Source organism: Macaca mulatta, chromosome 12 (assembly GCF_049350105.2).
Source record: "Macaca mulatta isolate MMU2019108-1 chromosome 12, T2T-MMU8v2.0, whole genome shotgun sequence".
NCBI lineage: Eukaryota > Metazoa > Chordata > Mammalia > Primates > Cercopithecidae > Macaca > Macaca mulatta.
In genome coordinates, this window is record NC_133417.1 from 124,195,974 (window position 1) to 124,448,171 (window position 252,198).

Below are 252,198 nucleotides of genomic sequence, written 5' to 3' on the forward strand. Positions count from 1 at the left end.
AAGTCATTAAATCCCATTATCTGTAACTGGCCATAGGACACATCATTTCACTGCTATTTCTCACTATTTTTCATATCTCTGCCACCTATGTTGTACATTCTTTGAAGGCTGGAGCCCTACCTCACACCTTTTTGTGTTCCCACCACCTAGCCCAGTACCATGTAGGCTACAGTTTCTCAAGTAGTATCTGCTCATGTGGTTTAATAATCTTATTGAACATTTTCCTCAAAGCCCTTGAAAAGCAGAACTGACTGTAGAGCCTCTGGAGCTTTGGAGAGACCATGGAGTGCGGTATGAGTAGCCAGAGTACAGCTCCCAGAAAGCACAGTCAGGACTTGGGGCCAGCGTGGAACCTGGCCTAGAATAGACACTCAGAGCTTCAGAAAAGTAATGTGGCCTGCAGCAAGACCAGAAAAGGGGACCAGTGCCTCATATGCTGTCAGGTCTTCATGACCCTAGGAAGCAAATCAAACCACCCCCAGAAACGGTCTGAGTAGCCGTGGGTATGAGCACAGTATCTGAGAGCAAAGCACAGACACAAATTCAGGCTTCAGAAGCCAAACAAAAAGAAATGATAGTACCACCCTGGCCCTTTAATGATAAATGTTCTAATGAGAAAAAAAATGCTAATGGCACAGGTCAAACGAAGCTTTCCTGCTCTGTAAAAATAATGATGACAGTATAATTTGTTAACAATTAACATTTATGAACACCATGCACATGTGATATACAAGCATTGTTGAGCATCACATGATTAAAATCTTACAACCTTATGATGATGGTCCACTTTTTTTTTTTTTTTTTTTTTTTTTTTTTTAACAGTTGGTAGAGCTAGCTGAAGTTTTATTTTGGGGAAAAAAAAAAAAAAGACTGAATTATTTTGTAACTGGAGATATGGGCAAAGAGGGTGCCCCAGGCAGTAAACTCCCCTGCGGGTGGGCTGAGGGCTAGGGCTGAGCCTCAGGTGGGTCTCCCATTCCCTGTGTTCCCCTGCACAGTGGCCTCCCTCCTGGGCTCTGGGGCAGCCGCAGGAGGGGCAAGCTGGGAGGGGCTGCCGCAGCTGTTCACTTGGGCAGGATGTCAGAGGACTCAGACACTAGCTTCCCATTGTGGGTCTTGATCTTCTTCACAACCACGGCCCTGGTGGAGCTAGTGTGGCTGAAGGAGCTGGAGCCCAGGCCGTAGCTGAGGCCAAGGGCTTGTAAGGTCCCCATAGGCCAAGCTCAGACCACCTGCATAGCCACTGGTGGTCTTCGTATGGATACTCATTTCTGCATCCCAGACTCCAGCCGGCTCTCCTCGCCCTCCAGCAGCTTCCTGTAGGTGGTGATCTCGGTGTCCAGGGCCAGCCTGACATTCATCAGCTCCTGGTACTCATCCAGCTGTGCGCTATGTCCTGCTTGGCCCGCTGCAGGGCGGCCTCCAGCTCAGGCAGCTTGGTGTTGGCATCCTTAATGGCTAGCTCCCCACACTGCTCGGCATCTGCAATGGCAGCCTCCAGGGAAGCCCTCTGTCCTTTGAGGCCCTCAATCTCAGCCTGGAGTTGGCTGATGTTCCGGTTCATCTCGGAGATCTCAGTCTTTGTACAACGCAGGTCATCTCCTGCAGCGTCTGCAGCTCCTCATACTTGATCTGGTACATGCTCTCAGCCTCAGCCCGGCTGCGGTTGGTGATCTCCTACTGCGCCTTGGATGGTCCACTTTTATAGACCTCAGAAGAATTAAGAAACTTGCCCCAAGGGCCCCAGGTCATAAGTGGAGGGGCTGGATTTGAACATAGACCGAATGACCTCAGAACCCACATAGGAGACCTTCCACTGTCTATCCCTCTTAAGGTGACAAACTTTTTTGTGTGTGATTTGTGAATGAGTGAGACTTCTTCTTTGCCTCTGACTCTGCTGATAAAGACATTTGAGAGGGCCGGGCGTGGTGGCTCATGCCTGTAATCCTAGCACTTTGAGGCTGAGGTGGGCAGATTGCTTGAGCCCAAGAATTAGAGACCAGCCTGGGCAGCATGGTGAAACTCCGTCTCTACAAAAAGTACAAAAATTAGCCAGGCCTGGTGATGCATGCCTGTGGTCCCAACTACTTGGGATGCTGAGGTGGGAGGATCCCTTGAGCCCAGGAATGAGTGAAGATCACACCACTGCACTCTAGCCTGGGCAAAAGAGTGAGAATTTGTCTCAAATAAAAAGGTAGGGGGAGGGATCTGAGTGAGTAAGCCCCTTGTTCTGGCCCAAAGGAGGCCTGGACCCCAGGGTTCAGCTGCTTTCAGGAGGCAGCTTCTGAAACTCTAGGGCCCCTGAGTGACTCCTATAAATCAAGATAAGAAAGGCCTTCATGGTGGTGGCTAGAGTCTGGGGACTGAGTATCATGCAGGGGTTGTTGGGGGCAGATGAAAGAAGAGGGCCTTGGGGCAGAGAGAAGAGGGCTGTGTGCAGCTCTAGGGAGCATCTGAGCTAGAGTTCTCCAAGGCTCTTCTTTCTCCCCAGAGCCTCCAGTGAGGTTTGCACACCTTCCTGGCACTACGCCTGATAGGCAGAGGAAACCTTCCACCCAGGGCACAAGGGTGGGAAGGCTGGACTCTCAGAGGGTCTGTGTTCATAGGTGAAATCAAGACAGAGGAGGAAGGGACAGGGTAAGGGATGTGGAACTAGATGAAGACCCAGTCACAGTGGCAGTTTCTGGCAGCCACCTGCCTGGTTGAGATGGAAACGCTGATTCCAGCTCCAGCCCCCAGACAGGCTAAGAATATCCCAGAAAAGCAACAGCTACCACCCCCGCCCTTCTTGATCTGCTCCTACATCTGTAGTGCTATGCTGGGCGCCAGCAGGGTCTGGGAGGAGAAGGAGTTGGGGACGAAAGGGAGGAGGCAAAAAGGGGGCTTGGTGGAGGCAGAAGGTGAACCAAGACTTAAAGCTTCTGGTGAGTGCTGGGAGAACTGGACAGTGAGAGCTGTTCTCAGGGGACAGTAAAGGAGGTGAAGGCAGGATCCAGGGAGTTGAAGGGAGATCAGGACTGAGGATGGGAGAGGCAGAAATGGCCCCCCTTCCATCAAGGAAAGCAGCAGAGCTTATGGCAGGGAAAAGGAGTCACCAGTTCACCCCTGTCCTCTCTATCCCCTTCACCCTGGGCCCTCCAGCATCTCAGCACTGGTCCCTTCTCTCCCCACCCCAGAGCATCACATTCCTCATCTGTGCTCCCAACCCTATTCACTGTTCAAAAGAAACTATATTTGGGCTCCTTAATTAAGTCCTTCTAGCAAAGAGCCTGTGAAATGGGAAAGACATGAGAATTTGGGTCTCCCTCTTGACAGCTAGCAGCCCCTCCTCTGTCAATTCCTCTCTTCTCTCTGCTCACCCTCTCCCCCCTCCACTGTTATCTGTAGAGGGGTTCTGCTCCCCTCGTTTGTTTTAGTCACCCACTTCTCCCCTGGGGTAAGGTCCTCAGAAGAGGGAGGGAAGGCTGGGCTGGTGCATACCCACCCCCTCTGCACACCTCAGGAGCTGAGACTGATGGGCAAGGGAGTTGGGGGTGCCAGGGCGGGGGGCAGCAAGATCCAGGCATTCAGATGCCCAGGCTGGGTCTCCATCCTGGATGTTTTAAGAACCTATGTCATCATTAGCCTCTTTGTAGGGGCCCCTTGGAGACAGGGAGGTGCAATGACCTTGGTTTCTGGGGCCTTGATGTTTACTGGGGATATCCTGGGCCTCAGCCATCTTGCCTTCCTCTTCTTTGCCTTCTCACCTTTCACGGGCTCCTCTAAAGCTTGGAGGGACCTAGGAAGATTTACATTGCTGAGAGCCTAAGCTCCCCTCCCCTTCATCTCCTGGGCTGAACTGCAGAAATGCAGGCCTCACACGGATGCTGTGCACACAAAGACTGAGCCCATCAGACAGAAACAGATTAGGGAGAAGCACACAGGGCTGGAGCTGGAGAGTGAAACAGATTCACAGGACAATTTTGTTTAGAATCAGAACTGTGGAGTTGAAGGAGGCTTTAGGAATCCTCTTCTAGTCCAATTCCTAAAATGTTATCTTATTCTTTTAATATTCATTTTCTTATCTTATAATAAGCATCAAATCTATAGAATCCCTGCATTTTAATATGATGAAACCAAGTCCCAGAGAGCTGAAATTACTTCCCCAAGGTCATACAACCAGCAGTCATAGACTAGGACTCCTATCTCCTGCCTCCCTTCTCAGAAGGGAGATAAGAAGAGCCAAAGAGAGGCAAAGTGTGAGCAGCATTGTCTGGAGATGTTCTCTTAAAAGATGGGGCCCACCTGCCCAGGTGGGGTGAGTGACAGGAGCATCTATGGTGAATTTGATGGTGATGCACTCACCAATAAGGCCAAATGCTACCCAGGCTAAAACCTCAGTCTAGGCGCTCCAGTTCTTGGTCTGGGCCTAGAGTATTTGCTTTAAAGAGCCTTCAGGAATAACCAGTTATCTGAATAGGCACTGTTCTAGGTAATCTACAGAGAGATATAGACATACAAGGAGCCTGGCCTCAGGGGCTGTCCCATCTAAGGGAGTCTGATACAACCAGCACTGCCCCAGAGGAACATAAGGGAGATGGGCAGACAAGAAGCAACATAGAGATACTATTATAATGAAGATACATGAATCTTAGAATATGAACCCAAACATAACCTAACCAGAAGAGTACACTTGCAAATGTGGGAAAGCCATCACCCTTCTACGAAGTCCACCTCCTCCATGAAGTCTTTCTGGTTTCACTAGGCTTATTCCCCTTGTTCTCCCCCTGCAGAAACATAATAACCCTTCCTCTCAGCTCTCAATGCCACTGGCTTATATACAACAGCAATGTTGTTACTCTTTCTGGATCTCTTTGATTAGCTTGTCTGCTTGTCTTTAAAATTCCATCCATATCCATCTTACACATCTTAGACCCAGAGCCCAGCCCTTAACCAAGTTGTTATGCAGCCACTGTTGCTGAGGGGAAGAGGCTGGAAAGGCTGAAGTCAGAAAGAGTATTAGGTCCCTTCCAATCAATCAAAAAAAAGGCTTCTTGGAGGAGGTGAGATTTCAAGAGCTTGACAGTCTGAGAGAGGGTTCTGGCCCAGTGGAAGGAGCTCAGAGATTCCGGAGGGATAACCATAGCAGGAGAGTGGGGAGCATGTGAGCCAGAAAAAGGGTTAGAGGCAGAGCAAGGTGGAAAATTAGGAGGGGGAGTAGGACCCTCTGAGGCACCTGGTTTGGGGTTCCTGAAGCAGAGGAGGAAATTCTTGGTTCTGACCAAGAGGACAGTAGGAGGTCAGAGCTGGGCCGGAAGTAGGGTACCACAGTGATGACACTCTGTGGGTGCTGCTTAGAAGACATGGTCCTAAATGACCTTAATGATAGGCCTTATGCCAGTGAGGGACTCCTGGGAGTAGAGCTGGAAGGACTCACGTGCCATTTAGATCCACATGCCCAGTGTTTCCACCAGAGCAACTCAGTCTCTACAGGACTTGTCCTTAACTACTGGTGAACTGACTATTCCTAGGTGGCAGATAAAGAGTGACTCAGAACACCTTGTAGGAGGAAGTGGGGCCAATTACAGCAGCTGAAAAGAGGGAATACTTTCCCACAACTATGGAGAGAATGAGAGTTTGGGCAGGTCAGCTTGGGCTGCAAGAAAATAAAGATCAGATCCTAGGGAGCAGAGATACCCCACTGAGAAAGTGCATATTGAGTGCTGAGTTAGGGAGGAGGTACAAGGCTGCATGTGCATGGCGGCAAACAGAAGGGGAATGGAGACAGGCAGACCACAGGCCTCCAGGAGGGTATGAGTGAGCAGGGGCTGTGGAATGGCTGGGAAATGCTGGTACCTCTGGTAGCTAGAACTGCAGCCCATATGGATTCTAGAACAGCCTATCTGCAGTGACACACACACATATATGTGCACAAATCAACCCTGACAGCAGTGGATCCTTGGAGCTATGTTGGTGGTCTGTGAGGAGCATGGAGGTGATTCCGAGGGCAATCTTGAGAATTTACTGAAATACATAGGCAGGGGTTTTTCTCCACATCGAACCCATGTGCACCTACAAGGTCCACTTACTTAAGAAGCCAGAAGACCCTTGTGCTGGGGGAGGCACACAGAGCAGGTTCCAAGAAGGGTGGACATGATCTAACAAGGCAGATAGAATAGGTCCAGAACCAGTTGTGCTCAAGACCTGCAGGTAAGGCCTGAGGAGTCCAAAACCCAGGGCAAAGGGCTGATGGGTACTGAGGAGGGAACAGACAGACCCAGAGAGAAGTGGGCAGGACCCAGCCTAACAGGTTGCTCCTGGGAGTGGGGACAGCTGGGACCTGACCTGCAGGAAGCATTTAATGATGAAACCCACCTCAACCTGGACCCAGGGTTGGGCAGGAGGTTGGTCCAACCTTCTTGGGCTTCCATCCACACAGGAGGCTCTGTTCACTATCCAAAACCGGGTAAACCAAGTGATCCAAGTTCCAGCGTTTCCCCAGGGACCAACCTTATCCATCACCCACCCAAGTGTGAGATCTGTGTATGTTAGTGGAGCTGCACAGGGACCAGAGCCAAGGGTCTGCCCCACAGGCTCAGTGCAGAGAATCAGGACGGCAAGCAGAGGCCTCAGGGGCATATTTGAGACCCTGCTGCTCCCCCTCTCCCCCTCAAGCTGGAACCCCCAAGGAGGCGGGTTGTGACCTGCAAGAAGGCTCTTCCAGGACTCCCAAACAGGCAGGGCAGAAATGTGCCTGCTGCAGCCCCTCTAGCGACCTGGGGGGTAGTGGGCGAGGTGGGGTGGCGAAGAGGAAACAGACCTGACAGTCACATTGGAGGAGCCACTGCAACGCGACCCAGCTGGGACCTGTGCATCCGGTGAGGGCACTCACTACTCACACTGGCCCCCCACACAAATTCAAAGGCAGAGGGAAGGAGGGCTGTTCCCATGGTTTATCTGCTACCGCGACCCAGTGCATCAGAACAAGCTGACCCATGCTCTAGGATCCGGAGGAGGAGGTAGGAGCAGCCACCACCCCTCCTCAACTCTGACCCTGAGGAGACCACTCGAACGACGACCACCGCCTTCCCCTTCCCCGGAACTGGGGGAGGGAAAAGACTCAGGACAGAGGGTGGGGATTGGGGCGGGACTTGAAATTGACATGTGAGAGTCTATTGGTCACGGGAGCTGCCCATCAGGAGTGCAACTCGGGAGCGGATTGGCCGCGTGAGGCGGGGCACAGCGCGGCGAAAAAAGGGGCCCAAGGGGTGGGGCTGACGCTGCAGCTGGCGCAGCTCAGGCTCAGAGCAGCGGAGCCGCCTAGCCGCCACCTTCCCCCGCCTGTCCGCGCGCCCGGGCCGGGGCTAGGCCCCCCACCGCCGGGTCCCCCGGGGCTGCAGTAGCAGCGGCGCCGCCCGCGGCTCCCGCTGGGGCCCGGGCGCCGGCCCCGCTCTGCAGGATGGGCACGGTGTTGTCTCTTTCCCCTGCCTCCTCGGCCAAGGGCCGGAGGCCCGGCGGGCTGCCCGAAGAGAAGAAGAAGGCGCCGCCCGCGGGGGACGAGGCGCTGGGGGGCTACGGGGCGCCGCCAGTGGGCAAGGGCGGCAAAGGCGAGAGCCGACTCAAGCGGCCGTCCGTGCTCATCTCGGCGCTCACCTGGAAGCGCCTGGTGGCCGCGTCCGCCAAGAAGAAGAAAGGCAGCAAGAAGGTGACACCCAAGCCGGCATCCACGGGCCCCGACCCCCTGGTCCAGCAACGCAACCGCGAGAACCTTCTCCGCAAGGGCCGGGATCCCCCCGACGGCGGTGGCACCGCCAAGCCCCTGGCGGTGCCAGTGCCCACCGTGCCCGCGGCTGCCGCCACCTGCGAGCCACCGTCGGGGGGCAGCGCGGCCGCTCAGCCGCCGGGCTCGGGAGGGGGAAAGCCTCCGCCGCCGCCTCCCCCAGCCCCGCAGGCGGCGCCGCCGGTGCCTGGCGGCTCGCCGCGGCGGGTCATCGTGCAGGCATCCACCGGCGAGCTGCTGCGCTGTCTGGGCGACTTCGTGTGCCGACGCTGCTACCGCCTCAAGGAGCTGAGCCCCGGCGAGCTGGTAGGCTGGTTCCGCGGTGTGGACCGCTCGCTGCTGCTGCAGGGCTGGCAAGACCAGGCCTTCATTACGCCCGCCAACCTGGTGTTCGTGTACCTGCTGTGCCGCGAGTCGCTGCGTGGGGACGAGCTGGCGTCGGCCGCCGAGCTGCAGGCCGCCTTCCTCACCTGCCTCTACCTCGCCTACTCCTACATGGGCAACGAGATCTCCTACCCACTCAAGCCCTTCCTCGTGGAGCCCGACAAGGAGCGCTTCTGGCAGCGCTGCCTGCGCCTCATCCAGCGGCTCAGCCCGCAGATGCTGCGGCTCAACGCCGACCCCCACTTCTTCACGCAGGTCTTTCAAGACCTCAAGAACGAGGGCGAGGCCGCCGCCAGCGGCGGGGGCCCACCGAACGGGGGCGCGTCCGCCGCCTCCTCGGCCGCCAGGGACAGCTGCGCGGCCGGAGCCAAGCACTGGACTATGAACCTGGACCGCTAGGGATACCCAGGGGCCGCGCCCATCCCCCGCCCCAGCCCCCGACACACACTCGGACCCCCCGGGACCACCAAGCCACCGCCGCTGTTACCGCCGCTCAGCGCCCCGGCTGGGCGGAGGAGGAGCCGCCCATGCCCCTCAGGGGAAAGTGGAGGCCGGGACACCAGAGGCCGCGGTGTTTGGATTTGCTGGGCGTGAAGTGGGGACGAAAGATGAGCGCGGGAAGGGCACTCCAACCTCACTCTTCCCGTCTGTCTGCGCCCCCATTTCTTCATTTCTGCCCGGGTCTTCCCCTTCCCTTCAGTCCATTCCCCCTCGGTTTTGTCCATTTCCTTGCCTCCTTTTTGTGTCTTCATTTTTCCTCCTGTCTGCATTCCTCTCTCTCTCTGTCCCTCTCTCTCTCCTGTTCCTCTCTTTCTTCCTCCCTCTCCCTGCCTTTCCATTTTCTGTTCCTTGGGCGTGTGTGTCCGCATCTCCATCTTACCCCTTGCTTGACTGTACCCCATGGCCCCCCCGTTTCTCCTCCTGCACCTGTGTCCCCATCTCCTCTTCTTGTTGCTCCTGTCATGTGTCACCATCTTCCCTCCTGTCTGCCTTCTTCCTCCACTTGTGTCAGCTTGCATTTTTTATTCCTGACTGAGTTCCCACACCCCCCTCCCCAGATCAAAGGGAATATTAGTTTTTAATTTGGATCGACTGAGGTGCCAGGAGAAACTGCAGCCCCAGGCACCCAGACAGGACCAGGATGGCCCCTCGCCCCACCCCCACTGCCTCTCCCCACCTTTTCCAACGTGTTGCATGCTGGGAGCTGGGGGGGTGGAGGAAGGGGCTGACGGCTTCTTTCAGGAGGCTGAGGTTTGGAGGCAAAATCAACCTGGGAGACCACCCCGGCCGCGGCGCCTCAGTGGACAGGTGGGAGGAGAAGAAAACTTCTTACCTTGGGGGAGGGACATCCCGCTTCCTTATCCTTAGCTTTTTTGTTTCCCCTCCCCACTGCCCCTTTTAATTTATTTGGTTGTTTGCGGAGGGAGGGGGGAGGGGGGAGGCTGGGCTGGGAACTGTCCGAGGTGCTGAGCTGAGGCGGGACAGGAATCCTCCCGGTAGAGTACCAGGGACGGGGTTGGGCCTGGGGCCGTGTCCAAGGTGCCAATGATGCGGGCCGACAGAGCGGGCCGCACTGTCTGTCTGTCCGTCTGTCCCGGAAAGAACTATAAAGCGCTGGAAGCGCCTGCAGATGGTTTTGCGCCGGTCTTTCTTTGGGCCCCGGGAGGGAGGGAGTGGGAGTGGTAGTGGAACTGTCACGGCCAGGGCAGGAAGGCAAGAGATGGGGCTCTAGTAGGGAAGATCAAGTCCCTGAGAACTTCTCCTCTTCCCCATCCCCACCCCCGCCATCGGCTTCCATTTTACAGAGGGTAAAGAGTAAAGTGAGGTAGCTGAGGGTGAGGCCTGGTGATAAAGCTGAATCCATCCCCCCACTTCCGCCTCCATCTTGTCTGACCTAGCTCCTCATTAGTGCCTGGGCCACTTAGAGACCGAATGACGGGGACAGCGGGAATTGTGCCCTTTCTGTGATGTGACCCATTGAGGCAGAACTAGCTAGTCCTTATTGCTATTTTCCCCTTCCTCCCCATCTCTCCCCACCATATATTGGTCAAGAGCATAGTCGGGCCTACCTAAGTCTGTATTCACCACTCCCAAGTGGGGCCTGTCTGCCACACTTCTCTCCTTATCTCCCAACCACCACGGGGCTGCTTCGACGCTGCCCCGGTCGCACGCCCACTCAGGAGTCTTGGGAGGCCCATCCCTGCTTGAGATTCAGACCTTTGCCCTTTATCCCCAAGAAGGGGCAAACACGGGCAGCTGGGGAGAAGGAAGGCATTCTCCGGTATTGAAACAAGAGGGAAAATGCGCTATTTAGCCTGAGATCCCTGCTCTGTCCCCATTGCCTTCTTAGCCACGTGGCTAAGCGCCCAGTTCACTGTTTCATTGGCCCAAAGAGGCCTGGCTTCAACAGAGTGCCGGCAGCTCCGACCCTAGTCCGGCCATGGCGGAGAAGATTCGGAAAGAACCGGGCGGGACCGGCCAAGACGAGGCCCGGGATCGCTGTCCGTGGTGCTGAAGGGCGCACTCGGGTGGGGTCGGGGCTTGTAGGGGCAGGAAGAGTTGCAGACTCTGCCTCAACTAGATCTTCCGGATAATTTGGGAATAGGGTGTCATCTATTCTGGCGGCGAGTTATAGAAGTCTGGCTCCAGAACCCAAGAATGTCGGTTCCCACTTGCCCTCCCAGGACTACAGGACTCGACTCCCCTGGCCTCAGCCCAGGGCCCTTGTAACCTGCCTGGAGCCGGAAATCCCCAGTCCAGATTTGTGAATCGAGTTCCTGGAGGGAGGGGGAGAGCTGGCGGAAGGGAAGGCGGGAGCAGCCGCCCATTGGCTGGAATTTGGCGCAGTCAGCGCGGTGCCGTCATCTCTCTTGGTTTGGGAGGAGGGAGGGAGGATCACTTGGGTCACCCCGCGGCTGTCGCCATAGTAACCAGACTAAGCGGGCGGGGCAGCCGCTCTACTCTCCCACCTCTGGCTGGGGAAACAATCCTGGTCCACCTTATTTGGAACTAGCTAGTGAGACTAGCTATTTGATTAGAATTTCTGAATTAGAGGAGCCTAAAGGGGATGGGAAAGAGAGCAGAGACCCTACACAGACGCCCCCCTCAACCTCCAACAAACATCATGCGTTTGGATACTGCCCCTGAACCCTTAGCCACAGCACCCACCCTTTGCTGCACACACACTCCCCTCCAGGAACTTGTGATCTGGCACTTGGAGACATAGAATGAGAAAAAAGCCACAGTGAGTAACATGCAGTTAAATCTCACTTTTGACATGCCCCAAGGCATGAGACACTGCCATAATCCGATTAGGAGGGGAGGGACTGGAGAAGGATCAACGCGAATACATGGAAGAATTAGCCTCCTGGGTCAGACTTGTCAGAGTCCTGTTTTCTCAGGGATTAAGTGGGAGAAGTCGTAAGGAGAAGGACCCCTTCTTCTGAGAAGGCAAGGGGTGGAGGGAGTAAGTGCAGAAACAGAATAAGGTACCTTCTTTCCTGAACTGGAGTTAACCTGGGGAAAGCGAGTCCAAGCTGCTGATAAGGTGGTGAAGGGGGACCAGAGTTTTAGAAACCAGAAGCAAAGAGGGGTGGACTAAGGAAAGATGGAGGTGGAGGAAAGGAGACAGAAACCCAGCTGGAGCAATGACTCAGCACTTCCCCTAGGCAAAGGGCTGGAGTGACTCTCCCAGCACAGGGGCAGCTGTGAGGGCAGGAAAGCAAATGAACAGACAGAAGGGATAATTCACCCCTTCACCCGACACATGTTGATACATACATTGACGCATAACCAAAGGCACACATTTTAACCCACAAGTGGAGACAAATGCATTTATACTGGTGAATCATAACATATACACACCTCCACTCCTTTCCTCCCTGTCCCCCTTCCTGGAACAGAGGACTTTCTGTTTTGGAGCCATGCTCCCCTGTCCCTGGAATACCTTGCTACTTATTAGAAAAGCAGAAATGCAAAAAATCACAGACATGTAGGGAAGTTGTCATGGTAACTGCTTTGCTTGCCAGGAGGGGTGCCCAGCAACCAGAGCATCTAACAGTATTCAAAAGGACATTCTGTGGTCTCCACTTACTGGGATCCACCCCAGGCAACCAGATGGGCACCTTTGGAAGATGTCTGCAACAGAGGCTGCTGAAGAAGCCCCTCCAGTCACATCATCATGATCAGGGACAGCTGGAAGCCAGGTGTATGGGCCTGATCTTCTTTAGGTACCCCACTTTAAGTAGCACTTCTGGCCTCTTTAAATATAGGCATTTGCTGTGAGGGGCTTCAAGACAGCAGGTTTAACACTTTGAAGACCTTTATTTAAGAGCATGACCTGGCTGGGAGTGGTGGTTCACGCCTGTAATCCCAGCATTTTGGGAGGCCAAGGCGGGTGAATCACTTGAAGCCAGGAGTTTGGGACTAGACTGGCCAACATGGTGAAACCCTGTCTCTACTAAAAATACAAAAATCAGCCGGCTGTGGTGTTGTGTGCCTGTACTACCAGCTACTCGGGACTTGGGAGGTTGAGGCAGGAGAGTCTCTTAAACCCGAGAGGTGGAGGTTGTGGTGAGCTGGGATCATGCCACTGCACTCCAGCCTGAGAAACAGAGTGAGACCCTGTCAAAAAAAAAAAAAAAGTATGACCTTCCCTCTCAGCATCTTGCCACAAACCCTACAAAGAAGGTCATATCTACACACTCAGGATAGGAGTGTAGATGAGGGGTAGAAAAGTTGCTTAGTTGGCCGGGCGTGGTGGCTCACCCCTGTAATCCCAGCACTTTGGTATGCCAAGGTGGGCAGATCACTTGAAGTCAGGAGTTCGAGACCAGCTTGGCCAACATGGTAAAACCCTATCACTACTAAAAATATGAAAATTAGCCAGGTGTGGTGGCGCATGCCTGTAATCCCAGCTACTTGGGAGGCTGAGGCAGGAGAATCACTTGAACCTGGGAGGCGGAGGTCACAGTGAGCCAAGATCACGCCACTGCACTCCAGCCTGGGCAACAGAGCAAGACTCAATCTCAAAACAATAAATAAATAAATGCAAAAAAATAATAATAATTAGCTAAGCATGGTGGCACACAACTGTAGTCTTAACTACTTGGGAGGCTGAGGTGGGAGGATCACTTGAGCCCAGGAATTTGAGGCTGTAGTTAGCTATGATCACACAACTGCACTCCAAGCTTGGTGACTGAGTGAGACCCTAACTCCAAAAAAGGAAACAAAACACCTGGAGAAAATATGGATTATTTATTGTTATTATTATTATATTGCATCTTGGCGTGGGTGGAGAATGTCTTTTTAGCAGTAAAAAGACCTTAAAGGAACAGATTGATTCATCTGAGACTCCATTTAGCTTTTGAATGTCAGAGACATAGAGAAGAAAAAAGAAAAAAGTTCATCACAGCCGGGCGCGGTGGCTCAAGCCTGTAATCCCAGCACTTTGGGAGGCTGAGACGGGCGGATCACGAGGTCAGGAGATCGAGACCATCCTGGCTAACACGGTGAAACCCCGTCTCTACTAAAAAATACAAAAAACTAGCCAGGCGAGGTGGCGGGCGTCTGTAGTCCCAGCTACTTGGGAGGCTGAGGCAGGAGAATGGCGTGAACCCGGGAGGCGGAGCTTGCAGTGAGCCGAGATCCGGCCACTGCACTACAGCCTGGGCAACAGAGCAAGACTCTATCTCAAAAAAAAAAAAAAAAAAGTTCATCACATAACCCAATTTATTTTCTTCATAACATTTGTTCCCACCCGATAATTTTTTTGTTACTGACTTATTTTGTATCCTTTCAATAAAAATAAGGTTGAAACACCAGTGACAAATGGAGAGAATGTATTTGCAACACAATATATTTTTCAATAGAAAAATAGCTAAAACTGGAAACAGCCAATTCATAAAAGGAAATGTAAGCAGGCTGAGTGTGGTGGCTCAAATCCCAGCACTTTGAGAGGCCAAGGTAGGCAGATCAAAAGGTCAGGAGTTCAAGACCAGCCTGACCAATATAGTGAAACCCTGTCTTTACTAAAAATATAAAAAATTGGCTGGGCTTCGTGGAGTGTGCCTGTAATCCCAGATACTTGGGAGGCTGAGGCAGGAGAACTGCTTGAATCTGGGAGGCTGAGGTAGCAGTGAGCTGAGATTGTGCCACTGCACTCCAGCCTGGGTAACAGAGCAAGACTCCGTCTTGGGAAAAAAAAAAAAAAAAAGAAAAGAAAGAAATGTAAGCAAATGATAAACAAATAAAAAGATACTTACCTTTACTATTGGCAAAGAAATTCAAGTGAAAACAGCAATGAGATATTACATCTCCATCTCTTACACTGATACAGATTATCAAAATGGAAAATTCCAACCATAGGGAAAGCATGGGAAAATGAACATGTTAGTTCAGTCTTTTGGGGAGATTGTCTGGATCAAAATGTGAAAGGCAGCATGCTCTTTGATCTAGCTACCACATTTCCAAAAATTTGCCCAAAGGAGATAAGTGGGAAAAGATCTGATGCATAGATGCCTATCATACTTTTGTTTATCATAATGAAAAATTGGATACAACCTGAATGAACATTAGAAGGAGATTAAGTAAATTGTGGTAAGTTGATATTCACTGGGATATTATGGACCATTAAAAATTGTACATCAGGCCAGGCGTGGTGGCTCACACCTGTAATCCCAGCACTTTGGGAGGCCAAGGCGGGCGGATCACGAGGTCAGGAGATCAAGGTCATCCTGGCCAACATGGTGAAACCCCGTCTCTACTAAAATACAAAAAATTAGCCGGGCATGGGGGTGCGCCCCTGTAGTCCCAGCTACTCGGGAGGCTGAGGCAGAGGAATCGCTTGAACCTGGAAAGTAGAGGTTGCAGTGAGCCAAGATCGCGCCATTGCACTCCAGCCTGGCCACAAAGCAAGACTCCGTCTCAAAAAAAAAAAAAAAAGAAGAAATTTGTACATCAGTCTGGGCACAGTGGCTCACGCCTGCAATCCCAGCACTTTGTGAGGCCAAGGTAGGTGTATCACCTGAGCTCAGGAGTTTCCTCTTTCTACTAAAAATACAAAAATTAGTTGAGCGTGGTGGCTGTGCCTGTAGTCCCAGCTACTGGGGGGCCGAGGCAGGAGGATCGCTTGAGCCCGGGGAAGTGAAGGTTGCAGTGAGCTAAGATCGAGCCATTACACTCCAGCCTGGGCAGCAGAGTGAGACTCTGTTTCAAAAAAAAAATTGTACATCAATATATATTTATTGACATGAAAAAATGGCACGATGAAGTGGAAATAGGAGATTGAAAACATTGTCATGTCATCCCATTTCTGAGAGAGATTTAAACAGCTGTCTCCTTCTTGTCACTTAGATCTTGACTTAATAGCCTCCTCCTTCTCATCATCTCCTGAATTCATCTCAGTCTGTCCCACAGTTACCCTCAATCACATGCCCCTAATTTATTTTCTTCATAGCATTTATCTTCCTGAAAATATATTATTATGACCTAAAAAAGAAGAAAATTATAAGGAAAGAAAGAAAAAGAGAAAAATAGAGAGGGAGGGAGAGAGAGAGATAGAGAAAAGGAAGAGATAAAGAGAAAGAGAGAAGGAAGGAGGAACAGAAAAAAAGTGATGCTGGACAGTGTCTGGAAAAGGAGAAACACATTTCTGCAGCCATGTCCTGCACTCCCCTATCACACATCTCCAAAGCCCCTTTGCTCCTTCCCCCAACCTCAAGCTGCTTCCAAATCCCTAGGGTTTAACAATGTCCCTTGCTGGATAAAGGGAGTTAAGCACCTATCCAGCCTGGCAGCCACGTCTATTACACAAAAAGCACATATAAGGTGCATGTCCACACACAGAGCATGGACACACATATGTGCACACTCTTACAAGGATCCATCCAAGAGCATTTAAAAAACACTTCTCTATCTTTTTCGTAAGTGCCATAGAAAATCCACTGTCCTTTATTCAAATAATAAAGCTAGGGGAAATTTTTCTCTTCACATTAACTTGTTCATATCTTTGAATAACGAGAATTAGCACAGTGCCTGGCATGTAGTAGGCTCTTGATAAATAAGAGCTGATGTTTATTCAGGTAATAGCCATTTTTTGTTACGATAAATGTTATGATAAGCATTTGTGTGTCAGGTCTTTGCCCATTTATCTCCTTAGAACAAAGAATAAATGGACTAAAAAGGGTGACAGTCTGCATGTTTACCTTTGGTTGCCAATAAGCGTGCCACCAAATATACATTTTTAGAACACAACTATGGTAACTAACTTCTCCTAAGATGTTTTATCCTTTCTTTTCTTTTTTTCTTTTCTTTTTTTCTTTTTTTTTTTTTTTGAGACCAAGTCTTGCTCTGTCACCCAGGCTGGAGTGCAATGGTGTGATCTTGACTCACGGCAACCTCCACCTCCTGGGTTCAAGCAATTCTCCCTGCTTCAGCCTCCCAAGTAGCTGGGATTACAGGTTCCTGCCACCTGTAATGTCCCTCTAATTTTTGTATTTTTAGTAGAGATGGGATTTTACCATGTTGGCCAGGCTGGTCTCGAACTCCTGACCTCAGGTGATCCGCCCGCCTCTGCCTCCCAAAGTGCTGGGATTACAGGCGTGAGCCACCTTTCTTGGCCTCTCTTCTCTTTTCAATTGTTCTTGATTTATACTAGGTTTCTGGTTGACTTTACTTTGCATTTTAAAACACTTTGAATTTTATTATGGTGCTTTTATAGTGTCTTTATTTCATTCTTTAATCTATTCTGGAATTCAACTTTATATGTGGTGAGAGGTAGAGATATAATTATTTTCCCCAGATGACTACTAAGTTGTGCCAATCTTTGAACAGTCTTCCTTTACCCCCAGTAAATACCATCTTATTATTTATGAAATTCCCACACATATGAATCTATTTCAAGGCTCTACTCTGTTTCACTGGTCTACTTAACTATTGCTGTACCAAACCACACCTTTAATAACTAGTTTTGCAGTATTATTCTTTTGCTAAAATTGTCTTTTTTTTTTTTTAAGATGGAGTCTCACTTTGTCACCCAGGCTGGAGTGCAGTGATACAATCTTGGCTCACTGCAACTTCCGCCTCCTGGGTACAAGTGATTGTCCTGCCTCAGCCTCCGAGTACTGGAACTACAGGCATGCACCACTGTGCCTAGTTAATTTTTGTATTTTTAGTAAAGACGGGGTTTCACTATGTTGGTCAGGCTGGTCTCGAACTCCTGACCTCAAGTGATCCACCCGCCTCAGCCTCCCGAATGCTGGGATTACAGGCATGAGCCACAATACCCCGTCATGTCTTTCTATTCTTAATCATAGTACAGAAGAACTTGAGAACCAAGCCTGTCAAGTTCCATAAAATCCCTCTGTGACTTGAACTGGGACTGCATCACTTTTATAGATTAATTTGGAGATTTGGCAATTTTGCAATATTGAGTCATTCCATCCAGGAACATGTTCAGCCTCTTCATTTACTCAGGTCTTCTTTTTTGTTCCTTAGTGAATATTTATAGTTTTCTTTATTTAGATGTTTCTCATGTTTTCATTAGGTTGATGTGGGAGCACATTTGTATTGCTGTTGTAAGCCTGTAATTCCCAATTCCTTTTCTTCTTTTCACAGGGTTATAGGGGAGCCATATATATATATATGTATATTTTGTTGTTGTTGTTGTTGTTGTTGTTTGGTGTGTTGATCTTATTATACCTTACTGGAATTTCATTAGTTCTAATTGTGTCCTAGTTGAATCTCTTGGGTTTTATAGGTAGGCAGTCATACCATCTACAAACAAGGACATTTTAATATCTTCCTTCTCAATATTTACACACAGTGTGTATCTTTTCCTGTCTTATTGCATTGTCTAGGCTCTCCAGTACAATGTTCAGTGGTAGTGGTGATGACAATATTAAAAGGGATAAAAAAGACATCCTTCCTTTTCCCTAACTTTTATAAGAATGCTTCTCATATTTTACCAATGGCTTTTTAAATTAGTCTTTTAAATTTGAATATCTTCTTTTATGTACGTTGTGATAAAGTGAGTCATGTAAAATCATTTTCTGGAAGTTTATACAATTTTAATCAAAATAATTATTCAAATTACCTGTCCTGTATAGATACAGCACCAACTGAATCGTGCTAGACTACATGGCCCTGGGCGTTTGCAATTTGGGAATATAGGAGGGGGGTGGCGGAATGTTCCCCTGGGGATCCTTTCTCCTCCGTGACATTTGAAGTTAGCGTGATATGAGGCACAGAACAAAATACTATGAGTCAGAGGTTTGAGTCTCTCCTCTACCATATATTAGCTACTAATCTAAGACAGTGATTCAACCTCTTTGAATTTCAGTTTTCTTGTCTATCAGATCGGAACAAAGATCTTGGGTTAGTGTCTATCAGGTGCCTACGATAGGAATGACATATTACTGTTGTTAGGGTAGCAACTATTGCTATACTAGTCAGCACTATTAATAACTATTAACAGGGACTAAATAATGACCAGGACAGAGACAGAGTCCAGAATGGGGCCCTGGGGTGCTCTAACCATCTTTGCTGGTCCCTGAGGTAGTGGGGAGCCCTGAAGGCCTGGGCCTCCCATGAGCTATCCTGTGACCTGGATGACTGTGTTTACTCCTTGCTGCCAAGCCTTGGTCCCGGTGTGACCCACTTGCCTCTCTCTGGAATGCCAGCCAGGGGACTTGCTTCTGCTGTCAGTATGTAGATACTTTTGCCAGCCTGGCCTAGCATAGGAGCATTCTTGAGTCTAGGTCTTTGGGCCAGCAGGCCAGGCCCCTTTTGGAACTCCCCACTCCAGGGATCCCCCCAGGCTGGTTGGAACCAACAGGGAAGAACAGCTGAGTCTTTCCTTCACAATTCACCCGCTGATCAGGGATGAGAGGAGATGCATCTCGGGAGACTAGGCCCTAAGAATGGCATGCACACACGTTGCTAATGCCTGCACTAAAGTCCATGCATCAGGGTGTAGTAGAACTATCCTGAGATTTGCAGCAAATCTGGACCCTGCTATTTCCTCACTGTGGGATCTTGGGACTTTGTTTTCCTCGTCTGTTATATAGGAATCATGATCATCTTCCCACTATATCTATATCTATATCTATATCTATATCTATATCTATATCTATATCTGTATATCTATATCTATCTATATCTGTCTATCTCTCTCTATATATATATTTATATATATATTTATATATTTTGAGATGGAGTCTTGCTCTGTTGTCCAGGCTGGAGTGTAGTGGAATGATCTGGGCTCACTGCATCCTCTACCTCGTGGGTTCAAGTGATTCCCCTGCCTCAGCCTCCCAAGTAACTGGGATTACAGGCATCCGCCACCATGCCCAGCTAATTTTTATATTTTTAGTAGAGACAGGGTCTTGCCATGTTGGCCAGGCTAGTCCCGAACTTCTGACCTCAGTTATCTGCCCACCTTGGCCTCCCAAAGTGCTGGGATTACAGGCATGAACCATGTGCCTGGCCTTTTCCCACTATTAATGAAACTGCTGCAAGTATCATTTGAAATTGTGTCTATGATGTGATCTGTAAGTTGTAAAGCATAGAATAAATACAAGGTGGTCCTGTGTCTGGCCCTCATGTTCATGGTCATAAACGTGGCCGTTGCACAAATGTGTGTGCAAGATGCCCTAGAACTGTGTGTCAAAAGTAGAAAACCGGCCGGGCGCGGTGGCTCAAGCCTGTAATCCCAGCACTTTGGGAGGCCAAGACGGGCGGATCAAGAGGTCAGGAGATCGAGACCATCCTGGCTAACATGGTGAAACCCCGTCTCTACTAAAAAATACAAAAAACTAGCCGGGCGAGGTGGCGGGCGCCTGTAGTCCCAGCTACTCAGGAGGCTGAGGCAGGAGAATGGCGTAAACCCAGGAGGCGGAGCTTGCAGTGAGCTGAGATCCGGCTACTGCACTCCAGCCTGGGCGACAGAGCAAGACTCCGTCTCAAAACAAAAACAAAACAAAACAAAAAAAGTAGAAAACCAAGCGGAAATTTTGGGGGATTGGGAAGGTGATCATAGGAAAGGAGGCTTAACCCAAGAGGTTATCACTGGAGCCTGGGATCTTTCATCACTTTTCCCATCCATCTCCCCATCTCATGTTGCTCCAGATCTCTCCATGCTGCAGGATAAAAATGGACAGTGCTGCCTGAAGCCTCCCTGACAACCTCCCACTGTGTTGCTAAGCAACTTGACCTCCTCTGCCGAAAAAGGAACCTAATGCTCAAAGTCTGGCCTTCTGGCCTCCTTTAGTTACTTCCTTCTCCTCTGACCTCAGGGAAGGAAGGAATCTCAAGGAAAGAGCATCTCTGCCTCATGGAGGGAGAACTGGGTATAGAATTGGAGGATTAGACTGGTGGGAAATGGGATGAACTTGCAAGGCAGGTCTTTGCTTCTGGGCTAATTAGCGTGGGGGCATGACAGTTATAGAGCAGCTCTCTGTGCTGGACTCTGTAGGCACAGGCTCTGTCCTTGTGGCAAACCAATAAAGCAGGTATGATCAGTGTTTCCATTTTATGAGTTCACTGAGCCTCACGGAGAGTAAGCAGCCTTCTCAGTCTCACAGGGAATAGGCAGAGGATGAGTCTGAAACCACGCCCATCTGGGTTCCTTCTACTCCACCTTGCTGTTTGAGATATTTGCAAGGGTCACGGTAGAACACGAGACTTCTAAAATGCATTTCTCACTTTGCTATTTGTCTGGAACCCCTGGTGAATGCTGGAATAGAGTACCTGGCTTGAGGTTGAGCTGAGGTTTGGGCATATAGTTCTGCTACTTTCTTGGCCTCTCAGAATCTCAGAATCTGCTCATTCTTCTAGTAGTGAAGATCGGTGAATAAGGGGTGGGAATAGAGTGAAAACTGGGCTGCTAGAGTTTGAAAGGCATATTTACCCTTGGCAGCTCTGTGATCCCATGCAACTTTTTTGACATTTTGTGCCTCAGTTTTCCTCATTTATAGAATGGAAATAACACTAGAGCCAACTCCAGAGGGCTGTAAGAATTAAATGAATGTAAAGCTCTTGAACCTGGCACATAAAGGTTCAATAAGTACCCACACTTATTATTATCACTTCTAGGAGGCTTTAGCATATAAACCTCTTTCACATCCTTAGTGGTTAAGAGAATTCACTGCCACTGAAATCAAACTAGGTCCACATCCTGCACTGCTCTTTCTCACTGCGTGACTTTAGACAAGTTTCTTAATCCCTCTGTGGCTCAGTTTTCTAATCTATAAAATGAAGAAAATAATGATGTGTACTTCAGGGTATTATTGTAAAGATCAAATGTAATATGGGTATTAGTTATGGTAATGTTAGTTGCTATAACAAGAAAACTTCCCACTTCCAAATTTCATGTAATAGTCTACACAAGAATCATGGGAAGTAAGCATTACTATTATCTTCATTTTAGAGGAGAAAATTAAGTGTCAGAATGGTGTAGACATATTCGTAAAGTCACATAGCTAGTAGCTAGCTGAGATCTTATAATTTGAAATTCAATACATTCTTTTGTTACTTCATAAGGAAATGGAGGATGTTCTGAGAACAGGAGGCCAACCCATGTGTTAGTGGTTGCGGAGCCATAGCCAGTCAAGAGGCTTGTTCTTGGTGAAGTTCACCATGTGGGCCCAGGACAAGGAGTGGGCTGCCGTGGAAAAGTAAGCCCAGATTCCTTTCCAGGGCATGTGGAGGGCATCTGATGGGGATGAGAGGGAGAGGAGGCAGGTGCTTGCTTTGTTTTGAATTGTTTTGTCTGCTTGTTTAATAATAGAAAGCACTGATATGTGTAGCAAGGTACTTAAATCATTATGTAATCTTTATAGCAACTCTATGAGGTAGGTTTAATGGATATTATAATTTTACAGATGAGGTAATTGAAGCACAAAGAAGTAACTTGAATAACGTTACATAGCTTGCAAGTAACAGAGCTTTCAAACCTTGGAAGTCCAGCCCAAAGCCCCAAACCACTAAGCTATGTTGCCTTTTGTTTTCAAAGAAGTGTATGCTAGGAAAGAAACAGCAAACAGGATCCAGAGGGAGAGAATTCTCAGAAAGAGAAAAAGTCAACTGGGGCCAGGTGCAGTGGCTCATGCCTGTAATGCCAGCACTTTGGGAGGCCAAGGTGGGAGGATCACTTGAAGTCAGGAGTTCAAGACAAGCCTGGCCAACATGGTGAAAACCCATCTCTACTAAAAATACAAAAATTAACCGGGCATGGTGGTGGGTGCCTGTAATCCCAGCTACGTGGGAGGCTGAGGCAGGAGAATCACTTGAACCCAGGAGGTGGAGGTTGCAGTGAGCCAAGATTGCACCACAGCACTAGCCTGGACAACAGAGCAAGGCTCTGTCTCAAAAAAAAAAAAAAAATTATCCAGCCACAGTGTCTCATGCCTGTAATCCAAGCACTTTGGGAGGCCAAGGTGGGAGAATCATTTGCGGCCAGGAGTTTGAGACCAGCCTGGGCAACACAGTGAGACCCCTATCTCTACAAAAGCAGAATAAGATTAAAACAAGCTGGGCATGATGGTACATGCTTATAGTCTCAGCTACTTGGGAGGCTGAGATGGGAAGATCTCTTGAGCCCAGGAGTTCAAGGCTGCAGTGAGCTATGATCATGTCACTGGCCTCCAGCCTGGGCAACAGCGTGAGATTCTATCTCTAAACAAAGAAAAGAAAAGAAATAAGAAACATCAGTCAATGGGACATTGAACCATTCACCTCTAGACATGACATGCGTCATCCTAAGATGGAGAAGTGTCATAGAGAAATCCTGCTGACCAAACCAAAGTAGGAAATACCATTCAGGTCAATATATAATCAGAGCCCCACTCCACCTCAGAGTACAGTGATCTTCTCCAAGCCTGTAGCGCCTCAGTTAGGAAAGTGAAAGCCTGCAAAAGGCATTGGGGCAACAAAAGAGTCTCTATTTCTTATCAGGGACAAAATGTACTTTCTTATCAAACAGAGGCCTAACCAAGGACACTCATAAGGCAAGCTGTCAGTTTGTCCTTTATAACCAATTGTAGGTGGTGTGCATCTGTACTGGGTAAGAAGCAGGTCATGTTTACATGAGGAAGAAGCTGTCCAGGAAGGCCAGCAAGAAGAGATCTAGTGGGGTGGTAAGGATTTCAGTTGTCAGGTCATGGGCTGGCCCAGCCATTTCATTTCTCCAAGCCTTGGTTCCCTCATTTGAAAATAGAGGTTACCATCCCCATCTGGCAAGGTTGTAGCCAGGTCAAAGGAAACACCACCTGTAAAGCATTAGCATAGGGTGGAGCCTGGCAGAGTCATGTTCAGTGAGTGGTAAAGCATACTTTTATCATCAGCAGATTCACTTGACATGGATTATAAATAGCTCAAGAAACAAGTTCATTTTGGTGCATTTCAAAGACACATTAGAGGAAAGGTGAAGGCCAGAAGAGCAGAAGGCTCTGAGAAAAGTGCATCACAGTGGCCCATTACGATGCCTGTCTATGGTCACATGAGCTGTCGTATGAGAGAGTGCTCTGTGAGCCTCAGTGCCTTCAGTGGCATCATTGCACTGTGACTGTGCAGGTCCCAAACAGTTTGGACATGAATGTCCTCAAGCTGCATGTTAGCAGGGCTTCTAATTCCATCTGCAAGGGATAAAGCGTGGAGCTTAGTCGCACAGAGTGCCTGTTACTGGAGGAGATATGGGTCTGTGTCATCCTGCATGGGAAAGATTCTAAAAACAAAGTGATCAGTGACTGCTCAGGAGTGTGGAAAGGTCACCGGGAGCAGTGGGAAAGGGTCTGGCAGAGGAATAAGAAGATACAGGTCTTACAACAAGCCCTGAGACTTCAACCAAGTCATTTAACATCTGGGGCCTTGGTTTATTTATCCTCCCAGCAGATAAAGCAATACTTGCCCTGTCTTCCTAATCTTGAAGAGGTCAATCAAATGATGGGTGTGAAAGCATTTTGTAAACTGTAGTGCAAGCATACGGCAGAGGAGTGAACCATACTTTCACTAGCGACTTGAACGAGGTGATAGAGAAAAGGCTCAGAACTTCAGAAAATGCAAGAGGGGCTTGACCCTGGATTGGGAGAGGAAAGCAATGGTGGGATCAATACCTTGGAGGGCCAAGGACCATGGGGTTAAGAGTCCATGAAAACAGGCCTGGATCATCAGGAAGCTGAGTGTGGTAAGAGTATGACTTCTTCAGGGATTGGGTGGAGTACAGTCCTGCCAAGACCACAGTAACTCAGAGCTTGGAGACATCACAGAGGCAGGGGCTCCCAGAGCTGAGATAATCTGGAGAAGAGGATTCCCATCTACTGTATTCTGAGGCTGGGTTCGACCTTGTAGGTCATCTTTGATAGACGTTTTCCAGCTCTTTCTTTCTTTCTTTTTTTTTTTTTTTTGAACAGAGAGAACCTAGGTGACCCTTAAAGTTCCACAGAGCAGAGTTTGCAAATCTCTGGTTCAGCCTTATTATTTTAATGAGATGAGAATGGAACCCCAGAAAAGAGAAGTGATTATCTGAAGGTCACACAGCAGGTTCGTTACCAAGCTGCAAATGGAACTCAGAATTTCTGGTTCCCAGTTCTATATCTTAGCCTCCCAAACTGGCTATGTGGACAGGAAAGAACAGAGGCATGGGGTGAGCTTTAAGGATGCAATTTCATAGGTAAGAAGATCCCTTAATCTAACAATATCTCAGCCAGCCAGCTGCCCAACAATGACTAAAATCCCCCCTTTATTGACTCCTTCACAGGATTCCAAGAGTCTCAAGGTTAGAGAGGTCGCCTAGTCCACCTCCCTTCTCTGCTTCTCACAGAAGGGTCTGCTAAACACTCTGGTGACAGTGAACTCACCCAACGTGTTCCACGGCAGAGGCTCTTCATTAGATCACGAGACATCTGTTTTCCTGGAGCTTCCAACCACGTGTCCCAGTACTGCCCTTAGTCACATGCATCCAGTCCTTTCTCTCAGGACAGGGTTTTGAATAAATGATGACAGCTCCCATCCCCCTTTCTCCCAGTTGACTTTCCAGATACATCTCACATTGTTGTTGGCTTTCCACCGTTTTTCCTCTTCACTTCCTGGGTCTACTACACTGTGTGTCCTCCACTTGGTCTCCTCCTGAAAACAACACTGTGCACAATGTTCCTGGCGGCAGACTTACGAAACCAAGTGGACCACTTCCTTCATCTTAGGTGTCGTAGCTCCATCAATTCATCCTCAGATTACAGTGATTTTTCTGCACTTCACCCTACAGGTTCCCATTTAGCGTTGCATTGGCTAGGACATTACTCATTTACACACAGGCTCTGCTGAGCCCCACCTTTGCCAAGACTCTGACTTCTGTTGTTTCATTTAAAGGTGTAAGACCAGGGCCTCACAGTCCTTCCTAAGGAATTTTACTTTGTGGCTGGACACAGTGGCTCACACCTGTAATTCCAGCACTTTGGGAGGCCAAGGCAGGTGGATGACTTGAGGTCAGGAGTTCGAGACCAGCCTGGCCAACATGACAAAACCCCTTCTGTACTAAAAATACAAAAATTAGCTGAGTGTGGTGGCAAGCGCCTATAATCCCAGTTTCTCGGGAGGCTGAGGCAGGAGAATCGCTTGAGACCAGGAGGCAGAGGTTGCAGTGAGCCGAGATCACTGCACTCCAGCCTGGGCAACAGAGTGAGACTCCATCTCAAAAAAACAAAAGTAGCAACAACAACAACAACAAACACAGAAATTTTACTTTGTTACATTCAGCCCACAATGTTCAGCAGCCCAGATCTTTCTGGATCCTGGCTGTATCTCCTCAGCATGTTTCTTCTTCCTCCCAGCTTCCTGATCCCTGCAAATAGGGCTGTAAAGAGACTCTCTGATGCTGCACCCCTCCCCCACTGCCACCATGCACGTCACAGAAGACCTCACCAGGTCAGACTGGCTCACCTGCTTGGTGAATGCACCAGCCCACTCTCCCACCCCGTGAGGCGTATCAGGCATAATGACCTGGAACATACTTTTTTTCTATTCAGCTACGAAAGCAGGGTATTATCAAATTTTAAAAGGCATTGGCCAGGCACTGTGGCGCATGCCTGTAATCCCAGGCACTTTGGGAGGCCGAAGTGGGTGGATCGCTTGAGCCCAGGAGTTCAAGACCAGCCTGGGCAACATGGCAAAACCCTGTCTCTATAAAACACACAAAAATTAGCCGGGCATGGTGGTACATGCCTGTAGTCTCAGTTTCTCAGGAAGTTGAAGTGGAAGGATCACTTAAGCCCGGGAGGTGGAGGTTGCAGTGAGCTGAAATCCCACCACTGCACTCCAGCCTGGCAGCCTGGGCAACAGAGAGAGACCATGCCTCAATCAATCAATCAATCAATCAATGGCATTGAGAAAAGAAAGAGAGGGTTTTGACCAACAAATTATCAATAGTAACAGTGGCGTCCGTGTAACAGGACTATAGTTTTGGCTTTTTTTTTTTTTTTTTTTTTTTTTAAATGAAGCCTTGCTCTGTCGCCCAGGCAGGAGTGTAGTGGTGCCATCTCGGCTCACTGCAACTTCTGCCTCCCGGGTTCAAGCGATTCTCCTGCCTCAGCCTCCCGAGTAGCTGGGACTACAGGCATGTGCTACCACGCTCGGCTAATTTTTTGTATTTTTAGTAGAGACGAGTTTTCACCGTGTTAGCCAGGATGGTCTCGATCTCCTGACCTCGTGATCCGCCTGCCTTGGCCTCCCAAAGTGCTGGGATCACAGGCGTGAGCCACCGCGCCCGGCCCCTCCACGCTTCTTTACATGCTTCATCCAACCGATAGTTCATGGAGGAGGCCTCGGGTGTGTGTTTCCAAATTTTCTATGCTGAGTGTGTGTTCTTTGGAAAACTAGAAAAAAATTAAGCGAAAAATAAAATGAAATGAATAAAGACTCTTTCCCTGGCTAAATCCTTTGGGAAGGGGCATCAGGCCCACCCCACACCTCCAACTGCCCAGCCTCCCGCCTGCATTGCCCCTTCCTGTGCTCAAGAAGAGGTGTGCGCGTGGAAAAGAACAGCCAGGGCAGCGGGGGAAAGGGGAGCCAGGGGCTTGCCTCGAGGAGCAGTTGCCTTGAGGTTGGGATTGTCCCTTTAGGCACCTTCCACAGTGCTGTTTTCCTCTAAGCGAAGGCGTTTAAGGCAGCTTTCCTGCCAACAGGTTTTGGAAAAGGTAGGAGTTAAGGGGCAGTGGCCTTGGTGGGCGGGTGCAGTATTCAGAAGGGCCTCTGGGGTGAGGAAAGGGGCCCAGCCAGGAGAATAATCCACTCGACCCACTTTCCGGGCTTCCAGAGGTCAGACCTGGGATGCAGAGTTCCCCCTTTCACCCTCCTCTCTGAAGGCCAAAGGAGATCTGGAGACTACTGGGTCCTGCAGTCCTCAGTGTGGCCAGGCACATGGGTTTGCACGGCGTGGCACAGAAAATCCCCCCCGGCTTAGGTACAAAGCCCTCGGCGTACCCTCCTCCGACCAGCAGAGGGCGCGCACCGCCCGCAAGAAGGAGGTGCAGCCACGAGCCTCGGCGTGGAGGCTGCGAGCCGCGAGCGCAGGAGCCGGGTGGGAGACACCCCTTCTTCTGCAAATGAGGAGGCCGAGCCAGAAGAAAGACGGCGACAGATGTTGGGGGGAGGGGGCGATTTGTGAGGGATAGGGCGAGAAAGTCTAAGTGAGAGTAGGATGAGGAGGGGAGGATGGTTGGGGAAGGGGATGAAATAAAGTGGCTGAGGGAAGGCTGAGGTGGGGTGAAGCTCAGCCAGAAGGGATGAAGGTTGGGATGAGGTGAGGGGCGGGTGAAAGGATGGGTGAGGGGGGAAGATGTGATGTGGGTGCCTGTTAGGATGGGATGGGGTGAAGGGCGGGTGGAAGGGTGGGTGAGATGGGGAGGTGGGGTGGGGTGGGAGTGCCTATTGGGATGGGGTGGGGTGAGGGGTGGGTGGAAGGGTGAGTGAAATGGGGAGGGGGGGTGGGGGTGCTTGTTGGGATGGGGTGGAGTGAGGGGCAGGTGGAAGGATGGGTGAGATGTGGTGGTGGGATGTGGGTGCCTATTGGGATAAGGTGGGGTGAGGGGCGTGTGTAAGGATGGGTGAGAGGGGGAAGATGTGATGTGGGTGCCTGTCAGGATGGGGTGGGGTGAGGGGCGGGTGGAAGGATGGGTGAGATGGGTGGTGGCGTGGAGGTGGGGTGCCTAATGGGATGGGATGGAGTGAGGGGCGGGTGGACGGGTGGGTGAGATGGGGAAGCTTGAGTGGGGTGGGGGTGGGGTGCCTATTGGGATGGGGCGGGTGAGGGGTGGGTGAAAGGGTGAGTGAGATGGGGAGGGTGGGGTGCAGGTGTCTGCTAGGACGGAAGTATGGATAGGGTGGGGTGAAGGGCAAGTGGAAGACCGAGTGAGGTGAGCTGGGGTCGCCTGGCAGGGTGGGTGTGAGGCAAGGCGGCTCCTTGGGCTGAGCCCATTCTCCAGGCCCCTCGCTCCCTGCAGCGACGCCCAAGCCCGCGCCACCCTCCTTCTTGGGACCTCTTCCTTGGCAGTTCTTTGCTGTGGCCCGAGATGAACCTCTCCCTACTTTCCCCTAACCACGGGTTCTGGTGCAGCAAAGAACAGAGAGAGGAGGCAGCGTAGAGCTCAGGAGCTTTAATGGGGCTAAAAGGGTCAGAAACACACTGGGCCCTCCTGTGAGTGTTAGTACAGGAGGAAGAGGGCCATGTGTCATGGGGCAGGGTGGCTTTCACCAAATCTGCTCAGGTCCCAGGAAGGAGGACCGTGAGAGGCCTCCACGTGCTGAGGTGGGAGCAGTTCCTTGGGGAAGAGCAAAAGTGGGAAGAGATGTGATATTGAATGGGGCTTCTAGGAGCCAGGCGGAAATGCACCGGAGTGGTTAGGAGACAGCAGAGGTCCACAAATCCCCTCCGGGACCTGGAGACCCAGAAGAAAAAAAGTCAAAGAGGGCGCATATCGCTCTCCTCAGGGGACTGCGGGGTGGGACGGGACAAATCTAGTATCAGACACGGATTGAGGGAGCTCCGGTCCGTCCCCCGGGGCTAAGTGCGGCAGGTGGAGTAAACTCTTGGTTAGAGGACGATTGGGAGGCTCCCGGGCCCCTCCCCGGGATGTAGATGGGATCGGGTGAGACTCTGGGCGTGCGGGCGAGGCCGCAGGCACCCGACCGCCCCGTCTAGTGGTAATGGCCCCCCAAGTGCGAGGCTGCGGCCACTGCCCCGAAGGGCCCGGGCGGGGGCTGCAAGCTGGGACTGGGGTAGAGCGCGGCGGTGGCGGCGGCAGCCGTGGCGGCGGGGCCCGGGCCTGGCCAGTAGGAGAAGCCGGAGGGCGCGACGCCGGCCGAGGCGGCCATGAGGTTGAGTTTGGAGAGGCCAGGGAAGGGCAGCGGGGCGAGGCCGGCGGGCAGCTTGTAGAGCGCGCCGTCTTGGGCGGCGGCGGCGGCGGCAGCAGCGGCGGCGGCGGCATGGGCGTGCGCGGGCGGTGGCTGGCAGGCCTGCGCCAGCCCCTGGAAGTCGAAGCGGTAGGCGTAGCGCTTGCCGTGCACCTTACTCATGATGTTCTTGTCGTAGTAGTAGCGAAGGGCGCGGCTCAGCTTGTCGTAGTTCATGTTGGGCTTGCTCTTGCGCTCGCCCCACCGCCGCGCCACCTCGTCCGGGTCCGTGAGCTTGAACTCGCCGTGACCACCCTCCCACGCGATGCAACCGGCGTTCGCGCGGTCAGCCAGCAGCTCCAGCAGAAACTGCCACAGCTGGATCTGTCCGCTGCCTGCGGGGAGGGGGGTAGTCAGCCACAGGTGGGAGCGGGGAGGCGGGAACTGGGAAAGAGTGCAGACGGGAAACCGACCCACCCCGGCAGGAACCGGCACTGGGGGAGGAAAAGCGCAAGTCAAATTGTGCAGCTGAGTTCCCCAGGAACAGCCGGCCGGGGAGGGGTTGATCAGCAGAGTGGTCTCTAGCCTTTACCACGCTTTTGCACAATGGAAATGCGGCTTCCATTGAAGAGCAAGTAGCTTGCCGGATGCACGGTTTTGTGAAACTTGTGGGGGAAAGGGGAAGCGTCGCCTACTCCACGTGAGCACAGCGGCGCCCCAAGGCATTCGGCTTTCCAAGGCGAGCAAGGACAGATACCCGCCGCCACTCGCCATCTCAGCCCGGCGCTCTTATTTAGGGAGAAGCCGCACAACCGTACAGGGCGTCACTGGGCAGAATGATTGGACTGCTCTATCCCAGCGGGACCACATCCAGAGATGGGAAGGGACAGGCGTGCAGCGGGGCGACCCAACCACTGCTGGACAAGGCCCAGCCAGTCCCCAAAGACGTAGTTGGACAGGCTACACCTGAGGTGGAGTGGTGGCTGGCTTCCTTGTAACCACATCCGACAGGAGTAGGAACAGTGGCCCCCTATACGTGACAGGAGGGGCAAGCTCTCAGGGGCTCCCCATCCTAGCCACCTTTGGGTGCGCAGGCCTCTGCTCTGATCCTAAGAGTTTGGTCTCTTGTTTTCGGAACAGGCGGGATTTCCTGCCTACGAAGGTGCCATCGTTCTCGGGGCCTGAAGAACAATTCTGAGGAGGGGAACGGACCGAGCAGCTGTTGTGCTTGGCTACCAACCTCCTCCTGTCTTTGTGTGATATGCCTTCGAATTCGCGGTTGCTGGAGGCAGCAAGGAGGTTTTTCCAGGATATGCCAGTGGTGAGTGGAGTCCCAGAATTCCTGCTCCCCTGTCTTGTAGCCTCAAGCAGACAGGCAGAGAAAACTCCTGATACAATTACCCCCACTCCTTTTTAGAATAAAACGGATTTTCCTCGAATTGGTCTGCTTACTGTCTCAAATAGAGTCTGGTGAACCCCTCTTCCTTTTTCAGCCACTGGCTTATAATCCAGATGCTACCCTCTCCCATGATTTCAATCCCAATCCCTTCAAGCCAGCCCAGCAAAGAGCTTCCTGGTTCCTAGTCCCCAGCGTTAAGTTTTAGGGTGAGAAGCAAGGGAAGATTTGGGTACAAAGGTGCACCTGGCACCAAAGGTGGAGCAACCTCAGCGGTTTGGATGCCCGTTCCTGTTAGGCATAGTTTCCTTCTGAATAAAACAGTCGCAAACCTCGTTTTTGTGGTTTCTGTCTCTTGGTGAGATCTAGGGTAATGACTGAGATGGGGACTGTGGGGAGACGCTGCTTGAAGAGCCAGCCAACAAAAGGGTAATTTATCGTCTATCCGTGGAGCGCTGGTGGTGAACCTGGGAATCAATTGCAATCGTCTGGCAGACTTGGCCGGCAGAGATCAGCCAGCGTAGGTCAGCGCGGGAGGGTAAGCAGGTGGCAGTGACCAGGGTCTAGTGATTGGGAAGCCCACTGTGTTTGGGGAATAATTCCCCCGGTTCCATTGCCAGCTGGTGCTGCGGCCTTGAACTCCTACTACCAGCAGGGAAAGGACGCTAAGTGTCCCAGCCCCTGCCCCAAAGCCTGGAAAACCATACTCAGCAGCAAAAGGGCCTGGGGCTGGGATCCTCTCCACCTGCCTTGGCCTGCAAGTCTTTTCCTGGTGCTCAGAAGATGCAGGAGCCAAAAACCAAGTGAATGTCTTCCCAAGGCCTCCCCACAACCAGGCCAGGACTCCGGGCTTCAGTGTGAACCCTGAGTCCACACTGCTCCCGCCTTCTGTCCGCCTGTGCCCTGACCCCAACCAACCTCGCCTCCGCCGCCCAGCGCGCCACCCAGCTCACCTTTCTGAACCGCCGGGCTCAGCGGGCCCCAGCTCGGGTTCTTCCCTTCCTTGAAGAGACCGTCTCCGACGGGATCTGCAAGCAGCAGACGAAAAGAATCAGGCGAACCCCAGGCGGAAGTTGTGGGCTTGACAAAAGGGCCCCGGGCCAAGGCTCAAGGGGGGTGCTGTGGTCCCGAGGCGCGAGGCTGGGGGCCCGGGCCACCCGGCTCCTCCTCCCGGAGCCTGGTTCAGGCGCGCTGCGCGGAGCCCCTCCGTAGAGCCCAAGTCAGGAAACGCGTCCAGGAAAAAGGAAATCCGCTTTCCGAAGGGGCCGGCTGGAGCCTTATAAAGCCGAGCGGGGAACTGCGCCAGCCGAGCTGGAGCGCGGGGAGAGAAGAGGAGGGCGCCTGGAGGGCCGGCCCGAAGCTAGTAGCAGGAAGGTGAGGAGCCGAGAGAGCGCAGGGGCGACGCCCGCGGACCACAGCCTTCTGGTACGGCTCGGCCACAGAGTCCTCCACCACGCCAGAGACCCCTGCTTCCCCTCTCAGGCTCTTTCGGGTCCCTGAGTCCTGGCTTTTGGCCCCCAGGCTCCCAATCTGCTCATTTCAACTCCTCTAGACCCTGCACTGAAACCCAGAGCTCTCTATCTGTCTTTAGGTCTCCCCAATGCCCTAAATTACAATCGGCCCTACATGCAACCCGAATCTCCGGACACTTCTCCTTCCCCTGGACCCCAGCACTCTCTTCCTATGTCTGAGCCTAGACTTCCCGCCCCAGGTTCCGGTGCCACCAGCGCCCGGCTGGTCCCTGGTACCTGGCAGGTACATGTTGATCAGCAGGGGCTGGGAGGCGCCGCTCTGTCTCATCGCTGCCGGGGACTGGGCGGTGGGAGATGGGGGGGACGGGGAAGGGGGGCGAGGCAGGCTTTGCGCTCCGTGGCACCGATCCCCGCCCGAAGAGACCGCGGGTGACAAGGAGGAGAAGACGCGCCAGGTCCAGCAGGGCCTGGCGGGAGGGGGCAGTCCGGGCGTGGCGGGGTTGCGCGGGGCGGGGGGGTCCTGGAGCAACGCTTCCAGCTAAGGGGCCGCTTGGAACCCTCTGGTCCCCGCGCGGCCAGGGGCCGCAATTTCCGTTTTAATTAAAGCGCTGCCGCTTCGGCCCCCAGGACCCCGCCCCCGCCCCTCTTATCGTCCCATCGCAATAAAGTCTCCAACGCGCCGCGCCACAGCCAAGCGCACCCGGCAGCCCCCCGCGCCCCGCAGCCGGGGAGACGCGCGGGGGATGGGCCCGGGCCATGCGCCCTGATGGGGGCCGGGAGCGCGTGTCTTTTCCGCCTCCCTGATTCTCTGCAAACAGTGATGGGGCTGGTGTACCTGGCCCCACCTCGGACCCCAGCAGCCACAGCCCCCTCCCTAGTGCCCTTCTTCCAGTCTGCTCCCGCTCCGCTCGCCGCTCACTCTCCTCCCCCTCCCTCCCTCTATCCCCACCCGGGTTCCCGTCTCCAGGCTGCGTTATCTGCATCTTCACTTTTAAATTTCCGCTTCCCTCCCTCTCGCCTGTCGCTGCGCTCCCGGCCCTGCAGCCGTTGCTCCCTTTATCTCTGCCCGCACCCCCGCTCCCTCCTCCTCTTCTCCCACTCTCTGCTCTTCCCTAGAGACCTGAACCCCTTCCCTGTCTCCTTCTTGCTTTGGCCCATTTCCTGCCTTTCTAGGGCCCCCAAGCCTCAGGCCCTGGTGCTGGGCCATCTCTCCTGGCAACTTATGGTGGGTGACCCCCTCCTCTGTCCTCTCCCCCCCTTCTAGGTCTCTCTTTACCATCTATTCTAGGCTTTTCTCTCTGACTCCCATCTCCCCTCCAGCCTTCTCTCTCCCTCTCATCCTTCTCCCTCCCTTCCTTTTCTCATTCATTCAGTCCCCACAAATTAGTAGTGGCCTGGACTGCTGAAGGCCTCTAAAGATGTTGAGAATCTGTCCTGGCTTTCCCTGATGGGTTTCTGAGCCCCCTGCTACTTCCCTGTACAACTATTCCTCTCCCATCCTTCCCTATCCCCTGTCCTCCCAGTCTGCCACCCACCCTCACCACTATTCCCATTCTGGCTGTCCCTGAACCAGGCTGGAGAGGTGGAGGGGTTAAGACAGGGTTGTGCACTGTGCAAGGCTGAAATCCACTCCAAAAAAGTATTCCTATTTCTAACTCATGCAAAGATATTGATGTGGTTCCCAAGTGTCCTAGAGCCTCTCTGGGTACCGGTGGGACTTCTTGGCTCTGGAGAGGCAGGCTAAGGAGGATGCTGACTGAAGATGAGGCTCCAGCCCAGAAGCCCACCTTCTGCAGCCTTGCAGTATGGAATGGGTACTGTCAAAACTGGTATTCTCCAAGTCCTCTCTCACTGCTTGAGCCCAGGGGTGGAGGAGGCCTGGGAATTGGCAAATCTCCTGCTAAGTGCCTGGTCCTGGGGTGCCCGATTGAGGATGGCTAGAAAGTCCTACTTCTGGGGTTCTACAGGGCCCCTGTTCATCCTCATTTGCTGCACCTGCTGGGGTATTCATCTTTGCTTGTAGAGGGTGCGAGGGAGCCAGGGAGAAGTGTGGGAGGCAGAATGTGGAGGGAAAAATGAGGGATCCCAGGTCCTGGGAGGATCCTAGTGGGACAAGGATGAAGCCTTTGGGATGTGGACCTGGAATCCGGTGGGAGCAGACTAGAGGTTGGAATGTTCCCTGTGGACCAAACTCGGACTCCGCAGAAGGGAAGGGTCTTGAAGGTGGGGTCAAGATCCCAATCCCTCTACCGTCTCATTCCTCTTACTGTTTCCCCCACCCACTATGGACAGAAAACAAGGAGAAGGAGGTAAGAACAGAAAATAGCAAGGGGCAGGAGGTAAGAGCTGGGAGAGCTGGGAGGCATCAAAATTCGCCCACTTAATGCTCTCAGTGGGAGGCTGAGGTGTAAAGGAGAGGGTCCTAGAGAGGAGGTCTACCCAAATATCCCAGCTCTGAGCTGGGCAGGGATCGACAGTACAGGCTTTATGCCTCAGTCTTACCAAGAAATCAGTTGCTGAGCGGGTGGGGCACCAGGTAATGTGTGCATGGGGGGCAGTCATCTCCACCCACCTGGGTCTTGATCTTCACCATCCCCTTCTGCTGCAAGTACAGCTAGGGAAGCCAACAGGAGAGTCCTTGGCAGTTTCCCCTTCATCCCTTTCCTACCCTGCTGGGCGCTGGTCCCATGTGGTTCTGCAGATGGTCAGCTTGCCCAGAACGAACAGAGGACCAGAAGGTGAAAGCATTCAAGTTTAGACTGGCCTCTGTGACCCCCACTCCTTAGCTGTAGACAGATGTAGGAAGCAAAACATGACCCCTAGGTCCAGAAAAACCTAGAAGGTCCATGCTGGCAAAGGCTGCAGCAAATATTAACTCCCCTGACTTCTGTGTTGCACAGATGGGGAAACAAGACCCAGAGACCCGAGCCCAGTTCAGAGTCACACTTCTAGTTCCTGAAGCCGTCTTGCTGATTCTTCCGAGCAACCACAGATCCCCCTGTAGGGAGGGCAGCTCAGTCAAGGGCGGATTCCATATCTCCCTTTGCTCATTGCCTGCTCCCCAAAGCAAGCAGTGGGGAAGTGGCCTGCTGGGCTCTGAAGCCAGTTTGTCTGGGTTCTAGTTTCAACTCCTGACTCTCCCACTTTTTGGTTATGTGACTTTGGGGGAAGTAACATAACCTCTGTACTGTACTTGCGTTTCCTCATTTATAAAATGGGTATGGGCCAGCGCAGTGGCTCATACCTGTAATCCCAGCACTTTGGGAGGCCAAGGCGGGCAGATCACCTGAGGTCAGGAGTTCAAGACCAGCCTGGCCAACATAGTGAAACCCCGTATCTACAAAAATACCAAAATTAGCCTGGCATGATGGCAGGTGCCTGTAATCCCAGCTACTCAGAGGCTGAGGCGGAAGAATTGCTTGAACCCAGGAGGCAGAGTTTGCAATGAGCTGAGATCATGCCACTGCACTCTAGCTTGGGCAACAGAGCAAAACCCTGTCTCAAAATAAAAATAAAAGTAAATAAAAATAAAATGGGTATGATAGTACCTGCCATACAGAATGATGAGGTTTATATGAGATAACACATGTGAAGGGTTTAGAACAGATTCTATACATGTAGCTATTGTAAATATTGCCATTCCACAAGGGGATGGGGAGGAGCCCGTGACCAGCCAGGAACCACAGGTTCCTCTGGGGCCCATAGAAGTTTGGGGCTCTGCTGAGGCCTGAGGCTTTTAGCCACAGCTCAGTTCAGCCTCCACCTAACAGCCTGGATTTAGGGCCAGGAACTCTGTGTTCAAATCCTGGTTTTGTCACCAATTAAGTGGGTGATGTCATCAGAGCTTCTCCTTGGACTCTCAGTTTGGTAAAGTAGATGAAATTGGAGAGTATTAGGAGGACTGAATGCAACAAGGGCCATGGACTCTAGAGCCCATTCGAGTGTAAAGCAAAATTTATACCCCACCCAGAGCTCGTTCCCTTGGTCCCCTGACCCAACCCTAGGATCCATGTGGGGGAGGTAGGGGAAGGATGTCCCTACATTGACTGACTACGGAAAAGGGGTTTCTCATGGAATCCTCCTAACAGGCCCTGTGAGACAGGCAGGACAGCAGTCAATAGCCCCAGATTACAAGGTGAGGGAATTGGGTCCCAGGTGTTCTGACTTATGGTCCAGAGCGCTTCTCAAAGGAGCAGCTGCCTGACTTTGCACAGCTGAACCTCTGGGGACTTCAGGTCCAAGTCTAACTGCTCCCTGGCATTGCCCTGCCCTGCCTGACCTGGGGCAATAATCAGAGCCACCCTTCGCCACTGATAGGTCCACTGGGGACTTGAAAACACAAGAATCCCTGAAGGACAGGATGAGGGGAGTCCTAAGACTCTTGAGAGGCTCTGTCTGTGTAGGGGTCGGGGGGCATCACCAACTGGATTGAAGAGGGAACTGGGAAAAACCCATACTAGTGCCAGGGGCTCTAATGGCTGCAGCCATACTCAGCCCTGCCATGCCTGTGGGCACCTGCCACTTGCCCAGAACACAGGCCTCCTCTGAGCAACTGAGGGGTGGCTGCTACAGCTCACCAGTCTTCTGATGGGTAGGGAGGGAAAGGAAGAGTGAAGAGCGGGTGGTATGGAGTAGCTGAGGGCAGGAGGTATGAAGATGCTTTCTAAATGCTGGAGTTCAACACCACTGCAAGGGATTGTCATTGCTCAAAGGGTCTGGGGGCTGGGCTCACAGGGTGAAAGTCTCCCCTTCGAAGGCCTTGGGAAGCAGTGGGATTTCCCACTAATTTCCCTCCTGCAAATGGAGCAAAGGGGACAACTGTAGGAGGCTCAGGCTTCCCTGACTCGGCAGGGAACTGGGTGAAGATAAAGGTTGAAAATGCTCTGGGATTACAGAGGAAGCTCAGACCTTCAGTGTACAGTAAGGAAGTTCTGCCCTGCATGATGGTACCTGGGCCAGGGGATGTGTGGAAGCTGCAATCCAGCTATGAGCCCTGCTGTGGGGGTGTGTCCACCCCACCCACAGGATGGCAAAGGTGCCATCTGAGCTAGGAGTACCCCTGGCCCGTAGTGGTGAACCTTACCAAGCAGAGGTTTGGGACGGGTGCCATTTAACAGAATTGCCAAGGTGTTTTTTTTTTTTGTTTTTTTTTTGTTTTTTTTTTGTTTTTTTTGACAGAGTCTTGCTCTGTCGCCAGGCTGGAGTGCAGTGGCACCGTCTCCAGCCTCCGCCTCCCAGGTTCAAGCGATTCTCCTGCCTCAGCCTCCCGAGTAGCTGGGATTACAGGCACGAACCACCACACCCAGCTAATTTTTGTATTTTTAGTAGAGATGGGGTTTCACCATGTTGACCAGGATGGTCTCAATCTCTTGACTTTGTGATCCACCTGCCTTGGCCTCCCAAAGTGCTGGGATTACAGGAATGAGCCACTGCACCCAGCCAGAATGTCTAAGATTTCTACCAGCACTTTGCTGTCAGCCCCACCACAGCCTATCCACACACAACCTCAGCCATCTTACGCTTGGTAGCCAAGGATTCTGGAGCCTGTGGGGAGGATCAGCTTGGCAGGGAGGGACTCTCGCAAAGATGAGGATGGACATCACAAAGCAAGACACCAAGGAGGCAAGAGGGGCAGGAAGATTCAGGAACCTTTATTGATGGTCTTCAGGGAAGGTGTCTGGGGCCATGGATCCTAGTGCTGGACTCTCCGGATGGACTGAAGCTGCCCAGTGTGGGCCTGTGTGCCGAACTCACTGTAGGTACGGAACTCTCCGCTGTGCCGGTCTCGCTCCAACACATACTGGTAGCCTCGGTAGCCTGGGTACTGGTAGGCCACCCACCTAGGCCAGTGAGGGCACAGGGCAGGGAGTAAGCTCTGCCCCCACCCCTACTCTATGTTCTCCACTAGCAGCCCCCCTTTTTGTAGCTCCCAACCCCCAGCTCCAAAATCATTGCTTCAACTTTCCCTACGTGGCTCTCTCCCTCCCCTGGCTACTGCTCCCAGTCTTCCTATCACGGTTCTCATCCTGTCTCCTGTACCGACCCTCCATTGCCTCCATCCCCTCATGTTCTCCAGCCCTTCTTCTGTGCCTATATTTTCCTCTGCCCCCCATTCTCCTAGGACCCCTCATTTCCTCCCTCCCAGTCTGTCTCCATCCTTGCCTCCAAGTCCCCAATATCTCTCTTAGCACCCTCCCCACATCGCTTTTCTCCACCCTCTCCCTTGGTCCCCATTGCTTTCCTGCTCTTCTCTCTGCCCAGTTCTGGTTCCAGGACTCACGCTCCGGAGCTGACTTTGAGGGAACCCACATCCTTGCTGGCCCAGCCCATGGAGGGCAGGGATGGGTAGTCATCAATGAGGTCAAACTTGCAACCTTGGAAGTTGTCCCCCTCAAACAGTGTCACACGGCTGTCACTGTGGTTCTGAGGCACAGGAAGGTTGGGACAGAAAGGTCAGGGCTTCCAAAGGGTTGTTAACAGATACATCCTCAGCCTCACTTCCCTTACCCATTGCCCCACACAAGCTGTGCAGCTGTCTAGGACCCACAGGCACTCCCAGAGCTCAACCCATCAGCTCCCTGGCAGGCTGGGAAATGGATCGCTCAGAGGCTCCCCCAAACCTGGCCTCTCCCATGGCTTTGGGCTAAGGAGGTGACTGGGGAGATAGGGTTTCCAGAGACCCTTTCAGGTCAGGACTAGAGAGCACCTTGTGACATGGGCCTGTTTTGCAGGAGCAAAGCCAGAGGTCCTTAAAGAAATCTGTCCCGTTCACCAAGAAATCTGTCCCGTCCCCCTGAGGGCTTCATTGACTAAATGTGCAATCCCCTGCCCAGCCCCTCAGCACAGCCAGCCTCTCACAGATTAGTGCCCAGCTAAGGGGTACTGGATGGCAGAATCAGAACAGACATGTCAGGGCATCAATACTGATTGCATCTTGGCTCTGGCCTTCCCACTGCAGGGTTCTTCAGCCTCTTGGAACAGAGGAAGTGGGCTGGCCTGGGCTGGGTCCTCTGCTCTCCACTCCCCAGCCCTACTAGCAACCAGGTCGGCACAAATGGAAAATGAGATCCTCTCTTCTGGTGTATTTGATTCATTACCAACACCCTCACACATACAATAACACATACACAAACACACACTGAGACTGACTCTTTTCAGTGACCCTGGGCAAGCCACTTTGTCCCTTTGAGCCCCATTTCCACACCTGTGTATGGGGCTAACAGCAGCCACCCTGACCTCACAGGGCTGTGTGACGCCAGAGGCACTCACTCACACGTGTGGACTATTGGATGTGAGGGAACGCTAGACGCTCAGGAATGGGATGGCCTCAGTGCTGTCCATGGTGATGATTTCTGGATTCCAGGCCTACGCCCACAATCCCAACTTTCTTGGGGACACCCTTCTGATTCTGAGAAATAATGCTACTACCACCCATCTCGGAGTTTGTTTACATATCCCCCCTGCAGGGCTTGAACAGCCTTTCCAGGCGCCATGGTGAGGCCAGGGCCTGGAGTTAGGAGGCAGAGGAGGAGAAGTGGGCTGTGCTCACCGCGCAGAGCACTGGCCTGAAGGACAGCAGCTGGTTGCTGTTGTGGCTGCTGCTGCCACTCCAGGCGCTCCAGCGAGGATAGTCTCCCTTCTCCAGAATGAACTGCTGTCCCTGGAAGTCAGGGTACTCAAAGGCCACCCAACTGTTAAAGGAGAAGAGCTGGGAGGTATCTGCCTGAGCCGCACCCCCACTGCCTCCCCCTTGCTTGCCATGATTGAAAAGACTGAGAAGCACAGTATTTTTCTCCAACCCCCAACCCTTCCCCTGACACACCCATTGTATGGCAATCCAGCCCCTCTCGAGACTAAAGGTCCCAAACCTGCTGCTCTCTGGGGTTTGAGGAGCCCAGGCTTCCCGCTCAAGGACCCCAGGTTGGGAAGGAGTTTTCCTGCCTATGAAGATCTCCCGACCAAGAGCTCCTGCCCCAAAGGTTTAGGCCTTTGCACAGGGACACATTGGAGGACCCCTCCCGAGTATCATAGCAGGAACTGGGACCTCAGTTGGGGCAGGGGTAGGGGGCGGGAGGGTGGGAAAAGCTGGACTCTAAGACCAGGGTGGGGCCAGGGAAAAGGATTGGGTTTCTTTTGTTAAGCCAAGCCCAGAGCCTTCTACTTTTGCACAGAGAAAAACTCTGGGAAGGATGTAAGTACGTTAGAAACTCCTTCACGGCGGGGTACTTCTCGCCTGTGTCTCTTTACCACAAAAATACACACTTTCCCATGATTTATCTTGGGATGGGTGGGGAATTTCGGGGAGGCTATGGGGTTTCCCAAGTTGGCAGGTCTCTCCAGGGTTCACGGGACAGGGTGCTGAGGCTCTGAGCCTGCGCCAGTGGAGCCCAGTGCCCCTCAACCTAGCCCAGCCGCGGCCAGGCAATCACTCACACGCCGTTTTCCACCTTGACCGAGCGCACCCTGTGCAGGCCTCCGCGCTCGCAGACGTTCGCACAGTCGCTCAGCAGCCGACAGCGACGGCCCTGGAAGTCCTCCTCATCCCAGAGCGTGAGGCTGGCGGGCGCTGGGCCCGTTGCGGGGGCGCTGCTCATGCTGCTGCGGACAGGAAGGGTGGAACCACGCGCTCAGCGTCTCAAGAGCCCCGTTTCGAGCCACAGCCTGCCCAGTCTGGTTAGGAGGTGAAGAACCCGGGGACTGGACCAGGCCTTAGCTTCTGGACCCAGCTGCCAGAGGCTCGCCCTCTTCTCGCTCTCCCCGCCCTTTCCCACCCCAGCAGCGGGCATTCACCGGGTGGGTGAGCGCCGCACGCGAGAGAAATGGACGGGCTGCGAGGCTGCGCGCGGCCAGGCGGGCCGGGCTTTATACCCTGGCCTTGTCCCCCTGCCCGTACCCTTTCCTTCGGGGGTGGGGGAGCTGAGTCAGCAGGCAGGCTGCGGTCGGCTCTGGTCTCCGCTGGGGAGCCGAGGCCTCTCCCGCAGCCGCCGCTGTGGCCCCAACCCCCGGGGAAGACAACAGAAAGTGCTGAGGCGCGCACCCCGCGCCCGCCGCAGCCCAGGCTGACTCGGCGCTTTCTTTCTTTCCAGCCTGAGCCAGGCAGGGCGTGCCAGGCCTCGGGGCAGAACTCACCCTCCCTGGCCCGGCCCTCGGGACGAAGGGACCTGACCTCCCCGGGGCCTCGGGCTAAGACCGCGCTGCTGACTCGCGGAGCGGAAGTTCTTCCCAGAGTCTAATCGCCGGCCTTCCTCGGCCCTAGTCCAGGCCTCTCTTTTCGGCGATGCTAGGGCGGAGGTAGAGAAGGCTCTGCCCAAAGGATTCGCTTCACGTGCTCAGTCCTCTTTTTCCTGGAGGATCGGTCCACCGCGGCCCCTTTCCTCCCAAGTGTGCGTTCCCAGATCCTGCGCCGCGTCCTCGGGGTGTCCTCGGGTCCGGGAAGGAGAGGAGGAGGTGATCGGACCCGCCACGCGGCGGCGCCGGGCGCTGGAAACGACCGCCCGAGGGCCGCACGGTTTACTCAGAGTTTAGGCATAATAGCCACCCAGGGAGTGGCTTGCCGCGGGAGGCAGGAAGAATGTTGGGCCTCAGCTCGGCCCAACCCGTGCCGCTTCGGGTCTCCCACAAAGTTCCAGGCTCTAAGGATTCCGGCCCCCAACGTCTGCCTGAGAGTTAGCAGCTGGGGATGAAGCGCTGAGTTCAGGCGGAGCTCTCTGTTCAGGCTTTCGGGTGCGTGAACTCCATCAATTCTAAAACTGACCTGTGAGGAAGATGTTGTTGTCCTGCATTTCCCAGATGTAGAAGTGGAGGCCCAGAGGGCTTTGGAATGTGGTGGAGAGGTCACAGCTAAGAAATCTTGCAGGGCCAGCGCAGTGGCTCACGCCTGTGATCCCAGCACTTTGGAAGACCCAGGTGGGAGGATCTCTTGAACCCAGGAATTTGAGACCAGCCTGGGCAACACAGTGAAACCCCGTCTCTACAAAAACAAACAAAAATTAGCCGGTCGTGTTGGCATGCGCCTGTAGTCCCAGCTACTTGGGAGCCTGAGATGGGAGAATTGCTTGAGCCCAGGAGGTGGAGGTTGCAGTGAGTGAGGCGAAATCAAGCCATTGCACTCCAGCCTGGGCGATAGAGTAAGCTGGGGAAAGGCAGCGGTGGGCGGGGCGGGGGTGTGTGTGTGTGTGTGTGTGTGTGTGTGTGTGTGTGTGTAGAGAAAGGGGGAGGGAGAGGAGGAAGAGGAAAAGGTTGGGAGCCACAAAAAGGTTAGGAGCCCCAAGGGGTAGCTCCAGGTAGGAAATTTTCTCACCACTTACAGTGGAATTTTCTAACCACAGCAGCTGTTAATGAGACACAAAGGCTTCTTGCAAAATTGTGAGTTTTCCTTAATGGTGGTGGGTGTGGGTGGGCATATTCCAGCAGAGGTAAGAGGGGCTAGTGAGAAGGGAGCTAATATTTTGTTGCTCCCACGAGTCACATGCTTCCCTTATGGGTCCTCAGGACAGTCCAGTGAGTTAGGTTTACCTGCACCGATATGAAAACGGAGGGTCAAAGAGGTGCAGGGCCTTGTCCAAACTCATATGGCTAGCCAGTTTCAGAGCAAGAATCGAGCTCGGACCTTTGGAAGCCAAAACCTGTGCTCCACCACTGTCCATCGGAGCTCCTGTGCCAAAAAGTGCTCACAGGCCAGCTGTAGCCACCCCAACTCCCAGAAGCCTTGCCATACCAGCCTGCCTTCTAAGCCTTCTTCCCAGTGTTCCATGCTCAGCCCATCTCAGAGCCTTTGCATTTGCTGTTTGCTACCTGGAGTGTCTTGGTCACAAGATGGTGGCAGAGCTGGCTCCTGTGTCACCTCCTTGGTGATGCTGTTCCAGGCACCCTTCTGTCCATCACATCAGCCTTTTTTCTTTGTAGCATTTATCGTGCTGTAAAGTAATCTTTTTCATCTTATGTTTATGGGTGTACCAGCATCTGCCTTACCAGAGTGTAAGCTCCATTTAAAGGGGCAGGGACTGTGTCTTGTTCTCAGTTGTTATCCTCAAACTTAGCACAGTGCTGGATGCATAGTAGGCACTCAATAAAACTTCTTGAACGAGTGAGCGAACAAGGTGGTCAGGCATGGGCAAAATGTCCACGGAAAATGGGTGTAGAGAAAATTCTCCAGTGGAAGTGGGGTGGGGGGTGGCTTGCTCTCCCACCCTTGAAGTTCTGGGTTGCTGAGAGCGGGCCCTGGGGCCAAAGGCTCCCTTGGGCCTCTATTTTCCCTGGAGGAGTTACTGTTGGAGCTCGCAGTGTGTATGAAAATGGGTGCCAAGAGTACAGGGCCCTAGAACTGGGCATGGAGGTAGAGTCCGAGTGAGGAGGATATGGGTCAGAGATGGGACAATCTCAGGCAGGTTTGATTGGGGATGAGGTCAGAACCGTGTCCTGATTCCCTACCCTAGCTGGGGTTTGAACAAATACAAACCGCAAGGAGGGAATACAAACTACAGAGTGCGCACGAGCCAGTTCTGGACCCTTGGTGTCCCAGTGTTTGCCTTCAGTGTCACCAGCCGGGGCAGCGGGGAGGGGTGAAGAATCAGATCTCTCCTTCCCTCCTTCCCCCACCTCTATCCGACAATTCTGAATTCGGCCACCAGAGGGCGCGAGCAGGCCGCGCTGGCCCGAAAGCTGGCGCGGAGGGCGGGGTGGAAGGGAAGGTCCAGGTCGGCAGGGACCGCGGGCGCGGGTGGCTAGTGCGTCAGGCTGTGCGTCTGCGCTGTCCCTGACGCGGGCGTCAAGTATTGGTCAGAGGGTGTGGGGGTGTCTGTCGGAGACTGGACACTGTGCACCGACCGGGGCTAGGGGCTGGGCGTACTCCTGAGGGCCGGGCTCCACGTGTGGGTCCGACGGCGGCGGCATTCTGCAGGAGGGGTGCGTCGCGCCTTTTCCAGGGTTAGGGGAGGAGGAAAAGTGGGGAGGTCGTCCAGCCGAGATCCAGGTTAGAATTAAGAGTCCCGCTTGGAGTTGGGGAGGGGACCCCGTGTGTGAGAAGGGCCCCTTCTCCTCCTCCAGTGTGAAGCTCTGGTCTTGGCGGCAGCCAGCCTTTTCCCTTTTCTACCTCTTCCCTCCTCTCGGAAATGGTATAGAGGTACCCCCACCTTCTCACCCCTTCACCCATGGCTTTTAGTTCTAGTAGCTGCGACCAGCTCTCTCAGAAACGGGTATGCCTACCAACACCACCCACAGTCACTGGCCCAGAAGACCTCTAAACATCTCAGGGTTCCCCAACACCCTCAGGCCCCTCCTGACTTTGGGCCTCACAGTCATCGCCAAAGAGAACAACCACTGAGGGGAAGGGGCTTCCAGGCAGCCCTGCCTACTGTGCCAGCGGAGGACGCTGGGATCGATACCCCTTGGGTACCACGGACCCCCTCCCTGTCTCCTCCTTTCCCCACCAGGCTGGTCCAGCTCTGCCCCTCTCCCCAGCTGCCGTGCCCCCCCACCCCTAACAGCTGTTCCTGTTTGTTTTCCCAGATCAGTTGCGCCCAGAGCTTCCTGAAGGATGGGTGCCCAGGTGGCTTTGTTTGCCAGCTCAGTACAGTCACCCCTACCCCCTCCACATCCACAGGCTGGCCTTGGGGCATGGAACGGGAGTTACGTAGACAAAAAACAGCAACCCCAGTCGATACCTCACAGAGCCCTCAAAATCTCGCAGAGATCTTATCACCCTCAGACACCCCCACCCTGGCCTCATTCAGTTCTCCATCTCACACTGGGACTTCTGGGCCCCACAGGGAAATCCTCAGGCCCTCACCCCACCCCTAGCCACCGTCTCCTGCCCTCTGATTTCACCGAAACCCACATCCCATACAGACCCATAAGATCCCACAGATAATCCTTTGAGCCTGAGTCCCCTCCATGAGGCCCTCAGATCCCACCCAGACCCACATGCCATGTGGGGACACATAGATCCTGCAAGGAAGCCTCAAACCCACTCCTAAGCTCCTGCCCAGATCTCCATCCTCAGCAAAGGCCCTGAGAATCCCAAAGAAGTGGCACCTCTCTCACCTAGAGCCCCAACCCAGGAACGGCCTGACTGCTCAGTACTGCTGGGCAGCGGAGAGGGGCTGGTGGCTCATGTCCTCTCCTCCAGCCTGTTGCCTCCCAGCCCTCCCCCTTCATTTTACTGGGAAATCATCCAGGGTTTGGGTACTGAAGATGCAAATTCAGGGAAGGGTGCCTTCCCCCACCCTGCCACCATCACCAGCCCCTCCTTTCCACCCCTGCTTCTCTGGCCCCCGCCCCCACCCCCAGTCTGGAGCCCAGAACCAGCAGATGAGCACCTTCCCTGAGGCTGTGCAGGACTGGTCTCCTGGGAGACAGAGATAACGGGTACAGAGACCAGTCTAGTTTAGGCCATTTAGGAGCCCCACCCCCACAGAGTCATTGTTCTATCCCACTAGAAACAGAGCCCCTCTCCTCTGCCTCTCAGTGGGGTTAGAGAACTGGCCACCATCCAGGGAGCTAGCAGGCAGCTTTCACCGTCGCTCACACACCTGGACACAAAGCCACAGGGCTGGCACAGGGTGACAGGAAGAGGGCACACACAGACACATGTTCAATCAGATGGAGACAGAGTCATTCACAGTTCCAGGCACATAGATGTGATGCCACAAGCTTCACATGCAAATAGTCTCGTTCTAGGATTCAATAGAAATCTCAATGTCATATTCATGTATGGGCAGACTTATTCCTCAAAGATTTAATATGATGTACTATGTGCCACGGGCTGTGCTGGGTACTGGACTCACAGGCGAATACGCCCCATCACTTTCACACGTGCACATACCCACTCCACGGTCACCCAGGGAGGCATCAGCTCAGCCACCCACCCAGGGTCATACAGACACTGAAGGGTGAAGATAGTGGGTTAAGAGGCTGTTGTGATGATTTAAATGCATGTAAAACAGAACTGGCCTGCAATGTCCACTCAATAAATGTCCGCCGCTGCTGCTGCTGTGGTTGTGGTTATAACTGGCTCTGATGCATGTACTTCCCATCACCCCTGGGGCTGGCCAAGCTGGGGTAGTGGTCAGGCTGCAAGCATGGCTCTGGGAGCCGTATCCTCCTTCTCACCCTGGTCCCTGGCAGAAGCCAGCCTAGTGCTCAGGATGGAGCACCTTCCTGCCTCACCGTATTTGAACCACTCCTTAGTTCATGACCTCAGTTTGGGAAGATTGGGAGGGTCAGAGGGCAGGGTGCCAATTTCCTTTGTTCTTGCTCAGGCCTCTGCTGTCTAGGAAAAAATGCTTGGGAACCGAGCCGAGGACCTGTCTTCTGGTGTCAGTGCTTGTCCTAGCGCCATTTGGGGCGTTTGGTCAGTCACTCCTCTCTTGAGGCCTCTGTTTTTTACCTGTAAACGAATCTGGCTGTCGTTCCTGGTGGGGCCTCCCAGCCTTGACTCCTGTGATGCCTCTGGAAGGTTCCTTCCCCTCCCTATCCAGCCTCTGCCTGCCCCACCCACCCACCCGCCTGGCCTAGCCAGAATGAGGGGGCGAGTTGCCACGGTCTCCATGGGGACTAATCTCCAAGAAGGTCAGTGAGGCTCTGGTACTGCCTTGGCCGGATGGGGATTAGCACCTGGGTATGAGTCTCCCCCCTGCCACCCAGTGCCTCCACTCCCGGGTCCCCCCACTCTCACACAGACCCTAGGCGGCCTCTAGGCCCAGAAATTCCAAGGCTAGGCCAGAATCATTGGGGCGAGTGGGGGCAGAGCAGCTGCTATAGCTGTTGGCTTGTCCATCTGTGGCCAAGAGGGAAACTGAGAGAGATGGAGTCAGATCTGTGCCCCTCACTGGCCCCCGGTGTCCAGCCACAGCCTGGGCCTTGCCCCTCCCTCACATTCTGTCCTTTATTGGGAGGAGATGGGCTTCCAAGATAAGGGTATCACCCTCCCCCCACCTCCAAACCTGGCTCCCACCTAGAAACCACCTGTTTATCCTCTGCTGGGGCTAATTCCCACCCCAGTTTGGGGTGGGATGGGGCTGTTTCGCAGCTTCCCCCTTTCTCCATACACACAGTGCCTCCTGCCTCTGGTCCCCTGAGCCCTAACCCCATGTCTCCACATCCCCCATCCCTCTCAGTGTACATCTCTTGTTATCTTGAATTGTCTCCATGTGTCTCTCTCTGTTCCTCTTCCCTGGTTTCTCTCTGGTCGTCTCTGTCTCTGGTCTCGCTCTCACAGTCTGGGGTCTGCAGCCTCTGCGGCCCCTGGGATCTCCCCTGTGTTCTCACACCCCTCTGCCTTCTGTCTATGCTCTTGGTCTCTCTCTCATCCTTCTCCATTTCTCTTCTGCTGTTTCTCAGCTGCTGCACTCCAACTGCTCAGTTCCTTTTCCACTTCCCCCACTACCTGTTCCCTCCCCCACCCAGGGTGCTGACAGGGACGACAGGAAGCAGGCCCCAGCTTTGAACGGAGGGGGAGGGGGCCTGCCTCGCACACCAGCTGCTCAGTGCCCCCCTCCCCATGCAGCCCCGCACCTGCAGGCCTGCCCAGCACCGGGAGACTCCGCCCCCAGCCTGGCAGCTGAGGAGGGACCTGGATGAGAGGCCAGATCCCTGGTAATGGCCAGCAAACGCAGTCTTAGGGATGGATGGGGGGCGGGGGGCTGGGGAAATTAGGCCCCGGGGTGAAGGGGTAGTAATTCTCAGTCACCAGGAAAGATCCCAGCCCAATGGGTGGCAGCCTCCTTCTCACCACCCTCCCCTCAAGGCCGTGTGTGTGTGTGTGTGTGTGTGTGTGTGTGTGTGTGTGTGTGTGTGTTTGGGAGGGGGTCGTTCCAGGCAGAGACCTCTTTGTTGTGCAGACCCAGGATGTGGAATCCTGGCCCCTGCCATGGTTGGGGAGGGAAGAGGAAGCCCTGGAAGACACAGGGAAGGTGCGCTGGGACCATGCCAGGCCCCTGACAGGCAAATCTTCCAATGCCAGGCAAAGAACAAAGGGCTGGCCCAGGACAGAGCCAGGTCAAGGGGGCCAGGAGAGGGCTGCACACACCCTAGCCCAGGACCCAAGGACCTTCCCCCGCCCCTGGGGCTGCTCCATGAAGAGCCCTCCTGTAGTCCACCCTCTCCTCAGACCTGCCAGGGATCTGTCCAACACCATCTCGCCCCCTCCCCCTCCTCTCTCTGTGCCACGGTCTCGGGCTCAGCAGATCCTTTGGGGCCTCTGGGTAGTTGGGTGACATAGGGGCACTAGAGCCAGTGGTGGTGGAGGGGACAAGCCAGCACCTCTAGGAACATGCAATTTGGAGGGACTTCTGACCCATCTCCCAGGGCTGCCTCTGCCTGAGCTGAGGGCTGCCTACCTACCCCACCCCAGCTGATGGAAGTGAGGACGTGGGATTCTGAGGTTTGAGGAAGGTGGTGAACGGCTGTGCCTGGGGGCTTGTCCTTTTCAGTCAGTCTGACTGTCACAGACGTGGTTAGACTGAAAGAGGGACCAAGGAGGTGTCAGGGAGTGACATCTCAGGATGTCAGCAGCACCAAAGAGATCCTAGGAGTGGATTTGAGGTTCCATGAAGGCCCTCAGCTTCCCCCGCCCAGATTTTCCACGCATCAGCCTTGGCTCCAACTCCGTGAGGGCCTCCATCTTCCCCAGCATGGCCAGGAGCCCAAGAACTTGGACAGGAGGCTGGGGAAGCCCTAGCCCTTGCGGGAGGCCAGACCAATCGTTCACTGAGCAAATGGGAAAACCAAGAGGCCGGGAAATGACTTGCCCAAGGCCACAGAAGTCGCGGGGACAGAGGCGGACTAGAATCCGGGTTTCCACCTCCAGAAGGGTTTCTGTTCTGGGCCACGGCCCCCTTCGCCACCCGCTGGAGCCGGCTCAGCCCGTATTACGACGCAGAATGGAGCCTGGCAGCCCAGAAGCTGCGGGCAGGGCAAGGCAGGGCGGGTGGGGCCGGATGGGAGCCGGATCTCCACTTGAGCGGCGCACAGCCTCTCCCACCCGTATGGTGGCGATGGCGGTGGCGGTGGCGGCGGCAGGTGCCTGCGTGGCGATCAGGCCGGGCCCCCGGGCTGGTGCTGAGAGGCCGCCCCTGCCTCACGCGAGCCGAACGAACAAAACGCTCAGGTCCGGTTTGTGCGAGGGGCTCGTCGCGGGGCGGGAGCGGAGGGCCCGGGGCCTGGCGGTCGCCCTCGGTGATCTCCTGGTCCTGGTCTTCCGCGAGCGCAGTGCTGCACAGCGCCCCGCTAGCCTCCGCCCTCACCTGAGCGCATCTGCGGCTGACACGTCGGCGGCCGCGGCGGCCACCGCAGGTGCGCACCTGGCCCGCCCCTCCCTTCCCAGCCATCCTCCGCTTGGCTTTCCTGGCCCCTCTGCCCGGCCCAGCCTAGCTTGGCTTCGTCCCCAGCCCACGCCTTGGAGCTTGTCCCGGAGCCCGGGCTCAGTATGCTCTTATACTGCCTGTTCAGTCCCCGCCCCCAGACACACACACTCACACCTGTCCAGGCGCCCGTTTGCTCGGGGCAAATATTGACTCATGGAGGCGGAGCCCCCCCGTCCCTCCCCCGCTCCGGCTCTGAGACCGGAGCTTCTCCGAGGCCTTGGTGGCGGGGGCGGAGGGGAGGGTGCTGGGGACCTGGGCGCCTCTGGAACAACACCAGATGTCACTTTTCCACCCACCTGCCTCTGGGAGGGAGGAGCCGAGAAGCAGAGGACAGAAGCTCCCAGGCGGGGGTTAGGAGGAACCGAGAGGTGGGTATCCATCCTCGTCCGAGGACTGATTCACAGTGGGAGTCGCTTAGCAGGGTCTGTGGCCCGAAATCCAGTGGTGACCTCGACCCGCCCCAGCCTAATTCCTGGCCCTCCGCGGCGTGCCTCTGTTCTCCTTCCTCCCCAGCCTCTTGGGCTCTTGGAGCTCGCCAAATGCTAAGGGGTTGGCCCTGGGGGTGCCGAGCCTCAGAGCAGGCGCGGCGCGGAAACGCGAGGGGTGGCCCTGCCCTGTGGACACCTGCTTCGCTGGCCAGGCCTGGCACTCAGTTACTGTGCACCAAGCTACGCTGGGGCAAAGGCCAGCCAGGCCCCGCCGGGAGCGCCCTCCACTGGCCAGACCCGGTCCAGCGGCCGGCAGCTAGCGGCAAGGTCTCAGTCCAGCTGCAGTGCGGGCGGCGAGTGCAACCTCCCGGGCCCTAAGTTCCCGCCGCACCTCTGCAGTCAGCCCAGGCTGCTCCCTGCCATCCTTCCCTCTCAAAGCGTGCGCGCACGTTTCCCCCTCGTCGGGGAAATAAAGTCAAGGTAGATATAGAAAAAAGACTAGATGCTTTTACTGGCGGGGTGGCGGAGAGGGGGCCAGGCATGACCTAAGGCGGCATGTCGGAGAGGCTGGGCGCGGGCATCTACAGAAGGTCGGTAGGAAGTGGCATCACCGGGTGGAGTACCTCTGCTTGCTGCGTCGGCAGCAGCGTGTCCGGGGTCAGAATCCTGGAAGACAAAAAGTCCCAAGTAGGGGTGGGGACAAGGCTTAGGGAAGAGCCTGCCTGCCCCCCTCGCCCCTCCGGCGCGGTCTGCACGGCCGCTGGCCCCGGCGCCCCTACCTGGGCACACAGAGCGGTGGCAGGGCGATGACGCGTGGCCGCGAGGTGAGCACCACCTCCCCGCGGCTCGCTTCCACCAGGATGTTCTGGATCATGTTCTCCAGCAGCGCCTCCTGCAGGTTGGTGAAGGCCGGGAGCCTGCGACGGGGCGGGGGCTAGCATGAGCGTGGCCGCAGTGACCGCGCGCCTCCTCGCTCGCCTGTCCGTGCGGTACAGTGTGCCGCGAGCTCTACAGAGATTCCCATTCGACTCCCTTCATCCACTACAGTATGGGCCATCCTTGTTTCAATGTTACAGACGTTCCAAGTGTGGCTAAAAGATTCCAAGTTGCCAAATATGCTGCTGGTTTAAGGGGTGGGATTCAAACCCAGGCAATGTAGTAGGCATCTCAGGGTCAAGTTTGGAGAAAGGTAGGGAAGTGATGAGAGGGCGCAGAAGGGACTGGGTGGGGCCTAGGGAATCCCTACAAGGACATAAATCATCTGTAGGGCAGCCCCAGTGGGAAGTCCCACCTGCAAGACAGGTGGTCCTTTTCTGGCTCTAGAAGCCCATTTACAAGACTTTGCAGACTATAACAATTCTCCTGGTAGTCATGCCTTGGTAAATGTCAACAACCAGTTCTCAGAGAAAAAGGAATGAAGTTCAGTGTTGGTGCTCAGCTGATACTCCCGCAGAGGCCTTAAGCTACCAACATGACCTCACTAAGCACTGAGTGAGGATGAAATGTGCATACAGGCAGCGGCTGTCCTTGGCATCCCATTGCCTCCTAGGAGCCTTCTGCACTTCGCCTCCTCCCATCCTCACTGGGGCCTGGCTGCTCACCTTCTGATGGCCTCCTTCTCGTCCTGTTCTTGCTCCTCCTTCACCATGACTTTCAGCTGCTGTTGCCACTGCCATCGAATGGACTCCTGGGACTCAGGCTGTGGTGTGGGCCTCATCCCTGCCCAGCTCACTTTCTCCTCCTTCTCATCCCTCTCCTCCTCCTTCTCTATCTCTTCCTTGCCCAAATCCTCCTCCTCTTCTGTCTCCTCTTCTTCCTCCTCTTCCTCCTCCAACTCCTCTTCTTCCTCTTCACCCTTCTCCTCCTCCTCCCCTTCTTCTTTCTTCCCCAACCCTGGATCGTGCTCTGGTCTGTCTTCCTTCGGCTGCTTGCCCTTCCCATCCTCCCAGCTGCTGGAGGGTAGAGGCAGGATTGGCATTAAGTACAGGCTGTTTTTCTGGTCCCTGAACTTAGCTGACGGCTCATTCCAGAACTGGCAGAAGTACGGCACCTGCTCCACCAGGCTTTGGTCCACAGCCTCATGGAAGTTCTTGTCTTCCAGCAGGCCCCTAGGTGGCAAGGAGAAGGAGAAGGCCCTTGCTGAGGGGCCCTGAAGCCCCTGGGGAGGCCTGGCTTAAGAGCTAGGTGCTAGGTGGGAAAGGGGCTGCTAGGTGGGGAGAGGGGAGCCCTCGGTCAGTTGTTCCTCCTGTCCCTTCTTTCAAGGAAGACATCTTTGAGCCTCATGAACTTTTAGAAGCAAGCATAGTATGGTGGAGGCAGGGCAGGTCAGATTCACACACATACTGGGCAGGAACCCTGGGGAGACAGTGAACTGGCTCCAGACTCATCTGCCAACCCTGGAAAGGGGCAGAACTCAGGACACAGACCTGAGAATCCCTCCAGCCAGCTCCATCAGAGCCCCACTGTCCTGAGGTGGGTGGGTCGGGGGGACAGTGGCAGGATCTTGCAAAGAAGTTCTGTTTCTTTTTTTCTTCTCTCTCTCTTTCATTTTTTCTCTTTCTCTTTCTCTCCTCTCTTTCTCTCTTTCTTTCTCTCTCTCTTTTCTTTCTCTCTTTCTTTCTTTCTTTCTTTGTTTTTCTTTTCTTTTCTTTTTTTGAGACAAGGTCTTGCTGTCTCCCAGGCTGGAGTAGAGTGGTGTGATCATGGCTCACTGCAGCCTCAACATCCCAGTTAATCAAGCTAATTAATGGTCTCAAGCTATCCTTGCACCTCAGCCTCCCAAGTAGCTGGGACTACAGGCATGCACCACCATGTCCAGCTAATTTTTGTATTTTTTGTAGAGATGGGGTCTTGCTATGTTGCCCAGGCTGGTCTCAAACTCTTGGGCTCAAGCCATCCTCCCACTTCTGCCTCCCAAAGTGTTGGAATTACAGGCAAGAACCTCCGTGCCCCACCAAGTTCTATTTCTCAAGAAAGGAAGAATGCTGGAATGTAAGGGGCTCTGGCTGAATGTGCTGAAGGGATGAGAAAGTGGCAGTGAGGGCCCAGGGTGTAAGCTGGTACCTGATGATGGTGGTGAGAATGTCAACCAGGAGCTGCTTCTTCTGCTTGGAGACAGGGCCCCACTTGTTAGGGGATTTTCCCTCGGAAGTCTCTGACTCTTCCCTGGGGGCCTTCCTCTTTGGCAGCTCCCTGTGGCAGCCATGACATTCTGAGTGGCCTGGGCAAGCCACCATGCTGGGGTTGGGGGCACAAGCTGTGGTGGTAGCTGCCCAGTGATGAGGACACAGATGAGTTTGAGGCACTCCCAGCCTTAATCCAAATGTAGTGCTACTGGGCTCAGAGAACCAAGCTCAAACCCTCAGAGTAGCACAGGAGCTAGAGAGACTCCCAGTTGGAAAAAGAAGGAACAAAGAGGGGCAGGGGGTGCCTAGGTGTGTTCTCCAGGGGGGCTCTGGCTGTTTCGTCCCCCTTTCAAAAGGGCCTAAGTGGTAATGGGGCATCCTGGGCCCAGAGGCACTCAGTGAGTCCCACTGCCACTGCCCATGCTCCACCCCTCACCATGGGTTGGGTCTGGGCAGCCCCTGCTCTGGAGTGGAAGAGGAGACAGAGAGAAGAGGAAGGTGACTGCTGCCTTTCCATGAGCTTACCGGTGCAAAAAGTGGCAGGGAAACTCTGAGAAGAAGTTAGCCAGAAAATAGTCGGTGGCATGGGCTCGGGCGGTAAGGCCCAGGCAGAGCATGCCTGGAGAGGGTGGCTGGGGGCAGGGCCAGGACATCTCCTCCTTTGGGGTCTGCAGTTTCCAGCTGGCGGGCCGGCTGACAGACTGCTGGTTCTTGATGGGAGGCAGCGTCTTTGGGAAGGGAGGGACATGGATGACAAGGTTTTGGGCACTGTACCCACATCACCAATGGGGTCCTTGACCTAGTTCCCCATCACATAAGCGTGTGGCCCCACTCATTGGCACTTTCATCCCTCCTTTCTGGGAGGCTGGTCCAGGGGTCGGAGGTCTCTCTGGGAGAAAGCAAGGACCCTCCCAAGTTGTTCCGAGAAGATGGGTCTGGGGCTCGCTGCCTCACCTTGTACTTCCTCACAGGTTCACAGGCTGTGCAGCATGTTCTCTTCTGTGGAAGAAGAGAGATCCTTGCTTAAGATGCAAGAGGCCCAGCCGGAGGCAGTGCCTCATGCCTGTAATTCCAGCACTTTGGGAGGCCAAGGCGGTCGGATCACCTGAGGTCAGAAGTTCCAGACCCGCCTGGCCAACATGGAGAAAGCCCGTCTCTACTAAAAATACAAAAATTAGCCAGATGCAGTGGCACGTGCCCGTAGTCTCAGCTACTCAGGAGGCTGAGGCTGGAGAATCGCTTGAACCTGGGAGGCGGAGGCTGCAGTGAGCCAAGATGGCGCCACTGCACTCCAGCCTGGGCAACACAACGAGACTCTGTCTCAGAAAAAAAAAAAAAAAAAGAAGATGTGAGAGGCCTAAAGAGACTCCCCCACTTTGATCCTCTCGCTGCCCTCTTGGTCCTGCCCAATTCCCTGTCACATTTTCCTCTAGAACCTTCCCTAGAGAAGTGCTGCCTGTAGACCAGGAAATTCCGGTTTCTTGAGTGAAGTGAATGCCATCAAATGTAGGTGGGCAGCTCCAAGGGTGCTTGCCCTGGTGCCCTGGAGCTCTGTGGTTCGGTGAGATGAGAAATCAGTCTCCCTCATTAAGATTTAATTCAGAAATTCCTTCTCTCATGCCCCCAAGGAGAGTTGTTTTTTTCTTTTTTTTTTTTTTTTTTTTTTTTAAAGACAGGGTCTCACTCTGTCACCCAGGTTGGAGTTCAGTGGCCCCATCATAGCTCACTGCAGCCTCGAACTCCTGCATTCAAGAGATTCTCCCAACTCAGCCTCCCAAGTAGCTGGGACTACAGTTGTGAGCCACCACACCAGCTAATTTTTAAAAATGTATTTCTGTAGATGCAGGGTCTCACTATGTTGTCCAAGGCTGGTCTTGATCTCCTAGGCTCAAGCAATCCTCATGCCTTGGCCACCCAAAGCACTAGGATTACAGGTATGAGCCACGGCGCCTGGCCTTAGGAAGTAATTCGTATCCACAGTGGGGCCACAGCTTCAGAGGGGAGCAGTGACTCCCTGTGGGTTCAGTGTGGCAGACACCAAGGTGACCGAGGAGCAAGAATACCAGAGGTCATTCTTGAAAGAGGTCATTCTTGAAAGAAGTCATTCAAGAAAGGCTGTGAAATTAGGGGAGGAACCAAGACAAAGTGCTGTCTCGTGTTTATTGTCGGACCCTCCCCCTCCCAAAATACATACTAATAGCTCCCATTCAGTGAGCACTTCCTGGGTGCCAGGCACTGTTCTAGGCACTTTACTGGTATTAACTTATTTAATCCTCACAACAATGTTACAAACCAGATATCTCACTCACATTAAAAAATATTTTTAGACTTTTATCTTTTTTTTTTGAGACAGAGTCTCACTCTGTCTCCCAGGCTGGAGTGCAGTGGTATGATCTCTGCTCACTGCAACCTCCGCCTCCCGGATTCAAGTGATTCTTGTGCCTCAGCCTCCCAAACAGCTGGGATTACAGGAAACTGCCACCACTGCCAGCTAATTTTTGTATTTTTAGTAGAGACAGGGTTTCACCATGTTGGTCAGCCTGGTCTCGAACTCCTGACCTCAAGTGATCTACCTGCTTTGGCCTCCCAAAGTGCTGAGATTACAGGTGTGAGCCACCATATCCAGCCTAGGCTTTTATCTTTAACCTTTTTAATATGGAAAATTTCAAATGTATACAAAAGTGGAGGGGATGCTACAAAGAACTCTCCATTGCCCATTGCCCAGCTTCAATAACTAGCACCTCATAGCCAGTCTGGTCCAAGCTGTGCCCCACCTCTGGATTATATTGAAGCAAATCCCAGATGTAATAGTACCCACCCCTACTTCTTACAGCTGAAGGTACTGAGACATTACATAGGTTGGCTGAGATCACAAAGCTAGAAATCATTAACTCCAGGAATGAAACCTGGGCAATCTGTTTCCAGAGCCTGCCCTTGAAGCCACAGTGTCTTCCATCAGAAGGTGAACTCTAGGCTGGACACAGTGGCTCATGCCTGTAATCTCAGCACTTTGGGAGGCCGAGGTGATCAGATCACCTAAGGTCAGGAGTTCGAGACCAGCCTGGCCAACATGGTGAAACCCTATCTCTATTAAAAATACAAAAATTAGTTTCTAGTGGTGGGCGCCTGTAGTCCCAGCTACTCGGGAGGCTGAGGCAGGAAAATTGCTTGAACCTGGGAGGTGGAGGTTGCAGTGAGCCACTGCACCCTAGCCTGGGTGACAGAGTGAGACTCTGTCTCAAAAGAAAAAAAAGAAGAAGGTGAGCTCTGCTTGTCTCCCCTGAATCCCCAGCGTGCAGCACACAGTAGCCACTCATTAAATGCTGGCTACATGAGGCAGGGAATGGACAGCCAGCCTTCTCTATCCAGAGAGCCTCTCCGGATGGCTGTGGAGATGCTAAGCTGAGTCTAGTGAATGGAATCTAATCTCTTAGGGAAGGCTGGCTGGTTTGGCCTGGAAGGCCACCTTGGCCCACTACCTCTGCCCCCTCTGGTAAGGCCAGTCAGAAAGATCTGGGTGTTTGAGATCTACTCAGCCCTTCTCACCTTCACTTTCCTGTCGGTGATGGTAAACTCCACTTCCTGCCGCACCTTCTCATCCTTCCACTCCTGCAGCTCCTCGTGATACTGCCTCATGAGCTGCTGTGGGTACAGCTATGGCCCAGGACAGAGAAAGAGAAGGCCAAGGTCTGGAGCTTGCCCTGGGCCTTTGCTGTAGGCCCTCTCCCTTCCAAGGGCTGACTTCCGCCTTTTGCTGGGGTCTGGGGATCTCACAGTCCATCTCACCCCACCCCAGCATTGGAAGCCATGCCTCCATCCCACCTTACCCCTGGGGCTGGTTCCTACCTTGCAAATCAGGTCTACACTGTAGAAGCTGGCATGCACAGAGGCCCTCAAGGTCACCACAAATGGGACCGTCTCTTCAGGAGCCACCACCCCTATCATGGGACTCACGGACACCTGTTGATTTGGGGAAGGAGTCTCTGGAGATTCACAGGGTTGCAATTGGATAGGATGGCATGGAATAGGATGGGATGAGATGGGACAGGGTAAGATGAGATGGGACAAGATGGGATGGGATGGGATGGGACAAGATGGAATGGGATGGGATGAGATGGAGTTGGGTGGGATGGAGTGGGATGGGATGGGGTGGGATGGGATGGGATGGGATGAGGTGGGATGTACTAGGATGGAGTGGGGTGGGATGGGTTGGGATGGGATGGGATGGTGCGGTGTGAGATGAGGTGGGATGGAGTGGGGTGGGGTGGGATGGAGTGGGGTGGGATAGGATGGGATGGGATGGTGTGGGGTGGGATGAGGTGGGATGGAGTGGAGTGGGGTGGGGTGGGATGGAGTGGGATGGAGTGGAGTGGGATGGGATGGGATGGGATGGAGTGGGGTGGGATGAGGTGGGATGGAGTGGGGTGGGATGAGGTGGGATGGAGTGGGGTGGGATGGGATGGGATGGAGTGGGGTGGTATGGGATGGGGTTGTATGGGATGGGGTCAGGTGGGATTGCATGTGTCCAGAGTTCTGATGGAGGTTCAAGGGCTCAGGGGACTCTCACCTCCCCAAAATCTAGAGGACTTGGCTGCCAGGAGAAGGCAATTTCCTCGTTCTTGGAGATGTTGTTGAGGAAGAGCAGGCGGCTGCACTTGCTCTGCACAGGGATGTTTCCCAGGGAAATATGGGACTGGGACAGGAAGACATTCTGTGGGTGGAGAGTAGAGGTAAAGAAATAAGAACTGGCCAGGTGCGGTGGCTCATGCCTGTAAGCCCAGCACTTTAGGTGGCCAAGGCGGGCAGATCACGAGGTCAGAAAATCAAGACCACTGGGCCTGGCCCTCTTGACACTGTTCAACACCCCCACTCCTGTGCCATCTTTTAACATCCTCATCCCAGATAAGAGGGTGGGATGCAGGGCCCTGTGGCAGGTGGAGCGGCTTGAGCAGAAACACCTGTGGGCACTAGGTGGCAGGGTAGGCCTCTCATGGAGCCGGTGCCACCTCCTGAATCTGGAGGAGGGTGAGTTCCAAGGCCTCATCTCAGACTCTGTCCTTCCTCAACTACATCTCATGTCCCTCCCAGCCTCCCCATTGTTCTGTCCTGGCCATCCTGGGCTCTGAGGCTCTTCCCCAAGGCCTCAGGCCTTCCCAGTTCCCCTTTCCCCACCTGTCCAGGCACCACCAGCCTAGAGTGTATGGAACTGTTGTCCCACGAGGAGATGTTGTGGAATGGGGCTGTGTCCCCCATCATATGGGGGTCGTAGCCCACTCCCTGGAAGTGGATGAGGGCCGAGTTCCATCCCAGGATGTGTATGGGCACGTCCACCTGGGGAGTTAGGAGGGTTGGAGTAGGGACTGGTCAGAGGGAGGCCTGCTGAGGAAGCCAGCACCACCCCACCTCCCACATCATCCAGGCTGCTGCCCACCATGTAGGTCTTGGCCTCGATAGGTGAGAAGATCCACAAGACCCGTGCAGTGGTACCTGGCTGGATCTCCCCTTTGGGGTTGAGGCAGCAGAAGATGGGGTGATCAAAATTTTTTTCCTGAACCTGTGACAGGACATCGGTCTGGACCTCATATGTCACAGGCACTGAGCTACCATTATACAGCTCATAAATCTGCAGGGGGCAGGAATAGGAAAATTGCCACATCAGTTCAGGACTGCAAACCAGAAAGCCTGTGCCCACTGTGGGAGCACAGGCTGATCTCCATGATGTCACCCTTTGAGTCTGTGAGCTCCTCTAAAGATCTCTGATTTCTCGTGTGGCTTGATTACCCAAGAAGTATTTAACTGTATGTTCAGCTGGTGACATTTTAGGATAATCTGTAATCTTATTTGTAAAGGAGCAGCTTATTTTATTTGTCTTCAATTTAACTTCATCAAGTTTTGTTTGTTTGTTTGTTTTTGTTTTTGTTTTTGTTTTGAGACAAGGTCTCACTTTGTCACCCAGGCTGGAATGCAGTGGCATAATCATGGCTCACTGCCGCCTCGACCTCCTGGGCTCAAGCAATCTTTCTACCTCAGCCTGCCAAGTAGTTAGGACCACAGGCGTGCACCACCACACACAGCTGCTTCAAAAAAATATATTTTTTTTAGAGATGGGGTCTCACTATGTTGGTTAGGCTGGTCTTGAACTCGTGGCCTCAAGCAATCCTCCCACCTCTGCCTCCCACACTGCTGGGATTACAGGATGAGCCACTGCGCCTGGCCGAGGGAGTTCTGCTTAAAGGCAAGTAAGGGGGCGGAAAGGTCTGAAGGACCAAAGACCAACTCCAAAGGTTGAGAATCATAGAATGTCCTAGAAGAAACCAGATATCTTCTGGTCCAATCCTTCCTTTTAGAGATGAGAAAATTGAAGCCAGAGAGAATAGAGTCCATCTGGATTCAGTCCTGGCCCCTTTTCCCCTTTCTGAGCACTCACTCCTGAACGTGCTGACTCTATTTCTGTAGCCTGGACCACCCTTTGAGCTCCAGACCTGGTACTATGGGTTGAATGCTTGTGTCCCCACAAAATCCATATGTTGAAACCTAATCCTCCATAGAGTAGTATTAAGAGATGATCAGGAGATGATTCAGCCACAGGGGCAGAGCCCTCATGAGTGGAATTAGTGCCCTTATAAAAGAGGCCTGTGGAAGCTCGTTTGCCCCCTCCACCATGTGAGGACACAGCAAGAAGCCACCGAACCAGGAAGTGGGCCCCCACCAGACACTAGACCTGCCCATGCCTTGATCTTGGGCTTCCCAGCCTTTTTAATTACGATAAATTATAATAAATTAAATTACAATAAATTATAATAAATTTTCTGGTCTTTATAAGCCACCCAATCTATGGTAACTTGTTTTAGCAGCCAGAATGGACTAAGACACTTGGTGTCCACCTTCTACCTGACAAGCCCTCTTGGTTGTCTCATTAGCATCTCAAACTTGGCCAGAACCAAACTCTTCATTCTAAAGCCTATTCCTGCTCCCAGTTTATCTCCTTTTAGCAAATGGCACTACATATTCCCAGTAGCTCAAACCAGCTTCACTGTCACAGCTCCTGCTGGGAAGCCAGAGGGTTAGTGGGTGTCCACAGAAGTGAACAGAGTTGGGGATAGGAAACTCCCCTCTAGATCCAGGAAGCCCATTCCTTGGCCTCTAGGCTGAATGGCTGGAGGCCCCTGCTCAGAAACACTTGGGCTTCTAAATGATTAGAAATTGCACAGCTGTGAAATGTTTGGGAAAATATTATGTCCCCCTCTTGGAGATGACCAATGTACATTTCCAGAGCAAGGAAACTGTATTGCCGTCAATCAGTAAAGAAAGAAAGGTCTAAACGTTCCCAAGTTCTTCACATTCCAGAAGGACATCCTTTTTGGAGCAGTGATTTTCACACTATGGCTAAGCCCTACTGGTGAGCACATCTAAATCAATGTTGTGGGTCATGTCCAGCATTTTAAAAACTGGACAGAATAGAATAAAAAAGAAAATATCAGTATACTTTGCATGTAGTAGTATAATTATCAATTTGTGATACTTCCACTTTGGTTGTATGTTTACATATATACTGGGGTATAAGCATATATAACATCAAATATATTAGTATGGTTCATGGTCAAAGAAGTTTGAAGAACATTTTGCTAAAGGAAAAAAAAATCCTCATCTTTTAATTGGAACTGGACCTGGCAAAGGGCTTAGCACCAGGCACGAGGACACTGCAGCCTCTCCCCTCAAGTCTCTCCCAGTTGCCCAGTCTGGGGGTTCAACCTGCTGGCCCAGCCCCTCAAGTGCTTCCAGACAGCCATGTCTTTGTTACTCTTTCAAGGGCTGACACTCATACCTAGAGACCAACACCTAGGCCTTCTTGGTCAACAGGACAACGTGGAACACTGACCTGCCGTGGGGGTAGTGTGTCACCAATGGGAACAGGAATGAACTGGTGGGTAGTAGAGGTGAAGTGCACATACTTCTGCTCCGGCTTCACTGTCACACCTATGAAATTTAGCTGGAAATAAAAGTTCCCCAGGAGGAACTGACACAGCCAGCGGAGATTTGGACCCCAGCTCCCCAGGAGAACACAGCTCCCTGCTCCTGTCCAGCCAGCCCCGTCCTCCAGCCTGAAACCAGGGCAGGGCCAGGGTTCTGGGGCCTCACCAGGATCTCCCGGCCATGGGACACCTTGAAGAGCACTGGGAGGTGATCAGTACCGATGAACAGGTGGCTAGAAAGAAAAGTCTGGGAGTGAGTTCTGGAGCCCTGGTACAAGAAAGAGAGCAAATGGACATGACATTTCTGTGGCTTTGAGCTGGCCAGCCCCTGGGAGCAACTCGCCCTTGAGTTGGGATGGGGCAAGAAGGAAACTAGACCTCCCCTGCAGGTGAGAAGCTGGTCCTCCCAGGGAATGGCCATTTGGGGTGCCCTGGAGTCACACAATGAAAGGCCAGGGGTAGGGGTCTCTATGACTGGAAGTGCAAGGGACTTGGGAGGTGGGGAACACCTGTATTTTAACTCCACCATCTGCTCCTGCCCAGGACTCAGGCTCCCAGCCTTGGGGCTGATGGAGAAGATGCAATTGTCCTGCACGCGCATCTGGTGGAGCTCAGTGGAATTCAACTCTGCTTGCTCTGCCCAGAGCTCCACGTCAATCCGCTGGTCACTTGGAAAGAGGAAGGCCCTGGGAGACGGATGCAAAGCCATACAAAGAACTGGTCAGGCAGAACAGAGAGGCAGGGGCTCTGAGACCCCGACGGGCAGGTGGAGGCTTCTTCCATGACTCCCACACTTCATGCTCCATTTGGCAAACTGTCCCATGTGTGTCTGAGCAAATGTGGCTGTTGTGGATTCTCATTTAATAATGGCCCCAAAACCCAGGAACAGACACAGGGCCATGGCAACTCAAGAAGTGAAGAGTGGGGCTCCCACTGTGGGTGCCAGGAGTCAAGGTGTTGCTTGAATATGGGGGCCACTTTGAGCTGGCCATGAACCCTTCTGTGACAAAGCTCTTGGGAAAGGGCCATTTGGGACACCTAGGAAGGCTGGCACCACCAACTAGCAGGCCCAGGGAGTGGGGTGTCCAGGTCAACTTGGGCACAGGGTGGAGAACAGATGCCCCAGGAGGGCTGGCACTCTTGAAACAGAAGCAAGTCTGTGCACAGAGTTAATGTCCCTGACATGCCTAGGACTGCAGTAAAGTAGATAATGCACCTTAAGTAGCTGACAAAACTAGTGACAAAGGGGTCCTGAGGTCACAATCTGAAAGGAGAACCCATTTCACTCTTGGAGATGGTACAGAACTGGTTTCAGCTACAAACCGGGTGGAGGATACGACAGGGAGCATCCAGAAAACGAAAAGAAAGTGCACAACACACACCTGAGAGAAAGTGCGCAATGCACACCTGAGAGAAAGCACACAACGCACACCTGAGAGGAAGCGCAACACACACCTGAGCGGAAGCGTGCAACGCACACCTGAGAGGAAGCGCGCAATGCACCCCTGAGGAGAATGTGCACACACACACCTGAGGAGAATGTGCGCAACACACACCTGAGAAGAAGCGCGCAACACACACCTGAGAGAAAGCATGCAACACACACCTGAGGAGAATGCACACAACACACACCTGAGAGAGCACGCCACACACACTTGAGGAGAATGCACGCAACACACACCTAGGAGGATGTGCACAACACACGCCTGAGGAGAATGTGCGCAACACACACCTGAGGAGAATGTGCACAACACATGCCTGAGGAGAATGTGCAAAACACACGCCTGAGGAGAATGCGTGCAATATACACCTGAGAGAAAGCACACAACACACACCTGAGAGGAAGTGCGCAACACACACCTGAGAGAAAGTGCGCAACACATACCTGAGGAGAATGCGTGCAACACACACCTGAGGAGAATGCGTGCAACACACACCTGAGAGGAAGTGCGCAACACATACCTGAGAGAAAGCGCGCAACACACACCTGAGGAGAATGCGTGCAACACACACCTGAGGAGAATGCGTGCAACACACACCTGAGGAGAATGCGCGCAACACACACCTGAGGAGAATGTGTGCAACACACACCTGAGGAGAATGCGTGCAATATACACCTGAGAGAAAGCACACAACACACACCTGAGAGGAAGTGCGCAACACACACCTGAGAGAAAGTGCACAGCACACAAGTGACAAGAATGCGCACAACACACACCTGAGAGAAAGTACGCAACACTCATCTGAGAGAAAGCACGCAACACACATCTGAGCAGAAGCGCACACCGCACACCTGAGAGGACGTGCACAACGCACACCTGAGGAGGATGTGCACAACACACACTTGAGAGAAAGCGCACAATGCACACCTGAGAGAAAGTGCACAACACACACCTGAGGAGAATGCGCACAACACACACCTGAGAGAAAGTGCACAACACACACTTGAGGAGAATGCGCACAACACACGCCTGAGGAGAACACATGCAACACACACCTGAGAGGAAGCATGCAATGCACACCTGAGAGGAAGCATGCAATGCACACCTGAGAGGAAGTGCACAACACACACCTGAGAGAAAGCGTGCAACACACACCTGAGGAGAATGTGCACAACACACACCTGAGGAGAATGTGTGCAACACACACCTGAGGAGAATGCGTGCAATATACACCTGAGAGAAAGCATGCAACACACACCTGAGAGGAAATGCGCAACACACACCTGAGGAGAATGCATGCAATATACACCTGAGAGCACGCAGCACATATCTGAGAGAAAGCACGCAACACACACCTGAGAGAAAGTGCACAGCACACAAGTGACAAGAATGTGCACAACACACACCTGAGAGGAAGCGCACAATGCACACCTGAGAGAAAGCACTCAATGCACACCTGAGAGAAAGTACGCAACACACATCTGAGAGAAAGCACGCAACACACATCTGAGAGAAAGTACACAACACACATCTGAGAGAAAGCACGCAACACACATCTGAGCAGAAGCGCACACCGCACACCTGAGAGGACGTGCGCAACACACACCTGAGGAGAATGTGCACAACACACACCTGAGGAGAATGTGCACAACACACACCTGAGAGAAAGCGCACAACACACACCTGAGGAGAATGCATGCAACGCACACCTGAGAGAAAGCGCACAACACACACCTGAGGAGAATGGGCACAACACACCTGAGAGAAAGCACACAACACACACTTGAGGAGAATGAGCACAACACACACCCGAGGAGAATGCGCGCAACACACACCTGAGAGGAAGTGCACAACACACACCTGAGGAGAATGCATGCAACGCACACCTGAGAGAAAGCGCACAACACACACCTGAGGAGAATGGGCACAACACACCTGAGAGAAAGCACACAACACACACTTGAGGAGAATGAGCACAACACACACCCGAGGAGAATGCGCGCAACACACACCTGAGAGGAAGTGCACAACACACACCTGAAAGAAGGCATGCAACACACACCTGAGAGAAAGCACACAACGCACATCTGAGAGAAAAAGCTCACAACATACACCTGAGAGAAAACACGCAACACGCACCTGAAACAAAGCATGTAATGCACACCTGAGAGAAAGCGTGCAACATGCACCTGGAAGCCTCAGTAAGAGTCAGGGAGGCCTAAGTCCAAACCCTCAGAAGGAACCAGTCTTAAATTTTTTCACATCTGAAGCATGAAGAATAGTAACATTCAACACTGGTAAGTTTAGAAAGAACAGACTCAAACACAGGTGGATGGAGAGGGAACTGCTCAGCCTCTTGGATGGAATTTTAGCAGCATATGCCCTTTGACCCAGAAGTCTCTGTTTGGGAAACCAATTCGTAGGAACAAAAGCACATATGTGTGCATGCACATATATACACGGATGCCTATCACCACTTTCTTTGTAGTGGTCGTGAAAAAAAAGCAGCTGGGAACAATTAGAGTTTCCAATAAAGGAGTGATTTAACGATTTAAAGTCCACCCATATTATGGCATATTATACAGCTATTTAAAAGAATGCGTTAGATATATGTATTGATCTAAAGGAGATGTTACTGATATAATGCTGAATGAAAGCATCACTATTCCTGAAAGTAACAGGTATAGTATTGGGCTATGACTGTAAAAATAAGAAAGAGAACCACTCTGTAAATGTGTGCATGTCTGTGTGTTGTGCAAATGCTGAGTGTGAAAGGCACATTCCGAATCCGCATCACCCTAGCAGCTGGTCTTGGAGAGGGGACTGCGGAGCTTCTTACTTTTTTCCCATAGCTCCTATGTTGTCTGCCTTGTTACAAGTGAGTAAACCACTGTTGTCATTTTACTGGGGATATTGAGCAGTGGTAAAATTGGAAACCTTGCTAGTTTGGAGTCCTTTAATATTTCAGCCTCTCCTTTGTCCTCACTGCCTTCTGCCCTGGTCCATTCTTTTTTTTTTTTTTTTTTTTTTGAGACAGTCTCACTCTGTCACCCAGGCTAGAGTGCAGTGGTGTGATCTCGGCTCACTGCAACCTCCACCTCTCAGGTTTCAGCAGTTCTCCTGCCTCAGCCTCCTGAGTAGCTGGGATTACAGGTGTGCACCAGCACATCTGGCTAATTTTTGTATTTTTAGTAGAAACAGAGTTTCACCATGTTGGCCAGGCTGGTCTCAAACTCCCGACCTCAAGTGATCTTCCCACCTTGGCCACCCAAAGTGCTGGGATTACAGGCATGAGCCACCGTGCCTGGCCCAGCCTCCCTCCTAAATAATTCCAACCCCTTTCCCTTCCAGCCCTCTAGTGTGGGCTTCTACGCCATCTTGCATCCCTCTATCTGGAGGACCACAACAGCCTCCCAACCTGTCCCCTTGCCTCAAGCTGCTAATCCATTCTCCTCCAGTGTGACAGGTCTTGAAAGCTGATCCTGTCTTTGCTCCTAACTTCCCGATGCCCATCCCACGATGTCCTCAGGAAGAAGTCCAAACTCTCTGAAGGAGGATTCCAAGGCCCTGCACATCCTGGCCCCTGCCTGCCTCCCCAGTCTCATTTGAGACTCTCCACTCTCTCCCACTCGCTGCTCCAGCCACGCATTGTACACACCAGGCCCTCTGTCTGGAAGGCGCTTCACAGCCTTTCTGCCTTTTGCGCCAGGCTGTAGGTCTAGCTTAGTTGTAGCTTTCCGTAGGAAGCCCTTCTGAAATGCTGCACCTCCTTCACAGCGCATATGAGCCTGCAACAGGAGGCTAGTCTGCCGCACCTGGAAGGAAGGGACTAGGCCCATCCCCATTTCTATCCTGAAGACCAGCCCAGAGCCTGCATCTAGGAAGCTCGCAGTAAAGGTGTGGCCAATGAATTAAAGACTGCATGAGTGAACAAATGCCGTTAACCAGCATATTTGACATCTGAAAAGAATCTCCCCTTAAATGCAAGACCCTACAAAGGCCAGGGCCAGATAAAGCAGAGGCGCGAAGGGGAGAAGGTGTGGAGGGAGTGGGGCGGCTGCATGGTTCCCTGCTTCCCCTGGAGCTCCCCCTCCCACGTGGGGTTCCTGCCTGCTGCTGCCTCCTGGCTCTCTCTGACAGGCCTTGGCAGGAATAAAACTCTCCATCTGTTCTTTATGAGCTCAGAAGAGACGGACTAGAATTTTCAGAAATAGCCTTCTAAGAAATTGAAAGGAAATACAACAACACAAAAAGCATAGGAGAGTCAATCTACTTAGAATCCTGGAAGAGGCACGGACTGCCTTCCTGCTCCTCAGATGATCTCCTGATGGATGGGCCCCGCTGGCTGGGCATGCTGCCTGGGTTTCCCCCGCCTCTGTTTCCAGCAGCCTGGACCCTCTCCACAAAGAGCGTGAGTTGGTTGCTCCTACACAAACACCGGCGTGCGGTCCCCTCCAGGACACAGGCCAACATTGCTTTTTCTGCCCCCACCCCTCTCCCTGGAGCCCTGTAGGGCCTGGCTCCGGGCCCATTCAAAGAGCCCAGTGAATGGCAGGTCTGGAGCTCAAGGCAGTCCCTGGCCTTCCCCACCAGGCTGGCAGCTGTGCCAAGCTTCCCAGTCATTCAGGGCTGGGAGCCCTCAGTTACTCACAGTTCTGGCCCTTCTCAGACAGGAGCCCCCTAAAGAGCCAGTTTCCCCATCTTCCTCCACCATGGAGGAGAAAGGGGACAGTCAGAGAGTGAGGGGCCGCTAGTGCCCCCCCGATGATGCAGACCCCACCCCTTTCACCCCACATTCCCCAAGGCTCTCTCTGCTCAGGCCAGCGAGTTCCTGATCACAGAAGCCCCACCTACATATTTTCATTCTCCCCCACTCACTGCCACGCCCTGGCCAGACCCCTGGATCTGTCTCCCAAGTCTGACCCAGATGGAGACACTTTTTTTTTCACCTCTCTTTAGCCAAGCAAAGTTGGAAGTCATCAAAAGGGAGTTTACTAGGAAACCAAGGCACATGGTGGAGGGAGGAAAAGTCCAGGCACGGAAGCAGGATGTTTGCTGGGCACGAGTTCTGAGCCCCTGGGGGAGAAAAGCCCCTCAGACAGGACCCTCAGGGGCAGCTCTGTCCCCGGCAGCAGATCTCTGTCCTTCCCCATCAGAGACCCTCAACTTGCTCCCATTCAGGCCCAGCCTGCACGAAGCTGGGGCTGTGTCAGGTGGGCCCCAGCACCGAGCCAGTGCATACTATGTAGAAGCAACTCAGCCTTCTTGCTGACTAACTGGGGTAGGCAAGGGCTCTGGACCGGACAAATCCAGCTTTGAACCTGGCTCTGTCCATTCACGGCTGAATGGTCTTTGCTGAGTCCTTAACCTTGCTGACCCTCAGCCTCTCTGTCTATGAAAGAGTCTAGAGAAGAGGAGTTTCCCACAGGACTGGAGGAGAAGAGGCTTGTAAAGCGCAGGTCCTGGTGTGCAGCAGATACCCAGCAAATGCGTCTCATTTGTTACGCTATTAAGGCCACTATGCCCAGGCTCCATCAGGGCAGTCCCACCACTTCTGAGCCTATCACCACGTCTCAGCTGGTGACAGGTCCCAGGTCCTGCTGGCAACCCCAGTCACACCCTGGCCTCCACAGCCGTCAGTGAGGGACCCACTCTTCACTGACAGCAAGCAGCCAGGCCACCACTGGCAAGAGAGTGCAGCTCTTGTTCTCCTTCAGCCTCTAGGCACTTGTCTCCCAGGCCCCCCAGTGGCCCCCTTCAAACCATACCAGTCCAGGGGCACCACTCCGTTGTTCTTCAGGGCCAGGAATACCACGGAAGGTGGGGCCTTGAATGGTGCGGCCCCGAAATTGAAGTCAAGCCTTAAAGGGGTGAGGATGCGGGGGATCTGGCTCATGCTGTGTGGAACAGAGAAAGGAGCTCAGAGATGGGGATGGGGCCAGAGCAGGGCCCTCCCAGGGATGGCTGGCTTGGGCTCTCCCCTCCCTCCAGGTGGGAACTGGAGAATCTGGGACTCAGGGACAAGGATGGGCTGGCTCTTCAGACCTCAAGCCAATTCCTCCCTTCCCTGGGCCCCTCCAGGGATGGGCAAGAACTGGAGAGCTCTTCCCTCAAAGAGATGGGAAACAGCTTCCTTGTTCTGGGGGTCTGGGCAGAAAGTTCCATGAACAACCCTAGATAGGCCCTGCCCCCAGCCCCCACCCGCACCCCAGGCTCAGCTCACCTGTGCCGGGTGGGCACCTTGTAGGTGAGCTCACAGGGGGTGGGGTCACGCTCCAAGTAACTGTTAAGTAGGTCCAGAGAGAAGAGGCGCCACAGGTGCTTCCGGGTGATACCCTCGGCACTGCCCATGGAGCTGACATCCAGGATGGAAAGCAAGGGGTACACGGCCACCAGGGAGACACAACACAGCTCCTGCTTCTCCCCAGCCTTGTTATCTGGGGAGAGGGGTGAGGAAGAGAGAAGTGGGCTTGCCTCCCACCCTCCCTGGAGGGGGCATGCAGGCCAAAGGGGCAGGAGTCCTGGGCAGTTGGCAGGACCCTCATCAGGAGCAGTGGACCCCTCTTGGGCTCTAGGGCATTTCCAACAACAGCCAGCCCTTGTCTGACACTTTCTGGGTACTGGGCATTGTCCTCGGTGCCTTATACACATGCCTGCACTTAATGTGCGCCGTGATTTGTTTTCAAACTATTTTGTTTAATAACAGCTTTATTTAGACATCATTATATACTGGGTAACTTACCCTTTTAACACATATGATTCAGTGTTTTTGTTTGTTTGTTTGTTTTGTATATTCACAGAGTTGTGCAACCATCACCACTATCTAATTTTAGAAAATTTTTGTCATCCCAAAAAGAAGCCTAGTACCAATTAGCCATCCCTCCCCATTCACCCTCCCCAGGCAACTGCTAATCTACTTTCTGTCTCCCTCTATCTATTCTGGACATTTCATATAAATGAAATTATTCAATATGTGGCTTTTTGTGACTGGCTTCTTTCACTTAGCTTAATGTTTTCAAAGTTCATGCAAGTGGTGGCAGGTATTGTGACTTCGCTTCCCTTTTCTGGCCTGTGTGACATTATTATCCCCATTTTTATTTATTTATTTCATTTCATTTCATTTTTGAGATAGGGTCTCACTGTGTTGCCAGGCTGGAGAGCAGTGGCACAATCACAGCTTACTCACTGCAACCTTTACCTCCTGGGCTCAAGCAATCCTCCTGCCTCAGCCTCCCAAGTAGCTAGGACTACAGGTGCATGCTACCACACCCAGCTAATACTTTTATTTTTGTAGAGATGGGGTCTTGCTATGTTGCCCAGGCTGGTCTCGAACTCCTGGCCTCAACCAATCCTCCCACCTGGGCTTCCCAAAGTGCTGGGATTACAGGTGTGAGCCACCATGCCCAGCTTATTATCCCCATTTGAGACATTGAAACTGAGCACAGGGAGGTGAAGCAACTCGTTAAGATTACAAGTGCTGGAGCCAGGATCCAGGTCCAGAGCCTCTGGCCCCAGTCCACACTCTTAATTTCCTTTCTATGCTGCCCTAGACTCCTTCCAACCTGCCTAGGGCAGGCTAGTAAGAACTCCATTTTACAGAGAAGGAAGATGACGTCCAGGGAGGCTTGGGAGCTAAGATTCCACAGTAAGTCAGCACAGCTCCTAACTGCATTGGGCATACGCACATATGGACACTCATCTGGACAGACACATCTGGTGTGTGGCATTTATGCCAGACGCCAAAGGCACACTCCAGCACACCCCACTCACCCTGCCAGCTCTGCCTGACGCTTGGCATCCACTGCCTCACACAGCCCTCCCCTTTCATCCTGCACTTCCCTGGCCCTGACTCTCTATGCTAGGCGGTCTAGGTACCTCTGTGGGAAAGGAGAGAGTAGCTGATGGTCCAGGAGTACTGGGACTGGTGCTTGGGACAGGCAGTCAGGCAGATGGTGTCCTGGGACCGGGGTGGCATGCTCCCCTCTGTTCGGTCCAGCTGCAGAGCTGCTCAGGGATGATACCGGTGGGTCAGTGGGTAGAGGAGGCCCAGCCTCTCCTCCTGCTCCTTTGCAGATACCCTCCCCTGGGCACCAGGGGAGGACAGCAGGCCCTGAGGCTGGAAACAGGGACTGGAGCCCCTCCTCCCAGCCTGGGTCAGAGGGACCACACCCAACTTTGTGTCACTGGCACCTGCTAAGCACTTTTCCCCACCTAGCAGCCCTGTGAGGTAGGCGCCTCCTGTGGCCCCTTTTAACCGATGAGGAAGCTGAGGCTCAGAGGTGGGGTCTCGCTATGTTGCCCAGGCTAGAGGGCAGTGGCTCTTCACAGTTGTGATCATAGTGCACTGTAGCATGGAACTCCTGGGCTCAAGCAATACTCCCATCTCAGCTTCTTGAACAGCTGGGACTACAGTCACATGCCAATGTGCCCAGCAGGTTAACTGATCTTAACCAGTACCTCCTCTCACCTCCCCTGGCCCCAGTCCCAGCTCAGGCCCAAGTACCGAGTGGGTGGTTGTCAACGGCCTCAGGGCTGCCCTGCTCCAGGTAGAGGCGGTAATAGAGGGTGCAGTTGCCATCATTCAGGAGGACAAGGAACCTGGACTGCTTGCTGTTCACCAGCACATTCCCAAAGGCCAGCTGCTTTTCCTTTGCCTGGAGGCCACAGTCAGCCAGCCACGAGTGGGGGCTCCTCTAGGCCCACAGCCCCACCCTCCCAGCCCCATTTTCAGAGCATCCCTCAAGGAAGAGCAAGTTTGGGGTGTCCAGGGCAGAGGGCTCCTATCCCCTGCCCTCTTGAGGTGAGGTTCCCTGGGGCCTTCCCTCCCACATGTCCGGGCCCCTCCCCCAGCCCCCTCCTGCCAGAGCCCTCCCACTCACTGAGAGGCTGCTGGTGAGCCCCACGCCCACCAGCCGGAGCATGTAGTGGGTGGTGGCAGCGGGGTTGGCATTTGGCGACAGGCCAGCTTCCCAGACCCACATGCCCACTTGGAACAGGTACTTGGTCTCCTCCAAAGGGCTGAAGGTCCACGTCAGCGTCTGGGGTCACAGAAATGATCCCTGCAGTGGCCTGCAGAAGCCCCTCCATGGGTACCCGGCCATCCAAGGCTCCACTGCAGGGCATCATGCTATTGGCAGCCCTTTCTCAGAATCTACTGTGTGCCAGGCATTGTACACGGCACATGCATGGAGTCTCCCCAAGCCCCTCGATCCTATATCCCCACAGGGTCAGTAGCATTATTTCCATGCCTCATTTTCTGATGAGAAACTGGAGGTTCAGCGAAGTGGGGTCCCTTGCCCAGGGTCAGACAGTAGTGAGGGTGGGAGCAGGATGTCAACACTCCAGGCCAACTCCACAGGCTATGAGGCCTCTTGTCCCCCCCAAGGGACTGTCCCCCGGGCTCTTACAGATGCCTCTGCTGGTGCTTCTTGTCCCAAGTTTGGCCTCCCCAGCCCATCTGTAAGGCTCTAGACTAGGGACAGGAATCTGCTATTTTGAATCCCAGCCAGCACCCCCGCTATGACTACAGTCCCCTTCCTCACCCTCACTGGTGGCTGGCCATTTGGGCCCAAATCCAGCTGCTGCAACCCACCCTCCCAGTGACCTCCCAGCTTTGGGGACCATGGATGGGGAGGTGACATGCCCCTCGGCCCTGGCATCAGAAACACTGGTTCTAGTCCCAGCCCTGCACGGCCTAACTTATGCTCTTAGTAAATGGCTGCCCCACCAAGCCTCAATGATTTGTAAAATGGTAGGGGGATGGTGAGAGTAATATTAACATCTTGTCACCAGGTGGGGGAGGTTACTGTGGATGGAATAGGGGGTGCACTTGGCAAGTCTGGGCTGTGATAGGCACAAGTAAGAGATGACAGAGGTGAAGGCTGCCGTCACTTGGCAGGAGGGGAGTCACTCACAAGTCTCTCGTTGGGCTGGATTAGCCCCCTGGAGGGCTGGACAGCCAGCAGCTTTCGGTGCTGCTCAGAGACCTTCCACTCGAACTGCAGGGGCAGACGCGAGGGGTTGCGGAAGGTGAAGGGGCTGGTGGAGGAGCAGCCCACCCAGGTGGGCTTGAAGTAGAGGCTTTTGTGGGTGTCCAGCTTCAGCTGCAGCGGCTCCTCCCGGCTGTACATGCTCACCTCCTAGAGCCAGAGGAAGGAGGGCAGTGCCCTGACCTCACTCTGCAGTCCCAGCTCCACCCACATGTCCAGGAAGCCATGGCTAGGCAACTTTTCCCCCTTGAAGCGGGCAGTGAAAGGCCCTCTGCCAGCCTGTATACTGGCAGTTTCTGTCAAAAGCAGAGTCAATGGTGACTGGCCCAGGAGATAATTCTTGAAAAGAACTCAGGGACTGAGAGAGGATCTATAGACCATTTCATGGGGCCAGACATGGACCCACTACCCCAGAACCTTTTGCTGGCCTGGCCCCAAATATCCCTCTACCACCTGCAGGTGTCTTGCCTCCCCCAGATCCTTCCTCTGGGTTCTCTGCACCCTCTTTCTTGGCCTCAGACCCCATGGGGTGGACAGGCAAGGTCCTGAGGGGTGGGAAAGTTGTTCACAGTGTGGTCAAGGGGGTTCCTTCCCTACTATGCTACTTCCTGGAGGGGAAGTGGCTCCCTGGAAATCTTAGGGGCCAACCCCAGAATGTGGCCTTGAAAAGGGTGGTTCAAGATTATGGCCCATTCCCAAGGACCCAGGTCCCCTACCTCTGCCTCCTACCTTGAGATACTGGGGGGAAGCATTGCACTGCAGGTAGAAAGTGTGCTGCTTCCAGGAGCTGCCCTTGGGGTAGGTGCAGATGAGGAAGATCTGGTGGGCCCCGGGTGCCACAAGGCCCGAGGTGGGCCGAAGGATGACGTCTGAGCCTCTCTGGGGGGGCAGGCTGAAGGTCAGCAGCATGCAGTCTTTGTTGACCAGGAGCAGGCTGCGGTAGGTGGGCTCACCGGAGGACACTGCTGGAAACAGCTGGGGGTGGGAGAGGAGGAAAGTGGCCCTCGCTCAGAGTTCCATCCTGGGACACAGGGCCGAATGGGGGCTTGGGAGGAGTTGTCTCCAAGGAAATCCGAGGTGCTGCCCTGCAGCCCAGTCAACGCCCTGGGAACAGGGAATTGAAGGAGGCCATGAGCTGACACCAAAGAATGCTTTTGTTCTCCAGAGACCTCCAGACAGGGAGACAGGGGGCCACAGGCCCCTGGGAAACTCAGGCCTCCAAGGCCGCTCCTCAAGGATAAAGTAGAAATTGTTTCATTTTAGGGTGTCTTTGCATCACCCTTTGGATAACTCATTTTCAGAGAGCCTGGTCCAGAAGCTCTTGGGCTGCAGTAACTAATCCCTTCGGGCCAGGTGCGGTGGCTCATGCCTGTAATCCCTGCACTTTAGGAGGCTGAGGCGGGTGGATCACTTGAAGCAGGAGTTCAAGACCAGCCTGGTCAATATGGTGAGCCCCATCTCTACTAAAATTACAAAAATTAGCCAGTTGTAGTAGCATGCATCTGTAATCTCAGCTACATGGGAAGCTGAGGCTACAGAATCGCTCGAACCCAGGAGGCAGAGGTTGCAGTGAGCCAAGATCGAACCACTGCACTCCAGCCTGGGTGACAGAGCAAAATTCTATATCAGCAAACACAAAATAAAAAAGCAAGTGACCCTTTCTAGGTGATTCTCATGCAGGTAACTGATGGAAACCAGCCCGGACAATCTCAGCTCCCAACACTCTTCAGGCATCCAGGCTGTGGCCAGCACCAGCTGAGAGCTGAGCAGGCTGCAAAACACAAAACCTGCAATCCCTGACCAGAGGTCCCCATCCAGCTGGGGTGACAGTGCCTGTGTGTGAGCCAGTGAGGGAGTGACACCAGATCTGCTGGGCTGCATAAAGTCCACAACCCACCAGGAGGAACTGCCAAGGGAAGGGGGCTGAGGGAGGTATTGAGGGGGACTCTGTGAGGCAGGAAGGCCTTTGGGAAGCAGCAGCCTCCAAGCTGAATCCTGGGGTGGCATAGGTTCGGGATAGGAGGGCAGAAGTGTAGGTGGTGAGGGGAGCAGAATCAACCCAAAGCACATTGTCCCAAAGTGGTGCTTTTCCAGCAACCAGAAGTCTAATGCAAAACCTCCAGGTGATGGAGACTGGAGGAGACATCGAAGGCGAAACTGGATTGGAAGCTGGAGGTCTGGCCCCAGGCTCTGTGCTTTTCAGCCCTATGTCCTCTTGCTTGTCAGGTCAGGGCTTCTAAGGGCCTTGGGGTGGCCTGGGAATTATGATCTCCTGAGGATGGGGCTGGCTGTCACTCTCATAGGGCAGGGTGCTTCCCAAAGGCAGGGGCTGCTGGTGTGGCTGTCACATCCCTGGGCCCACACCCAGGACTTGGGGTAAACAGGACACAAACAAATGCAGTAAACAGGACACAAACAAATGCAGGAGCTGGAGGGTTTTGAACCTGAGAGTCACAGGAGCCAGTGAGTATTTCCAATGGAGCAGCAAGGGGCCAGCTGTCCAGGCCCCAGACTCCCCCCAGTCCCAGTGTCAGGGCCCAGAAGCAAGTCTTCAACTGGCCCAGATCCCCAGAATGGGCACGGCGGAGGTGGGAACAGCCAGGGAGGGTGCAAAGATGTGTTTCTGAGGCCATCAGAGAAGGCGAGAGGGATCTGCAGGCCAAGGCAGAATCTAGGGCTCTTCTGTCTCCCTCCCACTGTTGCTGGGACCACACTCACCTTGGGGACATCTAGGGAATACTGGGGGATGTGGTGCTCAAAGCCAGAGAAATAGCTGTGGCCTTGCGCCCGCACCGTCAGGCACCAGGATGGGCACATGGTACAGTCCTCCTCAATATTACTGTAGTTCTGCAGGACCTGCAGGGGGGCCAGACCCACGGAAAAGCTCAGAGTCCTGTGTCTGCCCTGTGGGGTGCCCCACCTTGCCCCTCCCTACCCTTGTGCTGCAGGAGTCCTACACTGGACACAGACAGGAGGGCCTCCCTGGGAAGACAGTGCAGAGAACAAGCATCCCAACCAAGTCCCTCCCGCGGGGAGCTAGGCCCTGCGTCCATACAGCAACGCTCTCTTTAGTCCTCACAACCCAGGAGGAGGGTGGGGCTGGGATGTGAAAGCACCATTCATTCTGTAGGAATGAGCCTAGAGAAGCGCTGGCCAATAGAAATATCATGTGAGCCACAAATGCCAGCCGCAAATGTCATTTTAAATGTTCCAGTAGCCACATTAAAAAAGTAAAACACGTGAAGTTAATGTTAATAGTATATTTTATTTAACCCAATAGATCTAAAATCTTATCACTTTAACATATAACCAATATAAAATTAGTAATGAGATATTTTACATTCTTTTCATACTAAGTCTTTGAAATCCAGTGTGCATTTTACACTCACAGCACTTCTCAGTTGGGACCAGCCACATATTAAGAGCTCAGTAGCTACGTGTGGCTGACAGTGGCTGTACTGGACTGTGCAGGTCTACAGCCTGTAACCTAAATATCTGACAGGCTCAGCCTCAGCAGAGCCAGGCGTCTACAACCTTGTTCCTACAAACCTCCACGTCACCCCACTGCCAAGGCATTAGGATGGAGGCAACTAAAGCCTCCACTTCGGAAAGCCTCCTCAAAAAATCGGATGTGGTCTTAAGTTTAGAGATGACAAGATCAGAACTCAGAGACATTAAGGAACTTGCCCAAGGTCACACAGCTGGTAAGTGACCCTGATCTTGACTGCACAGCCCTACTCTTCTCTGGGCCCCAACACATTGGCCAATGGGCAAGGGCAGTGGGGTGGGCAGAGCCAATAAGAAAGGGACAGGCAGTACTAACGGATGAGGAGAGAGCACCATGCATCTGGGGCCAGAACAGCAGGGCTGGGGACAGCCAGCACTCAGAGTTCCCTGACCCAGGGAAGCTGAGCTAGAAGCCCCTCCCATCACAATCACCTGGTGCTGCTGACTTTGTCTCCAGGCCCAGGTTCCTGCCCACTCGAAGCTCCTTTAGAGGGACCACTTCTTAATTCAAGTACTAGTAGAGAAGCCAGGAGGCCTCCTAGCCAGGAACCCCAGGGAGTGTCCCCCTGTGCACCCAGTTTTCCCAAACAGCTCGATCTCAGCTGAATCCTCCCTTGGAGGGGAGGGGAAACTTACATAAGAATGAGAAAATCAGATGGACCTAGCTGGGCCAGGAGCTTTGGAGGAGACAAACCCATAGGGGCTGCTGTCCAGCCAACAGAAAGCCTGGCACGCAGAGGATGGAGCCCGAAGCCGCCCTCGGTCACCCCCTGCTACCCCACCCAGCCGTTCAGGCTCCCAGCAGAGACCCCGCATTCCTCCCTCTCATTGTGTGCACACACCTTATAGATGGCAAAGGCTTCGAGCTCCACCGTATAAAGGCAGTTGGGGTGAGGCGGCTGGAAGTGCAGGCGCATGGCCATGGACTTGAGAGGGGGCACGTCACAGGTCTCTGGGGTCACCCAGAAGGGGCAGTCAGACCTCCGTGTCCAGACCACCATGATCTTGCCCTTGGTGTGGTTCATCAGGCACAGGGGTATAGGGTTGGGGGCCTCAGGCCCTGGGCAGGCACCAAAGTCTACCTCGACAGGCTCTATACTGACGGGTGGGGGGAAGATGGTCATGTCGCTGGTGCCGTCGAAGAAGAACTCGGTCATGGGGGGGATATAAGGGTACTGCGGGGCCGGCATGTCCTCCAGATCCTGCATGGGGAAAGAGGTGGACAGGGCCCAACTGCCATTCCTCTTGCTGTGGCCCCTCCTGGACACACTCCTGTCTAGGAAAGGCTGCACCAGTCACGCCAACTACTAATGGTGCCCATGGGACTCTGGGGGCACGGGATTGCCCAAGAATCACTAGGGAAGGGATATGCAGCTGGGGAGGGCATGTACCTGGATGGGAATCATGAGGGCCCCGTTCTGGTCCTGCACCAGCTTCTTCTCCTTCAGCATGGCATCCAGGATGTCAGGGGGGTAGAGCGTCAGGCCCCGGGCCAGGTGTATATGGTACCAGGTGAGGTGCTGAGGCTTCAGGATGGCTGGCTTGGTGCTGTCCGAGTGGCAGGTCCCCATCAGGTCCAGGAACAGTGGGTCCTGTGACATTTGTCTGTGCGTGATGGGGCATGGGAGGGGTGGTGGGGCAAGGGGGTTGCTGGGGAGTTGAACTGAGGACAGAAGCTGGGCAGACAGGGTAACAGGTAGTGGGGCAGAAGCTCCAGGTGGCCAGTGAGCGAGCACTCAGCAGTGGTCTGGCTCAGCCAGGGCACAGCAGGAGTCCAGGGAAGGTCAGGAGAGAGCACCCCCGTCCTTAGGGCACTCAGCCATTGCCCACCCTCCCCCTCTGCCATGGTCCCTGGGCATTCTCCCACCCACCCTACTGCCAGCCCAGAGGCCTGCCAAACTAGAATTCCGGCCCTCCCAAGGGAGGAGAATATGCGGCCTGATCAGGCTTCCCTCTGGGCTTCTGTTCTTTCCTCCATTCCCAAGGCCTCCCCTAGCCCATACTAAACTGTCACGAGAATTAGAGAAAGGCACCCATTCCTCCAGATACACAGACACAGCCTGAGCCTGGGCACTAGCTCAGGGAGGGATTATGGGTTACATTTCAGCCCTGTTTGCCATCTGGGCCAGGCCCCGCTGGTCAGGGCACAGTGTGTCTGATCATGCCCAGGGGCCTAGGGTTGGGGTCTAACTTGAAAGCTCTCTGCCCTATGCATGCTATGTGGGGTGGCTCCAGGGAAGAATTAGTCTGTGAAGTCATGGAAGGCCAAGAAAAGGCAAAGCCTGCAGGGCTCGGCGGGAGAGTGGGGGACCGCGGGTCCAAACCGCCCTCTCCCAGCCCATGAGCACAGCAGTAGCAAAGCGCCTGGCCTGGTAGCAGGGCAAGACTAGCACAGAGTGATCTCCCCTGTGCCCAGGCCGCACACTGGCTCCAAAAGCTAGGGCTGGGACCCAGGAGTGGGAGACGACCAGGCAGACAGCTCTAGAAGTTCCAGAATACAGGGGAGTGCCCACCAAGCCTTGTCACCATGACTGGGCCCCAGGGGAGCCCCTCCTCCCTCAGCCTCATGCCCTCCCCACGACTCACCTGGTGGTGGATGAGACAGGCCACACGCCGAAAGCAGATGATGGGGTGAGTGGGCTGGAAGGCACAGTGCAGGGTCATGCGGGCCTTGCCCATCAGGGTCCCGAAGGCAGGCCTGATGCTAAAGACACTCTCCAGGCAGTCCATGGCAAACTGGAAGTAGGCCGTGCAGTCTGACTGGTTCTCAATCCACAGGGGCTGCTCAGAGCGCTCCCCAAGGTTGACCCAGCTGAAGTTGACAGAGTAGTGCTGCAGGGACACAGCAGGGCCTGGACACAGGAGATGGGGTATTAGCTTCCCCAAGAATGTCTTAGACAAGGTCCCACTGAAGGGAGGTGGAACTCTCAGGGCCAGGCTACAGAGGCCCAGAGCCCTGGCAGCCTGAGCAGAACTCCAGCATCACTGGGTGCCCGTGGGACTGGAATCTCCAGGTAGTCACAAATGATTCCCCACGGCGCCACCAGAGGGCAGCAGACACCCAGGCTGAGGCAAGGTAGCCCTGGCTCTTAGGAGCAGGGAAGGAGCGCTTCAGAATCCTCAGCATGGGCTGCTCCTGTCCCCAGGGGAGACCGCTGGGGTCACCAGTACCTCTACAGAAACCAACGACTTTGAGCAGGGTCTTGGAGGCACAGCCAGAAGGCATGATGGAGAAGTAGTCCACAGTCTTGGTGTCCAGAGTCTTGGGGTGGAAGAACACTGACACGCATTTCTTTTCTCCCGGGAGCACGACGCCACGGGCCATGGGGCATGAGAAGGCCTGGTCTTCGGCCAGTTCTTCTGGGGAAATTTCAATCCTGAAGGGGGCATTTACCTGTAGGGCCAGGTAGAAGGACAAGGGGTCAGGTCGCGGAGTGGAGCACTGTACGATGCGATAGTCTATGCATTGTACTGGCGTGCCCAGCCAAAGGGGTAGGGGCAGCTGGCATCCACCCTGTGCCTCACTAGCCAGACTGCCTCCACATTCTGGAGAGAAGGAGCCGAGTCATGTGCCCCGCGGTGGACCTGCCTTTTAATTCTCCCCAAGGTACTATCACAGCTAACTGTGGTCCCGGGGTCAGGACAGTCTTAGGGCTGCTCGTGGCTCTGGCTGGGGTATACCCCAGCCCAGCCCCCAGCTGAGGAGAAGGACACACCTATTGACAGCTGACATGGGTTATATGAGGCTTGGGGCCAAAGGTGTAGAAAGAAAGGGGGGCATTCAGCAAGGCGGTGATTTTAGGAGACTCCAGTCCTGGAGGCCATGAGTCCTGCCGCCCCTCCCGCCTGGTGCCTACCACCGACGGGTTGTGTAGCCTGATCTGCCTCTCCGAGGTGCAGCCCACAGCAACAGAGCCGAAGTACAACAGCTTCTGGAAGCCCTCGGCATCCTGGTCCTCCAGGCACTTGTGCTTTATGCTCACCAGCAGCTGGGCGCACTTGGCTGGGTCGGAGATGGGGGAGTCTTGGGGGAAACCGCCAGGGCCTCTGTGGCCCCAGCTGAACAGCCCCTTGAAGAAGGCAGATAGCCCCAGGGAAAATTTAGTCTGTAGCATCATGGAAGACAAAGGCAAAGCCTTCGGGGCTGGGGGGAGGGCAGGAGGCCGGTGGAGGCCCTGTGGAGGGCAGGCCAGATGGGAGGTGGGGGACACTGAGGCCTGGAGGCCCCAGAAGGTGCAGCAGGGGCCAGTCTGGGGATGGTGGGAGGTCGGGCCTCACCCACAGCCTGCAGCTGGATGCTGCTCCTCTGCCGGCTGCCCGCCCCATACCAGCACGTGGCCTGCACCTCGTGGATGACGGCTGTAAGGGGCTGAAAGGTCACCTTGATCTGAGAGGCCTGGCCTGGCTCCAGGAGCCCCATGGTTGGCAGCATCTGGAATGGGCTGGAGAACTCCCAGTTGAAGAAGGTGGGCAGGTCCCTGGGGGTGGGGGGCAGGTCAGGGCACTGGGCTTCTGGCCCCTGCTCCTGCAGTAACAAGTCAGGGATGCTGGGCAGACCTCAGACTACCCCACCCCCACAAGGGAATGCCTGTCTCTCCTGCTTCCAGACACCCTCCTCACAGCTCTTGCTCTCCCCGCCTGCACTTCAGCCTCTTCCTCACCCCACATTATCCAGGCAGAACCAGGCCTCGGTCGTGTCCCCCACAGCACACATGGGCAGCTGCAGGGATGGCGGGCAGATCAGTCTGTGGCAGGGCAGGGTGGCCCGCAGGCCCACACAGAACATCCCCTCCGCTTTCTCAAACCACAGCTGGTCCACGTACTCCTTCTGTAGTGTGAGGCGGGGCAGAGGCAGTCACCCATCAGTGGCACTCAGGGACTGCACATCCAGCCCACCCTCAGCCACCCCCAACACAACCACTGAGGGGAGGGCTGGGCCGTGGTCCCCACGTCAGACTCTGAGGGGAGCTGGGCACCTATGTTGTCTTGGTCTCAAAGATTAGAGTCTCTTTTGTAGAAAAAGTATTTTGAGGAAATGTGGGTGGGGGGTGGCAGGAAGAGGCCAAGGAATGTAGAAGGGGTTTCTTTTTTGGGGGGGGGGAGTCTTGCTCTGTCACCCAGGCTGGAGTGCAATGGTGAGATCTCAGCTCACTGCAACAGCCACCTCCTGGTTCAGGTGATTCTCCTGCCTCAGCCTACCAAGTAGCTGGGACTACAGGCATGCGCCACCACACCCAGCTAACTTTTGTATTTTTTAGTAGAGATGGGGTTTTGCCATGTTGGCCAGGCTGGTCTCAAACTCCTGGCCTCAAGTGACCTGCCTGCCTCAGCCTCCCAAAGTGCTGGGGTTACAGAAATGAGTCACCATCCCCGGCCACGGAATGTAGGGCTTTCTGATGGTCAATATAATATTGCAGCCTCTACCCCCAGCATCCCCTGGGGAACGCCCTCTGTCTAATGAGATGAGGGGCCAAGCCCTTGACAGGGCCTCCCAAGCTGGATTGCTGCTGGAGTGGGCAGCATGTGTGTGTGTGTGTGTGTGTGTGTGTGTGGCGGGGCTGCGGGGGGGTGCTCCTGGTTGCTCTGTCCTGCTTTCTGTTCTGAGGTCACTGTTCCCAGGTGCCTCCCTGCCGTCGCTCACTGTGGCAGACCTTACCGCCTCCAGAGGCCGGAAGACGATGGGGAGCGTGAGGGTTATGCCTGGGCTCAGGAAGATGGGCTGAGGGATGACTGTGAAGAAGAACTTGGTCTTGGGGGGCCTGCAGGAGAGAGCCGGGAGGTGAGCACCTCAGATCAGGGCTCAGAACAACTGGAAGAGGCAGGAAACGAGGGAAGCCCTGCAGCCAAGGGAGCTTGAGTCCTTGGGACCACAGAGAAAGAGATCAAGAGATGAGCACGTGGAGGTGGAAACTCAGGGGTTTGGTTACAAGAGGACCCGTTCTCCTCCTCCCCCTCCTATTCTCAGAGATCTTCACTCTGAACAAAAAGGGAGTAGTGTTTGTACCTCTGATGAGTAGGGAGGCCTGAAAGGGACAGGGACAGGGAAGGGTTGCCCAGATTTTAAAGAGTCCCCAAGCACTGAGGCAGGGGAACCAAAGCTGAGGAGGGTGGGGCCGGGGATGCCTTTCCAGAGACCTCAGCAGAGCTGTAGCATCCCACAGTGGGTCAGAACCACAGCTGCTGCAGACTTTCAAAACATTAATAAGACGATGACATTGTCAGCAACTTTACACCAACAAATGTTTAAATTTAGATGAAAAAAATTGCTATAAAAATATAATTTATCAAAACTGACCCAGTAATTGTACAATAAATATTATGGCTGCTCTGCCTAAAAACACCAAAACATGGAATGGGTGGTCAAAAACCTTTCCACAGGCCAGGCACAGTGCCTCACATCTGGAATCCCAGCACTTTGAGAGGCTAAGGCGGGAGTATCATTTGAGCCCAGGTGTTCGAGACCACCCTGGGCAACATGGCAAGATACTGTTTATATAAAAAAAATTTTCTTTTAATTAGCCAGGCACGGTGGTGCATGCCTACAGTCTGAGCTACCTGAGAGGCTGAGGTAGGAGGATTGCTTGAGCTCAGGAGGTCATGGCTACAGTGAGCCATGTTAATGCACTATACTCCAGCCTGGGCAATAGAGCGAGACCCTGTCTCAAAAAAACAAGAAAGAAAGAGAGGAAGAAAAGAAAGAAAAGAAAGAAAAGAAAAAAGAAAGAAGAAATTAGATAAACTTTAATGTGTGTTTATGAGAAAACCTCTCAGCAAAGCAGGAATAGAAGAATATTCCCATAATCTGACAATGTATACACTTTTACAGAAATCCTACAGGAAATCAATCCTACCAGACAGCTTAATGGTGAAACATTGCAGTCCTTTACTCTGAGATGATAAACAAAACAAAGATGCCCCTATAACCACTTCTGTTCAACACTTTTCTATTTAACAACACAGTAAGGAAAGACAAAAAGTGTAAGGACTAGAAAGAAAAAAATAATGTCATTTTCCATTTAAAATACAAATGTGTGCATGAAAAAACAAGAATACTAACAAATAAATTATTAGAATTAATAAGAGGATTTGCCAAGACACTGAACACAATACCTATATAAAAATGACATTTTAAAAACTAGCAACAGACAGACAGAAATGAAACAACTAAAAAATATGTCATATATAACAACAGCAAAAATATAAAATACTTATGAATAAATCTAACTAAAGATGTGCTAAATGTCTATGGAGAAAACTTTATACTTTATTGAGAGACATGAAAAATAACCTAATGAATATAGAGATAGCCCGTGTTCATGGATTAAAAGACTCAATATTGTAATGATATCATTTCTCCCCATATTCATCTATAGGTCCAATTAAATCCCAATCAAAATCTCAAGAAGAGTTTTATGTGCATGTATGGTAAGCTGATTTGAATATTTATATAAAAGATCAAAAGAAGGGCCAAGAATAGCTAAGACAATCTTGAAGAAGAATTAAGGCCAGGCGTGGTGGCTCACGCCTGTAATCCCAGCACTTTGGGAGGCCGAGGAGGGTGGATCACGAGGTCAGGAGATCGAGACCATCCTGGCTAACACGGCTGGGCGTGGTGGTGGGTGCCTGTAGTCCCAGCTACTTGGGAGGCTGAGGCAGGAGAATGGCGTGAACCCTGGAGACGGAGCTTGCAGTGAGCTGAGATAGCGCCACTGCACTCCAGCCTGGGCAACAGAGCATGACTCTGTCTCAAAAAAAAAAAAAAGAAGAAGAATTAAGTAGGAGGACTTATACAACCAGATATCAAAATTTACTATTCATAAAAATCAATTCCATATAGATAAAAGACAAATATTAAAAGGCAAAAATATGAAGTCTTTAGAAGATACTAGAGGAAAATATCTTAATGACCTCGGGGTAGAAAAGGACTTCTTAGGAAAAGCATAAAAAAGCACCAATCATAAAAGAAAAAGACTGATAAAGTTGATACCTTTAAAATTCAGAACTTTTATTCTTCAAAAGACACAATAAAGAGAGTAAAGACAAATCATAAGATGAGAGAAGAGGCCGGGCGCGGTGGCTCAAGCCTGTAATCCCAGCACTTTGGGAGGCTGAGACGGGAGGATCACAAGGTCAGGAGATCGAGACCATCCTGGCTAACACGGCGAAACCCCGTCTCTACTAAAAACACAAAAAAATTAGCCGGGCGAGGTGGCGGCGCCTGTGGTCCCAGCTACTCGGGAGGCTGAGGCAGGAGAATGGTGGGAACCCGGGAGGCGGAGCTTGCAGTGAGCTGAGATCTGGCCACTGCACTCCAGCCTGGGCGACAGAGCGAGACTCCGTCTCAAAAAAAAAAAAAAAAAAAGATGAGAGAAGATATCCACAACACATAACTGGCAAAGGGTTTTTAATTGGGATAAGAACTTATACCAAAAAGGAGAAAGAAAAGATAATGTAATAGAAAAATGGCCACAGACTTGATCATAAATTTCACACATGAAGAAATGCAAAGGGTCAATAACCTACAAAAAGACACTCATCCTCATTCATCAGTAATCAGGGAAATGCACATTAAAACCACAAGTTACCATTACTGGCAAAAATTTTAAATTCTGACAATAGCAGTTATTGGTAAGGATGTGGAGGAATGGGAACTCTCTAACGCTGCTGGTGGGCGTCTAAAGAAATCTGTGCACTTTGGGAAACAATTTGGTTTATCTACAGAAAGTGAACAGGTACATGGCCTAAGCCTCAGCAATTCTACTCCTGTGTCTATTCCCCAGAAAAGACAGAAGGTGGAGCAAGGTGGCAGAATAGATGGCTCCATCCCGCAAGGACACTAATTTAACAACTACGCAGAAAAACAAACAAGCAAACAAAAAACCACTTTCATAAGACCCCAAAATCACGTGAGCCTTCATAGTACCTGGTATTCCCCAGAAAAACTCTCGTACTTATGTAACTGGACACATATACACGAATGTTGGTAACAGTCCCAAACTAGAAACAGTCCAAACTCGCTTCATTCTGGATGAATGCATTATGGTACAGGCACACATTGGGACACTATACCACAATGAAAAAGAATAGACTATAGCTGCACAATTATTCATACTGCACGTGTTTTAAACACTCACTGGCTTTTATATGGCATGTTGAAGGTTTTTTGTTTGCTTTGTTTTGTTTTGAAGAGAGCCTGCTTTCAGGGCTCAATGCTCTGGCACTGGGTCCTTGATCCCTTATACTGGTACCTGTACTTCATCTTCTGGAGTTTCAAGGATCGATTTTTCAGAACCAGATTCCTTGTGGTCTCCTTTCCGAGCTCCCAGCCTTTCCAGTGCAGCTCCTCGGCCACCTCAATGCCCCAGATGACCCTCTTCTTCACTCTCTCCTGCTTCTTTGGGGAGTGCATCTGAGTGTCCATGGAGCTTGCAGGCTGTTCGGGTGGCAGGGAGAAGGGGGAGCAGAAAGGATGTATCAGCAGGGTAGGATGCCAAGATCCAGAGAACAGGTGAAGGTCTTCCTCCTCCACCACCAAGAAAATAAAGGACAAGACAGAAAAACAATGATTGACACCACCCCTCACCCCTGGGGGATGGTCTGGAGACAGATAGTGAGAGGCAGGTAGGCCCTGAAGTCAGATATCACCTCTTCCAAGACTGGAACTGTTTTGCAACTAGAGCCCCTGCCCCCGAAGCCTTCCCTGGGCAGCCCCATCAGCCACTCTGTGCAAGCACACAAATGCAGGCTTCTGTTCTGTTCTTCAGTGCGCCCTCAGATACCACCCCATCAGGTACCTCCTCCCCTCTTCTTTCTCCCAGCCCTGCCCCTTGCTACAGATGCCTCTCCTAGCTAGAGCAGTCTATCCCAGGTCCTTTTCCAGACCACAGTTCCCTCTGCACCATTCCCTCTCCCATTCCTCAATTGGCTGGTGGGGCAGAGGAGGAGTCAATTTGTCTGCTGTTCACCTCACCCATCCCCTGACTTCTGAGGCCACTCTAAGGGCTGCTCCTGGTGATTGATGCTAGCACTGCCATGTGCAGCATTTCCATCTGTAATGGAAAATCTTTCCATAGGCTTATCCATCACCCCTTTCTAGATGAAGAAGGAGGGGGCATGGAAACCCTCCCTGGGGTGGTAAGGTGGAGGGAGGATGAACTGGTTGCCTTTTCCTACCACGGTCATTGCCATGAGCACTCAACTCATTGGCATTTTATATATGTGTGTGTGTGTGTGTGTGTATTTGATACTATATATGTGTATATATATATATATATTTTATACTATGTGTGTGTGTGTGTGTGTGTGTGTGTGTGTGTATTTTTTTTTTTTTTTTTTTTGTAAGAGTCTCGCTCTGTCGCCCAGGCTGGAGTATAATGGCACAATCTCAGCTCACTGCAACCTCTGCCTCCCAGGTTCAAGCAATTTTCTCACGTTAGCTTCCTAAGTAGCTGGGATTACAGGCACCCGCCATCATGCCCGGCTGATTTTTCTATTTTTGTAGAGACAGGGTTTCACCAGGTTGGTCAGGCTGGTCTTGAACTCCTGACCTCAGGTAATCTACCCACCTTGGCCTCCCAAAGTGCTGGGATTACAGGCATGAGCTACCATGCCCGGCCACCATTTTTTAAATCTTTGACCAAGTATTGCTTTTATATTGTTGCATAATATAAGGATATAGTCATCCATTCAACAGATATTTTTTGAGTACCTATAATGCACCGGACACTGTGCTAGCTATGGGACTACAATGATGAACAGGACCAACAAATCCCTTTTCTCTTGGAGCTTACATTCTCAGTTTCAATATTTACTGAGTGTGTCTGATGGCCACCATACTATTTTCTTTCCTGAGTCACCTATGGAAGAAAGGTGACATGGATTATGGGAGGTAATTTACTATAAATATCAGTTGGTGCATCAGCCAATGTCCAGGTAAGAAAACAAAAGCCACTCTGAATGTTTAAAACAGGGAATTTACTGTGGCCGGGCGCAATGGCTCACGCCTATAATCCCAGCACTTTGGGAGGCCAAGGTGGGCAGATCACAAGGTCAGGAGTTCAACACCAGCCTGGCCAACATAGTGAAACCCCTGTCTCTACTAAAAATACAAAAAATTAGACGGGCATGGTGGCAGGAACCTGTAATCCCAGCTACTCGGGAAGCTGAGGCAGCAGAACCGCTTAAACCTAGGAAGAAGAAGTTGCAGTGAGCCGAGATTGCGCCATCGCACTCCAGCCCAGGTGACAGGGCAAGACTCTGTCTCGAAAAAAGAAAAAACAAACAAACAACAACAACAACAAAAACCAGGGAATTTACTGCATAACCATGGGTAGTGAGGGAACCTGGGAGTTGGCAACATCAAGAAGCTGCCACCACACCTAGGTGAGAAGTGGTGGGGTCAATACAGCCTTGAGGCCTGTCTGATGGGAACTGGAGCCACAGGGGAAATGCAGCTGCTGACAGAGACACCGTGAACAGCAGAGAGAGGAAGAGAAATGCCCTGGCTTCTCCCTTCCTCCCACTTTCCAATCTCCTACTGGCTCAAAGCAGAGCAGGGAAGGGCAGTGAGTGAATCCAAGGGCAAACAGGCCCGGAATGGCACAGAGGACAGAGATGTCTTCTAAAACACGACCCTCCATTCACAGGGAGGCAAGGGCAGCACATCTAAGGAGCTAGGCACTGTATACCACACAACACAGACACACACTGTATCATACACAAAGCCATGCCCATAGTCACACCCCTGGACAGCTGCATCATCACATAGAGAGAACTACAAAGAGCTGCAAAAAGTAAACAGCATCCATACATTATTGGTCAAACACAAAGTCCTAGGGGTCAAGGCCAGAAGAACTTTCTGAGGAAAGAGAAATCCTAGCTATCCAACCAGCCTCTGACTCATTCCTCTCTGGCACTCTCCTATCCCATGGCCTCTCAGGCACTCACTGCTCCCAGCACTCCAGTGTGCTTGGTGCTACAATGGTGAACAGGACTGACAAATCCCTTTTCTTTTGGAGCTTACATTCTCAGTTTCAATATTTACTGAGTGTATTCAATGGCCAATGTAATATTTTCTTTCCTGAGTGGAAAAAAGGTGACAAGGAAAGTCTAGACAGGGTCTAGTGCTAAGATGCATAGGGAAGAGTCAGGGCCTCTCAGATTCCCACCCCAGTGCCCTGCCCCCCATGCCCTGCCCTGGCCCTGCTACACCCTGCTCTGCCTGCCCTGGCTGTATCCTTACCCGGGCACTGATGGTGCTGCAGGCACTCATGGCTGCACTGCTGTCATTGATGGCGGGGATGGCCACCGTGCTGGTACTCAGGCAGGATCCGCCAGAGTTCACGGTGTGGTCCCTGCTGTTCCTGGACCTCATGATGGAGCTTGGAGCCTGTGTAAGCATCAGGCCCTTGGGACACAGTCCAAAGGGAACACTCTGAGTATGGAGCTGGGAAGAGAGCAGAGGGTGGGGGAGACAGGAGTGACATGAGAAAGAGAGGCTGAGGGAGGAGACTCTCATAGCCATCCTTGTCATGGAGGAAAGGGTCTGCTTTCCAGCTCTGGCAACAGGTGCTAGGTGGCACCATGAGGAATGAGGCTGTACACGAGATCCAGGGCTTTGCCTGGGAGCCTAGGGACTCACCATCAGGAAAGGCACTCCAAAGAGAGACTTGGGAACAAGGCCTACCCCACTATGCCCCTCCGTGGCCACTCTTGGCACTGCTCAGCAAGCTCCAGTGGGTGTTACTGAAGTGTGTGCATTACCTTTATCTGGCTTTTACTCTCTGCTTGTTTCCTCTGAACGCTCTTGCCTCTTGTGAGATGAGGAATAAGGGGGAAAGAAGAGGCAAATGAGACTGACGGATTCTCTACCTTCTGGGTTTCCTCCACCAGTCTACAACCTGTTAAGGTAAACATCACTGAAATAGATCAATGGAAGCATAAGTCAATCCATCTCTAGAGCAGCAGGATCCCTGATGACTGTAGCTGAAATCATATGCAAATATATGTGACACATATGTAAAGGATATGCCAGATGCTATGTATGCATACATGTCTGTTTTCCAGGGGGAATGGCCACAGTTTTCACCAAATGCTCAAGAGGATGCTTGACCTCGATCTAAGGGACACAAAGTATCTCAGACTAGCTCTGGCTCCATCACCTTGAATCCCCTCTTCCTTTAGCTGGCTTCCCTTAGCACACACACTCAAGTGTGACTTTGTTACCTCTATAAGAGGACAGCAATTTTCACACTCACACACCAAGACTAAGCCAGCTCCACTCAAGCACATGCGGAAGTGGTTTGCAGATCCCTATGACTTACCACAAATGGTTCATCTCTGATTTCCCTTTACACTTGATACGAAGCCATCATCCATGACATCACAGAACATGGCACTGCTCCCCAAAATATAATGCAATCCACATGTGTACTTTAAAACATTGTAGTAGCCACATTAAAAAAGTGAAAAGACACAGGTAAAATTAATTATAATGATATATTTTATTTAACCTATCATATCAAAAATACTACATTGAATATGTAATCGATATGTAAATATCAATATGTAAATAATCGATATATAAGTCGATATGTAAATAATCAATAAATTATTTAGATACTTTACTTTCGTATTTTGTATTAAGTCTTTGAAATCTGGTGTGCATTTTACACTTATAGCACATCTCAATTTGGACTACCCATATTTTAAGTGCCGAATAACTACAAATGGCTATTGGCTACCACATTGGACAGCATCACTTTAATACCTTTTTTGAACATTTGTATATTTTTCAGACTACTCAGTATCCTCCCCCTCTTCTTCAAATAACAATCTCAAAAATAATAATGTCTATTAACATGTACTGAGAACCTACATGGCAGGCAGTGTTGTAAGGTCCTTACAGGGATTTTATTTTATTTATTTATTTATTTATTTGAGACAGAGTCTCACTCTGTTGCCCTTATTTATTTGTTTGTTTGTTTATTTATTTATTTGAGACAGAGTCTTACTCTCCTGCCCAGACTGGCAAGATCTCAGCTCACTGCAACCTCCACCTCCCGGGTTCAAGCAATTCTCCCTTACAGGTATTTTAATTCTTACAACAGTTTATGATTACGTGTGACTTACCCATTTATTTAACCTAAAATGATCCTTTTTCAAGTTTGTCGTTCAGTTCCTTATTTTAATGTATTCAGATTTAGCAATTTTAAGATCACCCTTTAGGAATTTATACAGTTCCATCAGACACTCTCTTATCCCTCCCCCACCACCCAGCATCACCCTTCCAAAGTGGAAGGTTCTGTTGACCCTGGTTTTCCTAGTTGGCAACATGTCTAAACCCTCTGGAGGGGACTATCTAGATTCAGTCATTCGTTCATTCACAAAGCACTTGCTGAGTGCCTATTATGTACCAGGTACTGTGCTAGGCATCAGACAAGGCAGGCAAGGCTCCTACCTCCAACTGTGAACTGGATGTTCAGATGAAGTCAAAGAAAATGTAAGCTGAGGAGACACAGAGAGAGTCCATTACTTCTCTGCCACGGGATGGTCTTGCAGCCCTGCCCTGACTCGTTAATGCCTCTGACCTCAGGGGATTGTACAGACAGCTCCTGCCTCAGAGCTCTGAAAAAGTCTCCACTCAACACATGAAACTATTCCAGAGAGTGCATAGAAGAGATGAGAGATGATGGGGTAGAAAGCTGGTCCAACCCATGTCATAGGGCTAGGGAAGTGGTCCCAGGGCAAGGGAAGCTGGATGCCAGCATCTTCTCAGACTCTACGGGGATAGGCAAATTTCTCCATCTCCTGGAGCCTCAGTCTCCTCGCCTGTAAAATGTGGGTTATCCTGACGATTTCACAAAGTTGATGTGCAGCTCGAATGAAACAGGATTTGAAAAAGCACTAAACAAATCTATGTTATAGTAATTAACAACCATAACTTCCCCACTAGCCTGCACTATTCTTCCAAAAGACTCACACATCTGCAGTCGTTGTGAAGAGACTGGGCAAGAGAGGTTTTTCTGTTTTGTTTTGAATTTGTTTTGTTTTAAATTGAAGTTTCCAATTTCGAGAACTTTGAAAATATGTATCATGAGCTTCCTTTATTTGCCTAATTGCTGATCTAAAAATCTCCAAGATAACCACTAGAAAAAGTGGCAGGTCGTCGTATAGAGTCGAGGGAGAAAGAAATAGATGAAACAAAGGGGGACAAAATACACTTAGAGCTGCCTCTCCTTTCTCTTCGGGATCTTTAGTCTGATTGATCTCGCCCAAGACTCAGTCCCATGGGGCTCTCTGAAGAGCATGGAGGGGACCTCTGGCCACGATTTCCCGAAGGATAGGGTCTCCCGGGACAGACACCTTCCCTGGCCACTCGCGCCGCTCCCTAGGACCCTGGGACCCTGGGACCCTGGGACTAACGCTCAGAACTTACATCGCCGCCATATTGCCGTCTCCATAGACACAGGACGCGCAGGAAACGGCGTCTTCAGATATCCCAGGGCAACGACGGCAGCCCGAGTGAGGCAAGATTCGTAGAAGGCGAATGCGCCGCCCAAGTTTATTTTCTGTATTCAGTTTTGATTCCCTGATTTTTCCTGCTGGCAGTAACTGCGGGCTTCTACCTGTCGCGACATGGTAATGTAGAGCCCCCTAGTTGTCGTGACGTTCCAGCAATCATGACTTTAATTGACGACCAAATTCGCAGGAAGCTCCTCGGTGGGCTTGGCACTCTCACACGCATAGAGACAGAACCTCATTCTCTGTGATTGCAATTGTTAACTTAAAAGCAGCCCGCAGTTATTTCTTATTTGAATATTGCTTTGCAAATAGATCCCTTTTGCTGATGACAGGGAAGGTGTCCTCTGCGTTTTCTCCCGGCATTTCTTCTTGCTCAGCAACAAGAAAAACAACTCTTGAAGGGATCGGAAGGTTAACGTATAAAGGAATTATTATACATAATGTAGACTTTTGGAAGCCCGTTGGTTCATTTGCTGGCATGTGTGTTGGAGGAAGGGTCCCATTTTGTGAAGACTCCTTAGTACGTGAAGCTGAAAGTCTCAAAGTTACTCTTGGGTAACTAAGGATATTTTGCTCCCCAAGACAGCGAACCGGTTTCCTTTCAGATGGAAGGGGAAACGTGACTAGACGGAGAGAGCTTAGTGAGTGGAGGGGTAAACACAGAAGATAAGCTATCATTTTGGGAGAGTTGGAGTTGACTTGTGAAAGGTGAAAGATGGACTGAGATGACAAAGTGGCCTGAGCTGGCCTGGGAGATCACATGGCCAGAGACTGGCAGGGCTGGAGGGAAGGGGCAGGCAAATAACGCCAGCATGATTAGTAGTTTTCCGGGAATCAAAGAATGTGGAACTCAGTGAGCTTTTCACTGGTTTTAACGGGATTCTCAGAATCTGAAACCTGCACTTTGGACATGACGACTTTTACGCTGTTTGTAGTTTCTATAATGATTTCCTTTTTGTTTTTCCCCAAATTCTTTTTGAAATGGTCAGCCTGACTCAGCTAGACCTTAGGGACAAGGAAAGGAACTGGTTCACTTTTAGGATAAAAAGAAATAGGGACTTTGGGGGCAGGGTTTTGTGTTGGCCCCAGGAATCTCAGTGGGAAAACCCCAAGGAGGAAGAACAGCTCATGCTAAAGGCGTCCTTGTGCCTCTTCACTGGGGAGCCTCCTTCCAGAGCTCTTGCCTGCTCAATGGTGGATTCTGGGTTTGGAAAAATTAAAGGGGATGGTTCCTCCTCTTAACAGGGCCCCTGTAGGCTCTGCTTCTGTAGGTGTCTACCTGCCTCCTAGAAGCCCTGATGCCTAGTGACTGCAACTGACATCGGTGGACTCCCAGGGAGAAGCCTGTGTGCTGGACTTTGCCCAGGGAGGCACACACATGGAAAGAGGCTTCACAACAGATTGAGCCTGAGGAGGGAAAAGAGGAAGCTGGGTTTGCTTTGAAACTCTCCCTTTCCAGGAGCCCAGAACCAGCGAAATAATGGGTACTGGGACCTGTTGATCATATTCTCCCTAGACCCAAAAATAGATCATGGGGGAGGCGACCAAGTGTGGTAGCTCACACCTGTAATGCCCACTCTTTGGGAGGCTGAGGCTAGTGGATCAGGAGTTTGGTCAGAAGTTCAAGACCAGCCTGACCAACAGGGTGAAACCCTGCCTCTACTAAAAACATAAAAATTAGTCGGGCATGGTGGCTCATGCCTGTAATCCCAGTTACTCGAGAGGCTGAAGCAGGAGAATTGCTCGAACCTGGGAGGTGGAGGTTGCAGTAAGCTGAGATCGCACCACTGCTCTCCAGCCTGGGTGACAGAGCGAGACTTTATCTCAAAAAAAAAAAAAAAAAAAAAAGAAAAAAGAAAAGAAAAAAAGAAAGAAAGAAAAAAAAAGATCATGGGTTCAAGACTGGGTGATGATACAGGAAACTGATTATCAGGATGTAGGAGAAGGGAGGAAGGATGGAAGGGAGATGGCCTCAGATCCTCCTGGCCTGGAAGCTGGGGTGAGGAATAATAAAGGTAAAAGCACACTCCATGATTTGAACTTCGACACACATACAAAAAAAATACATTTTCTAAGCTTCTTTTTCCCAGGTATCTTCCCACACCCCTATGCCCTCCATCATATAGAGAAGACCCTGGGCTGGGAAATCAGGTAGACCTGAGATTAATCCCCACTCTATTACTAACTGTCTGTGTGACCTTGGGAAAGTCACATGACCTCGGGCAAGTCACATGACCTCTCTGAGCTTCAGTTTCCTCATCTGTTACCTGGGGATAATTCTGAGAAGGCAGGTGGGAAAATTGAGTGATAAGGTATGTGTAAAGTACTTGACATATGGTAGGCAATCAACAAAATCTCTCTCTCACACACACAGAGAGAGAGAGAGAGAGAGAGGGAGGGAGGGAGGGAGGGGGAGAGAGAGAGAGAGAGAACATTCACTGAATGGGAGATCTCTGTAGGTAAGCCGCTCAGCCTTCTGCACACCTGCACCTCCTACAAGCATCCAGCCTCTCTGCTGCATGCTGGAGAAGTGGGAAATTTTTGCCATATCCACGTCCTCCTGCTTTGTTTCTCCAAGAAGGAGGCTACCTTGCTGCTCTGGATGGAGAATGACAAGAGGAGACACCAGGGTGCCTTGCTATCCAGTTACAAGTCCACCCAGATCCAGCACTTAGAAAGCCCTCTCCTGCCTCTCTCCGTCCTGAGATTCTGACTCCATTTTGAGTGTTGGTTCTGGAATCAGTTTGCATTCAAGTTGTACTTGAGGGATGGAGGTGAAAAGGTGGGCTCTCCTCATAAAAAAGGATGAGTTCATGTTCTTTGCAGGGACATGGATGAAGTTGGAAACCATCATTATAAGCAAACTATAACAAGGACAGAAAACCAAACACTGCATGTTCTCACTCACAGGTGGGAGTTGAACAATGAGAACACATGGACACAGGGTGGAGAACATCACACACTGGGACCGGTCGGGGGATGTGGGGCTGGGGGAGGGATAGCATTAGGAGAAATACCTAATGTAAATGACAGTTGATGGGTGCAGCAAACCAACATGGCACATGTACACCTATGTAACAAACCCGCACATTGTGAACATGTACCCTAGTACTTAAAGTATAATAAAAAAATAAACAAAATAAAATAAAATGTAAAGGTATACCGAAAACAAACAAATAAACAAACAAACAGAAAAAGAAAAGGTAGGCACTCCCACAGAAGCTCCTGTCCTCAGAAATGAGTGGGGTAAGTATTCTCAGCCCAGTCTGGAGTGGGAGATAGAGAGCGAGAAAAGCCTGTAGCTAAGAGGGCCACTGGGTAGTTTAGGGCTGGATCTAGGAGCAGACAGAGGACATTCTCTGCATTAGAGGGTCATGGTCCCCTGCAGCTACTGGTATTGGAAGGTGTTAAGAGACTGGTTGCAACTCCAGTCTGAAAGGGCTGCTGGGGCCCAAAACTGGCAGGGTTTGGGGATAGACTGCCAAATGGCAAGAAAATTTAAAGGAAAGCATTCCTTTCTGCCTGGGACCCCTACAGGATTTTCTTTTTCTTTTGTTCTTTTTTTTTTTTTGAAACGGAGTCTTGCTCTCCTGCACTGCACTGCCCAAGCTGGAGTGCAGTGGTACGATCTTGGCTCACTGCAAGCTCCGCCTCCTGGATTCACAGCATTCTCCTGCCTCAGCTCCCTGAGTAGCTGGGACTACAGGAGACCGCCACCACGTCCGGCTAATTTTTTTTTGTATTTTTAGTAGAGACAGGGTTTCACCGTGTTAGCCAGGATGGTCTCCATCTCCTGACCTCGTGATCTGCCCACCTCGGCCTCCCAAAGTGCTGGGATTACAGGAGTGAGCCACCACGCCCAGCCAGGATTTTCTTTTTATTTTATTTTATTTTATTTTATTTTATTTATTTATTTTTTGAGACGGAGTCTCGCTCTCTCACCCAGGCTGGAGTGCTGTGGCACGATCTCGGCTCACTGCAAGCTCTGCCTCCCGGGTTCATGCCATTCTCCTGCCTCAGCCTCCCGAGTAGCTGGGACTACAGGTGCCTGCCACCACGCCCAGCTAATTTTTTGTATTTTTAATAGAGACGGGGTTTCACCGTGTTTGCCAGGATGGTCTCCATCTCCTGACCTCATGATCCACCAGCCTTGGCCTCCCAAAGTGCCGGGATTACAGGAGTGAGCCACTGCACCCAGCCCAGCCAGGATTTTCTAACTCTCCTATGAAAACTCAGGCCCCATAGATAACTTTCTCCCTCTATTCATTGTCCCCACCACAGAGTAGAAAGACATACAAGCTAACAGTAGGAGGATGGAGGGAAAATGACATGAAGTCTAATCTCAGAAAACTCAAGTTCAAGTCCTGGTTCCAGCTTTTAATAGCTGAGCAATGTCAGGAAAACGGTTAAACCTCCCTAAACCTGACTTTCCTCATCTGTAAAATGGGAACAAACAGGATTGTAATCAAAATACGTAACAATTGGTAAGGTGTGTGCACCTATGAGCATGAGAATGGACCTGTGAGCTGGACACCAGTTGGCCTTAGAGCCAGAGCCAGGGTCCTGGAAGCCCACATTGTGCCAGGGTCATAAGGAAGCATGAGTAGTTTAGGGAGGGGACTGGAAGAGCGTCCAGGGCAATTTAGGGCTCAGTAAGTGACTGTTTACCACTGGCACCAAAGTATTTCCAGATATAAACAACCAGTACAGCCATACTGTACTAGGTGCAAGTCACACCTAAGGGCAAATCCCTACCTTATTAGCTACTGTATATATGGTTGTTTATTTCAACTTGAAATCTTTCCCCTTCTTGATCCTACTCACTGGGGAAGGAATTGTGAACACAGCTAACTACTTGTTTTCTTCTAGTCTAAACATTGCTCCTTCTCTGTGGTAGCTCTCCTTGCTGCTTTCACCTACACAGTCTCCAGCTGGTTCTATGACCAGCACCACGGACAGCTCCCGCTGGCCAGGCCATCCCACTTTCTCCTTCCTCCAACCTTCTATCGCCTCTTTCTCCACTTACCCTAACGCAGAAATCCCGAGGTCTGAACTGAATGACAACACCCCCGAGAAGACAGTACAGTGGAGTGGCTAGGAAAAAGACTCTGGAGCCAAGCAGACTGGAATTTGAATCCCAACACCATCAGCTATCAACTGCATAATATTTTCCTTCATTTCTGTAAGAACCAGGTTCCTCATCTGTAAACAGGCAAACCTATAACTGCTACCTCAAAGGTTATGAGGTTTATGGGAGACAAAAGAATTAAGAAACTTAGCACAGTGCCTGGTTCATTACAGGTTCTGAATAAATGAAGAACACTGTTACTCTGTGACTTTCCATCTTACTTAATTCCTCACACCTTTTTCCACTCCATTTCTGACTAGAGCCCTCTCTCAAATGAAGGTGTTACGATATGACCACCAGCTCAGTGTGGCTGGCCTTCCTCAGTGTGGGAGTCAGCCTGGACTCAGGTATGGTAAGAGAGCCCACCTTTGACTGGTCCATAAGATTCTGTGTTTGTTAGTTTTCTGTGTTTGTTAGTTATTTTTGCATTTTAAATTTTTTGAGTTAATTTTATTATTTTTCTTTTTAAAATTATTATTATTGTTAGCAAGATAGGGTTTTGTTCTGTTGCCCAGGCTGGAGTACAGTGGCACAATTATGGCTCACTGCAGCCTTGACCTCCTGGGTTCAAGCAATCCTCCCACATCACCCCCCAACCCCCACCCAATCTGCCACCACCAGTAGCTGGGACTACAGGTGCGTGCCACTATGCCAGACTAATTTTTTTTTGTACTTTCGTTGTGAAGATGGAGTTTCACCATGTTGCCCAGGCTGGTCTTCAACTACTGGGCTCAAGCGATCCTCCCGCCTCGACCTCTCAAAGTGCGGGGATTACAGGAGTGAGCCACCACTCCAGCGGAGCTAATTTTAGATGTACCAAAGTGTCATGAAAATAATACAGACAGTTTTCATAAACACTTCTCCCACCTTTCCCTTATGTTAACATCTTACATGACCATAGAACAAAACCAGGAAATTAACCTTGATACACAAATGCTATTAACAAAAGTATGGCATTTAGATATCTCAAGTTTGTCCGTTAGTGTTCTATTCCTGTTCCAGTAGTTGAGCATCCCACTTGGCAGTTAGTTTTCATGCCTACTTAGTATCCTTCACCGTGTCCTGAGTCTTTCCTTGCCTTTCATGACTTAACTGTTTTCAAGAGTACTGTCAGTTATTTTGTAAAAGGTTCATTCTGGGTTTGTGTCATGATTTCTCATGATTAGAGTGAGGGTAACACAGAGGTGATATGCCCTTCTCAGAGCACTATATCATAGTGTTGATATGCATTATCAGTGATGCTAGCTTGATAACTGGCTAAAGTGGTATCTGCTGGGATTCTCCACTATAAAATTGCTATTTCTCTCTCTTTTTAGATTCTGATCATCCCCATCTTTTGCTTCTCTAGGATTAATAGGTCAAAACCAAGAACCCTGTCCTCACACTATCCTTTTCACTCCTACACTCCCAACCACTCTCCCAAGCCACACCCATTCCCTATCATCTACCTGATTCCTTTCCTCTGAGTTTTCCTAAGTCAGCCATTCAGAGGTGTGTGCAGAAGCCAGATGCAAATACACCTGGAGTTTGCTAGGGGAACAGGGTACTTTCTGAACTTTCTTGCTGAGGTCCTGCATTTTCTGCTTGCAGGGACATTCTGAGCAAATGTGGCTAGCAACGGTCCACAGGCATGTCCAATCCAGTTCCCAGCTCTGGCTGCAACCCTCGAGCACTTTCTTCAACATTTAACGTTTGGGTTTTAAAAATCTCTAATCACATTTCTCTCCAATTGACCATGTATAACTTCTTGCTAACCACAAGCTTGTATCCACGAGCTTCCTTTCTTCTAGAATCATTGCAAAGCTCCTCGCTTCTGTGGCGGTACTGCCAGAAAGGCAGATGTACAGTTGATTTTTTCAATCAACTGAATGTGGGGAGATGTGCTCATTCAATCCTCCCCTTTGTCACCATCTCCATCTGCCCCAAGTTTATTCCATTTCATAGTTTTCTTGTGCTGCCTCTTCAGATGACAAAGGGTTAGGCCACACCTCCTCCAGGCTCATGCAGTCTCCATTTTTAAAAGCCTTTGTGCCAAATTGTGTTTTGAGGCTCTGGAAAGCCTCAGGAGAAGCCTTCATTAGTCCACATTCCCTCTTTGCCCTTTGTCCTGGTTACTATCGCTGTGTAAGGAGTTACTCCAAAATGTCAAGGTTCCAAACAGCCATTTTATTTTGTGGTTTTGTGAGTCAGGAATTCGGAAGCAGCTTGGCCATGTAGTTCTAGCTTGGGGTCTCTCATGCGGTTGCATTCAGACTTTGGCCAGGGTTGCAGCCATCTGAAGGCCCGGCTGGGCTGAATGTCCAAGATGGTGCACTCCCATGGCTGACAATTGGCTCTGGCTGTTAGCTGGGGTGTCAATTGGACCATGGACTGGAACACCTCTCTATAGGTTAGGTGCACACACTCTCCAGCATGGCAGTCTTAGTGTAGAACCAGGCAGAAGCTGCATGGCCTTTCTGACCTAGCCTCAGACCAGATTTGAGGTAGACCCAGCATCTCTACAGGAGAAGTGTCAAAGAATTTGTGGACATATTTTGACCATCCCTCCAACCCAACCCTATCCTGGATCCCCTCACAGCACCTAGAACATTATTCCTCCAGAACTCCCTTCTCTAACAGGGTTCTGGTTAATACCAAGTTCATCAGTCCTTTAGGCTGAGGTGAGGAGTATGTCCCTCCCATCCTCTTAGTTTGCTGCTGTGGGAGACCTGGGATCTGGTCTGAACTCTGCTAATGTTTGATTTTTAAGAAAATGACTTCACCTCTCTGGGCCTCTGTTTCTTCATCTGCAAAGTAGGAATTAGGAACAACCTCATGTCACACACTGTTAGGATGAAAAAAGACATGTGAATATCACACGTAGCACACCTAATCCATAGTAGGTGCATAATAGATTATGGAAGATATGGCTGTGGGCAAGGCATTTTCCCTCTTGGGGCCTTGGTTTATTTATCTCTGAAATGGGGGTAATAATTCCCCAATTCTTCTTCCCCACACAGATGAGAGAGCTCTTAAATAGGCTGCAGGGAAGGCCAGCCCAGAAGTCAAACCCTGACCCTGCCTGGGCAGAAGGCCCAGCTGGGGTGGATGGGATGTGCATGCGTGCCAGGCAGCAGGTGTGACTCAGGCCGGTGAGGCACACAGGGCGGGGCTATATCTACCCAACTGAGCCTTATCAGATCCGAGCCGGCCACCACTTGGCCCCGTGAAACAAAGAGGCTTTGAGAACCAGGCTGAGGTGTGGGAGGTGGGGCCGAGCCCCAGAAGGCACAACTACCCAGGTACCAGAGGGCACAGGCTGGGAAGCTGCCACCACCTACCCTGCCAAGGAGGTTTGCCCTGAAGGGGCGCCCCCAAGGTGGGACGCTGGGTCTGTGTTCTCCAGAGAAGTCCTCCATTGTGGGAGCCCAGGCCTCTTTAGGACACAACCTGCTGGGGCATTTCCCTCCAGGCCCTCAACTCCATTCCTGCCATGGGATACAGCATTTCCCTTCCCCACCTCCCATTTTGAAGTCTCCCCTCCTCAAATAGCCCCAACTACACTGGCTCCCAATCCCTGGGCATGCCCTGAACTTCCCCTCTGTACATCTGCTCCTGATGATCCACCCACCTGCCCTTGCCCAAGTCACTCATACCCCTGAAGACCCAGACCAACACCGGCCCCAGGAAGTCTCTGAGCATTGCGCATCCTGCCCCTAGTCCTGTCTAATCGCTCTGCACTTCCTCTGGCGTCACACTGTGTGGAGCTTCTGTCTGAATCTTCATCCCTGGCAGAATCTGCTGAGCCTGGCAGAAGCCTAAGCCCACCAGGACCAGAATTGATGGTTGTAAAAGTTGTACACTGCACAGGGCTCTAGGTTGAGTGAGCAGGGGGACTGCAATCCAGACATGCTCTGAAAGTCCCAGCATATACCCTGCACTAGTCTCTTCTAAATGGACTTCCTGCTCCGGGCACCAGACCAGGAGAGCTGCCTTTTCTAGTTGAGTGTCCCTGAGGGAGCACTTCTTACTAAATATTTCAATGGAGGGCTCCTATTTCCAGTTCCCACACAGGTGGCATAGGTGCTAGCAGTAGGCTCTGCTGTCTAAAGGCCATGTGCATTGGGTTCAGCCCTTTCCAACACAAGACCACTCACTGTCAGAAGCCATTCTATCCTGAGCCCTGTGTGTCTTAGGGAAGATGGCTGAGTGCAGGCCTGCAGGGCTTCCAAAGAGCCATGCAAGCGGTGACTGGGGCTTTCCAAACAAAAGAGAGGAGGCTGCAAGGCCCGCCTGAGGAAGAGTACTTACGGAGAGGCCCCAGCACAGCCAGATAGGGGAACCAGGGTGCAGTGAGCTTCTATAGAAGGTAACTGGCCCAGGCAGCTCCAGAGGCCTCGCAGCCAGGAAGTTCCCCCATTGTGACTCCTAGACCCTGACACTCCAGGTCCTCCCAGGGACCTGTGGACTTAGGCACAGGTCTTGCATTTTGCCTGGATTGGGATATCAGAGGCTACTCTGAATTTCTTTCCCATACATTTCCAAGACAGAGCAGAGAGGCAGGCAGACAGAACAGGTGCTTGGAGGGTCCCTTGAACACAAGTAGACCCTTGGATGACAGGGAGAGAGGATATCTCTACAGGAAAGCCCTGGACATCACCCTTACAGGTGCAGCCACTAAGGCCAAAGAAGACCAAGGTCCAAGGTCAAGGATGCTGTGGGTGGGGGAGCTGGATTTCCTATTTAAAATCCCCAAAGTTGACCTGGGCCCTTTTCTCATCCCCCTGGCTCATCCAACCCTGGCTTCCATCCTGGCCACTCTATTGCCTAAGTGTCTACAATCCGTCACCTTCTTTATGACCCTAGAGCCACTTCCCTAGTCTAGGACACCAACTTCCCAGTAGTGCTTCCACGATTGTTCCCTCTGATCTGCCTTCCATACTGTAGCCAGATGAGCTTTTGGAAGCAACCTAGTCATGAGCTTCCCCTGTTTGAGGGCCCCCAGGATTGAGTCCTATTGCATGCAACACAGGCTCTGTGTCATCTGCCTCCTGCCTCTCTCCACTTTGGTTTTTGCCAAGCCCACGTGACCCACATAACTTTACCATGCTGGCCTAATGGTGGTTCCTCTAAGCCTGCAAGCCCCCAAACCTTTGATTTAACTATGTCCTTAGCCTGGATCTCTTCCACATGCCTGCCAGGCAAACTCCTTCTTGCCCCATGTTGTAGCGTCATCGCCTTCAGGAAGTCTTCCTAGTCACCAGCCACTCCATGGTGCTTCAGTAGCCACTGTAAGGATGTCAGCCACAGCAGTTGGTGCACCATGTGGATATCCCTGTCTCCCACACTTCTCCCTCCCAACTTAGGAGTTCACTGAAGACAGGCACTGCCTCTTTCCCCCAACTTGGGCACAGTGCCTGACATGGAGTGGCATCCATTAACACTATGAGATTGGCCAACCGCGGCGACTCATATCTGTAATCTCAGCACTTTGGGAGGCTGAGGTGGGCAGATCACTTGAGGCCAGGAATTTGAGACCAGCCTGGCCAACATGGCAAAACCCCATCTCTACTAAAAATACAAAAAATTAACTGGGTTTGGTGGCATGCATCTGTAATCCCAGCTACTTGCGAGGCTGAGGCAGGAGAATTGCTGGAACCTAAGGCAGAGGCTGCAGTGAACTGAGATCATGCCACTGCTCTCCAGCCTGGGTGACAGAATGAGACCCTGTCTCAAAAAATAAAAAAAATAAAATAAGCATTGACTATGAGCGAACGTCACAGTTGTGGATGCAGCAGCCTTTGGGGCTAGGCTTGGGCCCAAGTGGAGAAGGAGGCGTTGGATCTGCACTGCCTGGGTCTGGGCAGTGCAAATGACCCTCCTCTGGGTCTCGGCACTGTACGGAGGATGGGAGAGATTTGGGCCACCACACTGCAGACACGAAAGATGATCTCCAGGCTGTCTCCTTGTTTCTTCATATCTGGGCCCAGGATTCCAGGAAAAGCTGTAGGGTCCCATTCCCACCCCAAATTTGTTCTTTTGAGGGACTGAATTCATACAAAGTTCTTTGTCTTTGAAGTCTTTGAAATCTTTGTCTGAAAAATGAATTTGTTCCCTGAGGAGGCCTATCTAGAACAGAAAGGTCTAGGGACACCAAATGACTGTCTGCTGGACCACGTGTGCCCAACCCCAGTAGGAGAGGCGCCCCCCGACCCCACTCCTTCCCCCATGACCTGGGGAGTCATCCACTGCATGCATCCACACTCACCAACAACTTATCACTGCAATCTGATCTCCCAGGTAGAATGTCTACGGGTAGATAATGTGTGAATGAATGGACAAGAGCATCTTGACCTAGGCCTGATATTTCTCACTGTGAATGAGTTCATGAACATTTTGGTCCTTGTGAGCCTGGTCAGTAAGAGTCTGCCACAGAGAGATGGGTCCACTCTAGATGTGTTGACAAAGCAGATTTCCAGACCTCAGATGCTGAGTGTGACCTTCCAGAGAGAACCTGAGTTCCCCAGAGGAAAAGCTTGGGGGTAAAAACAATGTGCACAACAGCCAGTCTGGAAGGATTCAAATTCTGCTTCTGTTGTTTGCTGTGTAATCTTGGGCAAGTTTCTTAACCTCCCTGGGCTTCTGTGTTCTCTTCTGGAAAGTAGTAATATTAAATGAAGTACACACCACGTATGGTCATTATGAGTATTAAATGAGCTACTGAATGTAAAGATCTAGAATGATGCCTAGCAAGGGTTAGTCATCATTAAATGATAGAAATTATCAATACAGCCAGTGGAGCCCGATTTCTCCAGATGACACGGACCACAGAATAATGGTTTTCTCTGGCATTTTCTTCAATGGATGTGAGGAGAGGATAAGCTAAGAGTCTGAACAGTCATCCCCACCACTTTCAACACAGTCATCTGTGTAAGAGGACAGAGCCTGGGCAGTGGCACACTTCAACAACTAGCTCCCCAAGGTGGGGGGAAACCCTAATTTGTAGTCTCTGCCAATTTCCAGTGTTCTATGGCCACTGTGCCTATTTCAACTGACTCACAAAACTCCTGAAAATTTTGTATCACTGGACCTAGAACCTCAGTTTATCTGTAGTGAGTATAGAAAAATTTGCCTTGGGATGGAGGGATGGAGGGAAAGTAAAGAAGGGGGTCATGCTGTCTTGGCAGTAAACCGGGCCTCCTCTGGACTAAGCAGTAGTTCTTGAGTGTGGCCCATGGACCATCTGCCATGTTTGGGGTGTTTACAAAACTAAGCTCCTGGGCCTTGCACTGGATCGATTAAAGTGGAATCCTGGGCTGGGCACAGTGGCTCACGCCTGTAATCCCAGCACTTTGGGAGGCCAAGGTGGGTGGATCACGAGGACAGGAGATCAATATCATCCTGGCTCACATGGTGAAACCCCGTCTTTAGTAAAAATACAAAAAAGAATTAGCCAGGCATGGTGGCAGGCACCTGTAGTCCCAGCTACTTGGGAGGCTGAGGCAGGAGAATGGCGTGAACCCAGGAGGCGGAACTTGCAGTGAGCCGAGATTGTGCCACTGCACTCCATCCTGACCAACAGAGTGAGACTCCATCTCCAAAAAAAAAAAAAAAAAGTGGAATCCTGGAAGTGGGGCCAGGAATCATCTTTAAACAAGCTTCCTAGGTGATCCTGACGTTTCAGAACTGCTGGATTAGAGATCTCTGACCTGTCCAAGAAGTCAGAATAGTCCACAAGATAGATGTGAATTTTACAGAATCTTTTCACACTGTAGTCCATTACCAACAGGGAAGAGTCAGAAGCCCAGGCCCCAACAGCACAAGGGCATGATTATAGATGAGTGAGGTGACCATGGACTAGTCATCTCTGTTCTCTCTCGGATCCATCCTTGTTTGGGGTAAACGGTGAGGTCAGTGTGTAAAGGCCCTGCCCTGTGCAGAGCACAGCTCTCTGTAGGGGCTTTGCAGAGCTACTGGGTGGGAATAGACCTGCAGGGAGGGTGGGAGGCCTGGAGTTTCTGTCCTTGGAGGAAGGTGAGCCAGGCCTCTCTGAGGAGGGAAGAAAACCCTGGACATACCCTTCCAGGGCTCCAAACTATCCGTGAATTGTCCCCTCTCAGCATCTTGGACTCTGTGGCTCTAACAACTTAAATAATTTTTATTACAAAAGGAAGAAAAGACCAAAACATCCCCAGAATTCTCCCATGGGCTTCCCCCTCCGCGCCAATAAATAAGGTATGGGAGACTGACCAGCGGAAGGGGTGGGGATCATGGTTCAGCAGAAGAGGGAGCTTAGGCCGGGGGGTGGCAAGCACATCCAGCCCACTTCCCCCAGTCCCCAGCACTATGGTCACATTGGCCAGAACACAGAACTCTGCCCACTGACAGCAACAGTCTCTGGATGTGTCTTGAGGAGTGTGGCCGGGGAGGAATGTCATACCTCAGAATGGCCGGGATGGCTGCCCCACCCCTGTGGCCTTCCCAGTTCTGGACAGCATCGGGTCCAGCCAGCTCCATGCTGGCTCCCAGGGAATTTAGCAGCATCAACTGAGGTGCAAGCCCACCCAAAGGGGCCTAAGACAGATGGAATGGGCCCTCCCCAATGGGGGAGGCAGAGTATGAAAACTCATAGTGAGAGCAGGCTGAGTTGGGAGTCGCCATGCCAGCCTCAAGGTCTCTAGGATAGAGGGGTCAACAACCACCCCCTCGCCAGCTCAGCTTGCAGCTCTATGACTACACCACGGCGGGGGTGGGGAACCCTGGTGTTGCCCAGTCAAGTCTCAATGATGTATCTCCATGGCAGAGGAGATGGCAGGAGCCAGTGCACCCCAGCACAGGTCCCTTCCAGGGCCAGCTCCCTCCTGGCCGAGAGGCTTCTGGACCCAGTACAGCAGTTCCAGGAGGGCAGCGGTGGAGTCCTTTCAGCTCCCTGCCCCGGACATGCCCAGTGGGTGGAAGCTGCCCTCTTCTAGCAGGAGACGCCCCAGGCGGTAGAGCAGCTGGGGGTACCAATGCACACCCTCCCCAGGGGTCCAGCTGCCCCACGCCAAGCTGTGAAAGAGTCTCAGGGGCCAGAAGGCCAACTGAGCCAGGTGGTGGTCAGCCACGGCCGCGAAGCAGGATGCCACCACATCTTCCACCACCAGTGTCCCGTGCCTTGTGAGTGGGGCATAGGCCCCAAGGGCCACGTGTGTAGAGACAGCTGCCACGCGGGCAGGCTGCAGGCCTGGCACCCCAGCCACCAGCACATACTGGCCAGGCTGCACGTGGCTGGCAAATGTGGCCCGGAAGCGGGCCGCCGGCTCCGTGTGATTGTCAGCTGTAAAGAGCAGGTGAGCGGGTGTGAGTGCCAGGCGGCGTGGGGGGTCCTGAGTCTCGATGACCTGGAAGGCTCTTAGCCTGTGGGGCTCGCGGTCCAGGAAAATGAGCACATCACTGAAGGTGGGGCTCCCGTCCTCCCCCATGGCCAGCACGCGGTCTCCCGGCCTCACAGCTGACAAGGCCACACGCGCCCCACTCTCCAGGCGTACCTGGGCTCCGGCAGGGAAGCAGCCGCCCGTCTTGGCTGCGGCCGAGTGCTCTGTGGGAGAAAGGGACATGAAGGTGTTACTGCTGTGTAGCTCGGCCTCCCGGTCACAACGATCCTCCCTTGGCCACCCCAGCCAGCCAGAGCTCCTCTTGCTCCCAGAGAGCCCCTGTCACCATATCCTGGCTCCTGCCCCCCACTTCCTATGCAGGCTTGAACCCACACTTCACTGCCCCCCATCCCCTCACTCCAATGTGATCTTCTGCCCCCTCCTCCCCAGCCTAATACTTTGCCAACAAGGGGAGCACAGTAGTGCTCCAAGACCCAGTGGATGAGAAGGAAAGGGCTGCCTCATGGAGCGGGAGGTTGCTTAGCTCCTCCGAGGCCTAGATGTTTTATTTCTCACCCCTTGCTCAGACACTCCCCAAAAATTGCCCTCTCAGGCTGATTCCCCAGGTTCTGTAACAGAGCTGGCCCTTTGAACGTAGGGATGTGGGAGAAGCCCACCCAGTGGGGCGAAGGCAGACTCCTGGGCAGCCTCGGAGTGAATGGTTGGGTCAGGAGCAAGCCAGGGGCGAGGACACAGTCACCATCTTCAGTTCATGTGCTGAGTCCCTGTGCAGGGACAGGACACTGCGGCATCAGCAAGTGAGCTGGAGAACAGTGTTTGGGGGTCAGGAGTAATGAACAGAAGTGGCCGTCGTGGGCTGGTGTTTGCAGTGAAGGGTGGATGGGGCTTGCAGTAGACACAGTTGGCAGGGAAGTACTGAGTGGAAGGTTCAGGGTGTGGTTGTGGGTCAGGGTAGGGTCAGGAATATCAACATGTGGGCCTGGGCTCAGTGTGCAGGTCTATGAGAGTGCGACTACTACATGCTGCCAGTGTGAAGGGCTGAGCCGGCAGCCAGATGGGGCTAGGCTGGAAGCCACACAGGAACCATTTGGAGCCTCCATGGCTGGGTTTGGTGTAGTTGACAGGGTGCTGACAAGACTTGAGGGAGGGGTGAGGCCCCAGTGCCTGCCGATTCTGATCAACAATGCGGCCAATCTGGGAAAATCCACTTTATTGAGTCCACTTTGTTTAGTCTGGCTCTCCTGGCTGGCTTTGCCCTGAAATGTCCAGCTTCAGGGCATGGGGGGTAGAGTTTGAGTTTGGGGACGCCTGCGCCCCAGGGAGGGCTGACCTGCAGCTGGGTGATGGGTTCGGAGCCTCTGGGCTCCTGGTCAGGCATGCAGGTGTCTGGGCATATCCCGGCCCCTGGCCCCACCACCCGCCTTACTCTGCACCAGGTGGGGTGGGGAGGCCTTTTCTGGCAGCCTGGCTTCCTCCATCTGTCCAGCTTGCTCTGTCTTGCACCTCCTGTGGCAGGCTCTGGACTGTGGGCCACCAGGTCAGCACCCAGCAGCCCTGGGACAGGGCCCTATCTCCCTAGGCTCCTACCATGACACTACCAGGCATGGGATGAGCAGGCAGTCAAGGTCAGGAGTAGCGTTGGAGAGCGCCGCCGATGTCCTCTTCCCCCGGATCCCTGCCTCCATCCCTGGGCGGGCCTCTTCACCTTCTTGGCACTAGGCCTCCTGCCCACGCCCTGCGGCCCCGGCCCCGGCCCCGGGCCCAGCCCCCCGGCGGCGGCTCACCGGACTTGACGGAGCAATGCACGTGGGCCTTTGACTCGTAATACACCCAGTCAAAGCCGGCCTCCACTGCCAAGCGCGCCAGCAGTCCATACTTATTGCGGTCGCGGTCTGATGTGGTGATGTCCACCGCGCGGCCCTCATAATGCAGGGACTCCTCTGAGTGGTGGCCGTCCTCGTCCCAGCCCTCAGTCACCCGCAGCTTCACACCGGGCCACTGGTTCATCACGGAGATAGCCAGCGAGTTCAGGCGGTCCTTACAGCGCTGGGAGAGGAATGTGCGCGAAATCAGCTGGAGCGAAATCGGCGGGAGGAGACTGCCGAGGTGCAGGTGTAGGCGCAGCCTCGCCCAGAACTCTCCCGCCACACCCACGGGAGCTGGAAGCCCAGGAGGGTGCTGTCCCTCTCCCTTAGGAACAGAGGGCCCTGAAGTGCTCCCTCCCTAGCATACAGCCTCCCCCGGGGATCTAGACCGCACGACGGTATCACAAATCTGGAGGAGGCATGGAGGCAAGCGCCCTGGCGGCGCCTTTTCTGGTAGGTAGAGGTCTCCTGCCTCCCTGTGCTGTCTTCAGCTCCGGGTATCCATCCCTCCACAGACAGGACTACATCTTTCAGCGCCCTGTCCCTCTGTGCCTCCAGCAGGAGGGCCAGCCAGCTGCCGGGAGGGATGAGTGGCAGCAGAGTCGACTGCCTGCGGCGGGCCTGCGAGGCGTGCAAGGCCCGAGGTGCCCAGTAGGTGTCACCGCAGCCTCAGGGCTGAGGCCTGGGGACGACGGGCTCTGGAGGCGCGGCAGGTGCAGAGCGTCTCAGCAGCTTCAGGGGGTGTGTTGGAGGGGAATCGCCGGCCTGCCTGGATCCCTCGAGCATCACCGAGGACTCCTGCCGGGACCCTCTTATAATCCCAAACCGGCCCACACCCCCGCTAGAGACGACAGGGCCAGGGAACCAGAAACCGGTGGACTAGCGCCAGGGCCGCCCAATGCCGGGCCACATGCAGCGTCTTCTCTGCAAGGCGCATAAGGGGCTGACAATCCCAGACCTCCAGGACCTCTGCACCGGTGGCCCGCCCCTATACCGTGGGAAGGAACTCCATAAACCAAGCTTCTGATCTCAGGGAGCCAGCTCCACCACCCTCCTCATGTGGAGTTGGAGTAGAGCCGTGCCCTGGGGGAAGGACCCAAGCGGCCATCCCTGGTTGCTGCCTCCTGGTGTGCCTGGGTCCTGAGAGCCTAAGGGGCTGTGCGGCTGACTCTGAGAAGCTGGGGCGGAGGCCTTGGCCTGAGGGGAAAGGCCCTTCCACCAGTCCTCGACTCTGAGATTCAAGGCCCAACCAGTGTGGGCAGCCCAAGTCTCAACCTACCCCCACCCTGCAGAGCCTGGGCCTCACAGACCCTTGGACTCAGCCTCCTAGGAGCCAATAGTAGCTACAACCCAGGGCCTTGCAGGTCCTCGCTGGTGCACAGCCTGGCTGGGGGTGCTTACTGCCCAGGGAGGGAGTTCCGCTTGCTCCTTTGTAGACCCTGCTGTCAGGCTTCTAGCCCCCCACCTATGCCCGCCTGCAGCCCTGGTTCCCCGCCTCTCTCCCTCACTGCCACCGCCCCCTCTCGGGTCCAGAGCCCGGGCGTGCGCTGTCAATGATTGCCCAGCCCGTGGCCCGGATCCTTATCTGCATTCCTCGGCGCCCGGCCCGGCCCGGCCACCAGCCAACCTTCGGCCCCGACACCGGCCGGCCAGCCCCGGCGCCAGGGTGCATGCTGAGGGCCCTGAGTCTAGCTGCTCTTCCCAACGGATCTAGAAAGTCAGGGGCCTGCTTTCAGGGGGAAGCCTCGGGAGACCCCGGAGGAAGGGGGTGAAGGTCTCTCCCCTCGCGGACCTGGCTGCAGGGAAGGAAGTTTGCGCCTCTAAGCTTGGGTGGAGCGCGGGTCCTGCTCCCAGCATGCAGAGACTAGCGTCAGCCCTGTTCCCTGCCTCCTTCGGCATCTCAGCCCCTCTCTTCCACCACCAAGCCCAGGAATCCCCTAAGCTCAGTCCCAGAGCCCAAAGACTCCAATAACCTACCCTTCCACCGCAGTAGCACCCCTCAGCTCTCCGAACAGACACGTGGGCTCGCTGAGCGGGTTCCCTTTCCCACCTCCGCCTCCCCATTCAACTCTTCCTCGCTGTTCTTAATCCCAGACCCAGCCGGGACGGACGCTGCTCCTGGAGGGGGCAGCGCATAGAACCAAGAGCGCACAGGGAGGAAAGACCGTGGTGCCCCTACGCATCAAGAGATTCTTTGCCTCAGGGATGCCGAAAGGTTTCAAAATGAAAGGGGCACAGCTGTGCAGAAGGTTAGGCCGGGAAGGACTGCGTGGGTCCCGGAGGCGCAGGAGGCAGCCGGGTAGAGGTACCTCCGGGTGCCGCGTCTGGCTGAGCTGCCAGTACTTTGGGGCAGAGGAGCCGCCGCCAACCTGCTGGGCTGTGGGGCTTGGCAGCGAGGAGCTCTTCTAGCAGTCTCCGCCGGGCTTGGGGATGCCGACACTCCTGCCTGGACCCCTGGCCAGCCCATCGTGGGCAGGAGGCAGCGGGGCTTGGCGAGAGGGGCAGGTGCCAGGGAGAGTGCCAGCCAGTCGAGAAAAGGTGCCAGGGGGTGGGTAGGGCCGGGCAGGTGGCGGTGCTTCGGCGGCGGCGCGCTGGTAGGGCGGATCGCGCTCACCTGGGTCATGAGGCGGTCGGCGCCTGTGTTCTCCTCGTCCTTGAAGATGATGTCTGGATTGTAATTGGGGGTGAGCTCCTTGAAGCGCTCGGAGCTGCGAGCGATCTTGCCTTCATAGCGTCCGCTGGCGCCCAGGGTCTTCTCGGGCACGTTGGGGCTGAACTGCTTGTAGGCGAGCGGCACGAGTTTGCGCGGCGGTCGCCGGCGGCTGCCCACCACCCGGCCCGGCCCGCAGCCCCATGCCGCCGGCACCACCAGCAGCAGCAACAGGAGCAGGCAGAAGTGCAGTCGGGGCCGGAGCCGGGCGGGAGACATGGCCAGGGAACCCGGGGAAGCGGCGGGCGAGGGCTTCTGGTGGGCTGATGGGCAGGCGAGTCGACGGGAGCGCTGCGGGGGCTCAGGCGTCCAGGTGGCTCCGGGGGGCTCCAGGCGGGGGCGCCATGGGCGGCACGGTGCGGCCAGGGCCGGCGGGACTCAAGTGCGGGGCGGGGGCCCGGGGCCCGAGCTGGTGGCGGCGCGCTGTCCCCCTCGGCGCCTCGACTCTGAGCTGCCGGGCTCGCCGGCCGCCAATAAATAGGCCGGCCCGTTTGTTTTGGCAACGCGGCGGCGGCGGGGGGCGGCGGGCGGCGGGGCTGCGGGCCGCCGGGCTGGGCTGGGCTGGCCGGGCCGGCGGGCTGCAGGGCCCCGCGGTTAGCACCCCGGCCCGGCGGTCAGGCGGCTCGGGCGGAGCGGGAGCTGCTGCCGTCTGCGGCGCGGCCCGGGGCCGAGTGAGAGGGGAAATGGAAGAGATCCGGGCTCGGGCCCCGCGCAGACCGCACCCTACCCATGTCCCTGCCTCCTGTGCGCTCGACAGCGAACCTGCAGCAAGGGCAACACAGCCTCCTCCCCCTCGGGCGGGCGGCCCCGGCACTAGCCAGCCCTAGTCCCGCTCGCGCCTCCGCCGCGCGTCCGCCCGCCCGCTGCCCTCTGCGCCCCCTGCGCTGCCCGAGTTTGCCCTCCCCGCCTGGACGCGCCCCACCCCGCCCTGGCCTCGCCTACCGGCTCTTCGCGGCTCTGGGGTGCCCCGCCAGGCGCAAACCTCCCGGACAGGAGCTGCCACCCCCACGGAGACCGCAACCCACGGCGCGGCCGGACGCGAGGGGCGGGGGGCAGTGACCGGACCGCACAGCCGCCTACGGTGTCCCCTGCGGGGAAGCAAACCCAAAAGGCAGGAGGCCGCTCATAACCTGGTGCCCCACCCTGGCCCAGGCGACGCGCCCTTTCAGCTTGGTGGAGCTGGGTTCTGTATCAACCTGGTGCACATCCCACAGCCTGCCTGTTGGCGTCAAACTGGGGGTGGGGAGTCTAGCCTTTTGAAGAGTCAAATAGGGGGTTTTAAGTTGGAAACACTGTTAAAAGCGACAATATGAAGTTGCAAAGGGATAGGTCAATATGCAGAAAAGGGTAGCTAAAATGGTGACATCAACAGAATACCGAGGAACCCTGACTGACCATGTTAAAGAGGGGCCGCAAATATCTCAGTAACGAGGGCTTGCTATGAATGCCAAAATGATGCAAAGCCATCGGAACTGCTAAATAATTACTTGCTTCTATATTACACATTTAAAAGAGCAGAGAATATGTAGAAACAACTAGGAACGTGAACATGTGTTATGTGTTTTTATACGACATTCGGGAAAGCTGAATGAATTAGGATCCCTTCTGTCAAAACAAGTAAAGGCAGTGTGTTAAAGGCAAACAAAAAACATCACCACCACAACACCAAACTATATGATTTGACTGTAATAGATTCTGCAAATCCAATAAAGGTAGAAATGAAAAGATGAGAAATAAAAAGGCTTAAAAATTATCATCCAAATTCTATTAATACAATAGGTACCATTTTATTGGTACTTATATTCCTGAATATTGGAGTTATTAGATATTATTGTACTACTTGTTCTACTTGCATTATCTAATTTAAACTCAAAACGGCCAAAGGAGCTATTACTGTCCACATTTTACAAATGAAGATATTGAAGTTCAGAGAAGATGAACAACTTGCTAGTGGCTGAAAAGCAGGGATTGAAGCCTATGACTCTGGCCCAGCCCCAGTTTTCGCCTAGGCAGGTGCATTGTCCCTCTGTGCAGGACCAATCCACCCAACACCACCGGGTTTGGGGCTGAAGTAGCTCTTCACAGATTTACTCACACTCTCTGGATCAGTTTTATAAACACAAATTCAGGACTGGATGAGACTCAAGAGAGTGCTTAATCTAAGCGCTTGAAAGGAAACTGAGGCCCACAGAAAGAAATTTAGGATTGCTCCACTAGGAGTGGAGTGGTGCCTGCAATGTGGAAACAAAATGGATCGCCTCCTTTCCTCCCCTTTGCCCGCACCTTCTCCCCACTCCGCATGTTCTTTCTTGCATTGGCATTCAGATTCTGTTTCCTAGTCAAAGATGAATGTTCCTTCTTTTCCCTGAAAGCTTTCCAAGAGCTTTAACTTGTATTTTCCAGGGCTCAAGAACTATCTCTGCGATATTCTCCATCTCCTTTCCCTCCTGCCCCACTACCTCAGATTTCTGGAGCAGGGTCAGTACCTCTCACAAACCAGACAAACAGGGGCTCTCTGTTTTTATGGAGCTGCATGAAAGAAAATTCCATAGGCTTCTGCGGTCACCTATCCCAGTGTTTAATAATATTCTTCTAGAGAAGTTTCGCCTTAAATTTAGTCTTTCTCCCTCCCTCTCTAATGCAAATTCAACTCATTCCTCTTTTTCTGGCCTTGGGGTTTAGGGCCATTATCCTGCTGATTATCCTTCATGCATTGTCTTGAAGAGTTGTTAAATTACTTTCATTCTTCTTTTCTCCAAGTAAGAAACAATTTCTTTAAGTTCTCTCAGAGGTTCTAATTTATAATCATTTATTAGTTTTTCCATTCTTCCTCTCATTTCTCCTCTCTCAGACTGTGATTCTAACCTATTAAATACAAATCTGGTAAAGATCTGATCCATGTCAAATAAGTTCTTATGCTGTAAGTGCTGCCATAGCTTGTCATCAGGTGTGCCACTGCAGCAGAGCCACCTCGTTGGTTGAGATTGGGCTTCACTAAGACCAGACCCTCCTCTGCCATGCTAACTTAGGAGCAGTGATAAGGGTGTGTGCTGGAGAAGCAGAGGGAGACTAGTGTATCAAGTTTTTTCTCTCTGCCAGGTGCTTTACACAATTAGTAAAATCTCCACAAGAATCCTCTGTGCATGACATTATTCTCCTTTTACAAATCTATAACTCCAAGATCTAGTCGCCAAGTAACTTGCCTGGGGTCCCAGAGCTAAAAGTTGAACGCAGAGCTTTTTCACTCCAAAGCTGTACTCTTTTCTCAGGACATAATGGTGCTCCAAGATCTGAATCTCAAATTTGGGTCAACATCAGTCCAACCTCCTTCAATGGAGGAAGGGCGGAGACTGGGAGCACCATAAAGTGACCTGGAACACTTTAAATCCAACCTGGGGCCTCAGTACCCGGGTCATTTCTTGGTTGCCTATGTTCTTAGCTGTTCAGTAGGTGTAGGGTGGCTTTTAAACTGGGCTAGTAGTTCCTTAGACCTATCAAACAAGACCTGGTTATTTTTCTGATCATTGCCAGCCTCTGCCAGCAGTATTAAAATTGGACAGGGGCAGAGTATGCCACTCTGGAAGCTCCAATGGCCTACAGCCTGGGACATGTGACCTCATTATCAGGAGAGAGATGCAGTGATCGAGCCTCACTGGGCTCGACCCACCTGAGCCTGCTGGTAAAATCACTTTCTTCTCTCACCTTTAGATCTCTTCTATCCTTCAATCAGCTCTATTTTGAAGATAACAAATTATCTATTGCTTTGGATAATACGATTAATTTTTTGTTTAGAAAAGTGAAAGTTTAAAAAAAATTAGAAATGGAGGGAAATACATAATAGAACATAATTTAAATATCTACTTAGTAGACTACCATGTTAGCATTTTTAGTTAATCTTACTTTAACGCTATATAGTACAAATACATTGTACTTATAGTATATACATGATATTCTATAGCATATCTTCACATCCATGTACATACTGCATAGGTCCGCACTTCTATAGTCGACTAGTATTTTTTCTCCTAATCCTGCCACTCGACTGGATCAATCCAGCTCTAAATCCAAGGGTGGTAAGCCACAACCAGACAACTTTCAGGAATGCAGTTAGTCCAACACCCTCCAGTGACCCAGTGCACAGCAACCCTGGCTCAGTAGAAACAGTGGACGTGGAGGTGGCAGACCCGTGCCTGAACACCATCTTTGCTACCTTCTACCTGTGTGACCTTAGACATGTTTCTGAACTTCCATTTCTCATCTATAAAATGAAAATAATATCATATACCTCATAGAGTTGTTGAAAGGGTTAACAAATATAAGCTTTAAAGTACAAATGTTACTTATAATTCACTTTTATCCTCTGCTGGGTTCACTTAGGAATAGCAGCAGTTTTCTGATTCCTATTACTCATCTAGGGGGAATACATAAGGAGGCTCATGTGTGGTGCCCCAAGACAGCAGTGGTGATTAGGAGCCCCTACCTCTTTCTATTAGTGAATATCTACCTTGATGCTATTGTATAATAGGCCCATAAGAACACAGAATGCAAACAGAAAAGTAGAAGATACAGTTGTCCTTGAGGAATTTACTATTTAACCTTAAAGATAAATCATGAAAACAAAAGACAATTACAAAGCCACAAATGCTACTCACAAATGAATACAGAATAATGCATTTTAAACTAGATAGGCTAATAGATTAGATGAATTTGGTCTAGGAGAATATGGAAATAAGAAGTGATTAGCCTGGGGTTAGACCTCTTGGATAAAATCAGTTCTGAAGGAGGGAAGGGAACGACTGAAAAGAATGAAGAGGATACTCAGGAAAGGGGAGTGGTACAAGCAAAGATGATGGCCTAGTAATGAAGAGCCAAGTTAGATGATCTAAGAAAGAGAGGAAACCCTAGTATCATCTCACAAAACCTTCACAAAAACCTTATGAAGTTCACACTATTATCTTAATTTTACAAATGCAGAAACTCAGGTTCACAGCTTGTCCAATAGGGAGCTGGAGTTGGAATCCAGGCCCCTGTTGACTCCATGGTAACAGTTTCTTGGCGAGTGATTCCCAGAGCAAGCATGCTGGGTTGTCCACCTCTGTTCAAGTCAACCATTTTCCTTCCTAAATTGAAGTAACTGTTTTTCCTCCTTCTAGAACTGTTACCTTCTTCTTGGGCTTTTAACACCTTATACTTTATTTGACTGACCACTTCCCCAACAGGATGGTGTCACTCTGACTTCTACTGTTGATTTTTTGAAAAGGTAAGCAACTCCTTACCTTTTCAAAATTACCTTACCAAAAGGTAAGCAAATTTGGCCCCATGTGCAGAAATAAAAGCATACCTTTCAAGCCTCTGATCAGTCCAGGTCACATTTGGAGATCCAACTAGAGCCACTCAAAACTAACAATGCTTTGAAAGCTGGCTGTTGATTAGAAATGGGAATGTCAAGTTACCTTTGCTCAAACAATAAGCTCATTACGAGGTACTTCAGAGAGAGTCAGGCATTAAAGACCTTGCTTTGATGACTTTGAAAAGCTAGGAAAAGGCAGAATTAGTTACAGAGTGTTTTTCCCTCAAATCAGAGACCAAAGATTGTGGGAAACTCTTATCGTATAGAAAGACATTTACAGAAAAAAAGACAGACGTCTTTTTTATCTAGGGCTGGGCTCAGTGGCTCACACCTGTAATCCCAGCACTTTGGGAGGCCAAAGCCAGTGGATCACTCGAGGCAAGAGCTCAAGACCAGCCTGGCCAACATGGCAAAACTCCTTCTCTACTACAAATACAAAATTTAACTGGGTGTGGTGGTGCGCCTATAATCCCAGCTATTCAGGTGACTGAGGCACGAGGATGGCTTGAACCCCGGAGGCAGAGGTTGCAGTAAGCCAAGATTGCACCACTGTACTCCAGCTTGGGCGACAGAGCAAGACTCTGTCTCAAAAAAAAAAAAAAAAAAAAAAAAAAAGAAAAAGAAGAAGAAGAAAAACAACATACATACATATATCTCTGTACATGGATTATAACACATTGACTAACTAATGAGTTATTTTTTTTTTTCCTGAGCCACCATGCCTAACCTTTATTTCTACTCCAGTCTCTATTTGAGAAGAAATGAGTTGCTTAATAGAAAATCTTAGAAAACACTAGTTCAGTGAATGTTCAATAACACTCAAGTGATTCCCTGGCACACCTATCAGCTTTCTGTAATTGGGTTGTACTAGTCTACCCACAGTCTCTTACCCGGTCCCTCTGGGTAGAGATGGTACCCTAAGGATGCTGGGGATCTGTAGCCAAAGAAAGCAAGAAAGGATACAGTCAATTACTTTTTAGTAACTTGTACTCTTAGCTTCTGCAAAATGACAAGTTTATTCTATTCTGGTTATAGCTAACATCCTACAACAGAGTGCCCCAAACAAAACAGACTTCATTTATATCCACAAATTTCTAAAACCACCCAAGATACTGCTGGTGTGAACAGGGGTGTCTCATGTGTGTGATAATCTTTCTTCATTTATTCACTCAACAAAAAAAAATTTTTTTGAGAACCTACTAAGTGCCAGACACCATTCTAGGTGCTTGAAATGTGACAGAACAAAAAAAACAAAACAAAACAAAATCCCTGTCCTCATGGAACTTTATTCTAGTAAACAGGAGTTGGGGAGACAGACAATTTAAAATGAACATAAGAACACCGAGAGCCATGGCTCATGCCTGTAATCCCAGCACTTTGGGAGGCCAAGGTGGGCAGATCAACTGAGGTCAGGAGTTCGAGACCAGCATGGCCAGCATGGTGAAACCTTGTCTCTACTAAAAATACAAAAATTAGCCAGGCATGGTGGTATCCACCTGTAATCCCAGCTATTCAAATGGCTGAGGCACCAGAATTGCTTGAACCAGGGGGACAGAGGTTGCAGTGAGCCAAGATCGCACCACTCCATTCCAACCTGGGTGACAGAGCAAGACTCTGTCTCTAAACAAATAAATAAATAAACAGGCTGGGTGCAGTGGCTCACACCTGTAATCCCAGCACTTTGGGAGGCCAAGGTGGGTGGATCACCTGAGGTCAGGAGTTCAAGACCAGCCTAGCAAACATGGTGAAACCCCATCTCTACTAAAAATACAAACATTAGCTGGACATGGTGGTGCGTGCCTGTAATCCCAGCTACTAGGGAGGCTGAGGCAGAAGAATCACTTTAACTCAGGAGGGACGTTTCAGTAAGCCAAGATGACGCCATTGCACTCCAGCCTGGGCAACAGAGTGAGACTTCATCTCAAAAAATAAAATAAAATAAAATAAAATAAAATAAAATATATAGTTGCACTTCAGTTTACAATGAACCCACTAAACCTACTGTAAGTTGACAATATCCTAAGTTGAAAATGCATTTAATATACCTAACCTATCAAATGTCATATCCTAGCCTACCTTAAACATGCTCAGAACACTCATATTAGCCTACAGTTGGCCAACATCATCTAACACAAAACCTGTTTTATAATCCAGTGTTGAATATCTAATGTAATTTACTGAATACTATACTGAAAGTGAAAAACAGAATGATTGTATGGGCACTCAAAGTACGGCTTTTACTGAATACAGATGGCTTTTGCACTATCATCAAGTCAAAAAATTGTAAGTTGAGCCATCATACATTGGGGACCATCTGTAATAATAATAATGTGTTAGAAAAGAATAAGAAAGGACTATGGGCAAAACACCACATTCCAAGCACCTAAAACAGGGTGAAAGGATTGGGGTGCAGCCAGCTTGTGGCAGGAGGGGGATGCAAGGTCAGAAGGCAGATTCCTCCGTTAAATAGAGTGGTTAATGTTGGTCTCATTGAGAAGGTGCGATTTGAGCAAGGACCTGAAAGAGGAGAAGGTTTTCACCAACCAGGTACCTAGGGGAAGAGCATTCTAGGCAGACAGAACCATGGCACGTCATGGAAATAACAAGGAGACCATTGTGACTACAGAAAATAAAGCTAGGTGGGAGAGTCGCGGGAGAGGAGGATGGAGTGAGTAAGCTTAATTTTCTACTTTCTGATCACGAGGGTGTTTTTCAAACTTTTTGTAAAGCTCAGAGTGAAGATAATTTACCCTTTAAAGAGATTTACGTATTGACATGTAAATATAGACACAACATAATTAAGTAAAAGTAGGTAACAAAACAGTATTTACATACAGGATTCTTTTAAACTTTAAAAGAGAGAGAGAGAGAAAGAGAGAGAGAGAGAAACCCTCTCATGGTTCTTTCTCCTTCGTACACTTAAAAAAATTTTTTTTTCTTTTGAGACAGAGTCTCGCTCTGTCACCAGGCTGAAGTGCAGTGGCGCAATCTCAGCTCACTGCAACCTTCTCTTCCTGGGTTCAAGTGATTCTCCTGCCTCAGCCTCCAGAGTAGCTGGGACTACAGGCGTGCGCCACCATGCCCAGCTAATTTTTGTAATTTTAGTAGAGACGGGGTTTCACCATGTTGGCCAGGATGGTCTTGATCTCTTGACCTCATGATCCGTCAGCCTCAGCCTCCCAAAGTGCTGGGATGACACGTGCAAGTCACCTCACCTGGCTCCCACACTTGAAAAATTTGAGAGGAATGCTGGGTGTAGAGGCACTCACCTATTGTCCCAGCTACTCAGGAAGTTGAGGTAAGGAGATTGTTTGAGCCCAGAAGTTTGAGACCAGACTGGGGAACTCAGTGAGACCCCATGGGAGAAAAAATTTTAAAAATGAAACAATTTGGGGGAAAGAATCTATCCTTTAAATATCAACTTCAGGCTGGGCCTAATGGCTTTCCTTGAACCCAGGAAGTTGAGGCTGCAGTAAGCCATGATTGTGCCACTGCATTACAGCCTGGGAGAATGAGTGAGACATCTCGAAAATAAATAAATGAAAATTTTAAAAATAAAGGGGAAATTTAACACAGTGATATTTTCAGCAAAAGGCAGAGAAGACTCCTCACTAGGACACCCAGCTTGTGAGGCAGCTGACTTTGAGTTTGTACTTGGCTGTCATGTACCTGGGACGTACCAGGCACAAGTCACAGCCACACTGTTTTTGGAGGGGTCACCAGTCAACGAGATGAAGTACAGTGAGGCCCCAGTTCCCGTACTATGGACTAGTGAACGGTCAAAGTGTGTGTGCATTTTTAGAGTTTGACAAATGAAAATAGCAGAACTGTGCCAAATGAAACTATTTAATCTGTTCATATAGGGTAGGGGTGGAGCAACAGCAGAGAACACTTCAGGGTTTCTCACCTAGGGTGCTCTGTGATGACTCAGAGACTGGCCTGGCTCCTTTGGGTCATTGATCAAAGCCATTTTTTTTTTTTTTTTTTTTTTTTTGAGATGGAGTCTCGCTCTGTCGCCCAGGCTGGAGTGCAGTGGCCGGATCTCAGCTCACTGCAAGCTCCGCCTCCCGGGTTCACGCCATTCTCCGGCCTCAGCCTCCCGAGTAGCTGGGACTACAGGCGCCCGCCACCTCGCCCGGCTAGTTTTTTGTATTTCTTAATAGAGACGGGGTTTCACCGTGTTAGCCAGGATGGTTTCGATCTCCTGACCTCGTGATCCGCCCGTCTCGGCCTCCCAAAGTGCTGGGATTACAGGCTTGAGCCACCGCGCCCGGCCGATCAAAGCCATTTTGAAGCAGGGACTGCTTAGTAGGAGCTGAGCTTTCCACCAGAAAGACAACTTAGGAAATAGTTCCTGGCTGTGAGAACCTAAGAGGTATCCAGAGGGATGGGAATCTCAGAGATAATGGCAGTCATCAAATGGAACTGAAGCAGGTAGAGAAAGTGGTTTCAAAAGGATCTAAAGGTGATGGAAAACATTTCAATGGTTAAGCCACTTAGATAACTAATAGGAAGAATTCAGTGGGAAGAAAGATCCCCACTGGAAGCTCCAGAAAATGGGCTATATTGCTGACCAGGAAGGGAGATACAGGAAGCCTATAAAGTTGGCTTAAACCTCATGTTGGTTAAACATCATGGTATTCACAGACTCGAACTGCAAATGAGAAGATCCAGTGGGAAAACATTCCAGATCACTAAGGGAACGGCACAGGGTTGTAGGAAATGTATTGGGAATTAGATAGAGAAACCCACATTCAACAAGAAACAGGAATCCTTAAACACGTATTAACTCAAATCGTATACTTACTGACTGCATTGAGTGCTTATTCACTATCACCACCAACAGGGGCATTATGCTTCTTGCTGAATGGCCACAAAAACATACTGCCTGTGTTCAATAAGCCTACAATCTGCCACAGCCTCCTGAGTACCTGGGACTACAGGCGCACATCACCACACTAATTTTTTTTTTTTTTTTTTTTTTTTTTTTTGAGATGGAGTCTTGCTCTGTCGCCCAGGGTGGAGTGCAGTGGTGCGATCTCAGTTCACTGCAGCCTCTGCCTCCCAGGTTCCAGCGATTCTCCTGCCTCAGACTCCCAAGTAGGCTAGCTGGGATTACAGGTGCGCGCCACCACATCCAGCTAATTTTTGTATTTTTAGTAGAGATGGGGTTTCACCATGTTGGCCAGGCTGGTCTCGAATTCCTGACCTCAGGTGATCCACCCACCTCAGCCTCCCAAAGTGCTGGGATTACAGGTGTGAGCCACTGCACCCGGCCCACCACACTAATTTTAAAAATGTTTTGCAAAGACAGGGTTTTGCCATGTTGCCTAGGTCTCAAACTCTTAACCTCAAGCAATCCTCCCACCTCAGCCTCCTAAAGTGCTGGGATTACAGGTGTAAGCCATGGAGCCCAGTCTCAAATTTCCCCTTTAGTACAATCCAGACACTCAATCTTTTCTTTTTTTCTTAATTCAAAATACCATTGTACAGCTTGTCCTTCTGAAATGATCTATTCCCTTTGTCTTGCCATTCTAATTATGTAAATTTTCCTGCCAGATTTAATTCACACCTATGAAAGAGGGCAACACAATGGACATTACCACTACCAGAAAACCACTCAAGTTGGGCCATCAGTATCACCTTCAAATGTCATCACACTGTTATTAGTATTGCTGTCATATATGAAACAAAACCTAAATTATTACCAGCTTTGCCTTCCGCAACTAGTGCCTCCTCATTCCTCCCACGTGACAGGACACCCTGAAATCCCCCCTAGGCAACAATGCTAAATGAAATTGGCAGTCTTTCCTTCTTGTGTGGCATCAGGCTTTTTCTGTCTTGAGTAAGGGCTGTCTTTATCATGCATGATTCCCAACAGTACTGCTCTTGACCCCTGAGTGGAGACCCACACTCTATGGAGCTTCCCTACTAGCTCCAACCCCTTTCACCACTCCCTGCTCAGCCTTCAAGGCCTGAGGTAGGAGGGAAAAGCCAGGATGAAGTGGCAGTCAAGAGGATCACCCTTCCCCTACTCCATTCTCCCCTCTCCTGTCACCCATTTCTGACTGGCCGTCAATCCTATCAGGGGTCCATAAAGCTGGGAGGACTCTGGCCCGGGAGAGGGGGGTAGGGGTTAGGCAAACAGGCCAGGGAGGCAGTTGGTTGAAATTTAACCACAATATTCTCAGTCTCTATTGTTTTGAGTGAGGCCCAATATTTCCACAGCAGGATTATAGGATCTGATTAACCATGTTAGACAACAATGCCGAGCTGGGATGGGCTTCCCCTTCCAGCTGCCAATATGAAAAAGTAAATACAACACATTTCAGAAGGGACTCCCAGCAGCCCCTGAGCCCTACTCCCCAATTCTAACTCTGCTACTGTTTTGGGCCCCAGAGTAAGGGGAGGGAGGAACAGTGTGGCACTGCATGCTCCTTTAACTACTGGCCCTTGGCCCAGCAGGACAAGTAATCCTAGCACAATCTTCCCAGGTGAGTCAATGGCTGTGCGCTCCCCACACCCTGGAGCTCTTCCAGTGCTTCTTCCGGGTTCCCCTGGTAGACTGGCCCAGATTCTCAAGAACCCATGAGAGTTGGGTGCTGAGTGGGTGGAAGGGTAGCAAAATCTGTTGGACTCCAAACAGAGAAACTGAGTGGGGTGGGACTTAATAGCTGAGAAGAGTGATGAAGCCTTTGCTAGAATACTTCGGTGCTACCTAATGATTTCCTGTGTGCTAGGATAGAGAACTGAGAGCCCAGAGCTGAAAGGATACATAAAAGGCCACCACAAAAAAAAAGTCTCAGAAGATGGGATGAAAGATCAAGAACAGATGGACTTCTAGATCCTCAAATAGAGAAGGATTCCCTATGGTCCCTCTTCCTCACATAAGACAAGCTACCTCATACCCTCCACACACTGGATGTTCCACTCATGGTGAGGTCTTCTGAGGCCTTGGCCAAGAACACAAGGAAAAAACACAGAGCAATGAGCTGCCCTGGACAAGAGTACCCTGTAGCAGCTTCCAGGGCGTCACTGCAGCTGGGAACCCCCCTCCTACAAAGCGTGGGCTTCCTTCTCTTCCTGCATTCCCCTCTGTATCTAAGAGCCTAGCGTAATCCATTACAATTTTGCTAGCCCATACATTTATGCATGTTAGTAACAGAGATGAGGAACCAAGGTTCTTGAGCTCTGAGTTTGGTAGCTTCCTTGCAGTATGTCACTTATTCCTTTCAAACAGATTTTTCTTCAAGAAAAATTAGAAGACAGAAACTATTTCACAGCAGAGTTTAGAAAAACATATTCTGATTATATCAAAACCTAGTTAACGTAAAATTATATTATTTAATGGTATAATACCCCTGTAGTGATATTTTCTGAGTTAGGGTTAACACTGACCCTGTTCTCAAAGAGTATAATCTAACGAAAGGATGAAAACAGAAAAGTGCACAAGAAATGTGTCTATTAACACAGTCTACATTAATAGCACAAGCAGAACAGACAAAGTGAGCTTACCATATCATGAGGAAGGGCTATTAAGAGAATTTAGGCTTACCCTATACTCTTTGGAGTGAATTTGTGTAGTTTTGTAAGTTGGAGAAAATGAGAGACAGAATAAATGGAGAGAGAAAAATGCTCCTGGTGACAATGTAAGGAATGAAACCAGGAGGAGCAGCATAGCCTTTTCCATTCCCCACTCCTCCGCCAGCTTTGTACAGAGTATACAAGGGGCCCCTGCTTATCTCCCAACAGACGTGGGCTAAGGAGGAGGTAAGGGCTTGGGAAAATGGGAGGTCCAAAGGAAGGAAAGAAAAGGGAGTCCAAATGTACTGCTGGATAAAAACAAGCAGCAGTAGGGCTGAGTATCAAGAAATGTGAGCATCTCTTCTTCCCCCAGTGCTCACTGTGGGTGCGCTGCACCAGGCCTGTGGAAGGATTTTGGTCTCAACAGGCTAGACTCTTTCCAGTTCAGAGCACAGGAACACAGATCTCACTCTTTGCCACCTTACACCATAGGAATTAGCTCCACAGGAGTCAGGGAAAGATAGAGACTAGAAGTTTTCTTTTTGCCTTCTCAATAACTTTACTATCCCTTGGAAATTCTCCTTGATCTGGGAGACTGGCTGCCTGGTGACAAGAGAAGAGAATGACCCTAGTGGTATCTTTCAGGACCCAGCCTGAGCTCTGCTTTTAAGAGTTGCTGGGGAAGTCCCCATTGAGGCATGAGAAAAGGAGGTGCTATCCAGCTGGAGTGGAAAGGGATGAGGCTTTCTCTCCAAGCAAAGAGCATGCCTGTCCTAGCTAACTACGGGGGACCAGCCGGCAAGGCCAAGTAGGCCTTGCAACCTAGGTGGCGCTATTTCTCTACTTTTTAGGTCGAGTTCCTGCAGGAACTTCCTCGAGGTCCCAAGTCCTGCTCCTGGTTTGCTGGCTTGCTCGTGTAAACCACCTTATATTATTTTTTTTTCTAAAAATACTCCAAAGCAATTGAAAGAGTCCCTTCTCCCACCAGCCAGCTCTGGCCCCAGCCCCAGCCCCGGGGAGCGGGCGGGTAGGCGGGGAGGTGGGCCACTGCTTTATTAAACACAGGGAAAACTAATATTTACGGAATAAAATTTATGGAGCAGCCACGAGAATTCGACCCTTTTATGTGCATGTAGAGTGGGGGTTGGGCCAGGCTGGGGGCCTCAGGGAGGGGCCCAAGCCAGGGGGCAGGGCTGGAATACAGCCTGGCTAGGCCAATTTGTCAAAGCAGGGATTTCCCTGGAGTTGCCTTAGGATGAATGATGCTCAACCACTACCCCTAGTTTTTGGGGGTAAGGGCTTCAGGGCAAGAATGCCTATGGCAGGGCCTCTCGTAGCAATGTTTCTCTAAGGACGTATTTAAGCAATACCCCCATGGAGACAGCAACCTTTGGGGATGAGGGGGGCAGTGGATGGAAGGTTACTAGCTATACTATTACTTAACCTTTTTGGAAGGTCACACATTCTTTTTGAGAACATCAACATTTTGCTCTTAAGATTTTACCTACTATTTTGAGGGATTCACAGGCCTCTGGCCCCGCTGTGATGAAAAATGTCTTGAGTCTGTGTTCTTAGAGTACAGGGAATGCCCAGGGTGAAGAACCCGTATTTTCTCCAAGCTTGCTTGGGAAGCCTTTCCATTTCCCATGTGCCTTGTAGATAATGAAATCTGACTATCTAAATTATGCTGAAAAGAAACAAAAGATCGGCTAAGTGCGGTGGCTCACACCTGTAATCCCAGCACTTTGGGAGGCCGAGGCAGGTAGATCACCTGAGGTCAGGAGTTCAAGACCAGCCTGACCAACATGGTGAAACTCCGTGTCTACTAAAAATACAAAACTTAGCTGGGCTTGGTGGTGGGTGTCTAATCCCAGTTACTCGGGAGGCTGAGGCAGGAGAATCGCTTGCACACAGGAGGTAGAGGCTGCAGTGAGCCAAAATCGTGCCATTGTACTCCAGCCTGGGCAACAAGAGCAAGACTCCATTTCAAAAAAAAAAAAAAGAAAGAAAGAAACGAAAGGGCAAAGTAAGCCAGCTGATAGGCTGTTTTTATTTAGTTCCCAATTCACTTCGATGACAGTCACTACCACATAGCACACTCTAGGGTCCTCTGGTCTGGGGGTAAAGTTATCAGCAGTGACTGGGAAGGAGCCTTGGTGGAGCTCTCAGACTCTGCTAGCAGGAAAAAGCATGAGGGTAAGTCCTGGAGTCCTCAAGAGCTCCTTCCTTGAAGAGGCCCAGGGGAGTAGAACATCCTATTGAAAAGAGGCAAGGTCATGGGATACAGACGTTTACAGTGGGAGACTGGAAAGAAGGACCTAATGTCCTTTCTGGAAAATAAATGTTTTCATTAGTGTATATAATAATGCTGCGAAGAACTCAGCTGTCTGGGCTTAAATTCTGGCTGTCACTTATTAGCTGTACGATCTTTGATAAGTCACTTACTCATTCAAGACCCAATTTCTTAGTGGGTTAACAGCATCTTCCTCATACAATGCCATGAGGATCAATGTCAGGTGCTCATTAGAGTACCTGGTATACATTAACTGCTCAATAAATGTTAGCTATTTATTATTGTTTTTCTTTTTTTTTTTTTTTTTTTTTTTTTTGAGACGGAGTCTAGCTCTGTTGCCCAGGCTGGAGTGCAGTGGCCGGATCTCAGCTCACTGCAAGCCCAGCCTCCCGGGTTCACGCCATTCTCCTGCCTCAGCCTCCCGAGTAGCTGGGAGTACAGGCGCCCGCCACCTCACCCGGCTAATTTTTTTTGTATTTTAGTAGAGACGGGGTTTCACCGTGTTAGCCAGGATGGTCTCGACCTCCTGAACTCGTGATCTGCCCGTCTCGGCCTCCCAAAGTGCTGGGATTACAGGCTTGAGCCACCGCGCCCGGCCAGCCACCGCGCCCGGCCTGTTTTTCTTATTATAATTATTTTATTATTGTTTGATCATCTTCTCTTGAGACTTGACATCAGGACAGAAACACCAGTATATATACAAGATATATGAATAAGGAGGCATTTAACCATCACAAGTAAATAAACCAGAAATGGGACAGGCATGGTGGTTCATGCCTGTAAACCCAGCACTTTGGGAGGCTGAGGTGGGCAGTGATCTCACTAGAGCCCAGGAGTTTAAGACCTGCCTGGGCAACATGGCAAAGCCTTGTCTCCACACACACAAAAAATACAAAAATTAGCTAGGCGTGGTGGTGTGTGCCTTTAGTCCCAGTTACTCAGGAGGATGAGGTGGGAGGATCGATAAACTACCCCGCATGGTAGTTTAACCTGTTGCCTATACTTTGGAAACAAAGAGAAAAATGCATTCAAGTTTGACACAGGAAAGCAGCAATCATCTATCTATCTTGTGCCCACCATGAAGAGAGTTCTCAAGATCGAAGTTTCCAAATGGAGGTTTAGCTCTGGCCACTGCAGAGAAGTTTAAGAAGAATCTGAAGGACTGGACTGATGGCTAGACTTCATCCAGAGACAACAATGGGGTGGTACCCAGTGAAGTGAATTGGGTTATGAGTTCCACAGCATAAGTGATCCCAAAAGCAGGGGAGTGTGAGTGCTTCTTATTCCATGCAAAAGACAGAAGTGGGTCTCTGAGGAGTGTCGGGGGCTGGCTGGCTAGAGACTCTAGGGAAAGGTAGACAAGGCTCCCTGAGTGTGTGGTGCTTTCTTGCTGACTTGTCCTATATACCTAAAGTCCATGGTAGAAACCTGAATCTACAGAACCTCCACCAAAAGAGAGGAGAGCATGGGATTCTCAGAGACTGGCTTCCACTTGAATAGGAAGGCCAATTCCCTGTGGACCTGTCAACATGAACTTCAGTTTTCTTGCCCTTACAGTAGGCCTCTGACTGGGTCACTGTTTTAGAAATATTGCTGCCATGCAAGCTTCTTTCAAGGTGAAGCTTGGAAGCTATTCTCCAAGTCCATCCTCAGCAGCTGAGGCCACAACAGGTTAACTGAAGAGCCCCCTTGGCTTCTTCCTCTTGACCTTTGACAGCTGAGGTCTCTGCAGAGGGCCTGAAGTACCCTAGAAAAAAGGGAACCCAAGTTAGTAGGGGTTTTGAAATAGTTCCACTGAAATTAGGAAAGGAACTTTCTTCCTCTCATGGCTCCTGGTTAGGATGAGGCCTTCTTTTTTTTTTTTTCGCCCAGGCTGGAGTACATGGACACAATCATAGTTCACTGCAGCCTTGAACTCCTGGGCTCGAGCAATCCGCCTGCCTCAGCCTCCAAAGCAGCTGAGACCACAGGCACATGCCGCCATATCTGGCTAATTTTGTTTTTTGTAAAGATAGGGTTTACTTTGTTGCCCAGGTTGGTCTCAAACTCCTGGCTTCAAGTGATCCTCCTGCCTTGGCCTCCCACAGGTTGTGATAACAAGCGTGAGCCACCATGCCCAGCTAGAAAGAAGAGGCATTCAGGAAGTGTCTGACATAGGTATTTTGAAGTCTATGTCAGGCAGCAAATGTGATATAAGACCCTAAGCAGGAGATGGAGATGTCCCTTCTCCCCCAAGGAACAGCCTCGCTGACTATCACTGGTCATCACTGGCCATCACTGGAAGTGGGATAAGGTGAAAGAGGAGTCGAGGCACATCATTCGTACAAGAACTACAGAGAAGAGACAGCAAGGGAAGATGTGCAAGACCATGACTCTCCATCTAGACACCTACAATTTGGAGCCTGGTCACAAATATCCCTCAACATTGTTGAGGCAGTGCCAATGAAGTAGCAGTTTCAGGGACCACTGGTTTGGGGGATATAGGTGCCAACTCTCAGAACACCATCCAAGAAGCTGCTCATGACTTACTGTGGACTCTTTCTCAGGCACTGAGAGGGTTAGAGCTGAGGAGACCAGTTGTTCTGGCTGGTTTACACATTGGCTATGAATTCCTTGCGGGGAAGCACTCTTTGAGGTCTGAGGATCTCCTGAAATCAGAAAGATCAAGAGAAGATAGTGATAAATGCCTTCTTCTTACCAGGAAGACATTAGTATTCACCAAGCATTCTGATAAAGGCCAGGGTTTGGTACGAATATGTAAGTAGACAGAAGTAGCCACAGGTCCAACTTCCAGCTGACTTTCAGAAAGCCCTGTTTCTGCTATGAAGATTTCCCCAGGCCCACTTTCAGCAGGTAGGATGAGAGTTTCCTTTACTCAAAATAGCCAGCTGTTCTTCTACATATTCCCTGACATGTCTCAGGTATGGAGATTAACTTTTTTTTTTTTTTAAGAGATGAGGTTTTTGCTATGTTGTCCAGGCTGGTCTCAAACTCCTGGCCTTTCCTACCTTGGCCTCCCAAAGTGCTAGGTTACTGGTGTGAGCCACTGCACCCAGCCAGGGAAACTAATCTTTCTCCTGGTTCTTTTGCTAACCCTTCTAAGCACCTAGACCAGAGCCACCCAATCAAACTTTCTGCAGTGATGGAAATGTTCTGTGTCTGCACTAACTTGGTAGCCACCAGCCACATGTGGCTACTAATCACGTGAAATGAGGCTGGTGCAAAAGAGAAAATACATTTTTAGTATTATTTCATTTTTATTAATTTAAACTTAAATAGTTATATGCGGCTAGAAAACTATCATATTGGACAGCATAAACCTAGATCCTAATTGTATCCTCAGACAGACCAGGTACCTCTGGAGTGCTCACCAGTGCCTTGATGCTTCTGTCCCACTTGGACCTCTTGTTTGGTGACTGCCATATACAGATTCTGCAGATTCATGACAAAGGGCTTTCCATCACCAATGCTGCATGCCTCTGGCAGTTTCTGTAAGAGAGAGGAGATACTGTCATTGGTTACACTGTACTGCTGGAGAAGCGATCTAATACCCCACATGCAGAACTGGCATCAACCCCAAATGAATATAAAGCAGTTAGATCCAATAGGGGGCGTCCATATCCAAGCCTGGTGGCACCAATATAAAGATTTCTCGGGACATCTCCTCTGAAGGGCAACTCCAAATGTATATCTTATTTCCCCTAATCCTTAGGTCTATTATGTTTTCCCATGAATACCCTATAGATTTCTAGGCTCTTTTTCCAAAGGGATGATTTCCTAGAGGGCTACTTTAGGAAATTATTTCTCCTAAATTTTCCCTGAGCTGAACAAATTACTATTTTCATTAAATTCATTCCTAAACTAGAGAAACATGATAAAATTCAGGATAAAGGAGAGAGAGCAAAATGGTAATGACAGACTGAAACACAAGAAAAAATTATGGAGCTGTGATGTTCAGGCAGAGGAGACAGGAAAAACAAAGCTGACAAAACTTTTGAGGCCCCCTGCCATTTTCCATTCCCCACTGCTGTCCCACACTCCTTTACTCTATCACCCACATGCTCACAGTGGGCTGAGATTCCTCCAAGGGGGTGAAAACTGTTCTTGAGGGGTAAAAAAAATTTACTCTTTTAAAGCATAAAGCGTGCACACACATACACACACACACACACACACAGCGTACATAGATTTTTTGGTATATCTATGGCATTAAAATTTCCTGAGAGGGAGTGATTAGGCAAAAAATGTCTTAAAAGGTTCCTCAGGGAAGTGATAATTTTTAAAAGGCTGAGAAACACTGTTATGATTACATTATATTTATCTGTTTCCTTCACTACAGAATGAACTGTGGACTTATATCCAGAGCAAAATGATTTGCCTAGTTGTAGTTTCATACACTTGGCTGAACTGGGTTGAGGGAATGGCTGAAGACTGAACAAAGTGCAATAAAAATGAGATGAAAGAGTAGGGTATCTAGTGGTCCCAAACCTGGCTGCACTTCGGAATCTTGGAAAGGGCCCAGAACTATTTCACCTGTTCCTAGGCGTGCAAATCACCATGGTTCCCAGCCAAGTTAGCAGGTCCCCAAGAGCAGCCATGCCAGCAGCTCACATGGGAACCAACCCAAGAATCCTGGATTGGCCCATATCGTGGGTCAAGGGCACCTTTTTGTGCTATAAGGGCATTCATTTCTGAAAGCCCCTCGTGGGAGAAAGGTAGAAAAGAGAAAGTGTGAGAAACAGGAAAGCAGGTGCTGAACCAGTCAGGATAGCTGAAAACCTTGTTGATTACCAGGAAATGTCACATACATTTCTACTCCAACCCTATCCCCATAAAGACTATATCAGGCCTGGACTTTCACTGGAAACCACAGGCAATGAATCAGTGCCCCGAGTCCAAACTTTGCCTCTAGCCAGTAATCACACTAGGAGTCTAACAGCCCTCTGGCAGCATTCCCTGAGGAATGAACTGAAACAGGGAAGGTAAACTATCAGGCCACACCACCTCTACCCTACCTCACTCTGCTTCCTAAGTTCAGCTCTCTAACTCTCAAGACACCGCCTTCAAAAGAGGGTTCTCTCCTCCACAGCCAGAGAGCCCTGATGGTGGGGAGGCAAACAGCTGCCCTCCTTCCTTATATATTGACCTCTAGCATCTCCCTTCATACTACCCAAGAAATGCAGCCTCTCTTAGGGTCACTCATACATGACTTGGTAGGCACTGTGCTATCTACACAAATGGGTTAGGCAGAATGAGGCAGTCCAGAGTCATTTCCTCCTGCCCTTTCCATGGAATCAAACAGATTCATCAATTTTTCAGGGTGACCTTCACTCAGCTCAAGTATTTAACCTCAAAATGAAGTGCCAGAAATGTTGGACCTGTGTCTAAATGTGGAAACTAATCTAAGCCCTTCCTCTGTCCTTCCCCTTCTCAGAGAGATCTGGTCCTGCAGTTGCTGGCAAAGTTATTCCACCTGACCATCTATTCTCAGAAAAGTCCTAGCAACAGCATATTGCTAGAATTGTCGAATACTTAAATATGCTAGACATTGCTCTAAGTACTTAAAATGTATTAAACCATTTTTGTGTTTTCTACTACTATTTTCCTGGCATCTAGAAGAACGCTGAGGTCACCTCACGGTAGAGGCTCAGTAACTATGTGTGAATAAATGAGCACGGTAGGCACTAGCATGACCCCGTTTGGCTGAGATGGTCCCAGCTAGTAAGTGGTGGCACAGGGTTAGAGCCCAGGCAGTCTGGCTTCAGGGCCCACACATATAATTACTATCCTATTTACTTCCCTGAACAGCAAAATTTTAGTCAAAAGGGCAATCCAGCTTCTCCGAGGATCACAACCTGCAATCCTTCACATCCCAGATGACCTGCCATCCAGCTGAGGAACAAGTTCCCCAAGGTGTCAAGAAAAGGGAGCAGATAAAAAGGAGACAGCTGGACCAGACTGGAACCCGTGGGAGCTGAGAGACCATACTCTTAATCCCATTCTAGCCATTCCCCATTATCATAGATTCCTTGGGCCTCATTCTCAAAATATACTAGGGAAGAGAGGTGGAGAGGCAGGAGCTTGGGAAAGAGAAACATTAGCTCCTGGGGCAGGACAATGGTAGTGGCTATCTGGGGCAGGCAGCAGAGATCAAAGGGAGAATGCTGGAGTCAGGAGTAAGTAAAGTAAATAGTGCCCCCTGCCATAGGTGCGACTGAGCCAGGAGCACGATGTACCAGCCACAATGCGGGTCACTGCCCAAAGTGGGGAGGGAAAGAAGAGTCAGGTCAGCCTACTTGTAGAATGTGTTCATCTGATTAACCCAGAATCAATTCTAGTAAGCAAAAAAGTTACTGAGAGTCTGCTATGTGCCAGGCACTACAGGATTCAAGGCAGGGGAAACAGATGCATCAATCCTTCCCTCCTAACAGGTCTGAGTTAATAAAAAAATAGTAACTCAGAGTCCCTACCTCAAAGATTTGCATGTGGGAGATAGGCAGACATATGTTGTTTTGTTTTATTTTTCAAATGATTTGCTATAACAGAGTTCTAAACAAAGGGTAATAGGGAACCAGAGAAGAAGAAAGGGATGAATTTTGACACAGAATTCTGCAAAAAGCATCAGAGGTGGTGACATTAAGACAAGCCTTGCAAAGTTAGACTTTGGATGTGCTGGAAGTAAGTGAAGCATAAAGGTGTGAAGACAGGATATGTGGATGTGTCTCATGGGAAACAAGACTAGAAGGCTAAGTTCACATTCACTAGTTTGCAAAGGACTTCATTTTTTAAGGTTATGCCCAAGGGAATTTCCTTTTGTTTCACAAAGTGGCTTTCTCTGCTCTACAACTGTTTGCCAAAGCTTCCTTGGCTCCAAACTAGCATTGATGGAACAACGAGGAATCCAGAGCTGCTTCCAGGCTTCGCTTTTTAGATTCTCTGTTACATTTACCTAAACTCTTAGTACTTCCTCATTACTTACTTCTAGTAGTGTGATTTTTCAACAGCCACAAGAGCTATATTACTCTCCGATCTCCAGTTCGCTGGGACTTTGGACCCTGGTATACAGCCATACCAGAAACTTTAGGCAAACCAAAGTGACAGAAATCCTGTAGGGCATTTTATTTCCCCTTCTTGTCCCTGTTGCAGCCCATCTTGGCTCTGAGGGTCCAACCTCCCCTCTTTAGAGGTAACTCTCATCTTCATGAGGTCTAAACTCACTCCCAGTGGTCCAGAAAACCCAAGACTCTCTCAGGATTTTCTAGAGAGCTTCCAATTAGCATTTTCAACTACAAATACAAAATCTGCCTCTCCTCCCTGCCTTACTTTCCTCTGAGTTTCAGAAAAGAAACTTCTAGAATCCTGGGTAAGAAAGGCTAGATCTGATCTACTGCTCACCCTATAAATATGGGCCCACAGTCTGAGGATATAGGTTTAATGAAGAAAAAGGGAAAATAAGCTAACTGGAGCTCTCCAGAGTCAGCCTTTGAGCATGTCTTTGGTTCTGGCACCCGCCCCAGAAACTGGCACAGCCCCAAGGCCCTGGCACTAACCATCACAATATCGCAAGGGCAGGGCTCACAACACGTGACTTCCCTAAGAGTAAGAATTCCGCTCCTCCCTCTTGCAATGTGGTAAACATTGCTGGTCTGGATACAAACTTCCTTCCCTCGGGAGCCCGGGTCTCCACTTAGGGAATCACAGCAATGTGAACCATCAGCTTCCCTTAGGAATAAGAGCACATTAGAAAACTCTTCTAAGGTCTCAAATGGCCAGGGAATTTGCCAGAATAAAGAGAAAGGAACAAGAAATGTAGTTTAGGAAGAAGACTCTAAAGAGAAGGACTCTTCAAGAAACTAACTCCCCCTCTGCCAATCCATTCATATTTAACAAATATTTGCTGATCATCTACTGTGGTGTTTGGGACTATTTAGATGCTCGGAATACGGTAGTGAACAAAAGAGATAAAATTCCCTGCTCTCTTGAAGTTTACATTCTAGAGGGGAGATCACCAACAAATATATAGCTAATTAAAATGTATACTCTGTGAGATGGTACTATTACCATCCAAATGAAATCCCTAAATCAAAGATAATCTGAAATGGCCCTGGATCCACGACACTGACCCAACTGCAGTAGTAGAACGCTGAGAGTCAGAAGGAAAGATGAACCCAATGCATGAGGATAGTATCAAGGTTTAAAAAAGAAAGCCCAAAGTAGCTTCTCACTCAAAGAGGAAGAAGCAAGGCTATTCAGGAATTAGAAAAAAAAAAAAAAGAAATACACTTTAAGTTCTGGCCTTAAGGTCTCCAAGATGTGGATTTGTACCTAAGGTGGTCTTCTACTGGCTAGCTGTGACACTGTGGGCAAGCCATCATACTTAATGGTTTATTGTGAGAGAGAGGGGAGGGAAAGGGGAGACATTGGGAGTCAGGCACTGAGGGATCAAGACTAACAACATTTACATCACAGAATATGTGAAAGAATTAAATGAGAGAATTGAGTAAGTGCCCAAGAAATGTCTGTTCCTTCCCTTTGCAAGGCACACTGAGACTTTTCTTGCCTGGCCCTACTCCAGTGAGTGCTAAGTGGACTTAAGAAATGCCCTAATGATAAAGTACATAGAGAAACCAGGTCTGATCCAACTACAGATGGTCCCTGACTTAGGATTTTTCTATTTTACTGATGATGTGAAAGTGATAGGCATTCATTACACTCCTTGACCTATGATGGGGCTATCTTTGGATAGTCTCATAAGTCAAAAACACACTTTCAACTCAGGATATTTTCTTTCTTTCCGCTTTTTTTTTTTTTTGAGATGAAGTCTTGCTCTGTCTCCCAGGCTGGAGTGCAATCTCCGCTCATTGCAACCTCCTTCTCCCAGGTTCAAGCGATTCTCCTGCCTCAGCCTCCCAAGCAGCTGGGACCATGGGCGCCTGCTGCCACGCCCACCTAATTTTTGTATTTTTAATAGAGATGGGGCTGCACCATGTTGGTCAGGATGGTCTCGAACTCCTGACCTCAGGTGATCCATCTGCCTTGGCCTCCCAAAGTGCTGGGGTTACAAGCATGAGCCACCACGCCTGGCTCTACTATTTTCAACTTAGGATGGATTTATTGGGATGCGGCCCCATTGTAAGTTGAGGAGCATCTGTATTAACTTCTCTCCATTGGTGTCCCAAAGCACACTATTATCCAGTCAAGGTCCAGATCAGGGAGACACAGAAATCTACCCAGTAACCTGTGGGTAGTTCACTGCCCACCATCACCACACTAGCCGACTCCTCGGTCTCTAGTAATGACCGAGGCAGCATGGCTTTTGCATCAGAAGGTCCTGGGTTTAAATCCCGGCTTTGCCAGTTACCAGGTATGTTACTAACCCCTTTTAGCCTCTGTTCCCTTACCAGAAAAATGAGGAGACCAACAGCTACTTTGATGAGGCTGATGGAAGGATTCCATGGGATGATATGTTAAAGGGTGTCTGCTCAGTAGGTATTGTCTCCCTACCTCCCCCCAAATAGCCCCTGCTTCTCAAAGCTCTCCTTTACTCTCCAATTCTTCAGGACCTACCCAAGAGGCCAAGGTTTCATCTTCATTCTCTCCACCCTCTTTTCTGGGTGGCAAGTATAACAGTAAAGAGTAAAGCTCCTACTCTCTCCAGAAGCACACAAAGCACAAACAGCTTGCTTCCAACAACATTTTAGCAAGAGTATTCTGCACAGCCCAACTGATCCCACAATGCTTGAACCAAGAACTCTCTCACCACCATTTCCTGCTTCCTAATGTGGCTTGTGCAAATGCTCTGTCATTTCCATTTTCAAGTAATATACACTCAATAAGGGCTATCTGGAAAACACAAAAATACGACCTGCAGATATAGATCATAAAAACAGCTAACAGCCAAATGGTTTTTGAGGGGATTAATTTCACAGTTTCCTCAGAGTCTGAGAGAAAAAATTCTCAGGACAGAGAAAAGAGATAGGGTGGTGATATCTGGATTTTTAGAAGACAACTGTTTCATTCTCCTTTCTCCTCATTTCAAATTTTCCATAGCAGCTCACTTGGATGAGCTATCTCTGAGTTTCAGGCAATAACCAACTCTGATACTGGGTCTCTCTCTCTGTCCTCACAGAATACCCCTCTATCAGTTCACTGATCAGAAACCTTGGTGATTTGGGAGAACACATAGTACCCTAAATACACAAGGCACACTGCCCTTGAAGGTCCAAATGTGAAACTGAAGAGACAGCTGACACTGCCCCTGTGTTTGGTCTGATTTAGCTTTGTTTGGGTCTGTCCCTGCAACAAGGTCTTCCCTGATCATGCTGCCCTGTTGCGGCCGACCTCGCCACGCTCTATGATTAGCCTCCAGCTCCTGAGCATCCACTCAGTGCTGGGCTATAAGGAAAAAGAACACACAGAAACCCAAACTTAATCTTGTGTTTAGGGACCTTGCAAATTAATTAAGTCATAGTCCAACTCGCCCCCCCCGACCTTTAAAAACAAGGTGGGAGAATGGATGCAGCCATACAGTCATATAGCAAACATGCATGTATGCAATCTAGTCAAGTTACTAAATCACTTTCTTTGTGGCCTCCCTTCAAAATGAGATAATTTTGCTGCCTCTCTCTCACGATGCTGTAAATGCAATGGAGTAAGATAGGTGCAGAGTTCAAAACAGTTTGAGACAAAGTCCAAGTCCTATGTATACTGTTCAGATTTTTCTGGTTCAGTCTGAGGCCTGGCTAGCTCTCTGGACTGCAGGGTCAGAAAAGGAGGGGGATGGGAAGAGAGACTATGAAAAGAGGTCCAAACAGAAGGCTTGAAAAATATTAGTAAGATTAACTTTGTAAATGCTTTCTATGTGCTAGGTACTTAGGCTATGCATTTTGACACATTACTGCAATTAACCTCCACTGTTACCCTATCAGTTGGGCTCTAAAATCATTCTCATTTTATTTATTTTTGGTTTTTTTAAGTTACTTATTTGTCATGACTTGAAGCCCAATCTCATTTTATATATAAGAAAACAAAGGCTTGAAGAGATTAAGTAACTTGACCAAGGTCACAGCAGAATGGGGAAACAGAAGGCCCAGGAAGTTGAACTCTAGAACCTACACTTGAATCACTATATTATAATGCCTCTTACCAATGAGACATCCATTTCTCCCTGCCATCTCCTACCCCTGTAAGGAAGTGGTCCCTGTTCTGAGGTCTAGTGGTACTAGAAGCTGGCTCTCACTTCTCTTCTTAAATCTCCAAATAGCTCAAGAGGCTGAAAGAGGGAAAAGACAAAATGCCCTCTAGAAAAGGAAAGCCTTACTTCACCCCTTGAGTGTCCTCCAAGTATACTGGAAAATCAGAAAAATGAATCTCTGGTATGGGAAGTCTCTAGACTTGAATCTCCTTTTAAAATAAGTACAGCCCCTCAGAGTCATAGCAGGAAGGCCCCTCAGCTCTGCCCCCAAAGAAAAATAATGGTAAAGGGAGTGGAAGTGAAGGTGGGGGTGGGGCAGTAGCTCTCATAAGAGCCCTTTGTGGTGGCTGCCTCTGAAAGGAGGTTTTGCTAGACAAGGTGGAACTTCTCAAGGTGACAAGCAAATGGTACAGACTGAGCTGTGACCCTCTGCTTGCTCTATAGCCACCCCCTCCCCTTTGGAGGGCCAGAGCCTAAACTGTCCCTGGAGCCCCACCCAGCCCCAGCACAAACCATGGCTTTCTAGTCTGGAGGGCAACTAACGAGCAGCAGAGGGGCTTGGGGAACGAAAGTGGTTTCCTGGGGGGGACGGATCCTCAGAGCCCCTCAGAAAGTGTAGGAGCAACTCTCATTCGTTCTTTTCTCTACTCCCACTCCTTCTCCAAGAAGAACAAGCAGCTCCTGTCAGCTCTGGCTCAGGGAAGGGGCTCCGACCAGCCTAGCAGGGAAACAAGCAGTTTGAACATTATTTTAGTACCTCTCTCAAATTCAGCCACCTCAACATCCTCTTCCCAAATGGAAATGAAACAATGTGGTAGAAACTGGAAAGAACAAAAGCATCAGATTTAATAACAAAAAGAAAATCACAGCTATAAGGCCGATAGTGTGGCTCTGAAAGCTCTTCATCCCTGCCCTGTGCTACTGGCACTGTGCAGGAGTGCAGATTCCTTTTTTTTTTTCCTGTCTTAGTGGAGAAGAGAGGACAGTCAACTGGGTGTCTAGGGTACAAAATTGATTTAGAGTACCCCGCAGTATCCTCTGTAGGACCTCCACCACCAAAAGGATTCTCTTTCACTCCAGATTACACGCTTGACAGCTGGGAACACAGCCCATAGCAGCCACGTTCTCATGGACTCCCTGCCCCCATCCCGCCTGCTGCCCGCCTCTCTGGAGGGTGGCAGTGTCCTCTCTGCCCTGAGAAATCTTACTGTATAGGGTGATGCACCACCTCCTCCACCTGCCACACACACTGGAAATAATATAAGGTACTGATCTTCATGACCTTGAAGAGGTAAAGATTTCTTAACAGGACACAAACTATAAAGGAAAAGATTGATAAATTGGACTAGATTAAAATTAAGAACTTCTGTTCATCGAAAGAGATATTTAAGAGAGCAAAAAAGCAAGCTACAATGTAGGAGAAAATACTTGCAATACATATACCAACAAAGAACTCATTTCCAAAATATATTAAAAACTCTTAAAAATCAGTAAGAAAAAGACTTAGTCATACCTAAGTCTTAGTCATATTTAAATGACTGATAATTACATAAAAATGTACAGCACCTCATTGAGAAAATTAAAACCACAACAGAATATCACTACATATTCATCATAATGGCTAAAAGGAAAAAGGAAGATAATATCAAGTGTTGACAAAGAAATAGTACAACCAGAATTCTCCTAAACTGCTTGTGTGGTTATAAATTGATACAGTCATTTTTGAAAATAGTTTGGCAGTATCTATTAAATCTAAAAATATACACACCTATGACCTAGACATTCCACTTCTATGTATTTCTCCAACACAACTAGGGAAATACATGGTGGTATAGTTTTACAATCAAATATTATACAGAAGTGAAAATTTTAAAAGTATGGCTACAAAGAGCAACATGGATGAATTGCATTAACATTTTGGGTCAGGTGTGTGGCTCACACCTGTAATCCCAGCACTTTGGGAGGCTGAGGCAGGAGGATTGCTTGAGCCCAGGAGTTCGAGGCTACAGTGAGCTGTGATCGTGCCACTGCAGGCCAGCCTGGGCAACAGAGTGAGACCCTGTCTCAAGAAAAGAAAAAAAAAAAAAAATTAACATTTTGTTGAGTAAAAGAAGTCATACGCAAAATAGTATATACTGTATTATTCCATTTCTATGAAGCTCAAAAACAAGCAAAATTAACTTAATGATCATATTAGAAGTCAGGATAGTGGTGTTACCCTTTGGAGGTGGTAGACACTGGCAGATAATAGGGGAGTACTTTTGAGTACTGGAAATTTTCTAGCTCTTGATTTGGGTGCTGGTTACACAGCTATGTTAATTTTGTAATAATTCTTCAAGCTGTACACTTCTGATATGGGCACTTTCCTACATGCATCTTATACTTCAATTTTAAAAGTTTATTAATAAAAGATGAATCACTATGGAAAACAGCGAGGCAGTTACTAAAAATGTTAAACATAGAGTTACTATATGACCCAGCAATTCTACTCCTAGGTACATCCCCAAGAGAATTGAAAACATATGTTAACACAAAAATGTGAACACAAATGTTCATAACAGCATTATTCATAAGAGCCAAAAAGTAGAGACAACCCAAATGTCCATCAACGGATGAATGGATAAACAAAATGTGGTATACTGTACAATGGTATTTTGTTCTAACATAAGAAGGAATAAAGTATTGATATTCGCTTTAATACATGAACCTTAAGAACATAATGCTAAGTGAAAGAAGCCAGACACGAAAGACCACATATTGTATGATCCCGTTTTTATGAAATACACTGAATAGGCAAATCCATAAAGACAAAGAGTAGTGATTTCCAGGGGATAGGAGACAGGGCGAATGGAGAATGACTGCAAATAGGTATGGCATTTCTTTTTGGGGTGATGAAAATGTTCTGGAATTAGATAGTAGTTGTGGTTGCATAACCTTGTGAATACACTAAAACCACTGAATTGTATATACTTTTGGTATATACTTTTTGGTACATTTCATGGTATGTGGATTATAGCTCTAATTTTAAAAACAAGTTTTGAAATAGATAAAGTCTCTATTCTCCCCATCTCTTTTGCCTATTCTCCACTCTATTTCCTCTTTTAGGAATAGATGCTCAGGCTCCCAACAGGCTTGGACAACTTTTAAAGAACTTTAAGCAGTCAGTGGAGCAGATACCTACCAGTGGCTGAGAGACTGGAGGTGGCATGGCATGTTGAAAGACCACAGGATCTAGAGTCAGACAGACCTGGTTTTGAAAATAAGTCCACCACTTACATGTTTGTTTTATGATCTTGATCTTGGCCAAGTGACTTAATTTTCTGAGCCTCAATTCTCCCTCTATGAAATGAGTAAAGGAATTCCTACTAATGAGGGTTGTCCAAGGATTGTTAAATGAGACAATGTATGTAACATATTAATTCTGTTCCCTTGAGAGTTCCATGCACTCTCAACTATTTGAAGGCAACTAGGAAAATCACTTTATTTCAGCAAAAACAGTGTGGGCTCTGGAGTTCAACTGCTTACACTCAAATCCCTGACCCATTATTTCATCTCTAAGCCTTAGTTTCTTCAGCTGTGGAATGGGAATGATATTACTACCTGCACTATAGAGTTATTATGAGGATTAAATGAGATAATGCAAGTAAAGTTCTCCCTATCATGTCTGGCACATAGGAAGTGCTCAATAAGTATTAACTGTTATTATTAATTCAATCATTAAACAAAATTGCCAAGGATACACTATAGCATGCTGTGTCCTAAGGATAAGACAGGGTTCACTGTCCTCAGGGAGCTCATAGTCTGGCTGAAGAGTCAGACACATAAACAAATAATTGTTCTTCACAGCTAGTCACACACTGGAGCCTTTGATTCCCAGTCAACAGCACTAGGTCTGAGGCCTTACTAAACAAAGCCGGATATGTAAGGAACAGTGTGGGGTGGGGGCAGCAGTGAATAGACGAACCGTGAATCAACAGTAGGCCCTTCTTTTCCCACAAATAGCCTACAAAAATCTAGATAGGTATACACACTTCCTCCTCTGAATTACTATTAAGGGGCCATCTGTGTCCTCCAACTTATTCAAGCGGCTGGTTTCTTCTCATCTTTCAACTCTCAGTTTAAATGTCACTTCTTCTGGCCCCCTGACCATATCACCTGAAGTGCTTTTACAGCATTCTATTCATTTTCCTCAAGTAATTATAATAATTTTCCATTATTCATTTACTCATTTCCTGTCTTCCCCATTAGGCTGTGAGTTCAGGGACCTAGAGTTCAGGGACCATTCATCCAGCAAATATAAGTACCTACTATGTGCCAGGCACTGAAGTATGTGCTGGGAATTCAGTTTCGGGGGAGAGACATGGCCACTGCCCTCATAGAGCTTACAGTTTGTATCTGTGGAAAAAGTTTTAGGATGCAGGTTTATCCCAGTTCCGGCTGAGGACTCTCTTATGACTAGCCCAGTTAGATAGGAGCCCTTGGCTGCCAATCTCGCACCGAGTCCAAAAAGCCAGAAGCTGAAACTCTGGTGACGTCTCAGTTCTTTTTTCTGCAGTCCTAGATTCCTGTGGAGTTTAAGCTAGGGTAAATAGCATAACCTCAGAGCCATTTCTGCAAGTTCTTTCCTTATAAAGCTATTCCTATCAGCATTCTAAGGGCAAACATGGTTGGTATCAGGCAAGAAACACATGGCTGGGGTGGAGGGTGGGGTGAGGATGGGGATAGGGAGGCAAGAGTCTCCCAAAGTCCTGTAGAGATGAAATGACTGAACTGGAAGTGCTGAGCCCTCAGCGCCTTTCAAATTCGATGCCCTGGATTTCTCAGATGGCTGCTTCCCACAGTCTAAGCTTCTCTACCATTGAGTCTGACTTCGTTCTAAAGGCTACTTCCTGCTAAGCTAGCCTGAGGTCTAGGAATGCTGAATTAAACTCTAGGAAATACATTCTGCTGCAAACTCTCTGGGGAAATGCCAAGGGAACACCATTTTCCAGCACTGGGTGATAACAAAATTCAAAGGATTGTTGAAAAAGCTTCTTTAAATTTGTTATTAAATGAACAAGGGTGTGTGTATATACCAAGTGTGTGTGTATATAAAATTAATGAATAAATCCTTGCTTAATAGCAGGAGATAATGTCCTGAGAGCAGAATTGGGGACAAAGTTTCAAGCCACATAAGCAAACAGACCTATTCATTCAAGAACTATTTACTTGACACCTTCTCTGAGCCACATTATTCTAGGTACAAAGAAATAAATGACTGATTGTGGGTTTAGCAAAATATGTTCAGTTCTATGATACAGGTCTATGTACAGTCTGCTTTGAGAGAAGAGCAGACCAGTCTGGGCAACATAGTGAGACTCTGTCTTTATAAAAAGTGAAAACTTAGCCAGGTGTACTGAGTGGCACATGCCTATGGTCCCAGCTACTCAGGAGGCTAAGAAGGGAGGACTGCTTGAGCCTGGGAGTTCAAGGCTGCAGTGAGCTATGATTGTGTCACTACACTCCAGCCTGAGGGACAAAGTGAGACACTGTCTCAAAAAAAAAAAAAAATTACAGGATTACAAAGGAAACCAATTAATTGAAATGTTATTATTCAAATATTTTTAAACTAATCTGTAATATTATAACATACGAGCTTCTTTATTAACACATTAAATCATGAGATCTAGCAATGAGTCTAATAACCATAATTTCAAGCAGTAATCAGCAAAAACTGTATTTCAAGATATCTGCAGCAGTATAGAATGATATGAAAGTATCTGTGATTTCTACTGGTGACAGATACTTCTAATACACAGTGTCTTTTGCTTACATTTATAATTGAAGGAAATGCTAAATTCCAGTTACAGGTTAATGAAAATAAGATGCAACTTTCCCTCATTCCATTCACGAAACCCTGAACTCTAAGCATGAATTCCCAAGGCATCCATAGACCCCAGGGTAAAAACCCCTGCTGTAAAGATGTAAAGACTCTCATTGGGTAACAGTGGATGCATAATCAGAAAGACCACATAGAGCCAGTTCAGAGTTAGCAGTAAGGGGAGCCAAAGCCAGATGCCAGTCAATGGTCTGCAGGAGTAGAAACAAATTGGCTGTAGGGGGCAGAGATAAGAGATCTTGAGATCACAGAGAAAGAAGCTGCCTGTCCAGTTCCTGTGAGGCATGGGTAGCCATCTGCAATTAGGTACCAAGAGACCACCCTGTGCCTATTCAGTAAATCCCCTTTTCACTTAAGCTAATTAAGGAGATTTTTCTGCCTCACAATTAATTGCTAATACTTCAAACAAAAGTGCTCAGGCCGGGCGCGGTGGCTCAAGCCTGTAATCCCAGCACTTTGGGAGGCCGAGACGGGCGGATCACGAGGTCAGGAGATCGAGACCATCCTGGCTAACACGGCGAAACCCCGTCTCTACTAAAAAAAATACAAAAAACTAGCCGGGCGCGGTGGCGGGCGCCTGTAGTCCCAGCTACTCGGGAGGCTGAGGCAGGAGAATGGCGTGAACCCGGGAGGCGGAGCTTGCAGTGAGCTGAGATCCGGCCACTGCACTCCAGCCTGGGCGACAGAGCCAGACTCCGTCTCACAAAAAAAAAAAAAAAAAAAAGTGCTCAATGAAACATGTTTGCAAGACACTATGTATATCTGTGTATATTAACAGCCTTCCAGATGAGAAATTCCTTAATTTATAATCAGTTCAGGGTATGTATACTCCAGATTCTGTAAAGCCCACAGCGGCTGATTTCCATAAATCTCCTGTAGAAGATACCACTGCCGAATACCTTAGGGAGGAGGTAAAGCTGCCTGTCCTCTACATAGAGGGCTACCCTGGCAGGCAGGGTGACTAATCAACAGGTAGACAGTGAACTCATAGGAGCCAGAAGAAAGGGAGCAAGATGAACAATTAATAGAGAAGCCAGGGCACTACCTGAAACTGTGCATCTTTAGGTTTAAGGAGACAAGGACAAGAGGGATATATAAATGGCCAGAAGAAGAATCCTAAGCTATCAGAGGTCCTCTTGCAAAATGTGTCTTAAAACAGATTTTCGATACTACTGACAGAGAAAAACTGAGGGGGATAAACTGTGCTCTGAACACAGAATGGTCAGTGCCTAAACTCCCACAAGACAGACGTAGATCTGGGGCCACTTCTGTGGAGAAGGGAACAGAATGACCTTGCAGGCCTCTCCAGCTGCTCTTCCCACTGTTTTTAATCCCACTAAGGGCAAACAGGAAAGGAGAAGTGACTGGGAAAGGAACTGAATATTACTATTAACTGTTTAAAAATGCAGTTGAATAGTGGGTATATAGTGTTTGTTTTATTATATGTTCTTTTGTGTGTATTAAATACTTTATAGTAAAAATATTTTTAAAAGACACAGTGAAACCAAATCAAACCAAACACACAATTGGAAAATGAAGTTACTTAATACAACATCAGCAGTGACTACCGAAGTGCAAGCATGGAACGTGTGTTGAGGAACATCTCCAGCCTGTGTCAATGCCTGGTCCCACTAGACTCCAAGTTTAAAGATGGGCAAGGATTCTGAGGAGAGGCTCTAGAGAAAAATAAGTTCTAGATACAAAGCCACTTTCCAGGAAATCAAGACTGGCAGGTTTTGAGGTTAGGAAGTCGAAGGGGAGAAGGTCAACTGCTAGGCCTGAGTTGTCTGCCACCAGTTTAACTTAGAAGACTCATTCTCAACAGGGTACCTGCCTAACCCATGGCTGGGGTGGTGATGGAGGGATCTGATCTGATCTAAAATGTTAGGATGACCCTAGCATCCAGTGTCTGGGGAAAATTAAGCAAGACTTACTAGCCATTAAAAAGATCCCAGAAAAAGATGGAGGGTAGGGAGAAAAAAAGAACTGGAAATTAAGATATACTTCAATTCAGACCCCCCACTCAGAGCAGGAGTCTGACAGTACTGTGGAAACGGAGGTTGTGGCTGGGTGCTGGGAAAAGGGGACTAGAGAAAGAGAGAAGTCTGAATCTGCAGAAGAGTCAAGACAGCTTGATTTGGAAGAAGTTTTCCTAAATGGATATGATCAGGCTTGAGGCTAAGAGCTACTTCCTGAGACTTCTAGTTCCCTGGTTCAGAATTTCTGCATCCTTGTCCTCACTCCTGGCTATTGTCCAGGTACTCCAAAATGCCCAGATCATTTCTAGGTACAGTACATCTCACACTCATTGGATCTAGGTTTCACTAAGCAGGAGAGAATGCCCTGGTTACTTAATTTAGCATTTCCTAACTGATAATCTCTCCACTTCCTTGCAGGAAGTCATAGCTGTGGGTGTAGGATTCCCATTGAGTGTGCTAACCCCCTATCCTCAGGCTCACTTAGGAGGCACAAACAGGCAGCCCTGACACCAGGCTGACCCTAGGCAACAGAACAGCACGCCAGGGTTCATCTCCAGGTGAGGGGAAGAAGGAAAGACCAAATCTAGGCTCTGGTTACAGGGCATCTTGAACACCTGCTAATAATAAAACATTATCTGTCAAGGCCTTGACCCTCCAAACCACCAAAACAGAGGAAGAGGGTGGGAGAGGAATTTTAGTCCCTCTGATTTTCACCCCAGGTAATAACAACCCCCACTCCATCCCAAAGGCCACTAGCCAGAGTAGAAGAGCACCTAGGAGGATCTAAAGAAAAGACTGACCAAGGCATGTGGAAGACCACATTGGTCCCATCCTAGAAGGTGGGCAGTGGGTATGGCTAAGGAAACACTTGGCTAAATCAGCTTTCTTCCTTTCCCATTTCCATTCAGCCTAACTACCGAGGTGGCTTTTGAAAGATCTGTGAGAGAGTAAGTCAGGGAAGACAATGGAAACAAAAGCCTACCATAATAAAAAGAGACCGACACAGTGTGTAGAGTTCTAGGCCAATATGCCGGGTCTCCAGTTTTGATGGGTATATCTTTTAACTGACAGATGATAAATTATTTGGTTACTAGTAGTCCTGACTGTTAAAAGATCTTACCATCAGGTTCTTAGCATGTGTTTCTGGGTGATATTGTACAATGCTTTAAACCTAATGGTCACTTAATAGCTGTCTCCTTCCCATATCATTCCCCATACAACTGAAACCTAAGTTAAAGACTCCTTAGCCTCTGCCAACTTCTTGTGGCCAGGCCTGGACTGCTTCAAGGAAGCCTTTACCACAGGGATGAGAGCTCACAGCCAATGGGGAGAGCACCATCCATAGCAGGATTAGTTTCTTGATTAAATTCTTAAGAGCCTAGGATCTAGTTCAGGGAGGAGGGGTATGGGTACTATTATAAATGCAATCAGAGAGCTAAGGGGCAGGTTTCAAAGTACACACAAAATTCAAAACATTTTCCACGAGGTAATGAGGAAGACTGAAAGCAGAAAACCAGATAAAAGCTGGTGAAGCAATAAATGTATCAATTTGACAACATCTGAATTGGGCCTAGATAGAGAAGCTTTAAAAAAAAACTGGCAGGCCGGGAGCCGTGGCTCACGCCTGTAATCCCAGCACTTTGGGAGGCTGAGACCAGTGGATCACGAGGTCAGGAGATCGAGACCATCCTGGCTAACACGGTGGAACACCGTCTCCACTAAAAATACAAAAAAAAATTAGCCAGGTGTGGTGGCGGGCGTCTGTAGTCCCAGCTACTCAGGAGGCTGAGGCAGGAGAATGGCGTGAACCCGGGAGGCAGAGCTTTCAGTGAGCCGAGATCACATCACTGCACTACAGCCTAGGTGACAGAGCGAGACTCTGTCTCAAAAAAAAAAAAAAAAAAAACTGGCAAAGAGTAAGAGGCTTGATAAACCAAAATTTAGATTCAGGGAGACAGGTGGAGACTAATGTTAAGGAGCTCCTAGATACAAAGCATTCTACCTCATACAGAAACATGTCCTAAAACTCAACATCAAAGCCCAGAAATCAAGGAATCAAACTTAGAGAGGGCCACTTGGATCACGGATACATGGCTTTCTAAGATTTCCTTCTTTCTAAATAATTCAAGGCAGAGGAAAGTGAGAGGACCTATCTCTTGCTATTTATGTATTTTTTAATTCTTTGAATTTTTATTGCATAAAGTTGATAGAACTGTGCAAGACTAATCCCCCCTCAGGAGAAGAATACTTGAGGAAGCAGGAGAAAGAGTTGGCAATGACCTGGGAAAGATTCTGTAAACATAAAGTGCTGTAGAGATATATGAAATTACTACTCAATTGACTCAGATTTTCTGTCATTTTTGCTCTGCAATCATGCCTAAAAGTAGACAAGTATTAATTCAACAGGTACTTATTGAGGCCCTACTATGTTCCAGGTACTATTTCTGGCTACTGAGACACAGAAGTCAACAGAACATACAAAAATTCCTGCCCTTGAGGAGCTTATATTTTAGCAGTAGAACACCATCAATATTAGTTATGTTAAGAAATGTTCAATGCAATGGGGGGAAAAAAGAGTAGGGTAAAGGATTGGGAATGTAGGGATGAAAAGGTGGGTTGCAATTTGAAATAAAGTGATCAGGGTAGGCTTTGATGAGATGACATTTAGCAAGATTTGACAGTGTGGGAATTAGCCTATGGATATCTGGGGCACAAGTGCTGGAAGCAGAGGGCATGAGACAGGAGTGTGCCCAGGGTGTTAAACAAAACAGTAAGATGACCAATGTAGCTAGAGTGACGTAAGAGAGAGAAAGGTGGTTAAGAGATGAGGTCAGAAAGATTATAGGGATCAGATAAGAAGGGGCCTTGTGAGCCACTGTGACAACTATTTTTACTTAGAGTAAAATGGAATCCCTTGCAGAGTTTTGAGCAAAGAAGTGGCATGAACTGACTCAGAACTTTAAAGAATCACTCCAGCTTCCAGGTTGAGAAGAGATTATAGACAATTCCTGGCTTATGATTTTTTTGGCTTTACAATGGTGTGAAAGTGATATGCATTCAGTAGATATTCAGGGATATTCAGCATTTCATTATAAAATAGGCTTTGTGTTAGATGATTTTGCCCAACGGTAGGCTAATGTAAGTGTTCTGAGCATGCTTAAGATAGGCTAAGCTATAATGTTCTGTAGGTTAAGTGTATTCAATACATTTTCAACTTATGATATTTTAAACTTATGATGGGTTTATCAGGATGTAACCCCATCATAAGTCAAGGGACATCTGTATAGGAGAACAAGGATGGAAACCCAGAGACAACTGTAGTCCCCTAAGCAAGAAATGATGGTGGCTCAGATCAAGGTACTAGAGCAGAGGCAGATTCTGTATTTATTTTGAAAGAAGGGCCAATAGAATCTCTTGATGGATTAGATGTGGGGTATGAGAGAAAGACAAGAGTCAAACATGACTCCAAGATTTATTTGTTTCAGACACAGAATCTTGCTATATTGTCTATGCTGGATTCAAACTCCTGGGCCCAAGAGATCATCCTATCTTGGCCTTCCAAGTAACTGGGACTACCCATGTGCTCCAGCATATCTGGCTCAACTCCAAGATTTTTAACCTGAGCAAGTCTGAAAGGATGAAGTTGCCACTAACCAAGGAAAAGGCTATGGGATGAGCAGGCTTGATGTGGGGGTTGGCGGGAGTGGGGAAGAAACGAGAAGTTCAATATGAATATGTTGAGTTTGATCTATTAGACTTCCAGGTGGAAATGTTGAACAAGTAGTTGAATATACAAGTCTGGGGTTTGGGAGAAAGAACTGGGCTGAAGACACAGGGATAAAGATGATGTTTAAAGCCATGAGACTGAAAGTGATCACCAACAGGGCAAATGTGGGTAGAGAATAGAAGAGGGCCAAGGACTGAGCCTTGGAGGTAGTGCAGAAGAGAAGAGATCAGCAAAGAAGATTGTGAAGAAGTAACTGATGAAGCAGAAAATAAAGCCAGGAAAGTGTATTGCTCTGGAAACCAAACGAACTATGTCGAGAAGGACTGAGCGACCAACTTTATCAAATGCTGTTTGACCAAATAAGATGAGAGATGAGAACTATTTACTGGATTTTGCAACGTAAAAGTCATTAGTAACCTTTTCAAGAACAATTTCAATGGCGTGATGAGACCCAAAACCCCATTTAAATGGTTTTAAGACAGAACTGGAAGAAAAGGAAGGTAAGATCACAGTAAAAATAGACAACACTTATAAGGAGTTTTGTAGGGAAGGGGAGTGAAGATGTAGGGTGGTGATTGGTGGGCAAACTGGGGTGTCAGAAAGATTTTTTAAGGTGGAAGAATAATAGTACACTTGAATACTAATATAACAATGTTATAGAAAACAAAAACTTAGGGAGAGGGCAATTACTGAGCAATTTCCTTGATAGGTGAGATAGAATCTAATGCACAAATGGAGAGACAGCCTTTAGACAGAGGCAAGGCTACTTTATCTTTGCACACAGGTGGAAAAGCAGTGTCTGAGGGTACATATGTTAGGAGGAAGCAGAAGTATGGTTTAAGTCTGCAAAAGTTCATTTCTGACTGATTATTCTTTTTTAGGGAAATTTAATTGTCTGGCAGCATTAAGGGTGCATTTGAGAGGCAGGGTCAAGAATTTAAATTGCAACTAGTCAGACTGGGTGCAGTGACTCACTCCTGTAATTCCAGCACTTTGAGAGGCCAAGGTAGGAGGATTGCTTAAGCCCAGAAGTTCGAGACAAGCCTGGGCAACACAGCGAGACCCTGTCTCTAAAAAAATTTTTTTAATAAATAAATAAAATGATGAAACTAGTCAGCATGGTTGTTACGTTTTGCTTTCTGACTACATTTGACTGCATAGGTATGGAGGAGGTAGAAAGTTGAGTTTAACTGTACACAAGAAATGGGCAATAAAATCAGGAGTACGCGCAAGGGAATGGTTATAATTGACCATAGAAGCTGGGTAAGGAAGGGAGGCAGGGTATCACAGGAGTCAGGACAATGAAAAGGAAGGTAAGATCAATGGGCTGGAGCTCTCTGTAGGATTAAAGGAATGTTGAGTCAAGGCAGAAGACAGCTGGAAAAAGAGGATGGAGATATGCTCAGAAAGTAGGATGTATAAAACTGAGAATATGGAGGAGTGCAATGATTGGTGATTACAAGGCCTAGAGCAGACTCTAGAACAGAGCTTCTAACAGTGGCACTACTGCCACTTTGTGCTGAACAATTCTTCATGCTGGAGGGCTGTCCTGTGCACTACAGGACATTGAACAGTGTCCCTGGACTCTACTCACTACACCAGATGCCAGTAGCACTTCTCAAGTTATGAGACCCAAAAATGTCTCTGGACCTTGCCAAATGTTCCCTATGGGCAAAACCTCCCCTTGTTGAGAACCACTGCTCTAGAGTATGTCCAGAGAAGTCAGTGAATGAGATAGGGCAAGAGTCAAGATAATTAGAGAAGTACTGGAGAAGGCAGTAGTGAGTCAGGAGCTAAATTCCTCAAGAAATGAGTGGGAATTACTTAGAGTCAGTGCATTTTATAACAGTGAAGAGTCCTGGGTGACAGGTTCAGATGCATCAGACTCAAAGCTGGGGCTTTTTAAAGAAGAGGGAGCAGACATGGTCAGAAACCAGCAATTAGAAATAAGGAAGACATGTATCCCAGCTCCATACTCAGTAGTAAGAGGACTATGAAAGAAGAAACAGCCACCGTGTGAGAGTGCGGCAGAAAAGACATGGGAAAAGTCTTGAGGGGAAGGCCAGGTTTCTGACCAAGAAGGAGAAAGTAATGCTCGAGGAAGAGACTGAAGATAAAGAAGATTTTGCTGATTATAAACTATGAATTTCAGAAGGTACAATGGTAGGGCCCAGGAACCGGGGAAGGGTAGGAAAAGAGGACAGAATGGGGAAATGCAAGGTGTATTTCTGAAACTGGTAGGTGGCATCCAGTGGGAGGTCCACTGAGGGAAGGGGTGGTATAGTGGAGGCACATCTTTAATACAGGAGAAGGAAGCCTTCGGTTATTGTGGCAAGAAGGTGGACATAAAGTAAGAATCTTCTGGGAACATGGCACATGACATATTCACACTATAGTCAGGAATCACGCAGTAATTACCAACCCTAGGCTAGAACTAGTTTAGAACAAAAGGATAGTTTTCTAAGCGTCAACAGCTTTAATATGAGGAAGTCGATCAAAGAGATACAAATCTATCAGGATGTGAGAACAGGGTCTTCAAAGGTCCAGGAGCTAAGGAAACCTTCAAGAATGGTGAAACTTGGCTGCGCATGGTGGCTCACACCTGTAATTTCGGCACTTTGGGAGTCTGAGGTAGGTGGATTGTTTGAGGCCAGGAGTTTGAGACCAGCTTGGACAACATGGCAAAACTCGGTCTCTACTAAAATGCAAAAAAAAAAAAAAAAAAAAAAAGCTGAGGATGGTAGTACGCACCTGTAATCCCAGCTACTTGGGAGGCTGAGGCATGAGAATCACTTGAATCCAGGAGTCAGAGGTTGCAGTGAGCTGAGATTGTGCCACTGCACTCCAGCCTGGGCGACAGAACAAGACTGTCTTTTTTTTTAAAAAAAAAAAAAAAAAAAAAAAAAGCAGCAATGAAATATGACTAAGAATCCAGAGAATCTGATCTAGTGCTTATACACTCTGGAAGAGAATTAGAATGCAGATTCCCACAGGGACCAAGAATCCCACCAAGCCAGACAGGGTTGAGGAAAGTAATCTGGACCCAGGAAGCTAAGAAGTAGCAAAGAACTCTATCAAGATAAAGAATTGGTACTGGGAAAATTCACCCATTTATATTTCTTCCTCTATGGGCATTTTACAAAATTATTTTTAAAATACTAATCAATTTAAACACTATAGATGTATATAAATAAAAGACTTATTCTCTTTAACTCCAATCCCCCTCTCAGAGGAAACCACTGTGAACAATTTGATGTGTATGCTCCCAGACTTTTTTTCTATTTGGTATAAACATCCCAAATGGGATCACATTACATATATTCTTATGCATTCTGCCTTTTTTTTTTTGCGTAACAGTATATCATGGTCATCTTTTCAAGGCCATTTATTTATTTATTTATTTATTGGGGATGGAGTCTTGCTCTGTTGCCCAGGCTGGAGTGCAGTGGCACCATCTTGGCTCACTGCAACCTCTGCCTCCCGGGTTCAAGCAATTCTTGTGCCTCAGCCTCCTGAGTAGCTGGGATTACAGGTGTGTACCACCACATCCGGCTAATTTTTATTTTTAGTAGAGATGGCATTTTGCCATATTGGCCAGGCTGGTCTTGAACTCTTGACCTCAGGTGATCTGCTTGCCTTGGCCTCCCAAAGTGCTGGGATTACAGGGGTGAGCCACCGTACCCGGCCTATTTATTTATTTTTGAGACAGGGTCTTGCTCTGTTGCCAGGCTGAAGCACAGTGGCAGGATCATAGCTCACTGCAGCTTCAAACTCCTGGGCTCAAGCAATCCTCCCACCTCAGCCTCTTGAGTAACTGGGACTACAGAAACGTGCCACTGTGCTTGGCTAACTTTATAATTTTTAATTTTTTTTAGAGATGGAGTCTCAATATGTTTCCCAGGCTGGTCTTGAACTCTGGGCCTCAAGTGATCTTCCTGCCTCGGCCTCCCAAAGCGCTGGGATTACAGGCCTCTGCCACCACACCTCGACTATCTCATTCTTTTTTTTTTTTTGAGACGGAGTCTTGTTCTGTTGCCAGGCTGGAGTGCAGTGGCGTGATCTCAGCTCACCGAAACCTCTGCCTCCAGGGTTCAAGCGATTCCCCTGTCTCAGCCTCCTAAGCAGCTGGGATTACAGGCATGTGCCACCACACTCAGCTAATTTTTTGTATTTTAGTAGAGATGGCATTTCACCATGTTGGCCAAGATGGTCTTGATCTCCTGACCTCATGATCCGCCCCCCTCAGCTTCCCAAAGTGCTGGAATTACAGGCGTGAGCCCCGCACCCGGCCCTCATTCTTTTTAATAGCGTCATTGCATTACCTTATATGGATAAACCATAATTTATTCATATTTCCATAATGATGGACTTTTAAACTGTTTCCAACTTTCTGTATTATAAACAATGCTGCTTTGAGCATGCTTATTAGGTATTTTTGTATGTTAATAATTTTATAGAGTACATACCCACTGGCTAAAGGACATATCTGACACTACCAAAAAAATGCCCTCCAAAAATGTACCAATATACCTTCCAACCAAAATTGTATAAAGTGCCCAATTCTTCATACTCTAGTCAGAGCTATAATAATCTTAATTTTTGCCAACTGATAGGAGAAGATCAACTCATTCTTGTTTTAATGTGAACTATTTTTTTTTTTGGTTTTCTTTATTTTGGTTGCAGGGGATATTTCAGTTTAAGAACACTGAAAACTTGCTGGGTGCAGCGTGTGCCTATAGTTCCAGCTACCAGGAGGCTGAGGCAGGAAGATCGCTTGAGCCCAGGAGTTCTGGGCTGTAGTGAGCTATGTCGATCAGGTGTCCACACTAAGCTCAGCATGAGTATGGTGACTCCCGGGAGTGCGGGACCACCAGATTGCCTAAGGAGGGGTGAACCAGCCCAGGCTGTTAACAGAGCAGGTCAAAACTCCCATGCTGCTCAGTAGTAGGATTGTGCCTGTGAATAGCTACTGCACTCCAGCCTGGGCAACATTAAAAAAATAAAAATTAAAAAAAAGCCGGGCACAGTGGCTCACACCTGTAATCCCAGCACTTTGGGAGGCCAAGGCAGGCAGATCTCTTGAGGTCAGGAGTTCAAGATCAGCCTGGCCAACATGGTGAAACCCTGTCTCTACTAAAAACACAAAAATTAGCCAGGCGTGGTGGTGTGTACCTATAATCCCAGCTACTTGGGAAGGTGAGGCAAGACAATCTCTTGAACCTGGGAGGCAAAGGTTGCAGTGAGCCAAGATCACACCATTGCACTCTTTAAAAAAAAAAAAAAAAAAAGCAAAAATGGGGGAAAAAAACGCTGAAAACTGTTTTCAGATTAGGTTATATGCATAAACATTGAACCAAGAGGACACTATTTTTATTTATTTATTTTTAACTTTTTTTTTTTTTTTTTTTTTTTGAGACAGAGTCTTGCTTTGTTGCCCAGGCTGGAGTGCAGTGGCGCCATCTAGGCTCACTGCAACCTCTGCCTCCTGGGTTCAAGCGATTCTCCTGCCTCAGCCTCCCAAGTAGCTGGGACTACAGACGTGCACCACAATACCTGGCTAATTTTTGTATTTTTAGTAGAGATGGGGTTTCATTGTGTTGGCCAGGATGGTCTTGATATCCTGACCTCAAGGGATCCATCCGCCCAGCCTCCCAAAGTGCTGGGATTACAGGCGTGAGCCACCATGCCTGACCACCATTTTTTTAAAAACAGAATGACTGCTAAATGGAAAGAAACCTAAGAATAACAATTTACACATATAACTAATACTTTCAAATGCTTCTAATGTGCCAGACACTACAAATAGCACTCAAGTATATCTCATTGAGCTCTCACAACTCTAAAGAGAACATTATCCCTATTTTACACCAAAATAAACTGAAGCCAGGTAGGTTAAGTAAGTTTCTCAAAGTCCCGCAGCTAGTAATTAAGTAGAGCCAGGTTTCAACTCAGATCACCAGACTCTGGAGCCTCCATTTAGACCAAAGTCAGCTCAACTGAAGTCAAATAGCCAGTAAGTGGTAGTCAGGATTCAAACACAGGTTTGCCTAACTCTAGAGCACACATATGTAAGGTATTTAATAGAATTTATATTATCTGTATGAATAATGCTATGATAGTCTTGGGAATAATTTATTCTTACCCAAACATTTTTTGTTGTTGTTCTGGTTTTGTTTTTTTGTTTGTTTGTTTTGTTTTGTCTCAGGTTTAAAAAACAAAATGACATTGCCTTGGTTGAACAAAGTCAGGGTCACTGCCCTGCATGAATCCAGGAGCATCCTACTTTATGAGAATGGAACTCACTGGCGCTGTGCCATGCACAACCTGCAGGGCCAAACATGGTGGCCCCAGGACCAGGTACAGACTGACTGAAGGAAAAAAGGGATTTCTGCCTGCAACTATGCCAAAAGAGCTAAGGGAAACAGTGTGTCCCCTAGTGGTTGAGAGCAGTATTGACAGCTGCAAATGTCTAGCTAGAGAGCTCCAGAACTGACAGAATTAGGGTAGTTGCTGCAGTGAGATCAGCACACATGAAAACTTTAATTGCTGCTCTCTCTACCCAGGGTGTTCCCTTACAAGAGGGTGCAAGATCTATCCAGGCTACTCTTTGAAGAATCAGAGGTTCCCTAGGAAACAAAGGGGAATAGAGGAGAAGTATCACCCACAACTTAGGTCTCAAGAATAAGACGCCTACATAATAAACGAAGAGAAGAAAACAACTTTTACTACATGAGAGAAGGTGGTAGAGAAAGAGGGATATACATAAATAGACTCAAGACTAGATAATCAATGCTGGAAACTTCGCAGTAATCTTCCAAAAGGCACCCCCCCCCAACAACAACAACAAAAAAGAAGAAACCACTAGAAAATTAGGAAAACCTTGAAAATGTTCTCAAGAGGGAAAATGATGCTAAAAGAAACCCAGATGTGGTGAATATAAAATGAATGGAATTTTGGACTCATTCCTACTGTCAGCCTCTCTTAGAATTGAGGCAAAGGCAATTGCAGACTTGGGAAGAAAGGCTTAACTTGACCAAATTAAAATGGCCTAAAGCCATGAAGAGATCATGGGTAAAACAGAAACACACATCAGCTGGGGTGGAAGACAAGCACTCAGATGTATCACAGGAACTGAGGGAAATGAAGAGGATTCATCAAGGTAAACCTGATTATACTTGAGTGCTGGTCACTAATTGATTGAGAGGGGATATTCTGCTTAAACACATCTTCTAGTTTAGTCTTTACCATTTGTTCCATAAGCAGATTACTAATTTTCAAATAATTAGAAAGTATATTATAAAATAAAAATAACACACCTCATAATCTTCCAGTAACATAGGGTGTTAATCAAAAGTATCAACTGTCACTATTGTCTAAGGTTTGTGCAGAATCTGGTCTGTTATTGACTTGTCAAAGATCTGGCTAAGAAGAAATATCTAGAAAGATGTAGGTGGCACCAGATATCCACTGCCCAGACAGGAAAGAGACTTTTTTTAATTCAAAGAACTTGTACAGTAAGACATGTGGTTAATTATCACAGCAATGGGACAGAAGGGAAACCCTGCCACATCCGTTTTGACAGCTCACTAGACTGCAAGCTCTATGAGAACAAGGACTTTGCTTTGGTCACTGCTCTGCCACTGCCTCTAGAACAGTGACTGGCACATAGGAGGTGTTCACAAAGTATTTAAAGAAGAAATATTAACAAATGCTGTTCCATTTAATATGTCTTTTTCTCATTCTTTCAAAAAAACCTCTTGAAATAAAGAATGAATTCTGTTCATTCTGTCTAATACACCATCTTCCTATCCTCTAATTAAGGAAATCTCATTTATGAAGGTCAAACTCAAATTTCTTCTCTTCCTTAAAGTCTTCCCTGATTCCTTTCTGCTGCCTACAATTCTCCCTCCTTCAAATGGCCACAATTAAATCTTCTTTATTCATTTTCCCATGGTATGTTACTTGGACCTATATTTGCTCTCATTTCGTTTTATACTGTATTTCAATTCAGTATTTACATGTCCAGTTCTTCCATGGGGTTACAAGCTCCTTGAAGGCAAGGTTTTGGTTTCAGTTGTCCTTGAACATCCATCCTCTAACATAATGCCTTGCATATAGTGATTACTTAAATGTCTTTTAAGTTTAATAAAATAGAATTATATTCTTGGTGTTTAATAAGGCACCAGCATATACTAAGTGCTCACTAAACGTTCATTCCATGAATGAATGGAAAGAAAGGTAATACCAGCAAAACTAAGCTGCCTCAAATCCCAGGACTAGGAGGCGTCATGCCTTGAAGACAGAGAAATGGTTTCTTTCTCTTGGTTCTAAGAAGACTTTGCCTGGCTCCTGTGCCCAATATCAGCCACCCTGGCACCAAAACTGTAGAGATAAGTTTGAAGAAGTTCCAGGGAGAGTCACATAATTGACTTGGGGTGGGGGAGGAAAGGATAAAAAAGGAGTGATTAGGGGCTCAAGTTAGACAGATGGCCTAAGTGACGTCTGAGACTAGACACGATAACCTTCTGCTAACACTGGGAGAGTGTAAACACCCAAGAGGGGAGGAATTGTTTAGCCTGGTCCAGTGGGCTCAAAGTAGGAGAAAGGATGAGACAAGGGACGGGAGATCAAAGCCCTGCGACAGAAAGCCAAGCAAAAGAGACACTGCTCTCCTTGGACTCAGAGAAAACAAGGCCATATACATTTTCACAGATATCTACAAGTGTTATATCCTCATCTTCGGGCATAAAGGAGGCCTACAACAGATGGATTATTGAAACTTAATACAAAGAGCCTATGCTTGGAACACAAAGTCCTTTTACCGTTATGCAAAATGTAGCTCCATACTCAATGTTATTAAACAGCGTCCAAAAAAGCCCACAGACTCAGGCTGTGCTCATAAGTAAAAGCACCTTCAAGAGAAGATGAGAAAAGAAAAAGTAGAGAGAGTCAGCAAAGCAGTGAACTGGAATCCCACAGTTTGGTAAAATGCATGAAATCTCTTACCTGTGTTCTCATTTGCTGTTTTCCATTTTACTATAACAAAAACACCTCTCAAACTGGCATCTGCTGAAAAAATATTCATTTTTTCCTATTTCCCATTCTACTCCAAGTCTGCCTTCCAGTAAGCTTGAGTGGGCTTCAATGGTGCCCACAACCTTGACAGTGAGTGCTGAGAGAGAGATACAGAAGATATGGTGTCCTGCTTCAACAAACTTCTAATCTACTTGAAGAGAAAAAAGGTATGTGAAAACAGCAAGAAAATAACTGCAAAGAAACGTATGATATATGCAAGAGAAAGGAGGATAAATAAACTATATAACTACTAATGATCTGTCAAATCAGGGGAAGATAACTGAACTGATCATTCAGGGAGGGCTTCTCAGTAGAAGTGAATTTTCTTCCTAAAGAGGAAAAATAGAAATCGATTGATTGAAACCAATTTATGGTTTACAAAAGCTAGAAGGAACCTCAGGGTGTATCCAATCAAAATTGCTCATCTGACAGATGAAGCCCAGGGAGCATAATAATATGCCCAGGTGACAAATCAAAAAAGTGGAAGAACTGGAATTCAAATCAAAGTATTCTGATTTCAAAATCCAGGGCAGGTGACAGGAACAAATGCAGAGAAGCAAGAAACAGCAATGTCTATCAGGAAGAAGGTAAGCAGACTGGCATGGTGGGAACAGAGGAACCGTTTCATAGAGTAAGGAGAAATAAGAAGCCCCAGGCTACTCCCAAATAATCTTAGTTGCTCCATATGGACCCCACTTCTCTCCCTCTCCAGGAACATTCACCATACCTTAAATTAGCGGCAGGTGCCCTACAGGACTTCTGTATTTCCCATACCACATGCCCTGCTCTGGAGCCTAATCTCCCCCTAAGGGCCACAATTCTCACTCCCAGAGTCTGTAGTGGTTCTAAGGGCCCTAGAAGTTCCAAGATATACATATGGCAAAACTAATCAAGAAGTTACTCCACATACGAACTTCTTGTTCTGCTTACAGCCCCACCCTCCTCCCTTGCCCCACCAACACTGAGGAAACCAGATGTACAAACGGTTAACAGAGAGAAAAAAAAAATCCCACCCAGACCACTTGAAACGCGGCTAGTCTGGCTGGGCTTCGAGTCTGCTCAGCGACTGCGCCATGACTGCTATTTATAGCTTCTGGGTGCCCAGCCCAGCTTCCAGGTCACTAATTGTGGCCCAGCCCCAAGCCAACCCCCATACCTCCTCCCCCGCCCTGTAATACAGGGAACAAGATGAAAATCTAGCTTTGTCCAGCCCAGGAAGAATAGCCAGGAGTGAGATCTGAATCCAAGACCCTGTATTATATGCCTTGTGAACAGTATCAAAACTGTCCAGAAGGCTCTGCCCTCGTTCCACACATCTTTAAGAGCTGAGTGTCCCTCCTTCCACAGCAGCCTCCTTTCCTGAATTCTCTAAATTCATCCAGAGTTGAATCCTGAGTTCAGTCTAACCCATACAAATGCTAGAGAGCGAGAGACGGGTTTTGGCTATCAAGGACACCAGCCAACAGTTAAGTAAAGGGCATAAGTCTTTGAGCAAGCATCTAAGCACCCATGGATTCATGTGTTTGCCTCTTCCTGGGATCTATTTGTTAGATTATCTGTCCATTTATTTGTGTTACTACTCTAGTCACCCACAAAAAAAGTACCCAGGCAGGAGGCACGCTCCGAACTAAACTTCTAAAAATTCTTTTCTAGCACTCACCAAATACATTTTAAATCCCACGTATTCTTAGTTTCAGATAGAGGACCTGAATAAGATAGTTTTATGAGAGTGCTATAAATAAACCCTTCTGATTCCAAGATGCTATTATTTGAGTATTATTCTATAGTACTGTTTTCCCCCTAGAGATACAGATTACCAGATTACTGAGATAGGCAATGATTCTTTTTTTTTTTTTTTTTTTTTTTTTTTTTTTTTTTGGCATATGAGGTTTTGTGAAGTTATCCTGGGTGGGAAAAAAAAAAAGTTTTAATAAGGCATAAGAGTTAATGGCAAAAAGACTCAGTGAAGCTTACTCTGTTAGTTCTGTACCTGTGCTACAGTGGGGCAACCACCATGGGCCACATTCCCCACTGTCAATTCTACATCTGAACCCTTGTTCCCATCCCAATTAGACTTAACCATTGTCAATGACATCTATATTCAGAACAAAGGACTGGGACTAGGGATGAAAGAAGAGTTAAGAGACTAAGAATGAGATATCTTTTTCTTTTTCCAGTGCCCCAGCACCTAAACTATGGTTACCATTCTCAGACAGAACAATAAGCTCCCAACCCTCTATATCCTTGACTGATGCTGCCTAAGACTACACATCCCAATGCCAGTCTTTTCCTTCTCATTTTGGGGTTCATTTGGGCAACTGGATAATATGCCAGGGATTCTGGTTATTGGAGCCAGAACCAGAATGCTGCTGTGCTATCTCATCATCACCCACAAATACCAATTCCCAGCCCCAAATGGTCCCAAATCTTTCCTCCCAAGACCACAAAGGATAAAAAAAAAAAAAGTTTCCAAATTAAAAAACTAAAACTGGCAACAAAGGTGCCCCATGGCAGTAACCTTTAAAACTGGCCATTAAAGTTTATAAGTCAGACGGGCACCAACGTGAAGGATCAAGAAGAGAAAAACAGCCCCCTCCCTTGGGGACCCGGAGCCACAGCCTTCCCCCTAAAGCCACAGAGCTGATGTCACAAGAAGCGCTTGCTGCATCAAGGGCTCTCTGTGTCCCAGCTACAACCATTCACAATGTAGGCAGACTCTGCGTGCTGGAGGCGGGTTGGCAGAGAATAAAGGAAAGGGGAGGGGCAAGGAGGTGTGGGTTGGGAGTATATATGAGGTAGGGAAAGGTGAGAAAGGAGAGAAAAACATCAAATCTCCTCCTAGCCCTCAGGACTGCCTGTAATTCACAGGCCAGAAGGAAACAGGCCCTGTCAGACAGGAATACCACAGATTTTCATCAGTAACAATGGCATATTATGCAATAATCCTTAACTATCTTGGGGTGGATAGTTTTTTGATATGTGCATATCAAACATTTTTTGGTAAGGGTATGAATAGTTTGAAAAAACTTCCAAATAATCCTAACCATCTCCCCGATTGAGTATGTACCCCCTATGAAGAATCATGAGCTTAAAGAGCCTACTTTTCCTTCCCTCCCTTCCTTCCTTCCATGTATTCAACAAATACATTTCGGGAGTTTGCATGTGCCAAGCATTGTTCTATTGACACTGGAGAGATAGCAATGAACACACAGACAAAAATCCCTGCCCTCATTGAGAATCCGTGTCTTCATAGGGGGTAAAATCAACGTAATTAAAAAGCAGAATCTAGGGGGTACCCACTGCACCCTGCAATCCCAGAACTTTAGGATGCCAAGGCAAGAGGACTGCTTGAGCCCAGGAGTTCGAAACCAGCCTGGGTAACATGGAAAAATCCCATCTCTACAAAAATAAATATATAAAAATTAGCCAGGTGTGGTAGAGTGCACCTGTAGTCCCAACTACTCGGGAGGCTAAGGTGAGAGGATCGCTTGAACCCCAGGAGGTTGAGGCTGCAGTGAGCTGTGTTTGCACCACTGCACTCCAGTCTGGGCAACAGAGTGAGACACTGTCTTAAAAAAAAAAAAAAAAAAAAAAAAAGTAGAATCTGTGGTATATTGGGTATGGAGAAAAATACAGCAGAGACAAAGACAGAAAGTGCTTGTGGGGTGGGGGTGGAGGTGGGGCTGAAATTTTAGATAGGGTGGCAGGGAAGTCCTCAATTAGAAGGTATCACTTGAAAAAAGACCTGAAGGAAGTGAAGGAATGAATCATGCAGATATCTGGGAAAGACCATTCTTAGCAGTGGGAACAGCAAGTGAGAAGGTCCTGAGGTGGGGCACCGGTCTCAGATGTTCAGGGAACAGGAAGGAGGCGGCCACCGCGGATGGAGTCCATATGCTACTGTTCATCACAGCGCTCCTCCTCCATTTCAGATCCTTTGGCTCTGAGGAGTCTGGGCTGACTGCATGTTGGACTGAATTGGCCGAGCCAGGAACATGCTCGCAAGCAGAAAGAACTTAAATAGCTTGGTGAAAAGGGACATGGGTAGGTAAGATGAGCTTAGTGTTAAAGTATTTCTCTTTACTTAAAACAGCTCAAAGTTCCTTTAAATAAAACATCACCCATCCTCACAAAATCCTTTTAACGAATAAAGATCATATTCCTTAACCAAGGACCAGAGGTGGGGAAATCATTTTAAAGATGATTTTAGAACTGGAATAGAATTTACTCTTGATACCCAGACCAATGCTCTATTATTCATAAAAGCATAGTACTAAAAGGTGGAAGCCAGATTTATCTCACCCATTCTCCTCATTTACTCAAAAGGCAGCTGACAAAATTAGAACCCAGGTTTCTTGGATAAGGGGTAACACTACTTAAAAAGCAAAGTAGGGGATGGTACAGCTTTTAAAAGAGGGGACCAGCTCTCAAATCCTGCATTCTAGAAACTCTCCTACAAGGGAAAGATATGTGATGACACTAGTATTACAGAATACTAATAAACAGTCTTCTCTGTCCCCTGACCCCTAGAAAAAAATCTAGTTATCCCACACACTAGGCCCACTCCCCTTATCTAGATCCCTTCGCCCCAAATGTCTTTCATGAGACAGTGTGGCCAAGCCAGTGGGCTGCAGGTTCTGAAGATCAGAATTAAGTCTACAGTGTGAATACAGACACACACACACACACACACACACACACACACATACAGTCAGTGGGAAGGAAGGGGAAAGGAAAGCACACACAACACAACACACCAGGGCAGCTGCAGAAAACAACTGCTTGTTAAGTTAAAATTAAACCTCTGTACAAATATTGACCTTTGGAGGGGACAGAAACCGGTCCCATATTTACCAGCTTTATAAATGGGACTGACCACAGCTGCCCCACGCGTTTGGCCAGCATCATGGCAGGATGGGGCGAGGCCACGCTTTCGGGGTGGGGGGATGAATGAGAGGGGCAGGAGACATTTTAAACACTCTCTTAAATGTAGTTACTACTGGTAGGTCAAAGTTCCCAAAAGCCTTAAAAGGGGAATTTCTAGGAAAGCAAATAAGGCAGTCTCTGAAAGTGGGGGTCAGAGAAATAGGAATAGAGTGGAAAAGGAAAGCTTCAGAGAGGAAAAAATTGCTAAAAAGAATAAGAAATATAACACAGATTGTAACTAAATGGTGAGAACACTGGGGAGCTTATCCTTTTGAACCCTGGCCCTTAGTCAAAGCAAGAGTCATAAGGTAGAAGACCAGGTGACCAATTTAAGTAACCTAATGGAACAATTTAAACTGACCTGGTTTGAGTTTTGGCTCTGTTGCTTATTTGCTATGTTACCTTGGGAAACTCAAGGACCCCCAGTTTACTCATCTATAAAACAGGGATAATAATACAAAAATATTGTCCTAATTCACAAAGACTAGGACCAGCCATAAACTTCACACATATATAAATCATCATTATTATTAATTCTATTCCAGCTAACTGTGCACTTTTATACTCCAAACGGGCCAAAAACTGCAGTCTCTCCAGGAACAAAGTCAAGGGCTAGAAAGGAGAGCTTGACCTTGCCTTGAACTTGTAAAAGTCCCCTAGGGGCACACACCTAGACCCTTCTCTTCTTGCAGGATAACAGGGAGGCCAACCTGCTCAAACAGGCCCCAAAAGCCATACTCAGGTTGCAAAAGGTCCAGATATGAAGGAGGAGAAAGGACTAATCAATACTACTTCCCTGAAAGCTGATCTCTAGCAACCTGAAGTTTTTCAGGAACAAACATCACAGATGCTGGGCAACTTAGTTCTGTTCCAAACCCCTGAAACTTTGCCCTCTTTTATGCCCTCCTTTACACTCATGACTTTCACAATGAATCAGAGTAAGCAGAAAAAGACCGGATCCATCTCCACATGGTAGGACATGACACATGCACACACACACACACGTGCACACACGCACTCTGCCACCAAGAATCACAATTCTGAAAGTATTTCCAATAAAAATACACGAAAAGATTTTGCTGAAATTACTTGTCCAGTTTTACAGAGAGCTCTTGTGCCTTTATGTGGTATGTTGTTTATGCTATACATCTTAAAATCATGGGGTAGGCAGGCAGCTATCATGGCATATGAAAAAGGCAACGACTAAGTCAAAGTACTTTACCTCCTCAGTGCTAACCAAACGTGTCACCAGCATCTTTTGACTTTGCTTCACTTGTTCAATGTTTTACCTTAATATATTACAGTTTATATTGTTAAACGTGTGTCATAAAATATAAACAACGTACAGCAGAACCAGGTCAGCAATTCAGGAAGAATTTCCAGCGCTGCAGTCTCTGTGGTCACAGGGCAAGATGATTTGCATTTGGTGCACCAAATACGTGCTGAAGCACAAACTCAAAACAAATTGAGGAGGGAGAGATGGACAGGAATGGAAAAGGGAGGAAAATGGAGAAACTATCCTCCAGGTAGGGACCAGCTTCCTTGAATTCTGATTCAATATATATATATATTTTTTGTAATCTGACATTTTTACCATCAAGAACTTATCTTAAAATGTTATCATTATTTATCTCCATAACCCTCTTTCTCTGGCTTTGTCCTTCTTCAGAGGCTCCAGATAACTGATAAGCCTCCAAGTTTAGCCACTCAGGGCCTCCAAGGCTTTTGTTCTGACATAGAAAAGAGCCCTTTTCTCAGTCCACTCTCATTTTTCTCCCCCACCATAAGTCTTAGTGTCACCTTCTATAAACTATAGAGAAGTGGAGTTAGCTGGCCTTACCTGTATGAGCCTAAGATCCTTGGCAAACCTATGAAGCTATAGCCAGAAATGCTATCATTTCCAAGATATTCCATACTTGGAATACCTTTCTAGAAAAGGGAGAGTTATCATAATGATGACCGTCACCCATTTAATACTCCAAAAAAAGTTCTTCTCTCTCATTCTCAGCAACAATGCTCACAGGAGAAGCCTGAAACAGAACTCAGTCTATCACTCTTCAGGATCCTCCTCCCACAATATTCTCATCCAAATAAAACCAATGCCTTAGGCAGGGAGGTTTCTAGGCTAGGAAAGTGGGGCAGGGGCTAAAAACAAGCATCTTCAAAAGCATAATATTCTTAGGGAGAAGTTCACAGCTTTGAGCACATTAAGGAAATCTATGAAAACACACACACACACAAGCCCACAAGGGGACAAACAATTGTCATCCAGCAATTAGAAGTGACATGTCTAAGGACACTTTGCTTATGAAGGGGTCTCCTCACTCTCCACCCATAACTCCATCTGTGAGACCCTGCTGATCACCTCCCAGACTAAATTCAGGCTGCCTACATTCAACTCGATTCAGCAAAATGCAACCCCACATAGGATTTCTAGTTGAATATTGTTTGTTTCAGTGATCTCGTACTCTCTCCTCGTCAAGCTCGTATATCGGTCTCAGAGAAGTCCCTAAGCAGATCATGTGCCTAGACTGATTCCTTTTAGAATGTCTTGGCCTAAGCAAGCAAAATGTCATTACTGGGGGCTTCCAGACAGAAGGGCACTCCAATATTGAAGATGACAGTAGCATAAGTACTGCACAGGCCTACAAGAGGTAATGCTTACACAGGCCTAAGAAATAGAAAATGGAAGCCAAGATCCCAGGAAAATGCTCTGATGCAGCCCAACAAGAAGGACAAGAAGGGGACTCTTACACAGAAACTGGGTAAGGCTGGGAGCAGACTGCAAGCATGAAGAAGTGACCCACAGACCTGGAGAACATCTCCACACACCAGTGCCCATCTAATTCTATATCTGGAGCCCAGACATGGTAGAGGTTTCTGATTTTATAAGAACTATATCTGTAATCCAGAAACAACTAAATTTCGAGCATGCTAGGAAGCATCCCTCTACTGTAGTCTCTGCAGCCCCTAGAGAGGCAAATAAGGAAACATTGCTACCGGGTACCAGTGAGTGCTGCCGACTTACCAGGCCTAGGAAATGCCTGAACAGAGTCTTATTCAAGCCAAGGGAAAACGCTGTTAAAACACACAAAACTCCTTTGACTAATGTGAGAGGGGGAAAGAGCCTCTATAATTAACAGAAACTGTCACAGGCATTGGGGGCCTCCGACGTGTTCAATGCAAACCACTTGAAAAGACCCGGTCTTCTAGGAGGTTGGGGTTTGTGAGTGGGGCTCCAACAGACTGGGGACAGCTTTTCCAAAAGAATCCCACCATATTAAAAAAAAAAAAAAAAAAAAAAGAAGAAGAAGAAGAAGAAAGGGGGCAGGGGGATGAAAAACCCAAACCTCAGCTTAATGTTTTTCCACCAGTGGAACTAAAAAGCAAAAAAGAAGAAGAAAAGTCCAAATGTAACCAGTTTTCAATTAGGGCCTAATTAGAAAGAAACGTGGCCATGCTATTACAGATCTAGGAAGGAAGAAATGTAGTCAATGACTTTAGTTTGGGCTGAGCCATCCACTTGAAAGCTATGATGATTAGAGGGATAATTTATGGTGAGAGATGGTAGAGGGGAAGGGAGGAACAGAAGAAGAGAGCCTGGGGGTTGACTGATCATGCAAGTCAAGAGCCTGAGCAAATAGTCAAAAATACGTATTGATCAGCCACAATCTGCAAAGCATTACACAAAGGGCTAGAAGGAGAAACAAAGATCACAATAGATATAACTCTGACCTAAAGAGACTTATAAATACTGTCCCTGCAAAAAGCACCCACCTCTTAACACTCAGCCGCTGTATACACATGCACAAGTCTTCAGAGAAAATTCAACCTTGACTTCTTTTCATACACAAAGTCCACTCCGACAACTCATGTGGGCTGTCTCTGCATTTTTCCCAGCTCCCTACTTATTTGCAATTATGACATACAGAGACCCCATAAGAAAAAGATGTTATCATATCAAATATAATTTCTGGCTTGGAGCGGTGGCTCACACCTGTAATCCCAGCACTTTGGGAGGCCGAGGCGGGCAGATCACAAGGTCAAGAGATCGAGACCATCCTGGCCAACATGGTGAAACCCTGACTCTACTAAAAATACAAAAATTAGCTGGTCATGGGTACACGTGCCTGTAGTCTCAACTACTCGGGAGGCTGAGGCAGAAGAATCACTTGAACCTGGGAGGCGGAGGTTGCAGCGAGCTGAGATCACGCCATTGCACTCCAGCCTGGCGACAGAGTGAGACTCCGTCTCAAACAACATCAAAAATATATAATTTCTGAATGAAGTGATTTGGATTTGCCTCCGCCCTCAAAAGAAACCAGTCAAGGTCTATACCCTGGCTCAGGCAAGCTGAGACACTGCATCAAAATGGAGAAACTTAGAACAGCTCAAAGAGCATTTCTTAATTTCCTTTTTCTTTTTTTAAATAAAAATAAAAAAGATCAAGTAAGGTGGTTTACACATTGCAATTGGTGGATATATCTCTTAGGATTTTTTTTTTTTTTCCTCTTTGAAACAGGGTCTCACTCTGTAGCCCAGGCTGGAATGTAGTGGCGTGAGCACAGCTCACGGCAGCCTTGACCTCCCAGGCTCAAGCAATCCTTCCAACTCAGCTTCCTCAGGAGCTGGGACTACAGGCATACACCACCACACCTAGCTAATTTTTGTCTTTTTTTGTAGAGACAGGTTTCGCCATGTTGCCCAGGCTGTCTCGAACTCCTGGGCTCAAGCGATCAGCCTGCTTTGGCCCCCCAAAGTACTGGGATTACAGGCGTAAGCTACCATACCCAGCCTTTCTGCTTTCTTTATGATCCCAAAGGATTCAGGTCCATTTTCTGTAAAGGCCATAATACATGAGAACAAGCAGAAAGAAACTGGGGATGGGTACCCTTGTATATGGCTATAGGAAGGAACGGATCAGCTGGTTCCATTCCACATTTGCAACAAACAAACCAGTTTGATTGGGAGAGGCATGGAATACTTTCTTCCCCTTGCTCTGGGGTACCCTCTCCTTTGTTGATTTAGTTCAGGCAACTTGGAGGAGGGACAGGAAGGGCTAGGGCAAACATGTCACAGCCTGCAGTGAATAGAGCCAACAGAAAGGAGAGGCAAAGAACAGAGCTGAGAGGAGAGGAAAAGAGGAGAGGCCTCTCTTCCCATCCCACAACCTGGGCTCCATCCAACACAAAGTTAATTCCTAACCTCGGCTTCACCACCCTGCCCACTGCTTGCATGATTTATCCCCCTATCTGCCTGCATCGCCTTTACAAGCCTCCCAGCCCTGCAGACCATTATAAAAGCTGTCTGTGCTGCTGGCTCGACCTGGCCTGGCCCAGGCTCCTGCCACGGTAACCCTTCTCCACCCCTTCATTTTACAAGCCTTCCGCCATCATGGAAACCTGAAATCCCACGAAAGAACAGTAAACATTGCAGGGGAAAGAAAATACCTAGCCAGGCTACTCTGGACAGCAGAGTCACAAATGGACTGATGTCTCTAAGCCAGGGATGAAGGCCTCTAGGCAACAGTGAGCTACCTTCTTGCCTGGACTCACCTGGTCAGTAACAAAGAGATGCACACACAGATGCCAATCCTTCATGGGGCACAGCCAAGTATCCTGGTGCCCTGGGAGTTCCCAGGCTCAGAGAATCAGCCAGAATGTTGGGGAAACTCACAAGTAAACACAGGTGTCAGGTTCAGAGAACCATGTGGAAATGTGAAATTTTAAATAACGGAAAGAGACTAAACATTTTTCAAACCACGAACTCAGAATCAGCTCTGTCGCCTTCTTATGGGCTCCAAAGGGAGGTGATATGGTATAGTGGAAGGAGCATAGGCTTTCAGTTCAGCTGAATGGGTCTGAAAGCTGGCTTCATCATTTATTTATTAGCTATGTGACTTTGGACAACTCATATTTTCTGAATCTCAGTTTTACTCTGTATCATAGAAAAATACCAACTTGTAAAAAGGTTGTGAAGATTAACAATAAGATTTACAGCCAGGATGCCTGGCATACAATAGGTATAAAAAGTTGTAGCTATTAATTGTTATTTGGGACGTTAGACATCCTAAAATGGGGATGTGGTAAGGGTGAACAGGTCCTATTCCTACTCCATGCAAATACAGCCTTTTTAATAGGTTTCCCCTTTATTCTATGCGGTTCCCTTTCTACACCAGATTCCACTGTTTGATCTCCTGGCCAGGGAAAGAGCCAAAGAGAATTTCCTAGGGGAGTATTCTTTCCTACCCACTGCTGTGAGGACCCCTGCCCCTTCATGACTTTGAACTCACATAACCTAGCTCTGCTCCTGGCCCTTCTCACTAGGCCCCCATTGGCTTCTTCAGCCTCAGTTTATAAAGGCTCTTCTTCTTTCTCTTCAGACGCCTCAAGAGAACCTGCCAGCACCCAATAGATTTCATTCTTTTCACGAAATGTTGGACTGCCCTATTACAACAGACTCTAAGCCAGAAGTGAGGGTTCATACCTTCCCCGAACTAACATAGTGGAGAATGGACACTAAGGAATTCTCCAGTCTCTGGGGGTCCAAAATGCTCTGCCAAGGAGACTGAGTGCTCCCCAGAGCTCCGTTATTCACTTGGGGGTAGGCAGTGGGAAGATGGAGGGGGAGGGGCCGGGAGGGCAGGAAGAGAAGAGAGCCTTGATTCAGGGGGCCAGACTGAGTCCGCTACAGGCCAGGCTCCGCTGAGGTTTCTCGGGTGAAACACGCCTCTGTGATGGCTGTGTCTGTAAAGCGGATGGAAATGCCCATAAAGCCATATCAAACCCTGTGCAGAGAAGGACAGGGATATATATAGAATCAGGAACCAAAGGGGCCACAGGGGATTCAGGCGGACAGCTCCGCCCAGCCCTTAAACCCGCCCCAGGGAAGGGGGAGGCCCAAGGAACAAGCTGAAGGAATGAAGGCTGGAGACAGCCCGGCGGGCTTAGGAAGGGAGTGGGGAAATTAGGGGCGTCAGGGACAATGCTGGAAGAGAGCTAACGACTGAGCTGTGGGAATCAATGGTGGCTGGTGGGAGCTGGGGCCCGCTCCAGCACACAGATAGACGCTAAAGGGCAGACTCGGAGTTTCAGCAGATCCTGGGGGGACTTGAACCATCTGCTTTGGTGTCCCACAGTCTTGACAGTGCTCTGCTTCTTTCTCAGGACCAACAAGCCTCTAACAAACCGCTTTCCCTGTTTTCTTCCTCTGCATCCCCACCAGTACCTGCAGTTTAAATTAGTCGAGGGGCCAATGTTCTCCACGCCTCACTCCCTTAACCCCACTCCCAGTCTCCCACAGAGATGAGAGTTGGGGGCAAGTGAAAAAAAGAAACCTATCTGTAAAGAAGTGTCCTGAAGCAAGGAAAGTATTTCAAGACAGGCATCTGTCAAAAGACAGAAACAAATTCACAGAAAAGAAAAAGAGGCTCACAGAATGAGACAATAGTGTAGAAACTATGGCATCTGGTGGAATTAGCCCTAAAGGAGTCTTGCCTGGGACAGAAAGTGAACTGTCTTCCACTCTGGTTTGCTGGGATCCCCCTCTCCCCATCAACCTTCCTGTCAAATCAGGACGTTAAGGGTAGAGATCCCAGTGATGGGGAGCTAGAAGACATTAAGCCTACAAGAATTTCTTACCTGAGCAACAGCCAGGGTAACCAATCTCCCACTCTCCCATCCCTATTTCAGAAGAGAATCCCTCCCCCTCACAAACCTGAGTCCTCCCCGCCACCCTGCCCCTGGCCCAGCACAAGTAGGACAATGTTTTGGCGCCACCTGCTGTCCTTTCATGACAACTGAGTAGAATAGATCTTTGAATTGAGTGGACCTCAAGCTTACCTTCCTTAATTCACCATAAATCCTAAAGGAACTTAATCCAAGAGAACAGAAACCATGATTTCTATTAAAGGGAGTACTCCTATGGAGCACACTGGAGAAATCCAGTGCTCCAATCTTCTCCTATTTCCTTGGACCCTAACTAGCCAGAACCTTCGCATAGGATTTTTACATCCAGTCCTACAGCTCTTTGTGAAGTTCCTTCTCCAAGAGTCTGGCCGATTTGAGAATGACGAATACTCAACAAACCCTTTCGCTACTTAATAGAGTCCACATATTTTGAAATTAGCATACCACATTGTTTTGGTTTTCTTAGTTTGGGGCAGAAATTCTAATTTAGCACTGAGAGGACATGATCTAGTGTTTGTCATCAAACACTAATAAATGCAGTATCACCCAAAAAGCAATGACTTCGATATATTATGCTGCTGTATCATTCCTATGATCTTCACTCTGGGCAAACATTCTAATATGTAGAAAATTCATTGAGCAGTCACTTCATCTCACAAAGATACTTTTTCATTCATTTAACAATTTCTATAGCCCCTATTATATGCCAGCCACAAACTGGAGGTACAGTGGGGAGTGAGTCACACAAGGTCCATACTCTCAGAAAGGCTACATTCTAGGATCATTTATCTGACCCAACAAGGTAGTGTAGCAATTTCTCATTCATCTTAAAGAAAATCTATGTGAATAGCAAAGATCAAGACAAAAATATAAACAGGCTTTAGAAAAAGGCAAAATAAAGAAATGTAAGAAGAAGGAATCAGAGTAGGTGGCAATTAATGAGTATATAAAAAATTGTTAATATTATTCTTTCTGGCTATGCTTTTCCCTAAACCCCATTCCTGGACCTAACTCTAGGAACTGCATGCCAGCGTCCAAGGTCAGCTTCCTCAGACCTCAAGATTTACAAGTCTTTGTAGAAAGAATGAAGAAGAGGTGATATTTATTCAATACCTAGGATTGCTAGCTTAAATTATATGCAAGTACTTCCCCAAATGTCAACTTGGGAAATATGTGGGGCTCCATCAAGTATACTGCCATTTGTAGAAGACAGAAAAGTCTCTGATCGACCCTAGTATGAGGGGAATAAATCTAGGGGAATAGAGAGCCACCAAATCTTAGGGCTAGCCATGTCCTCTCCTAACCTCGTCCTCTAATTGTTCCAAGCAGGACTATACTATACTTATCATTATGTAAAGAATCTTAAGGAAATCACCCGGGCGCAGTGGCTCATGCCTGTAATCCCAGCACTTTGGGAGGCTGAGGCGAGTGGATCCCTTGAGGTCAGGAGTTCGAGACCAGCCTGACCAACATGGTGAAACCCCATCTCTACTAAAAATACAAAATTAGCCGGGTATGGTGGTGCATGCCTATAATCCCAGCTAGTGGGAGGCTAAGGCACCAGAATGGCTTGAACCCGGGAGGCGGAGGTTGCAGTGAGCCGAGATTGCACCATTGCACTCCAGCCTGGGCGACGAGAGCAAAGCTCCATCTCAAAAAAAAAAAAAAGAAAAAAGAAAGAAATCTAGGAAAGGAGTTCCCAAAGCTTCCCTAGTAACATAGTAACATAATCAGGTCAGGTAAAAAATTCTTCTCTCCACTTCAACTACATCCTTATAATTCAAGTTAATCCTTTCTTGTACTATCGTGAGCGAAATGCAGGAAAGCTATTTACTATCCTACATGTGTTAATTTTCCATATTTAAAAGAATGAACTACCATTCAATCTACTCTCTGAATTAAATAATTCCATTGTCCTTGGATTTTTCTTATTTATTCTATGTCCACCTCTTTTATTATTGTTCTGATTCTTTCTATGGGCATTAAGGCCCCCACGCATCTTTCACACGAGACATTAAAACCTCAAGAGCAGCTGGGCACAGTGGCTCATACCTATAATCCTGGCACTTTGGGAGGCCGAGGCAGGTGGATCACTTGAGTCCAGGAGTTTGAGACCAGCCTGGGCAACATGGTGAAACCCAATCTCTACTAAAAATACAAAAAATCAGCTGGGCATGGTGGTGTGTTCCTATGCTCCTAGCTACCCAAGGGGCTGAGGTGGGAGATCAGTTGAGCCTGGGAGGTCAAGGCTGCAGTGAGCCCTGATTGCGCCACTGCACTCCAGCCTGGGCAACAGACTTAAATAAATAAATAAATAAATAAAAATGATGAAAATTGTTTAAAACCTGAAAAGTTCAACTAATGCTAAATACAATGGTAGGGTGGCTTGGGGTTTTCATGCTATTCTTTTAATTACAGTCTGGAATTATATTCATCTTTTTAAACACCCAAAATATACCAAGAACTATATCGCAACTGGGAGCCCTTACTAGTTAAATCTTTCAAGAAAAAAGGTGGGGCAACATCTCCCACCTAAGGAGTAGAAGACCACTTTATAACCACCTCACCCGGCTAGTTTTTTGTATTTTTTAGTAGAAACGGGGTTTCACCGTGTTAGCCAGGATGGTCTCGATCTCCTGACCTTGTGATCCGCCCGTCTCGGCCTCCCAAAGTGCTGGGATTACAGGCTTGAGCCACCGCGCCTGGCCAAGTCACAAAAATTTTACTTTACTTTCCTTAGATCCATGCACCTTTCAAGAGCTCCCTGGGAATCTTTCACTAATATCCCCACCAGGGAATGACATCCTCATCTGTCCTCACTGAGCACTTCATGTTTGTCTTTATTATAGCACTCTTACTTTGGTAAGATAGGTGTGTACACCTATCTCCCTTTCTAAGCCATATGCTTCTTGGGGGCAGGAATCATGTTAGTTACCTCTGTACCCTTGGGACAGGAAGTACTTAAATATGCTAGTTTCCTATCCCCCATAGTACTGGTACAAGAACCTAAACCCAGTGGTATTCAATAAATGCAGGATAAGGATGATAACATTAATAACAGCCATTCAGCACAACTCCACTAAGTTGCCAGACCAGTTTAGGATATTGGCATGAAAATGCTTTTTCTCCTGGCCCAGACATTTACTCTTAAGATTTGCCTCCTCCTCAATAGACTCCAGGAAATAGGGTTAGTTTTAAGTTCTAGAAACTCTAATCATTCCTGTTTTCTCCAAACTAAGGGCCTGAAGGAAGACTGCAGATACCTCATGAATATTGATGAGCCTCTGCGGTCACATGAATATTAACAACACCCTGTGGCTTTCGGGAACAGCAGCCCAGCTAGAAGGTCTAATATTAACCTTGGCTAGGCCCAAAAGGTAGAAAGCACATATGCCCATACATCCCCGTGGGGAGTAAAGAGTGGATAGTGGAGGCCAGTTTGGAGCTTGGCCCCTGTGCAAACACTGGGCACACAGGCAGTTAAGAAAGAACTAAACATGTGTCCTACGTCCCTGGCACTGGGGGGCTCTGTTAGTAGCTACCCAGGCAGGAATCCCCAATTCTCAAGCTTTGCAGAAGTTAGGATGTAGAGGCTAAATCATAATTCAGAAAAACACTGGTGGGAATACACTGACCTAGTTCAATAGCTACAGCAGAGGGGTAGGAAAGGTTGACAGTCAGATCACATAGGACAAAAACCAGAATCAAATTATAAGGCTCAATTAGGCAACAAAGACATATTTTGTAGATCACACATTAACAGTAAGTAAAGTTCTATAGACTGGAGTTTCCAGCCCCATACCCTCCCACGAGACTAGTGGACACAGAGAACAATGACTGAGACTTAAGCAGAAAGCTATTCTAGGATTGATGCAGTGAGAGACAGAAGGAGTCAGATTCTTTTTGCACCTACAGATCCTTAACCCAGGAAACATCAGAAAGAATGATGATCATTATTAAAAACAAACAAAAACAACAAAACAAAAAGTACTGTGAATCAGAGTTGACCAAAGAAACCCATGTACTCCTAGCCCTGGGTCTAAGTTCAAAATCTACTTCTATGTCACATGACAGAACTATTAAAAGAAAAGGCAGGTTAAGTAACCCCATGCAGTGGCTGGAATTAATGCTAATAAGATTCCTGCTGTACTCATCCACCAAGACAGACTACATTTAAAACTAGAAAAGTGCCTCTTTACTCGCCTAGCCTGATCCTACTCAAAGGCCTTGACCCCTTAGCTCTGCCTGAAAAGCTGATCCAGCCCCCTTCACCCACACTCAAGACGAACAGAGAGGCCTGTAGGCCTAGCCCAAGCTGAGGTGGTGAGAGGCCACACCTAGGAAGAGGGTGGGGGCTACTCTCAGGCGCTGTGTTCTGTCACACAATTACCATATTATGTAGCTCTAATAAAAAGAAATACTTGAAGTTTTATTAGTGCCATATAATAAAGTATTTATAGAATCTGGGCGGTGGGGGCAGAGGCAGAGAGAGGGAGAAGGAAATAGGAGGAATCGAAATTGTTAGCAATAACCCTAGCAATGGCAGCCCCCAACATTAGCCACCCTGGGCAAACCTCAAAGCCTTCAGCCTGGGACATCAGGCCAGCTGTCATCAACCTAGATCAGCATGGCTTACTGTCCACTCCCTCTACAACAGTCTGTCTCTGACTTCTTCCTGGTTAACAAAGAAAGAGGTGAGGAACTGGGAGTAGTAGGGAAGAGGAATAAAGAATTGATATCAGCAAAACTGTGGAGCCTAGGCCTGAAAAGGCTGGGAAGCAGAGGAAAGCAGGCATCAGTTGAAAGAATGAGTGGAATGTAAGCTTTAAAAGGTTCCATTCTGGAGCTAAATTTGAGTTCTCACCATCCAGCATATCAGACCATTTTGAAATTTGCCCAAACAGGGTTTTCCATCACTGCACTGTCCCCTTCTGCACACCTTTCATACCCCCCACTCCAACCACACTCTCCACTCACCACCAGCACCACGAGAGGAGTGCACCCCACACCTACTCCAACCACACGACACACACCCACAGCTTCTCCCACACCGCCCCTCCTCACACATGGTCCTCACAGCCACAGTGCACACACATACAACACGCTCACCACAGCACACTCCTTCTTAAGGCCACGGGCTGCCTGCACTTCCTGGGCATCTTCCCAACTTAAGACACGTCCTAGATAAAAACATTTTCGGAGTCTACAACACTCTTTAACATTTTAAAATTTTCTATTACCCAGAAAATCTCCCCAAAGAGAGAGAGGAGTGAGGGCTGTGACATTATTACAGAGAAGACTATAAACAGAACAAATATAGTGCTGCTTTATTACAAGGCAGTGTGGGGTTGGTGGCTGGCTGATTACAGGGCCACTCCCCAGAGCTCTCTGCAGTCCCAGACCTCAATAAAGGCCAGACTTGAGCTGCCTTCAACTGAGGGGCCCCCTAGAATCCCTTCAGATTCCAGTCCAGGATATGATATCTGCCTTGGTTGAAGATAAGGAGGAAAGCAAACACAATCTAAGAACAACCATGCTTGGCAAAGAGCCACTAGACCATCTTCTCAAAGGCAAACACAATTAGGATGGTTTGAGTTTCTTGGAATCAATAGATTCCAAACTTTGGAAATTAAAAAAGATAAAAAACCTAGAGAGAGCAAGAACAATGGATAGACTTAAAACCCATACACATCATAGATAGTGCAGAGTTAAGGGGGAAGAATGGATTAGAGGACAGAAAGAGAAGCAGCGCAGCTTGAGTGACTAAAGCAACCCATATTACGCATAAAATCATAGAAGGAAAGAGTGGGAAATCCACAAGTCCTCTCTTCTGGGCTCTGGGCACACAGCGTCCCTTCTTGAGTGACTCACACTGGGATCACCTTCACCCCTGCTTCATGTGGTAAGAGCCTCTTTATAAGGAGACACACCACGAGCCTTCTCCTCCTCCACCCCTGCGAGTCAGGGCAATTGCGTCACTGACCTCCACACACACTCACTCCCTCCTCTTTCCAGCCGGCCACCACACAAGGGATCTTGTCTTGTGGTCCCTGAGATCCTTTCATCTGGGCTCCAAACCCACTGTCACCTTGGCCCTGAATCACTCCCCAGGAGACACTGGGAAAACAGAGCTGGACAAAGAGTGTCTGGGTCCTGTATGGCTAGAATTTACTGATCCCTGCCGGTGAGAGAACCCAGGCTATGCTCTTCTCTGCCCAAAGGCAGGGCACAGGAATAATTTTTAACTTGGCCTTGTGGCCAGCCCTGCCTACAGACTAGGTGTCCACTGATTTGGGTGACACCCAGCCCCCAACAGCTGAGGGATAAAAAGGGCTGAGAGGAAGCCCTAAAGGTTCTAGCTCCTCTGCCTTACTTGTTCAGTGGCTGAGAAATTGCTAGAGTTGGAAGAGTGCCAGCAAATATCCCCCCAGTTCTGCTCTCATCCCACTTGGCTATTCTGTTCTGAGGGTAGCCCCAAGGAAAACATTTTGGCAGTTGAAATTGTTACTGTTTCTTAGATCCTTCTCCAAGATAGAGGATTCCCTCCAACTGTGTCTTAGCTCATTTCCATGTTTCATGGTCCTAACATTTTTCCTTGACCTTCTGTGTAATGATATTCCACTTTGGGGCTTTGTCATTTTTCTGTAATTTCAGAACCTGTGGTTCAATGGGCAGATTTTAGGATGAGTTACAGGAATGCTGTTTACTCTCTGACTTTTCTCCCTTTTCAAATATCTTTTATTAGAACAAAGTCTCTAAGATAGCATGGGATAACAGGGAAAAGCTCTGCACTAGAAAGTCAAAGGACAAGGTTCTGTTTTCCACCAATTACTTGTGCAACTCGAGGCCATTCAATTTTTCTGAGCCAACGCATCTTATCTCCTCATCCTTAAGTGGCCCTAGTGGGCTTTCAAAACAATAATTACGTCACTTTGGTCTTCTTTTTATCTGAGTAGGTGATCAATATATTTGTGTTGAACTTTACTCAAGGAAGCCTGCTCATTTTACCAGGCAGTTATGCAAATCAAATGAAATCAAAAAGGCAAAAGTTCTCTGCAGAATTCATAGTAGTACAAAAATTTACTGAGTATTTATAACGGATCAGACAAGTTAAAGACATAATATCCCTACCCTTGGGGAACTTACCACCTAGTAGGAGGAGCCAGAAAAACCAGTAATTATAGTACAGTGTTGATATGGCCTACGATAGAGCAAACAGAATGGCACATAAGAAGGGTAAGTAAACTGAACTCGGAGGGCCAGGGAGAATTCCCTAGAGGAAATAACATATTCAATGAAATCCAAACAATAAACAGGAGTTACCCAAGTGAAAAGGTGGAAGGGGGTTTCCAGAGGGAACAGCATGTGCCAAGGACTAGAGATAATGGAATGACGGGCTCTAGCAACTGACAGCAGTTCACTGTGACAAAAGTGTAGATCTAAGAAGCAAGGTGGAGAGTGTGGATGGGGTTGGGGAGTAAGGGTTAGTGTGGCCTAGCAGAAGAGTAGCAGATGAAGCTGAAGATGTAAGTTTTGGTGGCCAGCTCATAAGGGCCTTAACGGTCTTAGTAAGAAGTTTGGACTTTATCCTAAGGACAGCAGGAAGCCACTGAACAGTTTTAAGCAGGGACACATGACCAGATTTACATTGATCAGCAGCTTCCATTTGGTTTCTTTTCCCGACTGTAGATCCCTGGGGCTAGGGAGGTGTCAAAAAGAAAAGAAACAGAGGTTCAGACATGGCCTACTTCTTTTCTTTCCATGGAACCCAGCAGGTTCCCACACCCTTCCTCATGGGACTCTCCAGTCCTTTAAGTGCTTAGCTTACTTTCCACACAGTCTTCTCTCTCAGTCAGTCCCCTTACTCCTCCCTCTTTTTCTGGCAAAGAAAAACCTTTTATGATGTGGCAAGTCCTTTCCAATCAGCTGTCCTATTGACCTGGGATATTAGCCTCTTTTCTTGAATATTATCCCCTCACCAGCAACCTCCAAAGAGGGCTGTCAAGTAACCCTGCCAGTAATCTACATTTCTAATCCAAGGCCCATTTCTTTTTTTTTTTTTTTTTTTGAGACGGAGTCTCGCTCTGTCGCCCGGGCTGGAGTGCAGTGGCCGGATCTCAGCTCACTGCAAGCTCCGCCTCCCGGGTTTACGCCATTCTCCGGCCTCAGCCTCCCGAGTAGCTGGGACTACAGGCACCCGCCACCTCGCCCGGCTAGTTTTTTGTATTTTTAGTAGAGACGGGGTTTCACCGTGTTAGCCAGGATGGTCTCGATCTCCTGACCTCGTGATCCGCCCGTCTCGGCCTCCCAAAGTGCTGGGATTACAGGCTTGAGCCACCGCGCCCGGCCCAAGGCCCATTTCTTATCTCTTACTTAAATTCCACCAACTCTGCCAATATTTACTTTTCTCCTCAATCCAAGATCTCTCAACCTCTAAAAACAATTTGGTGGCCTCCTAACAGAAGACCAAGATATGCTGACCAAACAGGTGATCAATCTGAAAGGCCTCATAAGAAAGACCTCATATCTAGATGATAATGATAAACTAGCAAATGAACTCTATGAAAACATTAATTCCTTTTCTTTCTTCCTTATCTCCTCTTAAACTGCAGTTTAAGGTTTAAAATCAATCCCATACAGGAAAATCATCATGGTCATTAATTTTATCTCTTGGCACTACCATTTAACCTTAGAATCAAAGAACCTTGGCACTGGAAAATAAACCTTTAGTCCAATCTTCTACCTCAGTGTCAGAGCTCTTTGGCATGACTTGGCAATTGAGATCAGATTGCATTTTACTGCCTGAAATTTCCTGAGAATTCCTTTTTCTACTCATCCCCACTGAACAGGTTTAGAGCAAGACCTCTATCTCCATTAGGAAATAGCTCAACTCACCAGGTCTTAAGCTTCTAGAACAATGCTATTCAAAGTATGATCAGCAAACTGGTCAGTGCTGGTCTGTGAACTCTTTGTAACTAGCCCATGACGCGGTAAGTATAGAAATTGAGTGTAAGCATTTTAAAACTTTTAAAGTAACTTGACATTACCAGGACATCAAAACATGTGTTCAGAGGACTTATCTCAATGAACAGAGTATAGTACAGTTTGAGTACTACTGAACTTGTATGGTAAGTCACATATGGTACATGCTGCACACTAGTTAGGCACATTAAGACCATATGTCAGATTACTTTGAAACGCACTATTCTAGAAAGTTTTCGGAAGGGAAGAGGATAAGTCTGGTGGTAGGGGGGCTAGCTCTCTTCTTTTTTTCCCTCTTCTGGGTACAATAGAGAGTGAATCTGCTACCTCAGATGAGGAACAGGAAGCTGCTCCCACCAAGCCACTGACTGTATGGGGTGAAGAGGAGGGCAGGAGTTGGTGGCCAGGTTATCAGGCAATAACAAACTCAGCATCCAAGCACGCGACTTCCAGCAATGCAAGGAGCTTCCTTTGTTTTGGGAAAACAAGAGCTGCAAGAAGCCTCTCCTTGACACGTTCTTGCCTGGCCTCAGGAGAAGCCCAACCACCCCTGACACACAAATAGGAGAGTCCTGGCCAATGACCGGCCAGCCAGAACCCTGACCACAACCCCTGTTTGCTTTTCCTTTTCCACCACTTCCTCAGTTCGAGGGCCACTGTGGGGCCATAAGTAGCTGCCAGCCTAGGTCACCCTTCAAGAACTTCACCCCCAATGACCTAGTACCTAGTCCATACAACTCTTCTAATGCACTTCCTATAGCCTACTTTCTATCCCCCATATGGTTTGGTCTGAGAGCAGGGGCTTTTGGCCCCTTCCCTAGAGTTGCAGGTAAAATTAAGTCTTGGAATACCACTCTAACAAAGGCCATGGTATGCTGTAGCGAACTAAATCCAAGAAGATCATCATCTAGCCAAGTGCCCAAGAAGAAGAATATTTGAGGCTTCAATAGAATATTCTGGGCTGGGTGTGGTGGCTCACGCCTGTGATCCCAGCACTTTGGGAGGCCAAAGCGGGTGGATCATGAGGTCAGGAGATCGAGACCATCCTGGCTAACACAGTGAAACCCCGTCTCTACTAAAAACACAAAAAAATTAGTCGGGCGTGGTGGCAGGCGCCTATAGTCCCAGCTTCTTGGGAGGCTGAGGCAGGAGAATGGCGTGAACCCGGGAGGCGGAGTTTACAGTGAGCCAAGATTGTGCCACTGCACTCCAGTCTGGATGACAGAGCGAGACTCCGTCTCAAAAAAAAAAAAAAAAAGAATATTCTGAACAACCATTTTTTTTTACCTAAACAAACTTACTTGACTGCATTAGATCCTCAGCTTCAAGAATTCAGTTATCATCAAGACTGAAATATGTAAAACAATACGCCTATACATGATGCAGAATGTCAAAACTAAACTTCCAAAGAGTTAGCTAGGAAGTTTAGAACCAAAGACCAAAAATCCAAAACCTGGGAGTCTAACTCTTGGAGGCATAAACAGAAAAAGAGTCTCAACTCTCAGACTCACATGAAGGTGCCATCTAATCTAAGACGAAAGACTTTGGGACATTTTCTCCAAGAGCTCTGAGAAGTGGGGCTAGCAAGTCCCACCTATGACTTTGCTATGATAAATCAAGAGCCTTGGGGACCAGCAAACCTTCCTCCCTCTCTGATTAATCAAGGGAGCTTACTCTTTATCCTGGCAGTCCAAGAGCCCAAGTTTCTATGAAGACTAATTTGTCCTGTAAGGGGAGGGATGTGGGGGCGGGACTCCCCCCACTCCAGGCCTCCTTCATGCCAAAGAAGGAGGAAACAGAATAAGCAAAATAAAATTCATAAAGTGAAGCAGTAATTATGGTGTGGTCAACAAGAGGCTGCTCCTCAGGCCCATCATTATGTGGCTAAATTTAACGCCCTGCGCGGCCAGGGGAGCCGTGCGCCCCGGGCACGGTGTGTCCACACAGACGCCAGCTCCGCCACCTTCACCCGTTCGACGGCCGCCAGGGCTGCCAGAAAGCAGGTCACAATTTTTTTTATAGTCTGTTTACCAAGATGCTGTTTTTACTGCCGAGGTTTCTCTCATTTTATCTCTTTTTCCCTTTTCCCCAAACAGACTGGCCTGTATTTTCTGTCCTGGTTTTTTTTTTTTTTTTTTTTTCTTTCTCCCTCTCTCAGTTCTATTTTCAGAACTCTAATTTTATATGGTATGTCCCTTCTTTTTTTTTTTTGGTAAATATTTGCCATAACTAAGCCAGGCACATCCAGTTTAAAAGGCTCCGTCCCACAAAACATCAGGCCTTTAATGATATGCATCTCATTAGCGTGTCCTGTGAAAGGGGGTATAGAAAAAAATGCAACTTACAGACTTTCTCACTTTTTATATCTAGAGAGACCTATATTTATATATGAGGATAAGCCAAAAACTGACGTTCTGAGCCCCAATACAAGGCTAGTACAATGGTCATTTGATTCAGGCTTTGAGACCCCAGAAGCAGTTTCAGGAGAGAGGGGCTACTGGTCGGTATTACTGCTGGTCCTCCCAGGTGGTTCTGACAAGGTAAGTACAGTTAGAACCAGTCCTCAGACCCAGAAGTATTAGGGCTCTCTAGATCAGAGGAACAAAACTCTGGGAAGTCCTCTGACACAAAATTTCCCAAAATGGCTGTAAGAAAACAGAGTGGCAATAAGGCATCAATATTTCCCTCCTTCTCTGGCTGATAAGTTAAAGAAAGGGAAGTTATGAGTTAAAAGAGTGCTCGAAGAGATCTGTTCCAAGCTAGAACTTCCACATCTCCCATTTACCGTCCAAAGGCTTCTCCAGCTGTGCTGAGCCCCAGAACTGAGGGGAAGATTTCTTTCTGTACATGTTAGGTTGGATGAAATGGGTTGCATGGTTGAGTCCACTTATGGTACTGAACAAAAGGCACAGCATCAAATAAGCACTCTCCAAATACTTGTCTGTGATGTGCTTTTAAATCCAGTTTGAGGCTGGGTGCAGTGCCTCAGGTATATAATCCCAGCACTTTGGGAGGCTGAGGCAGGAGGATCGCTTGAGGCCAGGAGTTCGAGACCAAGCTGGGCAAAATAGTGAGACCCAGGATCTACTAAAAATAACAAAAACATCAGCCAGGCATGGTGGTACATGCCTATAGTCTCAGCTACTCGGGAGGCTGAGGCGGGAGGATCACTTGAGCCTGGGACATCAAGTCTGCAGTGAGCAATGACCACACCACTGCACTCCAGCCTGGGCAACAGAGCGAGACTCTGTCTCAAAAAGAAAAAAAAAAAAAAAAAAACAAAAAAAAACTGCAGCTTGACATTCTAAGATGGTGTTAGAGGAGCCCCCAGCATTCAGTGTTTTTGATAAGACATGTTGGGGGAGAGAAATAGATACATGAATTGAAAGACCCTGCGTGGCTGTTCAGGTAGCACCTCCTGGGGACTCTGTACATTGCAGGGGTCACCAAAGGTCCAGAGTCTCTAACTCAGTTTTTATTAGTTCATTTAGGGATGTTCAGACTTTAGAAGATTGGCTGATGTTAACTAAAAATTATAAGAGACTAATTTTGAAATTAAAATGCCAATTTATTAGTTTACAAAGTGAAGTCTAGTCCAGTTACTAAAATATCTTCAGCTGCTTTTTCCTGGGAAGCTGAATAAATATTGAGAGTGCTACTTGTTAAACACAGGAAAAGGGCAAAAATCGGCAAATAGCTTTAGGGGATAGTCTACATACATTGTGCAAGCTAGACATTCATCTCGTTCTACTGAATCACTGTTTTGGCATTGTGCTAGATAAATTAATAAATAGTTACTCCTTGGTTTTTCTTGTTTTGGATTCTATACAACTCTGTTCCTCTGTTAGTACATTTCCTCACATATCATAAATTAATTACATAAAGATTTTTCTTTAATTGCTTGTAAGAGTCTAGAGGCATACAAGACTAAAAGTGGCAAGAAAGGAATGTGGAATAAGAAAAGAGGCAGTACTTGGGGCACAGCGCTCTAGCTTTGAACCATTTTCCTATCTTTTAAGTTAGGTCTCTATACTGCTCACAAATTGGTCTCAATCTTGCCTACTGCCCACAAAACTTCCAACACATATAACACGTGGCAAGGCAATCGGACATGATGGAAGAACATTGGACCAGAACGTCAGAGTCCTGGGCTCTGGTGCAAGGCAGAGTCCTGGGCTCTGGTACCAAATTCTACAATTGTTTGTCTATGTAGAGTTATTTTATCCTTATGGACCCCAATTTCCACATAAGTAAAAGAGAGTGGCTTGATATAGCCTTAGATTGATAAAGTCACTTCAAAATTCCATGGCTCTAATCTGGACAAAATATTTAAGAGGCTGTAATTTCCTTCATTGAGATACTGGCCCAGGCCCTTGAGATTTATAATCTAGTTTCACGAGCAATGTATTTATAAACTGTTGGATAGATTACTCTGCAGAGAGCTAATCTTATCCATTTTATATTGATTTTTCTTTACACCTCAGTATGAGAGGTTACCCCAAATTTAGGGGGGGATACTCTGCTTAAGACTTGCATTTCCTATGTACTCACTAAACTCAGCAATTTCACTATGCTCTTCCCCTAGCTGCTGGCAGCTGCAGAAAACAGAATGCGGTTGCCATCAACTATTCCTTCTTTAAACCAAGCAGTATTATCCCATCTCAGAATTTCTCTTCATTGCTAGCTTTATCCATACCAAATTAGAAGGGGTTCTCTGGAGTAAAAGATTCTAAGAGAGCAATGTATAGCATCAGAATTGCTCAGGCTTCAAGCATAAGATTAACAAAAGCCAAAGACCTTTTAAAGGATTCCCTCAAACCACCACACTTCAGGAAAGCCCCTTAGATTGTGTAACTCAGTGAAAGATCTAGCTGTGTCTTTTCCTTCAGCAGCCATTCCCCACGTAATATTCCTCTGAACTCTTACCTCAAGAGTAACTTCTTCCAAAAATACTTTTCCCAAACTGGCCTGCTATGAACCCCAGATCCCAACCAAATGCCAAATGAATCCGTTTCTTCCTCCTCTCAGGTACTATATATATATGTACTATATATATATATGTACTATGTATATACACACACACATGTACTATATATATGTACTATATATACACACACACACACGTACTATATATACTATATATATGTACTATATATATATGTACTATATATATACACACACGTACTATATATATACTATATATATGTACTATATATATGTACTATATATATACACACACATACTATATATATACTATATATATGTACTATATATATATAATGTATTTAGAATATTTGTTGTAGATATGTAAATTCCAGCAGTTTAATCTGCATCAAAAGTCCATTTTTAAGGGCAGAAAACACGTTTTAACTTTTCAGTATAATTCCATCAAGTTTCGTATCTTCAATGGGCTTAATAAGTACTGTCCACGAAGAGTCTAAACTTCTAAATAGAAAAACAAATAGACCAAAGATCTCCCACACTGAATGAAAAAAGTTATTCTGGGATCTTCTGGCAATTTCTCCCTTCACAATTCCCTTATGGAAGATAACAAGGATGTCCGTGAATCCTGCAGTCTCATTTCCTAAATACTGGACAGCTAAGCTGCCAACTTACAGGACTCAGCCTTTATAGAACTCTCACTTTTCAATGTGGCCCACTATGCAAAAGAAATATCACCCATAAGTGAAGAATATAAGAGAACGCTTTGGGTATACTGTTAAAATTATGAAGCCAACAGACCAGGTAAAACTTAGAGGTCAGTTGTTTGACACTTTCTTTGTTTTCTCCTAATTTCTACAACCAGAGACAACATGTCCCAATGTGAGAGATTCCTCTCATGCCACCACCTTTAAAAAGGCTACAACCAGGGACCTTCTATCTACAAGGCCCTAAGGTAGAGTTAGAAATTACAAGAAGAAACAAAATGAGCAAGACAGTTCTGCCCTTGAGTACTCTGTAGGCTAACAGGGAGATAAGTATAGCAATTCTTAGAATACGAGGCAAAAGTGATAAGTGACACAGGAAAGAGAAAACACTGAGAGTTCAGAAGAGGAAAATAATATAGCTTGTGCTTTTACTTCTGTCCCTTTCACTATTTCTGTCATAACAGAAAGGTCATTTAACTATCTGACTCTCTTTTTAAGTCAGGGAAATTAAATGCCCTTGGAAAAGACTTTAAAAATTATTGGATGAAAAGGCTGCCTCTCCTGGGGGAAAGAAGCTGGAAGTATGCAGAAATCTAGTCATCTATCTTCAAAGTACTGCCCATCCCTTCATGCCATCCACAAATCCCAGAGAAAGAACTAATCCTTCCACTTGGCTCAATACCACAGGTTCCTGCTTCCACACCATTCCTTTCCCTTCATCAGCATAAATTTTTCCTTTTCTACTGGTTTCTCCTTTGCCTTCAAACACATATGCACCTTTCCATCTTATTTCGCTTAACTACTTCTAGCTCTCCAGCTATCTCTCATTTATTTCCTTCTCATTGTGAAACTTCTCTGGTGAAGAGTTCTACACTCATTGTCTCCATTGCCTTATCCATTCATCGTTCTTTAACAGCCTGCTTTCTTCTGATATTGCCCAAGACCATGAATTGCCTAATGGCCTTTCCTCTGTCAGTCAGTTACCCCTTCTCTTTGGTCTCTCTCCTGCACATGACACTGAGGCCATCTTTGGTGATGGAAATAGCACCGGATTTGAGTCAAGACAAATATGGGTAAATCAACTGAATGGCCTTAGGCAAATTAGTTCACCACTGAGCCTCTGCTTCTTTATCTTTCAACTGAAGATATCACCTAGCCCACAGGTTTGTTGTAAGGATTAAGTTATAACTTAGATAAAGCACCTGTGTCTAGCACACACAGAGTACGGACTTTATATTTGTTAGTTACCCTTTCTTGGCTAATCTACTATGCTATTCTGATTATCTTCCTGTCTCACATTTCCATCACTGGCTCCTATTACTCCTTCCAGTTATGACTATTCCCCAAATCTCAATCTTTGGGTCTTTGTTCTTTTTTCCATACTCTGCCCAGTTAAAGATCCATCCATTCTCATGGCATCAAATATCACTTCTTTGTAGAAGATTCTCAAATCTATTTCTGTAGATCCTTTTTTTCTACCTGAGCTTCAACTGTACTTTTTCAACTCTTTCCTAGGCATTCTCACTTGTATGTCCCATAATCCATTTATATTCAACATGTGGCCAGGTGCGGTAGCTCACGCCTGTAATCCCAGCATTTTGGGAGACCAAGGTGGGTGGATCACAAGGTCAGGAGTTCGAGACCAGCCTGGCCAACATGGTGAAACCCCGTCTCTACTAAAAATACAAAAATTAGTCGGGTGTGGTGTGGTGGGCTCCTGTAATCCCAGCTATTCGGGAGGCTGAGACAGGAGAATCGCTTGAAACTGGAAGGCAGAGGTTGCAGTGAGCCGAGATTGCGCCATTGCACTCCAGCCGGGCAACAAGAGTGAAACTCTGTCTCAATGAAAAAATAAATAAATAAATAAATATATGTATATATTCAACATGTATGTGAAAAAAATCTTCATCTTATGTTTTTAAATTAAGTCTAATTATAAATAAGCCATTGATTTTGTAAAAAATAGGCTAAGGCATTATTAAATGACCATACTGTAACAAATGGATTTTTATGAAACCCTTCTACTAGGGGGAAGAGGAGAGAGACTCAACTGTGTAAATCTTCACAAAAATCTCTGGAGGTACATGAAGCTTATAGGTTAGGCCCAAAAGGGCTAGGTATTTGTCAGAAGTAAGACATCAAGTCCGGGCACAGTGGCTCATGCCTGTAATCCAAGCACTTTGGGAGGCAAAGGCGGGCAGATCACTCAAGGTCAGGAGTTTGAGACCAGCTTGGCCAACATGGTGAAACCTTGTCTCTACCAAAAATAAAAAAAAATTAGCCAGGTGTTGTGGCAAGTGCCTGTAATCCCAGCAACTTGGGAGGCTGAGGCAAGAGAATTGTTTGAACCCAGGAGGCGGAGGGTGCAGTGAGCTGAGATCGCCCACTGCACTCCAGCCTAGGGGACAGAGTAAGATTCCTTCTCAAAATAAAAAAAGAAGACATCAAACATCAATCATCACTGCCTCACAAATCAAATCTGAACCATATTTCTCAGACTGGAGATTTAAAGCAAGTAAGAATGGCTCACGCCTATAATCCCAGCACTTTGGGAGGCCGTGGCAGGCGAATTGCTTGAGCCAGGAGTTGGAGTTCAAGACCAGCCCTCGGCAACGTAGCGAGATCCTGTCTCTATTAGAAAATAAATAAATAAATAAACCAAATGAGAGACTGATGGTGGATTTGGTGGAGCAAAACAGAGGAAAAAACAGTTTTCAATTTGGCAGAGTTGGTAACTTCCTCTGAGTGAAGTAAGATATACAACCTCCTGGAGCGGAGTCTGTTCAACTATGCTAGCCTATCTGGATATAGATATAGGAACATGCATGATTTTGTTTTCCACAGGCCCCTACAACTCTCTATTGTCTTCTATCCAGCTTGATATACATATTTATGTAATATGACTGGCCCCTATAGATATATGATTTTGTAATAATCTGGTTTTGAGATTTTTTAGGATAAGAGAATTTGAGATATGGGAAAGTCCTTTGCTATTGGGATTCTTAGAATCAGAAACCCAAAATGGATAATTTTTACCCACTTTGTCCTCTTTCATTCTTTTTTTGAGACAGTGTCTTTCTCATAATGTATTCCCTCTTGGTTTCTTCCTTTTTTTTTTTTTTTTTTTTGAGACAAGGTCTCTCTTTGTCACCCAGGCTGGAGTGCAATGATGTAATCTTGGTTCACTGCAACCTCAGTCTCCAGAGTTCAAGCAATTCTCCTCCCTCAGTCTCCCAAGTAGCTGTGATCACAGGCCTGTGCCACCAAGCCCAGCTAATTTTTGTATTTTTAGTACAGATGGAGTTTTACCATGTTGGCCAGACTCATCTCAAACTCCTGACCTCGGGTGATCCACCCACCTCAGCCTCCCAAACTGTTGGGATTACAGGCGTGCGCCACCACGCCTAGCCCCTACTTGGTTTCTTGATTTGTTTGTTTCTTTGAGATGGAGTTTTGCTCTGTTGCCCAGGCTGGAGTGCAGTGGCACAATCTCAGCTCACTGCAACCTCCGCCTCCCGTGTTCAAGTGATTCTCCTGCTTCAGCCTCCTGAGTAGCTGGGATTACAGGCACCCACCACTGCACCCAGCTAGTTTTCTTATTTTTAGTAGAGATGGGGTTTCGCCATGTTGGCCAGGCTGATCTCAAACTCGCGACCTCAACTGAACTAAGCCACCACTGAGCCATCACTCCCAGCCCCATTTGTACTTTCTATATTGATTTCCTTTTTGTTCTCTCTCAAAATGTTAACAATTTTTTTAAAAAATTACTTTAAAATGCCGGGCACGGTGGCTCACGTCTGTTATCCCAGCACTTTGGGAGGCCGAGGCGGGCAGATCATGAGGTCAGGAGATCGAGACCATCCTGGCTAACATGGTGAAACCCCGGGTCTACTAAAAAGACAAAACAAAATTAGCCGGGCGTGGTGGCGGGCGCCTGTAGTCCTAGCTACTCGTGAGGCTGAGGCAGGAGAATGGCATGAACCCAGGGGGCAGAGCTTGCAGTAAGCCGAGATTATGCCATTGTACTCTAGCCTGGGTGACAGAGAGAGACTCCATCTCAACAAAAAAAAAGAAAAAGAAAGAAAAAAAATTACTTTGGCCGGGCGTGGTGGCTCACGCCTGTAATCCCAGCACTTTGGGAGGCCAAGGCGGGCGGATCACAAGGTCAGGAGATCGAGACCACAGTGAAACCCCATCTCTACTAATACAAAAAATTAGCCGGGCGCGGTGGTGGGTGCCTGTAGTCCCAGCTACTCGGGAGGCTGAGGCAGGAGAATGGCGTGAACCTGGGAGGCGGAGCTTGCAGTGAGCGGAGATCACGCCACTGCACTCCAGCCTGCGCGGCAGAGCGAGACTCCGTCTCAAAAAAAAAAAAAAATTTACTTTAAAATTTCTGGCCGGGCGCGGTGGCTCAAGCCTGTAATCCCAGCACTTTGGGAGGCCGAGGCGGGCGGATCACAAGGTCAGGAGATCGAGACCACAGTGAAACCCCGTCTCTACTAAAAATACAAAAAATTAGCCGGGCGCGGTGGCAGGCGCCTGTAGTCCTAGCTACTCAGGAGGCTGAGGCAGGAGAATGGCGTGAACCCAGGAGGCGGAGCTTGCAGTGAGCCGAGATCGCGCCACTGCACTCCAGCCTGGGCAACAGCGTGAGACTCCCTCTCAAAAAAAAAAAAAAAAAAAAAAAAAAAAAAAAAAAAAAATTTCTAACAAATTTCCTTTTGAAAGCATAAGCCCTTATAAACCTTTGCAAAAGGAAAATAAAGAGGTCTTTTTAGCTATTCTTGAGAAAAAAAGAAGAAGTGGTGACCCCTGGTTACTACAGGATTCAGAAGAGAAGGCGAAATTTAGAAAAAAAACTGTAGTTGAGAAACATGCACAGCCATACCTTCCTCCCTGGAGATTTTCATTCCAGATTTCATTCTGGAATGAATAAGCCTTCATTCCAGAGCTCAAATACTGGTACATTCATATTTTTAATAAGGAAAACCATTCTTTTATATGCCCACGGTTTAACTGACCCCACCCATGATCTTCCTAGTCTATCAATGGCATCACTATTCTTCAAATCACATAAGCATATGACCAAGGGCCTAATCTTCCTAAAGATTACCTTCATATGTCAATTCTCCAGTCAAAATTTTTGATGGCTTCCCACTATCTGCAACAGTAAATAATAAGTGCAAGGAGAATGTGCCCCATCTCCTTCCTAGGAGATGTGTCCCTGCTTGAGAATCACTGCACATAATGACAGTTGTTAACAACTGAACTAAGTGGAGAAATAAATGTTACAGGCGAAAAAAAAAAAAAAAAAAAAAAAGCTGAAAACCACTTTCAGAATAAAACACTAATCTGCCAGCCCAACATTTAAGGCTCCCACAATTTAGCCTCAAGTTATTATCTTGCTAACTTTATTTTCTACTAATCCTCATCCATTCTTTTTTTTTTTTTTTTTTTTTTTTTTGAGACGGAGTCTCGCTCTGTCGCCCAGGCTGGAGTGCAGTGGCCGGATCTCAGCTCACTGCAAGCTCCGCCTCCCGGGTTCACGCCAGTCTCCTGCCTCAGCCTCCCAAGTAGCTGGGACTACAGGCGCCCGCCACCTCGCCCGGCTAGTTTTTTTGTATTTTTAGTAGAGACGGGGTTTCACCGTGTTAGCCAGGATGGTCTCGATCTCCTGACCTCGTGATCCGCCTGTCTCGGCCTCCCAAAGTGCTGGGATTACAGGCTTGAGCCACCGCGCCCGGCCTCTCATCCATTCTTATTCTTATTTTCCATCTTTTGCCCATGTGCTTCCCACCTAAAATGCCTTCCACATAGTTTTCAATCAAAACCTCAATCAAAGCCCAATTCAAGTCCTGCCATTTATAGAAAGCTTTTTCTAATCACTCCATTACTGTGGCCCTTATTATCATTAACTAAGCACTGTAAGCTCTTTGATGGCAATAATTATCATACCTTATATGTTCACAGAACCTCATTCAGCCCACGTGCACCTGACCGAATACTGAAAGGATGAACTAACTGCAAGTTTTTCTAGGTCAGAGAACTGACACACACAATAGGAGGGAGCATATTCTCATGCATCTAGACTTATCCTTCTTTATGATGCCCACAAGGATACTAAAAAAACACCCTGAATCCTATGGCTTGCTCTACCTATTGAACAATAGGTACATGGTAAAAGGGTAGCCCTTCCAACTGTGGAATTGGAGCCCTTGTGACTCTATGACTAATTTTCTTTCCAGGATTTTGTTAAGTACTCACTCTTTTGACTTTTGAGGTATCAGTCTCTTAACTGGCTCTAAAAAAAGAGAGGTTCTGGGATTTCTCAATAATAAAAGATTCAAGCTTTATATATACTTCATCCCAAAGTTGGGACTGCCTTTCAGAAAACATAAATGCCAAAGAAATAAGGCAGGTAGTAGAATGGGAATATAAGCTATTCATCTATTACATGTGAGGCTGCCTATGTCTAAGGCTACCAACAGGTGATTATTTGATGGCCTATTCGTAAGATGAGGAAAATAAAAAAGAGTGGGAAGATACAAGTCCTTCATCTATTCAACAAATACTTATAGAGTCCCTACTATGTGTGGAGGCACTGTTCTAGGCACTTGGGCTAGACCAGTGCACAAAACATACATCTTTGTCCTTGTTGAGCTTACACTCTAACTGACAGGAAGTAGACCATAAACAATAAGCATAATAAAATAAGTAAATGTTATGGCAATATGTTGGAAACTAGATGCTATGGAAAAAATAAAAAGTAGAGGATGGTAAGGTGAAATGGGAGTTCTAAGGTGCAAAGCAGGAGAAATGGAGCTTACAACTTTAAATGAGTGGTCAGGGTACACTCTATTGGGAAGGTAACATTTGAATAAAGACATTGTTGTAGTCCATGTAGATGGATGTAGTCTATGTAGCTATGTCTCCAAATTCTTTGACACAGCTCCCCTTAAGAGGTGAAGTTTAATTACCCTCCACTTAACTGTGACCTAGACTTAGTGACTCATTTCTTTTTTTTTTTTTTTTTTTTTTTGAGACGGAGTCTCGCTCCGTCGCCCAGGCTGGAGTGCAGTGGCCAGATCTCAGCTCACTGTAAGCTCCCCCTCCCGGGTTTACACCATTCTCCTGCCTCAGCCTCCGAGTAGCTGGGACTACAGGCGCCTGCCACCTCGCCCGGCTAGTTTTTTGTATTTTTAGTAGAGACGGTGTTTCACCATGTTAGCCAGGATGGTCTCGATCTCCTGACCTTGTGATCCACCCGCCTCGGCCTCCCAAAGTGCTGGGATTACAGGCTTGAGCCACCGCGCCCGGCCAGACTCATTTCTAATAAAAAGAATACAGTGAGATAGTGATAGAATGTAACTTCTGAAATTAGGTTATAAAAGGACTGCAGGTCCATTTGGTCTTGGTTTCATTTCTCATTTTCTTTTTTTTCTTTTTTCTTTTTTTTGAGACAGAATCTCATTCTGTCACCCAGGCTGGAGTGCGGTGGTGTGATCTCAGCTCACTGCAACCTCCGCCTCCCGGGTTCAAGCAATTCTCCCACCTCAGCCTCCTGAGTAGCTGGGATTACAGGTGCATGCCATCACATCCAGCTAATTTTTGTATTTTTAGTAGAGAGGGAGTTTTGCCATGTTGGCCAGGCTGGTCTTGAACTCCTGACCTCGCCCGCCTTGGCCTCCCAAAGTGCTGGGATTACAGGTATGAGCCCCACAACCGGCCTTGGTCTCTGTCTCTTGGATCACTGGCTCTGGAGGAAACCAGGTCCTGTGAGTAGCCCTATGGACAGGCCATGTGGCAAGAAATGGCACCTCCTGCCAACAGCCACATGAGAAAGCTTGGATCTTATCCAGATCTTACAATGACTGCGTTTACCAGCTGACATATTGACTGCAACTCATGAGAGATGCTGAGCCAGAATCGCACCCACTAAGCTGCTCCCAGATTCCTGACTCTCAGAAACCTGCAAGATAATAAATGTGTGTTATTTTAAGCCATTACATTTTCGGACAATTTGTTACACAACAATGGATAACTACTACAGACTTTAAGGAAGTGAGGAAGTTGGCCACACAAATATCTGAAGAAAGAACATTCCAGGCAGAGGGAACAACCAATGTAAAGGACTAAAGGCAGGGCATGCTTAGAGTGTTAGAAAAACAGCAAGAGGCCAGTGTGTATGCAGTGGAGTGAATGAGGGAGAACTGTAGGAGATGAGGTAAGAAAGGTAAGAGAGTTCTATAAGATCATATAGGGTTTTACAGGCCATGGTGAAGTCTTTGGATTTTACTCTATACATGAAGTGTTAAGCCAGTGAAGGGCTTTGAGCAGAAGAATATCTTGTAACTTAATAAGATTGTTTTGTTGATAATAGGCCAGGAGAGGGTAGGAGTAGCTGCAGGATACCAGTAAGGAGGTTTTTGCCATAATGCAGGTAGGAGATGATGGTGGCTCCAGTATGGCAGCAGCAGAGATGGGAATATGGGCATAGTTTTAAGGTAGAGCCAACAGGATTTGCTGATGGACTGACTGTAGGAAGTGAGAGGACAGCAGTCAGGATGACTCCAAGGTTTTTTCACCCAACTAAAAGTGAAAGAATGAACCTTCCATCAACTTAGATGGGAAGGAGTTGTTGGAAAAGCAAATCTGGGCATAAGACTGGAAGTTCAATTTTGGACATGTTGAATTTAAGATATTTTTCAGACTTCTTCATGAAAATGTTGAACAGTCTGGAGTTTCAGGGTAAGATCTACAGTGAAGAATAAATGTGGGATTCATCACAAGATGGTATTTAAAGGCGCTATAGTGGAATGCTAGAGGAGCAGGCTGAAGAGGTCAACAGGATCAAATCATAAATGATCATGTGTGGCATGCAAGGAGTTTGAACTTTATCCTGTAGGAAACTGGGAACCACTAAAGGATTCTAAGCAAAAAAGTGGCATAATCAAGTTTCGGTTTCAAAGACATCACTCTGACAAAACTACAAGTTCAACTGCAGGGGAATAAGAACTGACCAGGAGACAAGTTAGGAGGCTACTGCATGGTCAAGCCAAAAAAGGGACAGAAAGGGCAAGCACAGTGGCTCACACTTGTAATCCTAACACTTTGGGAGGCCGAGGAAGGTGGATCACCTGAGGTCAGGAGTTCAAGACCAGCCTGGCCAACATGGTGAACCTCCATCTCTACAAAAAGTACAAAAATTAACCAGGTGTGGTAGCTCAAGCCTGTATTCCCAGCTACTCAGGGGGCTGAGGCATGAGAATCGCTTGAACCCAGGAGGCAGAGGTTACAGTGAGCTGAGATCATGCCACTATACTCCAGCTTGGGCAACAGAGTGAGACTTGGTCTCAAAAAAAAAGGGGGGGGTGGGTGGGGGAAAGGGGAGAGAAAAATGGCTAATCTCAGACAACGGAAGCTGGAATAGAGAAGACAGGCAGATTCAAAAGACAGTCAATAAATTAGGCTTTGAAAGTAAGGACAAAGAGGAAAGTGGGTGACTCCCAAATTTCTAGCTTAGAAAACTGAACGGATAATGGTATAATTCCCCAATTTAAGGAATATAAGAGAAATAGTCTGGGGGAGTAGATAATTCATTTTGGACATGTTCAGGATGTGCTTTATGTGGGACATCCAGGTAGAAATGCCAAATATGCAGAAAGAAATATGGGCCTAAAACACAGTGGAGATATAAAATTGGTATTCAGTGATGTACCAACAATAGTTGACGCTGGTGTCTAGAGGAGACGACCCAGAGGAATGAAAGTGTAGCATCAGAGGATCGGGGACCTGATCCTGGGAAACACTAACCTTTAAGAGGCAGGCAGAAGATGGAGAGCCAGCCAAAAAAAACAAGTAGAACTGTGAACAAGCTTAAAAGGATGGCAATTTTCAAGTTAAAGCATTGCCCATCTTCCCCAAGTGATATAAGCTGTTGCTTCATAAGAGCAGCAGTGACTATCTTCATAGCTTAAAGTATCTGCTCTAGAATCAGGCTGCAACCAGACAGGAGCTGAAGACAGTAACTAAAACTAGACAGAATATAACAACCATGGCTGCATTTAGGATGCTAAGTCAAATCAACGTTAACTATAGCCCCCTAATTTCTTAGCTAAGGTATTATACTGAACAGATTATTTAAGACTTATAAGGCATTCAGAATGCAGCAGTAAGAACAACTGCTATGCTGAATACCTTCCTATGAAGAAAGAGGAGGAAAGAATTGCAAAATCTCGGCCGGGCGCGGTGGCTCAAGCCTGTAATCCCAGCACTTTGGGAGGCTGAGACGGGCGGATCACAAGGTCAGGAGATCGAGACCATCCTGGCTAACACGGTGAAACCCCGTCTCTACTAAAAAAATACAAAAAACTAGCCGGGCGAGGCGGCGGGCGCCTGTAGTCCCAGCTACTCGGGAGGCTGAGGCAGGAGAATGGCGTGAACCCGGGAGGCGGAGCTTGCAGTGAGCTGAGATCCAGCCACTGCACTCCAGCCTGGGCGACAGAGTGAGACTCTATCTCAAAAAAAAAAAAAAAAGAATTGCAAAATCTCCATCTCTGCTAAGGGACCCCTACCAAAGGAAGCCAACTTCATGCAACTGCCCAGGTTTTGGTGTCAAGAGCTGATTCCTAGCCAGGGGTTGCCAGCTGTAGAGGGCGGGGCTCTATTTTGGGCTGCCTGCTGTCCCTGAGCCTGGCCGCGTCTGGTTTGAGCAGCATGCAGCCCCAGTGACTCACACACCCATGCAAACCGCCTGTGGCTCAGTGGCATGGCCTTGGAATGCCAGCCTTAGGCCAGCTCCCTCCTCACCCCATTACACTGGGATAAATAAATAAAGAGCCCGCCAGCAGCCACACAGCCTGATGGCAACCAGATGGAGAGAGCGAGGCATGGACAGGGCCAGGGGAAGGAACTCCCTCCAGTGGACTAGACTGAGAGTGGGCTCTGCCCAGTCATCCTAAACTTCCTTTTTCATACAGTTCCTACTGCCATGTAACAACAGTCCCTAAGTCCCTGACTCTTCTTTCACTCCTAAAGATGCCTCTCAACTCCCAGTCCTATAAAATGCCCTATATAGGGTTCTTGGCCTCCATGAAGATCATGCCAACAGGCACACTACCCAGCCTTGACTTGAGTCAACATTGTCAGTATTCCCCCTCTAGTTAGGCCACTATCAATTAGCTCCTTGGGTTCCCCAGAATTGAGAAATCAGAGGCTCTTAGAGAAAGTGGAAAAACAAAAGGACCAAATAGGGAGAAGTAACCCCTGCTCAATTCTTATTTTCCCGAGCCTCAGTATCCTAGCAACCTGCCTGGCCTACTGCCCCCTGTGCCTTATTGTCTATAGCCTCTTGCCTAGTAATAATCCCAATGAGAATTTTAAAAACTGACCCCAGGCAATGACCGCATGGCCCTCTGACACCAGCCCTGGCCCCCCTGTGCCTTCATCCCGAGCTCTCTCCCTGGTTTGTTTATCTTCCTATTCCATGTTGCTTATTTTGATGGCACATCCTTTCAGTTCAGTCTTGGGTGACCCCATGACCCTTCTGTGTCCTGTTTGTAGGACCCCGGGCAAGCAGAGTAACTAAAAAGATGCAGCAGTCATAAGTTCTACAGCCCCAGTAGGAAACCTTTCAGTTCTAGCAGCTATACAGGACATTCTGAGGACAGTGCAATGACCCCAGAGGTCACAAGAATTCCATATTATCCTAGCCCTTATATCTCTCCTAACTGGTGTGTACAACCAGTTAAAGTAGCAAAACAAAACAGAGATAATCCTAGACTATGTGTCAAGAAATGTGGGAAGTCCTAAACATAAAGCTACAGCTATATGACCTTAGGCAAGTCACTTAACCTCTCTGAGGCTCAACTTCTTCATCTATAAAATAGAAAGCTATAACTACAACTACCTATCTCTCACTTCCTTTCCAGATAAAATAAAATTCTATAAGTCTATGAGATTGATCCACCTAGAACCTACGGGACCAGTATTCTTGAAGTAGCTGGTTCCAAAACACTAATACTCTTCCTGTGCTGCCACCTAAATTCTATATGCCTTCTCATTCAATTCTGCAGGGCTCCTCCCAACCTATAGTATGAAAACGATAAGCCTCTAATTTTACAAATGAGAAGTGATTTATCCAAAGCTGCAAAATGAGCCATGAGAATAACTGAAGGCCCCAAATACAGGTCTAATAAGCAACACTGAGCCAGGTGCAGTGGCTAATTACACGCCTGTAATCTCAGCACTTTGGGAGGCCAAGGTGGATGGACTGCATGAGGCCAGGCATTCAAAACCAGCCTGGCCAACATGGTGAAACCCCACCTCTACTAAAAATACAAAAATTAGCAGGGCGTGGTGGGGCACACCTGTAATCCCAGCTACTCAGGAGGCTGAGGCACAAGAATCTCTTGAACCCGGGAGGCAGAGGTTGCAGTGAACTGAGATCACCCCACTGCACTCCAGCCAAAAAAAAGTAACATTGTATCCACAGGCCACACTGTCATAATTTTTATAAAATTCCCCTAGCTTAGACTTCTCAAAATATTAACCCAAACTTATCAAAGACTTACTACCTGTGGCACCATGCACAGTGCTGGGGATATAGAAACGCATTCAGCATGGTCCTTGCCTCAGAGAGTCCACAGATCAGTGGAGGAGAAAGCCATAGCCTTGCAAATGTACAAACAGTAATATTACAATGTTATAAGAGGTAAAACAGAGGTATAATCCAAGGTACTATAGCAGCAGGGAAGAAGAATAGTCCTTACAAGCAGAGTACAGAAAGGTCTCCCAAACAATGTGAAGCTGACATCTAGAAGATTAATTGAAGTTTACAAGTTAGGGCCAGGCACGGTGGCTCATGACTTTAATCCCAGCACTTTGGGAGGCCGAGGTGGGCAGATCACAAGGTCAGGAGATTGAGACCACAGTGAAACCCCGTCTCTACTAAAAATACAAAAAATTAGCCGGGCATGGTGGCTGGCGCCTGTAGTCCCAGCTACTCGGGAGGCTGAGGCAGGAGAATGGCGTGAACCCGGAAGGCAGAGCTTACAGTGAGCCGAGATCACGCCACTGCACTCCAGCCTGGGCAACAGAGTGAGACTCCGTCTCAAAAAAAAAAAAAAAAAAGAAGTTTACAAGTTAGATAAGGCCAGAACATTGGGCATTCTAGATCATGGGAAGAATGTGTACCTAAAGATAAGATAAAACAGCATTTGGGGAAATTAAAAGTCATTCCATATAGCTAAGGCATAAAGTACATAGAGAAAAATGTTAAGAAGTCAAGCTGGGTAGGTATGCAGGCACTAGATCAGGAAGAGACCTCTCTACTGAGCTAAGAACAAGCCTTGCGGTGCTTAACTAAGGGGATGAGGCAGGGAACCAGTATGTTATCCCCAGCCTTAATACCTAAACTTATAGACAGGGGAAGCTATCTAAGAGAAAAACGGCCTAAGAAATCTCTCTCAGTCACAAGTTTAGGTTTAATGGTCTCTCTTTACCCATAAAAACTTGAAACCTTTTCTAGGCTGGGCATGGTGGCTCACATCTATAATCCCAGCATTTTGGGAGGTCAAGGAGGGTGGATCACTTGAGGCCAGAAGTTCAAGACCAGCCTGATCAACATAGTGAAATCCTGTTTCTACTAAAAATACAAAAATTAGTTGGGTGTGGTGGTGCGTGCCTGTAATCCCAGCTACTTGGGACGCTGAGGCAGAAGAATTGCTTGAACCCAGGAGAGGGAGGTTGCAGTGAGCCAAGATTGTGCCATGGTACTCCAGTGTGGGTGACAGAGCAAGTGAGACTCTATTTCAAAAGAAACAAAACAAAACAACAAAAACAACAACAACAACAAAAAGACTTGAAAACTTTTCTGTTTCAGGACTTAGCAATACAAGTTTTCCTTCTTCTCCAGACTTACAATTGCTTCAGTACCTGGACTGAGCACCTATCTCACATTTTTTGCATTTAGTGTTTAGACCCCAAGCATTGTAGCTCAGTCAATGCGCAGAGGCAGAACGGGAGGTTCCAAATAAAGAATACTTGCTTTATGCCTAGCCCTTTAAAAAGTGCTAATTTAGGTTTCAAAAGAGGTATGGGACAGAGACCCTGTCCACAAAGAGCTTACAAATTAATCCAGAAGACAATGCAGAAATATAAATAATCTATATATAACACCAGATTATAATAGCATTATTTACTTACATGATAAAGTACCAACTTGGGTAATATATATAATTAGAAAATGGGGCAATAGGCTGCGCACAGTGGCTCACACTTGTAATCCCAGCACTTTGGGAGGCCAAGGCAGGTGGTCACCTGAGGTCAGGAGTTCCAGATCAGCCTGACCAACATGGAGAAATCCCATCTCTACTAAAATACAAAATTAGCTGGGCGTGGTGGCACACACCTGTAATCCCAGCTACTCAGGAGGTTGAGGCAGGAAAATTGCTTGAACCTGGGAGGCGGAGGTTGTGGTGAGCCGAGATCGCACATTGCACTCCAGCCTGGGCAATAAGAGCGAAACTCCACCTCAAAAAAAAAAAAAAGAAAAGAAAAAGAAAAAAGAAAATGGGGCAATAATACTAAGGTACTAACTGTATAACCAACAAGTCACAGAAGAGTGAGGGAAGAAGATCAATACTGACTGGCATAATCAAAGGTCACTATTATTAATACTTTCCCTATTTGGCATTTAATAGATGTTTCTTTTGGCTGAGCTCAATCCTTAGAAGGGAAACCTAGGCAGGAGCTTCTGACAGGCCACAATTATCTACTCCCCATTCATTCCTTTGCCAGTCCCCTTGTATAAACACTGTGATTTTCCACAACCTACTGTGCCCACAAGACAGCTCCCAAATGGTAGCCCTAAGCTTTTTACCTTCGTCTCCTGCTGGATCCTGAAAGGGCCTAGACAAGTAATGACGCCTACCCTTCTGCTCTACAGTCCAGACCTTATGACCAGATATCAACAAGCAAAAATTTAACAACTGGTCAACCAACCTTTCCAAGGTTAGAGAATTCCAAATGAAATCCCTGGTACTTTAACAGAGATGTTTTATAAGTATCAATCAGCCCACTTTCGCCTCCTCCGTTCTTTCCCCCTTCTTCCCCTCATCCTCCCTAAGTACATCTCAAGCCTTATCAGACTTTCTATGGGCAACTTTTTTGGACAAAGGGCATTCCAACCACACAAGCCACCTAATACCCAAAACACAAGTGGTCACTCGGGCACCTGGAAAGAGGAAGTAGGGCAAAGACACACAAGAAAATAACAAATACCTTACCTCTATCATAAATTGTTCCAAGAAGGAATTTTCTTCAAATGGTTCTGTCTTCAATCGATCTGTAATAAGAAGGAACAAAGAAAAGAAACATGAGTCATATAGGATAAGCTTCTTACCTGATAGAAAGGGAACAAAACAGGGTTACTTAGGAAAGAGGAGGAAGGTGCATCATGCAGAGACACCTAGTTCAGTGGGAGAAGAAGGGCTGAGAGCATGTGGGCAAACAGTAGTGGGAGAGGGTGATTAGCAACAAATGGCAGGTTTGGTGGTAGCATCTGCTCTAGGAGTTTTTCCTGCCACAAAAACAAAGGCCAAATTGAATTTTTATTCTGAAGTTGGAGCCATGAAACTTCCTAAACTCCCAAGTCCATGTTGCTCTGGTATAATTCTGTATAGTTATTGGCTCCTTTCCAAAGTCTTTCCCCGCCATTGCCTAGGGCATGTCTGGACTCAGTTACAGCTTCTATTGGCCACTTGGGCTCCAGTCAGGTATTCGAGGCAGAGAAAAGTGTCACCCAGGCCAGGCACAGTGGCTCACGCCTATAATCCCAGCACTTTGGGAGGCCAAGGCAGGCAGATCACTTGAGGTCAGGAGTTCGAGACCAGCCTGACCAACATGGTGAAACCCTATCTCTATTAAAAACACAAAAAAATTAGCCACGCATGGTGGCGTGCATCCACAATCCCAGCTACTTGAGAGGCTGAGGCAGAAGAATCCTTGAGCCTAGGAGGCGGAGGTTGCAATGAGCTGAGATCACCCACCACACTCCAGCCAAGTTGACAGAGTGAGAGTCCATCTCCAAAACAAACAAACAAAAAAGAGTCACCTAGTATCAAGACTCCAGTTTCTGATTAGTATTCAGCAGGCATCCTGGGGGAAGCACCTCTCTAATGCAAATGAGTCTCCCTCTTTCCTAAGACTCTTTGACTATCTATACCACTCCCCACCCGACTCCTCCAAGAATGTCCTCTCACCTCGAATCAGCGTAGCCCCACTCTCCTGGTAGTCTTGGATCTCTAGGTCTTTCATATGAAGCAATGTTGCTAGCTCCCTCACTTGGCACTGTAACGCCAGACTCATGCCCATCAGAGGACGAATCAAATGTTGGGAGACCTTTGATGGAAGAGATATCCATTAGCCAAAAGACTCTTAAAAAGTACTCTCCAATTCGGTTTAGGTACTAGAAAAAATACTGAAAATAAATGTTCTTATAGAAACTTACAGTTTCATAGGCAAGTAACCCATTTACATGAATGTAAACATACATACAATAATTACATATATTAAGAAGGTGGCTGATGCAGTGGCTAATGTCTGTAATCCCAACACTTTGGGAGGCCAGGGCGGGTGGGTCACTTGAGGTCAGGAGTTTGAGACAAGCATGGCCAACATGGTCAAACCCCACCTCTACTAAAAATACAAAAATTAACTGGGCTTGGTGGCAGGTGTTTGTAATCCCAGCCACTTGAGAGGCTGAGGCATGAGAATCATTTGAACTCAGGAGGCAGAGGTTGCAGTGAGCCAAGATTGCACCACTGCATTCTAGTCTGGGAGACAGAGTGAGACTTTCTCAAAAAAAAGATCCCACCAGCTGAGATGGCTCATGCCTATAATCCTAGCACTCTGGGAGGCCAAGGTAGGAATTCACTTGAGTCCAGGAGTTCAAGAGCAGCCTGAGAAACATAGTAAGACCCCATCTCTACCAAAAAAGAATTTTTAACATTAGCCAGTCATGGTAGAATGCATCTATAATCCCAACTACTCAGGAGGCTGAGGTGGAAGGATCACTTGAGCCGAGGAGGTCAAGGCTGCAGTGAGCTGTGATCACGCCACTGTATTCCAGCCTGGGCAACAGAGCAAGACTGCATCTCAAAACAACAACAAGAAAACAAACAAACAAACAAGAAAAGCAGAAGATCCAAGTAGCCCTCAAGAAAGGAAGTGTGGCAAAAACAGAGTACACTAGCTAAAGCGTTAACAGAAGACAAAAATCAACAGAAGGTAAAGACCCTTGAAAGTCAAATTAGATACAGACACTAAGAGCCACTTCAGGGCTCATGATAGCCCAGAAGGAGCCTGGAGTTTCAATCTGTTCCCACAAATGCAGTGTAGTCTAAGGTTATTGTTAAAATAGAAGCAAGCCACCTACCAAGAACTAGCCTAGGAAGGTATAAGCCAACCCACTCTACACACAACCCTTTTTTTTTTTTTTTTGAGAAGGAGTTTCGCTCATGTTGCCCAGGCTAGAATGCAGTAGCACAATCTCAACTCACTGCAACCTCCACCTCTCAGGTTCAAGCGATTCTCCTGCCTCAGCCTCCTGAGTAGCTGGGATTACAGGCACGCACCACAACGTCCGGCTAATTTTTGTATTTTTAGTAGAGACGGGGTTTCACCATGTTGGTCAGGCTGGTCTCGAACTCCTGACCTCAGGTGATCTGTCTGCCTCAGCCTCCCAAACTGCTGGGATTACAAGTGTGAGTCACTGTGCCCAGCCCACACCCCCCATTTTTTTTTTTTTTTTTTTTTTTGAGACGGAGTCTCGCTCTGTCACCCAGGCTGGAGTGCAGTGGCGCAATCCCGGCTCACTGCAAGCTCCGCCTCCCGGGTTCACACCATTCTCCGGCCTCAGCCTCCCGAGTAGCTGGGACTACAGGCGCCCGCCACTGCGCCCGGCTAATTTTTTTCTATTTTTAGTAGAGACGGGGTTTCACCATGGTCTCGATCTCCTGACCTTGTGATCCGCCCGCCTCGGCCTTCCAAAGTGCTGGGATTACAGGCGTGAGCCACCGCGCCCGGCCAACACCCCCCATTTTTAACAAGAGGTAAGAAGAATGCAAACACAGCCATAATGCTGTACAAATAGGGTAATATTCTCATATGATAAGGTATAGCTAAATAGAATAATCATTTAATTCACCTACACAAGGTGTCCATTAACCTGTCAAGAAAAAATAGCTAGGCCGGCACAGTGGCTCATGCCTGTAATCTCAGCATTTTGGGAGGCCAAAGTGGGAGGATTGCTTGAGTCCAGGAGTTCGAGTCCAGCCTGGGCGACGTGATGAAACCTAGTCTCTACAAAAATTACAAAAATTAGCCAGGCGTGGTGGCACATGCCTGTAATCACAGCACTTTGAGAGGCCGGGGTGGGAGGATCATGAGGTCAGGAGATGGAGACCATCCTGGTTAACACAGTGAAACCCCGTCTCTAATAAAAATACAAAAAAATTAGCTGGGTGTGGTGGCGGGCGCCTGTAGTCCCAGCTACTCAGGAGGCTGAGGCAGGAGAATGGCATGAACCTGGGAGGCAGAGCTCGCAGTGAGCTCAGATCGCGCCACTGCACTCCAGCCTGGGTGACGCAGCAAGATTCCATAAAAAAAAAAAAAAAAGGCCAGATAGTCGATATTTTTCCCTTTGTGGCCTATCCAGTCCCTGTTGCAACTGCTTGACTCTCCTGTTGTAGCACAAAAGCAGCCACAGACAATATGTAAACAAATCAGGTGGCTGTGTTCCAATAGAGCTTTACAAAAACAGGCAGAAAGCCAGAACTGGCCCATGGCCATAGTATGCCAACCCCTGTCCTAGACCTGAAAAAGGAGTACTTTTAGACAAGATACCCCAACAGGCTTGAAACGAGGAAAAGGTACTACAGTGTCCCATAATATGTGCAAGCCAGACTCACCTGGATCCAGATCAGACGTCTGGCCTCTTTCAGACCTTTGTGTTTTCATTTTCCATTCATTTTCTAGGTAAAAGTTACTACTAAAAGTTCTAATTGTGCTTTGGCTCAAATTAAGAGGAAAAGACTTTTTTCCACATTTCTGTTAGATTAGAAGAGAAAAGACTGGATGTGGGGAGGTGGAAAGAAAGGAAGTTAGTGGCAGCAGCTTTTGTACCAAAACCAAAAACCAAGAAATGGAAGGGTTCTGGCACAGAGGGGAGAGCCAGAAATAAAGTCCAGCTATAGATACTAGACTCTTCCTTCTACCACATAGCACATCCCAACCTGGCACTGACCCCCAGTTGAGGTCCTTAGCAAAAACTTAACCCTCTAGGAAGTACTGTTCAGAATGTGGCAGAAGTTCAGCTTTGGAAAAATGTATCTGCTCTACACTCAATCTTCTTTCCTAGGAATTGTTTTGTTAAATTTGGTCCTGCTGGGCGGGCATGGTGGCTCACACCTGTAATCCCAGCACTTTGGGAGGCCGAGGCAGGCGGATCGCTTGAGCTTAGGAGTTTGAGACCAGCCTGGGCAACATGGTGAAACCCCATGTCTACTAAAAATACAAAAAAATTAGCCAGGTGTGGTGAGGCGTGCCTGTATTTTCAGCTACTTGGGAGACTGAGGTGGGAGAACTGCTTGAGCCCAGGAGGTGGAGGTTGCAGTGAGCCGAGATCACACCACTGCACTCCAGCCTGGGTGACAGAGTGAGACCTTATCTCAAAAAAAAAAAAAAAAAAAAAAAGTTTGGTACTGTTTAAGTAGATCAGGAGGAAAACAGGCAAATACTTGTATAAATGACAGTGAATATTTGATGACTTGAATTGAAATAATTGTCATTACTACGCAAGCAGCAACACCATCCAACTGGTGGCAGCACTGAAACAACAGAAACTCCTAAATTAATAACCAGCTTCCCTCTGGATAGCTACCTCAATAGCAATTTCTTTGAGTGACAGTAAATATTATATAACAACATGAAACATGACAAGGAACAGATTTTAATTAATATCATGTCTAATTAAATATGATAATGCCATACCAGGCAACTGAAATTATCTGTCAGACCCCAACGTCTATTTGGTTTTAAAAAAGTTTTTTATCAGTAAATACTGTAACTGCTAAAATAATTTCATAGGATTGGGTTACATCATTCTGAATTATTGAGGTATAATTCATTTCAAAGTTAGAGGAACACTAAAATGATTTCCCTTAGACCAGATAGCCTTAACTTAATGATCAGTAGAAATTTTGAAAATATGTGTTAATGGGCATATGAGAGACTAGATAAAATGTGTAAAAAATCCCAGCACTTTGGGAGGCTGAGGTGGGCAGATCACTTGAAGCCAGGAATGAGAGATCAGCCTGACCAACATGGTGAAACCTGTCTCTACTAAAAATACAAAAAATTAGCCAGTCGCCGGGTGTGGTGGCTCAAGCCTGTAATCCCAGCACTTTGGGAGGCCGAGACGGGCGGATCACGAGGTCAGGAGATAGAGACCATCCTGGCTAACACGGTGAAAACCCGTCTCTACTAAAAAAGACAAAAAACTAGCCGGGCGAGGTGGAGGGCGCCTGTAGTCCCAGCTACTGGGGAGGCTGAGGCAGGAGAATGGCGTGAACCCGGGAGGCGGAGCTTGCAGTGAGCTGAGATCCGGCCACTGCACTCCAGCCTGGGGGACAGAGCGAGACTCCGTCTCAAAAAAAAAAAAAAAAAAAATTAGCCAGACATGGTGGCACGCACCTATAGTCCCAGCTACTCGGGAGGCTGAGGCACAAGAATCACTTGCACCTGAGAAGCAGAGGCTGCAGTGAGCCAAGATCATGCCACCGCACTCCAGCTTGGGTGACAGAGAGAGACTTCATCTCAAATAACAATAATAATAATAATAATAATAATAATGTATAAATAGTTCAAAGCAAATCCACAGACACTATAAGGAAAAATCTTGAAGTGCTTTAGGATGTCAAGGACACTCCCCGTAATTGATAGACAGCAATATATGAAGATATACAGTTCATCAGTCAATTCAACAGGTATCTACTGGGTTCCTAATATGTACTCTGACCCTATGAGGCCTCTGCCATCAAAGAGCTCACAACAGTTAAGGAGGTTAGGAAGTGTAATAGATATAAAAATAGGAGTTGCTAATCTTTTTCAGAGGAAAAGCTATACATAATTTTCTCCAAAGTCTTCAGATTTTCCATAGAAGTGTTCATAAGTCATGAGCAGGGGAGCAGAATGATAGGTCTCCATCTCAAGATGAATCAAGCTGTATGTGGTGGTACACACCTGTAATCCCAGCTACTCTGCAGGTTAAAGAGGGAGAATCACTTAAGCCCAGGAGTTCAAGACCAGCCTGGGCAACATAGTAAGACTCCCATCTCATAAACAAACAAACAAATAAACAAAAAAGATCAAGATGAATCATATCAGGAGATACAGTGAAGGCTGGAGTACAGTAATGCAATCACAGCTTACTGCAGGCTTGAACTCCTGGGCTCAAGTGATTCTCCCACTTCAGCCTTCCAAGTAGCTAGGACTACAGGCACATGCCACCACACCCAGCTATTTTTTTTATTTTTTTATTTTCTTGTAGATACAGGTTTCACTATGTTGCCCAGGCTGGTCCCAAACTGCTAGTCTCAAGCAATCCTCCTGCCTTGGCCTCCCAAACTGATGGGATTACAGGCATGAGCCATCATCCCCAGCATCTCTTTTATTTATTTATTTATTTATTTATTTATTTATTTTTTATTTAAAGACAGAGTCTCCCTCTGGCCAGGATGGAGTTCAATGGCACAATCTCAGCTCACTGCAACCTCTACCTCCTGGGTTCAAGCAATTATCTTGCCTCAGCCTCCTGAGTAGCTGAGATTACAGGCATGCACCACCATGCCCGGCTAATTTTTGTATTTTTAGTAGAGACGGGGTTTCGCTATGTTGGCCAGGCTGGTCTCGAACTCCTGACCTCGGGTGATCTGCCTGTCTCAGCTTCCCAAAGTGTTGGGATTACAGGAGTGAGCCACTGTGCCTGGCCCCAGCATCTCTTTTAAAACGAAAAGTTATGGAGTTGAAATATTTGCCCTCACAGGTCCACTATAATGCTAAACATAAGTGATATTTCATATGTGCCTTTATTTAATCCTCATGACTCGACAGTAAGGTTGTGGTTGATTTATTTACAGATGAAGAAACTGAATCATAAAAATTCAGTACTTATCCAAATTAATACAAGTAGTCTCAAAGTGGTGGAGCTGAGTTACAAATTCAAGTCTGCTGGTTCTAAAACCTATCTCTTTCTGCCACTAAGAAACCTCCGGGTGCGGTGCCTCACGCCTGTAATCCCAGCACTTTGGAAGGCTGAGGCAGGTGGATCACGAGGTCATCCACCTGGTCTCGAGCAGATCGAGACCATCCTGGCTAACACGGTGAAACCCCGTCTCTACTAAAAATACAAAAAATTAGCTGGGCATGGTGGCAGGCACCTGTAGTCCCAGCTACTCGGGAGGCTGAGGCAGGAGAATGGTGTGAACCCGGGAGGTGGAGCTTTCAGTGAGACAAGATCGCACCACTGCACTCCAGCCTGGGCGACAGAGCGAGACTCCGTCTCACAAAAAAAAAAAAAAGAAAAGAAACCTTTGGATGTGGCTCCTAGGAATCAAAAAATGTCCAAAGACATGACAAATCTGAAAGCTAAAATGTGGAATATCAAAATTTATATTAGACATTAGAAAGAACAGACAACAGGAAACAGAAAGAGATGAAGTCTGTCATAAATGAAGATGGACTCAGTGTTAGAACACAGAGACCTGGGGCCAAGCACGGAGGCTTATGCTATAATTCCAACTCTTTGGTAAGCCAGTGTGAGAGGATCGCTTGAGCTGAGGAATTCAAGACCAACCTGGGCAATATGATGAGACTTCATCTCGAAAGAAAAAGAAAGAAAAGGAGGGGGAGAGGGGGAGAGAGAGAGAGAGCAAGCAAGCAAGCAGAGACCCAAAACCTAACATATTCCATAATACTCTTGCAGACTTAGGAACCATTAGCTTGTTAATGTGAGTATGTTATGCTGGAGAAGTATGAGGAACCGGCATTCTCCTCTTTCGTGTACAACTGGAAGGAGTTAAGCTGCATAATGTCTCTGAAAGACAATTTGGCATTATGTTATGTGGCAAGATTAAAAGATACAAATATTCCTTGACCCAGCTATTCCACTTAGGGGAATTTACTCACACATTTACATGCAGAAAAAGTAAATACAAGGATAGTTACCGTATATAACGGCAAAAGACTTAGGTGTCTACTAATAGCAGATCAATTAAATATATGATACATTCATGAAATTAAATGCTATGTTGCCATTAAAAACACAGGCCAGGTGTGGTGGCTCACGTCTGTAATCCCAGCACTTTGGGAGGCCGAGGTGGGTGGATCACGAGGTCAGGAGATCGAGACCATCCTGGCTAACACGGTGAAACCCTGTGTCTACTAAAAATACAAAAAATTAGCCGGGCGTGGTGGTGGGCGCCTGTGGTCCCAGCTACTCTGGAGGCTGAGGCAGGAGAATGGCATGAACCCGGGAGGTGGAGCTTGCAGTGAGCCGAGATCGTGCCACTGCACTCCAGCATGGGCGACAGAGCAAGACTCCGTCTCAAAAAAAAGAGAGAAAGAAAACACAAAGGTAGGTCCTCTGAATGTGTTGATATGAATAATCTCTAAGTTCTTTTTTTTAAGGCTGGCCAAGTGAAGCAGTGGGTAAGTTCTACAATTAAGTGAAAAAAGGAAGGTACTAAACAGTGTGTACAGCATGATACTATTTGTCAAAAAATACACATATACACAGATATATATTTGGTTATATGAGGATATATATACAGTATATACACATACAGCTTTAAGAATTCACAAGTAGCTGATATTGGTAGTTGCTTTGGAAAAGGAAAAGGAGGGACTAGGGAAAGGGGTAGAAAGATCTATTTTTTCACTGTATACACTTAAATGCTGTTTGAAATGTTTGCCTTTTTAAAGAATTACTCATTCAAAAAAATTAAATGAAAACGATCACAAGAATGAGTTACAAACAAAAACTATGACTGTGTGACCTTACAGACATACACACAAGCCTGAAATAGTATCCACCTACATCCTTACCCGTGTCCACTGGCTCTTTTTCCATATAAAGCTCTCTCAAGTTCAGGCATTTCCCTAGGGGGGCATTCTTCTTTTAATGATAAGTATTTTATTTTAACTTGAAGCACAATTGTTCATCAATTGCTCAAATCTAATTTCTTCCTATGGCAAACCAAGACTCATCCCTCCCTACACATTGATGTCTCTTTCCTTTAATGTAGTTCCCCAATTAGAGGAATTTGCCTAGAATAGCTAGTTTTTCTTTATATACTTTTATATTATATTGTATTCTATATTACATGTTATATTGTATCATTACATATTATATAATATATATTACATTATATCATTATATATTATGTTAATATAGATTAACATAACATATGTTAACATAGTATGTATTATATATTACATATATTTATATGCTAATCTATATTATAATATAGATATTATATAATTGTAATATCATTATACTAGTGTTCCTTACTGTATTCTTTTGAAAGAAGAAACTATTAGAGTCCATGAGCCTCCAAGGAGAACTGCCTCCACAATCACACTACGTATTCTGCATTTCTAGGTCCATGTAATACAAAATGAGATTAGCTATTGCTAGGGATTCCCAAAGGTCACCCAAATGGTTTGGTCCCAGAACAAACATTATTGAGGAAACACTGCCCCCTGGTGTTACTTAGAAAGTTTAAATGTTTTAAATGAAATAGATAAAATATGGGATGGGGCCAGGCTTGTAACACCAAGGCAGGAGGATTGCTTGAGGTGAGGAATTTGAGACCACCCTGGTCAACACAGAGAGACCCCCATCTCTACAAAAAAAAACTTTTAATTTTATTTTTTAATTTATTTTTAAAATTTTATTTACTTGCAAGATGGAATATTTCACAAGAAATTCAATTAAAATAAACAAATGTGAGTATATGCTAAGCACTGTTGATAGGCCTTAGAAGTTAATAAATGAATAAGTAATTCTCTCAGCACTCAGTTCTAGTTTTACTGGGCTCCAAATCAAAAATAAACATCAGCAAACAGTTTCTCAAAAAGTCTTTCTATCCAGTCTTCCATTGATGCCAAAGCATCACATCCCCGGTGGGAGACTAAAGAAGAAAAAAATGATGTCCTCTTGTCTTCCAATCCCTCTGCTAACAAATATATACTCTTAGGCTTCGCAAAGAAGACCCTGTCCCCTAAGTGCTACTGACTGAAACCCTGTCTGTTATTCCAGAAAACTAGTCTTTAATGTCCACTCTTCATTTCTAATAAAATCTCTTGGGAAACATAAAGCTATGAGTTAGTAGAGGATATTATCCCCTTACTCTCTAAAAATGAGGCTTTGGACCAGACTATTCTGGGATTCAAATTCCAGCTCATTTATTCATAAGCTGATGGCCTTGGACAAGTTACTTTCAATCTCAGTATCCTACTCTGAAAAACAGGGACAATAATACTTATCCTGAAGGACAGCTGCAAGGATTAAATGATGAGATCATGTTTAGAAAGGTACCTAACACTGGTACATATTCTACCCTGTTGCCAGAATATTCTTGATAAACCATGAATTGGATCATGTAAAATTCCTGTTTAAAGTTTTTCAGTGAATCCTGTTGCCTTTGAGATAAAATCCAAACTCATTAGAATCCTTCAAGATCTGGCCACTGCCTCCCTCATTTCTCATTCCTTCCTATCTACACAGCAGTCATGAAGTTCCCGAACTTGCCCCTCACTTACACATCCTTACACATCTCTACACCTCTCGCCTACAATGACTTTTCTATTTATTTTATCCTACTCATCTTCAAAACTCAGCTCAGTAACGGTCTCTTCAAAGAGGTCTTCTCCAATCCTCAACCATCCAGGGTCTACCTCAATCAAAGAACCTATCATACTTTATCATAATTTCCTGTTTGTCTTCTCACTAGATTATGAACTCCAGGAAGAGGCTATATTGTTTCAGGTCTGGATAACCAACAATCAGCCCATAGTAGATGCTTTTAAAATGCTGAATAAATTGGCTGGGCACATGGCTCATGCCGGTAATCCCAGCACTCTGGGAAGCCAAGGCGGATGGATCACAAGGTCAGGAGATTGAGACCATCCTGTGAATGGTGAAACCCCATCTCTACTAAAAATACAAAAAATTAGCCGGGCCTGGTGGCGGGTGCCTGTAGTCCCAGCTACTTGGGAGGCTGAGGCAGGAGAACGGCGTGAACCCGGGAAGAGAGAGCTTGCAGTGAGTCAAGATCACGCCACTGCACTCCAGCCTGGGCAACAGAGCGAGACTCTGTCTCAAAAAAAAAAAAAAAAAAAAAAGCTGAATAAATTAATTAATGCAAAAAGACACTCAATACTCTGCTCCTTTTGCAAGGAAAGGATGTAACAGTCAAGAATCCTTTTTGTCTTCTGTATAGTCAAGGAAAGTTTTCTGATTGGAGAATTTCAAACAAAGTTTGCAAAAAAATAAAAGCACCTAAAGCTTCATCTCAAAGCAACTGGCATCCCTCCCCAAACCCCATATTCAAATTGCACTTACCAGTGAAGGACTAGCTAGGATGCAGTGGAAATTCCAATAGAAGGGGAGGCCAGAGAGCTCACTCCGCACCCGTAAAATTAGTGCATCTGCCACATGATCACAGGTGAAGGTAGCTTCACTAGGGTGAGCAGCGTCCTTCAACAATGGGCGAAGCAGATTATCCAAATGACAGAGGAAAGCCGCAGGAGGAGCAGTGAGCCGCTTGTTCAGCTCCTAAAGAGACAGCAGTGGTACACAGTAAGGGTGCTAATAGGAAAATAATTCCCTCATAAGTAACAGCAAAGGAAAGCCCTGGTTAACATGAAGACAACGGACATGAGAGGAAGGGGACAGAAGATAAAAACATCACAACGGGAAAGAAGAAAACAAAAAGAAGACAGTCACAAAGATCAACTGGCCTACTTCAAAATTCTGCCTTGGGCAAAAAAAAAAGGTCTATCTAGATCAAATAATATATTCATTATCATGCATAGGGTAGAGAAACTAACTTTTTCTCTCTCTTTCTCTCTCTCTCTCACACACAAACACACACATGAAGATTCCCAGGGCTACAGGCAGAAGTACAGGACATTAACTGGAATTGTCTCAACCCAATTCAACCTTCCTTGGGAATCTACAGGCCAGCAAGCTGGTTGATGTTCACATCCCCGACCTTCACTAGGAAAGAATGGTATCCCCCACCACCTCACAGCAGTACTTCTCTTCATACTTACCTTGGCTCGCTGGCTGACCACACTAGTGTCCACCTGTTCATGCCACACCTGTTGAAGATCTGAAACTAACAAGGCATAGCCCTGCTTGCTGATAAAAACCTTGGCCAAGAGGGAGTTCTCAGCAAGCTGTAGCCACGCCCACGGCTGCATCAACAGGCCTTGCTCCAGTTCTTCCATCTGCAAAAAAGTCCTCATTTAGTAAAGTGCCTCAGGCTCATGCTGGCCTAAGAAGGGTACCACCTAAACCACTCTGTATCAACTAAAATCTCATGAAAATCCTCCCTGATAAAACAGAAGGCATGGATTTACGTTCTCCCAGTATACACCCAGCTGATCACTGACTTTACTACCTTTGGCCACTAAAAGTATATTTAAAATCTTGAGGGTTTTTTTCCCCCATATTATGTTCCTAGAGGACAGAAAATCTTTCTTCCACAGTGTTTAAGCCTCAACATGTTGCTGTTAGTATTTCTGCTTTCTAATACTATAGCATAATGTGGAAACCTAAACCCTTCTTATTCCACCTTTATCACATTGCTAATAAATATGTCACTGCTATCCTTTCCCAGAACTAGAAGAGAAGGAATAGTTCTTGTCTTATAAAACATCATAAGTCATAGTGTCAGGGCCAGGAAATTCAAAGTGTTTGATCATTATCTAAAAACAGAGTTTAGGAAGCTCTCAGGATTTTTTTTTAAATCCCTAAAACAGAGATTCTTAATCTAGAGTCAATGCATGTGAATCTTCTAGAATTGTAAGAAAATGTTATGCATACATGTATATATGCATGGGGAGGGGGAAAGAGGTCTACAGCTATCATCAAACTCTCAAAGGGATCCATGACACAAAAAAGAGCTAAGAACCTGTGTCCAGGAGCAACAGAAAAGACCTAAATTTCATTTCAACAAGAACCAGAATGACTAGGAAATCATGAATACAAGGCAGAGCACATCACAGAGGTAAAGACTGAATTAATTTCCATTTAACTCTTCCTCCACATTCCCACTCCAGTGCACTGCCACCAATGACACCATGCCCAGCCTGGAACCCCTGCAAAACAACTTTTCTATCTCAGCAGCTAAAGTAGTAGGCTTAACCTAGTAGACAATCAGAACTACGGCTGCTTGACAGAGAATGTGATTGTTTTTCCTGTGGGGGAGAAAAAAAAGATGACAATTTCCTTCATTATTCCAGTCTACAAATACAAAATGAAGAGAAGCACCAGGAAGGAAAAATTTAGAATGTAAATAACGAAATTCCTTATTAAGTCTGATTAAGACAGTCATTTCCCCTAGTTTCTGAAGTGTGACCTTGTGACTTGTGACATAACATATATAGATATGCATACAGATACATATATATGGTGATCTTTCTTTACGGCATCCTCAAAGCCTTGTGTTTGGAGGATGGTGTTTCCGTCACATTTCCCACATGCTGCTCTTATGGGGACAGAAGTGGTCATGGAATGATTAAGCTAGTCCTAGCTGGACAAGAGCTCCACATTGCCAAAGGTCACAAACGCAAATAAAGTCGCCAAACCCTTTCATCTCCCTTATAGGCACGCCCCAGTGTACTCTAACAGTTGCCAAAATTGGATTTACTATTCTAGCCCATTCCTTCGGAAAGCCCGGAAGTTCAAATTGATGGGTTTTGTTTGTTTGTTGGGTAAAGGGGGAGGAGTTTAAAATGCGGCCAGCAGTAACCGACCCTATAAAAAGGCGGCCTGACACATTGTGCACCAGACCCCGGCTGCCTGCTCCCACCACACGCGTCCCGTTCTGCGTCCGAGGCCTCCACATTTCACCCTTTTCTTTTTTCCTTCAAGGCTGCCTTTAGCATTCACATTAACCAGATTTACGGGTTTATTTCTCTTGAGTGGAGGGGCGCTGAGGGGCATCCCGGCGGAGGGGTCCCTTGAGAACCTTTATCTGCATCGAGTTCCGCTCCTCAGCAATGACTCCTCTGGGCAGTTCCTCCGACGCCCTGCAGAGGGCAGTAGGGGCCCAGAGAGCATCCCGGCTGGGCCCCGCCCGGTCCCCCTGGGAGAACGCGAACCCTAGGTCCCATAATCACAGCCCCACCCCAGGAGCCGCCGGGCGTCCCGCTTCCACCCGCCCCAGCTAGAAGAGCCTTCGCCATCCGCCTTCCCATTTCTACAGCACTGGCTGCACTGGGACGCGGCTCGGGATCCTTCAAGAGGCAACAAAGCCGGCCACTGGAGGCTTCGTCGCACCAAACAGGCGGCCAAGGAATACCCTCATTCGAGCCGCACCATCCACGCCGGGCCGCAGCCGGCGGACTGCGCACGCGCGGCCCCGCCTACCCCCCGGAGGCCTGCCCTGGTACCCGGCAGCGCGCGCTCCCTCCAAGGAGAAAATGCCCAAGCCAGGCCCAACCCGCAGCGTCTGAGCAGCCCTTCGCTGGCTTGCTTCTGCCCGGACTCGAATGCGATTCCACCTACCGTCAGCGGCAGCGAGACCGCCCACCCTCCTCGCCGCACGCACGCTCTCTTGCCCGCTCGCGCAAACCGAAAGGCCTAGAGTAAGAGGCCGATTCCCCCCCACAAGAGGAGGCAGGGTCTTGGGACACAGGGGCGGGGCCTATGCCTGGCATGGGCGGGGCTTCTGGGCCTGGGACGCTGATGAGAGGAGCGCCGCAGTGGCAGGGTAACTGGAGGAGAGGCCGGGCGGCCAGCTAGTAGAGAGGTAGTGGCGCGTCTTGGAGTCACGCTGGCCGAGTAGAAGGAATAGAGGGCCAGGCGTAGGAAAGGGGAGCCCGGGTTTGGATTTGTCAAACTTGAGTCACTTCTCTTCCCTCCCCTACCTGTCCAGTCTCTTTTTAACAAAATAAGGCATGGAAGTTCCGTAGGTAAGTTCTCTCAGGTCCTCCACCAGCACTAGAGTTGTTGAAGGAAGGAGTCTCCCAGGCATAAGTCCCATAATCTGATCTCATCCTTTACCTCTCCTGCCTCATTTCTCCATCATCCCCGTACTTATGCTCCTCACTACTGAGAAATTTGAAACCTCTCAGCTATCTTGGACTTTGTACAACTCATGGCTTTGCTCAAGCTGGACCTCGAACCTGAAAAACCAAAAATCCTCCTCATTTGTCAACGCCATCCTCATTGCTTCTTGCATAAAGCCTTTCCCACTGTCCCCAATCAGAATTCATTATCCCTTCCTCTTTGCTCCCACAGCATTATTTTAATCTTTATTACAGACTGCTTTCTGCTTTGCATTTTCGTTAGTAATTACAAAGGTCTTTTTAAACCGTAAACGCCTTGAGAGGGCATGGACCCTGTCTTAACCCTGTAGTTCCAGGACCTTGCACATGGGAGATGCTCAATAAGTATTAAAGTGAATGCTGGGGTTCAAGTGGCGTTGATAGTACACAGGCAAAATCTCATTCATTCATGGTCCGCTAAATCATGGCCTCTGCTCTGGAATAGTTAGGCCTAATTAAGACAAGGAAAGGCAACCCAACCTACTGGGAAATGGAACCTCTAGGCGGGCCCATGTAATATACACACACATACCCTCTGCCTACGAGAAAGAACGGTTTGGGAGCTGATTCTCCAGCAGATGAGAGTTAGTGCTAAATTAACCAGAGCAGAAGTAGGCATACCGGTCATTTCTGGGACCTAAACCCTTCTCTGCTAGATTCAGGGCATGGCTCCCCTGAGCCAGGAAGCAAGTCTGCCATCTCTTCTGGCTCAGAGGAGCCTCCTTCCTCATCCCCAGGGTCTTCAGGCAGTGGGCAGAGGCAGCGGAGAGGCTGGGGGATGCAGGGACACAGGTTTTGGATGGGGAAAGGAAGTCTGTACACTTGAGCAGCCTTCTCCCTGGGCTTCTGAGGCATTCGAGCCTCTTGCGCAGTGAAAACAGATGGTAGCCCTTGACCTAGGCCTCGCTCAAGCTGTGTGCCTGCAAAAGAGAGGTTTGTCAGGCCATTGCCCATCCCAGGGAGGGATGGCTTCCTGGCCACTCCCCAGTCTGCTGGGGCCTGGCCTCAACTTACCAGGAATCGTGTTCTCTAGTAGGAAGCCTGAGAGTCCCGCCAGGAAGATGGGCTGTGTCAGCAGTGAGTGCAGTAATACATCCAAGGGGCTCCAGCCTATGAAAGGTTGGGGCCAGGCAGGAAGGGAACTCTGATCCTATATCCAAGCCCAGGAGTCTTGCCCTCCCAGACCTAAACCTAAGTCTTGGACTAAGGACAGATCTTTCTGAATTGTCATTTCATCCCTCTCACCTGTCTAACCACTTTCCAAATCCAGGCCTTTCTCACAGGATTCCTGCTCAACACCCTATGTTCTGATCATCCACACACCCTCCATATATGCTTTGACTATTCCAGGTTCCCTTTCTCTAGAAAGCTTAGTATTTAAGCCCAACCTCATCTCCCAGTTTTTACCCTCTATGCTCTATCCTGGGTTTTTCAACCTCAGTCCTACTGACATCTTAGACCAGATAATTCTTGGTTGGGGGTGGTGGTACAGGGGGGATGTCCTGTACAGTGTAGGATGTTTAGCAGCATCTTTCTATGCACTAAACCCTAGTAACAACTCCCTCTTCCTCCATGTGTAACAGCCAAAAATGTCTCCAGACATTGCCAAATGTCCCCATGGGGGCAAAATCACCCAGTTGAGAACTGGGTGGGACAAATTAAGCAATTTACTGCTCTCAGGACATATCCTAAGACTTCCCACTTCTGTGTCTTTGTATAAATGATGGTTCCTTCATGAGGAATGACCTTCTCACCAAAGATGTTTAAAACTTACCATCCTTCAAGACCAGCTCTCTTACTGGATCACCTCAAACAGAAGCTATCTCTCTTGCCACTGAGCACCATAGCTCTTTATCTGAACCTTTCTTGTTATTTTCCTACACATCTCATCTCTTTTACTACGCTGTAATAAAGGGAGGCACCTTTGTATCCCAAATGGCTAGCATAGTGCTCAATAAATATCCATTAAACAAATGAATGAAGTATTTACACCAAAGCCCAGAGAAGGCTGTGGGGCCAGGAGCCGGGGGAGCCTGAGCCTCAACTCCTTGCTTTCCTGCTACTGAGCAACTCCCCTTCCCTTCCACCTACCTGTGCTGAATAGGACTGGGGCTTCCCGAAACCATCTTGGCAGCAGCAAGGCCATGAAGATAGAGAAGCCCACAATGAAGATATTTCGCCCAGAGTCTATGTCAGCCAGGTAGAAGCTGGAGAATCCAGCAGACAAAACCACAGCCTGGGTCACCCCCAGCACCCCACCTGTCTCATACAGAAGAAATCAAGGGGGTCAGGAGGAATCAAGGGGGCTCACATAGTGTGGAGTATTGCAGGGAAAGCAGGTTGTAATGGGGAAAAAATAAAACCCAAGAGACTGATTTTTTTTATTATTATTTTTTTTTAGAACAAGTCTCACTCTGTCACCCAGGCTGGAGTACAATGGTGCAATCTCGGCTCACTGCAACCTCCGCCTCCTACTCCTGGATTCAAGCGATTTCTCCTGCCTCAGCCTCCTGAGTAGCTGGGATTACAGGCATGAGCCAGCATGCCTGGCTAATTTTTGTATTTTTATTAGAGACAGGGTTTTGTCATGTTGACCAGGCTGATCTCGAACTCCTGACCTCAAGTGATCTGCCTGCCTGGGCCTCCCAAAGTGCTGGGATACAGGTGTGAGCCACCATGCCCGGTCTGAGGTTGTCTGATTCTTCAGGAAGCCCAGAAGCCCAATCAAGAGACCAAGATGTTAGGCTGAGAAATTGAGACTGACACATGCTCATATCCATCCATTCATCCATCCATCCATCCATCCATTCATCCAGGAAAGCTATTTAGAAAGAAAAGGTGCCGGCCGGGCGCGGTGGCTCACGCCTGTAATCCCAGCACTTTGGGAGGCCGAGGCGGGCGGATCACAAGGTCAGGAGATCGAGACCACGGTGAAACCCCGTCTCTACTAAAAATACAAAAAAAATGAGCCGGGCGCAGTGGCGGGCGCCTGTAGTCCCAGCTACTCGGGAGGCTGGGGCAGGAGAATGGCGTGAACCCAGGAGGCGGAGCTTGCAGTGAGCCAGGATCGCGCCACTGCACTCCAGCTTGGGCGACAGAGCAAGACCCCGTCTCAAAAAAAAAAAAAAAGAAAGAAAGAAAAGGTGCCATCCTAAAGAACTGATCGGGCCATACTGGGGAGTACCAGTTCAATACCAGCCCTGTTGATACATCCACTCACCAACCACAGGCAGCGGGATGGTGGTGAGGAGCTGAGCCAACCTTGGGGAGAGTCCAAGCCCCATGCAGAGTAGCCCCACTAAGTGAGCCACTTGCTGAGATCCAGCCTGCATGAAGAAAAGACACTGGAGACACAACCACTTCCTCGGACTGTCCCAGGTCTTTGCCTTACTGGTTCCTTCTCATCATTTGGATCCCAGCTCAAATGTTACTCTTCCAAGAAGCCTCCCTGGCCAGTCTAAATGTGCCTCCTTTCCATCCCGCTATCCTGATTTTTTTATATAACACTTATCGCCTTCTGAAATTTTCTTCACTTTTTAAAAAATTTTTTATTTTTTGAGATGGAGTCTTGCTCTGTTGCCCAGGCTGGAGTACAGTGGTGTGGTCTTGGCTCACAGCAACCTCTGCCTCCCATGCTCAAGTGATTCTCCTGCCTCAGCCTCCCGAGTAGCTGGGATTATAGGTGCACGCCACCACACCCAGCTATTTTTAGTAGAGACAGGGTTTTACCATGTTGGCCAGGCTGGTCTTGAATTCCTAGCCTCAAGTGATCCGCCTGCCTTAGCCTCCCCACATGCTAGAATTACAACATGAGCCACCATGCCTGGCCCACTTTTTTTTTTTTTTTTTTTTTTTTGAGACAGAGTCTCACTCTGTTGCCCAGGCTGGAGTGCAGTGGCCAGATCTTAGCTCACTGCAAGCTCCGCCTCCCGGGTTCACGCCATTCTCCTGCCTCAGCCTCCCAAGTAGCTGGGACTACAGGCGCCCACCACCTCGCCCGGCTAGTTTTTTGTATTTTTTAGTAGAGACGGGGTTTCACCGTTTTAGCCAGGATGGTCTCGATCTCCTGACCTTGTGATCCACCCGTCTCGGCCTCCCAAAGTGCTGGGATTACAGGCTTGAGCCACCGCGCCCGGCCACTTTTTTAAAAAGATACTTTTTTTCCTTCAACTGTCTGCGTCTCCCTCTATGAAGTCCCCAAGAGAGCAGAACTTTATGTGACTGGTTCTTTGCCCCAGCCTTGGTACTGTGCCTCATGCACAGGAGTTCCATGGTGATTCGTTCACTTCCCCACTCTCTTAGCCCAAAGTCTAATCTTAGGCACCTCCCCAAGTGAGACAGTTGATGTGAGGTGCTGGGCGCACCTGGCAATCAATCGGTGTAAGTTCCTTCCTTCTCCTTCCCCTCTAGCTCCACCCCACCCCACCCCCATCCCAGGTCCACATACCTGGATAAGACCCACTTTGCCCACGTTGGGGAAGCTGGATGCAGTGCCCATGGGGCTTCCCAGCAGTCCGGCCAGCACACTGCCCAGCCCCTCCAGGCTCAGCCCTCGACTGCAGGCATGTGGAGGTGGGGGAGGCAAATGCAGCAGCCGGCCGCACAGGGCATAGCAGCCCAGGGAACTGGTGGAGGCTGCCAAGGCCATGGAGATGCCTGCAGCCAGAGCTCTGGGCGTCAGCAAAGGCCAATTCCACTCACCTGGGGAGGGAAAAGGAGCCACTTTGGGGCCAGACTCAAGTCAGGAGTACCCCCTGCCTCCAACAGCCTGTGCCACAAGAATCCTAGATGCCTCAATGTCTTTGAAGATAATGTCTTGGGACAAAACTACTGAACTCTAAGGAGAAAGACCCATCCCTTTACCATGGTCTACAAGGTCCTCTTTGGTCTGGCCTTCCCTCTCTCTGCAGCCTCATCTCCCAGCACACTCTGCCTCACTTCCTTCACTCCTACCACACTGGCCTTGTTGTAGGCCTTTGTACATGCTGTGCTCCCAGCCACCACAGGACCTTTGCATATGCATATCCTGCAACTAGAATGCTCTTCCCTCCTGCCTTTGTCTAGTTAGCTCCTACTCATGTCTTCCATCTCAAATCAGTGGCCACATCCTAAAGAATATCTTTACTTAGGCCGAGCATGGTGACTTATGCCTGCAACCCCAGCACTTTGGGAGGCCGAGGCGGGTGGATCACCTGAAGTCAGGAGTTTGTGACCAGCCTGGCCAACATGGTGAAACCCCATCTCTACTAAAAATACAAAATTAGCCGGGCATGGTGGTGCATGCCTGTAATCCCAGCCACTTGGGAAGTAGAAGCAGGAGAATCACTTGAACCTGGAAAGTGGAGGTTGCGGTGAGCCAAGATCACACCATTGCACTCCAGCCTGGGTGACAAGAGTGAAACTCTATCTCAAAAAAAAAAAAAAAAAAAAAAAGAATATCTTTACTGACCTCCTGGATAAATTCAAATTCCCTATTATAAGTTTTTTGGTTTATTTGTTTGTTTTAAGACAGGTCCTTGCTCTGTTCCCCAGGCTGAAGTGCAGTGGTGCAATCATAGCTCACTGCAGCCTCAATCTCCTGGGCTCAAGCGATCCTCCCACCTCAGCCTCCCAAGTAGCTGGGACTAAAGGTGCGTGCCACTGTATCAGGCTATTTTTTTTTTTACTTTTAATAGAGACAAGGTCTCACTATGTTGCCCAGGCTGGTCTCTAACTCCTGAGCTCAAGCAATCCTCCCACCTCAGCTTCCCACAGTGCTGAAATTTCAGGTGTGAGCCATGGCGCCTGGCATTTTATTTTATTTTATTTTTATAAACAAGGTCTCAGTCTGTCGCCTGGGCTAGAATGCAGTGGTGCGATCATAGCACACTGCAGCCTCCAACTCCTGAGCTCAAGGGATCCTCCTGCCTCAGTCTCCTGAGTAGCTAGGCCTACAAGCATGTGCCGCTAGGCCCAGATAATTTTTTTATGTTTTGTAGAGATGGAGTCTTGCTTTGTTACCCAGGCTGCTCTCGAAATCCTTGCCTCAAGCAGTCTTCCTGCTTCTGCCTCCCAAAATGCTGGGATTATAGGTGTGAGCCACTGTGCCTGGCCTTCATTATAAGCTCTTAGGACACAATGTATCTCCCTTTGGTTACAGTTCCCACAGTGGCAATTTTATGTTTCTTTGGGTGACTCTTTAGTATCTATGTTCCCCAATAGACTATAAGCTCCCTGAAGGTAAGTGCTGTGTCTGTCATGGTCATCACTATGTCCCCTACCATGTGCCTAGCACATAATCAGCACTCAACAGATCCTTATTAAATTAAAGAAAAACCAGCCTGGACAACATGGTGAAATCCCATCTCTACAAAACAACACAAAAACTACCCGGGTATAGTGGCGCACATCTGTAATCCCAGCTACCTGTGGGGCTGAGGCACAAGGATAACCTGAGCCAAGGAGGTTGAGGCTGCAGTGAGCCATGTTTGCATCAATGCTCTCAGCCTGGGTGACACAGCAAGACCCTGTCTAAATAAATAAATAAATAAATAAATAAATAAATAAATAAATAGAAGAATGAGCAAATTTCACATACAATGCCTCAAAAGCAATCTTTATGCATAGGTTGCCAAGTCAAATGCCCATAGGGGCTGGTAACATAAATGTGTTCATTGGGTAAGGAGTATTGGTAGTGAATATCGGGGGTTACAGAAACAATAGATGTCTGTCTCCTAACACTGACCCAAAAAAAAACACCTGCAGTGGGATGGGGCACAGTGGCTCATGCCTGTAATCCCAGCACTTAATCAAGCAGATCACTTGAGCCCAGGAGTCTGAGACCAGCCTGGGTAACATGTTGAAACCCTGTCTCTACAAAAAACAAACAAAAGTCGGCATGGTGACACACACCTGTAGTCCCAGCTACTCTGGAGGCTTATGTGGGAGGATCACCTGAGCCTGGGAGGTTGAGGCTGCAGTGAGCCATGATCACGCCATGCACTCCAGCCTGTGTGACAGAGTGAGACCCTGTCTCAAACAAACAATAACAACAACAACAAAACACCTGCAGTGAGGGGCTAGCATTGTCTGTCTCTCAGACTGGTAATTTCTCTCTCCTGTATGTTTTGAAAAAACACAGCATTTAACTCAGAAATAAAATCCATTAAGTTATTTGAATTCAAATAAATAGATACCTTTATTTGAACAAGAGAATGGAGGACTAGGAGAAAACCTACCTGGGTGAGGCAGCCAAATCCACGGTGCCTTGGTGGGGGCAGACAGTTCCTGGGGGATAACACTGAACCCCAAAAAGGCAGAAACGATCCACACACAGGCCACGGGGATCAGCACCTGAGCAGCAAGACTGAGGAAAGAACTCCTCCCCCAGAACCTTCTGAGCCACCCTTGGAGGGTTAGACAGAAGCCAAAAGGTAGGGGATGGAGTGAGCACTCCAGGCCAGCCCTTCTGACCTCTACTGCCCTGCCCAGACCCACACATACCGAGAGGAGCCGGAAGGCAGGGAGAGGAGTGTGAGTTGATGAAGCTGAAGCTCGCCTCCAGGGGCACACATGAAACTGGCTGGAGCCCAGGTGCTGAGAACAGACCACCATGAGCAGGATAACCCTAAGAGAGAGAAGGTTTTAGGAGCAAGAGGCATTGGGTATCCTGAGGCATGGGAAATGAGGTGGGGGTAGGCAGAATACCATAAAAGCGGGGGGTGGTCCCAGAGAAGGAAACTCCCATGGAAGGAATAGGAAGTCACCTTAGGGGACAGCAGAAAACAGTGTGAAAGTCAAGGAGACCAGATGAATCAAGGGAAAGTCTTGGATTCCAAATATAAAATATGTCCCTATTCCAGTCGCTGCTGAATCTGGTAGGACCAGCAGCTCTGCCCTCCCCTAGTCCTCCCATACACCCCCACTGGGCACCATCCCATGCCTCTCAGGACTCACGTACAGCAAGGCCAACCCCCAGTGAGCGGAGCAGAACTGGGCTACCTCCCTGTGGGCAGAAAGCCCTGCCACAACCAGGCTGGGAGCCAGCACCAGGGGCCCACAGTGGGGGAACACGCGGCCAGGACTCCCCAACAGCCCCATCGTGCCCTGCAGCAGCCCAGATACCACCACTGCCCCGGACACCTGGTAGAAGAGAGGAGAGGTTGGAGAGAAAATATTCTGTTCAATCAAACTGGCCTCAGCCTGGTCTTCCTAATTCTAGATATGGGTTCCTCCCCCAACTCCTTTCCAGGAGCATCTCAGTCTCTGCATAATGGAAATAAGAGCTCCCTGAAGCCTGGCACCACCCTTATCCCTTCTCACCTCTAGACACCCACCTCCTGGAGAGAAGTGTTCCAGTGCTGCAGGCCATGGCAGCTAGGTCCCCTACACAGGTGCATCATGAGGGAGGCTAGGAAAAGTTTGGGGCATGGAGAAAAGAAAGATGAATGGGATGGAGACCCATTGCTCTACAGTAACACTCCTGGCACAGGTCCAAGCCCCCTACAGTGCCTCACAGTCTTACCACTGCCCAATCTCAATCCTGCACCCACCTACACCTGCATGCTCAGATGATAACCCAGCCCCACCCTTACCCCTTGCCCTTGTTCTGTGCTCACAGTTTCCAGGTGTCTGGATGGCCAGAGGTAGCTTCTGGCTGGTCAGCACCAGAGCAGAGATAAGGAACTCTAAGGATGGAGCCTGGACAAGAGGCAGCCTGTAGGAACAGCAGCCCCAGCAGGTCTGGAAATATGTGGCAGCCAACAAGGCTCCCCCAAACCTCTCCCACCCTTCAGGACTCTGCCCCCTCTCTCCAGGGAGGTTCCTCTCACCTGCTGCCCATCCAAGTTTGCAGGATGGTAGACACACCACATGAAAAGAAGCTGGAGGCCAGGAGCTGAGAAGGGGAGTAAGAGAGTCCTCCTGGGGAGAGACTGCAAAGCAGGAGCAGGTGGGAGACACAGAGCAGAGAAGCCATGACCAAGACATGCTGCAGGTGGAGGAATGGGGAGGGCAGTCTTCAGAGAAGTGGAAATACCTGCAATACTTCCAGAGGCTTTCACATCTACACCTACTTCCCCACACACACCATCAGGCAGCACCAACTCCTGCACCTCTGCCTCCTACCTGCAGAGCTAGAAGACAGCTGAGGCCCCAGGGCAGAGATCCACACAGAGGGTCCCAAGAGTGGGTGGAGGGATTCTGGGGAACAGGTGGAGGCAGGGGAGCCAGGGCATCCTGGGAGCCCACTGATTGGAGTTGGTTAGGATTGAGGGGTGATCGGCTCATGCTGCCCTGCCTTTCGCTTTGTCTTGGCTGCCCGGGACCAGAGTTAAGTAGAAAGTAAGAGGTCAGAGTTTGGGTGAAGCCTGGGGTGGGGAAAAGGTGGGGAGAGGGTGGGAGTGTCAATGAAGCGGAGCAAAGTTATAAGGAATTTGGGGCAGGGCACCGCCTTTTCACCTTTGCCCAGCTGTTGTGCAAATTCCATCAGCCATTAACTGGGAAGCTGAGTTCTGGGGCCCTCCTCCAAGAATCTTCTTCCAGATTTCCTGTCCCTAGACCAGGCTGTAGAAAGTAGGATAGGAGGGGTGGGGAGGAGAGGAGCTCTTCAAAATAATCTGGGGAAATTTTGCAGACTTTATTCCCTCCCATTTAAAACCATCACTATTTGATCCACAGTCCTCACCCCTTGCAGTACCAAGGCCCCTGGACTACTTCAAAATGAAACTTGTGGGGTGAGTGTGGTGGCTCATGCCTGTAATCCTAACACTTTGGGAGGCCACACTGTGTGTATCACTTGAGGTCAGGAGTTCAAGACCAGCCTGGCAACATGGTAAAACCATCTCTACTAAAAATACAAAACTTAGCTGGATGTGGTGGCACATGCCTGTAATCCCACCTACTCGGGAGGCTGAGGCACGAGAATTGCTTGAACCCAGAAGGCAGAGGTCGCAGTGAGCTGAGACCACACCACTGCACTCCAGCCTGGGTGACAGAAGGAGACTGTGTCAATAAAAAAAGAAAACAAGAAACTTGGGGATAATATATCCTACATCACGTGACAACCACAACTACCTGAAACGTGCTCACTGTAAAGAATAAAATTTATAGTAACATGTATTTCATTATGTGAAGGCTTAAGCACAACTAAACCAGAAGACAATAAAGTACAATGAAGTAGTCCAATCCCACACCCTATGAGAATCGCTGTGGTTGCAACAGCTGCAATGCCAGCTGATATTGGTGCTTTATTGGTGACTCTGATGTTGTAACCCGATTTTCCAAAATGCAAACAAACTCTTGGTTAAAAGGTGCCAAGCAAAACAAAGTCATTTTAATTTACAAGGGAATGAATTCCTAGCAAACTGAGTGTTTTCAGAATGCTACAAACACTATTTCACGTTTACATGTGCAAAGATCGTTCTAGGCTCAGATAAATAGGGTTTTCATATACATAAAGCTAGTCATTCAAAAGTTGTCTTGGGAATTCTTCACAGCAAGGGAGGTCCGAGCATTTCAGGATGTCTAGCGAGCATTTCAGGATGTCTAGCGTCCCGCCCAGGTTGATGAAATGCCAGTAGCATTCCCTCGAATCCTTTTGACAATGAAAAAATGGCCCATAAATTTCCAAAATGCTCCCGAGGGGGCAGAACCACCTCCTCCAAGAAGGATCCTCAGCAGTCCCAAATACCCTCAGCCAAGCTGCCCAGATTGTTTTCCTTCTTCCAGTGACGACCCAGCCTTGGAGTTCTTCAAGTTCTTGGAATTGTTAAGCACCATGTGACCATCACCATGTGTCAGACCAGTTAGGAGGTCAGGAGAGAGAAGTGTCCTGGTGGCTTGCCTTCAGGAGCTCACAAGGCTCTGCTGGATACAAGGCCTGGCCACTCTCCACGAGATGTGCTTCGGGATCCACAAGGAGAGTGCTCACCCAGAAAAAGTGACAGACGGCCAACTCAGGCACAGGACAGTCACCCTGTGTGTCCCATGGCACCCCAAGTTGAGCAGTACTAAGGGCCCAGGGTCCTAGGAGCAGGAACAAAGTTGGAAATGGGAGGCTATGCCTATCAAACGATAGGAAAGTCCTAAGATGAGGCTGAGAAAAGAGTTTGTGAGATGACAGGATCAGGAAGCAGGGAGGCTTGGATGGCAGACACAGGGAGGAAAGATCTTCAAGGGCTGCCGCAGAAGGAAAAGTCCAGGCCATGCAACTGAAACTGTTTATTGAAACCTCAGTTCTACAAAAGCGTGAAAAACCCTGATACAAAGCAGTGGCCAGAGAGGCCTGGGAAGAGAACACCCGGGAGAGGAACCAGAAGAGAAGGGAACCTAGGAGCAGGACACTAAGAGAAGACTGGATGACAAAAGGTCAGGGTTGAAGGTCCCAGCAGTCCTTGGCTCCATTAGACTAAAGCTAAGGAATGGGAGTGAAAAGGTTCCCTGCCTCACCCAGCAGCTCCCACCTGACCCCATCAGTCCCTGGCTCTTCTGCTTCAGGGACATCACACGGGCCCATGCCAACATATCCTTTCTCCTCTCACCCCACTTCCCTTATCTCCCACATATACCCTTCCATCCTAGAGAACTCAAAAGTAAAAGCCCAGAAAATCCCAGGTAGGCAGAGAGGGGCTTCTCCTGTGTCCATCTGGGACATGTCCCTGGTCACCAAGCAGAAGTTCTCCCTGGCGCCATCACTGTCCTGGCCAAGCAGCCAGCCACTGAGATCTAGGAGTGACCTTCAGTCCTTCTGCCCCACCACCCCGTAAGCTCCCACCCAGGAGGACAGGGGACCTGCCAAGGACCCAGAGAGGCAGACAGGTTCTAAATCAAGCTTTGCTCCTCCAGGTTCTCGGAAACTCCCAAACCCTCTTAATGCATTCCTCGCAGCCCTGCCTAGCCTGGGAAAATGAAAGACTTGAGGCGAGCCAGCTCCATGACACTGAAAAGGGAACATTGCTGAGGCTGAGGAAGTGACGGGGGCACCGGGCTCCAAGGCCAGTGGGGAGCCAGGCCATAGGTATGGTACCAGGGGCTGGACAGCACAGTGGGGACTGTATGGTTGGGGTGGTGGCAGGCATGGCAGGTTAGGGAGTCTCTCTGGAGCTTCTGGCAAAGGTGGCAATTATGAAGAAGAGTGGGAGGGGCAGGGGGGTCTGGGGGAGGCAAAGGTGGAGGAGTCAGTGAGGCCAGAAGACTGCCCCAGAGTGACCGCAGCCCTGTGCTGCCTTTCAGGCAGCTGGAGACATTAGCGGGAGACGGCAGGCATTGTGGCACAGAAGGTATGCAGGGCTCCAGGAGGCAATGGGAGGTCAGTCCAAGGTCAGGCGGCCCAGGTGCAGGGGTGCAGGACAGCCCCAAAGACTGATGTATTACGGCCACCGATGCCACAGCCAGGGCCACACTGCTCACATATGCCACAGCTAACAGGCAGGACAGCTGCAGGAGAGGAGGCAAAAAAGAAGGATTCTGTCTTTAACACATTCACCCCTTGTCTCTAGAAACTTGTGTTCCAGCTGGAGGTCTCTATAGCCATTTATACCCCACTCTGCCCATCTATTCCCAACCCCATATCCTGGGCCTTTCAGCAATCACTTCACACCATCCCACCCTACACACCGGCTTGCTCAAGCTCCCTATCCTTCCGAGCCTCTCCTCACCTTTACCAGCCGCTGGCAGAGGGAGGCCAGGGCCAACTGCCAGGTTGGCTGCTCCAGCAGCACACACAGGTCTGTGTAGGTATACCAGCCCCGCCGCTGTCCCTGCTGCTCAGCCACACTGGGGGAAGTGGAGAATGACAGAGTATGCAACTGTCCTACAGCCAGCCTAGTGGCATCCTCATACCACTCAGGACTCACCAGGAAACACTGGGAAGCTTGTTAAATCCAGATTCCTAGGCTATCTGCTGATCAGAAACTAAGGGTGAGACCAAGACCTATATCTTATTTATTTACTTTGTTAAGACAGGATCTTGCTGTCTTCCAGGCTGGAGTGCAGTAGTGCAATCATAGCTCACTGCAGACTTGACGTCCTGGACTCAAGTGATCCTCTCATCTCAGCCTCCTGAGTAGCTGGGATTATGGGTGTACACCACTACAACTGGCTAATATTTTTTTCTGGTAGGGTCAGGCGTCTTGCTATATTGCCCAGCCTGGTCTTGAACTCCTGGACTCAAGCAATCCTCCTGCCTCGCCCTCCCAGAGTGCTAGGATTACAGACCTAACTACGATACCCACCCAAGACATGTATTTTAAATAAGCTGCTTCTCACCTTCCCCAAGGTGATGAAGAAGAGGACAGACAGGTCTGAGAACCACTATCTTGGCAATTTTCTTTCTTGTCTCCTCCCTCCCCCAGTTACAGAGACTCTCATCTCTAGCTCCTATGGCTGAGGCCTCAGTCCCCAAATCCCTCGAGCCCTTCTTCCCAACTCTGAGAACCTACCAGCTCTCCAACCAGCTCAGCACCTCAAAAATCTCCCGAGGGTCAGTGTAGAGATGCCAATCCTGTGAGTAAGGAGAGAGGACATCAAACCAGACTTGGATGAACCACAGTCATTTAATAATAAGAGCCATAGCAAGAACTACAACCGCCACTATGGCTAATGCATATTTGGCACTTACCATGTGCCAGATACTGTCTCAAAAGCTTTTATACATTAATTCATTGAATCACCACCTGCCTGGTTTCACATTATACCCTCCACTAAGGAAGAGGGGAGAAAATGACCCTGAGAATGGTCCGTGCCCACAAGGAGCTAAACATCTAGGGGGAGAGAAAGTATGGACACAAATACTCAGAACCCAATAGGATAAACTCTGACTCAGAGTGTACCCTGTGGGGCCCTGGAGGAATAGAGGTGAGGAAATGTTCCGCTCCTGGTCTCACTGCTCTAGGACATCTCCAAAACCTGTGGTTAGTACTGAAGAGATAAGATAACACAAAAGCACAAGAGGACAGAAAGAGAAATGACAAACCAACAGAAGACTGAGAGAGAACAAAGGACTAAAGGATGATTAAAGACGGGCCAGGGAAACTGAGCAAGAGAGAGAAGAGCTACTCACCATGGCACTCAGGAAGCCCCTCTCCAAGGCATTGAGAGTGGGCACGGCCACACCCCCAGCAGCTCCCCATTCATCATTGAAGACCTCCTCCTCCTCCCCTTCATCATAGAGGTACTTACTGGCCACCATCTGCAGAAGAACCAGAAGTGGTGGAGCAGAATTCACAGCAGGCTCCTGGCTCTCTAGAGAGACGGGGAGGGGGTATCTCACCATGGAGATCAGGAACAAGTCAGAGGATGACACGTGCTGCAGGTAGTCTGGGTTTCGGTGGCGGAGCCGTTCAATGTACACCAGAGCCAGCATCATAGCACATGGGGAGATGCATGCCTCCCTGGGTGGTAGAAAGGATCACTAATTAAACCCAAGGGTCCTTCAGCTCTTGCAAGTCTTATGATGCTTGCTCCTGTTATCTTTGGGGAAAAAAAACTACTCTTGGCTGGGCACGGTGGCTCATGCCTATAATCCCAGCAATTTGGAAAACCAAGGTGGGTGGATCATTTGAGGCTAGGAGTTCGACACCAGCCTGGCCAACATGGTGAAACCCCATCTCTACTAAAAATACAAAAATTAGCCAAGGGCGGTGGCATGTGCCTGTAGTCCCAGCTACTGGGGAGGTTGTGGCACAAGAATCACTGGAACCCAGGAGGTGGAGGTTGCGGTGAGCCGAGGTTGTGCCGCTGCACTCCAGCCTGGGTGACAAAGCGAGACTATCTCAAAAAGAGAGAAAAGAAAAGAAAGAAAAAACGATTCCCCTTTCTCTATGGCCCAAACACTCTCATCCTATCCTCAATTCCAGGCTCACCGGGACACATGAGCTACGTATTTCTTCTGGAGTCGGCGAATAGGGCTGGGGGCTGCCTTCTGGAGCAGTTCCACAGCAATGTCTGCAAGGGACAGAAGGAAGGCCGAGTGAGCAAACAAGCACCCATCCACAACACACCAGTCCCCACTGCTAGCAGAAGAGCCAGATCTGTATTTTCTGAGGCCTTGGGGACAGGACCATAGTAACAAAATAGAGATCAAATTCTCCCACACTGAGACAAAAAGCCCATTCCAAGTTTGAATTTCAGCTCATTCTAACAGGAAAGCATATTGCTCTGTCACGTGAAACTATCCAGATTTGTCTACCGCTGCTGTTCATCTGTGAACATGCCTTGTTTATTTGGGAAACGTATGATGGATATCCTTGGAAAATTAAGTTTTCAATACATAAATCAAGAGTGATTTATATAGACATATGTGGCAGCAATGTTTTTTATTCATTTGGGCTAATAAGAATGAGAAATGCAAACTGCCCTCTTGAACCAAGTACCAACAAGCTAGCAATGAAGAGACAGTGCAGCCACGGGGCAAACCTCGAGTCATTTTAGTGGCTGATGACAACCCCATTTTCATGCTTCTCACTTGTCCAGTCACAAAACACTGCCTAACCTGCCACCGGGCTGGAGAGCTCCTCCAGGCTACAGTCGGCTTCCCAGTCCCAGCCATAGTAGAGCCTCCTTCGGATCCGGGCACTCAGCTTCTGGTGTCCTGGGAGGAACTGAAACAGGGCAGGGGCAGCGGAGGGTGAAGGGCAGGGAAAGGTATGATGCAGCTCCTGGCTCTGGGCTGGAAGGCGGTGCGGGGGACAGTCCGGCCTCGCTTGCCAGGGGGCCCGTGCCTTACCCAGACCGGCGTTCTGTCAATCGTTTGCCAATGGCAGCCTGGTCCACAGAGGGAGGAATACCCTCACCCCCATCGAGGGCTCCCTGGGAGAAGTTCTCCGAGAAGGGCCCTTGTGTGGCCACCCCTACCCCCATTCCCATACTCCGCGACTCTCCCTCCGGGCCCAAGCGGCCGCGGCCTCGAGGAGGCACTGCTCGAGCAGCTGCCGCCCAATCCCGGCACAGCAGTCAGGAGAGCTCGCGGCGCCGCTCGGGCCCGGAGGGGCGCGCCGAGAGGCTGGGGAAGGGGCGGGCCGCCCACTCACCGTGAAGTCCTGGAAGCCGGCGAGGGAGAAGGTGCCTTCTTCGTCCAGCAGGAGCCCGGTCAGGTCCATCGCACCGCCAGTCGCCGCCCTGCGAAGGTGAACGGAAGGAAACGAGTTGTAGGGGGCTCGCGGAGCTGTCTTTGCCCGCCTGTCCACCTGCCCGCCTGCCTCCCGGGGCTGGCCGCCGCCCTCGCCCTCGCAGCTCCCTCCCCGGACAGCGGAAGGCGGGGCCCGGGCTGGCGGGCGCCTCTTCCTGTTCCGCCCCGGGCTTGGCGCGGCGCGAGGCCCTAGGCCAGGGAAGCGAGGCGTCGAGCAGCCGGGCTGCGCTCACCTCGCGGAGCAAAAGAGACCCGGCTGCGAGGCGCGTACTCCGCCTGTGCCGCGTCCGCCCGGCGTCTACAAGCCGCTGGGGTGCCGCCCGCAAGTCAGCGCCTGGCACTTCCTGCCTCCAGTCTAGCCCAGCCTCCCGCGCCGACCCGCGGACAGGAGCCGGACTCGAACTCCTGGTCTCACCGAACGTGACCAAGTCCCAGAGCTGAGCCCCAGGCGCCCCTGAGAAATGGGGACACTTCCTAGGGGAGCACGCCGCACTGAGGATGAACAAGCCAGTAGGACCTTTCCGTAGCAATGGAGAAGTTAATGTGAATAAAACGAAACCCACAACAGGAAGCTGTTCCTAGTTGCTTTTTAGAAGGAGAGATTATACACACTCAGCAATGCATATGAAAAGCGTCTGAAAGGATACACGACATTTAGCAGTGGGTGAACTATGAAAAGGAAGAGAAACTCAGGGTTTTTTGTTTTTTTTATAGTGTAATTTGAACTTTTAAACTTAAGGCTACTGCGGAAATTGTGATATTAAGCGAATGTAAGGCCTCAAAAACGTGTCAACACGTCCACCCAAAAGTAAACTGCACCCACCCAAGGTTTTGTTTTTAAACCCATCTCCCGCCTCCGATCTCATGATTGAGTAGGCCGAGGTGGGAAGGAGCTCCGGTATGTGGAAGTGGGAACGTTTAAGGAGATAGGAAATCAACAACTTTTCTGAGTAGATGAAGCTGTTTTCGAGTCTGTCGAGTCACGCGCTGGTGTGTTTGTTTGCCCACTGAGGGGAGGGAACTGGGAGGGCCAGTGCGATGAGGGTTGAGTAATGGGACGGCCACCGCCCTTCCCGAGCAGAAGCAGATCCTACTGGGGATACTGGGAGTCTGGAAGCCCACTTCCTGCTCCACACCGTGGATACCGGGGCAGCACCACACTCCCTAGCCACCCTGCCCACTGTGGGATAAGAAAACGGCTCGACTGCCCAGACCGGGAACCGGACTTGGACCCCGAGTGACTTCGGCAACCAGAAAACGAACCTGTGCATGCGAAGGGTCAGCGGCCGCCGACGAGTCAGCGGCAGCTGCCAGCGCGCACGCGCGGGCCGCCCTATCCGGGCGGTTAGGCCGCGTCACGTGACGGGCTCAGCGCTCCGCCGTCACGTGACGCCCGTCCGCAGCCTCTGCCGTCCTCCGCTGCGCCCCCTTCCGCCTGACGCGCCCCCGGCGGCGGCCGCGCAGCCCTGGCTCCTCGCGGGCTCGGGCGGCGGCTGCGGCGGGGCTATGGCGAGCGGCGGTGGCGGGGGTAACACCGGCGCGGGTGCGGGGCCGGGGATGGGCCTGAGCCTCGGCCTGGGTCTGGGTCTGAGCCTAGGCATGAGTGAGGCCACCAGCGAGGCAGAGGAGGAGGCGGCCACGGCCGAGGCGGTGGGACGCCTGGCCACGACGCTGTGGCTGCGGCTCCGCGGCTGGGAGGCGGTGCTGGCGGCGGCGCAGCGGTTGCTGGTGTGGGAGAAGCCGCTGCACAGCCTGGTCACGGCTGCCGCGCTCAACGGCCTCTTCTGGTAACGGCCGCGGAGGAGGGGGCGGGGCCGGGATGAGCGGGAGAGCTTGGGAGGGAGGGGTCGAGAGCACCATTCCCCTTTCTGGGTTATCACTTGGCCTGGGGGGCATGACCCGTACCCAGTTTTTGCAGGCTGACATCCGCTTAGATTTCTTCCGTCTCTGAGTCGTGAGTCGTGAGTCGCGAGTCGCGAGTCGCGAGTCAGGCCTGGAGGTGCCATTCCCCCATCAGTAGGCGCCTTTCCACCTTCTGAGACGGATGCATGAGTCTCTCTCACCCACTCACTGCTGAGGTGCCTGTCTCTCCCTAAGGTTGCTGTCTTCCTCGTCCCTTCGGCCCTTTTTCCTACTCAGCGTCTCACTTTTGGCCTATTTTCTGCTGGATCTCTGGCAGCCTCGCTTTCTCCCTGACGTGTCAGGTGAGTGTTTCTTCATTCGGTAAGCACCCATTGGGCACTTGCTTGGTGCCTGATTCTGCTGGGTGGAGTTAAATGGTGAGGGGGAACGTACAGCAGGCCACCTGCCTCCCAGGCATAGCCCACTTCCTTTTTGTAGGGAATTCCCTAAAATGAAAATTGCCCCTTTCCCAAATTAATGCTACTGTAGGTGCAGTGGTTAAAATGGTGAAGTCTGCAGCCATATTGCCTGGGTTCCATTCCCTGCTCTGCCACCTACCATGTCTGTGACCTTGTAAAAGTAGCTCAATCTCTGTTTGCCTCAATTTCCTTATCTGTAAAACACGGATGATAGATTTTATTTTATAGAGAGGTGAGAAGAGGATTAATGAGTTAATACACATCCTATGCTTATGATAGTGCTTTACATGTAAGCTGTATAAATAGAACGTCAGTGTTGTTTTTCTTGTTATCCATATAATTTGCTTAATAGGTGACAGGCTGTGTGTGAGTTGCTTGGGAGATAAGCATGAGTAAAATGTAGTTCTCATGTTGGAGAAGATTAATGTCTAAAGAAGGAGACAGAGGCAAACAAAAACATGTAACAGCTCCCCCATTGGTATCTGAAGAAAGTGCTCTGGGGCTGCAGAGGAGGGACAGCGATTTCTGCCTTGGGAAGTGTCTCCCAGGGCCCCTACCACTCAATAATTTGTCCCTCTCCGCTCTCTCTAGCATCATCCCCAGAGGAGCCACACTCTGACAGGTGAGTACAGGCCACCTCTTGAAGACAAATGCCCACATCCTGTCCTGCTTGCCGGTGCCGGTGTCACCAAGGAGCAGGGCAGTGCCCCAGCATTGTGAATGAACTGGTAACAAGCCATGGGTTTTTCATGGTCCTAGGCACCTGTGTAGGTGGTTTTGTGCCTGCTCCTTTTGGGGCAGAGGGTTGGGTCCTCCTGGCTTTGCTTCCTAAGACCAGGACAGCCTCCTTTTGGGAGGTGGGGTTGTTTACTTTTTTAGATTAAAGATGTCATTGGCATTCTCAGAGGGATTTAAGTGTCTAGGAATCTGGTATCTGAGGCCTCTAGGGGTTATGTCATGTCTCCCCAGTGAGGGTGCGGGGTCAGGCGCCCGGCCGCACCTGCTGAGTGTGCCCGAGTTGTGCAGATACCTGGCTGAGAGCTGGCTCACCTTCCAGATTCACCTGCAGGAGCTGCTGCAGTACAAGAGGCAGAATCCAGCTCAGGTAACCTCCCCTACATCATATAACAGTTCACTACACTGAAGGGGTGTAGAGGTGGTGGGGAATGGGAGTGGAGCGATGTAAATTCCCGGGTTGAAGACCCTGAAAGAAGAGGCCTGGGCGCCTTTTTGAGGCAACATTCACAGCTAGTCCCTCGTGCAGGAGGCAGTCTCACCTCAGGAAATAAGCTTCTGATAGCCTGACGCTTTTCTCCTGCCAAGGCAGACGAGTGTGAATTATAGGTGGTGGGTACTATCTATTGGCAGCTTCCTGAATTGGTGGTCTTGAGCATCCTCTTAAGCAAACTGGACCACCCCATTCCTCGAGGACATACCTATCCTACCAGCTGAGCAGTAGTTTTTTACCCAGCTGAGCGGGGCGCATATCTCAGTGTGCTGTTCTTAGACTTGTGCTCTTCTCTGCAGTTCTGTGTTCGAGTCTGCTCTGGCTGTGCTGTGTTGGCTGTGCTGGGACACTATGTTCCAGGGATTATGATTTCCTACATTGTCTGTGAGTAGGGTCTGTCCCTGCCCTATTTAAAGCCCTCTCCTTTTTTCTTTCCTTGGACTGACCCAGAGGAAAGACTATGGTCTCTGCTCAGTTTCTGATTTGTGGAGATCTCCAGGGATGCTTTAGTATTAGTAACTGTGGAAGACTTAACCTGGGGAGGAGGGCAGTGGATGTGGCAAGAAGAGGTTGGCACTGACTTGGGAAAGGACCTTGCCTACCTTCAGCACTTCAGTTTAGGGACCAGCTGAATGGGGGCTCTTAGGAAATTGATGTAGGGAGCTCTTAGTTGACATTCTTAACCCATAGTGTTGAGTATCCTGCTGTGGCCCCTGGTGGTTTATCATGAGCTGATCCAGAGGATGTACACTCGCCTGGAGCCCCTGCTCATGCAGCTGGACTACAGCATGAAGGCAGAAGCCAATGCCCTGCATCACAAACACGACAAGAGGAGTAAGGGGCTGCCCTAATCCAGGAGGGTGAAAGAGCGGGAGGGCCTTGGTTTGGGGCTCATGCGATGCCCTGGAATTGAGATCTTCTCCAGTTCTTTAACTGTATTTGTCTCCCCTCCCATCATTCATGCTTGGTCACTGCTCTACTACTCTTGCTTTTCTAGAGCGGCAAGGGAAGAATGCACCCCCAGGAGGTGATGAGCCACTGGCAGAGACAGAGAGCGAAAGCGAGGCAGAGCTGGCTGGCTTCTCCCCAGTGGTGAGGTCCAGGGAAGACGGGGTGTCAAACAGAAAGCCAGAGGAAAAATATTTCTGCTTTGGAGCTGCCACCTCCAAAGGATGTGGAAGCCAGAGGTTTTGGGAGAGGGGATGCTCCTGATAAATTGGTTCTCTTAGCCCCTCACATGTCGTGTTCATCCTGGTTCTCCTGCCAGGTGGATGTGAAGAAAACAGCATTGGCCTTGGCCATTACAGACTCAGAGCTGTCAGATGAGGAGGCTTCTATCTTGGAGAGTGGTGGCTTCTCCGTATCCCGGGCCACAACTCCGCAGCTGACTGATGTCTCCGAGGGTACGGGTAGCCCTTTGTTGCCCTGCTGCACCCCCCTACAATCTTTGTGTTACCTACCATGGGTACTTGCTGTGCTCTTTGGCCCACTGACTCTAATTCTACTCAGCTCCTAAAAGACCTTAACACCTAGGGCTTGGCCCAGCTTTCCATGTCTTGAATTCTCATCCTTAAATTCATTGGCTGTTGTGGCTAATCAGAGCAGCAGCAGGCCCATCCTTAATTCTTTGTTCTCTGCACAGATTTGGACCAGCAGAGCCTGCCAAGTGAACCAGAGGAGACCCTAAGCCGGGACCTGGGGGAGGGAGAGGAGGCAGAGCTGGCCCCTCCCGAAGACCTACTGGGCCGTCCTCAAGCCTTGTCAAGGCAAGCCCTGGACTCAGAGGAAGAGGAAGAAGATGTGGCAGCTAAGGAAACCTTGCTTCGGCTCTCATCCCCCCTCCACTTTGTGAACACGCACTTCAATGGGGCAGGGTCCCCCCCAGATGGAGTGAAATGCTCCCCTGGAGGACCAGTGGAGACACTGAGCCCCGAGACAGTGAGTGGTGGCCTCACTGCTCTGCCCAGCACCCTGTCACCTCCACTTTGCCTTGCTGGAAGTGACCCGGCCCCCTCCCCTTCCATTCTCCCACCTATTCCCCAGGACTCACCCCAGCCCCTGCCTGCCCCTGAGGAAGAAGAGGCACTCACCACTGAGGACTTTGAGTTGCTGGATCAGGGGGAGCTGGAGCAGCTGAATGCAGAGCTGGGCTTGGAGCCAGAGACACCTCCAAAACCCCCTGATGCTCCACCCCTGGGGCCCAACACCCATTCTCTGGTACAGTCAGACCAAGAAGCTCAGGCCATGGCAGAGCCATGAGCCACTGGGGAAGGAGCTGCAGGCACAGTAGGGCTTCCTGGCTAGGAGTGTTGCTGTTTCCTCCTTTGCCTACCACTCTGGGGAGGGGCAGTGCGTGGGGAAGCTGGCTGTCGGATGGTAGCCATTCCACCCTGCCTGCCTGCCTGCCTGCTTGCTGTCCTGGGGGCATGGTGCAGTACCTGTGCCTAGGATTGGTTTTAAATTTGTAAATAATTTTCCATTTGGGTTAGTGGATGTGAACAGGGCTAGGGAAGTCCTTCCCACAGCCTGTGCTTGCCTCCCTGCCTCATCTCTATTCTCATTCCACTATGCCCCAAGCCCTGGTGGTCTGGCCCTTTCTTTTTCCTCCTATCCTCAGGGACCTGTGCTGCTGTGCCCTCATGTCCCACTTGGTTGTTTAGTTAAGGCACTTTATAATTTTTCTCTCTTGTGTTCCTTTCTGCTTTATTTCCCTGCTGTGTCCTGTCCTTAGCAGCTCAACCCCATCCTTTGCCAGCTCCTCCTATCCCATGGGCACTGGCCAAGCTTTAGGGAGGCTCCTGGTCTGGGAAGTAAAAAGTAAACGTGGGGCAGTGGGTCAGGCCAGTAGTTACACTGTTAAGTCACTGTAGTCTGTGTAACCTTCACTGCATCCTTGCCCCATTCAGCCCGGCCTTTCATGATGCAGGAGAGCAGGGATCCCACAGTACATGCGCTAGCACTGGAGTTGGTGAGCATGCGCTCTGTCTTGAGATGAGGAGCTTCCTTACTGCTCCTCTGGGTGATCCAAGTGTAGTGGGACCCTCTGCTAGGGTCAGGAAGTGGACAGTAACATCTGTGCAGGTGTTGACTTGAAAAATAAAGTGTTGATTGGCTAGAACTGCTGCCTCCCTGACTGTGAGCTGCCTTCCACCCCCTGCACTGCACTTCGTTCTCTCCTCACCCTTACCTGCTTCACCCTAGTCTGTTCTGGCTGTTTATTACCTTGTTGCAAAACACGGCGGAAGCAAGGATTACCTTGACAACCCTAGCTTCTCCTTAGCCATCTTCCCTGACAGTGTGATCTGTTTAGTGAGATTTAGCATGTGTGAATAAAGTGTATGCAGGAGGAAGTTGCCTTGTCTTCCCAATCAGTAGAAATTTGGGACCATAACAATTATGTTTTACCATGTGGCCTACAACCTTAGCACTGTTTTCTTAAGAAGTCTTCACCCATCTACGTGCTAACAACTCAGCCCAGATTTGTCTACGCTGGGGAAGCCAAACAAGCAATAGAGGACCTTTACAAACTGTGTTAGAAATGAGTTGGAGCCAAGGAACACTGAAGAAATAGTATCTTAACAGTTACTGAGTCCATTGTATGTGCTTGGCTCTGCTCTGAGTAATTTATAGGTATTAAGATTTTTGCTCACAGCTCAGATATGTACTATTATTAACTTCATTTTATAGACAGGTTGTTTCCTGAAGGCCACAGGTACCAGTAAATTGTGGAGCCAGAACTCAAACCCAAGCAGTTTTGGCTTCAGCAAATGCATCAAACAGCGCCTGTCCATTAATAGGGCACAGGTAGGAAGATGCACAAGGATGTGGGAACTATAGAGAACCAATCTGATAACCTTGGCTTAACAGAGTGGACATGGCAAGCCTTCCTCTGCACAGAACTGAGCAGATGGCCTCCTTTATGAGTTCATGTCCTCCGCCTTCAGCTGGAGGTACCATATGGCAATGCTACCTGTCTTTCTGCTGGAGGTACCATATGGTAATGTTACCTGTCTTTCTGAGGTTGACTTTTATGCCATGTCTTTCCTAAGTGTGTAAGAATTTTTCTGTTTGCTTCACATTTGACTGAGAATCATTCCAGGGTTTGACTGAGCCCCTGTCCTGTGTCACTGAAGGAACTCGAACTTTTCCATCATTTAGAGATTTCAGAGGGGAATGGGAAAACAGTTCTAATCAATAAGCAAGCAATTCAAGAAAAAGAATTAACCAATCAGACAATGGCTGCCACATGTCCTATCTTTAATCCATTTTCTTTTTTTTTTTTTTTTTTGAGACGGAGTCTCACGCTGTTGCCCAGGCTGGAGTGCAGTGGCGCGATCTCGGCTCACTGCAAGCTCCGCCTCCTGGGTTCACTCCATTCTCCTGCCTCAGCCTCCTGAGTAGCTAGGACTACAGGTGCCCGCCACCGCGCCCGGCTAATTTTTTGTATTTTTAGTAGAGACGGGGTTTCACTGTGGTCTCGATCTCCTGACCTTGTGATCCGCCCGCCTCGGCCTCCCAAAGTGCTGGGATTACAGGCTTGAGCCACCGCGCCCGGTCAATCCATTTTCTTACTAAGATTGGACATTGACAATAGAACCAGAAGCTTGTAGCTGGATCAGAATATTCTCCAGAGGCCTGGAGTCTGATGAAGGTCTATTCTTTTTTGTTTGTTTGTGTTTTGAGATGGAGTCTTGTTCTGTGGCCAGGCTAGGGTACAATGGCGCGCAATCTTGGCTCACTGCAACCTCCGCCTCCCAGGTTCAAAAAATTCTGCCTCAGCCAGCCAAGTAGCTGGGATTACAGGTGCGTGCCACGATGCCTGGCTATTTTTTGTATTTTTAGTAGAGGCAGGGTTTCAATATGTTGGCCAGGCTGGTCTCGAACTCCTGACCTCAGGTGATTCACCCACCTCGGCCTCCCAAAGTGCTGGGATTACAGGTGTAAACCACGGCGCCGGGCCTCATGAGGGTCTATTCTTTACATTCACCATGGTCTGATGGTTGCTACATGTTTGTCTATGATTTTTTTTTCTATTATCAGGTGTCTTGGCCGTTTTATGCCCCATGATGAAAAGGCCAAAGGTTTTCATATGAGTAAAAGAAAAAAGCAGAAATGTGAAACCTACAATTAAGCTAAACAAAAATCAATTGGAAAAGTACAGGTTGGGGGCCGGGCGCGGTGGCTCAAGCCTGTAATCCCAGCACTTTGGGAGGCCGAGACGGGCAGATCACGAGGTCAGGAGATCGAGACCATCCTGGCTAACACGGTGAAACCCCGTCTCTACTAAAAATACAAAAAACTAGCCGGGCGAGGTGACAGGCGTCTGTAGTCCCAGCTACTCAGGAGGCTGAGGCAGGAGAATGGCGTAAACCCGGGAGGCGGAGGTTGCAGTGAGCTGAGATCCGGCCACAGCCCTCCAGCCTGGGCGACAGAGTGAGACTCTGTCTCAGAAAAAAAAAAAAAAAGGAAAGTACAGGTTGCGGGGAGAAGAGTTGGCTACATGTTTATGTTGGGGGAGGAGGCAGTACATTTTAGCTATGTATTCAAACAGCTAATAGTTTAATGTTGCTGCTTGTAAACTTAATTTTAGGCTGCATTAATAAAAGCGTAGTCTCCAAAACAAGAAATGTGATAATTCTAGTGTCCTGTGCACAAATATTCTAATAATTCCAGAGGATGGCTTGCTATGCTTGTGGGCAAACTGTAGTATGTCCAGGAGATGACTGCTAGAAATGAAGGCTGAAAATCATCATAAGACAAACTGTTGGAGGAACTGGGAACCTCTAATCCAAGAAGACAGCTGAATTGGTTCATATCAGCTGGCTCCCAACTTCAAAGGTTTGTCTGCAGGACTTCAGAGGGCAGATATGAGTTGAGTTTGGTTGATAATAGTGCTAGGTAGAATTTAATTTTCTAGTCAAGGGAATATTGCAAAACAGTAAATTTAAATGATCTTCAAAAGTATAATGATCAAGGGCGGTGATTCTAAGAATAATTCCATCATGGAAGGACAATATTATCACCATGTTTTGCTTTTAGTTTCCAACTAAAGTCAGCTTGGACTTCTCTTCCTCTGTCTGCTCCCTTAAAAGTTGGTATTTTGGGCCAGCGCGGTGGCTCACACCTGTAATCTCATCACTTTGGGAGGCCGAGGAGGGTGGATCACAAGGTCAGGAGTTTGAGACTAGCCTGGCCAACATGGTGAAACCCCATCTCTACTAAAAATAGAAAAATGAGCCGGGTGTGGTGGCGTGTGCCTGTAGTCCCAGCTGCTCAGGAGGCTGAGGTGGGAGAATCACTTGAACCTGGGAGGCAGAGGTTGCAGTGAGCCGAGTTCATGCCACGGCACTCCAGTCTGGGCAGCAGAGCAAGACTCCATCTCAAAAAAAAAAAAAAAAAAGAAGTATTCTGAGATTTGACCCTGGCCTGTTGTTACAGCAACAGCAAACCCCAAACAGCTTGTCCTTTCCACTGCTCAGTTGTGCTGCCCTCCCCCATCTCTGCTCTACACACACACACACACACACTCTATCCCTTCACTTGCAAATGTCTCACTTTTTTTTTTTTTTTTTGAAATGGAGTCTCGCTCTGTCTCCCAGGCTGGAGGGCAGTGGCGTGATCTCAGCTCACTGCAACCTCCACCTCCTGGGTTCAAGCGATTCTCCTGCCTCAGTCTCCCAAATAACTGGGACTACAGGCTCACACCACCATGCCCAGTTAACTTTTTGTATTTTTAGTAGAGACATGGTTTTATCATGTTGGTCAGGCTGGTCTCGAACTCCTGACCTCAGGTGATCCACCTGCCTCGGCCTCCCAAAGTGCTGGGATTACAGGTATGAGCCACCGCACCCAGCCCAGCTAATTTTAAAAATATCTTTTAGAGACAAGGTCTTGCTTTGTTGCCGAGGCTTGTCTGAAATTCTTGACTTCAAACAATCTTCCCACCGCAGGTTCCTGAGAAGCTGGGATTATGGGCATGAGCCACTGCACCTGTGATATGGTTTGGTTGTGCCCTCACCCAAATCTCGCCCTTTAGGAAATGACTAGATCATGAAGGCTCCACCCTCGTAAATGGGATTAGTGGGTTGGGCATGTGGCTCACCCCTGTAATCCCAGTACTTTGGGAGGCCAAGGCCAGTGGATCACTTGAGGTCAGGAATTCGAGACCAGCCTGGCCAACATGGTGAAGCTCAGGAGGCAGAGGTTGCAGTGAGCTGAGATTGTGCCATTGCACTCCAGCCTGGGAGACAGAGCAAGACTCTCTCTCAAAAACAACAAAACAAACAAACAAAAAAGGCTAGGCAGGGTGGCTCACACCTGTAATCCCAGCACTTTGGGAGGGCAAGGCGGGTGGATCACCTGAAGTCAGGAGTTCGAGACCAGGCTGACCAACATGGTGAAACCCCGTCCCTACTAAAAATACAAAAATTAGCCTGGCGTGGTGGTGCACGTCTGTAGTCCCAGCTACTAAGGAGCCAGAGGCAGGATAAATGCTTGAACCCAGGAGGCAGAGGTTGCAGTGAGCCAGGATCATGCCACTGCATTCCAGCCTGGGTGACAGAGAGAACCTGTCTCAAAAAAAAAAAAAAAAAAAAAAAAAATTGGAGTTACTGCCCTTATAAAAGGACTTGAGATAGCCTAAATCTGTTTGCCTCTTCTACCATTTGAGGACACATAGAAGATGCCATCGATGAGGATGGGCCCTCACTATACACCAAAGCTGCTGATGCCTTGATCTTGGACTTCCCAGCATCCAGAATTGTGAGCAATAAACGTTGATTGTTTGTAAATTATCTAGTCTCAGGTATTTTGGTATAGCAGCCCAAATGGACTAAGACAACACTTCAGTAAAAAGTGTTAATACCAAAGTGTACTGATAATTTATTTCTGCATAACAAACTACTCTAAAGTTAGCAGCCTAAAACAACAAACATTATCTCACACTACTTCTGAGGATTAGGTATCTGGGTAGTTGGCTGGGTGTGGTGGCTCATGCCTGTAATCCCAGCACTTTGGGAGGCTGAGGCAGGCAGATCACGAGTTCAGGAGTTCGAGACCATCCTGGCCAACCTGGTGAAACCCCGTTTCTACTAAAAATAGAAAAAAAATTAGCCAGGCGTGGTGGCGGGTGCCTGTAGTCCCAGCTACTCGGGAGGCTGAGGGAGGAGAATGGCATAAACCTGGGAGGCAGAGCTTGCAGTGAGCCGAGATTGTGCCACTGCACTCCAGCCTGGGTGACAGATCAAGACTCCGTCTCAAAAAAAAAAAATAAGCTGGGTGTGGTGGCACGTGCCTGTAATCCCAGCTACTCGGGAGGCTAAGACGCAAGAATCGCTTGAACCCGGGAGGCGGAGGTTGCAGTGAACCGAGATCACGCCACTGCACTCCAGCCTGGGCGACACAAGAAGACTCCATCTCAAAAAAAAAAAAAAAATCCACCTCTTGAAGGAAGAAGTATCAAAGAATTTGTAGATACAGTTTTAAACTACCACACAAAATTTATCTAGAATTTATATTAAAGGATTTTGACTGACAATGTACTAATTTTTTTAATTAAAAAGACAATTTATCTTTTTGATAAATTGGGAAATGGGAAATGAACAAATTTAGTAATAACTAAAGAAATATACAAACAAATTGGGTGTGGTGGCTCATGCTGAGGTGGTAGGATCACTTGAACCTAGGAGTTCGAGGCTAGAGTGAGCTATAATCGTACCACTGCATTCCAGCCTAGGTAACAGGGTGAGGCCCCATCTTAATAAAAATAGGCTGGGTGCAGTGGTTTATGCCTGTAATCCCAGCACTTTGGGAGGCCAAGAGTTCAAGACCTGCCTAGGCAACATAGTGAGACACCCCCATCTCTACAAAATATATATATTTTTAAAATTTTATATATATAATATATAATAAAAATTTTATTATATATATTTTATATGTTATATATTATATGTTATTTATATGTTATTTTAATTTTTTATTAAAATTGTATTATATATATAATAAAAAATTAACCACGTGAGGTACTTGTGCCTGTGATCTCATCTACTCTGGAAGCTGAGGCAGGAGGACCACTTGAACCCGGGAGGTTGAGGCAGCAGTGAGCCGTAACTGAGCTACTGCACTCCAACCTAGGCAACAGAGCAAGACCCTGTCTCATAACAACAACAAAAAAAACCATAAACGTTTGTTAATTATCGAGTATATGTTAGCCATAGAATTCAGTGCTTTACATGCATCATTTTATTTAATCTTCACATTGATGTAGGAACTGATTTTTTTCCCCATTTTATAGATGAGGAACTGAAGGCTTATTGAGGTAAAATGACTTGGCCAGAGTCACGCAGCTAGTTGTGATCACAATACCATTTTTCAGAATTCTGGTATTCCCACATATCCTCGCATTTTAAAGTACCAAAACAGAAATTTAGGTGAGATGAAATAATTCCTTTTATTTATTTATTTATTTTTGAGATGGAGTCTCACTCTGTTGCCCAGGCTGGAGTGCAGTGGCACAATCTCGGCTCACTGCTACCTCCACCTTCCGGGTTCAAGCAATTCTTCTGCCTCAGCCTCCTGAGTAGCTGGGACTACAGGTGCGCGCCACCATGCCCGGTGAATTTTTGTATTTTTTTTAGTAGAGACGAAGTTTCACTATATTGGTCGGGCCGGTCTTGAACTCCTGACCTCTGCCTGCCTTGGCCTCTCAAAGTGCTGGGATTACAGGCGTAAGCCACTGTGCCCGGCCCTAGATGAAATAATTATTTAAGCATTAAAAAAAGAAATCTGATTTCTAGATCATTTGTAAATGAGGTATAGCTGCATTAAAAATTTGAACACACAAGAGCCTATTTGGAAAGCATTGTTGCATTCCACAGACTTCAAAAGGAGAAAAAAATGTCAATGGACAAAACAAGCTTCTGTTACAACAATAGTTAATCTATTAAAGAGTTCAAAGACTCTTTAAACAAGTAGACCTTAGAAATAGGACATTAAATTTTAAATGAGTTTTCTGCATCAGAATCTCAATCTATATTCAATGAAATTGAAGAAGATGGATATAATGCTCTGCATGGTGGCTCATGCCTGTAATCCCAGCTCTTTGGGAAGCTGAGACAGAAGGATCCCTTGAGCCCAGAAGTTTGAGGCTGCAGTGAGCCATGATCATGCTATTGCACTCCAGAATGGGTGACAGAGCGAGACCTGATCTCTAAAAAATAAATAAATAAATAAATAAATAAATAAATAAATAAATAAATAAATAATACTTGAAAAAAGAAGATGGATTCGAACCAAAAATATGTCCTTTGAAGCAAAAACTAGAGCTTACCAGAATTTAAAACAAAAACAAAAACAAAACACATCTATGCAAAGAAACAAAAAAAAATTGTTCAAAAAGATCTCATCCAGCATCATGAGAGCTATTAAAAAAAAAGGAAAAAAATTAAAACTCCTCAAAGTTACCACACAAGAGATGAGATTATTTAAACGAGAAATAATCAAATAACTATGTGAAGTTAAATTATAACTATTTCTTTACCATTCTCCTCAGTAGTATAACACCAGAAACAGCTTTTTAGAAGCTAGCAAAATTTGCACAAAAAATACATTTGCAACTTAACAGTAACACTTTTATATATTTTAAGAGATGTCTATTCTTAAAAAAAGCAGGCCAGGCATGGTGGCTCACGTCTGTAATTCCAGCACTTTGGGAGGCCGAGGTGGGTGGATCATTTGAGCTTAGGAGTTCGAGACCAGCCTGACCAACATGGTGAAACCCCATCTGTACTAAAAATACAAAAATTAGCCAAGCAAGGGGGCACGTGCTTGTAATACCAGCTACTCAGAAGGCTGAGGCAGGAGAATTCTTGAACCCGGCTTGAACCCGGGAGGCAGGGGTTGCAGTCAGCGAAGATCGTGCCACTGCACTCCAGCCTGGGTGACAGAGCGAGACTCCGTCTCAAAAAATAAAAAAATAAAAAGAGCAAATAATTTTATTTTCAATTATTTATGATTACATTTTCATTTTTATTAGAGTTTAATTTTTTACTTCAACATGTTATTCTATCTGTTGATTTATACTAAAATAATTATGTTTAAGTCATATTTTTACATTTAGTTATATATAAATACATAAGTATTTGTCTTTCAAATGTATTTAGCAATTTTGTTTTTAATGCTGAACATTTTGCTTTAAAAATAGGCCAGGCACGGTGGCTCAAGCCTGTAATCCCAGCACTTTGGGAGGCCGAGACGGGCGGATCACGAGGTCAGGAGATCAAGACCAGCCTGGCTAACACGGTGAAACCCCGTCTCTACTAAAAATACAAAAAACTAGCCAGGCGAGGTGGCGGGCGCCTGTAGTCCCAGCTATTTGGGAGGCTGAGGCAGGAGAATGGCGTAAACCTGGGAGGCAGAGCTTGTAGTGAGCTGAGATCCGGCCACTGCACTCCAGCCTGGGTGACAGAGTGAGACTCTGTCTCAAAAAAAAAAAAAAAAAATTACCATTTTATGTAAAGTAGGTACTGAAATACCAGTGAAGTCACTGTGCGCTGGTCTTTCCATTTCTAACTGCTGGTAATTACTGGCACTGGGATTTGAACTCAGAATAGCTCCAGTTTTAGATTTCATCTAAATCAGGGTTTCTCAAAGACTGTACTACTGACTTTTGAACCAGATAAGTATTTGGTGGTAGGTGGGGCTGACTGTTTTATTCATTGTAGAATGTTTTTTGTTTGGTTGGTTTTGGGTTTGTTTTTTTTTGTTTGTTTGTTTTGTTTTTTGGAGACAGGGTCTCACTTTGTTGCCTAGGCTGGAGTGCAGTGGCATGAACACAGCTCACCTGTAGTCTAAACCTCCTGGGCTCAAGCAATCCTCCCACTTCAGCCTCCCAAGTATATGGGGACTACAGGTATGTGCCACCACTCTCAGCTAATTAAAAAAATTTTTTTAAAAAATTTTTAATTGTTGTGGGTACATCGTAAGTATATATATTTATGGGGTACATGAGATATTTTGATACAGGCATGCAATGAGTAATAATGACACCAGGGCAAATGGGGGTATCCATCTCCTCAAGCATTTATCCTTTGTGTTACAAACAATCCAATTACACTCTTTTAGTTATTTTAAATTTACAATTCAATTATTTTTGACTATAGTCACTCTGTTGTGCTAGCAAATACTAGGTCTTATTCATTCTAATTTTTTAAATTTTTGTAGAGCCTGGGTCCCGCCATGTTGCCCAGGCTGTATAGAATGTTTAGTATCGGCCGGGCACGGTGGCTCACGCCTGTAATCCCAGCACTTTGGGAGGCCAAGGTGGGCGGATCACGAGGTCAGGAGATCGAGACCATCCTAGCTAAAACGGGGAAACCCCATCTCTACTAAAAATACAAAAAAATTAGCCAGGCGTGGTGGTGGGCGCCGGTAGTCCCAGCTTCTCCGGAGACTAAGGCAGGAGAATGGCGTGAACCCGGGAGGCTGCAGAGCTTGCAGTGAGCGGAGATCGCGCTACTGCACTCCAGCCTGGGCGACAGAGCAAGACTCCGTCTCAAAAAAAAAAAAAAAAAAAAAAATGTTTAGTATCATCCTTGCTTGCTTGCCACCCATTTAATGCCAAAAGATACCCCCCTCCTGCTTCCCCACCCCCCAAATATCCCCAGGAGGCAAAATTGCCCTGGTGGATCACCACTGATCTAACTGATAGTACCCTCTGGTTATATGGAAAAACTGCTAAACTTGGAAGCAAGAGGTGAGTTTGAACCCTAGTTTTGCCACCTGAATATAGATGTTTATACACACACATTTCAAAACAATACAAAAATTACCTGGCTGTTCAACTTCATATCTCTCCCTATTTCCTGCCACTAATGGAATATTCCAACACCAGAACAGCAGGTATTTATAACCCTCCCTTCTCATTCCTCTCTTTGTATTTGCATCTTTCAGTAAGGACCACATTTCTGTCCATCTCACCTGGACAATCCTGAGTCACTCTTCAAGACTAAGCTCAGACAAGCTAACGACAGGCCCCCGAAAGGTAGAGGTGGCTAGCCCCATGGCAGGAGAGGGCTTAGAGGCTGTGATGAAAGATTCAAAGCCACTAGGACCTTGGTTTTAATGTTAAGGGACCACTTAAACTTTCCTGAAGATGAGGCTAATTCTGGCTGAGGGAAAACAAAAGCAGCCAGGAAGCTTCTCAGGACATGAAACTGAGGAACAGAGCTCGAATCTGACTCAAGAAAGCGAGTTTGAAGAGACAGAACACAAATAAGTTCCTTGAAAACAGATTCCAAACAAATGATAGGAGGTGGGGTTCAGGAGAAGGTCCAGGCAGCCTCTCCTCTTTTCTTTCTTTTTCTTTGAGATGGAGTCTTGCTCTTGTCGCCCAGGCTGGAATGCAGAGACACGATCTAGACTCACTGCAACCTCCACCTTCTGGTTTCAAGAGATTCTCCTGCCTCAGCCTCCCGAGTAGCTGGGATAACAGGTGCCCACCACCACACCTGGCTAATTTATGTATTTTTAGTAGAGACAGGATTTCACCATGTTGGCTAAGCAGGTCTCGAACTCCTGACCTCGTGATCTGCCCCTCTTGGCCTCCCAAAGTGCTGGGATTACAGGTGTGAGCCACCGCACCTGGTCACCTCCCTTATCTTAACAGACAAACTCCTCAGATTGCAGGGTTTTTTTCATTTTGTTTTTTTGTTTTTGAGACGGGAGTCTCGCTCTGTCGCCCAGGCTAGAGTGCAGTGGCGTGATCTTGGCTCACTGCAATCTCTGCCTCCCAGGTTCAAGTGATTCTCCTGCCTCAGCCTCCCGAGTAGCTGGGACTACAGGCGCGTGTCACCATGCCCAGCTAATTTTTGTATTTTTAGTAGAGAGGGGTTTCACCATGTTGGCCAGGCTGGTCTCAAACTCCTAACCTCAGGTAATCCACCCGCCTCAGCCTCCCAAAATGCTGAGATTACAGGCATGAGCCACCATGCCCAGCCTGTTTTGTTTTGTTTTGTTTTTGAGATGGAGTCTCCCTCTGTTGCCCAGGCTGGAGTGCAGTGGTGTGATCTTGACTCACTGCAACCTCTGCCCTCTGGGTTCAAGCAATCTCCTGCCTCAGTCTCCCAAGTAGCTGGGATTACAGGCATGAGCCACCATGCCCAGCTGGTTTTCTTTTTTTCTTTCTTTTTTTTTTTTTTTTGGAGACGGAGTCTCGCTTTGTCGCCCAGGCTGGAGTGCAGTGGCTGGATCTCAGCTCACTGCAAGCTCTGCCTCCCGGGTTCACGCCATTCTCCTGCCTCAACCTCCCAAGTAGCTGGGACTACAGGCATCCGCCACCTCGCCTGGCTAGTTTTTTGTATTTTTTAGTAGAGACGGGGTTTCACCGTTTTAGCCAGGATGGTCTCGATCTCCTGACCTCGTGATCCGCCCGTCTCGGCCTCCCAAAGTGCTGGGATTACAGGCTTGAGCCACCGCGCCCGGCCTGTTTTTCTTTTTTTCTTTTTTTTTGAGATGGAGTCTGGCTCTGTCGCCCAGACTGGAGTGCAGTGGCATGATCTTGGTTCACTGCAACCTCCGCCTCCCGGGTTCAAGCAATTCTCCTGCCTCAGCCTCCCGAGTAGCTAGGATTACAGGTGCCCACTACCAAGCCTGACTAATTTTTTTTTTTTTTTTTTTGAGATGGAGTCTCGCTCTGTTGCCCAGGCTGGAGTGCAGTGGCCGGATCTCGGCTCACTGCAAGCTCCGCCTCCCGGGTTCACGCCATTCTCCTGCCTCAGCCTCCCGTGTAGCTGGGACTACAGGCGCCCGCCACCTCGCCCGGCTAGTTTTTTGTATTTTTTTTTAGTAGAGATGGGGTTTCACCATGTTAGCCAGGATGGTCTCGATCTCCTGACCTCGTGATCCACCCGTCTCGGCCTCCCAAAGTGCTGGGATTACAGGCTTGAGCCACCATGCCCGGCCCCAAGCCTGACTAATTTTTGTATTTTTAGTTGAGACGGGGTTTCACCATGTTGGCCACGCTGGTCTTGAACTCCTGACCTCAAGTGATCCGCCCACCTCAGCCTCCCAAAGTGCTGAGCTTACACGAGTAAGCCACCGTGCCTGACTTCCAACCTCCACTTTTTAAAAAATAATTTCCTCTCATCTAGTTTCTGTTTTGGGCACTCCTGTTCATAAAATCTTGAAACTCCTGGACTGATAGTCTTTGCTTATTTTCCATTCCTTACATTTTTTGTTCTACTTTGTATATTTTCTCAACTTTATGTTGTACCCATTCTTCGGAATGTGCTATATTTCTGTGATTATATTTTTTTAAAAGTCTAAGAGCTTTATTTTCTGAATATCCTTCCCCCCGCAACCCCCCTCTTTTTATGAGATAGAATTTCACTATGTTACTCAATCTGAACTCCAACTCCTAGGCTTGAGCAAGCCTCTCACCTCAGCCTCCCGTGTACCTGGGATTAGAGGTACACACCATCACGCCTGGCTTGAATATCCCTTTTTATGCTTTTTTGCTCCTGTGTGTTAAATGAAAAATCTGCTCCCTGGGCCGGGCGCAGTGGCTCACGCCTGTAATCCCAGCACTTTGGAAGGCCGAGGCGGGTGGAGCACCTGAGGTCGGTAGTTCGAGACCAGCCTGACCAATGTGGAGAAACCCCATCTCTACTAAAAATACAACGTTAGCCGGGCATGGTGGCACATGCCTGTAATCCCAGCTACTAGGGAGGCTGAGACAGGAGAATCGCTTAAACCTGGGAGGCAGAGATTGTGGTGAGCCGAGGTCATGCCATTGCACTCCAACCTGGGCAACAAGAGTGAAACTCCATCTCAAAAAAAAAAAAAAATCTGCTCCCTGAATATAGTGTATTAATCTTAATCTTTTTTTTTTTTTTTTGGGACAGAGTCTTGCCCTGTCACCTAGGCTGGAGTGCAGTGGCACAATCTCAGCTCTGCCTCTCAGGTTCAAGTGATTCTCCTGCCTCGGTCTATGGAGTAGCTGGGATTACAGGCACCTGCTACCAAGCCCAGCTAAATTTTGTATTTTTAGTGGAGACGGGGTTTTACCATGTTGACCAGTCTGGTCTCAAACTCCTGACCTCAAGTGATCCACCCGCCTTGGCCTCCCAAGGTGCTGGAATTACAGGCATGAGCCACCACGCCCGGCCTAATTGTTCTCTCTCTCTCTTTTTTTTTTTTTTTTTTGAGACGGAGTCTCGCTTTGTTGCCCAGGCTGGAGTGCAGTGGCGCGATCTCTGCTCACTGCAACCTCTGCCTCCCAGGTTCAAGTGATTCTTCTGTCTCAGGCTCCTGAGTAGCTGGGACTACAGGCACCCACCACCACACTGGCTAATTTTTCTATTTTTAGTAGAGACGGGGTTTCACCATGTTGGCCAGGCTGATCTTGAACTCCTGACCTCAGGTGATCCGCCCACCTCAGCCTCCCAAAGTGTTGGGATTACAGGCGTCAGCCACTGCCCCCAGCCCTGATCATTCTTAATAAGTTATATTATTATATTATTAGTAGTCTAGTTATATAAATTATATTTTTATATTCCCTGTATTTACCTGTTTTCCTCCCCACCACCATTTATGTCTTTATTTTGGCTTCTGTCTTTCATAGAAGAGACTTACCTCCAATCCTGGTTTGCTCCTTCATATTTGAGCACAGGCACTTAAAGGCCAACTGAATGCTCTCTAAAACTCAATGATTTGCATCTTCCCTGCAGGGGGAGGTGGCAGAGACAACCGTTGTGTTGAGATCCCTCAATGCCCAGAGAATTTTTAGGCTGCTCGGTTCTCCCAAAGAAGAACCCTGCAGCCTCCAGCCTGGGGACCATGAACCTGGCTGCCAGTGCTCTACAGCCAGGAGAAAGAAGCTGCAGTTTCTCTCCCTCTCTACCTTCAGCTGCCCTGAAGCCCAGGGCCCCACTGGTTCATTCTCTCCAGAGAGCCCATGTACCTCCTGCCTTTCCTGGGGCGGGGGCAGTGGGAGAGGGGCAGTCACCCAGCTGCCCAGGCTGAAGGAGGGAACATGGGGGTCTAACTGCTCCTTATGTCGACTTTAAACTCACCCTTCATTTCCA

The 252,198-nt window shown here is 48.6% G+C and overlaps 10 protein-coding genes, 1 non-coding gene and 1 pseudogene across 38 annotated transcripts; 2 read left to right on the top strand and 10 right to left on the bottom strand.

The window, feature by feature from the left end:
* Positions 1 to 930: 930 nt before the first annotated feature.
* On the bottom strand, positions 931 to 5,344 carry LOC144333284 (keratin, type II cytoskeletal 8 pseudogene; annotated as a pseudogene).
* A 1,939-nt stretch (positions 5,345 to 7,283) lies between these two features.
* Positions 7,284 to 9,772, top strand: CDK5R2 (cyclin dependent kinase 5 regulatory subunit 2). Its single transcript, XM_015111099.3, has one exon. It carries the CDS (start codon positions 7,439 to 7,441, stop codon positions 8,540 to 8,542), a length of 1,104 nt encoding a protein of 367 aa, XP_014966585.1. The 5' UTR covers positions 7,284 to 7,438; the 3' UTR covers positions 8,543 to 9,772.
* A 19,000-nt stretch (positions 9,773 to 28,772) lies between these two features.
* Positions 28,773 to 32,798, bottom strand: FEV (FEV transcription factor, ETS family member). The gene is made up of 3 exons (XM_001095962.5): positions 32,666 to 32,798; positions 31,871 to 31,945; positions 28,773 to 29,916 (listed from the first exon to the last, which is right to left on the bottom strand). Exons 1-3 carry the CDS (start codon positions 32,715 to 32,717, stop codon positions 29,327 to 29,329), a joined length of 717 nt encoding a protein of 238 aa, XP_001095962.1. The 5' UTR covers positions 32,718 to 32,798; the 3' UTR covers positions 28,773 to 29,326.
* Positions 32,799 to 38,018: 5,220 nt separating this feature from the next.
* CRYBA2 (crystallin beta A2) lies at positions 38,019 to 41,877 on the bottom strand. 5 transcript variants are annotated; one of them, NM_001194054.1, is made up of 5 exons: positions 41,180 to 41,220; positions 40,823 to 40,987; positions 39,939 to 40,080; positions 38,670 to 38,812; positions 38,019 to 38,229 (listed from the first exon to the last, which is right to left on the bottom strand). In NM_001194054.1, exons 2-5 carry the CDS (start codon positions 40,981 to 40,983, stop codon positions 38,082 to 38,084), a joined length of 594 nt encoding a protein of 197 aa, NP_001180983.1. In that variant the 5' UTR covers positions 40,984 to 40,987; positions 41,180 to 41,220; the 3' UTR covers positions 38,019 to 38,081. The 5 variants fall into 5 exon arrangements, with proteins under 5 accessions (NP_001180983.1, XP_077812485.1, XP_014966471.1 ...); XM_077956359.1 differs by lacking the exon at positions 41,180 to 41,220 and adding an exon at positions 41,519 to 41,877 and having other exon boundaries at positions 38,020 to 38,229; positions 40,823 to 40,984; XM_015110985.3 differs by lacking the exon at positions 41,180 to 41,220 and adding an exon at positions 41,519 to 41,805 and having other exon boundaries at positions 38,020 to 38,229.
* Positions 41,878 to 49,127: 7,250 nt separating this feature from the next.
* LOC144333495 (uncharacterized) lies at positions 49,128 to 50,670 on the bottom strand. Its single transcript, XM_077957667.1, has one exon. The coding sequence runs from the start codon at positions 49,714 to 49,716 to the stop codon at positions 49,258 to 49,260; it is 459 nt and encodes a 152-aa protein (XP_077813793.1). The 5' UTR covers positions 49,717 to 50,670; the 3' UTR covers positions 49,128 to 49,257.
* On the bottom strand, positions 49,464 to 49,527 carry MIR375 (microRNA mir-375). Its single transcript, NR_032498.1, has one exon. It is a non-coding gene; the product is annotated as a microRNA mir-375 (primary transcript).
* On the bottom strand, positions 50,666 to 89,131 carry CFAP65 (cilia and flagella associated protein 65). The gene is made up of 33 exons (XM_028831128.2): positions 88,979 to 89,131; positions 88,458 to 88,661; positions 85,465 to 85,649; positions 81,873 to 81,975; positions 80,878 to 81,044; positions 80,495 to 80,694; positions 80,074 to 80,219; positions 79,388 to 79,610; positions 78,803 to 79,068; positions 77,608 to 77,808; positions 77,059 to 77,418; positions 75,428 to 75,565; positions 73,439 to 73,684; positions 72,635 to 72,859; positions 71,600 to 71,758; positions 71,224 to 71,374; positions 70,596 to 70,724; positions 68,944 to 69,157; positions 68,489 to 68,617; positions 61,788 to 61,964; positions 61,445 to 61,511; positions 61,185 to 61,295; positions 58,737 to 58,928; positions 58,478 to 58,636; positions 57,873 to 58,016; positions 57,152 to 57,265; positions 56,852 to 56,959; positions 54,260 to 54,304; positions 53,831 to 54,033; positions 53,244 to 53,372; positions 51,782 to 52,288; positions 50,960 to 51,097; positions 50,666 to 50,846 (listed from the first exon to the last, which is right to left on the bottom strand). Exons 1-33 carry the CDS (start codon positions 89,129 to 89,131, stop codon positions 50,762 to 50,764), a joined length of 5,778 nt encoding a protein of 1,925 aa, XP_028686961.2. The 3' UTR covers positions 50,666 to 50,761.
* A 15,852-nt stretch (positions 89,132 to 104,983) lies between these two features.
* Positions 104,984 to 111,170, bottom strand: IHH (Indian hedgehog signaling molecule). Its single transcript, XM_001092385.5, has 3 exons — positions 110,702 to 111,170; positions 108,007 to 108,268; positions 104,984 to 106,425 (listed from the first exon to the last, which is right to left on the bottom strand). Exons 1-3 carry the CDS (start codon positions 111,014 to 111,016, stop codon positions 105,767 to 105,769), a joined length of 1,236 nt encoding a protein of 411 aa, XP_001092385.2. The 5' UTR covers positions 111,017 to 111,170; the 3' UTR covers positions 104,984 to 105,766.
* Positions 111,171 to 125,701: 14,531 nt separating this feature from the next.
* Positions 125,702 to 215,067, bottom strand: NHEJ1 (non-homologous end joining factor 1). Of its 5 annotated transcripts, none has more exons than XM_077956364.1 (9): positions 214,922 to 215,061; positions 212,461 to 212,637; positions 211,748 to 211,960; positions 201,324 to 201,462; positions 200,349 to 200,407; positions 140,340 to 140,405; positions 129,336 to 129,453; positions 128,494 to 128,612; positions 125,702 to 127,711 (listed from the first exon to the last, which is right to left on the bottom strand). In XM_077956364.1, exons 2-9 carry the CDS (start codon positions 212,635 to 212,637, stop codon positions 127,637 to 127,639), a joined length of 966 nt encoding a protein of 321 aa, XP_077812490.1. In that variant the 5' UTR covers positions 214,922 to 215,061; the 3' UTR covers positions 125,702 to 127,636.
* Positions 215,068 to 215,643: 576 nt separating this feature from the next.
* Positions 215,644 to 225,105, bottom strand: SLC23A3 (solute carrier family 23 member 3). 16 transcript variants are annotated; one of them, XM_015111111.3, is made up of 12 exons: positions 224,480 to 225,105; positions 224,274 to 224,375; positions 224,061 to 224,158; positions 223,779 to 223,852; positions 223,403 to 223,584; positions 222,946 to 223,069; positions 222,681 to 222,795; positions 219,911 to 220,164; positions 218,684 to 218,789; positions 217,555 to 217,722; positions 216,478 to 216,573; positions 215,644 to 216,383 (listed from the first exon to the last, which is right to left on the bottom strand). In XM_015111111.3, exons 2-12 carry the CDS (start codon positions 224,282 to 224,284, stop codon positions 216,088 to 216,090), a joined length of 1,524 nt encoding a protein of 507 aa, XP_014966597.2. In that variant the 5' UTR covers positions 224,285 to 224,375; positions 224,480 to 225,105; the 3' UTR covers positions 215,644 to 216,087. The 16 variants fall into 16 exon arrangements, with proteins under 16 accessions (XP_014966597.2, XP_014966596.2, XP_077813754.1 ...); XM_015111110.3 differs by having other exon boundaries at positions 224,274 to 224,338; positions 224,569 to 224,861; XM_077957628.1 differs by having other exon boundaries at positions 224,037 to 224,158; positions 224,274 to 224,431; positions 224,569 to 224,861.
* Positions 225,106 to 226,647: 1,542 nt separating this feature from the next.
* On the bottom strand, positions 226,648 to 232,877 carry CNPPD1 (cyclin Pas1/PHO80 domain containing 1). Of its 4 annotated transcripts, XM_077956428.1 has the most exons (10): positions 232,832 to 232,877; positions 231,802 to 232,085; positions 231,471 to 231,558; positions 230,933 to 231,041; positions 230,304 to 230,385; positions 229,712 to 229,832; positions 229,502 to 229,630; positions 228,882 to 228,943; positions 228,099 to 228,216; positions 226,648 to 227,877 (listed from the first exon to the last, which is right to left on the bottom strand). In XM_077956428.1, the coding sequence occupies exons 3-10, from the start codon at positions 231,537 to 231,539 to the stop codon at positions 227,335 to 227,337; spliced, it is 1,233 nt and encodes a 410-aa protein (XP_077812554.1). In that variant the 5' UTR covers positions 231,540 to 231,558; positions 231,802 to 232,085; positions 232,832 to 232,877; the 3' UTR covers positions 226,648 to 227,334.
* Positions 232,878 to 232,944: 67 nt separating this feature from the next.
* RETREG2 (reticulophagy regulator family member 2) lies at positions 232,945 to 238,541 on the top strand. 2 transcript variants are annotated; one of them, NM_001193956.2, is given in 9 exon segments: positions 232,945 to 233,355; positions 233,666 to 233,772; positions 234,481 to 234,511; positions 234,859 to 234,994; positions 235,417 to 235,501; positions 235,808 to 235,951; positions 236,115 to 236,209; positions 236,385 to 236,520; positions 236,760 to 238,541. In NM_001193956.2, coding segments are annotated over 9 exon segments (1,632 nt in total). In that variant the 5' UTR covers positions 232,945 to 233,074; the 3' UTR covers positions 237,377 to 238,541.
* Positions 238,542 to 252,198: the final 13,657 nt, after the last annotated feature.

Bases quoted from the DNA above. Each gene is read 5' to 3' on its own strand.
- IHH (XM_001092385.5), bottom strand. From the start codon at position 111,016: ATGTCTCCCGCCCGGCTCCGGCCCCGACTGCACTTCTGCCTGCTCCTG. The intron at 108,269-110,701 runs GTGAGCGCGATC...TTCCTCTCCCAG, and splicing joins CCGACCGCCTCATGACCCAG to CGCTGTAAGGACCGCCTGAA. The intron at 106,426-108,006 runs GTGAGCCGCCGC...TTTCTCCCACAG, and splicing joins GCATTGCTCCGTCAAGTCCG to AGCACTCGGCCGCAGCCAAG.
- FEV (XM_001095962.5), bottom strand. From the start codon at position 32,717: ATGAGACAGAGCGGCGCCTCCCAGCCCCTGCTGATCAACATGTACCTG. The intron at 31,946-32,665 runs GTACCAGGGACC...TGCTGCTTGCAG, and splicing joins GATCAACATGTACCTGCCAG to ATCCCGTCGGAGACGGTCTC. The intron at 29,917-31,870 runs GTGAGCTGGGTG...CCCTCCCCGCAG, and splicing joins GAGCCCGGCGGTTCAGAAAG to GCAGCGGACAGATCCAGCTG.
- CFAP65 (XM_028831128.2), bottom strand. From the start codon at position 89,131: ATGTTTACCTTAACAGGTTGTAGACTGGTGGAGGAAACCCAGAAGGTA. The intron at 71,375-71,599 runs GTGAGTGGGAGG...TGTGGCCTCCAG, and splicing joins GGCTCACCAGCAGCCTCTCA to GCAAAGGAAAAGCAGCTGGC. The intron at 58,929-61,184 runs GTCAGTGTTCCA...TGCCCCCTGCAG, and splicing joins ACACACTACCCCCACGGCAG to ATTTATGAGCTGTATAATGG.
- SLC23A3 (XM_077957635.1), bottom strand. From the start codon at position 224,730: ATGAGCCGATCACCCCTCAATCCTAACCAACTCCAATCAGTGGGCTCC. The intron at 218,790-219,910 runs GTATGTGGACCT...TTCTTCATGCAG, and splicing joins GCAAAGTGGGTCTTATCCAG to GCTGGATCTCAGCAAGTGGC. The intron at 216,574-217,554 runs GTAGGTGGAAGG...AACCTTTCATAG, and splicing joins CCCAGTCCTATTCAGCACAG to GCTGGAGCCCCTTGGATGTA.
- NHEJ1 (XM_077956363.1), bottom strand. The intron at 140,406-200,348 runs GTAAGGTATTTG...TTTCAAAACCAG, and splicing joins TGGAACAATTTATGATAGAG to GTCTGTCTGACTCTAGATCC. The intron at 129,454-140,339 runs GTAGGTATCTGC...TCTCTCTTACAG, and splicing joins CTCCAGTCTCTCAGCCACTG to AAACTGCCAGAGGCATGCAG.
- CDK5R2 (XM_015111099.3), top strand. From the start codon at position 7,439: ATGGGCACGGTGTTGTCTCTTTCCCCTGCCTCCTCGGCCAAGGGCCGG.
- LOC144333495 (XM_077957667.1), bottom strand. From the start codon at position 49,716: ATGGCTGGGAAGGGAGGGGCGGGCCAGGTGCGCACCTGCGGTGGCCGC.
- CRYBA2 (NM_001194054.1), bottom strand. From the start codon at position 40,983: ATGAGCAGCGCCCCCGCAACGGGCCCAGCGCCCGCCAGCCTCACGCTC. The intron at 40,081-40,822 runs GTGAGTGATTGC...CTCCTTTAACAG, and splicing joins GTCAAGGTGGAAAACGGCGT to TTGGGTGGCCTTTGAGTACC. The intron at 38,230-38,669 runs GTGAGTCCTGGA...TCACTGGCCTAG, and splicing joins CTCAAAGTCAGCTCCGGAGC to GTGGGTGGCCTACCAGTACC.
- RETREG2 (XM_028830502.2), top strand. The intron at 235,952-236,114 runs GTAAGGGGCTGC...TTGCTTTTCTAG, and splicing joins TCACAAACACGACAAGAGGA to AGCGGCAAGGGAAGAATGCA. The intron at 236,210-236,384 runs GTGAGGTCCAGG...TTCTCCTGCCAG, and splicing joins TGGCTGGCTTCTCCCCAGTG to GTGGATGTGAAGAAAACAGC.
- CNPPD1 (XM_015111028.3), bottom strand. The intron at 229,631-229,711 runs GTGAGATACCCC...GTTCTTCTGCAG, and splicing joins ACTTGTTCCTGATCTCCATG to ATGGTGGCCAGTAAGTACCT. The intron at 228,217-228,881 runs GTAGGTTCTCAG...CACTTCCCCCAG, and splicing joins CTGAGCTGGTTGGAGAGCTG to TGTGGCTGAGCAGCAGGGAC.